Source organism: Rhinolophus sinicus, linkage group LG02, assembly GCF_036562045.2.
Source record: "Rhinolophus sinicus isolate RSC01 linkage group LG02, ASM3656204v1, whole genome shotgun sequence".
Classification (NCBI taxonomy): Eukaryota; Metazoa; Chordata; class Mammalia; order Chiroptera; family Rhinolophidae; genus Rhinolophus; species Rhinolophus sinicus.
The window spans coordinates 5,487,290-5,775,647 of NC_133752.1; the positions used below are offsets into that span (position 1 = coordinate 5,487,290).

The 288,358-nt window shown below is 44.2% G+C and overlaps 2 protein-coding genes across 6 annotated transcripts; both read right to left on the reverse strand.

The window, feature by feature from the left end:
* Window positions 1-37,597: 37,597 nt before the first annotated feature.
* On the reverse strand, window positions 37,598-54,610 carry ZNF518B (zinc finger protein 518B). 3 transcript variants are annotated; one of them, XM_074321376.1, is made up of 4 exons: window positions 54,505-54,587; window positions 53,668-53,832; window positions 51,918-52,227; window positions 37,598-44,249 (listed from the first exon to the last, which is right to left on the reverse strand). In XM_074321376.1, the coding sequence occupies exon 4, from the start codon at window positions 44,049-44,051 to the stop codon at window positions 40,818-40,820; it is 3,234 nt and encodes a 1,077-aa protein (XP_074177477.1). In that variant the 5' UTR covers window positions 44,052-44,249; window positions 51,918-52,227; window positions 53,668-53,832; window positions 54,505-54,587; the 3' UTR covers window positions 37,598-40,817. The 3 variants fall into 3 exon arrangements, with proteins under 3 accessions (XP_074177477.1, XP_019572153.2, XP_019572156.2); XM_019716594.2 differs by lacking the exon at window positions 53,668-53,832 and having other exon boundaries at window positions 54,505-54,610; XM_019716597.2 differs by lacking the exons at window positions 51,918-52,227; window positions 53,668-53,832 and having other exon boundaries at window positions 54,505-54,610.
* A 13,160-nt stretch (window positions 54,611-67,770) lies between these two features.
* Window positions 67,771-227,631, reverse strand: CLNK (cytokine dependent hematopoietic cell linker). 3 transcript variants are annotated; one of them, XM_019716570.2, is made up of 19 exons: window positions 226,867-227,631; window positions 183,910-183,962; window positions 142,661-142,732; window positions 133,496-133,524; window positions 124,258-124,295; window positions 121,691-121,832; window positions 120,370-120,476; window positions 114,453-114,498; window positions 103,062-103,087; window positions 102,824-102,843; window positions 101,600-101,710; window positions 93,926-93,953; window positions 90,249-90,267; window positions 88,308-88,389; window positions 84,430-84,470; window positions 79,587-79,720; window positions 78,011-78,088; window positions 77,143-77,298; window positions 67,771-70,485 (listed from the first exon to the last, which is right to left on the reverse strand). In XM_019716570.2, the coding sequence occupies exons 1-19, from the start codon at window positions 226,867-226,869 to the stop codon at window positions 70,339-70,341; spliced, it is 1,332 nt and encodes a 443-aa protein (XP_019572129.2). In that variant the 5' UTR covers window positions 226,870-227,631; the 3' UTR covers window positions 67,771-70,338. The 3 variants fall into 3 exon arrangements, with proteins under 3 accessions (XP_019572129.2, XP_074177492.1, XP_019572130.2); XM_074321391.1 differs by having other exon boundaries at window positions 226,842-227,629; XM_019716571.2 differs by lacking the exon at window positions 226,867-227,631 and adding an exon at window positions 197,073-197,302.
* Window positions 227,632-288,358: the final 60,727 nt, after the last annotated feature.

A 288,358-nucleotide genomic window follows, 5' to 3' on the forward strand; every position in this document is an offset into this window, starting at 1 on the left:
GCGTTAATTCGGACAGTCCAGCTTGCAGGTCTGAGTCAGAAATATTTGAAGCTCTAAATGAAGATCTCAGACATGAAGAGATTCAGTAGATGATGTTGATGAGACAGAGCTTTTATTCTAGAGCCTTCTGCTTAATGTGCTGGTGATGTTTTTCTTTTTGAGAGCATGTGGGGTCTTCACTCTGCACACTCCAGCTGGCTGTCGCCTATGCCCTGAGCTGTGCCCACCGCACTGGTGTTCGTGTTTTTCTATGTTCTGTGCCTTGGGGCCTCCTTTGCACTTTTATGAACGTAGGTTCTATTGGGCATCTTCTTCCAGAAGAGCCTGGTTTCATTGCAGTTGAAGACTTGCTTGGATGAATGTTTTCTTCTTCATCAGCTTCTTCGTCTCTGCCAGAAATGTGGCGGCATCTTCTTCAGCAGACGTGGCCTCTCCAGTGTTTTTTTGTATTTTCCAGCCCAAGCCTGTTCCTGAATCTCTGTAACCACCCCCTTCTGGCAGTGAATAGCTCGGTGTCACTCCTTTAGGGGAGTCCTTGCTGAAGGCTTTGTATAGACCCAACGCTTCCTGGCACAACCGTTGCCATCAATCGGAACATATTTCCTGTTCATGTCTTCTACCCACAAAGTCAATGCATTTTTCTTCTCAGCTAAGCACTTATCATGCACTGCATTTATAACTTTTGCAGTATGAGGGGTGACAGCAAAATAAGCATCAGTTAATTTTTCCTTCTTCATAATTTCATGTATTGAATATTTGTCTTACTACAGATCTTGGCACCCTCAGCATCTGATTTTACTTAAGTCGAGAACTTTCACTTTTCACTTAAAAGAAGCACGTTATGACCTTTCTGTGGCAGATCCGAATTGCCAGCATCACTAATCTTGCACTTTGGGGCCAGTAAGTAAAATAAGGGTGACTTGAACCCAGGCAGCAGTCCATCTGATAACCAAGATGGCTACAAAGCGACTGATGGGCAGGGGGTGCGTACAGCATGGAGATGCTGGACAAAAAGGATTTCATCATGAAACTTAAGCTTATTGTTTATTTCTGAATTTTCCATTTAATATTTTGGACCGCGGTTCAGCCTTGATTCATCTGTAAGGCGGGGCAGATTTCAATGGCACAAGCCATTGAGACATTATGTGAACATGATGTGGAAAATCAGTCCATGTTGGGAGAACCGGGTTTTAGGTCATGACCCTGGCTGCAGGTGGGGAGATCAGTGTGAAAGTACTTATCACTGCTGCTGAACCACCACCCTGGGCATAAAAGTTCACGGTCTGGGGGGCAGGTCTGGCAGTAACGATATGGGGGTTCAGAGATGGCTACTCAGCTCCCTGTTGGGTCTGCTGCCTTCCATACAGAGGCATCCATTTATCTGCTTGGGTCATGAGGCAGGGGAGGCTGCTGGTCACCTTGCCTTCAGCTGAGAGGAGAGCGCTTCCGATGGACGGGCTCTAACAGTTTTATCCTACTTTGAGTTGTAGGCATGTAACCCCTTAATCCCAGGCTATTCAGGGTTACCTAGATCCCTGCATTGTAGCAGAGATGATCTGGTGAGATGATCTGAGTTTGAAAACAAAGGGCTAATCATTTTGGTGATATCTTCTAGGTATACTAGGGTATACTAGGTTGGACAATTAAGTTCGCGAACTCATCCTAGAAAAAGTGCTCCATACCTCACTGCTGAATATCACTATGGTCACCTTCAAAGTACTCCCCTTGGGAAGCTATGCACCCACGCCAGTGCCTAGTCCACCCTTCAAAGCAATGTTGGAGCTCTTTCTCTGGAATGACCATCAGCTGTCGTCATATTACCCTTGATGTCCTGAATGTCATCAAAATGTCTTCCTTTCAATATTTCCTTCATCTTCAGGTAAAGAAATAAGTCATTGGGGGCCAGGTCAGATGAGTAGGGAGGGTGTCCCAATACAGTGATTTGTTTACTGTCTAAAAACTCCCTCACAGACAGTGCCGTGTGAGCTGGTGCATTGTTGTGATGCAAGAGCCATGAATTGTTGGTGAAAAGTTCAGGTCGTCTAACTTTTTCACGCAGCCTTTTCACCACTTCCAAAATAGTAAACTTGGTTAACTGTTTGTCCAGTTGGTACAAATTCATAATGAATAATCCCTCTGATATAAAAAAAGTTAGCAACGTTGTTGCAACAAGTTCACGAACTTCATTGTCAGACCTTGTAATCTGCAGTTTTCTTAAACTAAAGTATATAAAGGACACAGAAGCCATAGCATTACCTTGTTAAAACGCAGTCTAATATTTAGGACTGATGCAATGTGATGGCTTCTCAGAATTCTGCATGGGAAAATGCTTGGATCTCCTTGGCCCAAACCCTTCTGACACATACTATCCACCGGCCAAATCCATTCAGCTTGGGTGAAATGATTCTCTGACTTGTCAGAATTATTTAGTAGGTGGAAGGGAGTAACTGATGTCGAGAAGAGAGTTTCTCATGAAATTCCCCCGTTGGAAGCCTAGCATTTGCCTCACGTTGCAGGATAGAAATAAGTAGTTGTGACTCTTGTCAGTCACAGCACCAAGGACAGATGAACCGTGACAGGGCACAAGAATGTTCTAGTGACAACAGAGACGTGCAATTACCAGGAGGAGGATTTTTCTCTTGCAAACAAAGTCAACTCTATTATTTCTGTGTTTTGGCTGACACTTGGAGGGCAGCCTACTTACGGGGCCCAGGGCTGGACTGTCTTTCCTGTTGTCTTGTCTTGCCAACGGGTAAAGACTAACTTCACATCTGGTTGTGAAATTGGGTGGTGTTCGCCCGAAATGGGCTGCACTGCACTGCTGACGATGACTTCCATCACCTTAGGTTTGGAGTTTTGCTGTTCTCCTTCTGCTTCTCATGGTCCTTTTGTTGAATGTCAACACGTGGGGGGATAAAGGCATTTCTCAGCCTACCACTGCTCCAGTGTGTATGTGAGAGAGGGATTGGCCTCATCTGCCTTTGCATTCCAGGGCTACGGTGTGCCCATGCCTGGGCCCTGGCTGTGGAGCCCCTGAAGAGGGTTACACTGCTTCTGCATCTTCGTGTGCGATCCTTTGTTTTCACAAAGAGCTGCACTTATCAGCAGGTCTGCTATTCCTTCTTCGCTCACAGGAAGAAATCCAGCTAAGATGCCTACTGGAACCTATCCTGTCCTGTGTCCTCAGAGTAGCATTTTCAGGGAAAAGTCTCCTACTTGCACTTGAGAAAAACCTAACCAGCCAAGGTATCTTGGGAAATCCACCAGTCCTTTATGGTTATAAGTAACTGAAAACAGCAAAGAATATATTTACATGAAAAACAAAACTTGATGTTCATATCATATGGTAACTAACCCTTGTGTTTATTCCCAGAATCAATACTTTAAGATGACATACAAAGCAAAGAGAGCCAAAATGGTCATGTTTACCAGGATAATCTATTTATATATACACTTGTCTGTTTAGCTGCCGACTTTACTCTTGGGACATGGGTGACAGAATGCTGTGGACTCCCACGTGGGCTACAGGGAACACGTAGAGTTGGGCAGTAGAGTCCAGAGTGCCGTGTGCCAGGCTACCTTCTTCAGGGACATGTTTGTGTTGGATGCCCACCCAGCTTCATTTAAACCAGACCTGCCAGGGAGAAGCCAGTACGTGAGAACGAACCACAACTCAGTGTAGCTGGGCCGAATGGCAAGACGCTCTCATAGGAGCTTCTGAGTCAGGTAGCAAACAATGTGCTAATCCCAGGGGTCTCCAAGAACTATTCATTCTCGTCCTCACAGGCCTGTGAGTTGCTGGGGGCAGCTCTGTTCATGTATGCTCCACTGAGATCCAAATGTGTGTATGCTCAATTTCCACTGAGGGTTTCCACACAGGGAGGTGCTTTGTTGATTTGGCCCCATCAGACTTTGAGCAAGGAGAAACCTGATGGCCCCATATCCCAAGAGAGCAGCTACATCCAAAGGAACTTTTTAGTTATGCATCTTTTCTAGAAATGACCCTTAGCTCTATTCACTGTGGTGCTCGGTGTTTGCCATTAACCTGGCCAGGAAAACAGCTCCTCTTTTCACTTCATTTGCATCAGGACCAGCTGCAGACACCCTATTTGCAGTGAACTGAAATCCAGGGTCTTGTATATTCACCCAGGGACAGATGCCTGACTACTTAGTGCAAATGCCAAGGTGTTTACGTGGCTTCTCTTTCTGGAGGGATCATAAGGAAGGGCGTTCAAAGGGAACAGTTGCCCACACTATCTCATCTACCCACAACTTGCTCACCCCGAGAGGAGAAGAACTATGCCTCCTGTCCTGCAGGAACGGTCAGCAGAGCAGGTCCTCGTTCATGCCTCTCATTCTAGCATTTCTTCTCACGAAGGAATGATTGAGGAGACTATAAGTTCAAGGATCAAGTTATCCCATCTCTGACTGAGAAGCCATTATAGGCAAGATGTGGGATCTTGAATTCCATCCTGTTTTGTACCACAGCTGGTCTAATCAAGGATGGGAAAGCAGGACAAGAAAGGAGATTGTCACCTCAGTTACCTGAGTTTTTATTTGTCTAGAAATGGTTTAATTTCTCCATTTTTGGAAGAATAGTTTCATTGGATAAATAATTCTTGCTTGAAAATCTTTTTCAACACTTTCAATATGTGGTTCTATTGCCTTTTGTTCTCCATGGTTTCTGACGAGAAATCAGCTGTTAATCGTATCTAGGATCCCTTGTATGTGATGAATTACTTTGCTCCTGCTGCTCTTAAGATTCTGTCTTTCAACAGTTAGACTGTGTATCTAGCTGTGGATATCTTTGAATTTATACTATTTGGAGTTCATTGAGCTTGAATGTGTTGATAAATAATTGCAATCAAATTTGGGAAGTTTACAGCCATTTCTTCAATTATTCTTTCCCCTTTTTCTATCCTCTCCTTAGGTTACCATTGCATACATGCTGGTCTGCTTGATGGTGTCCCACAAGTGTCCGAGGCAATGTTCATTTTCTTCTTTCTGTTCCTCAGACTATAATCTCAATCAATTTATCTTCAAGTTTGCTGAGTCATTCTTTTGCCAGCTTGTATCTGCTATTGAGCCCCTCAGGTGAATTTGTTGTACTTTTCAACTCAAGAATTTCCATATTTTTAAAAACATATTTATATATTGATATTCTCTACTTGATGAGACATTGTTCTCATACTTTAGTTCTTTACACATGATTTCCTTTCCTACTTTGAAGGTATTTAAGCAGCTGATTGAAGTTTTTTTGTATAGTAATTATAACATCTGGACTTCTTCAGAGGTAGTGTCTACTGGCTGAATTTTTCCCCATGATGGGCCTATTTTTGTGTGCCTCATTGTTTTTTTTAACTGGATATTCTAAATTATTGGCAACAATGGAGATTAGTTTCCCCTATCTCTGGGGTTATTTGTTGTTGTTTGTGGTTTGTGACTTTTCTGACTAATTCTGTAAGGTCATTATTCTTTGTCATTTTCAGTAACTGAACTCGCTGCTGAGTTAGTTATCGTAATGATTATCCAGAGATTTGACGGGTATGAAATGCTTTGGACCAATAAGTCTTCCAGTTGTAGATGAGTTCTGAATATGTTGGGGGCACACCTTTAACTCTCTGGCAGTTCTAATTCTTTCTTAGCCTTTACTTTCCACTGTAAGGAGCCTCTAGGTCATCAAGAAGTAAGAGATTAGGGTTTTCTTGGGTCTTTCCCAGGGGTGTGCACAGCCATGCATGTGGCCTTCTAAAGTCCAGAAATATGTTGGAGCTTTTCAAAGTCCCCTATGAGCATCTCATTCTATAGTCTTCTAAGTTTTTGATCAGCCTCTTGTTTGCCCCATCTGCCTCAGACATCTGTGTTAAGCAATTGACTTTTTTTTTTTTGACAAGCACAGAGTGGAGTAATGCTGTTTCCAATGAGTCAATTCTACGTAAGGTCAACTAAAGACAATCTCCAAGGAATTGGGTTCTTCCTGGGAACTGCCAGACAGGTTCAAGTCGTTGCTAGTTTCTGGGGCAGGGATGTTTTGTGAAGATCCAAACCCAATTTACCCTTTACAATGGCTAACAGGCTGCTGTCCTTCACAGCTACCATCGTTGTGAGGCTGATGATTTTCAACTCTACTGCAGAACTGGGGAGAAGACAAGTTAAAATGCCACAAAGCTCACTGTTCTTACAAAGGATTGTCCACATTTTTCTTCAATAAACACTTTTTGGGCTGTTGCAAGCATATGGTTAAGTTCCAGAGTACTAGAAAAGTTAACTCGGACACTTTTTGTCACTGTGCTCACTGCTTTTATGTAGGAACAGATTTTTGGAGGTCCTTGCCTGCCATTCTGGAGGTGGTTCTTCCTCTGAGCTGACATTCCAGGGTGACATTCTTCCAAAGCTATTTTGCTTTGACTTCTGATCACAGGTCTCTGTGGATAGGGAGTGTGTGATGCACATATGAGACCCTGCTGGAGGCAGCATAGGTTGATGTTTTGCCCTGGTCTCCCTTACATTCCTATCCCTTTGTCTCACAAAGGGGTTCATTTCCATGTCAGAATACTTGAGATGGTCAAAGTGATGTTTTCTGTCGTATGGCTTCCCTCGAGGGCGTTAGCATTCCCATGGAGGCACTCGAGCCTTCTCTCCAGGGCTTCCACACACTTGGCAGTCAGAACTGGGAGGCTGTGATGTCTGAAGGGAAGCATCTTCAATTCACATGGAGGAAGCAAAAGACTGAATGCAGAAACTTTGGAGCCAATTATATCCTCTGCAAGTTTTTAATGGATGCTTTTGGCAGAAACCGGGTTGTCCCAGACAGGCTGGGGACAGTGCCCAGCATGGTCCACATCAGCGCCTTTTCTGAGAAGATGGGCCTGAGCTGAGCGATAGGGAGCAGACAGTTCTGAAACTATTTCGGTCACTATGGTGTCACACTGCTGGTCTAACTTACTGCACTGAGGCAAAATGGAGCCAGAAATACTTCAGTGAGAACAAAGCCAGTGGACGTAGTACATCCCCTTGGTCGTCAGGAATAGGATCACTGTGCTTCTGGGGGGCTCCGTGCCCTGACTACTCGCACAAAATGGCCATTTCCATCCCAAGGAGTTTGAGGCTGCTGGTGAGCAGCACGGGATGAGATTTCTGAGGTTTAAAGTGGCTCCTCATGTTCATTTGGAATTTCTTCCTCAGGAATCAGAGCTATACCCTGAGTCTGCCTCAATGGCAGGCTGTCTTCCGTCTATCAACGGGCTCCTACGGAGGCTGATTCAAAGGGTTGCACTTTGTGCCTGAGACTGAGCCACCATCAGAGATCTTGGTGACGACCCAAGGGCTGGGAAATGGATTGAAGCAGGAACTTGTGGTGGGATGCAGGCGACAGGACGTTGCTGTCCTTCACAGCTGTGCCCAAAACAAGGGGGCACAGAGAATGTGCCCTGGAACTATGCATAGCCTCTGCCACCCTTGCCCAGCCGTGCCAGCAAAATGCCAAACGTTCTGGGTTCTCCTTTCAGGAGAAGCGGGATGTGGGCTCAGTGCTTTCTGGAGTAAGGTTATCATGATTCCACAGACGAACCAACACCCAGCTCTTTGGGATGGTGGCTTTTCTTCTCTCCTACAAAGAAATTCTTTAGACTGAGTGTCCCATTCAGCCTGGCCTCCATTTCTGCTTTGCAGGAATGTCTGCCAGCAACAAGTATCTCAGAACTCTGATAATCGGAGAATATTTCACTTTCATTGGATTCTAAAGATTCTTTGACTTTGTCCCATGTTTTTAAAAGCCCATGTGTATTGAATATGTATGAATGTGTTGTTTGACACTCTATAATTCGATCTACCTTAGCTACCATGGGGTTTCAGAAGTCATATGTTGGAAGAAAGCTTGAACGCATTTTTCACTGGGATGAAATGGTTGTTCAGGTTTTAGGTTGCTAGATCTGCATGACTATTTTAATGTCAGTTACTGCGTTCCTGAAGCTACACACCTCACTTTGTTAATGCTTAGGGGGAAATACAATCTGAGAGTTTTATTTTGGTTCCATTTAGTATTTGAACAATATCCTTCCCTTCATTCTTTGTCTCCAGTATGGTCTAGTTTTCATTTGAATTGGAGCATTTTGTGCTCTTTGTGGTGGGAAGAGTTTCTTTCTGCTGAGATTCTATCACATCCGTCAGCTCCCATGCCTTAAAGTGAGACCTGTTCTTGGATGTGCTCCCTTCCCATTGAACCCCCCATGGATGAACCGGGAGGGTGGAGGGAACTATTTCCTTGCTTACGATCCCTGAGAGAGCCTCACCTGGTATATTGTTGGATTAGGTACTTTCTTGACTCTCTAAGGGTAATGCTTCTAAAGCTATTTTGCTTGGACGTTTGCCCACAGGGAGGGGTGTATATGTGGGTGAAGGAGGGGGAAATGGTGACCCTCCTCATCCAAGCCCCTGCTGGACAAGCCTATGTCCTCTCTCCCTCCTCATCTGCCTGACAATCCTGTTCCTTTTGTTTTAAAATTCCTTCTCATCCCAGAATCCTCAGGATCATACAGGTGAAGGTTTTCACCTTCTAGCTGCCCAGGAAGAATGTTTTGCGCCAGTTCACCCCAGGCAATGCCCAGTGGATGCTGATTATGTGGGCAATATTGACCGTGGGCTTCGGCAATCAGGGGCAATGCCTGTACCTGTGGCTCTCGGACTCAGGGTGTTCAGGTTTCTTCTCTCTGCTGTGGTGAAGGGCGGAAGTCAGGAAGGCAGTGGTGAGAGACTGAGGTGGTGTCCCCAGTGGTCGGGCTGGCATTCAGCTCTTGGGAAGGGCTGCCACCTCTCAGCTCATCCTAGGTTGTCTGGAGGACTTGAAACGGGGATGTCCTTATGCAACCTCGGAGCTGACATTCCTTAGTGTGGTGAATGGGTAGAGGGGAAACTGAGTGAGTATAAAGCTAGGAAAACTCCGCTTGACTTTCATCCTGTGCGGAAGCGAGCTGTGCAGCCTCCTGGCCTCCCTGACTCTGATTCCTGGGTGTGCCATGAGGGGGTGCTCGGTGCTCCAGACAATTCCGGAGGGAGGGGGCAGGTTCCCCTCGCCTGCTTTCTGGAGAGCAGATGAGCTCCATCTCGATGCTGCGTCATCTAAGAGTCACAGTTGTGCCTGCCTTTCTTGAGGAATAACACTTTGCATTATTTCAGGAAAAGGATTTTCTTGTGGGGGGTGAAGGGAGTTTCTGATCTTCTCAGTAGTCAGTGTTGCCTCAGGAGGGACCAGATCAGAAACTCACCAGGGGCTGTTCCAGCTCTTGCCCTGTTCTGTGCTCACAGCAGCCAATGATCCTGAAGTGTACACCTAGGTCCAGACTGAGGACAATTCAGCCCTGATTTACAACTGAATTTGGATCAAAAACTGCCAATGGATAAGGATACTATTTTATGCTGATGGTTATAAATGATGTTCTGAACATACAAAATGGGAAATGCTACCTCTTGCTACTGTCTCACAAAGTTCTCTCTAACCCAGAGGGTCAGACGAAGGACCCCCACACAGCAGGGCTTACAGGTGTCTCCAGCTGCCCAGTACCATGGAGGAGACCCTACATAAATGCTAGAAGATCCCAAGCCACCCTGGATCTTAACTGTGGGGGCCACTGGGGAAGGAGACTTGAGAGTTCAAATGAAAACAGTCACATTAACTTGTTTCTACTTATATAATCATTCAGAACAGTGACAACCCTAAAAGTGGAAGTGCTGTTCCCCCAAATCCAGACTCCAGGCTTCCCTCTTTTGATGCTCAGAAAGGTGTGGGATTTTGAGGTCTGACTGCGGGGTCCTCTGGGATGATTTCCTCCCAGCCCTGCTCTGCACACCATGGAGTGAGCTCTCTGAGTTTGGTCCATGGGACTCTCTCACCCCAGAGAATGGGTGCAGGCCTGTGTGTAGCCCCTGGGGCTAGCACACCCCCGTGTGTTTGGGACGATGTGCTCAGGGCTGTGTGTGGCACATGGTGGCAATTCCTGGGTGAGCACTGAATCTGACCTGATGATACCCCTGGCTCTACAGCCCGTGTTATCTCCCTGGCGGCCTTGAGGACTTCTTCTAAGGCCAGAAGCATTGCCAGTCTCATCCCACGTATAAGGAGTTTGTTATACAGAGCTAGGCTTTGCCGAAGTACGGTGCCTTGAGCATCTTTCATTGTGCAGTTGACCTTCAGTCCAGGGCAATACCACCCTCTTGTGTGTAGTGAACAGAAATCGTTTACATTTCCACATGGCTCGCATGGAGGATGCTGAGTTACGTGTGCAGGAGTGGGCTATAGGCACGGAAGTGAGGCACCCAGTCAGCAACTTCGAGAACTCAATCCCATCACCTTGGTGTCAGACTCCTGGGCCGCCATGCCTGTGGGGCAAAGTGTGAGCCAGTGCCACCATCTGTGATGTGCACACAGCTGCTGGCCTTATTTTCAAGCTCTCAGCCCTTCTGCTTTGCACTTGGTGGTGATTTGGGGGAATGGGGTCCAGAGGTCCTTTACGATGGCTGCCCTAGGGGAAGGTAGTGAAGGTGCAGAGCTGGATCTCAGAAAGAACTTGTGGGAGAAGTTGAGAATGTGACCAGCAGTTTGGTCCAGTCCCTTGGCCATTGGGGAAGAGAGTGCCTTGGAGAAATTTCCTGACTTCCTCTGTTCATTGGAACAATTGTCACATGATTAGAATATTTCTGTCTGAATCCCAGAAGCGGGAGGGTGAGTTATCTGGACCCAAAGAACACTTTGCGGGGAAGTTTTAAATGTATGTTCAGTTTCTGTCACAAGAACTCTGGATATTTGATATCAACTTTTTCTTAGTTAAGTTTTAGTAAGTTAAGTCTTTCAAGGCATTTATGTCTCTACATTTGAAGTTTCAGTTAAATGATCACTGTTCATAACATCCTTTAATACTATCAGCTGGGATGCAGAGAGGAAATGTTGATATTTATGACTTTTTTTTCTTGACCAGTATTACCACGGAAAAGAATATTAAGGGTCCTAGTATTGAAATGTCAAATCTACCAGGCAACCGCATTAGGAGCTCAAACTAAGACCATCAGGAAAACCTGGACCCCAAAGCCTGAAAGTTTGTGCCTCTTTACCCTGTACTGTGGGAATATTTCTGTCTTCTGTGGCAACAGGATCTGGGGAATGTTATATAATTAAGTCTTTGTTTACTGTAAGTTGTTTTTGTTCCTAGAATTCTCCCTTGTCTGTAAATATTTTAGACCCTCCCCACTAACCTCACTTGCCTGAAAATATCATGGGAAAAGGAAACTGGTGTTTGGGGAGAGGCAGTAGTATTGAAGATACCCACTTTCTCCTTCAGTCACTGCGGAGGCACTGGGGCTTCTGTCTCTGGCCCTAAATCTTAGAATACCATTGAGCGAAACATTTAAAACTTGGGCATGTCTGGAAGAGGAGATGGCCTGTGTTGCTTGTTGAGAGTTGGATTTCTACTGTGGAAGCCTTCTTGGTAACCTGCCCTGTGCTACCTGATCTAAGAGTTACCTTACAGGTAACTCCTAAGAAAGGGCCTGAGAGAAGATGCTTACATTCCAGTAACGTCTCTTACAGGACCACGGAGTTCCTCATGAGTTCAACTTGACTGAAGAGAATTTCTGTGGCTTATTTCAAGTGGCTCTTGTCAGGTAACTACCTACTGGCCCTTGGGTGTAAGTGGAAGTAACTTCCACTGAAGGATGACTCCTCCCCTCCTTTTTTCACCATCCTTGTTACTGACTGAACTCGAGGGTGAACCCACATGCAAGAGGCAAAGCAAAAGCAGAGGAGTGTCCTGTAGCCTTCTTGCTGGTGTATATTCTAGTATATGTGCTGCCGAAGCGAGCACATTGCTGGTGTATGTTCTAAGAGCTGTCCCGGGGATAGGACATCCCAGCCAAGAGCTGCTTTCTGCTACATTTGATGAGAGAAGATGGTCCTGGAGGTGGAGTAGGATGTTTGTCATCTAAAGGTCAGGGAAACATACCATAGCCCTTCTATGTCAGTCCTCCAAAGCACCCACTCATTATCACGTGACCCGAAATGTACGGTTTTCAGATGCCCGTTACAATCAGGAATTGAGGGTGGCTCGGTGCTTGGAAGAGGAACAGCCACATCTGGACGAGGCTTTTGTTGAGCCCATAGAGGGAGCAGAGGTTTTCTTGCTCAAACTAAATGGTATTTGAACTATTTGTATGTGAATAATTTATGCTATTTAGAAAGGAAATAGTGTAATATGTCCTTTGATCTTTCACCTCTCCTTAGCTCCCACTCTTTCTAATGACTGTCTTCCCGTTTGAATCTCCCATGGTTGGGTCAGAAGGGGGACTGAGATTTTCCGCCCACCTCTTCTATGTGTAGTCTGGGCAGAGCCTACCAGATGTTTGATCAGACTAGACCCTGCGCTGAGGCTCCAAGGGGGAGTCCTTCCAAAACTATGTTGTTTGACTTCTGTCCACATGTCTGTGGGTGGGGGAGGAGGTAGGGGGTCATGTCCACCACCCAAGACCTTGATGGACAGAACTTGATGTCCTACTTTTGCTCAATATTCTTGTTCCTACATCTCAAAAACGGGTCTTTCCTTCCTGTACATTCAGGATGGTCCAGGTGAGTTGTCTTCCACCTTTCCTGAAAATGACAAATGTTCCAATTTATATCCAGGAAATTCTCAGTGAACGATGATTACATGGGCAGTACTTTCGTTTGTCAAATAGATCTCCCCCAGACACCCACACCCATGGTTCTCTGGTCACAGGTGTTCAGCCTTCTGTGCCACTGGCTTACTTTGTGGTGGCAAAAGACTGAAATTCAGAGCCCAGGATGTCTGTGTGTGTGCAGGGCTGACCCACGGGTAGATCCTACCTCTGACAAACAAAGCGTTTCCCACTCTGCCCCAATGGCCTTAGGCTGAGCTTTAATTGTGGTTGCCCGTTGATCTTGCCACAGTGTCCTTTTCATGGAACCAGCCCTGAGCCTGCTTATTGGGGTGAGGTGGTAACGGAGAAATGAGTGTGAAGCAGTAGATTTCTCTGTGGGTATCCTTGTGGTACTTAGCTCTGCAGGCCCCTGGTCTCCAGATAGCACTCTCATGATAGATAATTACCTACATACGGATGAAAGACAGAAAGACAGGAGCAGGAATTCTCAAGTTGTATTGACTTGGATTCTGATGCTCTCACTGAGCGAAGCTCAACCTGGGGCCAGGGGGAAGCCAGGGAGCCCTGGTTTCTTCTATTGATCCCAAATCACCTGGTGGCTGTCTGTAATTGATGAATGTGGGTCGAGAGTCACTCCAAAGGGAAGATAAAAAAAATATGTGGGCAATGAGGAAAGGAGGGGAAGTTTTCCTATAGGAAAAGGTAAATCTCTGAGCTGTGGCCTGTTGAAAATCAAGTCTACCCACTAGTGCTGACTGGAGGTATCATTACGTTCAGCAAAATCACTGGGCAGATTTGCACACTGTGTCTGAACCACACTGAAAATTGGTGCCAGCGCCTCCAGGTGGGACACTGGGAAAGAGCGATTACCTAGGATGCTGGGATCACCTTTCTTGGGAAAGGTGTAAAGACAAGTCAGCCTGTGTCTCAGAAAATGGAGACCCACTAAGGGCCTGGGATCCCCTGACATGCCTGCTGTTCATCCCGGAGAGGCATCAGCCCCCCTGTAGGTACTAGAAGACTCGGGCATATCGAAGTCCCAGGCATGGGAAACTCCAGGACCTGTGGGGTGAATGTTTGTAGCAGTTCTGTATAATGAGATCTCCTCCTCCGCCACTGAATGGCCTGGTGGTGCTGGTGATGACGGCCATTGCTGACTCTTGTGCTGGGGCTTTCTCCTTTTGATGCAATCGTGCTTGTACTACTGGCTCATCCAGGCTGAGCACTGACTTAATTCTTCAGGTAATCCTGGGTGTGTGGGCTGGCTGAACACATCTTTCAGTACTCCACAGCTGTGAGGATTGTGCAGCCCAGACGGGCCTTCTCTGGCTCTGCTGTCAAAGACGCCTTTGGGGCGTATAATAGTTCAGTCAGCTGAGTCACTTCTAAGTTTCTCTGTCGTCCTGAATTTACTGTCTCATGTGGCCTCTTGAATTCACTACCTGCTTATATCCCACATTGTTGCGTCCTGCACAACACAAGCAGTGGGAAAGCGAGGGAGGCGGCAGGGGCTAAATTCTATTATAGAAATAAAGAGACCAGAGACACTGAATGCAGAGAAACCACAGAGGACCAAGGGACTCACAGCCTCAAGGGACTGGAGCCCCGAGTCGGGTCGTCGTGGGTATTTATTGTTTTTTCACAATAGGCATCACATGATTCTGGGCAGGGTCTGCAAGACTCTCACACCACTGATACAATTAGCATATTTCCAATACCCAATCATATTGTCCCAAAGCAGCCTGTGCATGCTGTCCCCACATGATCAAGGTGCGGTGTGTACAACCCCTGGGGGAGTAGGTTTCTCAGAGCAATTACCTCATGAGCTAAGCGGGAAGCGAGATAAGTTCGCTCAGTTAACGTTCCTTAGCACAATAGGGTGGGGACATCAGAAGCATGCGGCAGCAGCTTCCAGAAAGCATTGGAGGAGGGGCATCCCTCCTAGTTTCACATTAACTCATGGGGGTCCCTGGGGTCCCGTCTGGCTTAAGTCGTCCCTCCCTTGAGGAAACTTACTCGTCTTTGACCGCAGACCCAGCATACTGGGACCAAGAGAGGAGACCTATAAGACTCAACCCCTAAGAGGGACAACCCCGCAACCCTCTTTCCTTAAGGACAGGATGGTAGGGACAAACGGTTAGGGTGCTGTGTGACAACACCACATCTTGCCCCAATTTTTTCCCTTTGGGTAGCAGAAAATGTGGTTTTCACCACCATCACTGGCTACACAAAGATGGTATTAGCAGGGAATTTGTGCTCCACTCAGAATTCTAAGATGGCCCCTGGGTCTCTGCTGCCTGGTGTCACGACAATACAAACATTAGCTTGTACAGGAGCAGTTGAGGGATTTTCCAGTTAAGGTCCCATATAAGGTAATATAACTCACTAGAGAGATTATTCTGGCCTCATTCAGACAGAAGTAGTGTAATGAGATCATAGGTTTTTCCCTGAGGGCAGAGACTCTAGTTTCTGCACAGACTTTCTCCCTTTTCAGCTTTGATGAACGTGATGGTCATAAAGATTTGAATTCTGCCAACAACCCAGTGATCTTGAAAGTGGATTCTGTCCTAGTCAAGCCTGCAGATGGGCATGTAGCCCAGCTATCACCCTGTTTGCCCCTTATGAAGCTGTGCCCAGACTTCTAGTCCCCACGAGACAACAAATGGGCATTAGTAGTGGTAATTTGTGATTGAACTACAGAATATAATAACACTTGCTCAAGCCTTCCTTGGCCTGACCTACTCCAGGGCTTCCAGAGCGGTCACGTCTGTGCAGAGTGGGTCTGGTGGGGCTGCCCTCACGTCTGTGCCTATAACCGCACAGGAAGCACTGAGACTCACCCACTCACACGATGGCAGGTCAGCACTAGTGGTAATTCATACTTTTTCCTCGTCGTGGTCCTCTTCCTCTCCTGTTTGCCCTTTTCTGCTCTTTATTATTTGAAAGTGCTTTGGTGACATTACCGTTATTCATGTGAGTCCTCACAACAGGATGCAGAGAACTTTCTGCTTGTAGTTGTTTGGTTGGTTGCTTATTCTAGGAATTCCTTCTTTGATGACCACTCTTCTGTTACTGGAGTGTGGACTGTCCTCAGTGTGGGGTCCAGGTCCTTGGTCTCCCGAACAAAGAATTGAGCGGGACACGAAAAGGCAGTGGTGAAAGAGCAATTTACTAGAAGTGAAAGTACACTCCAAAGGGAAAGGAGCAGACCTGAGCAAAAGAGGGGCTCAAGAGCCCCAACTTGTTAGGCATGGCTGGAGAAATGAGTAACGGGAGACCAAAATTGGTCTATTGGAATTTATTTGGCATGTTTGAGCTGCAGGAGATCGGGCTATAAAAGACCATAACCTCCCTGAGCAAAAAGGGGTTTGGGGTTTTGTAGGAGGGGTAAACGAGGTTGTTTCCCCTTCAATACTTCAAGGGGTTTTCACTGCATTGTCTCTAGCAGCCTAGGGTTTCAGGTCATGACCAAGCCCTCCAGCTCCACACCCTGGCCCCCAGACCTCCGTCCTGACAGCCCAGGCCCACTGATCACAAGCCCTGAGGAGACAAACAAAGTACAAAGCAAGACAGGATAAGATGGTTTCTATATTCCAGGCGGCTTCTCCAGGCCTAGGCAAACACAAGCCTGCAGGTACAAGGTACAAAGCAAGACAAGACGTTTTTTAAGATAAGAAGGTTCCTGTTCCTGGACTAAATATGGCCAAACATGACTGGCAACGACCTGGTAGTTTTATTTCCTTCTCTTCTAGAATGGGCTACTCTTCTCTGGGTGTGGGGCCCCTTGTTTGGCACTTATGATTGACAGGAGACTATTATCTCATCTTTTCAGACTGCGCATGTTTCTTCTCACAATTCAGTCTGTTATAATGATATTAGTGATCTTCCGGGCATATGTATAATATAACATTATAATGGTATAATGAGACCAAGGTGGAATGAAGGTCACCGCAACCCTCACTGCCCAGGTGTGAGTGACCAGTCTAATCCAGTCAGGTATTCTGTATCCTTTTGCTTCCTCATAGTGGTTGATGGTTGTGGTGGATAAGGGACAGGTTTGGGCGGGGAGGGAAGGCCTCTGGGCAGTGGCTCTCCACAGGTCCTGTCAGACGCTCAACGTGTTGAAGACCCACTTCCTGTCTCTAGCTGCCCGCCTCCTAAGGACGGGTGTGAGTGAAGCGATGTCTGATGGGCAAGATTCTTCCCTTTCACAGCGGGTGGTCTCTCCTCCTGGTTCCAAAGTCCTCTTTGTTGATAGGTTTGGCCCCTCCAGCAATGGCAGCACAAAAAGGGGAGTGTGCCTTGAGTGTTCTTGGTGTGTTGTCTTCACTGTGTCACTCAACAAAGACATCCCAGCAAAGATCTACTCTCCAAACCACGGTTACGAGCTGCATTTGAAGGAAGAAAATGGTCCTGGCGGTCCTGGCACGGGACGTGTCTGTTCCCTCCAGAGCACTCATTCTTACGTGACTTAGGATGCATGGTCCCTGACATGATCCACACAGGTAGAATGGAAAGTGGCTCCGAGTTAGCCGAGAAGAGCTTCATCCAGAGAGAGGACTCGAGACTTGCCAAGGAGAGTAGGGAAGGTTTGCCTTCATTCTTGTGATTCTCAATTTCAGTCGCAACTAAACTGTTCTCACTGTTATGTTGAAACAAGGGGCATAGAAGATGTCACAGAACACCCTAGGCTCGAGAGAAAGGCCTGCCCATTGCAGAACAATTTTCCTACCGGTACAAAAGATATACATAAGAACTGCTACGGCAAGGCTCTCCTATTCCATAGCTGAAGTCTCCAACATCCATCTTCAAAAGACATGAGAAGGGTCTCTTTTCCCCCTGTCCTAAGAAGAGGTTCCTTATAAACTCCTAATCCCTGTTCCTAGCTCTGATTCTGGAAAACATTTACTGAGAGGCAGAGACCTTACAGTTCTGATTACTGGAAATTAACTGGCTTTTGTTGGATTCTAAGGGGGGTGTTTCTTTCCAAATATCATTCTTTGCCATCCAAGAATATAACACTGTTGTATTATCTAAAATTCAATCTGATTGATGTATGTAAATTTCTCCCACAGAATATTTCTTGGAAAACTTAGCTCTTTCCTACATCCCCGTGGAATAATTGCTGATGTTTAAGGTTCCTATTCCTGTGTGAATGCTTGAATATGTCAGTTATGCATTTCTAATCATACACAGTTCTTCATATTCCTATCATTTAAGAGAGAATGTGATTTAAAATTGTTCTTATTACATTTGAGTTTCATAAATTATCCTTTTCGTTTCCTGAGCTTCTAAGAACGGTTCACTTCTCTCTTGAATTTGATCAACTTACGTTATTTCTGTGGAGGGAAAGGTTTATATTCCAATCTCTGACTTTTATCTTTGTTTAGTGTCTTGAATTCTAATGAAGTCTGACTTGCGAGGTGCGACCTCCTTTTGAAACTCCCAGGACTGACTCAAAAGCAAGAGCGAGGCCTGTTTAAAACCCTCACCCTGCTGCCCTCACTTCAGCCACGTGACGGTGGTGTAGACACTGTACTGATGGACCAAGGTGAAGGCAAGGCTGTTTGGCTTTGACTTTCCAGAGGTGTCTATGAAGGTTTTGTGGGATCCTCACCCTGCCACGCCCCTCATGTTACAGCCGAGCACATTTGTTTTTGCTTGGTTCTCTTGTTTATGTGTCAGAACTGGAGTATTTGAGATGGCCCAGGTGAGGGTTCTTATCTACTGAACAAGTGAACAAGATTTAACTCCCATTTATCACCTGACGTGCACAGGACGTCAAGTCCATGGACATGTGTACGGGGGTCCTGGGCCACTCCGGTCTTCCCGCCAAGGCTGGCACCCCTGGATGCTCAGATCTCTGGCCTTCATCACATTGCCTGGGTCCTCCTTCCAATGTTCGTCTTCATGTCATTAAGTTTAGTAACTTAAAGGGGTAGAATTTTCAGGTGACAGGCTCTGATCTGTGCTTTCCCTTTTCCACTGGTCCTTCTCTCTGAGAAGACTGGTCCATTGGTGTTTGAACCACATGGCAAGGACCATGGAAGAAATCCCAGGTCCAAAAGCCTGGAAGTATGTACCTTTCCACCCTGTACTTGCCGGGTCCCTGAGAGGGGGTGTTTGAATAATTGAAATGAAAACATTCTGTCCCTTTTCCTTACAACTCTGCTTTTCCTGGTAATTAGACAGACAATGGAAACTTAAGAAGTTATTAAAACAGTGTCACCGTCCTGCGCTCCAGGGCTGGTGACTTCAGATCAGACTCAGGGTTCCTCCCAGGTTGACTCAGTACAGCCCCTCACGGAGCCTGGCACACTGGAGGCGTCCCTACCACAGAGGATCTGAGTTCTCCCACACAGCCTGCATTCAGCGAATAGAGTGAGGGCCCTGAGAGGGTACTTCTGGCTGGGATTCTGGCCACTGCAGGCAATGACTCTGTATACCGTGTTTCCCGAAAATATGACCTAGCCGGACCATCAACTCTAATGCATCTTTTAAAGCAAAAATTAATATAAGACCCGGTCTTATTTTACTATAATATAAGACTGGGTCTTATATAATATATAATATAATATAAAATATATAATACCAGCATTCTCCACAGGATCAGATACACCATGGTAAATATAAAAGGTACTCCTGTAATATGGGCTAAAATGTCCTCTTTATTTTGCAACTGCTGGTAACACAGGTTGAATCTCATAAAAGCCAGGTGAGTCCTTGCAGCCACGTGGCTGATGGAGCATCCTGGGAGACTCTGACAGTCACTGCCCAGTGTGCAAAGAGCGGCTCTGTCCCGAGAGGCTTGCTCAGGTTTCATTAATGATTGCATTCCTTCATGCTGTCCCGTGTGCAGGACGAGCCCATGGCCTGGAGTCACACACTCCTCAGCAGCCCGGTGGCAGGCCTGAGCCCACCCCTCACAGGCACTGTCTTCCCTTCCCACGACCCACCCGCTACCAACAATTCCATCCAGACTAGGGGAAGTGATTGTACATGCAGGGACCTGAAAGCAAACCGTCTTTCATGGGCAGAAAACAGCTGCCTGGTCGGGACGCCTCCAGTGTACTAGCAGGGCTGATACATGACCCCAATCCTCACGTGGACCCCTGCTCACTGGGCAGCCAAGGTCAAGGGACCACTAAGAAATGAGTTTTCCTATTTCAACTTCATAGCCTCCAAATAGGCAGGGAGCAGGTGTCGTCAGTGTTTCTTACACGACCTGCAGACCCACAGGGCTGTGTCTCTGATGCTGTTTCTTTCCCCCCGGACCACTGAGCAGAACACGCACTCCCCTAGTCACAGCTCACCTTGTGAGCAGCAGATTTAAATCAGCTCTCGCAGTTTCTCAGGACGGTCACTCGAAGGTGCTGTGTCTTGGAAATTCATCCAGCTGGGAGGAAGGCAGGGAGCACAGAAAGCGTTTGCCTTTCTCTTTCGATGTCTTTGGAACCAACTGAAACATGTTGTTCTGGAAAGTGTGCGGGCGGTGCTGAGCTCGAGCCACGCCAGCCCTTTTGTGCTCTGGGCAGGGAGGGCTCCGTGTTCTCCAGTCCAAGGACTCAGAGCTGGGTGCTGAGGGTCAGTGCCATGGTCTCGGTGTCAGTCCGGGCCTGCCAGGCCAGTGGGGACACGCGTGAGCCAGCACCCCTCCTCCTGTGACGTGCACCCAGCTGCTGATTCTGCTTTGCACATCTTAGCCCCTGCAGTTTGTACCCACTGATGTTTTGGGAAAGGGGATTCAGAGGCCCTTAGGATGGCTGTCCCAGGGGAAGGGAGAAAAGGGGAGAGCTGGTTCTCAGGAAGAACTTGCTGGAGAAATTGAGACTGCGACCAGCATCTTCGTCCATCTTCTTGGTAGTTGGAGGAGTGCGGTCTTTGGAAAAAAATTTCAGGCTTTTTCCTTTCAAAGGAAATATCTGTGTAGGATTAGGATATTTCTTCTGTACTGATGGCAGAATCCAGGAAGGAACTTATCCAGGCCCAGAGAATACTTCATGGGAAGGTTCCAAATATATATTTAGTTCCTTTCACAGGAAATCTGTATACTGATATCTATTTTTTTCTTGGGTCAGTTTTAGTAATTTAAGTCTTTGAAGGCACTTATGCTTCTACATTTGAAGTTTAAATTAAACGAATACTTAATATCCTTTCAAAACTATAGGTTGGGATGCTAAGAAGATACATTGCTATTTTTATGATTATTTTTATGACTATCTTCTTTATCAGTGCTGCCATGGAAAGAATATCTATTAATCCTATTTTTGATCTATAAAATAAACCTCAGTGAGTTAGCATGGACTCCCCTGAATGTAAAGTCTGAAGTGAGATATTTGGACAGGTACTTTGTCTATTGCCTGATGCTGCTGTAACAAATAACCATCGAGTTTTGGCTTAAATCAAAATCTATTTTTCAGTTTTGGAGAACAGAGTTTGAAAGGGGTGTCACTTGGATAAAATAAGGTGTTTGCAGGTTTTATTCCTTCCTGGTGTCCTAAATGACATTCTGTTTCCGTGCATCATCCACTTCCAGAAGCTTCCTGCATGCCTCGTCTAGGGCCCCGTCTTTGATCTTCATAGTCAGAACTGCTCCGTCTTCAAGGATGTTTTCAAATCTCTGACACTCACCTCCACTTCTGAATCCTTCTACTTTGTCACTTGAGTCACCCTTGTGATTACAGTGCACCCATGTGCACAATCCAGCTTAATCCCTTTAATTTAAGGTCAGCTGACGGACAGCCTCAATTCCATCTGTGCCTTCGTGCCCCTTTGCCACATAACAAGACACATTCAAGAGCCCGAGGACTGGAATGTGGCCATCTTTAGCAATTCTTTTGACTGTTTTGTTTGGTGCTTTATTTGAGAGTGGTGGACCAGAGATGGGGTGGTGGGAGCAGCCCCTGCATTGGGTATTACGGAGCTGGTCACCTGTGAGGTGATGGGGCTCAAGCCCACAGAGGACCCGCTGAAGAAGCATGCACAGTGCATCTCACATGGACTGTCCTGAGGGACAGTCCGATCGTTGACCCACCAACACAGTCTGCGCCGTTGTTTGTAGCTACCTTCCTCCTCAGAGGCATCCTTTCCCTGTGCGACTGAGGTGAGGTGCTCTGTGTGAAAACAAGTGGGCCAGGTGGGGCTGTGGCACGAGGCAGCCCATCTTCCCAGAAGGATGCCCAACGTGCTGGGTTCCCTGCTGGCAGAACAGAGGCAGGTCCAGTGCCTACTGAAGCAAGGGGCTCCCTCTCCTGCGAGGGGTTTCTTTACTCAGTCCCTAAATGCCATTCAGCCTTATGCCCATTTCCTGTCTTCTGCAATGCCTTCCGGTAAACCTTGGGTTGCCAAAAATGAACAATAATTAGCTTCATGTATCAAAGGATGATTCACCTTCTTAACAGTCATTCTTTTCTCTCACAAAAAAGAGGTGAGAATGGATTGTTTCAAGATGTAGAATGAGATGTACCTCACGTGTCAGAGCTTCCGTAGTGCGGCCTGCGTCACTCGGGTCACACAGCGTGAACTTCTCACTGCCGTGACATCGCCCATGACTTCATTGCTATGGGTTCAGTGTCTCATGTGGTGGCACCTTCAAGTGATGGCCTGCCTTGATCTGTGGGTCCCTTTTCCATTGCTGTTGGTTACTCTGCCCAAAAATATGTTTGGGGGCAGAGGTCATCCTAGTCCACGTGTCAGATCTCCGTCCCGTTGAAGGATGGGCCACCTGGGTTGGATGTACATCTTTGCTGAGTTGATAAATGCTCTCAGACTGCAAAGGTCAGCGTGTGCCTGCAGAACAGGGCACAGGAAGTGCAGGTGGAATGCAAGAAGGCGAGAACTAGATGTCCCTTAATTTTCTTGTTTTGTCACCGCCAGCCACATGGCTGACCCAGACAGCCTGAAGATAAGGACTCATTATGTCAGCAGCGCTTCCTGCTCAGGGCAGCCAGGGCCCCATCTGGAAACATGGAGCAGAATTCTGTAACTGTTCCAGTCACCAAGGTGACACGCTGCTTGGACTTCAGTGTATCCTGTGAGGGAAAAACATGAGTCTAGTGTGTATTCTGGGTTGCGGTAGGGACTATGCTTGTGCCTTTCCAGACTTAACCCTTTCCTGGTTGTGCCTGGTGACATTTTTCTGGGAAGCATGTTTCTGATGTCCTAGAGGACAAGTGCCATGGGGGAAAATAGCTAATTTTCAGGCTGTGTCAGACGGACTTGCTGTTTGCCGGTACATGGTAACAAGGGTTCCACTTCTCTGGGCCTCTCTGCTGACCATTGCTGAGTGTGAAGCAGAGACCTCCTTGGCCAATTCTGAGTAGAAGTGCTCCTTTCATATCTTAGTAAATCTGAGGAGCCCCCTGGTTGGTTTTGGTTTCGAAATTACACTTGCTCCTCAGTGATGAGCTCACCGTGAGCCTTAGCTAGGCTACTGAACCTCAAAAGTAAAGAATTTTGTAAGCACACAGAGAAAAACAATATATATAGGGAACAATGATTCAAATTATCACCGACTTATCAGAAGCTATAGAGGCCAAAAGGCAAGGGAACAACATCTAAAAATACTGCAAGAAACAACTGTCAACCTAGAATATCATATTGAGCAAAATTGCCCAAGGATGAAAAACAAAAATAAAGACATTTTCAGATAAAAGGAGATTAAGAGAATTTGTTGTCAGCATTCCCACACTACCACAGTACAAGAAATGCTAAAGTAAATTCTTCAGGTTGAGAAATAACACCAGAAAGGAAATTGAATCTTTAACAAGGAAGGAAGAACATCATGAACAATGGTAAATATTTAGGCAAATATTAAAGACACTGTTTCCTTAGTTTTTAAAAAACACATAGGACTGTTAAAGCAAAAATTATGCCATTGTCTTATGGGGTTTATAGTGTATGTTGATGTGATATATAATGATAATCATAGAAAAAGGATGGTGGGAGATATATGGACATATTTACAAGATTTTTACATATTTTGTGAAGTGGTACAGTATCAACTCTAGAGTGTGAAAAGTAAAGAATGGATATTATGACTCTGAGAACAACAATTTAAAAATGCAAAAGAAAATAGCTTAAATGTCAATAGATACAATAGAATACATTTCATAAAAGGAGCCCTCAGGCTCTCAAAAGTAACTCTTGAAAATAACTAGCATCCCTGCACTTGTCTTTGGTTTTGCTTGGCTTGTTCCTTCTGCGAGTCCACCCGCCGTCCTCAAACTGCCTTTATATCAGGTACTTTGAGATACTATAGCAACACACAGCAGGTAACAGAGTTGGGGTGGGAGTGGCTGGGCAGGAATGAGGGCCAACAAGCAAGGACTTCTTATCTGACAGGAAAATTGAAAGAAAAAAAATATATATTTAATATTCCTTCAGTTCATGTCAGTGAATGTTATGGACACTGAACTAGAAGCCAGAAGACGTGGGTCCTAGTCCTGGGCCAGCCACTTGTAGACCCACAGCTTTCTCCAGTGGCGCTGGCCCTGGGTGAGTTTCCTCCTCACTACTGTGAAGTTAATCCACATCCCCCAGCGCATAGGATTACTATCAGAATAGCATTACCACTTACAACTGTTGGCAGCTTACAAAATACAGTCATCTCCCCTTCCCACGGTTTCACTTTCCATGATTTGTGTTAGCTGTGGTCAACCACGGTCCGAAAATACTATAGAAAATTCCAGAAACGATTGATAAATTTCATGACTTAAGTGTGCCAACCTGAGTAGCATGATGAAATCTCGCACCATATGCTCCGTCCCAGCTGGGACATGAACCATCCCTTTGTCCGGTGTGTCCACACTGTATATGCTCCCACCATTAGACACTTAGTAGCCATCTCGGTTACCAGACCTACTGCCCTCGTCCTCATATATTGCAGTCCTGGTGTTCAAGTCACCCTTATTTTACTTAATAATGGCCCCAAAATGCAAGAGTGGTGATGCTGGCAATTCAGATACACCACAGAGAAGCCGTAAAGTGTATTTTCGTACAGAGAAAGAACCTAGTACATATAGGTCTGGGACTATCTGCGGTTTCAGGCATCCCCTGGGGGACTTGCAATGTATCCCCTGCACGTCCGTGGGGACTCCTGTGCCTCCAAGAAGCTCTGAGGGGTTGAGAGCAATTTAGAATTAGTTGAAGGCCTTTATCCTATATAACTCCATAGCCTAGGATTTTCCTTTTGATTCACTCAACACCACCATCTGGTGTGTAAGTGTAGGAAATAGCATGGATTCAGTTCCCCGAAGGAAAGTCCCTTAAAATAACACAACAGTTATAGCTGCACCAATTAACAATCCCACCAACAGCAGACAAGGGTTCAGTTTCTTCCATAGCCTGGACAACACTTGTTATTTCCTGTCTGTTTGTTAATAGCCATCCTGACAGGGGTGAGGTAGCATCTTATGTGCTATTGGTTTGCATTTCCTGATGATTAGTGATGCTGAATACCTTGTCACATACCTGTTGTTCATTGTATGTCTTCTTTTGGCATACCTATTCAGGTCCTTTGCCCATTTTTAAAATAGGATTGTTTGGGGGGTTTGCCATAGAGTTGTATGAGTTCCTAATATATTTTGAATACTAATTAACCTTTGTCAGATATATGGTTTGCAAATATTTTCTCCAATTCTGTAAGTTCCCTTTAATTTTGTTCATGATTTCCTTCGCTGTATTGACGCTTTTAGTTTGATGCAGTCCCACTGTTTATTTTTGCTTTTATTTGGTTTTGCCTGTGCTTTTGGTGTCATATCCAAAAACTGATTGCCAGTGTCAAGGAGCTTTCCTGCTCTGTTTTCCTCTAGGGGTTCCAGGTCTTGTGTTGACGTCTTGAATCCATTTTGAGTTACTTTTTGTGTGTGGGGTTACTTTTAGTGGTCCAGTTTAATTATTTTGCGTGTGGATAGCCAGTTTTCCCAGTACCATGTACTGAAGATGCTATTTCACCCCCATTGTGTAAGAAAGTACGGATCCTCTCCCCAGAAGAGAAGCCTGCTATGCCCAAACATAATTTTGTATTCAATTTCAAGTGTTTATGATTCCACGAAAATCCATCACCGGCTCACTTACAGGATGATTTCTAATGATCTTATTAGCTCTCATGTTCTCTAAGTTTTCTCAAGTCTGTAACAGACCCACTTAATCAAGGACAGATTGTGAGTGTATAAACATACATTCTTCTGAAGCAAGAGTGGTCAGAACTGTTTTTAATTTGATTTTGGTTTTTTTTGAACAAAGATGTTATTTACTGCCAAGAAGAAAGTGGGGGTTGAAAAATGGAGTTTTCCCAGATGTGAGGAAAAGCCGTCTGGGAACACCCTCGGTCCTCTGGTCCTTGGTGGGGAGTCTCAGGACTCTTTCTAGCAGGACAGAGTTTGGAGCCTCACAACCAAAGCAACTAAACCCAGCTCCATAACTTGTCAGCTTTGTGTTCTGCCAGGGACAAAACAAAGAGCCCAGATTTAAATTCCTCCTCCGTTACAATGGGGAAAAAAAGCAACAACAAACCTTCGACCTTCATTATAGTGCTGTAGTGAATATTAAATGGGACAGTATTCACACATTCCTTGGCATATGATTGATTTCTTCTCCTGTTTTATCTCCAGTTTGCTTTTTTCTTTTCCTGTCCTCCAGGGTGATGTTCCCTGAGTTCTTTCATCCTTGCCTTGACAATCATCTTAATATCTGCACTCTCCTTGAGTTTTAACTCCATGTGCTGATGACTTCCCAGTGTTTACCTCCGACCTTGACCTGTCCTTCCACATTTCACGGTCACATCACCCCTAGGATCGATATTTTCCCGTGGAGTGGATTTTTGCTGCGTTGATCTGTCCATCATACAAGCCTCTTTTACTGACATTACTTTTGCTTTCAGAGTTTCCCTGACCCTACTTCTTCCCACCGGGTAGGGGTGGTGGGGTGGGAGGGACAAATAATCCGCAGTCACTGTTCAAAGTACCTCCTCCCTTCCGTACCGTGATTTTCTGGGGGCAGACATGTGATCCAAGTGAGGGCTGCTTCAAGTTCCTTTCCACTTGTTGACATGGTTTTTAAAAGATAAGGGGCCTCTTCAGCTGTGATGATGACCCGGACTGTACAACCCAGAGTTGGACCATTATCACCACCATGAAGAAAGAGTCCAAGCGTGAGCTAACATGAGATTTGAGCTCAGAGATTGGGGGAAAGATTATTTGACTTTGGTTGAGCTGTGACAGATATAACCATGAGGCATTTCAAAACCAATTCACACTAGCTTACAGAAAAATGGGAACTAGCTTCTGCAATGTAGAATCTGCTGCATTAGACCAGACTCACGGTCTCAAGCCATAAAGACCCAACGTGTTGACTCACCCTCCCAAACAGTTCTCCTTGTGTCCTTGTTCCAGTGGGAGACACTAACACCTACCCAGTTATTCCAGCTAAAGACCTGGAGTCATCTTGACTCCTGCTCCATAATCCATATGTCCATTAGCTCAAATGGTCGTGTTAGTCTTCTCTCTCCGTATTTCTCCAATTGTCCCACTGTTCTCCATCTCAGCGTCCACTACCCACTACCTTCTCTCTGGGTCACCGTAAGAGTTTCCTAACTAGGCTTTTTGTCTGTGGTCTTATTTTGTATTACTGTGGTGGGACCAAAGGAGGTGGATTTATTTAAAACACATCTAACCATGACATTTCTGTTGAAAACTCTTTGAGATCCTGTAACCCCAGGATAACACCCAACCTCTTCACGTGGTACATAAACTCTTCCAAGTAATAGTTAGCTATTTTTGCTTCCCACATTACTGTCCAGAAACAGCCTTCTTTGTAGTTACCTGTAGACAATCCACTGTAACTCACCTCTGTGCCTTTGCTTATCACGTTGCAAAGGCAGTATGGCTTGTCTCTATTAAAAATTAGGCTTTGGAGTGATACTGACCGGCTTGAATCCTTGTTCTGGTGTGTACCACCCACCCCTTGGGCAAGCTACTTCTCTAGCCTCAGTTGTCTTATTTGAAATACAGGGAGGCCAACAGTAGCTGTTTCATGCTCATGTTGCCATGAGAATTTAAAAGTTCTGGATCCAATTCCCACGTGTGTCTATGGGAGAGGGATGTTGTTTCTACACCAACAATAGTTCTCTGCACACCAGCTGGCTGTCCTACAACTCTACTGAAATTTTACACTACCTACGCAGACATAACGTCAGATTGCACAGGTTACGGGCTTGGTCCTACAAAACTGCCCCCTTCCTGCCAGATGCCTGTCACCTGCTACTGACTAGATTAGAGGTTCCAACAATCCCCTCTTTAGGTTTGATTCATTTTCTAGAGCAGCTCACAGAACTCAGAGAAACATGTTATTTACTAGATCACTGGTTTATTATAAAAGGATGTAACTCAGGAACAGCCAGATGGAAGAGATGCAGGGGGCAAAGTACGGGGGAAGGGCAAGGAGCTTCCGTGCCCCCTGCAGGTGAACCTCTCCTAGCACCTACAAGTATTTACAAATCCAGAAGCTCTCTGAACCCAGTCGTCCTGGGGTTTAATGGAGGCTTTATCACCTAGGCGTGATTGGTTAGTTAATTGGCCATTGGCAATTGAACTCAATCTCCAGCCTCTCTCTCTTCCTGAAGGGAGGTCGGATGGAACTGAAAATTCCAACCCTCTAATCAGTGGTTGGTTCCACTGGCAACCAGCCCCCATCCTTAGATAAGGTCCCAAAGTCACCCATTAACATAACAAAAGACACTCTCATCACTTAGGAAATTCCTAAGAGTTTTAAGAGCTCTGCCAGAAATGGACAAAGACCAAATATATATTTCTTACTATAGTTCACAGTATCACAGGGTTCAAAGAGATTTTGTGTAAAGCATGCAGCACAGCGCTGAAGGCAGTAAGATCTGGGAGGTGTTAGACATCATTTCCTCTGCCTAGAATTCTCTTATCACTGATTTTTTTCCAATCCCTTTGCACGAGTCACTCCTTAACCTTTGACTCAGCTCAGATAGCATCTCTTTCAGAAGTCTCTCTAAGACGGGGGGTCAGGGAGAGGTTGCTTCTGAGTTACCTGAGCCATGTCTGGCATCGCTGTTACGTGCTGGACCATCAGACTCACCTTGTCTGTACTCCTTGAGGGCCAAGGTGGTGTTTTCATCTTTGCATCTCCAGTTCCTCACAATCCTTGGATTAAGTTGAACAGAACTGTCATCTTTCTCTTCATCCTCTGACAGGGAGCGTGAGACTGGACAGCAACCATATTTATCTCCTCCGATCCTTCCGCTTGTTATTTTTCATTTATTTTTCCTAATACACATCATTTAGAGCTATTATACCTGTCTTGTTTCTATCCTGCCAGGCTCAACAGGTGACATATTGGAAGAGACAGAGCTAATAAATACGAATGAGTAGAAATAACTTGGCAGAGAGTCTCTTTTCCTTCCAACAAAAGCAGCTCATTTTTCCATTGTTCACCAGCCTTGGAGTAATGGATTGTGAAAATTGAATCAACATCTTTTATTACAGCCCGGTTTACTGGGTCCAACCAAGGACTTCAAAGCTTTCTGCAAGAAAATAGAGTCTAGGGGAATGTTAAAAACTGCGTTCCTGCCAGCCTCACCCCCCACCATAACCCTCAGTGAATGGATGGTCCACACCCAGTTCCCAGGTAATTACAACATCTAAGAGTCACTGAGTTGGAACTAGAATGGCCATTGTAAAAGGCTTTGAGCTTGTTTCCTGAATCAGACCTATGAAAGCTGCTTGGTTTTTGTCATGAGAAAAGCAGGGGGTTTGGAAATAAGTTTGAATGTCTACTTATCCCTTTTATAGATGAAGAAATCATTACTCAGGCAGGTGAAGTAATCTTCCCAGGATCACCCAGCTAGTAAAGGTGAATATTTTCTATAGAGCTGTTGGGAGGAGAAAATTACGTGGGGCATATGTAACCTCTGGCAGAGGGCTGGCACCCAAGGGAAACTAACACCTTTTGCCTGCGTAGTAACTGGAAAGACTGGTCCTAAAATGTCCCCAATAGTATCCTTCTCAGATTTTATGTCTCCCCTGTGATGGATAGCCTGTTGCCCCACCCTCATTTCTCACCTTTTCACCTATAGAAGGGATTTTTCTGCTCCATTCCCCAGCAGTGCATGAGGACACCCCCAGCCCTCTTCCCCATGACCTTCCCTGTTGACAGAGGAGTCCTCTTGTGTTCGGAATAGTGAACTGAGTGTGCGTGCTCACCACCTTCATGCTTGCTCTCTTCTAGATTCCCGCAGGACGTGTGCTCTCTCCTGCTTCCTCTTGTGGGGAACTTACGGGGACAGACTGGTCCTGTATTCATCCAGTAGGGTCAGTGACTGGGCCTCAGGTCTCCATGTGAACGTGACCTACCAAAGGCCCACTGTGACCACACATATGAGCTACATTCTCCAATCTAGTTGACATGTTTAATGCCATCTGTGCCGTCTGACTTCTCTGTTGTCTCTTTGTCGACTCCAAAGTTGAGAGTGGATCAAAGGGTTTTAAGAAGGCCGATTAGTAATACTAATATCCTGATCCATGGGCCAGGGACTTTGAGACACAAATTCTGGTGGCTGGGAACAAAATAAGGTACAAGATCAAGGCTTTGGGCTTAGCAAGGGCGTAAGAGTGCAGATTTTCATCCAATTGTAGTTGGTTTGTCAGAGAGCTTATTCGCTGGTCACAAGTGAGTGGCTGTTTTGATTTGATAGGTTGACAAGTACTTAGGAAGTAGGCATTCTGTGATGCTCTCTGACCTTACCTTGCCCTGGGTACACGCAGCCATTCTCTTGGCAAAATGTGACCAAGGCAAAAACTATGGGAAAGGTGTCTGAGCTTTGGTTAAAGCCCCCTTCAAAACAGGCAAATCTTTTCTGCGTGACCAGTCACATGTGGATGGACACTCCTGTTTATACCCTTTCTTAGCCAAATTGACAGGCCAGAACTTTACTCTGAAAAGACAGCTGTAATTCCTGTGGGACTGAGCTTTCCTGCAGGTTTCGTCTAAGCGGTATGAAGCCAACCAGAGACCCACTGCCCCAAACGCAGTTCCTGCTTCTGCTGTTTTGAATGGTCTGGGTTTTCTGGCTCCTGGTGCAGTTCTCTTTCTTCTAGAAGGTAGTAGGCAACAGGGAGCCCATTTGAGGATGTGGTTTAGATGTACTGAAATAATGTCTCTTCCATCTCTACCTGCTAATAGTAATAATAAATAGCATTATTACGATCTAGGCCAACCCCCACATTTCACAGGTTAAAAGTGTATTTTGCTCTTAAAATAAATGTTCCATTAAAACATTATGGCTAAACTTATTTTTAGCTCTTACAAATCTCAATTCTAATTGTATTTGAACATGCAGATACCTTCCCGTTTCAGAGAACATTTGTGTGAATTACCAGCACATATGGCCACTGACAGTGATCTTCTTTTGAGAAATCTGAATTCTAAATCATAATTTCTCTTTATGAATTTCTTAGTGAAGTTTCCACCAAAATGAATAAAGACTGGAAAGAATTTTCTTTTCTCTTTACATACAGTACACAACCCTTTAAAAGACAGGGGTTTGTATAATAAACGGTGTGAATAATAAAGGCTGGAGGAAATGGTTTGCCGGGTTTCTGATTTCTCAAACAGAATAAAGGCTAGATTAGGAGTCTTCCGAAGGGTCGAATTGCTTCTGTTCCTCCAAAAAGTATCGAGACAAATTAAGAACAACAATAACTGCAACAACAGATTCTGGCTGGAGCGTGGGGCAGGACACGGGGACTTTAGTGCCACCTACTTGGCTCAGAAGCACTTACGGTGCTTATTTCATGGCCATGAGAGCAGCGTAGCGACCTCCAGGGGCCCATCCTCGCAATGGCCATTTCCAGGTTCTTACAAATTCTTATTCCAAACCCCTAGGTGATATACGTCCATGATTCAGAGAACGTACAAGGAGCCTCAAGGACTGCAGTCTGCAAGGGTGACATTGGAGGGGACGGATTGGGGAGCACGGGGTACAGCTACCCTCGGACCCGCCTTGTCACAGTTGTGAGATGCCAGAGAGCTGGCTGATTCACCATTTGCTCTTTAGCTTTTGAGGCAAGATGGAGAAGTTTGCGGTTGGACATACTGAGCTCCAAAGGGTAAATTGCAAAGTGAAGCATCCAGCTGCTTGCGATGTCCAATGTCCGGCATAGAAATATGTAAGAATGTGGGAATAGCAAGGCTCTGGGTGACTTTACCCAACAGCTATTGTTCGACCTGTTTTTATGAAAGAATTTAAAGATTTCAAAGGGTGGTCCCTGGGGCAGTGGCGCCAGCCTCCTCAGAAATCCTGAACCAGAGTCTGTGTTTTCTTCAGGTCTTTTATGACATGTTGCCCAGTAAACCAGTGCTTCTCAAACTTTGGAGCTGAAGTCACAAGCTCTTCATGCTCGAGGCCCTGAGAGGTCTTGCCCTCCATCCCAGCTGTCTTGTAAACGGGCCATAAAACAATTGCTGCCACAAGCAGCTGTTCGTTCAGCTTTCCATACATGAGACCTGAATAAGATCTCCAGCAACTGGCCTGCCACATAGGTTGGCTCACGTCTTTCAAACTGGAGTTTTCTTTTTGACTCGGAGCCCAGCTTGTCCTGCCCTAGGCACACTCGCCTTCAGTTCTCCACTATCTCTCTTCCTGCCTGACCCACCCTCCCCTCTACCCCTGGTTCTATTACCATTAATTATAGCCCGCAGCTCCGCACAGTGCTGTTTTCTCTGATAACAGACAGTGGGCCGCCTTCCCCACTGGACCAGGAGGATTTTTTCTCCCCTTTCCTTTTCTAAGAGTAAGAGCGGTGCCATGGCAACGTCTGAGCCCTCATGTGGAGATGGAGGTGGGGTGGATGAGAGGATCAGAGCAGGTGTTCTCGAGAAAGGAAACAAAGAATGAGCCAGGTGAAGGGATTAACCAGGTGAAGGACTGACGAAGAAGCAGTGCTCTGGGCCAGCGCTTCTCAAACTGTCGCATACAAGTCACCAGAGATTTGTGGATTCTGACTCAGGACCTTAGCAGTAGGACAAGGGTTGTGGAGTTCTTATGAAATATCAGGTGAGGCCGATGCTATGGAGTTGAGGCTTATCCTCCACGTGCTGAGGCACAGAGGGGTCGAGGCACTTGCTCATAGTTGTACAGTTATTTTGGCAAGTTGGGGATCACCAAATATTCCATGTGTCTCCCTACATTTCCTAATCTCCCTTGCAGTTGAAGATGTTGAGCTAATTCCAGCCAATAGACAGTTGGGGACACGGCATGTGTCACCTCCTAGCTCAGGCCATCAAGAGCTAGCCCTGTCTTCTCCACCCCTCTCTTCTCTATTTTGTACTCTGCTGACACACACATGCTGCCCCGCCTGCAGTGGACCTCACGTGAGGACACGTAAATCTTTGCTGAATTTAAACCATTGCAAATTTGAGTTTTGCTATCAGTGTTCTGACTAGTATGGGCTCAGTGTTCTATCAGACCACTCTTTGTATCATGTGCTTTGATCTGGGACCCTAGGTCCCCCAAAGGTGAGCATACCCCCAGTACAGTCCAGATTAGGCATGCCACAGTACTGCCAGTGGGTTGAGTCCAGATAATATTGGGCACCGGGGCTATGAAAATGACCAGTGCCCTGAGAAACATCTGAAGATATGACATAATAGCAACATCCATGACAGTTCTCTGCAACATTCTCTGACGAGCACCACTGCTTTCTAACCCGGTCCTTTATCCACATAGAGGCGTGTCTTCAAGCATGATGGAGATGAGGAAAACTGCTTTTAGAGGTCTTATGGGCTACATGCATGAACTGAATGAAATCTTTTCGAAACTTATTAGTGCACACCTACTCAAGTAATTTATTACCTTTACTGACCCATTCCGAGGATGGGGATGTGGATGTACACAGTCACGTATGGATTTGTGTCCCACAGAGTAATGTCAGATGCAGCATCCTCCTTTCATGTAAACACCAAAAGGACATGACTTGTTTATATTTTTCTAGAGATATGGAATTGAACAGAATAGAGTAGCACAACTGACTTAAAGAAAAAACCTGAAAAAGGATAATCATAGAAATCATTGGTATTTGACATGGTTCAGCTTGCCCTCCCCCATCCATGTTTTTCCTTTGCTAAAAATTCAAGTCCAACATCTTTTTACTATTGAGATGGCTTAACATTTCAAGGACCAGCTGAGTTCTGTTCTCTGAAACAATTGGCATCAAATGAAGAAACAGAGAAAAGTGACCCAACCCATTCTATGAGAGGAGTATGTCTTGATAATAAAATGGTTTAAGGGTGGTACTAAAAGAGGAAATTACAGACCAATGTCACTTACATAAAGATTCTAATATTAGATCTATAAACACAGCAGTATATACATATGAAGAGATCATGGCAAAGTAAGGTTTAGCTCAAGAATATAAGGAAGATTTAACATGAGAAAAATTTATTCAAGTAATACACTCCATTAGGTTGTTTTCAAAGTAACTCAAATATTATATAAATTTAATAAATGTAGTTATGAAAAAAATCTAAGCAACTTATCGATGGAAGGGAATTGCCTTAAGTTGATCAAATGTATCTTCCAAAAACCTATGACAGAAATTATGCTTTAACAAAATGGTGAAATTAAGAAACCATTTGTCTCTTCCAATATTGATTTCTCTTAAGCGCTAAGCTTTTGCTTACATAGAAAATACAAGGACGCCTGTGTTTGTTTTTAATGTCATATTTCATTAATTAGGACTTTTATTAAACTGTTAAATAGAAGTGACAGGAGCATTGTTCTCAGAGCTATTTCCATTGCTGATATGTAGGAATTCAACTGATTTTTTAAAAATATTGAATTTGCACTTGGCAATTTTGCTGACCTCTCTTATTTGACCACTCTCTAAGTGATAATGAAGGTCTAAAATACTTTTTTCCTTCTTCATAGTATTAATTGATTATGCAACCTATAGTTTTTATTGTTACTGTGAATGAGATCTTTTCTCCCAAATTGGGGGAATAAATTATAAAACATGGGTCCAGCACTTTATTTCTATGACATTTTCAAACCAATTACCAGACTAAATGGTAGTAACATATTCCCCTCGATGCCAGTTTTCTTCAAGTGCATCTGTAAGTGCAACGCTCTTCCAATCAAAATCTCAACAGGGATTGACAAGCCGACTTTAACATGCATCTGGAAGAGCCAAGACCGTTACTGTAGCTTTGTAATATCTGCTAGGGCAAGTCTCCCCACTTTGCAGATGCCTCCGTCAATGGTTAACTGTCTTATTAGAATTAACTTTGAAGAATCGCAATACACAGCATAATGCCGCAGCACCCGGCTGTAGATCCACACAAATATGGAACCTGGAACCAGGGAGAAAAGCAGAGACTCTCCAAAAATGGATGTTAGGACAACTGAGTAACTCACCTGGGACTGACTTTTGCGAGGGTATCAATCAAATATGTTTTAGGTGTTTTTCATATAAAAAAGTTTGGGCCCAGATCTTTTGCAAAAGATTTTTACAAAGCCTCTGACAGCCTGTATTTTACTACACTGTCCACTATTATATGGAATCGTGAACCTGAAGAAAGGTAGAGAAGCATTTCTAAAATAAAGCACAAGAAGCACCAAACCTAAAGGGAAAATCTTTTTTCTTTATGGATTTTTAAATATACCTGGATTTTCTTTAAAAAGTTTACAATCAATACGTAGCTCAATAGTAAAATGGATGAAATACCAGCAGGCCATACACCGCAAATGAACAAGTCCGATAAACACTTGCGAAAGTATACTATCTCACTAGGAATCAGCAAAGTGAAAACGGGAACATTGCTTCTTCAAGTTGAGATATTGCCAAACGTATGTTGAAGTTCCTGTTTTTCCTATCTTCACCAGCTCTTCGCCGACTGTCACCATTTCACAACCATCAGACTGGCAAGTTGCTTTCCACACAGGTGACTGCCATTTGTACTCTTCCAGCAGGGACCCTCTGACCCCGTGTGTTAGAGATCATTAGGGGTCAATATGCTTTTCTTCTGCAAAGAGGGGACTGCAGAGCCCCTTTGGGGGGCTGTGAACTCTTCTGGGCATTGGGTTGCGAGTAGAAGCCCACCTGTTATATAGGATCCTCTGCTTTCTTTCCCTGTTACCATGATGCAGGAACCCAACTGGTTCGGTTGGTACAGCTACAAGATGAGACACTCCCCCACCCCTGTCAGACTGGGGACATGCAGTGTGAACGAGAAATAAACACTTGTTTGGCTGACCAACTCCAGTTGCAAAATATCCTCAAAAGGTCACATATGCAACCATTTTTCTAAGGTATAGGCCTACAAATAGAACTGCTGGGCACTAATACAGAATCTGGCACAGCACTGGTATCCCCTAAACAAGAGTGAGACCTAGCCTACCCTAGTTTCAGAGATACAGAAGTAAAATCTAGTTCTTCCCACCCAGTAAGCGTATATTTACAACAATACAGTTTTCCCCTCGTCCCGGGCTGCTCAATATGGCAGCCACCAGGCACACATAGGTAATGAACACTTGAAATGTGGCCAGGGTGACTGGAGAACTAAAATTTTAATTTAAATAAAAAAACTGCAGCAGTCTGAAATCTTTCCATTAAACACATCTTGTTTTGGAAGGAGTACATCCCATGGTAAATAATTTAGCATTAAAATGGAAACATGCTATAACTTTAAAATACACACTTGATTTCTGAACTTTATTTTTAAAAAGTTTAACATGTGTATACACAAAAGATTTCAGTAAACTTGATTGAAAATGTTTAATATTTTAGATGTATTGCATCACATATATTTAATTTCACCTGCTCTTTTCACTCTTTTAAACGTGGCTACTGGAAAAGTTAAGGTTACATATAAGCTGACACTATCTGCTTTAGAGTAAGTCCAAATTCCTTAGCACGGTATCCCATCTGAGTGGGAACCTTAAGAAGACAATTCATGCTGAGTGTGACCTGTGGTAGCCAGAGGCGCTACGTGTTGTAAAGAGCCTCATACATGAGGGGCTATCACAGTGCTTTCTGCCTCAACACTCTTCTATTTTCACTCATCTGCATGTAAACCCAGTGAATCGGGTATTAATCGTTCTGAGCTTAAGTTTTCTTACTAATAAAATGTGGATTCGTCACTGCCACTTCCTAACTTGATGGATCTTGAGGACAGTTTCTCCCCAATCTCCTCTTCTATTCATGCTGTAGCCACCCCTGGGAGTCCGTGCATACGACAAATCTGCTCTCGCCTTATTTGCTCTCTCCTCTAAATGACCAAAGGTGACAACTTACTAGATTCGACCTGTGGGATGAGGATAATGAGTCACTGCAACTCAGATCACCAGCCAAACTGCTCAATTCCAGCAACTCGCATCTCCCGTTTCCCTCAGGGTCTGCCAAGATCCATCTCCAGTCCAATTCTCTTTTCCCTCTTTGACAACGTGGGTGCTGAGAATGACGTGAAGGAATTGTGCCCCCTCCAAATATCCCCACTCCCTCCCAAATATGTGTGGGACCAATTACATTTGGATAGATGCCATCAACAGTGCAGCTAGTCACGTGGGCCCGGAGGCTCAAACTCTCGGGCACTCTCCCATCCAGGCCCCCATCTCGGCTGAGAGGCTACGTGCGGAGGGCAGGTTATGTGCCCCTGAGGAGGCTACTGACCATGTATGAAAAACGAACACTGCTGCCCAAACCAGCACCTCTGTGGATTTCAGCCAATGCAAACCAAAACAGTCGCCTGGCCTTATTTCAGGGTGTGCAGGTTAAAGAGCAGTGCGTCTAAGTCAGAATACACCCTGGTGGAATGCTAAGCACCCGTGCTGGGTCGCATGATGCTCTTTCGCTTTATGTGGTTCATACAAGACAGGATGCTTAACGTTTGAAATGAAAGGCAGAGAAGATTGTAGTTGCTTTAACAAAATTTACTCCAACTTCTGTATCTAGCTACAGACATGTTTCAAAAACAAAGCAGCAGACACACAAACTGTTAACGCAGGACTTATAATGCTTAAAACATGTTATGCGGTGTTTCATGTTTTGCTCACGTTGACTGACAGATTCAAAAATTAATCCAAAGGCTGAGCAGCATCACGCCTTCATTTTCTGGGATGGCTTCTATCGTGTGTCCTAGAGAAAGCGGGAGCTTTTGAGGGTTAACACATTGTATTCAGTTTAGTTCAACAGACAGCACTTCTTGACCCATAACAGGGGCTCACGAAATTGTTTGGGGCTCGTATTTGTAAAATGTAATTGTGAGTAAAATATAATCTATTAGAGTATACTTAAGAGTTGTTTCTTTTTAAGTTTTCACTGTCATATCATAAATATAACAAGATCATCTCATTTCTGATCCCCCAAAGAAAATCTTTAAAAAGTCTAAAATGATTTTACTAGTACTATTAATAAAATTTCGTGAGTGGAGGTCCTTCAAAACCAAGATGAAGTATACAAACATCCAACACAGTCCTGCTACCTTCTCAATTTTGTTAGAAATGACATACTCATCTCATGACACTTACCTACATGTCAACAAGCTATTTCCTAAAGTTCTTTACATAGGGAAGGAAGATAGCCAATTTTTGCTTTCTCATTTTTTACGACTCCAGGCACCCTCTTAATTCCTTAACAAGCACTGTAGTTCTGAAAATCCCCCGAAGCTTAGCTATGTATTCTGCTCACAAGTTAGCTCTGTACAAGTACATAAGCTGAGGTTAGGTAACACTTGAAAAACAGTTGATGCTGCAAAGTGTACACATTTCATGCTGACACTTAACACTCTGACCTGATTCATGGTCATCTTTCTTGAAAGGCCATGCCAAACCTTTCAGGAAAGATGCTACTAAGTAGTGAGGTATAGAGGGGAAAAAACAAACAAAAAATCAGTCTGTTCTCCTCCTCTGAATATCTCAGGAGGCTCCTTTCACGCCGGAGGTACAAATCCACGCAGGGATAGATAAACCTTCAGAATATTCTCCTCTGCAGTCGAGAAGTCCACAAGCTCCACTCCCCAAAAAGCACCAACCAGAAATGCATGGGGATGAAATACTGTAACGAAATGATCCACAGGGGTTGGTTTGTATGTTTGTTCATACAAATCAGACCCATCACTTACTGTGCTTTTATTATCTAATAGTGAGATCAGAACATTATAAAAAGGTACTTTCAAAATAAATTTTCTAGAATAAAAAACATTTTATATTTTTCCAGCGCACTTAACTTCATTACAAAATAGGAAATCAGAAAATTAGCTACTGCAGTTTTCATAAGGTAAAAAATATTTATATGTGTACACACATATACACATATAAAAATCCAAATTTCAATAAAAGTTAACCAATCAGCGTAACCATCATGTACTAAATTATATATAAGAAATGTTGATTACCTGTAACTGAGAACCAACTACGAAGAATTGTAATCCCACCTATCAGAAGACAGTCTAACACTTTCCCAAGTGGAGAAAAAAAAAAAAAAGTCTCTGACTACCCAAAGCAACAGAAATCTCCCTGGTCTTTTTCAGTGTAACAGCCCCTAGTTTCATTCACTACCCCCACACATTCCTTAAGGAAGGAGCAGTCCCCACCGGGAGGCAGACACAAGCGCTGGACCTGCCTGGTGGCTGAGCCATTCATGTTCTGCATGATGCTCGGTGCCCAGTGCAGTGGGCAAGTGAGGACTAAAATCCAGTCTGAGCTGTATTTGCCAAGCTGACGACCTGCCTAAACAGCCATGCAGTGCAGAGGACGGGCTTTTTACTTATGCACACGCAGGTGCTGGAGAGATTAGCCCTTGTCCCGACGTCTGTGGGTAGAGAGGGGAGTTCTTGGAGTTGCGTCCTAGGGACAGTGAGGCAGAGCCTGCCTGCGGCTAAGATACACTAGCAGCAGATGAAACTGTTACTGTCGATGAAACCCAGGAATGGTGTGTCTATAACCTCAACAGAGATGGGGGGGATTTCCATTTTGTTGACGCCTGCCCGTTTTTAGGTTTTCACGAGGGAAAACCTTAAGAGGCCTGAAAGGCACAAAAGGAAAGGGATAGGACGTGAGTGGGGAAGCTACCTTATTCCCCGGGAGGGCCTGTTCAGAAGAATGGCAAAGGGGGAGTGGGTTGTGACCTGGGAGAGCCGTGTCTGCGATCTGTAAGTGACGGAGGGAAGGTGTGCGGCCTTCACCCGTGGTCTACGGCTGAGTTCCCAAATGAAAACTCGGTCACATTAAAGCCACAACTGTCTTTACAATCTGACCTTGAATTATCTTCCCAAGTTTACCTACGTTGTAAGAAGCCTGTTCATTCGCATTTTTAATTGGTTGCTTTGTGGAAGTGGTGAGGGCAAACAGGAGACTTAATTTTAGATTATTTTCCCTTTGTGACCATTTCTTTTTTGATTTTGCAAAGAGACACATTCCCTCCCCAGCTGTCATAAATTAAGATATTTAAAGAGAACGTAGTAGTTTGAAAATGTTTTCTTTCTTTTCTACCACCTGCTGTTGAAGTAAGACATCCAGGCAAACCCTTGGAATCATTCTTTAAAACAGCTCCCAAATAAGCACAGCTCTCTGTGCTATAAAGAACACTTATGAGTATTATCGGGGAGAGGAGAGGTCAGGGATTTAAAAGAATGACCTCTTTTCTATAACCAAATTTAAGGTAACACTAGAAAATATAATTTCCATTATATACCAAATATTCAGGAGGCGCGTCAACGCCAAAAAAAGTGGTGTGCACACCAAAGCACGGGTTTGATTCTTCAATAGCCTTTTGTCTGCATGGATTACAAAAGATTGGTATCTACTGAGAAAAAGGGGTGCCAAACAAAGAAAAGTCCCAGATCCCACTGAAAATCGGTGGCACGTTTCACTTCTCTGCAGAAAAATGCATGGACTTAAATCTGTGTGTATTGTTCCAGGGGCTTCAGACACCTTCCAAGTTCCAGTCACGTATCTCAGGTCACGCCGGGTTCCTGGTCCCCATCATGCCCACAAGGGGTCTGAAGAACTAAGGGTCCTTCCCCCGTTCCTACAATCTGTATTTCTCCTAGTGAGTCAGGGAGGGCAGGGAAAAACCCCAACCCAAACCAGAATGAACTACAAGAAAAACACTTTGCTTCCAACACCCATTTGTGGCTCATTTGCCCCTGGAAGAGAGAACATCCCAATCTCTAGTTGCTTCTATCAAATGTCGTTGGCCGTGACTCATCCATTCTTCCTGGTCTTCGTACAGCCGTCCACAAAACCAGCACTTGAATATACATTGTGCATCATCAGGCAAGGCACCCACCACCTGGTAGTTGTTTTTATGAACTTTTTTAAGTTTCATTTTCAACATCATCTGTCTTTTTATTTGGTTGGCTTCCTCCAGGTTCCGGTAGGTCAGCCGGATGTGATGCCGCCTGATGCCTAACTGACACCTGGTCCTCTCTGATAAGACAACTTTCAAGACGTTGCCTTTGTACTTGTTTATTACCTTCATCACATTGGTCACTTCTGGTGAGTCAACATCTGGATGGTTCAACACTATGACAGGCTGGTTGCGACGGGGGCATTTAATCAGCTGGTCTGGTTTGGCTGCTATCAGCCGCAGCTGCCTTGCAACCTGAAAGATCGAAGGGTCCTTGAGAAAGTGGCTGGCATCAGCCTGAATCTTGCTTTTCTTCTTGGATGGGTGCACTTGTTTGCTTTTATTTTTACTTATAGAAAGACTTCTGGGAAGCAGTTTTCCCTGCTTGCTCAGTTCACTGCTTCCCTGCAGACCATGCAGGGGGCCAGCTTTTTTAGCGGTGGTGCTACAAACCACACTCCCTTTTCTTGGTTTAGGCCGAAGAGTTGTGTCAAGGGTACGGGACATGTCTACTGCCCCATTTTCACTTGTCAGAGACTGTAAGTCTGAGTTTATCTGTTTCGCTGGGCAGAATGGAATGGGTTTTATCAACTGGGTCTCACTGCAAGGGATGCTGACAGGTGCACCACACGTAGCCTCTATCACGTGGGCATCCTTGGAGGAATTAAGGACCCTCAAGACTGCCCCCTTGGGGATCAACACTGGAGTAGCAACATGAGCCTTCCTGGTTCCCCGGCTTTCAGTTTTCCCACTGCGGCCTCCTGCAAACTGTGGATACATGTGCTTACTGTGGGTGAGCTGTGCACAAATACTGCCCACATCCCGAGGTTTGGGGACAGTCCCCGGGGGGTAGCCAGTGCCAGTGAATGACACATTAATTTCTCGAACACTTTCAGGGGCGGCTTTCTCAGGTACCTTTGCTGCCTGCCCCACAGAGCGGCGATGTGTGTTATTTGCAGCCAAAGATGAAGGCTTGCCACAGGATTCAATTAACTGAGCTATCTTTCTGCGCAAGAGTTCAATTGACTTTATTTTGGATGTTGAACTATTCCACTTCACGCCCTCAGGGACGTCTTCAGATCCAGAGCTCAGAGAAAATACGGAGGAGATGACCGGGCCCTCGAAAGAGTCACTGGTCCTTTCAGAATTCTTTAATTCCAAAGGTTTATCCCCAGGCTGTTGAGATCTGATTCTGTCTTCTCCCGTTATGTTTATATGTAAATACTCACTTCTACGTTGGCCTATAGTTGAAACTGCCTTGTACTCCTCTGTCTGGCTGTCTTTCACCTTCCTAGTAGATGGAACCATTGTCACAGGAATACTGATCTCACGTCTAGATTCCAAGTTACTTTTTCTTATGGGCAATAAGCCCTTTTCTCCCAAGAAGGAAATGGTTGCAGGGGATGCAGCAAGAGGAAGTAACCTCTGTGGATCACTGTGTAAATTTCTTCCATCTTCAGTAAAAGAAACAGCAGCTTTATATGGAAAAGGATTTGATGCAGAGCCAAGACCCCATAAGACACTGTTCTTGTCTACAGATGATGGGGAAGGACGTTTTAAGGCAACAGGAGGAAGACTAGTTCTATGTGGATACATGTGGCTTTTTTTCTGCAAATACTCAACTCGCTCAGAGTTGAGAAAGGACTCTCTATAGCTGTGCACACTAGAATTTGACATGAAAAAGTCATAAGACCTCATCCACTTCACATTTTTAAGTTGTTTCTGAACTGATGATTGAAGATTATCAACACCACTAAATTGTGCAACATTCCTTCCGATTGTTAGTGACTTTGTTTGTTCTGCAGAAACTATTTTTTCTTGCTCATTCAATCTCTTCTCTTTAGTCATCCGTTCAGAATGCCCTCCATCACCCCCACCAGCTTCAAGGCTATTATTTTCTTCCAGAGGAAACAGTTTCAGAACAAGCTGCTGCGTTCCATTGACAACTTTCACATCTATCAACTGGGCTAAACAGTTTGCAGGGACCACCAGTTCTGCCGGCGCCACAACGGTTAGGGGCATTCCGGGCTGAACGGGCTCTCTGGCCGGAGACAACACTTCCACCTCCACGCTTTTGTCCTCGAACACAGTGACTTCATTTGGCTCCAATAGCGGCATTTTATTTGGAACACACACCACATCTTTTTGGTGTTCCTTTGATTCAGGTAATGACCTGACATTGTGAGTTTTGTCTTTACTTGTATGGAGGGAGAATCTTGAAAGCTGATCTGACAACTTACTCTGAAAAGCAGAGCTGGAATCGGAGGCTTTTAACAGCTCCGTGGTTTTTGACGTGCTGGTTCTCTTGGGCTCCAGCTTGGCAACAGTTTTGGGCGGCCGTTTGCCACCAGCCCTCTCGTGAACTCTCCTCCTGTGTTTGACAATGTAATCGTTTCTGATGGCACCATAGTCACAGTATTCACACTGGTAAGGGAATATGCCCGTGTGTTTCACCAAGTGCCTCTGAAACTCCCCTTTGGTGTAGGAAATGTAGCTGCAGTGAGAACAAATGAACTTAATCTCTTCATGCTGAAGTGTGTGCTTCCTGTACTGCAGAGGGTCCTTGGTGGAGAAGCGACACTTGTCACAATAGTATTTGCCTGGTTTAAAGTTCCTTACCTTGAATTTGTGATTGCCAGGACTTGAGATGGTTTCCATTTTATTTCCTACATGAGTAGCGCTGGGATTACTGTCCCCCAAATGAAAGTGAGGAGAAGCCACACCAAGGCTGCACTGGAAGCATTCATACCCATCTTCTTTTGGGCCTTGCCCGGTGCCCTTTCTCAAGTCCTGAAGAGGGATTTTATGCACACTTTTGCACTTGACACATGCAGTGGTGGTCAACACGGAAGGCTCTGCCTCTGAGCCTTGACACAGAAGAGTCTGAGCGTCTTGCCTATCTGGCCGAGGCGCTCGATTATCAGCATTCGGTTGTCTGGGCGACATGGTCAGGGAATTATGTCCATTCACTTGTGGAGTGAACAACTGCTGCCCAGTGTCCTTCATCTTCTTTATTTGCATTTCTAAACAGAGTCCACTGAAAGCCAGAGACTTCACATGAGAAAATCCTTCGGAGGCATCCCTCAATGTGCCCTGTGATTGGCAGAGACGTGGGTACCTCCTGGGAGCATACTCAATTATCTTTTTTTATATACAACCACAGTCCGTGCATGGTCCCCAGATGTGACGGCTTCCAATTCTCTGATGTTCCAGGCAACACTAAGGGGAAAAAGAGAAATCACAAAGCATGATGAATACATGAACGTAAGGGTTAGCTAAGCTATTTCCAAACTTACCCTTTATGTCAATGACCTTGAGGACTTATGCTAAATGTCAACATATAGTACTTTTAGACACATGTTGATACACACAATACAACAGCTGGCGAATGACAAGCCTAAACTGAAAATACTTTCAAACTCAGCCCCCTAAAAGTCACCACTTTAGACCGACTGTAAACGTGAACATACCGGGCGCAAGGGACTCACCGCTGTCACTCAGAAGGGCCTTTGATCAGTGACAGTTATTTTTAAGCCTCACTGAGTGCACCTAGCAATTTCGCAGGTGTAATTTCTGACTAGCCTCCCTCACAGTACAGGAGGTTGTCACTTCAGTTGTGAAACACACAAGTCGTCAAGCATTGTGGCCTGGGCTTTGGCTCCAGCACCCATTTGTTTCTACAGTAGAGCCGATTACCAGCGTGGATCCCACATGCTCCATTTGCTTTCACAAGCGGTACGTCAACACGGACAGTACCAGATAGACACATGCTCTTTCCTCCAACAGCTTGGTATCCATCACGTGCCAGGCACTGTCCTAAGTGCTTAGGGCAGTGACCAAAAGCAAATCAGTTCATACCCTCATGAGGGTATGGGGGGCAGCAGGTTATATATTGATTTGTCAGACAGTAATTGGGAACAAAATACCATAAAAGAAGACAAGGGGCAGAGGGAGTGAGTAGGTGAAGTTGTGGGGCTCGGGGCTGGAGGCAGGGACATCCGGAGAGCCTGTGAGAAGCAGACATTCAAGCAGAGACCGCAGGGCAGCCAGGGGTGCGCTCTGTGGCTGTTTGGGAGAAGGGGTTTCACGCCAAGAGAAAGCAAAGATCTGTGGAAGTGCGTGTGGAGCACAGGAGGAGCAGCAAGGAGGCTTAGACGGGGGTAAGGAGCAAGGAGCGGAGGGCAGGAAACACAAGGAGACAGTCAGAGGGCGGGGACTGGTCAAGGCAGGCTCTAAGGACGGTAGCACGGATATGGCCTTGCCTCTACGAGCGAGAACCAGGGCACAGACCGGAGCAGCGATGTGACACATCTGTGAATCATGTCCAGCACCAGCCTCCAGCGGCTATGAGGACACGTCTGTGAGGGTGCAATGAGGGTGGCAGGGAGGCCCAGGGGGACAAGAAGGTGGCTTTGATTCCGCAGGAGAGACACGCACATTTCTAGAGCAAGGACCACACTATGTGGAACAGTGACTACTTTTTATATAAACATGGTTATCTTTAAACGCACTTTTTTCCCCCCCAGAGTACAAAGAATTAGGCGCTGCAAAAACTGCTGTGGTTTGGGAATCTGTTAAAAACCTGTCTTTTATGACCTTAAAAAAACCACTTCAACCTTTTGAGTTTCAAGGCTTTCATTTGGCTACTAGAATTAAGGCCGTGTCTCCAACTCCCCCATGGTGCTGGCATGATGACCAATGCTAAGGAGCAGGAGAGAACACTTGGGAAGTTTCCGAGTGCTTCTCTGAATGTCAAGGGGCACTCGTAAGCACTTGCTCAGGGGTGGGCAGAGCTGCAGGGGATAATCCACAGGCCCCTCCTGGCGCACGGCCACCAGGCCAGGAGCCACACCCAAGCCCGAAAGGCCCATCTGCTGGACCAGAAGGTCCCTCTGCAAGGTCAAGAGAAACAGTGACTGCATGCTCAGGTCTAGCATGGAACTTGTCCTTTAAAAACATTTTCGGAAAGCATCATAAGAACATACTATATTTGACACCAAGCTTTCTTTTCTTTGGCAGTGTTGTCTTTTCCCTATGTTGCTTTTGCACAAGATAGTTACCTCCTTCCAAAGTATGCAGTCAAGACTGGGGACATCTGAGGGCTCAATCAGACTTGCTCTACCTGCAATGTGTATAATCCTCAGACATCAAGTGGGCAGAGGCCTGGGGGGGCGGGGGAGGTGGAGTTGCAAGGCACCATCGATTGGCTCAATGTTCACACACCTACCTATGCAAGGGGACCGTGAATAGGACAGGACGCACGAATGCCTCAAACTGGCGAAAAGAGACTCATGGGCAAAGACGAGGACCTCCATTTTCCACTGCACCCCTGGTGTACACAACAGGTAGGACTTTCAGAGGACTCACTAGGAGCTGATGACTCCTTCCCAGATTTGTGCAGTGGCTTTGGTGAAGGGAGACAGTGACACAGACAGTGACACCCAGAACTTCTGCTACTGATCGAGTGCCTTCAAGCAAGCTGCCCACTGGCTTGCCTGCTCAACTAGGTGACCCCGACGCCCAGTCTGACACAGCTGATCCCTGAAATCACAGACTTTTTATCATCTAAGAATGCTACGATCGGCAGCATGTTCACCTAAGCATTTTCATCCTCTTAAAATGGAGAAAGCCAGGGCTGCAACCGGAACCTAAGAAATCCACAGGCCCAAAGCCTACAGGGGTTGAAAAGGGGTGGTCAAGGGGACCTGGTCCAGTGGTTCCCAGGTCTGGAGGAGCCCCAGACTCACAGCTGGGCTTCACTCCAAAGTCAGTGAGTCTAAATCTCGGTGGGAAGGGGAAGGGACACGTGTGGTTTATAAAAGCATACCTGCCGTGCAAGTCTGATGAAACCCAGTATTGGAAATAACTGTTTGAAAGTTCTAGCGACATTTAATCCTTTAGAATATCTTCACCAATTGATGCTCTAATGTTGCCGTAAATAAAACTCTTTCCTCCCTCAGCAGCTAATTTTTTCATTACATAATTCTCATCGTCAAGACTTTATCCTTAAATGAAACTGAAAGCAGCCTCCTTGTAACTTTCTTTCTTATATCCTGACTCTGGAGCTACAACCAACTTAATTCCGCTTGACAGACTACCTGTTAATCGGCATTCTCTTCTCTCACCCAGTCCTTAGTTCTCAACTCTCTACAAAGATTTGCATTCCAGTCGGTATGTATGTCTCTCATCTACCAGCCTCATAATCCTACTAGTTACAGGGGGGCAGGGGAAGAAAAAGAGAAACAGAAAAAGCAACTTGCCTGCTTTGCACAATTTGCATAGCAACTCTTCCAACGTAACACGTTACACATCAATCCTAAAAAATTCTCAAATCACAGAATGAGATTCCTCCATTTGAAGCATCATCCAAACCAGGATTCCATTCATACATTTTCAGTCTTCCAGTACCTTTCCCAGCTTCCAACATTCTTCAAAAATCACAGAAGGAGGTTTTGCCATTTTCTCTCCAAGTCCTTTTAAAACGCGGAGGTGCCATTCCTGCTAAAACTGAAGACCTAACATGTGAGATAGGCTGGATGGTAAGATCATGCACGTTAGCAAGCAGTGGAGGTCATCCTGATGGAGGCAAGTCCCTAGGGACTTAGCCAAGCCACCTAGAGAGCCCAGGGAATGCAGAGTCCCCTGGGAGGTGCTTCCACAAAACCATGTCAGCAGTGATTTTGAGTTCAGAACCCAAAGCAGCCAGTGCCAATACGAAGCGTGAGGCTGTGCTTAGCAAACAGTTTATGGGGAAGGCCAGACATCTAGGCCATGAAGTATGACACCTGTTAGAAAGTGTCTTCTCGACTTCTGAAACATTCTCAAAATAATGCAATGTTTCTATGTTAGTCCAGGTGTCAGGTGTCTTTAAAACAAGTACACAGAGTTCTCTTTGGCCTTTGTAACTTGTGTGGCTTGTCAAGGGGGTAAGATCTCAGCCGGAACACCCAAGCCAGAGGTAAATGGACCAAGTGGCATGGAAGAACTCATGTGGCTTTGGTGATGGGACTTACATGTGGACAACTCCTGAGGCCACAGCCGGGACACCTGCGCCCCCGCCTCCCCATTCCTCTGGTTCACATTCAGGCCCAACCAGCTGGGTCCTCCTGACATTACTGCCAGTGGGCTGATGACCGAGGATTACGTAAAACACTGCAGACAAAGCACCGTGCGTGTGCCTGACACCCAGAGGGCGCTCAGTAAGTCACTGCTGACATCGCTGCTGGTGTTCACCTGCCTTCTGGACTCACCACACCTGTTACAGAATGCCTGGCACCCAACCTCCTAGGACTAGAAACAAACCTTTAGATAACTTAGAAGGGTCCTCAAAAACGCAGAAAATACTTAGTAACTTCTGATGCAATGAAAATGGTCAGTTAATAGTAAGTTGCCTGGTTTTGTTTTTTTTTTGTTTTTTTAACAGCATACAGTGAGCTTTTAAATGCAGAATTATCTACAGCCTCAGCTAGATGACAGGCACATGCCAGAGAGATGTGGAACAGTGTGTCACATGCTTCCTCTAGACCATCTTGTCTTTTCCTGGGAAAAGGCCTAAGTGCAGCATTTGCTTTTGACTTGGAGCACAATTCCCCTGATTTCTTAAGGATTTATTGCGGGGATATATGGAAAAAAATAACGGGTTTGTTAGAAACCAGTTTGGTGAAATTGAGAGCTATAAACACCATGAAGGATAAATACTTATTAAAAAGAAAGCTTTGATTTCCAAATACTGTAAACGTCAAGTGTTCAACAGAATTAGGACAGAAATAAGTACTTAACAGTGTTTAAAGCTACAGGTTCTCGAGTCAGATTACAGGGCTTTAAATACGAGTCCCATCACTTTTGAGGTGTGTGACCTGCAGCAAACTGTCAGATTCCTCCTCTGTCAAACAGAGACAATGGCAGTACCTACCTCACAGCACTGTCGTGAGGATTAAATGAGATAATGGGATGATAAGTGCTTAGAGCTAAGTTACTCACATCAGAAAACTGCTAAAAACATTTTCCATTTTTTAATGGAAAAAGACACAATGACGCCAATCACAAAAATAGTCCCAGGGGCTAAATCACAAGCTTCTTAGCTGCCTGGCAGTTAGTCTTTCCAGAACATATACTGAATCTCATTTTATAATCTGCGTTGTATTTGTTTAGTTGTACAGCCTAAAAGAAAAAGGACCTGTGGGGAGAAACCGTCCACCTTAGCCTTACTGGCTGGCAGGTGCGTACAATGACCACGGAGAAGATGCTTTAAGGCCAACTTAATTACAACTCAGGTTTACGTACAAGCTAGTTACTGAACGACCTTTTCCTCTCCCAGCCCAGCTAGATGGTGAAATACCCTGTAGCAAATGAACGTGTCTCCACGTCAGACGTTCACGTGAAGAGTAAGAAAAGCAGCTGGCCAACGACATCACACAGTACTTCTGTTCATGAGAGAAGCCCACCCAAATCAGTATTAGCTGACTGACTGCATCCTTCCTAGACACAGAAGCAAATTTAGGAAGCTCTCTGCAGAAATCCCGTCATCGGGGCTCTGGCCACATCCCGTCACAGGGGCAGGGCTACTGCTGCTCTACCCTGGGATGGAGGTGGAGGGTCTGCAGTTCAGACTCAGATTCTGTCCCTTCTCTGCTGGGTCCTGGGGCAAGTGATTTCTCCTATTCCGTGTCAGGCAAGGAAACAGGCTCTGAGATCATCCAACTTAGAGGCATTAGGAGGAACAAGCTAGAGAATATAGACAAAGCGCTCAGCCCCGTGGCACAGGCCACACAAACAGCTCCTGCTCCTGTTGTGTGCTCAGCCTTAGCGAAGGCTCACCTAAATATCTCCCAGTCACTCCCCTTTTAAAACATCTTACCCGAAAGTGCCCAGACGCATGTGGACAGGTAATAGCCAATCAGGGGGAAACAATTCGACAGTAGGTGTGTAAACTGCTCGTATTTCCCCAGGAGGATGGCACTCAGGAAGAAGCTGTCCTCATTCAGCAAGAACTTTTTCAGACCATTACAAAGAATCAGAATTGAACTGAACGGTACATCCACAGAAGGAAACACATCAATCAACTATTAGTTTCTTTTTCCCAAACTACCTTGAACTTGGAAATGACTGAATTCCAAATTGATGACAAAAAAATCACTTCCAAATGTTGCTAACAAACGTACCACCTTTGGGATCCTAGATTTTCTTCTGAAACCAAGGGGTGTAACAGGAGGTAGGCCCAGAATGGGGCAACAGGGCTGGACAAGAGAGCCCCCGCTTTCTGATGCCTCTGCTTTCCAGGTGAAAAGTCTAACAGTGGAAAGAGCAATGACCTTGGGATACCAAGAACAAGATTCAAAACCTAGGTTTTTGACTTAGTAGCTGTGTGATGCTGTACTTGTTAACCTCTGAGCCTGAGTTTTCCCATGTGTACAACGGGACTAAATAATGCCTAATTTACATGGCTGACACGAGGAAAAGGTATATATGCAGATAGCAGCTAATCTTATGGTTGGCATCCAGTACATGTTCTGTCAACAAGTCAGTCAACATATTTTTGTAAGACTCCTTGGAACACAGAAGAGTCAAGTAATCTCCAGAGAAGCAGAAAACTCTTAGCTAACAAAGGCACCTGATGAGATTATGGTTTTATGGCAGCAGGAGAGCTATGGCTGGAGGGGAGGGTCTTGCTCCCCACCCCTCAGTCTACAGAGGAGTTATTTTGGGATATGCTCCACCCTGTAGAGCCCACCCCCTGCGATGACTTCAGAAAACAAAGGAGGTTATCATACAGTTTAAAAACAGAACCTTTTAAGAGAAAACCTTTCAAAAGAAAGAATATAACCCGTGCTGGAGTTCTGAAAGTCTAAAACGGAGAGTTCTATATGTGGGGGGGAAAAAGTTAACACTAACAAGAGCATATTTGTTCCTTAACAAAACCTCAAGGTAATAAACAAGGTACTATGACAAGCAACATTATAAAATTTAGTTATTAAACACACCTAGTGACTTCAGGTCTATAATGGTGATAAATTTTTGTTATTTCCCTTTTTTTTTTTTTTTTTGCCTTTAAGAAAAATCAAAATTTCATAAAAGAAATGGATTAAGAGCTGAAATAAAAAATGCAGTCAAACACAGCAGAAGTATCTCCCAGAAAACCAGTGATTCTTAACCTTGGCTGCATTCGGGGGCCAACTTATGATAATATGCCCAGGATGTTACACTTATTTTTTAAAGAGGTCCCTGGGATGGTCACCCTACTTACTGTACACTAGAATTACCTGGGGAGCTGTAAGAAGAATGATGCCTGCGCCCCCGTTTGTGATCCTAACGTACAGCTGAGGCTGAGAACCACCACCTGACATTACAAGGGCAGAAGAGGAGCGTACAGGAGTGGCAAGAATATCGACATCCTGTGCAATCTCTTCTGTGCTTAACCCACTCGTGGGTGCCTGGAGGCAGGACAAGGCCACAGCCTTGCACTGTAATGAGGCGATTAGGCAAGTGCACTCTGGGTCCTAGCCCTGCTTAGCCATGTGACCTTGGAAACGTCATCACTGATGCCCTCTGTAAAGTGTGTCATGACAGCCACCACTTTGTAGGTTCTGGGAACTTCAGATTTTCCTGGAACAGTGCCCGGCGTGGTGTGAGCCCAGTGAGGTCTCACGCAGGACTGTTCCACCCCACCTGACCCGGGCTGCTGTCTTTAGGGAGTGTAACAGGAGGTGGAGAGAAGTGGGTGGTTTCAGTAGAGTGTTAAATGCTACCCAGTGGTCTGATCAGGATGCTCAGTGGCTGGCTGTGTTTGTCAATCGGAGCACCTTGGCCCAATCAGGTGGAAGGGGTACCTACAGAGGCAGATTCATACATTACGTCAACATTGCTCAAGGTACACCTTCAATTACTTACTTCTTATAACAGATCTGGAGAAGCTGTGTGGCTTTTCTAAGGTCACCAAGTTGGTCAGCTGGTATCCAATCTCAATTCTTTGCCTTCTGCTACCCACTGTGAGGCTGTGAATGGAAGTCAACAGTATCTGCTGTGCTGGGCACTGTTCTTACTTCCAGCCTGGAGCCATCGAGCTGCAGATGTGAGTCAAAAGCATGGCAAATCACAGGGCTCTTCCTTCTCAGGCACCAAGTCCCATCAGTCTCAACGTCAGGCCCCGCAGAGGCGTCTACTCAGAGCCCTGGGGGCAGCGAGCACCGCACGAAGCGCCCTGCAACATAAGCCAGACACTTGGGTTGAAGCCCTGGGACTGTGTACCAGGCTCCTCCAGGCACTTTTCTTCTAGAAATTAAGGGGATGAACCCCAGAGTACTTCTCAAGAAGGGGTGTGGGGCAAAGTCACATAGGGTTTAAAATTCTTCCCAAGTGATTCTGATGCCTCCCCTCCCCTCACCCCACAATGAGAATGTCTGGATTAGATGGTCTCTAGTCGCTTTCATGCCAAGGATGGATTCTGGAAATTGAAGTTGGCTGATTTGCATATGAACAAAGAAAATGCAGTCTATGCCAGGTAGCTTGAGAACAATCAAGACTGGGAAAAACTCACTGCGAGGATCTTGTTTAGGAGTAAACAGTAGGGCTTGGCTGCAGAAGACACTCAATACATATTGGTTGAATCAATGAATCAATGAATGATTCAAAGAAAGAAAGGCCAGACTTTATGGCAATAGAAACATTTTTGTTCTTCCTCTTACACAAAAACTGGCCCAGATCACCTTACTTAAAAGCAAATAGATGAGTTTTTGTTTTTTAATTGCTATTACTGGATTTTTAAGGAACCTGTATTACTTTGGCATAACACATCAGGAGGAGGCCCAGTAAATCTAATAATGCCCTCCTTTGACTGTTTTCAAAATGCACTTGCGATGAATGTCATCAGCCTAACATAACTGGATAGGTACAAAAGTGTTATTTTTCAAAGGCTATATTAGACCCAAGATAAAATATAATAAAAAACACATCCTAGATTAAAGATAACATATCATACAATTTAGAGGGCTGAACATTCTCCTTGCTTCTGCTTAAAGACACTGGTGTCTAAACAACCATTTGCTGGGCTTCCAGAACCCTTGGGCAGTATATCCTATTGTGTACACACACCACACAATGGGTTGAACTTTGCATGTGTGACTCAGAGGAGATCAACATTCCTATTCTCTCTCTCTGCTCTTCTATAAGAAAGTACTCCCAGCTCTGGGAGAGCAAGGTCTGTCGTCCTCTTGGTGACTTCAATTCTAAACTTAAGGGACAATGTTTAAGGGTTCTAACACAACATTACAGTTTAGCTGTTTAGACTGTTATTTTCAAATAGGATAAAGTGCCCAGTAGTTCGCTTTTTATTTTTTTAATGATACGTTGATCAATTGTTCATTATCCCACTTTTTAAAGTCAGGGTATTTTTAATGGGATATGTGAAATATCCAACATATATGAGGGACTTGTGTTTTCTTTCATTTTCTCCTTTGGCTTTCCTTTTCTAGTTAAGAAATTTTCATTCTTTTGCACTGCGTTGTCTCCCTCCCTGGTCTGAAACCGTCCAATGACCCTAAGGCAACAAGATAAAAGGGCAGGCTGGGATGGGGGAGGTCCCACAACGAGCAGTATCAGCATTTGGAACAAGTCAAATCTTCACCATCTATCCTTCCCCTACCCAGCAAAAAGTGCACAGGTCTTCAGTGGACAAGCCGTGCCTGGACACATGTCCCAAAACGCCGAAGGAAAGACAATGCCAATGTGGTTTTCCAGTTTATTGTTGTCACACTCACATAGATGGTACACATTATCCGAGGCAAGTCCACATCTAACAGCGTGGGTGCTACAAGGGAAGGCGCGGTACAATGGGGTTACATTGTGGTCTCCCAGGGGTTTCTTCTAACTACTGAAAATCAAAACACTTGGGCTCCTACCTCGGAGGCCCGCCCGAAGGAGGCTTTAAAAATGGCCTCCTGACGACACTTCCTGCTTGGAGCCGACCGGTAGAAATTTTCCCAAGAGATGCATCATTTAAAATGCTGGGGGCGGGCAGAGGAGGCCGGCTCTGCGGCTCCACAGCGGCGTCTGCGGCCCGGACACTGCCCCCGAGGGTCTCGCCCCTCTGCATTGGGGCGAGCCTTGCACGGTCGCGGCGGCACAAAGGCAGGCAGGCAGGGGACGCCGGACCCACACCCCACCGCCACCCGGGCCCCCAAGGTCTGCGCTCCTCCTGCACCCGCCTCCCCCAGCATCCCTGCCCCGCCGCCCGCGCCCCGCGCCCGCGCCCCTCCCCCGCACCCACCCGGCCCCAAGCCTGCAGCCCGCCTTCCACGCGCCTCCTTGCCACGAAGCGGGCCCAGGACCTGGGTAGGCACGCGGAGCCGCGGGCCGCACCACCCATCCTGCCGGCACGGCCTCTTTAGGACCCCGCTCCCCGCGACCCCCCTCCGCACCCAGACCCCACCTGCCCCATGCACGCGAACCCAGCGCCCGGGCCTCTTGCTCAGCCACTCACCCGCCGCTCCGGTCCGGAGGGGCGTCTGCACCGGTGGCCCCAGGCCCGGCTGCCGCGCCGGCGGTAGGTCCGCTGTAGGTCCCTACTCGGGGGCGGAGCCCAGGTCAAGGCCGCGCACGCGCAGTGCTGAGCAGAGGCTCGCAGGAGCGGCGCCGCCCGAGGCCCCTCGGGCTGTGCTGGTCCCTGCCTGGTGTCAGCGCTACGCAAAACCGGAGACCAAGCCCGGGTCCTGGGCTGAGAGCTCGACCCAGCACGTCCACACCTAGTCCGAATGCCCACAAGCTCCAGGAGCTCCAGAGCTGATTCTGCTTTCGGCGTCGGCCCAGCAGACTATTCGTGGGCGCCTGCTTTGTGCCCAGCCAAGCGGAGGGCGTGTTTGCCCCCTGCCCTCGTGGAGCTTGAAGTTGAGCAGTGGAGGAATGAAAGAGAAAAGGTGTTAGGTTTCCAGTCAAAAATTCCTCCTGTCTTGACAATGGCAGTGAATGAGATGGTCTTAAAAGGCCTGGATTCGAATTCCGCCTCCCCGACTCCTTTTCATCCTGGCTGCGGGGACCTTGGGCAAGGAAGTCCCCTGACCTGAGTCTCAGTGTTTTCATTGCTAAAGATGGGGAAGATCAGACCCGAAGCCCAGAGCCTCATCTGCTACGTAGGTAAGATTGGGAGGGTCAGAGGAGACAACGATTGGGAGAGTCTGGACATGGTGTGAGCTCATCTAATGTCAGAGTTTTTTTCCTGCTTCTTGGACGCCAGTACCGGTGATGGGAACCTCTCCCCACCCCCACCCTCTCACACGCTCCCTTCTGCCCTTCCAGCAGGAAGATGCATTTAGCACAGACTCCTCGCAGAGGAAAAGAATGGGACCATATTGCTGGACTCTCCATAATCAGTAGCACAGATGCTGCTCCCTACAAAATAAAATTGCTCCCTAGAAAGGGCAGATTGTAGCAGGGAATCGGAGTCACTGGGAAGCACCGTTTCTCCAGAAATAACAGCCGAAAGTTTATTTCAAAGCTCCGGAAAGAGCAAGGCTGGCTTCCAATACTTTCCTGTTGGAGGCTAGAGGTCAGAGTGCACGGACATCAGCCAGAAGCAGGGAGGAGATGCAGGGCTGGGGCAAATCTTCAACACGGAGAAATGGGATTCAGGAAACAATGTCAGCTTCAGGATCAGTGGCGGGATAGAAATGCCCAAGACTGAAATAACAAGAGCTGGGCAGGGAATGCCCACCCAGAGATGCAGCACCACCAACAGCGTCTTCCCCTACTCTGTGCTGCAATACTGGACCGCATTGCTCATAAGGGAGCCCCCTGGTCCTCTTATCTCCTAGGGCTCAGAGAAGCTAGTGGACCTCTTTTCAGAAACACACATTTATGTACAAAGAGCTCATACCAACAAGAATACGACAGAGAGTTCAAAGTCTCCCCCAAGAGTGAGGTGGACTTAGGAAGGACACTGAGAATCTAAACTGCCCACTGCCTGGAAATCTCTCGTGGCAAAAGGAACCAGGTCAGGAAAAACTGTTAATTCTAAGTATTGGAGAATCGGAAGTCTAAGAGATTTTTTTCCCCCTAAAAACTCGAGCCCAGATTATTGCCTTTCCTTGTAACTTCCACCCATGCATGACTGTTCTGCCCTCTTGAGCCACATAGAATTGATGAGAGAGTCCCTGTGGGTTGCCTGGAAGTTTCTCTGGAGTTCGAGTTGGTTATAAAGCCCGTCTTGGCATGAAGAAGCTGCACCCTAACCTGTCCAAACCTCATTTCTCATGTAAAATTCAGTGACTAGGACAACTCAAAAGCCAGTTGTCAACATAAAACAGAGGAAGCCGGCCAGGGCTCAGCACAGTCCTTGGCAGATAGGAAGTGCCTGTTCTCTTATTCTCGGGAACCCAAATTCAGTGAGATCAAGTGCTTTGTGAAGGGTTTGGAAGTGGGGTGTTTACAGCTTGGAAAAGGGCCAAGCGGGGATAGAAATCACTCCTGTAGAAACCTTTAAAGTCGAAGTGTTGTGCCCTAAAAGCCTTCTGATACAGGGAGAGTTCACCCAGAAATGTTATTTCTTTACATTCAGCCATGCACCTTTCCTATACTTACAGCAGCCCTTCATGTCTTTTTTCCCATCCTCCAGCTTAGTTTGCCTAAATCTTTTTTTTTCAGTGTTCCATGAGTCGCCCGCTGTTACAGGTTGAATTATGTTCCCTCCAAAGATATGTTAGAGACCTAAATCCCCAGTGAATGTGAATGCAAATTCACACATCTGCATGTGACCTTATTTGGAAATAGGGTCTTTGCAGACACAATTTAGACATAGTCGAGGTCATCAGGTGGACCCTGACCCCATGATTGGGGTCCTAGAAGAGAACAGATTCAGAGAGGACAGTGCCATCTGAAGACACAGAGCCACAGGGACAAAGGGGCCATGTGATGACAAAGGTCAAGACTGGAGTGGTGTCGTCTTAAGCCGGGGGCTATCAGAAGCTGGAAGACAAGAAAGGATCCTCCCCTATAGGTTTTGGAGGGAGCATGGCCAGCTGTCACCTTGATTTCAGGCGTCTAGCCTCCAGAACGTAAATTTCTGTTTATGGGACAATAAATTTCTGCTTGGTACAGCGGCCCTCAGAAATGAATACAAACTCCCAGATATGACGGCCTAACATATAGGAGAAAGGAGGGAAGGCATATGAACAAAACCAATCATTGAGTGTTAGGGCTGGGAGCTGATGTTCATTCGTTTACTTGTTCATTGAACAAACATTTGTTGAGCGCCTATTTAGTGCAGGCACAGGCTAGGTGCTGAGGACAGAATGAAGAACAAATAAGGCTCTGCTCAGGGAGCATTCATTTTGTCGGGGGTTGTGAGCTCAAACAATTAGTGGACTATATAATATTAGAGAATGCTAGAGGCCAGAGAGAAAATAAAACTGGGTAGTGTGGTGTGGAAGGGAGTACAAAGCGAGAGGAAGATGATCTGAAAGGCTCGGAAAGGGGACTTGGAAGATGAGCTCTAAGCCCCGGGTAGGAGCCAGCACAGGAGGATGAAAAGGAACTTTACATACAGGGAAGCGCATGTGCAAAGGCCCTGACATGGGCACAAGTTGGGCATGTTTGAGGAAGGGAAGGAAGGGCAGTGCAGATTTGGATCATCCTAACCACTTACAAACTGTCGGATCTTAGGGAGTCATTTACCCGGATGCTGCCAGTGGCTCAGAGGGAGGTATTTGACACCACTGTGCCTGGTCTCTAACAGCCAAGTCAGGAACTTCCGGCTAGTGTTGGGGGGTGGGGAGAAGGGGCAAAGACATGTAAATCTCAGGTGCTTCAAGACAATGCATAAACAGGAGACCCCAGGAAAGTGGCTTTTTTGTTGTTTACAACATGTCAGAAATGTCTAGTAACTTCTTTGACCTCAGTTTGCTTATCTGTGGTAGAGGGATAAAAGCCTTTGCCCAGGTTCCCCAAGCTCGTGTAAGACAGCCCCGATACTGAAATTCAGCTTTCCTCCCAGTCCTGGGGCGCAGGGATTAGAGGCTGCAGAGTCGAATCCCAATCCCATTACTCATCTGTACAAGCTGTGTGACCTGGGGCAAGATACTGCTGGTCTCTGAGACGCTTTTCTCTACAGTAAAAGGGATTAACTGCAGCAACCTTTCTTGGAGGTCGTCTGGGTGGAGGGTCGCGCCTGACGCTAGGCTCGGGTTCCAGCCGCCTGGACTACCTCTGTAGCCGCGCTACAGCGCGGTGGGGCCGGGAGCCGTGCACCAGGCATGCCCGGCCGGTAGAGCCCGCGGAGGCTGCCTGGACACGGTCCTCAACCCCGCCCGCGAGCTCCACGTGCTGCAGTACCTCCGGCGGCCTGTGGTGTCGCTGCGCGGCTGGCACTCCGGGCTTCGCCAGTGTAGAGCTCTACCCCACGTCAGTGACCCACGGACGGTCCTGCGCTCACCTGGCCGTCGAGGCAGCAACCTGGGCGCCCCTAGCTGAAGGCCTGCCTTGCCTCCTGCCTACTCCTCTTGTTGCGAGAATCGTGATGGGCTGCTTTGCTTTTGTTTCGCTTATGCCGCGGGAGCCGGAGCAGCAATGGAGGTGGGGGGTGGGGGTGGGCTGGACTCGCAGTGCTGGCAAGATAACAGAGGACTCCAGGCATTGCCGGCCCCGGCCTTAGGCCCCGCCTTGCGCAATCCGCACTGACCTTCTTGACGCTTGCATTTAACCAAATGGTTAGATGGAGGATCCCACAATGCCAGACACAGAACAGGCCCAGCTTTCACGACTGAACTGGTCCAAACTGCCAGTGTCCCTCGCCTAGACCAGGGCTAGGCAAAGCGTGGTGGGGACAGGGGTTGGCCCCCGCATAGGTTTCCGAGGAAGGGAATAAGTACAGAGGGGTGTGTAGAAGGGTTTACAGCCATCACGTGGGTGTGGGATCCGCAGAATCAGTAGAGGGATACGGGTGGGGTGTAGTCACACTCAGAAGGTGGTCGCTGCTAGCTCAGGCAGTGTTAGGCCTGCGCAGCGGGCGCATGGAGGTTCAAAAGGGATAAGATGGGGGGAGGGGCGACCTGGCCCTTCCGGGTAGATACCACTAGGCGGCTGCGGTAGCCCTGCTGTCTCACCTCCCTACTTGCACTCGGTGCCTTTCATGCGGCCGCATCCCGAGTGGTCCTTCCACAAAGCAAATGGGATCTAGTCACTCCCCTCCTGAAGAGCCCCTCCCGTCTGGCCCTGACTCCCGCAGCATCCCTTCCCTGCCTCTCCGCCTGTGCTCTCCGCAAACTGGCTCCCTCTGCGCGGCTTCTCCTGTCGAAGACCCTTGATAGCAGCCCACCAGCAGTTAGCGTCAGTTTAAGATTACAGTGGTAGCAGGGTCTTCTAGTTGTTTTCCCAAATCTGTTTCTCCTTTTCCTTAGTATTAAGCCTCCAATTTCTTGCTGCTCAAAAAAAAAGAAAAAGAAAAAAAAAAGAGTAAAATTTCAAGTCTTGCTTGTAGGTAGGTGTGATCATGCCAATTAGTTCTAGTCAATGGGAAGTGAGTAGAACTAGAGTGTACATAACGTCCAGAAGAGTCCTTAGAGGAAGGGCCATGCGACTCTTTGCCCCTTTGCTCATGCTGCTGACTTGCATAGAGGGATGGAGCCATGGCTTCCTGGCTCCATGACTGGAGCTGGAGCAGCCATTTGCACCATGAAATGAATACAACTTGCTAAGGACGGTGGCGAACAAGGTAGAAGGAACCTGAGCTCCTGATAGTCAGAGCTACCGGAACTGCCAGCCACTGCTCACCCCAGACTTAATTAAAGGGAAATAAACTGCTCTTTTGGACTTCCTACCACTCGCCGCAACCTAATATGAACTGAGCCAGTGTTGTTTGGGGAAGTAAAGGATGGGACTAGGCAAAGCCTGAGCCGACATGATATGAAAAATTAGCAGTGTCTGTTAGATGATTTACAAATTCAATTCAGCAGAAGCAACAAATGAGAAGTCTGCAGAATAAATAGAAGTAATTTTTCTCTTCCCGCCCTGATCCCTGCAGAAATCCCCAGATATAAAGCAACAAGTGGGAGGCTCTCACCATTTTAATTGGAATCTCAGAGTTAAGAGTGCTGTATCTCCTTGGTCCCTTTAAAATGAACAGAGAGCTCTATATGCATGTTATGGTTGGTGATGCTCAGAGGAGCTCATACAGAGTCAGGCACTCACCTTCACGTCACTCACTCGGCTAAACAATGCTCCTCAGCAGGATGGTTGGTGATCAGTATGAACTTTTGAACCGTTTCTTCATAATGGTGCAGTATTTCATGAACACCCATAATGACCAATAGACAAAATGAGAAGGCGAAAAGAATGCTGATGTTGAAATGCAAGGAAGTGGGACTTAAAATTTTATAAGCTTTCAGCATTTCAAGCCTTAAGGTGAGCTTTCTTGGTGACCTGAATTACAGGTATATGATCCAGATATTATGTCAAACTATTTTTTCTCGTCATAGCATTTACACTGTATTAGGTATTATAAGTAACCTAGAGATGATTTAAAGTATACGGGAAGATGTGCATAGGTTATATGTAAACACTACGCCATTTTGTATAAGGGACTAGAACAGCCAAGACTTTGGTATTTGCAGGGGTGGGGGGTGTCCTGGAAACAATCCCCAGCAGACACCAAGGGACTAGATGGCTGTATATCTTTAAACTTTTCCAACCTCTCTATTCAGTGGGATGTTCTAAAACGTTCCCTTCCCTTCTCCTAACTCTCCAATCACCTGCTGACACACTTGGACCTCCGGTGCTACACTGCTTATCTGTACTGGTGTCTACATTGGTCATCCTGTGATTTCCACCCCCTTCTGTCCCCGTTGTCTGTGTTAAAATCACAATACCTGAATCCCTTAGTTTTCTGTATGTTGCTTGTTAGTTTCTGGCCCAAATAAACTATCTCAAATAATTTACTAAGGAAGAGTGTTAGAGGTAAGTTTCTGGAAGAATTGAATGTTTAAAAATATCTTTCTCATCCCTTACACTAGCCAGTGGGTTATTCTGGGTTGAAAATAACATTTCCTCAAATCTTTGGGTGCAGAGCACTACTGTTTTCTTGGCTTCAGTGTGGATGAGAACACTGATACTTACTTGTCTTTCTTTTATAAGGAAACTGTTCCCCCTCCATCTCTCTGGAAACTTGAGATTTTTATCTTTATTGTTTGTGATGATATATGTATATGTGTATCTATCTATCATCTATCTATCTACCTACCATCTAGCTACCTATCTATTATTCTGTGCAGTTAATGTAGCTTTCAATAGAGAAATTATTGTCCTTCAATTATGGATTTGTTTTTATTCTTGTTTTTCTTACAGTATCTGTTTCTATCCTCACCATCATTATATGAATATTCAGGTAATGAAACTTCTTGACTGGTCTTTGTCTCTCAGTCTCTTCTCTTGTATTTTCTACCTGTTCCCCCTTTCTGTTTACTTTCTGGAAGATCTCCTTGGTTTTATCTTCCAACGTGTATAATTCTTTTCTATAGAATTTTATGAATGCAATGTATTCTCACATCTCTGAGGATTATACTACTTAGAAGATTTTAAGAGTTTTTCTTTTGGGGGAAACCATTTTATTCTCTTGCTTTCAATGGGAGGTTTCCCTCAACTGTCTAGTGACCCTTGTTTGTCCTCCATTTATTATAATGAAGTAATAAAAAGCCAATGTGAAACTGAGGGTCCATGGCAGGGCCTGATGACTTTGGGTTGAGTGCGTAGAAGCCATTATTCATGCCAGGAGACTCCTAAGAGCCAGAATGTGGATTTCTTTCTTCTTGGGGCATTCTGCCTCCTTTTAGATTATGGAGTATCTAAAAATATTGTCAGATTTTAGGAAACATCCACATACTCTTCAGCCAGCTGTAGAGAATCCTAATGTCTTACTTTATTTACTGCAGGTCTCCATGTCCTCCAAAACAAAACATAAACGTTGAGGATATGCCCACAGCCACCTCTGTCCTTCCCCTGTGCACATTGACGCTCATCCTTCCCTAGAGAAAAACATTTTTTTTTTTTTAAAGAGAAAACGGGGACTATGAGTTGTGTATGTTTGGAAAGGGACTCGATGTGAAAAATATTGATTGCTTACAAATATAATGAGAAATTGCACAGAGCTGTTGACTTAGTAAATTGAGTTTTATAGATAACGTCATTTTAGAGCGATGTGTTATAAGGCTTGGGACCAAAGAATGATATATATTTTTTCCTTTTTACAGCCAATTAAGATAATGTTCCCATTTTCCTATGCTACCTTTTAATCTTGTCCACATATATATTTAGTTTTACACATTTGCTGGTATATTAACAGAATTTTCTAGTTTACTTTTTCTCTTACACAATGCTAGAGTATTTTTCATGTCACACAATCTTTTCCTCCCTCATCTGTCTCCAAACCATCTCTCTCTTCTCAAACATGTCGTTATCTCACCTCTAACAAATTGTAATTACCTAGGGTGTTCTTATATCACTATAATATAAAAAATAGCCAGATACATGTTGTGAAGCATAGTTTTTATAAACACAGAATAATTCTATACACATTTCTCTTCAAGGTGATTTTATCAATTATAGACTATAAGGACTATTTGAATAGGAAAAGTGGAATTGGTGAGTAGAAGGATACATATATTTTTCATTTTAACAGTTGGTCAGATTAATTTCCAAAGAGTTGCAGTAATTCCAGTGCCCATTGCTATTCACAAATTATACAACGTCTAGCTTGCCCTCCCCTCACCCCCCAACTAGCAATGGGTGTAACATTCTTTTGAACTATTTGCCATCTGTTGGGTGAAAAACACATTAGCTCATTGTTACCTTAATTGGCATTTCCCTGACAATTGTGAAGTCGAGCTCCTTTTCATGTGCCTATGAGCATCCGGATTTCCCCTTCTATAAAATGGCTGATTTAGCTTTGGATTATTTTTCAATTGCACTATTCGTCCTTAGATTATCAATTTATGGGAGTTTTTTTTTTTTTTTTTAATGTGGTATATATAGCAACCGTTTATCTGGTCTGTGCTTCAAAGGTTTTTCAGCCTATTCTTTCTTTTCTGACTTCACATATTATCTTTTTTGTTGTATTTTAAGTATGTGTAGTCAAATGTTTCTTCATTTCCATTTTTTTTTTCGTTTTTAGTTTCCTGTGTTGCTTAAGAAGTGCCCCCAATGTATACAACACTGCCACAAATGTCAAGGGCATGCAAATATTTTCATAGATTTTCTTCTAAATAGTTATTACTATATATTTTTATCTTTAAATATTTAATCTCCATGGAATTTTTTTTTTCTTTTGAGAATTTTTATAAGAGTTTATTTGAGCCAAACTGATGCCATATGCTGGGAGGCAAGATCTCAAATGCTCCCCTCACGGAATTTTTCAAATGTAGGTATTCCTTGCCCTCCTCATTTGACGGGCAATTTTCCCAGCAATCTTTATTTAAATAAACCACCCTTTCTCCTTTATCACATCTTAATTTTCCTATTTATGAATTTCCAGCATGGTTTAGTTACAGTGGCTTTATTTTTAAGAATCTGGTAAAGACAAGATTGCCTCTTGAGCCCCTGCTCACTATTCCCCCCTACACAGAGTGTCATTGCTTCTAGGATCTCGAAATTAGCAGAGCTTGAAATTGGATGTGTGTATACTAACATGTGTACACATATACCTGTAATTGTTTTTAGGTTTATCCATACATATATTAAGCAAAACATGAATTTATACTGAAGTCTCCGAATCTAATGCAGTGTTACGGCTCTTCTGGCTTTGTTGTTTAGCTGTCATCTCCCACTAACGGTGAGATGGCTCCCACCGCCCCCCATTCATTTCCTTATTTGTTCAATCCCAGTATATATTTATACATGTACCCCCGTGCGAAAACACTTGACAACTGGAGAACAGTGCTACGTGCAGTTCTTTTTCTCTTTAGTTTCTCCACTCAGTCCCAATGTTACTTAGGTCAGCACATTTTCTCCCCCTGATTTGCTAATGTTTTGTGAAGGATTTTTGTATCTGTGCTTGTGAGGAATGCAATCTGTAATCTTCTTTCTTTGTATTGTCCGTGTCAGGTGTATTTATGACAGCCGTATGGAAAGAGCTGGGAAATGTTCCCTCTTTCTCCATTTTCTGAAAAGATTATAAGTGTTACTACTTTTTAATTTTTTTGATAGGACTCATCATGATCTAGAGCTTTTTTTGTGGGAAAGTTTCCAATTTCTTTAAAGATAAAGTGCTATTCAGATTTTCTTTTTTTTTTTGTATTAGTCTTGTTATCTATGGTTTATTGTTCAATTTCACTAGAATAAAGGTGCTTATAATATTCCTTTAATAGCCTTTCAATGTCTGTAGGATCTGTTGACTTTTTCCTCCTTTTATCCTGTCTTAGTAATTTGTGTTTTCTTTTGTTATTGTTTTTGATTACTTCAGCTAGCTGTTTATTAATTTGCTTAATTGTTCAAAGAACCAACTTTTGGCTTCGTTAGTTTTGTTTTTCTGTTTCCTTGATTTATGCTCTTATCCTTAGTATTTTCTTCTTTGTAAGCTTAATTTACGCTTTGCTTATGGCTTAAAGTAGAAACTTAGGTACTTGATTATGGAAATTTCTTTTCTAATATAAGCATTAACTGCTTTTAAACGGTAAATATTTGTATTAAATCATTATATTTAAAGGTTAGCTGTTGTGTTTCATTATGAATTGTTTGAAAATATTTTTAGATTTTTCTGACTATGAGTAATTTAGGAATGTATTGTTTAATTTCCAAACATTTGGAAATTTTTCTAGACATATTGTTATTTATTTCTAGTTTATTTATTTTGCTCAGAGACTGTAACATATTTTTCTATTCCTTTAAAATTCATCAATACTTGTTTTAATTCCCAGAAGATGGTCCTTCTTGGTGAATGTTCTATGTGGACTAGGAAAAAAGAAAGTGTATTTCATATTTGGTTTGTGAACTATAGTCTCTATGTGACAATTACATGTAGTTGGTTGATGGTGTTGTTAAAATTTTCTATAGCTTTATTCATTTTTGCTTGCTGATTTCATTAGTTTCTGAGAGATGTGTATTCAAATTTCCACCTATCGTTGTGGTTTTGTCTGTTTTTTCCTTTTAGACACACCTCAGTATCCATCACCAGGGAACTTTGTGGAAAACAAGGTTTATTACTCACAAATCCTGGAGGGTACATAGCATGCACGGGGCCACACAACAAGGTTGAAAGTAGAGACAGAGTGTGGACCCAGGGTTCTGCTTTTACTGGGGTCGAGGGTGAGGGGCCTAGGGTTTTTCGGGTTCACTCTTTAATGGAGGATTTAAAACCTAAGAGCAGGAGTTAAAGCACCAGAAAGGAAAAGAAGGATCACAAAAGGGGTCAATTTTCTAGGTTATCCAGGGCTTTCTAAAAGGGGAATTTCACAGGCAGGGCGGCCTAGCTCTTTATCTAGCTGGCAATGTGTTTATTCCAGATGGATGTCTTTGAAATGGATGCTTTAGCAGCCAAAGCTTAAGGTCAGGCATTTACATTATAATCAGAAAAGCTAACTGTCAGGCACCTCCATTACAATATTCTAGCTAGTAGTTGAGAATTTTTATTTCTTTACATCCTCCGCACTTCTTGATATTATCTGAATCCTTAATTTTGACCAATCTGATAGATGAAGGGTGCTGTACAATTGTTATTGTAATTAGTGTTTCTCTGGCTACTCTTGTAGAGGTAGCTGGTAGGTGAGCATGAAGCCTAGTGTGCAGTGGGGGCTCCTAGGTAATTGCTCTGCTCCCACAAGCCTCTCAAGGAGCACAGAGGGACGGTTTAGGGTTCACTTGCCCATTTTACTTCCATCTAGTAGGGAGACAGGGAGTCCACCAGCCATTCTCCTGCAGGTTGCTTACTCTCCCGGCCTCTTTTGAAACGTTCCGGCTAGAACCTCCTTCTGTGTGGGTCCATTGTCCAGCTTTAAATGCCTTGTGACTTTGTCTAATTTTGCAAACCTTGAAATTCTGCTGTAACGAATCTATCAATCTTTCCCTTTATGAGTCATGTTTTACTTTTGTTTAAGAACTCTTTCCCTATCCCAAAGTCATAAAAATTATTAGAAGAAAAACACAAGACTCAATTTAAAATTTGCTTGTTGGGTCCATGGGAAATTTATTTTGGGATTTGATTTGAAGTAGAGACATAGTTGTATTTTTTTCCCATATGGTGAGCCAATTGCCCCAGATGCCCTCAATCAATCAGCTGTCCTTGCCCATGGGTGCTGCTTCTATTGGGTTTACTTGTCCATTCAGTAGGTGGTCACTGCTTGACTAGCGACTAGAATGGCCTAGAACAGTGCCCTAAAAATACGAGCGTTCAAAAACAGACTGATGAAGTGTGTATGCTTCTAAAGCTTGTGTTCTGGGGCATCCTTCAACTCTCTGCTTGAACAGCCACCACGGGCAACTTTCCCTGACTACCCCCTCCCCCACACATCCATTTCTGCTCACCAGTGAATGGAGGTACACGGGAGAGGATTACCAAAGCTATTATTCTGCATTGTATGCTTTTAATTACATGTGTACCTTGCCTGCCAGGCTCTTAGCCCTCAGTCACAGGGATTAGGTCTTTTACATCTTTATACCCAACATCTAGCATTTACTAATGCTCATCTATCAAAAATTATTCTAGAAATTTTGTCATAAATTTATTCTAAATATGATTACAAAAGGGCTTCAGGAATAATAGGGCATGAAACAAAATTAATTGTAGTTTGAATTCCTTTTTCTAATAGAGACATTTAATTACATAATTTGCTTTCATTTCAGTTGGTACAGCTGTAAATCATGAAATGTTCAAAAAAAAGTAAATGTGCTCAGGTAGAACAAATATTACTCAGGATGAACAAAACACACAAATATATAACGCTAATCATTTATAATATAGACCACATTATTAAACAGGTAAAATTTGACTCCTCTATAGAAATTAGAGCACAATACTTAATTGATTACTTAAACACATAACCTACACACACACATTACCCAAGGGGGCGGTTTTCCATTAAGTAAATTTGGGAAATGTAAAAATTTTCTGGTTGAAAACTTTTTAAAGCTGTCTCAGCTAAGCTTCAGCAAAGTACCTAAGATTGGCCTCACTACAAGCACTCAGTGATAAGTGCTAAACTGGAAATATAACAGAGTAATGGGAAACCAACTTAGATTATCTTATTTACTGTGTACTTATTTGCTTTTCTGCTTAGTACACTGCTTTATAATTCCAACACCTCTAAGACTGCTTAGCAACACATACATATTCACACACAAACAAGTACTTACAGGAAAGTGTTATTAAAGATGAGGAAGGTATCAATTGGTCCAAATGAGAATGATTTAGTCAAAAAGAAATATTCTTGAATGCACAGATGCTATAATCAGATAAAGCTAAAATGCCACTGCTCTACTGAGCCTAAGTGTGAAATGATACTTTTCAACTGAAAATGAAATAATGTTGAAGAGTTGAAGAGGGATCAAAGCCCTTTGGAGTTTGGGCACGCCAAGCCCAAATCACTGAACTTTTAATTACGGATTCAGTGAGCAGCTAGACACTGAATGGAGAAGTGTTGTATGAAGACCTTGGTTCCAGCCATGACTGTGTCACTAAGATTTTGGCCAAGGAGGCATGGTTTCCTCAATTATAAAATGAGTTAAGAATACCAACCCTGCCTTCTTTACAGAACGGTTGTAAGAATCAAGAACAAGCAACATGTACATATCCTTATTCTTTAATCATCGATTACAATCAAAATGTCATTACAATCAACACTGAGAACCGGAATGTCCCTTTGGCCGACATGGAGCTGGGCCACTTGGGTCTCCCTTTTAAGAAGACCTTGTTGATCATCGAGGTACCTGACAGGTTCCAGCCGCAGTGCTTTCTGGGTGTCCCATAGCATTTGAAGGTCATGTTTTTCCGGGACAACCCCTGCCAATGACTTAGCATGGGGGTGTACGGAGACCTGGCCATTTCTGCCCAGTATGGGACTCTCTTCTCTGTGAGCAATCTTTGCTCTGGCTCTTACCAGGGGGCCGGCCAAGGCTTTCCAGTACTCCATCTTAGTCTGATGCTTTTCCTACTCATCCTCCTTCCTTCCTTCTTTCCTCCCACAAGTGTCAGACCTACAGCACAGCACAGCCCGAAGTCACTCCCTGTCTACTCCTGTCCCTGTTCGCCTTTATCTTTCTCAGACATTACTTCTAATAAATGTTTGCGCCTCTAACTCTTGTCTTGGCATCTGAGGTCCAGAAGACTCAACTAACATGGTTCCTCAAACCCTAAAGACCTAAAGCAACCCCTGTCACTATTTTAAATTTTCTATTTCTTTTTATGGATTTTCATATGTGTAAGTATTGTGGGCATTTTAAGATGGTCAATTTCTAATTCTATTTCCTTGTAGCACCCATCATGCACTTAGGAATAAGAGGTACTAAAACATAAGGCATAAAATGCTAGCCAGGATCTATTCATCTACTTAAACAACAAGAAGAAAGCCAGACACATTTCTTGAGGACACAGCATGGAACGGTGCAGCCCCAGTGAATAAGTGAGTCAGTAATCTTCCAGTAGCTTTTTAGAGTGGTGACTAGATTCTTCTTGCACTGGAGCCTGTGGTTGCCCTGCGGAGTCTGTTTACATGCTGGGCCTGAGTTGCTCAAACCCGGTTGAGAGTGAACAGCCACCATACTGCCCTCAGCTCTGATCAGTTTCTTCCTTAGGGGCCAAGGTCCAATTTAAGCACGCTTGTCTCCTAGTTCCCCTGTTACTCTGTGCAGATAGACTCCAAGATAAGCTCAGTTGGGTCTCAAGAGTTCCAGCTTTACAAGGAGCACCTTCATTCAGTGCTGCCCATAGCACTTAGAGGCATTAATTCACATTGATCTTGTGAAAGGAGACAGCTGTGCACGGGCTCCGCTGGTTGGTAGATGCTGGGAACTCATCTCCGAGTGCTCATTGTCTGCTATTTTGGACAAGAGATAACAATGGGCATTGTTTGTTTTAGTTTCATTGCCCATCTCTTGCCTTCTAATTCTATTTTGGTTATCCTTCTGCGTTAAAGCTACAGTTACATAAATACTCCATGAATTTTCACATGGAGGCTTTGGTAACATTAGAAGGCATTGTGTACTCTTAATTTCAACCAGAACTCTTTAAAACAAACAAACAAAAAAGTCGCAACACAGAAAACCTACTGCACTATAGGAGTTTATTTATTTATATATGTTAAAGTGGATAAATCTGTATTTCAAGTTCTCTCTCTCTCTGTCTCCCTCCCTCTACCTCTCTCCCTTCCTCTCTGTAATTTATCTTTTTAACTCGATTGCAACATTTCATAGCACAAGGAATATACCTGGGAAGATGTGCTCAGAACGAATCAGGCAAAATGGATAAAAATCTGGGCTTGCTTCTTATACTGAGTAAGATCAATAACTCCTTTGAGCCTCTTTCCTCATCTGTATTGTGAAACAGGAATATAATTTGATCCTCTTAGTCTTGAGTGGGACCATATGACGTGTGCAAAACAGCACTAAGTGGAGAGCAGTCTTTTTCCTTTGAATGGAAATCCACAACTTTAATTTTTGAAAACTATACTTTTATTCCGATTCAGCTAACTTTCTTACTATATGAGTCCGCTAATCCTATTTGCCTTAAAGCCACTCTAAACAGAATATCCTGCAGACTGGCCATTTCACACCATGGTAAAAGCATTTCTGATTTCTGTCTTTAAAGTGATATTCACAAGTGCTCTTTTTTTTTCTATACCACATTCCTTTCCTATAATTGAATTTCCAGGATACCAAATTAAATAGAGCTAACATTTGCCAGCACATTTGGCATAAGGAATCATGAAAACACAATACATTTTCATGTCCAAACAGTTCTGAAATAAAGGCCGCACCAGGTCCTATAAAAGAGCATACGAGTAGATTTGGGAATCTCACCTCGACTTGTCATGTGTTAGCCACACACATTGAAGCAATTGTTGTGACATGTGTTGGTCAGTTGTAACAGGAGTAGAAGGACTATCTTTACAATTTTGTCTTTAGAAGATTTGTTTTTAAAAGCTAGGTTTTATTTTTGCATCTTATAAATATTTCTTTTGTGGCTTGAGCTTTCAAAACCATGATTGATTTTCCAATTTCCACTATAGAATTTTTTTTCTTTTTTTTTATGAAGAAATGCCTTTAAATCCACAGAAAATAATCTTTTGAAATAAATGGCAAATAACAGAGGCATTGAATCCACTGAGCTGAAGAGGAAACAAAGACCAAGCTACCAAGGTGAGAAGTGTCTGTTGAGAGCCAATGGCTGAGTCAGGTAGCATTGTTCCCTGTGAATCCCAGTTTTATCTTTCCCGTCAATTAGTATAATTGGAAAATACTTGTAGTGTTCAATGATGTCTTCCACTGAATCGAACTTCTGAAACACAGAAAGGAAAGTTCATGAAAATTAAATACCTTCTGAGTCCTCAGGGTAAAGTACAGATGTTTAGTTTTAACTTAGAAAAGAAGTTAACTCATTAAACATTTTTTCAATTGTAAAGGTGTGTCCCAAAGTGAGTTTTAAAAAAATGGATGTGGCAGTCAAGCTCCTGAAGGGTGGGTGATAAGAATGATCAGATAACGAGGGAGAATAAAGGCACTTGGGGAGAGCAAAGGTGAGGAGGCCAGGGCAGCTCTCAGCTTCCCGTGTTTACCAGAATCCAGGCTCTGGTCAAGCGTCCTGTTGTTATCACAGGTTACCTGGGGGAAGCCATTCAGATGAGTTCCATGAGTTAACTGCACCGCAGGCAGCTGCGGGGAATCTGGTGCCTCCCTCACCTCGTCCACAATTGTGACAAATCAAAATGTAGAAGACCAAGGCTTGCCCTTCACTTAGTAAGTTGGTGGGAAAGGCCTGCAGTGAACCTCCCTCCTGCCAACTTCTCTTGTTCTAATAATTCTAGTGTAATTAGAAAGACCGATGATGACCGCAGGGCGGCTGGTAGCTCTTCACCAATTTAGATTCCTGTCCTGGGCTTCTTGTGACATAAACGGCAGATCATTACACTTTTATGTTTCTAGAGATAAAGCACTGTGGCGATTTGACGGATAGTAAGATTATTTCAACTTGAGGGGAATCAGGAAGTGCTTTGTTGAAGAGAGAGACTTGAAATGGGCTCTACATTCTGGGTGATTTCGACAGATCATGGTAGAGATGACACAGCCTGAGGGAAGGGCCCCACAGTGGGGACAACTTGGGGAAAGAGTTGTGGAGGGACAATGCCCCCACAGGGACCAGTCTCGGAGTCACTCCATTCCTGTTCTTGCTAATGTCTGCATCAACAAACCTCCCATTGTCCCACTTCAGCTCATTTGAGTTGGGTTTTGTCTTTCCCACTGAAAGATTCCTGATTAAATCTGTAAGTGACTTGCTCCTCTGGGCCTGTTACTGGATCTGTGCATGGTTATTAATGCGATAAGCTATCTGTCTACCCCTAGTAAGTATACAATAAATATTAGTTCCTGCCTGATGCTGAGAGGAGGTGGTTGTCCCATTGTCCAACGGGGGATAGTAATGGGGGTAGTAAATGAAGGGCCCGTGGAGCCCACAGACCTGCGATCCAAACGGGTCTCTCCCACTCACTAGCTATGTTTCTTACACCCTCTGTCTCCATTTCTCCATCTATGAACAGTGATGGTAATATTGGGAAGTACCTCTGAGCTCTCACAATGACCTTTGAAGGCCATTGTGAGGGTTAATTAACACATACACAGCATTTAGAAGAGAGCTGTACATACAGTGAGCGCTCAGTAAGTGTCAGACATTACTATGACCTCCTCCCTTCTGGCTTTGCTGCGAACATGAGGAAGGAGGAACGAAACCACTGGAGAAGTTTACAGACGATCAGTGAAGACTTTAGGAAGAAAGGAAATTTTTGTATTTCATTTCTGGTTATAAAGTAAAAACACTTTTCTCTCTCTTTCTTCACACTTGACAAAACCAAAAGTGATTTAAGAGAAAAAACTTTCCATGGAGAACTCTTCTACATCATCGGTTCACCCAAAGGCACAAAGGAAATTTTCTTTCCTGGTATGAATCTTCAGAAGGAAAATGTTTGCTTTGTATTCTCACTCCTGTTTTCTTTAGGAGGGTCCCGAAATAATGAATTCCATTTTAACCATTTTTATAATTTGCATGGATGACATTTTATATGAAATTGTTGTTTCAACAAGTAGGGAGCAAGCAAGGCAGGAACAATAAATTACACCGTCATTTCTTATTGTTGAGTTCTGGTGATAAGCCTGCAGCTGGCATACTACCCTAAAGAAACTTTTACAAAAATTATAATCAAGCTCTTACTTTTACATTCAATGATTTTTTTCAGGAGGACAGCAAATGTCACCCTAACATTGGACCTTAAAATTTGTTGAAACCTTTTGTGTTTGCCCTATCTACCCACTGTAGGCAATGTTTCACTGCCTGGACGGTAAATAAATCCATTTGGGTACACACATGGGAGTGAAAAAGAACAGAGTGAAAGAGAGAGAGAGTGGTAAATGCAGAGAGAGAGGGAGTCGAGCAGCAGGCAGGGGAAGTGAAAACGACTCCCATGGGTAAATGGTCTGTGTCTTCTAGTCTTCAAAGCTTAATTTATCAAGTAAACATCTGTCATCATTATCAGCCACTGATCGTAAACATTGCAGGACAAGGAAAGGTTTGATGATTGACACTGCTCCCTTCTACGAGTTCTCACAGAAATGTTGACACGTGACTCCTCCACTTAGGCAGGGCTGACATTAGTAGGGGAGGACGCTCTGCAGACTATGAATGGCAGGTGCCTCTCTGGCTGGCAGGGCTGGCATTCTACCCATCGCTCAATATTCCCAATCTTGCCTCTGCTTGGGTGCACGCATAGATAGACAGGCACAGGTTCACAGGTGTCTCCTGGGTGGCAGGGACTCCACCTTACTTCATTCTGTCCCCAGAATGGAGCACTGAGTCTAACATAGTGTAGGCATCAAATTAATACCTGGCCAAGAACTGAGCAAATGGGTACAGTGGTCCCCCCAAATATGCCATACCTTCATCCCTGGAATCTGTGAACGTTACCTTCTATATCAAAAGAGTGGCTATTACTTTATGTGACTAGAGTTAGGATAAGTTGAGAATCTTGGGAAGAGGAACTTCTCCTAGGCTATCTTTAAAAGCAATCATGTGTATTCCTGTAAGGCAAGCAGAGGGAGATTCATTCCGAGAAGGGGAGAAAGCAGTGTGACCAGGGAGATAGAGATTTGAGTGGTGTGGCCACAAGCCAAGGAAAGCCAGCAGCCACCAGAAGCTGGAAGAGCTTCCAGAAGGGGTATAGCCCTGCCGATGCCTTGACTTCAGATTTCTAGCCTCCAGAACTGTGAGAGAATACATTTCTGTTGTTTTAAGTCACCAAGTTTGAGGTACTTTGTTACAGCAGCCACGGGAAACTAATACACTGGGTACTCCCTAAATCTGAATTCAGACATGAGTTTCTAGCTCATGTGGCTAACAGGAGGAACCAAATACCTAATATGCAGTAAAACAGACCTTTCCAGACTTATTCTTCACAGGCGTATGTGGGTTGCTTGCCTTCTCTGCTCATGAGAGTTTTCTGTGTGCTTGCCTGCCTTCTAGGGTGGGGATGCAGTGGGGAGACCTCGTCCGGGCTCTCCTGGCCACATGTGAGCTTTTTCCCGCCTATGCCCAGGGGCGCACAGATCTAACAAGAGGGCTTTCAGGACACAGTTAAAATGAAAAAAAAAAACCAAAAAACAAAAAACAATACTTATTGAGCATCTGCCCTATGTGTCTTGCACTCTGCTGACATCAGCTCATCTTAATTCAAATAACTTCCTTGAGACAGGTGTTGCTGCAGTGTATGTGTGGTTAATTCTAAAGTGTACAAGACAGCCAAAAAGCCATACAGAATCCAAACTACCCTGGAACCCTGCGTCTCACTACGTTTTCCCTGCAGAGTCAGAGTAAGATGCTGTTTCTTTATTTGAGCAACAGCTGAAGAAGCTACTAGTGGGCACACGTTTAGCAGAGTCCCGCTGTATCAAATTCTGTTATCTTCTTTTTTAAGATGGGAGAGTCTTCCTGAGCAAGACACAAGGCTCCCACTGTGACAGGGCTGAGGGAATGGAGAGAAATCGTAACTGTCTCACTCTTAGATCAGGGCACGGCTCCTTCAGCGGAAAGGCAGGAAGAACTACCTGTAAACGATAATTTTCCACCCAGTTCCTGGCACATAGTAAACTCCACGTAAGTGTGGACTATTATTCTGGGATGTTTGCAAGTGGGCTGTGGATTGTTGGCATTTGGCCACAATGTTATCTGAGACTATATGAGGAAGTCAGTATTTTTGCAGACTACACGGAACCCCAGCTTTGCCAAGTGCTAGCTGTTACCGTGGGCCAGTTACTTAACATTTCTGTGCCTCAGTTTCACCGTCTATTAAATGGAAATACGGGCAACATTTACTTCACATACAGTGTTGTTATGAGGATTAAATCGATCAAGCTAGTTAATCATTGTTAACTGCACAGAATAGTGCCCGTGTGTAGAAAACATAGGTAAGTGTTAATTAAATCAATACATGGAAAGGAAACTCTTGCTTGGAGGATGTACGGGAGGAGAAAAATGCCTTAATCACATACAAAGGTCTTCTTAGAATAGGCATTGGAATCCTTCTGGGGTTCCGGTTGAGAATAATTAGAGCAGTTCACCTGGCAGCTGATGGTCTAATCTATGGGGTGTCGTAGATGACAGCTGTTTACCTGTCGACACAGTCAGTGAGCGGGTGACAATCTGATGGAATGTCATTAGGATGTTACTCAGAGCCACTGTTGTCTCTTTTATTAGCAGGTCACAGTATGGCTTCTTGGGAAAGAAAGCTGTAACCTCTTCAGGTCTCAGTTGCTTCTCTGGTGAAAGGGGTTCAATAGTGGGTCCTTTCCAGAGTTTCAAGGTCAAGTGAGAGAGCAAATGAAACAGCATCTCACAGGGGCTCTGCGGGCACACGTCAATGCGCATGGCTTCCATATTCTGGATTCTCTAAGGAAAGGAGTCCTTCATCCCAAGCCTTTAAAAATCACATTAAACTTGTTTTTAATGAGAAACTTTATGAGTTGAAAGAAGATATAGAAGGATAAAGGGATATTGAGCTGGAAAGTCCATTAACCATAGGTATCTAGCTGAGGGAAATTATAGCCTCGATGCTAAAACGACTCAGTCATAATAATGAAACTATAATAACTCACATTTATGGTGGAGTTGATACGTTCCAGGCAGTGCTGTACTCCACATTTATGGACTCACTGATCCTTATCACAAAAGGAAAAATTGGCGGCTATTTTCTTTAGTTTTGACGTAGCATTTTCTTAATCTGGCTGTATTTGGCAGATTGATATATTAATCTATTCATTTGTACTCTCATGGATGCCAAAACTTTCCCGGGCTGTAGCGAAGCCTGGTGGTCTGACGTCATGGCAGCTTGGCCAGTGCTGACCACAACTCTCCAGCCACCCGTGATTCTCAGAAAAGTGCTCTGGGTCAGACACTGGGTTTAAGCGGAAATCTCCACGAACCTGCTCATAGGAGTTGCACAAATGTGCCCACCTGAAGCATTTTGGCAGCCCTGGCAATATTCCTTATTTTGATATCTATTGAAGAAAAATAGATATTTGGTGTAAGTTCTGGTTTATTACTGTATTAGTTTGCTCGAACCTCCGTAACAAAGTACCACAGATGGGGGAGGGTGGGAGGGATTAAACCTCAGACATTTGTTTTCTCACAGTTCTTGGAGGCTTGACGTATGAGAGCAAGGTGTTGGCAGGGAGGTTTCCTTGGAGGCTGTGCTCCTTGGCTCGTACATGACCGTTCTCTCTCTGTGTCCTCACATGGTCGTCCCTCTGTGTCTGTGTCCTAATCTCTTATAAGGACACTAGTCATGTCGGATTAGGACCTGCCCTAGTGACCTCATTTTACCTTAATCCACTCTTTGAAAACCGTATTTCCAAATACCATCCGTCCCTTTCTGAGGTTCTGGACTTCAACATATGACCTTGGGAGTGAGGGGACACGATCCAATCCATAATACACACCAACAGATAAAACTGAGGTCTGGAGACGCTAAGTGGGAATCACTGAATTATAGAAATCTAGACTCGAAAAGAATATTTACATCTGAGGAAGCTAAAGCCCAGAGAAGTTACATGGATAGTCTGAGCTCATAAATGGTGACCCAGACATGGAACCCGACTCTTCCCTCCTTCCTTCCCTCTATTCGTTCTTTCCTTCCTTCAAGAAGAATGGAAAGAACAGCCTGTCCTTGCCCTCTCACCACCTATATGTCTCTAGCCATTTACTTAATTTTCTGAGCCTCCGTTTCCCTACATGTAACATAGGAACAACTGTTATGTCAAAGAGTTGTTGAAAATTAAAAAGGAGGTAATGCAGCTCAACCAGGCCGAGCATAAACCTATGCAGTGAAAATCCATCTCCTTTCGTTTTGATTTATCGATAGTTACGAGTGAGTGCTTTAGTTGATTCATTCTTTCACCTGGTCGCCTAACAGCGGATCTGTACTGATAACGGGTGTGTTCCATGCAGTACTAAATGCTGACTGAGGTGAGCTCACCTTCAATTTGGGGATACAAACCTACGTACGGATCCCTAACACTAACAGATATCATCAGAAGTGCCTGCGGTGGGAGTTCAGCCCTGGGGCTGGAAGGAATGTGGCATTCATGTGGAGGCTTCCTGGGAGGCAGATTTTAGGTATGTCTTGAAGAGTGAGTTTTCTTTAATGGGCAAAGCAGGACAGAAGATGCGTGGGATGGTCAGGATTGGGTGCTGGCCCGGGGGCTGAAGTGTAAGCCGTGTGCGGGATGCTTGTGGAAGGGGGCTGGGAGGGTTAATTACATTCTCCTCCTCCAGGGTGGGGTCCTTTTCTCCTGTCCTGTGGCCCTGGGGATGTGCAGATGCCTTGGCCAGCACCCCCCAAACTCGCCCTTTATTTGTCTTTGACATGGAAAAGGGAAGCCATTGCATTATACCCACTTCATCTCCTCTGAGTCCTGTCCCCAGGGCAAACTGCTGGTTCCTCTCCAGGAAGCGGATTTTCACATTGTAGACTTTGTTTCCATAAAACACCACCAAAACGTAGGGTTCAGCCTGGGATTTTGTGGAGCAGTCTCGGACCAAGAAAGTGCCATCCTGAAGCGAAAGGCAAGAATGATTATTTCCTCAGGCATGCCAACGTCCCACCCTCGCCATGGTGACAACAGTGATGCTTGCGTGGATGAGATTCCCCAACGGCTTTAATTTTTGGCAAACTAGTTCTTGATTCAGTTTAATTCAGTGAGTATTTATTGAGTGTCAGCATGCATAAGGGTTCTTGTTACTGTCTGAGAAGTGCTGCAGTCAAATCATGGCACCCCCTTCTTCCAAATCTCCTGACATTCCCCGCTGTCCTCGGCGTCGTGCCTGCAACCTAGCCTGACAGTCAGGGATAAATGCACCACCCTGTTTTGTGGTTTTATCTTGTGTCACTTCTGTAGTCTCCAGTCCCTGCCTAGATCCTGGCTCTAGTCACGCCACCACTTCCCAATGGCACCATCCTGCTTTGGGGCTGCACCGAGTAGCCTTAAGCTCGGCAATGATTTTGTTACAATGAATCTGGGCAATCCTGCAATCTAAATCATCTTTGGTAAATGGGAAACACATTTTGACAAAACTAACAGACTAATAGAAAAGGAAAATACGAAGTCATTCAACTGGGATATTGTTTTCTGAGTGTTTTGGGGGGAGAAGGCAGAAACGGGCATGAAGGGGGAAGGGGGGCAGCAATGACTGAGCGCCCAGCCATTGGCGGAAGGACACGCTGGGCCGTACACATTGTGGAGATGGACCCCACAGAAGGCATTACCTTGTTCTCCTTCATTAACGCCTCTTCTACTGCCTGGCGACTGTACTCGCCAATGTACCATTCTTTGTGCTGGACATCCTGCAGGACAGGTTAAATGATGACTGTTTAGGGGTCAGAGGGAGGCACCAGTAATTTAATTAATGAAAATTCACTTTTGTCCCCACAGTGCTGAATCACAGTTTCATTGATAGTAGATGTGCAGTACGAAAATTCTGTCCCTGGGTCTGGACCCAGAGAAAGTAACTGCAGCTTAGGAAGTGTGACACTGGCATGACAGAGTCCGTGTGTCATTGCAACCAGAAATTTCACTCCATCTACTGTGAAAGGCCCTTTGGCGCCATGCTCAGAACGGATAATAAACCCTCCAGCTATCAATGCTTTCTAAGTCTTCACCTGCCGGAGCTTATTGAGGTGGGATGTTTATTGTTTGTTCTGAAGCCCATGCCCCCCCAGTCATGAAAACAGTGGGGAGGGATAGACACGTGCAGACTGAGAGCTTTATGCTACTTGCGTAAAATCTCATGCAGCAGAGCTAGGATTCGAACCTTAGTCTATCTGGCTTTCTCCTTGTGCCATGCTGTCTTATTTCTACCAATTGATTTCTTTCGGCTCTAACATCCACCATAACAGAGAGCAGGACAGACAGAGAGGTGCACCCTGGGTCTGCAGTTCCCAAGGATTATAATATTCAATGATCCCCTACATGTGTCCAGCACAGGAAAGGCCCCTCCTCAGCCCTCATCCTCAGTCCACCCCTGGCACAAGCCTGGGAAGTTGGCATAGAAGGACAGTGGGGGCTCAGTCAACACCTGTCACCTGGTTGGCAAACCTAGGGATGTGACATCAGGTCCTGGGTCTCTCAGTCTGATTCTCTGGTCCTCTCAGCACAAACCTGACCCTTCCAAGATGAATGGCCCAAGCACAGGTGAGTGCCACGAGCCAGCTCCCACCTAACTCTGAGGCCTCACGTCCTGCCACCACCGAACCGGAGGACACAGGTCTGGCCAGCCAGTTGTGCTGGCCGTTCTGTGGACACCAGCTTCAGGGCTTGGTGTGGGCTGGCCCTGCATCCTCCTTCCCCCACGTTCTACCCAGCTCTGCCATCGTCTTCCATCAAGATTGGGATCAAAGTCGTCGCTTATTTGAGGCCTCCTTTGGAAGAAATTGCTTTACGTTTTATCACAGTACGAGTATATTGTTATAATTGTCCTATTTCATTATTAGTTATCGTTGTTTCTCCCGGACTGTGCTGAATTTATAAGTTAAGCTTTATCATAGGTTTGTATGTATAGGAAAAAACAAAGTCTGTCTAGGTTTCAGGCATTCACCGGGGGTCTTGAAATGCATCTCCTGTGAATAGTGGGGACTACTGTATGTAAGTCAAAGAATCTGGTGAAAGAGCAATATAAAATGTTTTACAGCAAAACACTTTTTAAAATATGAAAACCCAGTAATACGTAGCCAGAAGGGGAAAAATTAAAGTCACTTGTGACTTCCTTTGAAGCATTGTTCAAAAAAGCCCTATTTAGACGCTACCTTGATCTAGAAAGACAACGCAGAGGAGTGTCTAGTTTACCTTTTCCTCAGACCTTGGGGGGCAAGGTTTTCTCCAGCTCGTGTTTTTATAGTGAAGGGAATTTTCCTGAGGGCTGTAGCTGGCTGGAGACTGACATCTCTGAGGAGGGTTGGACTGTGTGCTTTCTTTATGATCTGGGAAAAGAGAATTCAATTAAATGACTTGTTACTACACATCTCAGATTGCCTCCCTCCAACAAGGAGCTGGAGCCCATCACCCCTTCCTGTGTCTGTGGTAACCTTCGCCGTCTACACTACTGTTATCTCACTCTGGATGGCAGTCTCCTCTGGGCTGTTCTCTTGCTCCAACTTTTGTCCCCCGACCCCAGGGTATCCAGAGTCATCTTTAAAAAATGTAATTCTGACTTTGCTATTCCCCTTGGTGAAAATCCTTCCATGATTTTCTTTACACCCAGAAGAAAACTGAAATGTTTTACTTCTGTCAGTAAAGTCCTGAACAATCTTTCTCTTTTGATTTGTCCATCCATCCATCCATCCATCCATCCATCCATCCATCCATCCACCCACCCACCCATTCACACCCCTATCATTTGCTCTAGTCTGGCTGTAATAAACTTGTTCAGTTTCTTAAACAAGCTAAACTTGTTCCTAACTCATGAAACATTATTTTTTTTAAACGTGAAAGAATAACATTTTGTTTTCATGGAATACCACTTTTGTAACCTGAAAAATGACTGACAAACTATGGCTAGTCAGACTCAGGCATTTGGCAGATGTTTTGTTAAAAATGAACCAAGTGAGCCTGTTACTTCATGGAAAACAGCGGGCAGTTTGTTGCCAGTTGTAAAGTTAGACTTTTCAAATGCAGATTGGAATTTGGAAAAACTTGTGTTTGCCATCTTGACATAACAGCATCCCAACAGTTAGACTTGATGAGATTGGTGGTGTTACTTAGAAATGTGATTAAAAAAATATTTCATAATGAAATATGTTAACATTGGAAAGATCTGCTTGGGTCTGTGAATCATTATTTTCCAAATGACTAATGTCTGATGCTACAAAATCATGCCTGGGGAAAAGAGTCTTTAAAAGAGAAGCTAGAACCTTAAACATAGGAATAATGCTAAAGACATCTCTCCTTTAAAAATGTTAAAAGCTTCCTGTATTGTTTGGGAAGAGGATGTGAACTGCAGAGGTTTCAAATGCACGCATGCTTTAATTTAAAACATTAACACCAATGGAAGAATAATATAACTTCCAAGAAAGACAAAGGAGAATAAAGAAGAGATGAACCCAATGTCTGGCAGGAAAAGAAACCAAAAGTCAATAAAAAGCAGGGCAAATAGGAGGCACAAAATAATATAAAAATGAATCCAAAATATTAGTAACCATAATAAATATCTGAACTGTAAACAGCATTTAAAAGTCAGATGCAGATTGGTTTAAACATTCTAGTTATGTGGAGTGCTAATTACACATCTGAAATATAATGACACAGAGCGATCACTAATGAGCATGGGAACTGTATACCAGGCAAATACTAACCAAGAGAAAGCTAAAGGAGGTATCGTAAAAAAAAAAAAAAAAAAAAAAAAGACTCTAAAAACTTTATTTTGAATTCTAGCAAAGCAATACATACAGACTTATTATTGAAATGGCCACAGCTATCTTTTCAACACGATTGAAACAATAAGAACATACTTGAGAGAAGAAAATAACCATTATCAGCTTTTCCTATCAGTTTGCGTAGTGTACAGAACAGTCTTCAGTGATTATGAATTTTTCATTATATTGTGGCAACTGATTTACTATATTTCAACTCTTGAATATTTTAAAAGCCCCACTTGCAAAAGAGCACTGGGGAACAGCTATACGCATCGTAGCCTATTGGTAGAATGAGTTAAATAAAACAAAACAAACAAACAAAAAACCAACTTGGCCGTGCAATTTTCCCCTAAAGGCTAGTTGGGTCTTTGTTTAATCAATAAATACAATTCTGAGCTTATAATCCACTACAAGTATTTAATTGATTTTGTTCTAAAATAAGGGCAGCTAATCTTTGGAAAGATTTTACATAAAACATTGCATTTGAGTTTTACACCCCCACAAAATAGGACTCTCTTACTTGGAGAATGGAGAAAGGATGACACAGAAACGAAGAGGCTGACACAGGGTGAGTGGAAGGACATTGTGGCAATAAAAATGGGGGCAGGAGAGCCTAATAAAAATGGTATGGCTGTAAAATCATCCTGATATCAATAATTACTAATATTTTAAAATTCTTATGTATATCAAATTCTTAGCACAGTGCCTGACCCATATTAGTCATTCAATAAATGTTACTACTAGTGTTAACATTATTAGAGAAATGCAGCTCTAGACCTTCCTTTTGTAACTTATAATAAAAACATTTTTATTTAAATATCCATACATATTTATTAACATATTTTAATTTATCCTACATACAACTTAAAAAACAGTCTTATAAGAAAAAAGCCATATAATTGAAAGAACAAAATGCAGTTAGAAAAAACATTAGTGAACAAAAATTAAAAACAAACGAAAAAGAAAACAAATCATCCAGAGTCCCAAACTTAGAGAGTAATGTTACTATTTTGGAGTATAATCAAACCATTCTGGATCCTCTTCCGATATTTCAAAATATTATTTTTTTGTCCTGCGATCCATCAGCTTAGGCTCCTAATAATAGCTGAGCTTGAATTTGTTTATCAGAGAATTAGGTAGAGGCTGTTTATGAAGTAGTAACTGAACTACCCAGAATAACTAAACATTTCCCAAATCTTTTCTGACTTGTAAAATAAGGATGACACTATCTCCACCGACAGAGATGGAGATTTCACTCTTCTACCTGAAGAGGACATCTTCCCTCACCTAAGGAATTCCAATTAAAACCAGGAAGCTTTGAGAGCCCACTAGACCGAGAACTCTGAGAGCCTGGATTGAGAGTTGTTTTTGGGGCACCTAATTTCTGCCAGGTACTGCAATCCAGAGGTGAATTTTTATCTGGTAGAATGACCATGGTTCAGTCAGTTGGTGGACGGGCATGGAAGGTGCTTTTACTGGTTAGTTGAAGGGCGGGGCTGACTCTTTTTTGTATTTTTAGGGCCTAGCCCAATTTGGGGTATGAATCATGTGTTTGGTGAATATTTGTTGACTGAAAGAGGAATTAATGGTGTTTGAAGTTCTCTGGAGGCCCAAATACTCCCCCTGTCCATCCCAGGCTGTTTCTTGAAGCAACCCTGTTTCCTCTGAGAAGTGTAGAGAAAATCTCCGAAACCCCAGGGCAAATCATCTATGTCCAGCCTGAGGGTGCTTGACAGGACTGATGGCTGGGAAGTCCATCCACTTCATCTACTGCTGTGCCATTCGTCAATTGCTCTTAATTTTTTATGTGTGCAAGATTTTTGTCTTTCAAGTTAAGACTCTGGATTCCTCTTTAAGCCATGATTCTGTTTCCCATCCTTGCAGCACAGTGTCAAAACCCCGTGAATAATGCCCTGTCTGGGCCTGTCCTGCCCCTGGTCCTCCATTCTGGATACTCCAGGTCTTTTCATCTTCCTACGCTGAGATCTGGCCTCCAGGGTGACAGTTCCTGTCATGCGATTCTCAGGGACTGAGCCCATCCCATTAATCATAGCCACCTTCCTTTAAAAAAGTTGTCCTCTCTTGGGAAGCTGTTCCTGGCTGTATGTACATCAGGGGAAATGAGTTTTCCAACCCAAGGCCTAGATGTTATAGGGCAGAAACGAAATAAAGACATGAGGCCTGGGAGGAAACAGTTGGTCTGATTGGTTCAATGGACAGGAACTCCCTGGAGAAGGAAAGGGAATGCAGAAAAAAGGGAAAAATATTAAAATGTGGCTTCCAGAGGGCTGTGTGTGTGTGTGTGTGTGTGTGTGTGTGTGTGTGTGTGAACTCTGTGAGTTAATATTGTTATTTGAATTTTATGGATGGGAAAGTCGAAGCTCCAAGAATTAACCTGCTCAAGCTGAGCCCATTGTAGGGAGAGAGGTAGGGTTGGAACCAAGGCCAACAGAGCCCCGGCCTTTCCACTGTTCCCCATGGGGCCTGTTCCCTCCAGCCCTCGGCTCTCCCTTACGGCTCAGCAGAGAGAGGTTGGATTAGACCTACACACAGAGTCTCCACGGCACGGAGAGAGAGGAAAGAAAGACAAAAGAACATGACAGATGTAGTTTTGGACAACAGAACACTAATAATATCAAAACTGAACACTAATAGTAATCTAACACCACATTTATATGCTGCTCTTGTTATCTCTGCAGACAGGATATCCTTTTGATTTTTTTCTTTACAATCAGTAAGAGAGATCAGTTTTATTTTCTCCATTTCTCAGAATTTACTTAAGAGAAACCTATTTTATACCCAATGGGTGGTTGAAAACTAAGTTTTGTTAAAAACAACTGTTGGAGAGAATAGGAACAAGGGGAATCATAAGCTGTTGGTGAAACTAAATGATACGCCTACTTTGGAAAATCCATCAAGTACAATTGAAGAGAGGACTATCCTATGACCTAGAAATTTTGCTCTTAGAAAGAGAACTTACCACATTTTGTATGTGGGAAAACGTACACATTATGTGTAAGGGAAGACATGTACAATGTTTACAATAGAATGGTGTAAGAGGGAAGAAACTGGAAACCACCTAAGCGAACATATTTAATTACGGATAACAATTGTATTCACACAATGAAATGCTATCTCTCAGTGAAAACAAGCTAATTGTATACACATTGGTTCGGCAACTCGGAGGTTCACCAAAGCTACGTAAGTCACAGTGTAGGAATACTGCAGTGAGATGATTTACCTGTTCATTGTATAACTCTTAGGTAACGTGTTCTTACCTCTGTTTCGCAGGCTGTGGGTGCTCGTCATGACTGAAGAGCTAAAGAAAATGTTAGAATTGAAAGAATGTTAGTATTTCCCATGCTGGGTGTCATTCCGCTCAAAGGCAAGGTCAGTGGTAATGGCCAAGGTCACATGTGCAAAGCCATTCAGATTTTACTGGATGAGCTAGAAGCGTCTGTGTCATAAGCGAGAGGATGCTGGTCTTTCTGTCCTTTCTTCAGACAGGCAAACATTAGCTATGGCGCGAACTGACCCATGTGAGTTCTTTCCAGGTCACTCCAGTGAGCACCTACCGTGATGATGTACTTTTGGAAGCCATGAATTTACACTTGCCTTGTCACTACAGTAATTATAGAAAATAAGTGGCTGGTTGGGGCTTCTATTCTATAGGAATTATTTACCCATTGAAGGACAGTCAGCCATAGCAAGAAGAAGAGCATAGAAAGTAACTTATTCCTTCTTGAAATGTGAGTGAGGTGAGAAAACTGTGCGGATCAGTATAAAAAAACCCATAAGGAAAAGGGGATTATGAAAAATGAAAGAGGAAACACCAACATGCATTTCTAAGCCCAATAATGATGTCACCGAGACTGTCTACCGATGGCTCTAGTTAGCACTTGACCTAATGTTTAGTTTTATCTGACATTAGCTGTAATTTCTGGTTCATTTCGTATTATGGTCAGCATTGTCATGGTAAACTCTAGGTGCTGCCACAGTTAAATCTAGTTACACGGAACGTGCTGAATCCCAGGGCTTGTTCTCTTGACTAAAGCCTCTGGGTTAATGAACGACATCTAGCCCTTTTCTAGCGCCGGTGAAATCAACTGAGTATTGATCTGGTTTTGTCATCTGCACAGAAGCCTGGGGTCTCACGGCCAGCTTTGAGATCGAAATGCTCACAGGTCACTCAACCAGCACACCATGCTGTCATCCCTGCTCGGACTTCTGCTGACATCCAAGACTTTGACTCTGTGAAAACCAGGATCCCTTTACTAGGAGCCAGAGGACAATTCCGATAAATATCTGGAAAAAAACCACGAAAATTTCTCTACCCTAAGCTTTTGGGATTTTTAGAAAGAGTCAAGAGAATAGAAATATCCTCTGAGGATATTCTAGGCCTCAAGTACAGACTTTATAAGGATAGAAGCAAAAGCAAAAACCAAACAAACATAAATGACAATGATTCTTTCATTTTGCAAACATGTGTTGAAAACTTACTGGGTACGTGGTATGTTTGGGGGAATATAAAACGAAGAAGGCATGGCCTCTGCTCTAAAGCACTTCTTGATGGCAAGAAGACATCACAGCATCATAAGTGCGATGTGGGGGAAATGCTCTGACAGGTGTGCACACAGCACACGTTCCTTTGGTTTAACACAGACAAATAGCTTTGGATCTCCAGAACGGCTTCCTGGGAGACATGCTAACTGAGCTGACGTCTGAAAGGTGACTAGGAGATGGGTGAGGAGTGAGTGTGTGATCCGGGCAGAGAGAGCAGCAGCTGGAAGGGCGCAGCGGCAAGGGCACATGGCTTATTCTGCAAGTGACCAGAATACAGCTCCTCCTGGGTGGAAAGTAGGCTGTGGAGATAAGCATGGCTATTGCAATAGTCCAGGCAAGATGGATGGTGGCTGGACGATGTTGGGAGTTGGGGAAATGAGGAGAAATGGATGGATTCAAGGCATGTTTCAGAGTGGAATTTGGGGAGTTGGAAATGGACTGGATGGGAAGAGTAAAGCTGGGAAAGAGGGGCGGCCGATGGCTCAGTTGGTTAGAGTGCGAGCTTTCAACAACAAAGTTGCCAGTTCAATTCCCGCATGGGATGGTGGGCTGTGCCTCCTGCAACTAAGATTAAAAACGGCGACTGGACTTGGAGCTGAGCTGCGCCCTCCACAACTAGATTGAAGGACAACGACTGATGGGTCCTGGAAAAACACACTGTTCCCCAATATTCCCCAATTAAAAAAAAAAAAAGCTGGGAAAGAGAGCTTACCATTGACTGAGGTGAGAAAGTTTGTAGGAGGGAACTGTTGGTTTGGGAACGAAAGTAGAAATGAAGAGCTCAGTCTCCAACATTAGGAGTTTGAGATGCTTGTCCCCTGTTTAAGGAAGACTACACGTTGGGTAACTGGATGTATAGGTCTGGAGCTAAGAAGGGTGGTTGGGGCAGAGGGTAGGGATTTCGGAATTTCCAACACGGGTGGCCATTCAGCACTGTGGGGATGGACGAAAGTGCCTGGGCTCTGAGTGACGGAAGACAGGACCTCAGCGGGGCCTTAGGAATACCAGCATGTAGAGGTCAGCTTGGGGACAAGTTCAAAAGGGGACTCAGGAGAAGAAGCCAGTTACCAGCGGAAGAAAAATCAGGAGATGTTGTTCAATATATTAAACAAATAAATAAGAGAAGCCAGACTATATCCAACAACGGCTGCAGATGTGGGTCTGACGGAGAGCTCATGACCTTTTCACGACCATATGACTCCCCCCCATTTACAACATTACCTTAAGGAAGGGTATCATATTGTGGTATGGGGAAGAATACTGCGTCAGATTGGGCCTTAAAGAGAAAACAGCCTAAAAAGAGTTGTGAAGCCATAGTCCTAATACCCACAGGACAAAGAGTGAGAACAAAGTTACGGAAGATGTGAAATGGGACAAGGCCAGAAAATGAAGGAAGGGAAGGAAATGGGGGTGAACTCACCCTCATGTGCAGGGCCTGGCAATGGCCGTGAGAGCAGACAGTCACTGGGCACTTGCCACAGGCCTGGCTCTGCTCTCAGCTTCACGTGCACGAGGAATAGGGTTGCCCAAGGTCACGTGGTTTGCTAGTGATGAAGCCAGGCAATCCCTGTGAATTCCTCCTAACCACTATGCTATTCCTCCATCAGCAGGGTACACGCCCTATACGTATTTATTAGATAAACAGACAGCATCTTCACCGTAGGCAGACACCAGGGAAAGTCAGGATCCATGGGCTACATTTGGAGAATCAAGTCAGTGTAGGATCACGGGCTGCTGAAAAGTGGAGGTGGACCTGACTTCAATGGTAAGGGCCTCGTTCGTGTCTCTGGGTCTCATTTATCCCCTCTGAGAAATGGGTCACAACGATCTCCTGGATTCAGTGTGGCTTTAAGCGGGGGTCTCATGGATGGGGAGAAGTTCCCCAAGTCGGGACAGGGTGAAGAAGGGGAGACGATGGGGGAAGTGTGATAGGCAGAGAACTAGCATGTGCAAATGTCCTGTGTTAGGTGACAATGGAGAGGGGGAAAGTGGGAGGGGGCCTGAGCTGAGGCTGAAGTCACTGGGCAGGCTGGGGGCCTTATAGCACTAATTGTGGAAGCCCTGGGTTTTGTTTTAAGGAAGACCCCATTAATTTACGGTGACCTTGGTCAATGCGTCACCAGCTTGAGCCTTAACCTTCTCGACTCTTCAGTGGGATGACAGTTTTCACAATAGCTGGATCAGGGATGTATTTAATCAGATAATGACATTTTCAAGCCCCGGCCATCTATACAGTGCAATTCAAAAGTAGAAGCTTCTGTGTAGTCATGAACTGAGTCTAGTTAGAAAAGGCCAACTTTTCTTCCCAAACTGATTAGCATCCATTGCAGTTAACCCCACCTAGCTGATACGCAAGGCTTCGAATTGCCCACGCTCTCTGGCACTCACTCAGTCACATACAAAGAGCAGGAAAAACGACACTGTTAGCTTCCGGAACTGCGGCGATCCCAGATTTCCATGGGGTCTCATCCCTGGGCTTCGTTATCCAAGGCCCAGGACTTCCCGTTTCTCAGGAAGCCTTGGTGAGTCAGCCGGCACAACACACGGCCTGACCCCAAAGCTGGGGTCCTGTAAGGGCTTCCTGGCTCCTTACCTGGCAACGGCAAGCGGGAGCTCGGGAGCACTCTGATTTTTTGACAGGTGAGATGATTCGGGCTTCACGGGATGATGAGGTGCTGTGTAAGGAAGGCAGTCGCATAATTTGGTCAGGTTGCAGAAGGAAAGGGATTGGGGCCTAGTAGAGGCCTATTGGAACCACTATAATTTTATCCAATAATCTCTGATAATGAGGAGCGGGCTTTCGGTGTTTGCCACAAACTGTAACCCACGGATTCTGCAAGGACCCTGGCTCCTGGGAATGGCTTCTCATCTAGGCTATAAAAGTTGCCTTGAATATTGAATATTCAATACTATCATCCAAAGTATTGAATCTGGAACTCATGAACTCCCTGAAATATGGAACGTTACATTGGATGGTATTTGGTATGGAAAGGCCTGAAGCGGAAGTGGACTGAAGAGGAAACGTGCATTCACATGAAAAGTTACATAGAAGCGTAAACAGAAAAGTTAAACCTAAGAACTGTTCTGGGCAGCGGAAGGCCTGGGGACGCCCAGGGCTGGCCCTCACACCCGAATTCTCAGCTCCCTCCTGCCCGAGGGCAGGAGAGCCCAGGAGCCTGGTGTGGACCAACCGTCCCGCTGGTTACCATCAGGCATGCATTTTCTCAAAATTTCCCCTTTGATCTTCAAGTTTCGAGAAGTTCTGCCAACCATATGAACTGGAGTTATTTGGTAATTACACATGCCATTGGTGTCACCACGTTCTCTTCTCCTTTTCGTCATGAATAGATTTGAACCAGCCATCCAGCATTACACACAAAGGGCACACAAGACTGCTACGGCCTGAAATCCCACGAAACACTCTCCCGGTTGCGGTTGTAAAGAATAAAGTTCAGGAAGCACATAGACACCTACGTGTCTTCATTTCGGTTGTTACTCTGTGCTCTCTTCAAGGTTGATCACGAAATGCCCCCCTTCGATGGAAGGACTGCGATTATTTGAAACGTGATGGAGTCAGTGACTGGTCTGCTAGTCATATAGCCTCTGAAAGCATTTCATGTCACCGATAGGCACCCAGAGACCCGCCCCTGGTGCTCTGGACAGTGTCACACTGTTGCATTGATAATCATTGAACCCAACACAACTACACCTGCACATGTCAGTTAGGATACTGGGCTCTAGTGTGGAAAAGGGCACAGTTTCCTTTAAGTTTCGAATTGACTTAGAATTGCCAACAGGCCCCCACGCCTCCATCAGGGGCCCTTGGGAATCTACAAACCCAGATGAGGCCTCGCTCCAGTCTAACTTCTTCAATATAAAGAAGAGCATGTTTGGCACCTGCAGAGGTGATGAACTTGGCCCAAACCACACAGTGAGTTGGTGGAGGCCTCTGCTGCTTTCTTGAAGCATGTTGCTTGTGTTAACACTTTGGGCCATGGCGCGGGCCCTTTAGCTCTGGTCCTAATTCATCCTTCTAAGTGAATGGTGAACAGTATGTTCACAGGGGCATGAAGTTTTTACCTGCTTAGCATCCTGCCAGCTAGCAAGTGTTGGATTGCATGCTTCCACAGCAAGGACGCCCACGTGTGTGCTCAAATGAGGGTATGTATGTGTGTGTGCATGGGTGACATTAAAGATAGAGAGACCAAGAGCTTCTCTCAAGCAGTGGAGCAGCAACGTCTTCCCAAAGTGGCAACGGGTGACAGTGAGAGAGTGAGCCTCCTTCTTGGCAGGAGTCTGTGTCTGAGGACCGACCACAAGCCCAGCTCCAACTTAACTCACCCTGTTCAGACCGGAGGATTCTTGAACAGACTATGAGGTCCTGGATCCATCTGGATCACTTCACACACCGCACACACACACGCTCATGCATCCCAGACCTGCATCATTAATACTTTCAACAGATGACTGTAAATCTGGAAACAGAACTTAACCTAATGGTATCAGGGTATGAAAACAAATGTAAACAGTTCACCTTTCTCTGTTCCAAGGACCTGTATAAAATGAAAAAAAAAACAGATGTTGAATAACTCTCGGTGACAGAGAACTTTACAACTATTCTATATGTGTTTTCAGAGCAATTGGTTAGTAGAATCGGGGCAGAATTTTTATTAGTATAGAGATTTTTAAAATCTATAAACACTACAACTAAAGACTAAAAGCAAAAATCAACATTTGATACTCTGTGTGTACCTGGCAAGCGTACCGTTTGCTGATGGGCCTGTAAGTCGCTTTGACTCCTCGGGAAGCAATTTAACCATGGCTGCCAAGAGCCTTAGAAATACTCTTCCTCGTATCCCAGAAATTCCACTGATGAGACTCTTTTTCTAAGAAAGCAACCTGAAGTCTGGGCCGAATTCCATGTACAAAGGTGTTCAGTATATCACCAGTGATAGTGTCAAGACAATGGAAACAGTTTCCATGCCCATCCAAGAGGGAACTGTTAAGCAAATTCTGGTGCTATGTTCATACACGTATTGTAATATTATAAATGTAAGTATTTATGTGGAGTATGGAATACAATTACCATAAGTATGCCTCAATGTTACATAGAAAGTTCAGGATAAAAATGTGGCTTATGACATATTTACATGCAGAGATGTGTGTGTGTGTGTGTGTAAAAAGGGATTTGAAGAGAAATGACAAAATACTAATAGAGTGTTTAAGCGAGGAGTCTATGGTTAATTTTCTTTGTTTTAAAAAAATGAGCATTAAAATAGTCACATTATTCTTTTTAAATGTAGCCATTTATCTTTGCAGACATTCCCTTTCTCTTTCTTTCCTAAATGGTGGTAGAATTCCCGATCACCCTTCATTACGAAAATCTGTGTGCTTATTGGACTTTCATCCATGGGCCCTACTCTGCTCTTGAAGAAGCAAAGAGGCTTACAAGAGGTACAATATTTGCTGACGTGTTTCCTTAATTGTAAATCATTTTCTAAAGTCCATTTCATGCAGTTGGGGAGGAGCTCAGGTATCATTTAGACACGAGCTTCTTAACTTGGGGGATGGAGGGAGTCCTTGGATGGCCTACTGGGGTCCATGAACCTTCTGACATTAAAAACTAAATGTTTTTTTCTATAAATATATGCATATATTTGTGTGTGTTAGGAAGGTTTATTATGTCTTTCATCAAACTTTCGAAAGGGTTTGACGTCCATGAACAGTTAAAGCCAAGGGCCTGCAGATGAGACCCAGAAGCGTTACCCAGATGCCCGCTGTTATCTTGCGGCTGAGCTGATTCTAGAGCCCAGGTCTCCCGATTGGCATTTGCTTCATGGACAAGAAACCTTTCGCAACAAATAGCTTAGCGAGGCATCATAAGTCTTATCTGAAGCCAACCAACAGACAAGCCCTTTTGTTTCAAAGACCGTGGCATCCCCCAGGGTTCTGGAAGGAGGGCATGCATTTCACCGTGGACAGCAAATCAAGGCAAATCTATAGGCTAAGTAAAGGGTAAGGAATCCATACTAACTAGTGGTTCAAAAGTCTCCCCTCTGAATCTTCCCCAGGACTTTGAACCTGGCAGTTCAAAGTGCTCAGTCAGATGCGGCTGTGGTTCCCAGGCTTGTCAAGGGAGGGGGCGAGCTGGGTGTACGTAAGGCTGAGAAGCCAACTGCCTGGGGGAGCAGTTTTATGTAATCGAGACCCAGGCAACTCTTTGCTTGAGGGCTATGAATTTAAAGTCAAATCAGATTAGAAAAGTGGAGTGAAGTCTCTCTAGTTTCTCTACTTGAACTGTTTTTGGTTGTTAGAAAATCAAAGTACTGAAGTCTAAATAGTAATGCTTTCTTTATTATTCCCCTCCTTGCTTCCTTCCCGTCCTCTCTTTCTCTCCCCTCCACCCCACTCTTTTTCTTTTTGCATTTTAGCTCAGTGACATCTCTGTATTTGCTAAGGCAGGGAGTCAAAGGCTGGGGAGAAGGCCTGGGCTTTGGGCTTTCAGGGACTGGCCCAATATTCTGCCAGCTGTGGGAACCCTGGCAAGTCTCTCTACCTCTCTGAGGTTATTTTTTCTCTTAGGGTTTTGTGAGAATTACATGAGACCACGAGTCTCTTACTTTCTCTGAAATCTGTAAAGTGCTTTGTGAATTTGAGTTGAGCTGGGTAGACCATCATTGGATTCTGGTCCCCAAGATTCTGGTCACATATACAAGCATGGCATTTGTCCTATGAGATGAGCTTTTGTGATGGAGAAATGGTCTTGACTCTTAGGCCAGATAAACAATGGGGAAATATCTTGGCAAAAGATAAGGAGGAAGAATGTGTTTTTCCACTAGTTGTTCTTGAGATGATATCAGCTTCTAGCAAATGCCAACCGAAGCTGCCTGGAAAACCAACCGTCCTGCATGGTCCCTGCTGTTGGAGGCTGACCTCATCTCCCTCCTGTTTGTTAGTGACTGGGGAAGGGGGGGGGCTATTGTCCTTTCAGACTGACCGATGAGTTACGGACTATAGGTCACCTTGAATGGCAGCCATCTGCTACTTGGGACACATAAACCGGACCTATAGGAAGAAAAGGGTGGTCCCTCTGGATGAGTGGGTACCACCCCCAACTTCCTCCTTCCTGGTGGCACCTGGAAGTTCAACATGCAGAAGAGGGTGAGCTGGTGAAGTCCTGAATGGAACCAGGGCTGGCCTCTCCTTCAGCACGGCTGCGGTTTCCTCTGTGACACGACTGTCTTACGGATTAGCGGTAATAAATGTCTTGTTTGAGTCACAAGCTAGAAGAATGACTTTTGGTTTTAACAGTGTCATGATGCCATTAAATAAATAAGAGAAAAAAAGAGAGGGAGAAAGGAAGAAAAGAAAGGAAGTGCTGTAGTCTAGATGGAAGAGGCTCAGCCAAACACTAAGATAAGAACCAAACCCCTCAGGAGGCCGGTGGGAGTGAGGTGAGGACACCTGTGTGGTTGGGCAGAGACTTTCCACCAGTCACCGTAGGCGCACCATCTTAGGGGACTTCCTTTTGGGGTCTTTGGGAAGTAAACGTCTAAGGGGGCTCTAAGACAGCGCCATCTTGCCTGACTTTTATGCCATTTATTGAGCCTCTACTTCTCGCCTGGTCATTTAGGCGTTGACTTTGACTGACTGACTTGGACTTATCACGAGTTTGCAAAGTTGAGCATACCCATCTCTATATCATGGCTGGGGAAACAGAAACGGGGAAGGAAAGGGCGGTGGGGACATCTGCCAGTGTTCACAGAAGTCACAGATGCCGGAACAGGATTGAAAGCCAGGCCTGTGTGACTCTGTATCTTCTATTTCTTCTACTTTGCAGTCCTGTCTTTCTTTGAAGAACAACAACAAGGTGTAATACGGTTTCCCGCATTTTATTTCTGCGATGCTGGGAATTGCAAGCCGTGGGGGGACACGTTGCCTTCTCTGGGAACTGGGCTGCTCTTCTCTGAATTGTACCAATAAACACTGAATATGGAGGCCCAATAGGATCTTGGTGTAAAATCTGGATCTTAACTTGTTTTGCTTTAAGTTTCTCACCTTTAAAATGGGGCTAATAATACATAATGAGCATAGCTATTCTGATAATTAAGTGGGATAGAGTATCTGAAGCAAATAGTATCTGCCCATGGCAGATGCTTAATGCACAAAAAAATTCTCTTCTTTGTTTCCCAGGACAAAGTTTCAACTTACCTCACCCAAGTTCTTTAAGCTTATCTGTCTGCAGGGAAAAGAAATACAGCGTTACATAAAATACAGTTCATAATGATCAAAATAAAATCATGCCGAGCCCTTAAAAACCGTTGATTATGTTCTTATTGCCAAATTAACAGACCATGGTCCAGTGTGATGTTTATCACCATTCTATAAAACTAAGGCCAGGTTATTTTTCTCATAATTTTCTGTTATAAGAAAAAAGAAGTGATGAGCCAACATAAAAGGTGGTGACAGAAAGGACACGAATAAACTTGCTTCTCATTTTAGGATAATTTAAATAACATCGTTTCTGACATTTGATTTTCCTTGTCAAGTTTCATTAGCACAGTCAGACCTGCTATCATTACCTTGATTTTAAAGCTCTTAGTTTTTTGCTTTGCGGAAGTGTAAAGGGTTTTAAATATGAAGTTGGCAGGTACGGCATGGTCCTACAGAGAGAAAGGGTGCTAACAATGACAGGAGATTTGAGACAGGAAAAACACGAAACTGAGTGGTCAGGAAAGAATTCCACTGAGAATCTGTTAATACGGACATTGGACAGATCTCAGAAGAAACTCCAAACCTTTCATTTGTATTGATGATTAAATCAATCAATGTCTCTAACCCTCATTTTTCTCATCTGCAAAATGGCCACAAGGATATTCATCTCAGAGGGTTATTGTTATAGAATCGGTAAAGATAAGAATGAAAACGTTGGGCATTCAGGGGAACTGTTGTTAGACTGTGCTCAAAGTCAGATGAGGACACTGGGAAGGGCATGGGGGTGACACACACATTCTGTCTACCCCGGTCTGTCGGGGAAAAGCCTGGAAGTATGGGGAGATTAACGCTGTGACAACAATCTCGGTTGAAGGCTGGTGATCTAGTTATAAAGTTCTGTCTGCGTCAGGTGACATGATCCAGAGGCATACAGCCTTCAGATGCTGTGTCTGGTCTCAGATTTCTAATAGGCATCCACACCGAGGTCCCATATTTTTAACCTGTGTCATCAGCCCATCTGAGATAGTACGTCTGCACCCTGCCTCCCCCATTTAATGGGACAAGTGAGAAGGTAAAAGAAATAGGATTAAAAGTCATAAAATAGAACAAACACCCATAGTAGTAATTATTTGGGGGTTAAATTGAGGCTAATCTCAGTGTTTTCTGTGTTTAAGAGTCTCTGGCATCTTAGGACAAATGGGCCATGTGGCTTCAATTTAAAGTGTATAATTGATTTTAGTCTTGTGATGTTAAGTTTCAAGAGTCAAGCTATGTTTGACACCATTTACAAAGAGTTTGAATTGTTTAAGAGAACTTGAATTTTTCTGTATTTATGCATTTACTTGATTAGATTTACAAAAATTAATTGTTAAAGTTTTGTTTGTTAGGGCTTAAACTTGCATTAGAAATACTTAAAAATCAAGCAAGTGAAATGTATCAAGGCATTTCAAATGTTTAAGGAGATTTAACTGAGTTTGTAAATAAGTCTTTTTGTCTAAGATTTCTTAACCTCTCTAATCTGACGGACAGAACAATGGTCTTGCTGTTTAGATAAAAATCATTAGATCTAGAAATAGAGCAATATACCTTATAAATGGAAATGTGAGGCTTCAGGAAAGTAAGGCAGTGGAACTGATGACTTTAAATATTGGATTGTTAAGTGAACCCCAGTAATTGTGAGAAGGCCCTTCTGGGCACAGCGACCACCTTTGGGCATTGGAATGGCCATGTCGACAAGACCCCATGAGTTAGTTGCTTCGCTTGCCTGTAACATGAAGGCACCTGGCTTTCGGGGAGGGGTCTCTTAATATGAAGACAGAGGGACTGCACAAGGTCAGAGAATGGCAGAGCAGGGCGGGACTCTGGCCTCCCCCCATAGCATCACATTGCCCCTTGGAGAGCGTCTTTCCACGCTTGTTTTCCCACGTTCTGGCTCTGGAGATGACCAATAAAACGTGGTCACTGACTATATAGAATACACTGTCCCACGTCCTTTCCTGAGCAAATAGGTGCTCAGTGTGTATCTGAGTATTATACATTTAACTATAAAAATAGCCCTTCTGGACCCTCCCTTAGTTCTTGGCTCAGTTTTAAGTGAACTGGATCTGAGTCCTCACTGTATCATCCGTGAGCTCTGTCCCTCTCGATAAGTGACATTTCCTCTTTGAAGATTAGTTTTCCCATCTGGAAAATGGGTAAATCCATGGTAACAAAGAGGGTCGATTAAGGTTCTCATGAAAAAATGTATGTGAAAGCTACTTGGGATAAAATAACACCTTACATCTGTGGAACACTTTTAACATTTTTAGAGTGAGCTTTGTATTCTGAGATAAGTGTCGGTCTCAGGCAGATGTAAGAAATAATAGATCAGAGGGATCCCATGCGCCCTTCACCCAGTGTCCCCCTAAAGCAACATCTTGTAAAACTATAGTCATAAAGTTCACGCTCTAAAATCAATAGTTTCCATTCATAAATGAGAATTTGTATATCTTCTTCATAATCCATACATTCTCTCTTTCAAAGGACCATGGTTTCTCGCTATCTATAAAGATGATTTTTTCACTTCCCAAATCATCAGAATACGTTTTTGCTACTGAGATGGCTTGAACTGACGTGGTGCCAGAGTCGCTGCTTGAAAAGGGAAAACCATGGCGAAGCAAATGGCTGTTTTGTTTATTAACTATCAGGTGCTTTATTTAAATTATATTTGGCAGAAGCTTGCACCGTGGGCCACCGCGTGTGCTGGAGCAGAAAGGAGACGTGGTGCCTCAGTGAGCTGTCTGCATTTCTGTGACCTCATCAGGTCACTGCGGATTGTAATACTGCTTCCTGCAGTGTTGTTGTGGGGCTGAGTTAATGCACCCAAAAGACCCCAAAGTGAGCCCCATGCGTAGCTGGAGCTCAGCAAATGTCAGTGACTCTCAGGGTTACCCAGGGTGACTTCATCTGGCAGGCGTGTCATGCATGGTACTGACACTAGAATGGATGCAGAGCTGGACAGTCCTTCCCTTCTTAGTCTCTTTCTGATCAAGTTCCAGAGAGTCTCAGTGTGGGCATATCCTAGCCACCCTAACATCTACTTTTCTTCCCTTTGAACACAGAGAAAAGTCCCCAGTCTCGAAGTTTTGGTCTGAAACTGTCTGTTGCAGTTACTTCTGGCGAGATGCTTCCCCTTTACATCAATTTATTTAAGTGAAAAAAAAAATGAGCTGAGCAAAAAATATCAAGTACATGGATATGGCAAACATCACGGTAATGGTCTATTAGTGGTTGAGCATGTCTAACCAACTGTCCCAGAATGTCAAAGTCCTTTTCTAGCTTTGAGCTGTCAATGAATGATCTAAATGGCATTTTCCTTATCTGAAGTGCTTCCACTCAGTCATTGTTTTGTGAAGCCAAGATTTAGCTTTAAAAGAAAGAAGAATGGTGGGGGCAGGGGTGGGGGGTGGGGTGGACACAAATGGAGCTGAGATACGAACAGCACCACCACCACCCAGGGAGAGCAGAGCCAATTGGAAAGGGCCGCAGCTGCAGCTCCCAGGCTGCCGCCCTCAGGCTCAGGTGAGTGCCTGAGGTAAATCACAGCCTCGCTTTGGGGGGAAGCGGGGACAGTTTATCTCTCAGTGCCTGTGGAGCAGCAGTTAGGCTGGGAGCGGCACTGTTTGTCCTGCTTTGGTGGAAGTGGCTCAGGTCTCCTTCTGTTTTCAGAGAACGTGAGCCTAGCAACTGCCTCCAGTGCTTGCTTACATGTGACATGAGTCAGCGGTGACGGCCATCTGACTACCTATAGGGGCCCAACTAGAAGTGAATTTGAAAGCTCTCTTCTTAAAGCAAACTTTCTTTTTCATGGTGGCTGTGGGGACAGAACCCCAGAAAGCAGTTTCCAGGCTCTCGGCCTCACATAGAAAGGTATTGGCTCAGGTAGTAAATGGCCATCAACTGTGATTGGATGGCCATCAGCTGTGGCTAGTTGGCCGTCAGCTGTAACCAGTGAGCCATTGGCCACTAATATAACTGCTGTGGCTATGCTAGCAGCAAATGGGGGCTAGCAAGATGGGGGCTGGGCTGGCATGCAGCAGAGTGAGGGTTGAGAATTGTGTGGCTCCTGCCTCCTGTGTCTCCAACCCAGCCGCCAGCGAGAATATAGAGAGAGAATGGCTGTGCCCAGGAATTTGGGCTGTTCCCAGGGAGAGTGGCAGTGCCCTGAGAGCCCTGGCTGTGTCCAGGAAGTCTGGCTGAGCTAGCAAGAGCGGATTGCAGAGAGGCGGATGCTGCCAGCAAGAATATAGTGATATGACTCCCCTACTTATGGCTCTGTGGGTGTTCCTTTTTGGCCTCACCATATCCTGCGTTCTCTTGTGGGGAGCGGGAGCAGAGACCCCGCCGGACGCCCTGTATGACAGTGGCATTTCCAGCGGCTTCAGGTTTTGGCCTCTCAATAGTTGTATACCAGCCCTATAACTCAGACCAACTCACCTAACGTCTCAGAATCTTAGTAACATTATGTGCCCAGTGGGTAGGGGAGTGATTTTCCCCAGGGACCTACTGTGTGCCATCCACTAGGCTGGGCACTGTTCCCTTCCAATCCTTAGAAAACCATACTGTGTTGGCCACTGGAAGGATTCAATGGGACAAAATGGAATTACCATCTGGAGGTGTTTATGGTGAAGAGATCCAGCACGGTACTCATCACACCTAATAATGATTAAATAAAGGTGAACTATAATGGCAGAAGCCCTAGAAGTACAAAATGCGAACTTCTGAAGACTCCAAAACCTCTGCTAGACAGCTGCACAATAGACGGGCATGACCCAGCCTGTCTGGAGGGACCGACCTGTTTCAAGGAAGCATTGTTTCAGACCTCAGAGCATGGGCGCAGATAGGGAAGGCCCGGGGACCTTCCTTCAGGCGTTAGTGGCAGACATGTTCCTAGAACCCTGTTCCCTCTGGCCTCTCAGCCCTGGCTGCCCAGCAGCTTGACCTGGGAATGCCGCGTCTCACCTCTCAGCATTTAAAACAGATACTGGGGAATAATACTGTGGGGACAGAGTCCCAGAAAGTAGTTTCCAGGCTCTCGGCCTCACATAGAAAGGTGCTGGCTCAGGTAGTAAATGGCCATCAACTGTGATTGCATGGCCATCAGCTGTGGCTAGTTGGCCGTCAGCTGTAACCAGTGAGCCATTGGCCACTAATATAACTGCTGTGGCCACGCTAGCAGGGAGAGAAAAAAATGGGGGCTAGCAAGAAGATGGTGGCTGGGCTGGCAAGCGCGGATTGCAGTTAGGATGGTGGGTTGTGGACAGTGTGGATCCAGCCTCCAGTGGGAGTATAGTGCCACCGGCGAGAATATACTAGTATGACTCCCCCATCTATGGCTCCGTGGGTGTTCCTTTTTGGCCTCACCATATCCTGCGTTCTTATGAGGGGAGCGGGAGCAGAGACCCCGCAGGCCTCCCTGCATGACAAATGGCGCAGCGAGCAGGGTCTCCCGCACGACAAGTACTCTTTAAAAAGCTTTCCTGACTATCTTAATGTAAAGCCAGGATGAGACACTGCCCTAGCATTTATAGCTTCTATTCCCAGAAAAAATAGGGTTACGGGTGCCTAATTCCGATGGGTACAGGTGGGAGATGCGGTGTGTTTTTCTTTTCTTTCCTAGGCACTTGAGAACAATTACATACATACCTCCACACCACATTCTGTCACATGAGGATGGTTATTTTCTTTTTACAAATAAGGAAAACGGGTCTCAGAAGTGTTACTTTCTTATCCAGCCAAAAGCGGCTCAACTGGGACCCAGACCTGGGTCTGCTGGCTGCCAACATATTGTTCTTTCCAGCACGAAGCCACAGAAAGATAAAAGCCTCTTCTCCACTCTAAACAAACTCGTCACCTTGGACATCTTACCCTTCCCATTTCCTACCTCCTCACTTTTCTGAATTTTGATCTATTCTTAACATATTAGCCTACGTGCTCAGGAGTTTTACGGGGGATGCATTTTCATTTCTAATTCAGATGACACCACTTTGTGGGTTTGATGGTCTGTTATGGTTGGTGCCTTTTAGTCTCTCAGTCTTTGAAAATTTGGTGACTCCTAGTCTGGCTCGGCCCTTAGGAAGCTGCAGAAGGAAATATGTATTTATCCTATTTATCAAACTTCTATGTGCCAGGCAATATGCATACTGACATGAGGCAGCCCCTCCTTTTGGGGTGGAAGGGGCAGACTTGTATCCAAATGTATTATGTGAGATGGCAAAGGCACCGATAGAAAAGGGCTCAGGGTAATAAAAATGCAATAAACCTTGGTTAGAAACACATGCTGGATAGGCACTGTTAAGTGCTTCACAGGAATCACCTTATTTAATTCTCACTTTAGCCCACGAGGTAGGACGCAGCTGCTATTACCATCCTTACTCTACTGCTGAGACAAACCTTGGGCTCACAGAAGGTTAGTAATTTGCCCAGAGGCTGGGTTTCTCAACCTTTGTACTATAGATCTTTTAGGCCACATTATTCTTTGTTGGGGGGCCATCCTGTGCTGTAGGGTGGTTAGCAGCAACTCTGGCCTCTCCCCACTAGAAGCCGGTGGCATCTCCCCCCCACAAAGTTGTCACAGCCAGAATGTCTCAAGACACTGCTAACTCCCCTGGGGGCAAAGTCGCCCCAGTTGAAGACCCCTGCCCCAAGTCTGCCAGTTCATAAGAAGGAGAACCTAAACTTCAAGCTGGGCACATTGAACAGAGACATGGCAGGAGGAGAGAGCAGGGCGGGGGATGGGGGGTGGGGTTGCAGCCTGGAAGACCCATGTTGTTTGGGGCTGTGGAGGTCAGAAAGTTGAGGAGACATTCACCAGAAAATCAAGAGGGAGAAATGGCGTTCTAACATCTGTCAGAATCAGTGAGGAATGGATTTTCCGTAGAAGCTCAAGATACGCCTGATATGCTAGAGTGTTTGTATCCGTGAGAAAGGATTACTAACTAAATAATGTCTTGTGCCCCAACCTGCTGACTGAATGAAGCCTACAGTAAGAAAACATCATTCATTCTTTGTAATAGGAATGAGAGGAAAACGCTAATCTCTATTCTGACTTCTAAAATAAGGCAATTCAAACACTCTTGGGGAAAAATAATATGCACTTTCATGTTTGTCACATTTTGTCATTGGAGCTGGCTGCTAAATGCTCAGTATGTTTGGGAGTAGGGCTCCGTCATCAGCACTTAATAACAGAGGGTTGGTTTTGTAATATTTATTTGTCAAAAAGGCAATAATGGTTTTTGACAAATCGGTTTTCATGTGTGGTTATATTCCTCCAGCCTGGGTGATGCGAAGCTGGGGACCGATATTAGCCCTTGAATCGTCTGAACTACCTTTTGGTTTTTACATAAAAAGTCCAGATTCCATTCTGTCATTTAATATTTTTCTTTAATAACTAATTCAGGTCTCAAGTGAGCCATGCTTTCAATAACTCATTTTACTACAAAGAAGCTGTATTTTCCAGAAAGACTCAAACTGCAAGTTTCTAAGACTATTTTCCCTCGAGGTATAATGGCCTCTTCCTTGCATCATTAGGGAATCTGTTCTGAGAGGTGACAGGTTGGGGTGTCCTCGCCACCCTTCCCAGCCCACCACCTTCCCTGGTTGTTTCATGAGCAGCAATAGCACATCTCTTACCTGGCGCCTCTCTGCACTTCGGGAAAGGTGTGCCTTTGCGGGGAGGCTGGCCTGCTGCTCTCCGGCTCGGGGGGCAAGGGCTGGTACTTCTTTGGAAGAGAGGCAGGTGGCCTGTGTGAAGAGTCACAGGGAGACATGGAGAAGGTTTGCTGCACAGGTGGCCCCTCAGGCCCAGAATTAACACAGCCCGGCCCTCAGTGACCCCAGCTTTGGGTTGGAAATGTCAGTTTTTGGGTGTCGATACTTTGTAGGTCTGCCCGATCCGTTTCAGGCAGCCTCGAATGTCAGAGGAGTCATTTTTCTAAGGCACCTAAATGTACTTCCTTGCAACGTGCTCTCTGGTTTGGTTCTGTTTTCTGACATACTTTTCTCCAGGGTGTCTTTGGTTCCTCAATGTGCCCCCTGTTGGAGTTTTAGGAGTGCCTGGGGACAAAATATAACAGCCTTCATTTATCCCAGACTGGAAGACCTGAGCTGTTTAAACTCCACCAAGAAACAGGAAAATGTTTGAAAGTCAATGAATGCCTCACTCACCCACTTCTTCACCATTCACTCATTTATAAAGTGTATCAGGCACTAGTGGTAGATACTGGAGATGCAGAGAGGAAAAAGACACAGTCCTTGGCTCAAATACTTCCCTCTAGGAGGGCAGCGAGAGCAGCGATGAGAAGATTCCCAGCGAGGGTAGTGAGTGCTGTGACGGAAGTACTCACAGGGCCCCAGCGTGGCCAACTCACTCAGACTAAGAAATCAGTCTGTTGCTCCCATCTCTCTCTCTCTCTCTCTCTCTCTCTCTCTCTCTCTCTCTCTCTCTATATATATATATATATATATATATATATATATATATATATTTGTATGTGTATGTGCTTATATAAGTGTGTCCTTTATAAGTCCCTTGGCAGCATTTCCCAGTGCCAGTCCTAGCTGGAAGATTTTTGTGCAAGAAGGAAGAGAAACCGAAAGGAACAGGGAAATAATGCCTGGATCCCAAAATGCTGCATCAAGGTCTATTGAACAGACGACTGTGAATGAATGAATGAGTAAATGGATGAATGAAGGCCTGTTTAATCTTGTTCATTGGCCAACTCAGATTAATTTTTCAATGTCAAATTTTTGATTCTCTCTCTCTTTTTTTTTTTTTTTTTAAAAATTCTGGAGCTTTTCAAATTCTGGAACTAATTAACTACAGAGCAAAACAAAATATTATTTCAAGTGTCTTACCGAGGAGTTGGTAAAGGAGTCTGTAAAAGCAAAGAGAATCAGAAATTAAATTTATTGTTCTTTGAGCAGAGCTAATGGTTAACATTTTCTTGGTTTACAAGCAGAAATTACAAATCCCAACCAAACTTCCAGGAGATATTATATTTTTCAAGATATATCTAAGCCTTCACACTGTCCACATTCCTATGCTTCTAAAATAAGGAGTAGGTAATAAATGCGTTTTAATAATTCCTCTTACCTTTTTTCCTTTGGTGGGTTTGTTTCCTAAAACACAAGAGGGAACAGCAGTGAGTTTATGGAAAATATCACCAATTTATTTTTACATATGTTCGAATGGAAATCATTTGAATAATGTTAATGTCAATTAACACTTGTTAATATCTAATTAAGTACCTGCCACCAAGCTAAATACTTTAGTTACTGATCTCATTCAATCCTCACCTTTGTTCTGGTAATGAAGAAACTGAGGCATGGGGAGATCAAATGGCTTCCAGCTACCCAGGTGTAAATGGCTGAACAAGATTTCATGGTCTGCTCCTAATTCCTATAATCCCCTCTTACCCACCAATTCTTCATTAGAATTAGCATTCTTTTATATACAGTCATCTCATTAATTCAAGTTCTGGCCAAACACCTAACTGGACATTTCTAAGCAGAGGGAAATAGCATTATAATATTTTCCAGACAGAAGGGTTTTCGAAGACCCCAGAATATAACTCCTTTATTTTATAGATGACAAAACTAAGGACAAACTAGGTAGAACAATTGCTCAAGACTACCCAACACTAGAAAAATCGGAATGAGGCCAGGAAAAGATTTTCCTGACTTCTAGGTAGTTTTATTTTCACAATTCAATAGAAGTCGGACAATCATTGATATGCTGCTCTGAACTAAGCATAATGCCAGGTACTGCGGAGAAAAGACAAATACGACACGATCCTTCCCCTTAAGTGGCCACCGTTATTCTGTCTACAGGCCAAGTTCTAGGTCCTGGGGACAGATTGGGAAGGTGAGAGACACGGTCTCTGTTGCCACAGGTTTATACCTAAGTAGGCAGGCAGGCATTGGACACATTATTTAAAATGTGATGAGAATTTCAAGGAGAGAAGAGCATGGTACGAAAGGAATATACAGGAGACTTAAGTTTGGGGTGTCAGAAAAAGCCTCTTTGAGTAGGCAGTGCTTGCTTATCTATAAAAATGGGTGTGACGTTCATAAATGTTGCTTCATAGGGAGGCGTCAATGAGATAATGTTTGTCTCCTATTGCAGGAGACTTACACCTCAGCTGAGAACTGGCTGGGTGACTACACGCTGAGCCTCGTCTTCTTATTTGTGAGACAAAGTTGGACTAAATCGGTGGTTTTTCACTATGCTCTGAAGAGCCCCTTGGGCTCCCCCTGGGGACTCCTGAGGACTCTGGGGGCTGATTCTGGCTCATCACCCCATGTCATTGGGGGAGGGGGTCTCCACTTCATCTACTTCCCATTGGATCTCCTCTTAAGATTCTTTTTGGGGAAAGGGCCAGCTGGCCCAAAACAACACAATATAACCCAATCCAACCCAACCTAACCCAACACAATATATACTGGTCTGGATGATTTTTACAGGTCTTCCAGATCTGAAATAACTACTTCATTGAACAAAATTACCATTTTCCCTGTTCTGTTTTTGTTTTGGGAAACACTTTTTAAATAGCTAGGATGGACTTCTCTGATGATTTCAAATACTGATGGCAAACGGGAATTGTAAATGTTCTTGGCATCGTAAAAACACAAAATGTGACCCAGGATGGATTTCAACAACAGCAGCAATCTAGTTAATGCTACATCTTTGGCTATTTTAATGATATTACCAGAAAGCTTAGCCCACATGATGCGTTCTTAAGGCATGAAATTAGGAAACATAAAATTAACTTCTCTCATTGTATTGTGTATTGGCTTCATGCTCAGAGCTCCCTGGGGGCTGTCTGGCTGCTCATGCTGATGGCTTTCCCTGTGGAGCTAGATATTGGCTTTCCAAGACGGCTTCCTTCACAGCTACCACTACATCTATTGGGGATCAATTCAATTCACTGGAAAAAAAAATTCAATAAAGAGACGGAGTGTCTGGAATTCAATAGGAACATTCCATTTATTGTTGTAGAAATATCTATCTCATTTGCTTCAGTGACTATGAGTTTAGAAAAGGACATCTATCTTCCTTTTATTCATGGACTTATTATTGAGCACATAGCATGTGTCAGGCATAGATTCATTTTTAATATATTTGTTGATTCGGTTGTTGGGAAATATAATTCCACTCCCTCTGCCCCGAGAAAGCTGCTATTCACATGTCACTTATGTTTCAGTGGCAAGAGATAGAAAACAAACAAACAAAAGTATATGACGACAGGTGATGACAAGTTCTACAAAGAAAGATGAAACAGAGTGAGGAAGATAGAAGGGACATGGAGGTGAGAGATGGGGGGGCTACTTTTTTACAGATTCCCAGTGTCTCTGGATAGGTGTCTCTGGATAGGTGATGAGAACAGAGGAAAATGAGGGAGCACACCATGTGAATGTCTGGGCAAGAGTTTTCCTGACAGGAAACAGCAGGTGCAAAGGCCCTGAGGTGAGATGAGCACAGGGGAGGTGGTGGTGGAGGTGGGGAGTGCCCCAATCACACTGGTTTTGTGGGCTGTGGTAAGAACTGTGCCTTAACCATGCTGCGTCTTTTTGGTACGTGGTCCACGGGTCCTGTGTCTTCATTATAACGTAGGGTTTTCTCAGGCATCATTTAGTATTCCCCCCACTTGAAGATTTTGTGAGGCATTATCAGCAACAGCAGCAAAACTCCCGGAGGATTTCAGCTATGTCAGTATGCCTACTAGCAGTCATTTATGCCATCATGCTTCTCTGACGCATCGCTTAGAAATCCTACACACTAAGAGGTAGAGACGAATATCAGTGACTCCACAAGTGAGGAAACTGGACCAAACAGGTGAAGCAACAGGTGATGTCATACTATCCTATGGCTTTGATGATAATTCAGACAAAATCCAGCCAGATTTCTTTGTGGGGAGGGCTTGTTTAATAAAATAATAACCCCTCAGGTAGGTATTTGGGATAATGGAAGAGGATAAGATTGGAGCTGGGTTTCTTGAGTTTGAATCTTGATATGGGCAGGATCATAGCAGGTGCTCAATAAATACTTATGAAATAAACAAATGGATTGAGGAATGACTAAGTTTTCTCTTCTGGAAAAGTGAGGAATAGTTACTCATACTTCATGGGAATTCATGTGTGGAAGAAATGACTTCATGTCACGGCTTTTATTGCGTACCCACTGTTACTAGTGTTGTGTGATGGAAAATCAGAGGGAAAATGGCAATCTACCTTCCTGATGAAGTGCACAGATATTCTCAAATGCTATGGAAAGTTTCCTGTCTGTCACACAGCAAGACCCAAATATTTGTTCTTCCTGGCCATCTTGAAATTCAGTAAAGCCGTTCCACTAGGAGGAGGCTGGCATGCTTGCCATCTGGTGGCCGTATGTGTAATTACACCGTCTGACCACAGTGTCATGTGCTCTTCAGTCTGAGGCCAGATTTCACTTCAGCTGCAAAATTTATTGCTTCTTGGGAGGTCATGTAGTGAGGTGAGCCTAGCATGACTGTAGTATCTGTTGGACCCCGTTTGGCCATTACATCTATAACTTATTAGGATGAAACCACGACGAAGTTTTCAACCTCACAGGGGTCTGTGAAGTTAAAGCAAAACCTCCCGGAGAAGAAGAAAGTCTTGTGAGATCAGTTTCTGGTGTGTCGGAGCAGCTTGTACTGGCTTACAAGGCCTGACTGTTACATTTTAAGGAATTTTGAAATGCAGTCATTCAATACAGTCATTATTTGAAGAAAATTATATAAACGTACACGTGGGTTATATCAAAAACAAAGGTAACGCATGCTCAAAACTCGTGACTTCCTAATTCCACTGCCTCTTACTCTTGTCTTTGCTGCTGAAGTTATTTACCTCTGTTGTGTCTATGGTGGAAATACTATGAAATGGTGTATCTTCCCAACGTTGTGTTCAACAGTCATATTGGTGGCTTGAAGTCTGCCATGGTGGGAGTATTTATACCGTGGCAACTGGCAAATGCTACAAATCAGGGTTTGATTTATGGTTTTGCTGCTTGTCTAGACTCAAGAAAGTGATGCAGAAAATGTTAATTAAATTTGAAAAGCAAATGAAATTGAAAAGTGTGTTGTGTCTGTATATTGTGCTGTTCCGTTGTGAAAAGAGGAAAACTGAGGAAATGGGAGCTGCTCACCAGCATTTCGTGTTGTCAATGTTCTGATATTTTGGCTGTTCCCATAGGTGTGTAGTGGTATCTCATTGTTGTTTTCATTGGCATTTCCCGATGACCTATGCTGTGGAGACTCTTTTCATATGCTTATTTCCCATCTGTGTATCTTCTTTGGTGAGGTATCTGTTAAGGTCTTTGACACCCCCCCCCCTTTTTTTTAACAGGTTATATGTTTTCTTATGGTTGCGTTTTAAGAGTTCTTTACATATTTTGGACAAGAGTCCTTTATCAGATGTGTCTTTTGAAAATATTTCCTCCTAGTCTGTGGTTTGTCATCTAATCCACTTGATGTTGTTTTTCACAGAGCAGTTTTTATTTTAATGAAGTCCAGTATATCAGTTATTTCTTTCATGGATTGTATCTTTGGTGTTATATCTAAAATGTCATCACCACACCCAAGATCATCTAGGATTCCTCCTATGTTATCTTCTAGGAGTTTCATAGTTTAGATTTTTCGTTTAAGGCTATGTTCCATTTTGAGTTAATTTTTGGAAAGGCTATATAAGGTCTGTGCCTAGATTTATTTATTTTTGCATGTGAATGTCCAATTGTTCCAGCAGCATTTGTTGAAAAGACTCTCTTTGTTCCATTTATTGCCTTTACTTGTTTGTCAAAGATTACTGTGGGTCTATTCTGTTCCATTGATTTATTTGTCTATTCTTCCACTGCCGCTGTCTTTTTTTCTTTTTAATTTTATTGAGCAGTATTGGGGGTGACAGTGTGTTTCTCCAGGGCCCATCAGCTCCAAGTCATTGTTCATCAATCTAGTTGTGGAGGGCACAGCTCAGCTCTAAGTCTAGTTGTTGTTTTCAATCTTTAGTTGCAGGGGGTGCAGCCCACCATCCCATGAGGAATTGAACTGACAACCTTGTTGTTGAGAGCTCACGTTCTAACCAACTGAGCCATCTTGCCGCCACTGCCACTGTCTTGATTGTTACAGATTTATAGTGAGCTTTGAAGTTGAGAAGCATCAGTCCTCCAAAGCTGTTCCTACACATTGTTTTCAGAGATCCAGTCATTAAACATTTACCACTGATTGTGATATGTCTTTGGCGCGACTACTAATGAGATGACTGACTTAACACAAACTGTTTGGCCTCTCTGAGCTTTGCGTCCTCATCTGTGATTTAAATGGTTGAAAGAGTACATGTGGTCAGATACGAGAACTCATTTCCTGCTGGAAGGGACCATGGCGCAACAGAGCGGTCACAAGTGGGGTCCGTGTAGTCTTTCAAGTTGGGCTCTGATGTCACCTCTGTTACTTACTAACTTTGGACAAGTTATTTAAACATCTGAGCTTCAGTGTCCATCCATGTCTGTAAAATGCAAGTAACAAAGTGTAGCTCCTTGGATGGTCAGAATTAAATAAAACAATACTTCTTTTTCACTTAGCTACCATTCCATTTGTGTTAAATATATGCAATGCCCTTTAACTATGAAATATGATCATGAAAATCCACACTTTCAGACACAGACCATCAGTGTACTCTTCTGTAATTAGAGAAATAGACTCGGGACAAAATTGTATCAAACTTGGCCTCTGTCACCGTATTTATTATATCTAAGAGTTTTACGATATTGGAAAGGGAGCCATCGGGATTTTGTGTCCTGATGACTGATTATGGAAGAGTAATAAGCAACTTATGACCCAAGTGGCTAATGTATATTTGGCAAGGCCCATTTGAGAAAACTCTCCAAGTCTGTTGAACTTTCAGAAATTAATGCCAACAACAAATTGCTGACACCAGTCTTTGGGTTGAAAGGGGAGGATAAATTTAGGCAAAGTCAAGGATGTGGGAGGGGCCCACCTGCTTTAACAGCGCTTCTAGTACGGCCAGAAAGTATAATTTTTTGGATCCTGTACTGGAACGTGTCTCCAGCAGCTTCATGCTGGGGTTAGAGAGGTTCTGTGGGATAGAAACATCTTTCCAAAACAAGCTTGGGGACAGGACATGTCTTTTCCGCTGGCCTGGGTGTCTCAGGGAATGGAGGAAAGCTGGGTACTCAGGGTATACTGAAGGACTAAGACTGAAGGGGGATGAGACGGCAGTGGGGTGAACAGATTTGTGTGTATGAACCACATTCACGGATTCGCAAAATGCTACAGACCATTGCATCCCACTGTATTTCTACAGGTCGGCTCTTAAGGCCCAATGAGGGAATATGATTTGCCTAAATTTAAAAGCAGAGCAGAGACGAGGCCAGAGGCAACCCAGGCTACTTGACTCGCCCCTTCATAGGTCCCCACCTTATGGGACTGTGTGACTGAGGGCCATAGGCGTCTCTGGGTGGTCCTGTGACTCCCGGCAATGCTTATCTAACACGCTATTAAAATGAGCTACGTTTCAGAGTTAATTTAATAAATATCTACTATGCATTCACCAAGTGCTGGACGTAGTGCTGTGCATTTGCTGTAGGGAAAACAATGTCTAATAAACGGTGGTTTTGTGAATGAGTCTAGCCTATCTTAATATTTACCTGCAACAGATTTATTTTGTATGGTAAATACCAAGCTAGGTAGAGCATGAGATGATTTCAGCCTACAGAGAGGGTCAGGAAGACGTTCCAGTGTTGGGAGAATGGCAGATGGTAAAAGAGAAGGAGAAATTCTGGGAATCATTAATTCAATGTCCCTTTGCCGAGGTTCCACCATGTGTCAATACTGCTATAGATTTTTGTGTTTATCACCTTTAAAACAGACAAGTCCCTTGTGACGCAGGTGCTGTCACCTCCATTTTATAGAGATGGAAAGCTGAACTTGCAGACAGAAGAGACTTATAGATTTCATATTTGGAAAGGGATACAGTTGGGGTTTGAACCCAAGGCTCCTTGTTCCCAAGTCTAACATTCATATAACCACATTTTAGCCACATCCGAGCATCAGAAATAATGCTTAACTTCTCCCGAGGTCACCATCTCACACCTCACTCCAATGTCCCTTGCTCTGCAAAGGCTTCCTGCACTTTTTTGAATTCCCACACACTTAATATAGAGCTGCCCCGACTGTGGGCTCCCCATGGTCCAAGGTCCTATGTGACTCAGTGTCCTGGCACAAAGTTATTTTAAACTTAAAAATGTGTAAAGTGACTTTCTACCCTGGCAGTTATCATACAGTGTTGTAACTGCCTTGTTTTTAACTCTATTTGTGGCTACTTTAGATTTCTCTGTTGGAAAACGTATTTGCTATACCAAGTAGCTACCAGATGCCTTTCCTTTTCTGTGAGCTTTATTATTTTCTCTGTGTAGTGGCGAAACAAAATACTGCCCTGTAGTCTCATTAACGAGTGATTTCACGAAATTTATAACATTAACTTTGAACTGAATACTGATTGTATCAATACCTCTGTTGCTTTTGAGCCCTGGGTTGTGTTGCGAATAAATTTGAATCTAAAATGGTAGGCGAGTAACCTTAAATTTATTTCTGATCATCTCTGTGGCCTCAGGCTTGTTATTTGTGTTAGGGATATAATGTGTAAGATGCCAAATTCCATCATTTGAAAGATGTTTTGTGTTGCCTTTTTCTGCCACTAGGGGGCAGTATCACCCATCAATTCATGTCTTCTGAACCTTTCCTCCTGCAGATGAGTGAGCTATCAGAGACTAGGAGAAGGAGTTAGCAGAATAAATTTGAGATACTAGCACACACCGTAAAACTCTGGAAACATTGCCATTGTTGACCAAACACTGGGTTCTTGGGTCTGACGATTTGCTTGGTGACCTTGAGCAAGCCACTTCTCTTGCTAGACCTTGCATAAACTGAGGGAGGGAGTTGAACGAGTGAAATTTAATGTCATCTCTGATTCTAATTTCCTTGGCATCTAAATTCATCAAAAAAGCCTACTAGTAGAAAGGTCTTTTGATGGCATTATGAGGAATTCTGTTTTGCTTCTTTTCAACCGAGCTTGTGTTTCTGGATGTACATGTTCAGTCACTCTGTATAATTCTCTTTTTTCTTGGATAGTTCGTTGTATTCCATTATAAATTCATTCTTGTATATCGTATGCTTGTCACTTCAGAGGAAATTGGTTTAGAGTTTGTGCTTGGTTTACGGCAAAGAGAAATTCATTTTAGCCCCCTTATTCTCAGCATTAAGAAGATAAGCCTCACTACATTTGAATATTATAGCTATTCTATCTGAAAAGACGATTTCTCCTGAATCTGTGGTTAATGCTAATGGTTCATCACAAACAAGTTATACTACTCATATACTTTGCCCCCAAGTAAAACTTTTATTCATTTTTAGGAATGAAAATAAAGTCAAGCTTCAGGGAAGATAAGTTCTTGAAATCTGATGGTTTTCAGATAATGTCAGAATATGATTACAAGAAAAATGACATGAAATGTACATTAACATAAATCTATAACTGCTCAACTTGATGAAAAATACCACCATAAAATTCTGCCATTACTGAACCACCCAATATGTTTTTCTATGACATTTTGTGAGAATGAATAAATTATCTGAGAATCTGTTTGCATCAAAAACACAGAAGTTTGTAATAAACACATAAATCATTTAAACATTTTTCAGCAAGATGCCTGATCCTAAAAACGGGGGCATTCATATTAATTTCCCCCCTTTCAACTTCTTTTCTGTATAGTACCTTAGAGATCTGGGTGGTAATGGAAAACCATCAATTATGGAAGTGTAGGAAGATGTAAAGAAAATAATTCTTACTGAAATTTTCCATACAAACTCCCCCTTCCCCTACAAGCCTAAACATCTATGAGCCTTGCTTTCACTGAGGTCCCCTCTGTAGTTATGGCCTCAGTTTACACTGAGGTCTACTTTTAAAAAATAGTCATATTTTGTAGCCATGGAACCCATATATCAGCCAACAACCCCTATAAAATTGACAGCACTAACTCTGAAAAATAGGTCTTTGTTGCTCCCCTTGAGGAGTTGGTTTGCTTTTTTGGTTATGGGCAATGAATATCGCATAAAGAAGCATGGTCCCCTTTTTGCTTAGACTACTGGGAAGCTCAGAGGCAAATTAATATCTTAATTTTAATAGCATGTAGTGATGTGTGCCTGAGGATCTTGAATCTTTGTCATATAGTCTATCTAGATTTTTTCCTGTGATTATTTTAATTTTCTTCTATTTTACTATGCAATATTTTGTGAACTACTCCTGTATCTTTGTGAGATGAAATGTGGTATATATAAATATATGGATGGATAATTGTGATATTGTGATTTATAATAAGAAATATATGTGTATATTTGGTCTTTGTCCCTGTTTCTGGCACAGAACTCTCTTAAATCCCTAGGAATTTCTTAAGTGAAGAGAGCAATAAAGGTGTCTTTTGTTATGTTAATAAGGCGAGTTTTAGAGCACACCTAAGGTTGGGGGTTGCTTGCTTGTGGAGCCACCCAGGTGATTAGAAGGTTGGAACTTTCAGTCCACCCGCTGGTGGTGAAAGGGAACCCCCCCACCCCAAACACACATTGAAATTGGGATCGGAACTGTCTTAATAGTTTAACAGACATATCAATAGGTAGAATAATAGCCAAAGAAGCTCCTGCAATCAAAGAAGTAAAGGTGGATGCCTACAGTGAACTGTAAAATAAAAGGGGAATTACGAAGTCCATTTCCTGTCTGGTTTCCTCCCAGAACGCATTTCTCAGGGAACACCTATGAGCGTCCTATTATGACCTAGGACATTTGTAGATCACACGATTGTGGTCTGGTCTGGCATCTCTCTGTCAAAAGGCATGAAAATACTTTCCCTACGTAATTCATCTGGTGTTTCTAAGGGGTAAAGTACATCAGTTAACGGAGAAGAACTCTCAACCAAGTGCTGTGTACGTTAGTCATTGCTACTTTTAAGGACTAAAGAAGCACTGATATGAAAGCTCCCCTGCTTTTGGGGGGTTTAGGAATGGGCTGGACGGAAGATAGGGGTGTGTGAAGCTACGCAGGACGGAGAGGACAGATGCACTAGGGAACACTATTGTTTCTAGCTTGCAGCATCCTTCTTGCCTTCACTAATGCGACTGAATTGAATAGTCATAAGAGCCCTGCTCACTTCAAATTTTAAAGAGGAAATATGACTCAGATGGGGTAGGTGACTTACTTAAGGTCACACAGCTAGGGAATGGCAGAGCTTGGGTTTTAGCTACTCTCATTGCTCTTTCCACTGTGTTTCCTGTTGTGGATGTCTTTTCTTTGCTTTTCCAGCCCCACCCTCCTCCCCATCCCACTCTCCAATCTGGGGGACCCACCAGTATGGATCACATATGGACTGTCCTGTCCTCCGGTTTCTGGTTGGATGCAGCCATTGGCACATCCCAGGAGGAGATCAGAGGGAGTTGGGCGTATATTCCTGTGGCTTCTACCTTGTGAGGTCCACTTGGGCTGGTGGTGACCCTCGGCCAATGGTCACTGCTCCTCTGAAGGTGGTGAGCTTCTTCTGGTTTTCAGCAACTGTCCCCTCATCGCTTTGTGCCCAGGGGGTCCTAGAACCACTGCTTTTATCTCCAGTTCTGACCATCGCTTCTTCCCCTGCTCCCCACAGTCCTTAGTAAATGGTTCCTTTGTGAATAAATTTCCTTAAATTATCCTAATTGAAATGTGACATCTGTTCCTGTTAGGACTCTAACTGTTACACTTTCCCATTAAAGAAAATGCAGTGCTAGTAATATGTTATAGGATTAGCATTAGGAACATTAAAGGTGATTTTGATATATTTATATTATTGGGACATGTAAATCATAGGATTGCCATCTTTTCCAAATTCACATTGAAAGAGAAGATGGGGGCACAGGGGAAAATAATGAGAGAAGCGATAATGGATACGATCCAATTAAATTTCTTTGGCTGTCCTCTGTTTGTGCTTCTAGCACCACTAAAATTGATTGTTTCCTTTCTGCCTCCTACCTGTATCCTCATCTCCAAATTGAGTTGCTTTGCCTAAAGCTTTAAAATCTGTTTTCATATTAATTAATCAACATGTTAAAATTAGATTTCTATATTTTTGTGATTTTACTGGGGGTACGCATAGAGAAATAACTTAGTTATACATTTAATGCAATCCATGTTTTAGAACAATTTCCTTTCGAAATTGCACAACACAGAATGAGTTTTTACAATCAATTTCTTCATTAATAAGGTAAGGTGATAAAAAGGCGTAAGATATGTGAGAGTCTTTCTAAAATTAGTTATTTCGCAAAGGATAATTCAGTGTATCACTTTGTTTAAGAAAATCTGTGACCACAAACAAAAATGCAAGAAGATTTTGGAAGCAAAGAGTTATATGTCACACTTTGTGACTTGACTTTACCTTTAATGGGTGGGCTTCTGATGTCCTTTGGCATGGATTTGTCCACCTGTAGAAGATAATGGGGCACCATTATCTCTTAAACTGTGACTTAAAATATGATACCATCTAATGTCCTACTACTCTGTATGGTTAGATTCTGAAGATAAAGGTGTAAGTCCCCTGGTCTCATCATTATTAGAAATCACCAGATGTGTATGTTTGGCAATTAGTATGTGTAAATATGTGTGCTGCTGTGCCAGTGACAAGAGTGGTGGCCTTGGGTGTATTGGGCAGAAAAAGACTTGGGTTTGAGATCCCATCCTGTCTCTTGTTGCTGTGTAACTTTGCAAAGGCATTTAGCATATTACGAGCCTTAGATTTTTCATCTTTACAATACGTAAAATGCCTAATCAATTCACCTCACTGAGTTACTATGAAGATCAATAGACAGGGCCGGCCCGGTAGCTCAGGCGGTTAGAGCTCTGTGTGCCTAACCCCGAAGGCTGCTGGTTCGATTCCCACATGGGCCAGTGGGCTCTCAACCACAAGGTTGCCGGTTCAACTCCTCGAGTCTGGCAAGGGATGGTGGGCAGTGCCCCCTGCAACTAAGATTGAACACGGCACCTTGAACTGAGCTGCCTCCCGGATGGCTCAGTTGGTTGGAGCACATCCTCTCAACCACAAGGTTGCGGGTTCGATTCCCGCATGGGATGGTGGGCAGTGCCCCCTGCAACTAAGATTGAACACGGCACCTTGAGCTGAGCTGCCTCCCAGATGGCTCAGTTGGTTGGAGCACATCCTCTCAACCACAAGGTTGCGGGTTCGATTCCCGCATGGGATGGTGGGCTGTGCCCCCTGCAACTAACAACGGCAACTGGACCTGGAGCTGAGCTGAGCCCTCCACAACTAAGACTGAAAGGACAACAACTTGAAGCTGAACGACACCCTCCACAACTAAGATTGAAAGGACAACAACTTGACTTGGAAAAAAAAAGTCCTGGAAGTACACACTGTTCCCCAATAAAGTCCTGTTCCCTAAAAAAAAAAAAAAAAAAAGATCAATAGACATGATCAAGAACCCCGAAAGCCATCGATCAGGCAGATCAGAGTGTGGCCTCGCTGGGTTGGGTTGGGATTTCACCTCCATCACGGGCCGGCTGTGAGACGCTGCAGGCCACTTAGCCCTTAGAGCCTCAGTTTCTTCATCTGTGAAACGGAGGTAACAAAAGTACTGATCCCTCATGGGGGAGGGAGGATTACCCGAGACATACCACACAAATGTGCCTTGGAGAGCAGTGGAGTGGCACAACGTAAGCTAAATAATGGTTAGCGGTCATTATTAATGTTATTAAAGACACTGGGGAACTATCAAGGGGGCACAATTGCAAGATATGAGGGGGGAGATGAACATGTCACAATGGTGCCCAAAGCCTTTGAAAGCCTTTAACCTCCATCAGTATCAGGGTCTATGATGGTCCATTTTATGTGTCAACTTGACAGGGCCACAGGGGGCCCAGTAGTTGATTAAACATTAATTCGGGGTGTGTCTGTGAGGGTGCTTCCAGATGAATCAGCATTTGAATCAGAAGACAGAGGAGAGCACGATGCCCTCCCCAAGGTGGGGGGTCATCATCCAATCCACCCAGGGGTGGAAAGCACACAGCCGAGGAAAGGATTTGATCTCTCTGCCTGACTGAACTGGGACTTGGGTCTTCTGCCCTCCACTGAGATTTACATCATCGGCTTTGGTTCTCAGACCTTTGGGCTCAGACTGGCCCTTCCACCACTGGCTTTCCTGGGTCCCCCGCTCTCGGTTGGCAGACTGTGGGACTTAGCTTCTATAATCACTGTTTTATTTACATGTATATATGGCGTGTACATATGTATAGGTCTAACCTATCTCCTATGTTGCTAGAGACCCCTGATTAGGATGGGGAATTACTGTTACTCTGTAATGGCTCCCAGCTGAGGTGGCTAAGGGGGATGTGTAGAGGGGGTCATTGAACCCCGTTACCTCTTATCTTCTGAAGTTCAATGTCCACCTCTTTTCCTCTGTGGAACATTGAGCCACAGTATTTATGTCTGGAAAGAGTGTGACTCAGCTGCTGGTCAGTCTGGCCAGGAGGTGAGTGTGGTTCTGACTTTGTCGTTGCTATGGCTTCTTTCATTGCACTGTCAGCTTCCAGTTCCTCCAGGGTGACCCTGCGGGGTCTGGGTGTGCTGGACAGTTTTTTCAGTGTTCTTGCTGCACCCTCAGCTTTCTGCCTTCCCTCTGTGCCTGCCCCGCAGAGGGGGTCTCTCTCCATGCGCTTGCCCATGCCCCATCGCTAGCCTGGTCCCGGAAGCAGAGTTCTCTCTCATCCCTGTGTTTGGTGGGTCTTTTGCATGAGAGGGTTTCTTTGCCTCTCCCCAGCGGTAGGTGCCCTCTGAGGGTGTGAATATAAGATCCTGGGACAATGGACCTTCCTGCACCTCCCCTGGGCCACTCCCATTTGCTATCAAATAAATATGTATTAGTGTCTACTGTATACCTGTAACAATGCTGGATTATGAGGGAACAAAGAGGAATAAGAGCTTGGAGGACTCACACATGCTCAGAGGCCCGAGTTTACAACTTATTACAACACATGATGACACAGTTTTAATTTACACACAGGCTTCTCAATTTCGGCACTATTGAGAGTTGGGGCCAGATAACTCTTTGCAGGGGGGCTGCCTGTGCACTGTGGTATGTGTGGTGGCATCCTTGTCCCCCATGCACTAGATGTCAGTAGTACTCCTCCCCTCAGTCCTGACAACCGAAAATGCCTCCAGACATGGCCAAATGTCCCCTACGGCAAAATCCTCCCCCGATGAGAACCACTGATTAGGATGCCATGTGTTACTAGTGTCACACTGCTTTGCACGGCTTCCTTCAGAAGTCTTCTCAAAAGCCTCCGGCTGAGCTAAGGAATGGAGCTCGGTGCTCTCTCTGTACCCTGGGCACACCTGTCTGAGCACTTCCTGTTACACTGAAACTGCCAGGCTGGGCCTCATCCATTACTGTGGGCCCGGCTCCTCTTTTCTATCCACTGCTGAGCACGGTGCTTGGTATACAGTAAGTGCTCAATACATGGAAAAATGGGCCGTGCATTAAGACAGTGGGAACCAACCAGATAAAAACTGGCCTCTGTAAGGTTTACTGAAAATCCATTTCACAGATAGTTTGATCTCAACATAAACGCACAGAACTAATAAGAATTTACTCCTGAGAATAAGGTTAGAGTGAAAAATATAATCTGCTTACCATAAAAAGTTGGTTATTCAAACATTGATTATGAAAGTAAGACTCCCTCTTTATCTGAATTGAGGCCCACTCCTTATTTAATTTATAAGACAATTTCCCTGCTGGCCAAAATTGTGCTCTTGCCTCTCATATTCTTTTTCTCACATGATTTCACTTGACTTAATATGTTAAGATTACAGTTCCACTGGCAAAGTGGTCTAGCTAGAGGAAGAAATTTTTTTTTTTTTTTGTAACAAAAGTTACAAAGATAACATGGAGGAATATAAAATAATAAGAATGGAGGTTTAAATTCTGGCATAGTTATTTTAAAAACTCAAATGAGAATTATGTTACACTTCCTATGAAAGTTAACTTACACATAAAGGGGGGTTAATCAGTGATTTTTAAGGAAAGGAAAGTTCAACTTTTTAGGTCAGTATTCTCTGCTCCTTTATAACCAGGGCAGAACTTGTGTCCTCAGCTGCTGATCCAATTGCTCTAAAATTCTGACTGTTCCCTGGATATGAGTTATGTTCTGGTGAGGAGTGCCCTGAAATCTCCTCGTCCCTGTCACACAGCCCCCTGTGGGGCTGTCCCAGTTGCCGATCTTGGTGATGGTAGCAGATATTCACATGAGAAGTTTGAAGGATTGAAAAAGGGTTCCAGGTACTCGACTAGAAGTCAGACTGGGGAAAGACTGGGTCTCTTTTCCTATTAAACAGCTATTCCTATTTCCCGACTTAGAATGACCGAGAATTTGTTTGGTTCATTTCATCCATTTCACCGGTAGATATTGAGAACCTCTTATGTAAGAGCACCCTGCTAGGTGCTGGGACTAAAAGAGTCCTCCTCCCCCGGGACATGTCCTCTATCGATGGTGGCTTTGTGCCAGGCACAGTACATATTATCATAACAGCTACGAGATTTTAGAGCTAAGGCAATAAGGCCTCAGAGAAGGTAAGCAGCTGGCCCCAAGGGACAGCGCTCACAAGATGGAGCTGGTAACACGGGGATTCGAATGCTCATCTTGCAAGGTTATTTTAAGGATTAAATGTCATTCATTCATTCTAGTCTCTACTCAGAAAAACCTTCCCTGACTTCTCTTACCCTGCTTGTATTATTGCTTGACATATTATTTATCTATCTTTTATTTACTTATTTATCACCATCTCCTCCCACTAGTATGTACGTTTCATGGGAGCAGGGACTATAATTGTGACTGGTCCATGGCAGGCATTCGACGCTACATGTTTTTTGAATGAATTTGTTGAGTGAATGATTAAAATGTTTAGCTTGGTGCCTGTGTAAAGAGGAAGTGTTCAATATTTCATCTCTCATCTTGCTCTCCTAATCTCTATGGGATGTGTTCTGTGTAAATGACATTGTTTGGTAAAATTTATAGTTTCCTTTTCTTACCAGTATTAGCAGAAACCCTCAAGTTTAATAGATAAACAATGTGAAAAAATAATGCACAAGGAAGAACGTGCTATAAATATTCAAAAGCCTGCTCACACTCACTAACAAATATGGTACAAATTAAAAAGGACAGTGAAATCACTTTAAAAAAATGATTAAAAAAAGTAATAGTTTTGGTTCTGTGAGGTGCACTCTCCCCTATAGGGCTTTCTGGGCAAATAAACTGAAATAATTTCTGAGGAAAGAAACTTCTCGATATGTGCCAGAAGCCTTTAAAATGTTTTCACTTGATGTAAAGTACAGCCTAGAGAATAGAGTCAATAATATTCTAATAACTGTATAGTGCCAGGTGCGTACTCGACTAATTGGGGGGATCACTGCATAAATTATATAACTGTCTAACCACTTTACTGTACACCTAAAACTAATATAAAATAATGAAAAGAGGAAAAATGTTTTCACTCAATGGTTAAGTCAAATAATTAAAAATTCCATAATGGGGTATGATATATTTATAAAGTTTATGCTTATTCATGCTTATCACATGGAGAATTGTTTTATAACCAGAATATAACGTGAAAAGAAAACCAGGTATACAATACAGCCAGAACTCCCTTGTATGAAATATATCTGCTTAGGAAATACTGACAGGAAATGCACTAACCCCAGGGGTCATTGATTTGTATTTTATGCATTTATGCATGAAGAAAATAAAACATTAGCAAAAGTGTTATTAAAAATAAAATTCTATATATGTGTTTAGAGCATTTGCATTTACAAGACAGCTTCATAAGATTATCTTTGTAGTCTCTAGACAGCCTTCGAAGGAAGCATGGCAGGGATTTTTATTTCTGTTTTGTCGATGAGGTCACAGACAGACTCAGAGAGGTTGTGTGACTTACTTATTACCAACCAGCTAGGAGTTGCCAATGTTGAGTCTAGACTCTGGGCCAAATCGTATGTTATCAAAATTATCTGAGTTTGAATTCTGCCTGTGGAGAAGATTGGGATGAGCTTTGGATGAGACGCATGTGAAAGCCTGATGCTCACAGAAAATCCTCAGTAAATGCTGGTTCTCCTTTCTCTTCCACAGGAGCACGGTCCCACCAGTGGTATGTGTCTGCCCCCCCTGCACCTCACTGAGCTTGACCGGCTCATTACCTAACAAGGTGCCTCGGGAATGAGAGGTGGGCCAGCTCCTGGCTGATAGGAAGTGTCCCACACCTGTTTGGTTCACAAGGTCAAACCTTTACTCACTTCTTCCAGCCTCATGCACGTGTTCCAGGTTGGCCTCTCCTTGGGGATAGAAGTCTTGGCATTGAAGGAAAGGGGAGGGTCCACTATAGCCGTGAAATAGCGCGTATCTGTGAAACGAGAAAAAATCGAAAGTCATACCTTCCATGGACTCAGCACATTACAATTTACCAAACATTTGCACGTCTGCAAACTCACTGAATCACCACAACAAAAGCATGAGGCACACAATTCTACTACCACTGCTCAGAGGAGGAGCCCGAGGCTTGAAGGGGAGACATCACTCCTCTTTGTCCACACACGACGTGAACGGCAACGTCTGAACTTGAACATGCTTTCTCGTCCACTGGGAAATTCTACTCATCCTTCAAGGCTTGGGCTGCGTCATGCCCTTTGAAAATCTTTCTAGATCCCTCCCACCCACACCCACCATTGTATGTTATACACGTAACATGTTCTATTATATTTATCTGTGGATCTTTCTGTTTCTGCCACTAGATTCTGCTCTGCCTGACAGCATGGATTATGCTTCGTTTATCTTTGTGTCCCTTGGTCAATCCTAATATGATAACTGGCACATGGTAGACACTCAGTAAATGCTCGCTGAGTGAATGCACAAAGGAATATCAACCTTCTTTACAAGGTGATTCTCTCCAAATGAACGTTGGTAGACTCATTTCAGTAGGCGAGGCCCTCAGAAGTCACACGTCTCCTGCTTTCTCTTACAGCAGTGTGCTGTGTCTGAGGTTCACAGAGCTTGCTGAAGCTGCTGATGTGCCCCAGTTAGAAAGAGGCAAAGGTGGGTGTGGACTTAGGTCTTCCTTACGCTTAAAAAGTTGAGCTTTGATGCCATGTTGTAGTACTACTCATATGCTGGCTCCCTGCAAAACGAATCAAGCGAGTTAAAAAGTCTTCCCCTTCACTCTGCTCCCTTCCATGCAAACCTTGGCTGAATGTTTTCCGTATCTCTGCCTGTCCACCCTCTGCCATGTTCACCCGTTATCCCTAGGACTTGGGAAGAGCGCCGTGATAAGAACAACCAACAGATGCAGAGCTCTGAATCTGTACCAAGTCTTCTGGTGGGAGCTCAACATACATCACACATGGCATCTTCAAAAGAACTCTGGAGTAAGTTCTGTTATTATGAACCTGATTTTCAGATAGGGAAAATGAGTTTTAGAGCCTTGTTCGAGGTCACACATCTGGAAAGCCATGGAGGCAGGACTTGAACCGAGAGTTATTTCATTCAGCGTCTGCAGCTTTAATTACGGTGCAATATTGCAGCAGGGGCGTGCATTTTCAGGTTCTAGACCCCAGCCTTTACCCGCATATTCAGATTCCTTTATCGGCCTGGCTGGTAGGATTTTCATTGATCGCCACGCCTCTGCCACAGGAAGCTCGGGGTCTTCGTAATGGTCATCCCTGTGGCCTTCTGCTCCATCCAGGGCTGCAGCGAAGTTCCTTTCCTAAGCAGGAGGGACCATTCGAGAGAGTCAAAGAAAGGCACAGTGATGATAAAAATTACAGACTACAGTGCTAGGTAGGGAGCGATATGTATTCTCCTAACTGGGAATTAAAGATTGAGGAGTCTGAGGTCCGGGGCAGTTACATTCTCACCATAGGCAGAATTCTAAAGATGTCTCCAAATGTTTCCATCCTTTGTCATTCAGTCAAATAATTCTCTAGGTGCCCTTGTGTAGGGACATTGCTGATGTAGTTAAGGTTGCTATTAGCAGCTCTTGAAATCAGGACATCATCCCGGATTACGTGAGCAGGCCCATGTAATCCTGTACGTCCTCAGAAGCAGAAAGGGGACCTATCTGTAGGTGACACGATCTTGTATATGGGACCTATTTGTAGGTGACATGGCAAGGAACCCACTAAAAAAAAACCTAAAACCCATTAGAACGAATAAACAATTTAGCAAGGTGGCAGGATACATGATCCCTATGCAAATCTCAGCTGTATTTCTATGCTATACCAGTAATGAGCTCTGAGTCTGAACGCTGGGAGTGGGTACCCATCCACAAGAGATGTAATCGTCATCATAGCGTAGAAGGGGAGAGCTTGGTGACTCAAAGGAAAGAGGTCTAGTCGTTGGGCACAAGGTTGGAGTAGGGCCATTTGCCTGGCCACATGGATGCTGTGCCCCCAACAACTGGGCCCTGCAGCCATGAAGCCCCGCCTCCCTGGTCTCAGGAGGAAAGCAGGGCTCAGGCTGGGAGTTCTTGGGTGGGAAACCAGGTGAGATTGGCTTGCTGGGAGGCAGCATGGAACCAGGATGGAGTCACCCCATCCTAGATCTTAACTGTGGACCCACTTTATGACCTTGGGGAGGTTACTGCACCTCCTTGACTCAGACGCTCAACCTGTAAGTTGGAGATGGCTAAGCCTATTTTACGTGGTTGTGTTCAGAGAGTCACTGAGTGAAATGTACATCAAGGTTCTACTTTGGCATCTGCCTGTGCTGTGCTCAGTATCCGTAGAGCAGAGTGCTGGGGCAAAGCAAAGCTGGTGGGAGGTGTCCCAGTTGACCTGGCAAAGGGGGGATGGGATGGTGGCCGTGCTGCTCTCCTTCAGAATTGCACACAAGTGAATTGTGAGCTGGAGCCACAGGCATGTGACTCCTTTGGGGACTTGACAGATGGACACTTGTGGCAAGGGCACCATTTACACACTGTTATGGCAACCACACAAGTGCAGACTCTTTGGGAAAGTCTCAGACTTACTGGAAGAACTGGAGATGTGACAACAGAGTTCTGTTTTCCTCTAGTAGCCTTTCTAGATTTCATGGGGGCAGGGCGTGTTAGGGACACCAGGAGGAGCAATAACCACCGTGCCCGGTCTGAGGAGAATCTACACCAGACACTGCGAACCTTGCTCCTAGGACTGAATATAAATATTTTAGTTTCTTTCATTCCAGAAAGAGAAAGAGATGGCGTTTTGTATTAATTATAACAAGTTACCTCTATTTTTCTGTTAACCTATCTACTATCCATCTCAGGGGTTCTTAACTAAAAGTCCAGTGTGTGTGTCCTGGGGTGAAGAGCCATAGCTCAATTAGATTCTTAAAGAAGTCTTTCAAACAGGAAAGAACCAGTGATATTACAGGCAGATTCTATCTATCTATCTATCTATCTATCTATCTATCTATCTATCTATCTATCTATCTATCTATCATCTAGACATCCAATCTATTCCATCTTCCATCCATAGATGTCAGTTAAAACTATTTAAATTATACAGATATACAATTTAACAATAAAAATATTTATAAACATTAGATATTTGAGTTCTGTTACAAATTTTCTTAAGTCATTGAAATTCTTTGTAAATATTAATGGCTTCATAATATGAATATATTATAATATATTCAACTATTTTTCTATTATTGAACAGCATGATTCCAGTGTGTTTCCACTTAAGATTTATTATTATAAAATATAAATGAGTATGTTTAAATATTAATTCAAATTTTAGGTTAGCTCCTTAGTTTAAATTCCAAACCATAAAATTATTGGGCCAAAGGAAATGGATATTTTTCTCTTGATTAGTTAATATTATGAAATTGCTTTCCAGAAAGTTTGTTCCACTTTAACATTTCACCACAAGCGTTAGGAAGTGCTTTTCTTATTGCACACTTGCAAGCACTGTATGTTGGAATTTTCACCTTATTCAATTTTTGCAATGAGCAGGTAAATTAATTTTTATCTCCATTTTATAGCTAAGGAATTGCGATACAGTTTTATACTCATGAATTGAAATACAATTTCCCCTGCCAGGAAATTATACCATTTGGGAAATTTTTTTCTTTGTTTTTAATTCACCAAGACCTTGAAAAAAGCCATTTGTTTTGTAAATATCAAAGCTGGAGAAAATAGGTTGACTTACGCAATCCAGGAGAGGCTCATTGATAGTCTGGTACTGGCCTGCCAACAAAAACAGAACAAAATGTTAATGCAAAACATTGAATTCAGCTGGGCCTCTGTTTTTCCCCAGAAATCGGATGCTCGTTTCAATTAATTTTTCTTGACTGAAATTGCTCAAAATGAAGTGCATATTTCTATACTTCTCTTTCTATCTGATGCCCTTTAAACCAGGAGCAGCGGCAAAGGACAAAGGACTAGGAAGGCTCACTCTTTCCCCAGCAGGTTAACATTCTCACCCTAAGAGGAACTTGTGAGAGGAGCCCTCCCCCCACCATCAATTGCACCTCGCCAGTCATGACTCAGCAGCATCTCACCCAATGGAGAGGTTTAAGTCCCCACCCCTCCCCTGCTTGTGGCCAATATACTGTATTTCAATTATCTGTCCATACGTTCTGTCCCTATGTCTGTCTCCTTGACTGTATGTAAGTATTTTGAAGGCAGGGACATTCCTCTATCATTATTCTATCCCACCTCCAGGCACGTGGCTCAGTATCCACCGGATGAGTGCTTGGTAGGTGTTTGTTGAGTGAATGTTGTTTAGTTGAAGCTTCTCAACATGTCTCTCCCTCCTTTGGACTTGTTTTATGACAGATTGCCTGAAGGTCATCTAGGGCACTTGGTGTTAGGTGTTTGTGTGTTTTCCCTTTTACCCTCAGATTCTGCAAAACCACCAAAGGATGGTTCACATGACCTGCAGGGCTTTTGTTTTATTTGCTTTCTTGCTTCCTCATAGACTTAATTTTCCTAAATTGCATTACAGTTTCATGCTGTTAGTCTGCATGGAGGAACATTATGCTCTTATCACGTTCTCTTTATTAGCACATATGTGAGAAGTTCCCAGCAGGTCTCAGGACCAGAAGCTGTGTGTGTCTTAGCAATGAGTTTGCCTCGATTTAATGGAAAACGCAATCCCATGAGAGATTATATTTCCCCTCCTCATTTGGCTGCCTAGAGTCTCAGGGCAAATGTCTGGCCTGCACCCGGGGAGGGCGGAGGACCATGGTATGATACGCCTTTCTGCGTCTTGGTCTGGCTTCAGGATTTTCTAAAACTTTTGTCCTTTCCCCCCGAATTCTCTTACCGTACCAAAATATGAAATTCAGAGCTGTGACTCTGTGTCAGCTCTCCCAAGTCTCTTACACAAGTGCAACGTGTAAATTAAGGAAAGTTGGGCTCAGTGAAAACACAGCTGTCTGGAGCATGCCTGGGACCAGTGGCTGGAGACGTGTTAAACAGCCAAAGCTAATCTCCTTGAGGAGATTTGCTGGGAGATGCAGAATCCTGTATCCCTGTATCCCCCCCCCCCCCCCCCCCCCCCCCCGCCGCCCCACACCACCACCAGTCCCAGCCCAGCCAGCAGCCATCACCACCCTGGGGCACTAATGACACCTGCCTGTCCCAGCATGATCAGCCCTGCTGAGATCCCTGGCAGAGAAGCCCACAGGTTGGTGGGCCCTTCAGAGGAGCACTTTGCATCCTCTCATGAATTGAGTGAAACCGATAAGGTCACCCATCAAACACCCGCTGGCCCTGAAGTGATCGCAGGTGTCCTGGGGATCTGCTGTGGCCCCGGTCATCTCAGAAAGCAAACCCGCTGTCTAACTCAGGGCTCAGTGTGATTTCATTCCAGGAGGCTGTGCTCGCTGAGTGTGCTCATTATACCAACCTCCCGTGGGAGAGTGCGGGGTCTCTTCTTTCAGCAAAGGCCAGCAATGCTGCCTGAGACTCCTGGAGTCCCCAGACAGGCCACGTGTCACTTCTGGGTCTTCGTGTTGGTCCCCCCAGAGTCCCTCCCTGCCTCCCTCCCATCCCCCCAGCCCCAGTTTGCTTCCCAAACGCTGTCCTTGGAGAGCCTCCTGGCACGTCACTCTGCTCACTCTGGGCTATTTCAATATCTCTGAATTGTTAGGACACTCGTTTTCTGTCTCGCTCACTCACTGACACTTACATAAAAACAGGCAGCACCCGATTACTTCTTTGTTGTGAACATACACTGTCCACCTTTGGGAAAGGAATTGTCTCCTACCTCTGGTTCCCACAGTACCTTTCTGTGTGAATGGCAAGGCAGAGTTTTGGAAATGTAGTTTTAAAAGCAGCGTTTTAAACCTGTAAATCAGTGCCTGTTACTCATGGCCCGTGAGATACAGCCCAGATCCTCTGCTGCGGCCCCAGAGCCCCACACCGCCGGGCTCCTGCCTCCTTCCCAATCTTATGTCTTTCCAGTTTCTTCCTCACCTCGGAAGTCCAGCCATGTCAGCCTCCTTTCCAGTCTCTCCAGGACACCCGGCTCCTTCTACCTCAGAGAGTTTGCATGTGCCGTTCCTCAGTCTAGAACAGTCTTTCCTCAGCTCTGCCCTTGCCTGGGCCCTTTCCATCCGTCAGATCATATCTTACGTGCCACCATCTCTGACTACTAATCTTAGGTGAAAATTAAGGAGCTACTCTCTGGTCCTGGTCCTCACTCCCTCAAGCTCCTGGCCTGGCAACGAGAATGCTGTGTGCTCCCCAACCCCATTTCTTCTTCCTGTGGGCGCTCGGCTGGCATACATGTCCCAGCACTCCTTGCACTGGGCAGCCACAGCTTGGCGTTATGGCTGCTGGGATGTGGTGGGCGTGATGGACCCCACTGCAGGGCAGCCCACTTGACCCTCCATGCTCTCGTTTTTGCCTCGGTGGCTGGCCAGAGACAGAGGACCCATAGGCCCTTAGGAATAATGGAAGCCACTGGATGAAAGGTGCGTGAATCCCAAATGAGTGTTTGGACAAAGACCTCCTTTAACCCACATTGGATTGTGATGTGGGAAAGAGATAAACCTTTATTTTATTAAACTACTAACATTTGTAGTTTATGCATTATAGGTGTTGGCCACCCCTGATTCACACGTCCTTTTGAGTTGCTCTGTAGCATGTAGGAACCAAGCAAGGCAATAAATACATAGTTATGGACTCAGGTGAGCGCCTCCCCGAGGCAGTGGCAGGATTTCAGGCTCTTGTTTGCTCCTGTAACCCAGGGCATGGCAAGTGTACAGTAAATGAATAGTCTGCTAGAGTGAGCGGTCCAGTGGAAACACCCCAGAATTGGGAACTAACAAGAGAACTTCAAGTAGAACCCGATCTCCTCCCTTGCTGAGTGAACTTGAGTTTGACACTTCCTCTTGCTGGGCCCCAGTCCCCACCAAAGTGGCACCATTCCCTCCTGCCCCCGCAAATGCTTCCAGGTCTTTGAGTCTTCCTGGAGCCAAAAGCTAGGTTGGCATCTCAGAAAGCCATTTTCTAAAAAGATGAAGGAAGTTGCTTCTCATGTCACCGTCTGGAAGACTTATGCTCACATCATGTCTGTGGAGGGTCGTTCATCACCCACTGACACCAGGCAGCTCCAGGGAACAACTGACTTCTGCGTGCCCCTCAAGGAAGCGTCTTTTTAGAAAAGACAACATTCCCTTGCACGTGATTTTTAAGAGGGCAGTGAAAATAAATGTGTGTCCTGTAAAGCTCAGGGGCTTTCCTGACTGGCAGAAAGCAATCACCCCAGCTTTCGGCCATCACCTTGGCCACCTCTTCTCATGCCCACAGGGGTATGACAAAGGCGTATGGCCAACGCCCATCAAATTAAGGTCCCCTGACCATTTTCATCTTGGGTGCTGGAAAAAAAAAGGGAGATACAGAAAACCCGGGGCTCCAGTACAAACCAGCTGCTCTCTACATAAGCTCTACAGTGGTAGCCATTCGCACTGACGTCTGAGAGTTACTGACTTAGAAGCTCAGACTCCTTTCCATTAGATGGTGGGCCACGTCAGTTAGATGAAGTTGGAGACGCTCTTGCTATTTTCACTTGTAAACACTTCCGTGGACGTCAGTGCCTCATCTACGGTCCACTTCCTACCTGTGCGGGGCCAGGGCAGCTGGCCGAGCCCCAAGCACTGTTGCCATGAGATGCTCACATTCAAACAAATTCTCCAAGCAAAATCAACTTCCATTCTCATTTCTTCACAAGAATTCTGAGGGAGGGGATAGGGAGAGTGGTCTGGGGTGGGGGGCAGGTTGGGGTTGCCTCCAACTCCAGAAGCTGCCAGCTGGGCTTACTCATGAACATACGGAGAAAAGCAAGAAGCCAGTGAATCCCATTGACCATCGGGAAACACTCCAGGGACAACTGTGTCCCCCCCCCCACTTCCCCTTTCTTCTCAGTACTAGAACCCCTGACGGTTAGCTGGGTACACGGCTGCTTAGAGTAAATACTTATTACACGTCCTAATCTTCCTTGAGCCCAAGTTTCGGTCAATGGAAGAGGTGGAAAGTCAACTCATGACTTCCAGGAAACTTTCTTAAGAGAAATTGTTGTGTGCTGTTTATTCTTTCCTTTTCTTCCCTTCATCTCTCTCTCCTGTGGCCTGGAACATGATGTCACTATTTTGGGCAATGGGATTGAGGCCAATACAAGGAAGGGAGTGAGACAGGAAGAGTGGGAGCTCTCAAGGAATAGAGCCACCAAACCGCCTTGGACAGCTTACCTCTGGACTTGACTTACATGAGAAAAAAATAAACATCTACCATGGTTATTTTTTAAAGTGATTTCTTTTTTAACACGTTGCGTATGGCGGGGTTTAAATCCCTCGTGAAGATTCTCGTGATCCGTACGCAATGTATTAAAATGTCTTGCAGCCTTTCATGTTTTATTAGCTTTGGAGTTCACCCATAACATAGCGGACCCTCTGATCAAATCCATAAATATGTATTTCATGGAAGCCAAATGAGAAATTCTAGGTTCAACTCTGTGGCAATATCACTTTACGGCAATGGGACCTCAGGCAAGCTCATAAGCCTCGGTTAACTAATATTAACTTGTACATGGGAATAATGGTGTCTACCAAACAGCTGTTGAGAAGTTTAAAGAAAAGAAACTCCCTGACTCAGTGCCCCACTAACGAATTGCTGAGTTCTGTTTCATGTCTTTTCAAGTTCAACTTCATGACCAAATCTTTTCCACTCAATCCAGATCCTTAGTACTCACTGCTTTCAGATCTATGGTAGGAATTTGTTCATTATTTTCTGCTCATTTGAAAGCAAAATGTGCTTTTTCAACATGCAACTCTTGACAAGCATCTGTCACTCCTTCACAAGGGTTCTTCAAGCTGGGGTCCCTCCCAGCTGGGAGGCTCAGGGGCTCAGTGTCCGCCAGCATCTTGTTGACCCTCTCATTTTAAAGATGGAAAACAGTGAAGCCAAAAATATTTGGCACACAACACCAAGTGTATTGTGATGGATTTGGGGTTTACCGAGTCTTTACAAGTTCTCTAACTTCTCTTGGGCTCTGTTTGCCTATACCTGAATATAATAAAATCGTTTCCCTGTGGCTAAGTTACAGAAGTTTATAAAATGTCAAGCACAAACGAGGGACTCTGTATTTGTTAGTTTCTTTCCAGTTTCTCTCCTTTTCGAGTCCTAGGACGTGCTGGTGTCCTGAGAAAAGCAGCACTCAGATAGATTCCGGGATCCAGACTCTCAGCCCTGGGTTCTCTTCTCTACACTATACTAAATCTCTTCATTTTCATCTTTCAGGAAATTGAAGCTATTTGGGGACAGGCAGCATCGACCTGACCTCCGTCTCACTATGATGAGAAATAGGGGAGTCCACACCCTGAACCCTGGCACGTCCCTAACTTTAGACCATCTTCAGTGTGGCATCAATCCATGGCTATAGGAAGGGAAGGAACGAACTTGATTTTCATTTGTACTATCTCTGAGTAAAGGATTATGATGGCCTATGAGCCTTGACAATATAACTACTATTTGGGAAGAAGAGAAAGAAGAGAGAAGAAAAGAGGGAAGTAGGAAGGAAAAGAGACAAAAAGCCATAAATAGATATAGAGAGATAGAATACACACACATATAACGTATGTATCTTAGATATAGCTATTGTATTATTATATAGTACATCTGTCATCTGTCCTCTTTCATATCTATCTATCTATCTATCTATCTATCTATCTATCTATCTATCTATCTATCTATCATCTATCTATCTATCACCTATCTATCTACCAGCTCAGCTATCTAGGTGGGCATTATGGTATTATTCACGGAACCTCAGTCTCCTGATGTGTGAAGATTATGAGTTATAAATTCTAAGCACAGATAGTCCAAACTCACAGAAATAGCTACATGGGAAGCACTTAGTGAGCTGGGAGAACAGGCTTAATGTTCTCCCTGGGTGGCCCTTGGAAATTCAGTTCCCTTCTCCAGTTCCTAGTTTTCTCACCTGTAAAGCACGGTCTTAGAATGTCAGACTAGCAGAGTCCCCAGGACCTTCCATCCTCATGTCCTTAAAAAACAACAACAATCGTGTCCAAGGCTGGTTGTAGTATCTGTCACATGAAGAACCACCACTAATTGCTTGAATTAAATGGAAGGATATACGAATGAGTGGTGAGAAGTCAGGCAGCTGCCTCCCATCCTTTTCTTGGGGAATCTCCGAGAATTCAGACGAAATATTCTGAGACAGTCATCATTCTGATAATTGACAGAAGAGCAGCTTCTTGGGAGCCGTCTTGATAGTTTTCCTTTTTTTGCTTCAGCCAGTAATTCTCAAAAGACCATCTTAAAACTGCCTGAATTGAAATGATCTTGTAAAAGGTAAGGATTCTTGGGTCTCGCTATAGGCCTGTCAAAGCATAAACCCCAGGGTGGGCCTGAGAACATGAGGTTTTAACTGTTGTGATTCTGGTATGCACTGCATTTTTAAGATAATTCTTAATCCTTGAGTTTACCAGCCTTGAATGATTTGAAATTCTGACTTGTGCTGACAAGATTTGGGTGAACACTTTTGCCCAGCAATTCAACTGTCAATTTTTCAATCTGTTTCTGTTCACCAATTTCCCCAACTTCTAGGGGGAGAACCAGCCTCTGCTCAATTAATGCAGGCGTTGCAATGTCTAGAAAGGGCCAGCAGGGAGCATCAGCTGCTCACATATTCCGTACCAACCTTTCCTCCCTCTAGTTCTATAAAGTCCTTATTAATTTTTCTTTTAAAAGTGGGAAAAACCAACCTTCAAGACCTCTTTTCTGAGAAAACTAAAAACAAACAAACAAACAAAACCAAAACAAAACAAATGTCTCAGGACAAAAATAAAAGTTCTTGTCTGGTTAATTGAATCAACCAATATATATCATTGCCTGAATTGTTAATTGTATATGGTAACTTAAGACAGAAGAACCCACTTTTAAAATAGGAATGTCTGCTCCAGTTTCATTCTTTATTCAGTGGAAGGAGAAAAACTGAGTTTATTTCATGGAAAAGCATAGCACTGTTCTCTATATACCAGCCTCACAGAAGGTATTGATATTGTCAGGTTGTCAAGTTTGAATACGTGGCTATCTTCTCCAGGCTTGGAATGTGTGTGTGTATATATATATATGTATATATATATATATATATATATATATATATATATATATATATATATATATATATATATATGTTTATACATTGTTTTTAGCATATAAAATATAGCTAGATAGATTGTTTTTAGTGTAAAGTATAAGATACAGATAAGCAAAAATAAATGAATAAATAAAAACCCCCATGATGTCCTCATACCAAGACAACCTCTGTAAATGTTCGAGCACAGCCAGATCACTCACACACACACACCCAGGCGCTGCAGTCTACGTACGGAGGACCACACCGTGTGCACACTTTTCCTGCCCGCTCTCTCATAGAGCAGCATGTAACACATCCATGCCTGTGAATCTGCTTCCACGTCATTATTTTTAATGGCTACATAGTATTCTCATGGATGCCCCACCGTATTTTCAACTAATCCCTTGGCAAAAAAAAATTGCAGTATCTAGGAATGTTACAACTTTCACTGGGGTGAGCAGCCTCTTGCGTCAATCATGTGCATCCTTAATTATATCAGCTCTGCTGGAGTCGAATAGACACTTGTAAACGTGCAAAGGCGGTGGTGTGGTTTGCTGCTGAGTATGTTTGGCAGTATTTTAGACTTGAGTGTGTGTGGGCAGGCCTGGGCAGCTGTATCTCAGCGGACTTTTTTGGGGGGTTTGATTTGTTTTCTTTTACCTGCTTATGTCTCTAAAATGCTGATAGTGAAATGGAAAACCTGTCAGTTTCTCTCTACCTTAACACAGGTGGAAAGTGAGGTCCTGTGGTTCATAATTCACCAGCCACGCACGGCATCAGATTAGGAACTTCGTTCCTGGGAACCACCCCCTTTAGAATTTTCTACAGGATGCGAAGTGGATGGTGGGATGGGATGAGAGGTGGCAGGCTGGTGGAGCCGGTGTATTGGAGAGCAAAGATTCTAGTACAATTTGGAGCATCTTGAGAGAACACACCCTTTGTTGGGACCTGACCGGGAAGCTTGATTAAAACGTGTTCCCTAGGAGGGATTAGAGCTGGTGCTCGTTTCTGATTTCGATTCACACTTGCAATTTTTACTTTCCTTTCCGCCATTCTCCTCACTGCTTTGGGAGACACGCTGGTGCTGGTTTAATGCTCCAGTGCGGGCTGTTGGATTTGAATTCATTTGCTGATTACATTGCACCCTGTGGTTCTATCACAGCCTTGCACACTTCCTCTTGTCCATTTCTCTTTTTCTGTCTCCTTCTGGTCATCCTTTCTAGCCACCAGCTTTCTAGGGAAATTCTATGGGACTCTCCTTGGAATAGTAATGCTCCAAGATGAATAGTACGGCCTCTTAGTCACACCTGAAGGGCCTACAACGAAATGCCCAGTGCCAGGCTCTGAGAAGAAAGGCAGGAGAAGCACAAAATGTGCTTTCTGACCCATTCATCCACTCAACACATATTTTTTTGGGGGGGACCCGTCATGTAGAGTCCAGTTGGACAAACACTATTGAGTAATCACGACACTGGCACTTAGGCAGACTTCTACCCATTGTGCAGATGAAGGGCCCCAGGCCCCAGGGATCTGTGCTTCATCCCAGGCTAACAGGTGGAGACCAGGATTCCCACCTGGTCTGCCAGCTTCCAGCGCTTGTGGAAGTCACAGGCCAGGCTGTATGCTGCAGTGACCAGAGGGAAACACCATAAGTAGCTCATGTCATTTAGAACAGGCCTGGGGGTTTATCGAAGGAAAGAGAGAAAACAACGACAGGAATAGTCCAACAGGTCTGTGCCGATATTCCCACCCTCTAGGGGACTGAGGGCCCCTGACTCACCTGTGGCACTATTGATTCGAGGCCATGACCTAGGGCAGAAAAGAGAACCAGGGTGAGTGTCAGCTGCGCGTAGTTCACGGACCTCCTGGAAAGGGGTGGGCGGTCCTCAAAGGCCACTTCACGGATCAACCTATGGAACCATTTCTTAACAGTTTGTACTGTTCTAGACCGAAAGTAACATCTCGTGACAGAGACTATAGAAAATAGAACAACGCACTTCGAAGTAAATAACAATCGACGCCAAGTTGGGCAAATCTCCTTGCACATGTGCGTGCGGGTGTGATGAGGAGATCTGTGTACATTTAGATATAGTTGTATAAACATAGCATAAAAAGAATGCAGCAGGGTCCGAGTGTTAAAAATACATTATACTGTCTTTCACTGTTATTCAAAACGTATTTATGGGCCGTATGGTTTTTGGAGGGGGCACTTAGGTTCTGGCTCGTTTTTACTATGTTGCAATGTGCAGCCACGTTGACCTTTTTAACCTCAATGCTGACTAGTTCCGTGGAGAGACTCCATCGCGTGCAATGAAGGGGGTCCAGTCACGCAGGCCTCCTGACCTCTGGGTGCATATCAGCCAGGATGAGAGGCATCAACACATCTCCTGAGGCACAGGTGAGAAGCGACATCTCCCTGTAGCTCACCAGCACGAAGTGCATCCTTTAAAACGACTTTGCCTACTTGTCCCCTTGTTTTCTCTGTCTCAGTGTGACTCCTGAGATTGAACTGTTATTGTTATCTTTATCAGATGATTTTGGGCCATTTGCATTTCTTCTTTGGTAAACTGTCTGTACATGTCTTTGTCATTTCCCCATGAGGTCTTCGCCTCACCACCCCACTCGCCCTTGGACAGTGCGATTTTGGAAGCACCTTTCCCCTGATTTCGGGCAATGGTCTGAGAAACCCTGGGCAATGGAAAACTCCAAAGGACATGGCTTCTGCGAGCTGCCTTGTTTGTGCCTTTAACAACCCCCGGGCCTGGCGTTGCACCTTTCCTCCGAGGCTCACAACCTGCGTCACCGCAGCAATTAATTGAGCATCGCAACACACGCCAGGTGTAAATATTTACGAGGCCCATTTGGTGGCGGGGACACTGGGCACAGAACAGTTAAGCCGGGAGAGGTTAGTAACCAGGTGACCACAGCCCACGGGTCCAACTTCCAACTCACGCTGCTACCTTCTAGTCACCATTTTAATATTCAAAACGACTCTGTGGGGTAGCGAGTCTTGTTCCAAGTTTGCAGATGAGGAAACGAGGGATTCAGAGGGCCCCACAACTGGCCCAGTCCCACAGAGAGCGAGGGAGTTGTCACCTGCCTGCCTGCCCCCCAGCTCGGGCCTGTAGGCGGTGGGGGGTCAGACTTTGCAGGAACTGTGCATCTGCGGTCTCAGAACCCTGGTGGTTAGCTCTTGGCACCCTTTCAAGTTACCTGCGATTCTGCAGAAATTAACAGTAAGTCAGCCAGGAAGGCTGGTCATTTATCTGGGGCCTGAGAGCTCTCTCTTGACACTTTCCACCCACGGCCTCTTCCCTAACTGTTGGTCTTTGATTAAGGCCTGAAAAGTCTCCCCAGACTTGCAACTCATGGCACATGCGATGGAAATGATATGTGTTCTCAACTGTGTCCACTGTGGCCAGGGCCAGCAGGTAGCGTGTCCAGGGCAGGCAGCATGCCAGCCTGTGCCCAGACCTCTGGAACCTGACACACACTCTTGCCAGGCTCCTAGAGAGAACTGTAGCTTTGAAATTAGGGTTCTGTCCTTTTTCTTATCTAGGCCTCACGTGGTTTTTAGAATCAAAGACTGTTTACGCTAGAAAGCACGCTGAGGTAATGTTGCCCCATTCGCTGTTCCAAGTTTCAGACTCCTGGAGGCAGAACCGAAGTCTTTTGATGCCTAAAGGGAGTGGTTCTGCAGAAGGGGCACTGGGTGAGGCTGGACTCCGGCTGGAAGGCTTTCCTCACTTTGCAGATGCGGCTAAAGCTTAGAAGAGTGAAGTGACTTCCCTAAAGTGGCAGCAAGCGCTCAGCAGAGCCGGATTTGTCCCACTCTAAATCCCTTATTATTTATGAGCCCAGAGCAGCAACTCAGACCGCTAGCTCTCTGCGTCTGGGAGTTTGCAATTGTCAGCACTGTCTGAAAGAGGCTTATCTGATCCACTCTGCTCTTGGTGCTGGGGTCCCAGAGCGATGGTGCTCATTCATGTGTCATGTCCTCTGGGATTGTGCACCCCAGGGCTCTCCTTGCATGCGTCAGTGTAAGCCAAATGAATTATCAGAGGAAGCATCAGCAAAGCAGGGAATGGCTTGTTATTCCAGCTGAGCTCACAAGGGGTGGGGGTGGGGAGAAGAGAAAGGCTCAGGCCTAGGAAGGACTGGGTCCCGGGAGGCATCCTGGACGCCACCGTTGTGTCTGGCTGGACCGAGGACGTTGACACCAGCCACTGACAAGCTTTCTGAAAAGGTTCCTGTGTGTTAACACTCTTTGCAGCTCGACAGCCCAGGATGATTAATGAAAGATGTTGCTAGCAAACTTCATGGAGGTTTCTCTGCGCTCAAGCGAGGCTCACGTGTTAGTAAGCGCCTCTTGCCAGGAAACTACAAGGATGCAGCCTGGTGTCACGTCGTCCGCAGCATCAAGAGCATGGCCAGGTGCCAACAGGTCACAGCTGGATGGTGTTGCAGCTTGGCAGCCGCCCCTCTGCCCTTCCTCCCCTTCCCCCCCACCTCACTCCCTTCCACATCTGGGCCTGAGTGACGCAGGGCTTCCTCTCTGTTTCTGGCTTGTATAGGCAGGGGTCCAGGTTACGGTGGGGAGTTCACGGAAGGTGAAATGAACAGGGCTGACCTCCAGAGGTTTCTGGTTTTTAATATTTATGGCTTATTACAAATAAAGGTTTTTAATGTCTGAATTATTTTAAATGTTTATTACTTCTTAATAATTTAATATATGTAATAATTTTTTGATTTTTAAAGGGTCTTCAATTAAACTCATCCTCCCTGTCCCCCACCGCTTGCTGCCTGGGAGAACTGGATCTGATGAAGTGGGCTGCGTGCAGCTGCGTTGTTCTTCTCCATGGGAACAAAGTTTGGATGGTTGTTATTCTGGCCCCATAGAGACAGGACTTGGTCTTGTCTCCCGGGTCAAGCTCCTGGCAAGGAGACTGATTCTTCATTGCCCCCTGGGGTGTGGGCCCCTGTGGGTCTCCCCTGGCACCCACAGCTGGTCCAGAGTTCATCAGCAAAACCCTTGGGACTTGGTCAGGGTGATTTCACCCTGTCAGCTCCCCTTCTCCTATGCCTCCAAGATTAACTGACTTAGCTCCCTAGCTCACTTTCAGTTCTGCCCCTGAAATGAAAAGACTGCGTTAGAATAAAATTCTCTAGTTTTTGGAAGACACCTGATATTTTTAAGATTTACTAAAGTTATTTTTAATATAAACTAGAGGGGAATAAAGACAGATCTAAAGTTCTCAATTCATCCCCGTCTTCCTTCTGTCTGGAGGTCTGTACTGTGTTGTCATAGTGCATTTTATGTAAGTCATTTCACCCAAACCTCCTGGTAATTCTTGGTGGGCAGTATCTTCATATCAATTTTAGGGCTAATGGAATGTTAGTGCCCAGTGGGACCATGAGTTAGACCTTTCAATTTGCAGGTGGATTGACCGAGGCCCAGGTGAGCCCCTGGAAGAGTGAGACCTTTCACACCTGGCCTGTCTAATGGCAGGGCCCACCCTCCTTGCTCTCCTCCACCTGGAGGGAGGTGGAGGGCTTGCATCAGGGAGCCAAGATTTGGAAAAGCGCAGTGTGTGCAGAGAGTAGGGAATCTGAAGGATAAACTGGAAGGGCCGTGTTGCTCTGGAGGCAGCGTGCGCTTTGGAGGCAGCGGATAAAGGACGCTCAGAGCCGCATCTCAGAAAAGTAATGTAGGAGAACGTCTGATGGATTGGAGAGGGAAGGGCTGGGATGTAGCCGTCTGAGTAAGAGGTGGTGATGGCCTTGACAGTGGGTGTGGCCACCAACCCCTCCTCTGATACTCAGGCCTCTGCCCAACGGAACCCACACTCATGGCCAGAACCGAGTACAGCATGACTTCTCACACTTCCTATACTGGGCCGCCAGCTCCTAAAAGGGAGACAGTACCTAATGCAGTGCCTGGAACACGGCCCATACACAGTGATGTGTTATTGAATGAGAATGAATGAACGAGGGAAGCAGAGATAAGAGGGGCATCTCAAGAGTAAGACAGCCTAGAGACGTGTTGCAGACTGAGGCTGGGTCCATGCACAGACCTGCCCTGTCCCACAAGGCCCAGTGGTGTCCACACAGAGCAGGAGCCCGTCCCACACATGTGCACGCATCCCACCTAAACACCCCACAACAGGCTCTGTGTTGTTTCTCATGGTAAATGCGAGATTGGCGAGTATCTCTCAACCCCACAGCAGTTGGAAGCAGGTGAAATTCACACCAAGGTGAAATCAGGCCAAGACTCATATTTCACACTTGAATACCTGGGTTCGTTCTTTGTCAAAGGAATCCTTGATTAGCTTCAACAGCCTCCTCTTTTCTATTTAATTTTAGAAAGAAAAAAAAAACTGGGAGCATGCAGTTCCCGGAAGGGGTCCTGGGAAAGAAGCTCGTACCTCCCAAGACACCCTTGGCTGGGGACACCCCCTCTGTCCCCAGGATCCTGCCTGCCAGGGCCAGCGGCCTTCCCTCCTCTGGCCACCTGTGGCACCTCTTGCTCTAATGACATACTTAGCACAGTTAAAAGACTGTATAATTATTAATTTCTTATTTAAATATCGTATTTTAAAACCTTCTTTTTTTTTCTTTCCTCAACTAGATTTTAAGTTCTTTGAGGACAGAAAGCATGTCTTGTAACCTGTAGTCCTTTTCTTATAAGCCACCCACGTCCCTGACAAATATTAAAAGATGAGAACAAACATGTTCGGCATTTTGATGGGCTGTCCAGCTGCCAAGTGACAGCTGCGGAGCTGAAGGCCTGGTGTTGCTCCAGGGGGCAGGCCAGCCCCCGAGTCCACAGTCTCCTCCAGCTTCTCTCTGTCCCTTCCTCACTGTTCTGTCTCCTGTCTCTTCTTTCCCCCATCCTTCTTCCGCTGTTTGAAGTTCCTTTTATCATCTGTTTAAGTCTAGTACGTGCCAGGCACTGTGACCAGGACGCTAACAGCACCCTGGTGTATTCTCGTGGGTCCGGACTTTATTCTCCCCCACTTCATCAGTGTTTATTGAGCATCTACTGTGTAACAGCTCCTTGTGGACAGCCACGGGCAAGCTGGCGAGACTCCACTATGTTCAATACATTCCCTGTGGAAGCCCTTTGAACCCTCCGTGAAGCTGTCAGATCTTCCAGAGGCCACTCCACTTTCCGCCCAGTGAGGGGGGCCAGAGGGAGCAGAAGTGATTCTTGGGGACCCCTCAGTGCCATGGATTGCCAGGGTAGCTGGAGAACAGGGGGGGCAAAACCAGAGAGGCTGAGAGCAGACAAGTGGCAGTGCCGCCCCTCTTGTCTCTGGGAAGGGCCGGCAGGGGGCCTCCTCATGCCTGGAAGAGAACGGGGAGGCTGGCTCCCAGAGGATGAGCGCTGCTCCTCGGGGGCCTTGAGAAATGACAGCCACCTGCACCTTGTTCCCCTGGAACGAACTCTTGCTGCAGGTGTTGGTGGCAGAAGGGAAAACACTGACAGCCAGTGAGGTGAGGCTTGGAGGAGGATCTGAACGTGCAAAGCATGAGGGACACTGTTCGTAAGAGCACGGCCCAGCCCTGCAAAGGGGAAGGTGAAGACACGCCTTGGGACGGTGACTCTTACTCACGAGCATGTCAGCGTGGGCAAACCCTTAGGCTCTCCATCCCTCAGCCCCCTGTGCTCCTACAGGACCTGCATCTGATTCTGTCATGGCTGCTGGCACAGTGTCTGACGATCTGTTATATATTCTTCGTGCGTTTCCCCCACTATAGACTGAGCATCTTGATGGTGGGGGCTGTGCCTACATCTCTGTTTCTCCCAGGCCCCAGTGCCGTGATCTCTCCCAGGTGGGGAGAGCATTCTGTCCCACTCCCTCCTACCCTCTCACACCTAGTCCCTATTTTATATCTTCTCTCTCCGCCCCACTTACTGGGATGTAAAGGGTAGTAGGGCAGGGTGAGTGCTGGCTCCAGAGACCTCTTCCTCCAGCTCCAAAGCTTGCACTGTCGGTCGGGTTGCTCAAAGCCAAGGTTCTCCAACTTGAACGGGCCTTAGAGTCGCCAGGAGGGCTTCTTTAAGCACAGACGCTTCCATCACCTGCATTTCTGATTCAGGAGGCGGGGCTGGTCCATGGACCACACTCTAGAAGTGCCGCTTCCTCACTGTCCTGTCTTCTGTCTCTTCTTTCCTTCTGTTCACGGAGGTGGACGTTCCTCTCTGGAGTGTGATCACCCTTGTCCGTAGTGGAGCATCTGGACACGAGCTTGTTAAAGACTCATAGGACTGGAAGGTGAGGTTCGCGTGTACATACTGACATAGGAGAAAGTTGTGATGACTTAGGCCCCAGAAGGGACACATGATTGGAGTTCGACTCTGAATGCAAATCCCGCCGTTACCAGCTAGTTGCTCTGGGATTGTGATCAAGACATGTAACCTCTCTCAGGCTCTCGTTCCTCATCTATAAAATGGGGATAATAATACCTCCTCGTACCAGCACATAGCAAGGATTACGTGTCAAAGTTCCATTCCTGGTGTCTGGAGCATGCTAGGTGTTTCACTAACGATTTGAGTTTGAACTCGGTTGGAAAACATCCATCAGTATGTTTCTGTTTGTACCCCATGGGGACACGATACAGAACAGAAGAGGGCATTGGGGATTTACGCTGATGACCCCCATGGGATGTTCTAGGACGCATTCACCTCAATATTGTGGACAAGTCGAGGGTGATGGCTGTGGGTGTGACCTTGTAATTTTCTTGGACAGTCCCCTGGGCCGTCTCATCTGGGTGGGGCCCTAGCACTCAGCTTAGCGCTTTACTTTGTCTGTTACCAGGAGGTCCATGCATGTGTGAGTTTGGGGGTGGGTGGGAGTGGACAGCATGCTGTGCCTGTTGGGAGAGCTGACTCCTGCCCCTAACTAACGGGTGGCAGTACTGAGTGCAATAATAGGAAGTGCGAGGGTGGCTGTAGATGTTAACAAAAATGTGTGAATGTCTACCCTCACCTACCACACCCAGCCACTCAGCCCCGGGGAAGTTAAACCTTTCCAGGCTGCATCCTTCTTTCCTAGAAAAGGCTGGGGTGGTTAGGATCCAGTGAGATACTTCTGAGATGCTCTTACAACAGCGCCTAGAGCAGGGGGATGCTCAGTGCCTGTTAGTCTTTGTTGCTGACTGAGATCCTACTATGTTCCAGGCGCTACGAAGGTCACTCATCTAGCCCCTGAGAACGCAGGAATCGCTTTAGGCATAGGGATTGGGGGTGGACAGGACAACCTACTTATTATTTTCCCAATACCATTCCTAAAATACCTGAGGCGCTGAAGTGGAAATGGGCTTGTCTGAGCGAGGTCACCCAGCTAGTAAGCAGGTCCGTGGCGATTTAAATCCAGCCCCGATGGACGCGTTCTACCCCACGGCGCTGCCCATCTGTAGTGCCCCCTACATTCTTCACCATCAAACGCTGATAACTATCATTTGTATGGAGAATCAGTACGTCGGTTTAACAGTTATTGAAGTAAGACGGTGCATCCAAGTCTATAGTCTTCAGACATTTTGATTTGATTTATATATCTCAAATACTAATTTGTATTCATATAATACTTTCATTATAAAATATGCAGTGGTACAGACATTTGTATGGATATGGGAATTTTTTTTTTTAAGTTGGGGTTTATAAATGGTTTGGAACAGGTTGCAGAAACATCGTCTGTTGCTCTTTTTAATATATCTTGAGCATGCTATGACACATTCTGAAATAATTTGCTTCAGAAAAAAAAAGCACTGTTCTCTGTTTTCTTCCCCCCCAAATGTAAGTGTAAATATTACTTTGATGTATGTAATTGCTGCAACCGTCTCCATCTGAAGGAAGGCTTCTCACCCTTCCATCTCCCATCTCTCGCTATTGTCAAGAAGTAAGAAAAACGGACTTAAAATGCATTATTTAAATGTAACGTAAACATTGAAGAACAGCCACAGATTTTCCTTTGCTTAATGTGGTCTTGAAAATATTTCAAGTGTTCTGTTTTACAGGCAGTCACTCACTCTGCTTAGGGAAAATATTTCTTCAGACAAATCTTAGGACCCTGGGAGTGTTCCGCGTGTCTCGCACATGGTAGGAACTGAATGAACGTTTGGCGACTGACTTGAGTTGAAATAGACTGGGATGTAGGAACTGGTATAGTGCACGGAGACCCATGGCACCGCCAGGAAGAGACAGCCCTGGCGGGCCCCTGGGGGAGCTGTGGCTGGGCGCAGGGAGACCTGTAACCCCTCTGAGCATTGGGGTGTTGCCTGGGATCAGACTGCTGGCCGATGGCACAGCTGGCCTGGACATTAGGATCGGTCTCTTGTCACTGACTTTATCACGTGAGCCCCCATTCGGAGCTTGAAGACTTGGCCATGAGCCCTTTGAAGCTAGGACTTTGTCGTGCATCTCTCTGCATCTTCAGTAGTCTGCAAGTCCGGAGGCCATAATCGCTCAGTAAGCGTCTTGCTCAGTTGAAGGACAAAGAAAAGAAACCACATAGGCAGGTGGCTCTCTCCTGTCTCCTTGCGTGTGAGACCTGACTGACGGTGGGCTCGTGGCCTGCGCCGTCCCTGAGCCATCATCTAAATCATTCACCAGCTGAACAACGGAGAGGTCCCTCTCAGTGCTGCTTTCTTAGGCTGTTTAGAGACCTGGGTGGGTGGTAGGAATAGCCCTGGTCGGGAATGCTATGGACGCTGGGGCTTCGGATCCTTTACCTGCATCACACACATGCTGGCAGGTCAACCACATCGAGTCCCTTCTCTTTCTGGACCTCAGTCTCCATGTAACCTCTTAGGTCACTGCCAGCCCTACAATTCTCTCACATTAACTGTGTGTGTGTGTGTGTGTGTGTGTGAGTGTGTGTGAGCTGTGTGCCACAGAATTAAACTTTTCACTCCTCTGTCATAAACAAGAACATATTCTTACCTGTTTTTCAGAAGGGTGACGTTCTGGATGTTCAAATCACTGGATCCTTGTTTTGCTGTCCTTCTATTTGCCCTGGGATAAAAGAAAAGAGATTATAGTCAGGAAATAGTAAGATGCTGGGGGAAAAATTAATTAAGTGCTTTCATTCATACAAACAACCACTCCAGCCGGTTTCAGTATTTAACGTCTCACACATATTTCCAAATTTCTTAGCATTTCCATTGGGGTTTTAAAAAAATTTACATTTTAAGTAATTCAATTACTTTAATTATTATTTTTTAAACACGAGAGCTTTCTTTTGCAAGGGGTGGTAGCTGGGGATGAAAGAAGCACCCCAGTCAAAACAGGGTTGGGGTCTGCTCTCCCAGCTCAGCAGGGCCACTCCTGAAACTGAGTTTCTGTGACATTGCGCCATAAAATGAAGAGCATCAGACCTTCACTGCGTGGTTGATGGGAGGCTATCAAACAAGGACAGTGCCCGTGGGCCAAGGAATGTTCTAGATGCTTTCCTTTGTTCGTGGAATGTGACCCCAAACTAGCAAACATCATTGGGTGTAGGAAGGCAGACTTTAACAATAGCAACTTAGATTCAAATAATATTTATTGAACTCCTATATAATTTAGGCACTTCTCCGTGACATTTTCTATGAGGAGATTAAATGATTTTAAATTGAGCTAATTTGTTAAAATTCAGTAAGACATACATTATCTATTATGTATCTTAGTTAACTTAATTAGCCAGGCAGAATATCTTTGTTTTCTTTTGTCAGCATCCTTACGAGCTGTATCAGCCATTTGTGGGGGGTGCTCGCCTGTCCCCAGCCGTCCTGGGAAGCTGCCTGCTCAGCGTCCCTGACTCGTCGTCCTCCTGGCTCCCTGCGCTTGAGCCAAACTTGCTCCTTCCTGGTCCTCAGACTTTCTCTACTCCCTCCTTCTTTCAGGTGCTGTTCTCTCTTTCTGAAATGCCCCCTGTCTTCCTTCTCCTTCACGCTGACTCATGCTTCTCAGCTCAGTCACTTGTCGCTTCCTTAGAGAAACCGTCCCCGACCTCTGAGACTGGCATCTTCACAGCACTTGTCTGAGTTGTAGTTGTGCCTTTGTTATGGCTTGTAGCTTGTATTCATGTCTAATAAACCTGCTCCTCTGCCATCTCTCTAAGGCCGAGATTGCTGGGCTGGGCCTCCCCAGGGCATGGGTCAGTGCCTGGCCCACTGTGGCCCTCAGTGGACGTGCATGAATGTCCACACAAATAAAGGGCTCCAGGAAGTGCCTAAAGACCTATGATTCTCTCTCCATCTGGGATTTTGTGTGTAGCCTATTAATTGCAATACAAAGCATAGAAAATGTAGTGAGTTGTTTGGATATATTTTGTCACTGTAGCTAGAAAGATAATGGCATTCTTTCATCTTTAATTTTTTATTATTTCATAATTTCAAAATCATTAAATTATTGTATTAGTTCATGTATTTCATTCTTTTGTTGTTTTTCTATCCGGGTAGAATTTGATTCATAAATCTCTACCTGAACTCTGGTTTCTCTCAAGTTCCAGACATGGACATCTACCTATTTTCTGGCCCTTTCTCATTGGTTATCCTTCAGTGCATCAAGGCCCTTTCACGAGTAAGGTGCTCCAATGCCCACTTGCTTTCCAAACCAGCACCCTGGCCATCTCCCTCTCTATCTCTGCCATCTCACTAACTTGTTACCGGATCCTAACAATCTATCCCTAAGTGTCCCTCATTCTGTGCCTGCCTCTCTTCACTCCCAGGAGCAATACTCAGTTGCAGTTCTGCTCCCATCCTCTCCAGCCCAGCCTCTGGGCAAAGCCCTCTACCCACTTTGCTGGCCTCCTGGCCTCCACTTCACGCACTGAACTACAGCACGAACCCTACAGATCACTATCCGTCACCTCTCTGCTTGAGAAGCCTGAACTGCTTCAGGACTTCAACCTCATTATCAAAGCCGGTACTGCATAGGCCTTGGAGTTGTCACTGGCCTTAATTCTAGAAGTTTCTTCCTGTGCCTAATGAAGGGCTTTGAAGGCTGTAGCAAATGACTGCATGACATATAGTTTACGAGCAGTTCACGTCTCTCCATGTGATACGACCTCCTTGACCAAGTCAACTTATGTCACTCCGCCTCCAAGTACAAGATGTTTGTCTCTCACGAGGACTTTGAAAATATTGACCCCACCACCTGCTGTTTCTCCTGTGTTGCCATCGGGTTGACTGTCGAGATTGGAAGTACTTCTGCAGATAACACTGTCTTCCTTTTCTCAGCCTCTGAGATATGAACACCATACAGTAGCCTCGTCTTGAACAATAGGAGAAGTCACGCCACAAAGTGTGGTAGCACCAACTGTTTTAAAGGATCTCCTGAGACTCTAGTTTGAGTCCAGCCCAGCCAACATGATATCGTGCTCATCTGGACAGGCCTCTCTGAGCCACGACCACCATTCTGCCGTCTATCACTCTTTCTTTACACGCACCTCACCACAAACCTTAATTCGGGCACCCATTAGGTTTCTTGTTCCTTTATACAGTCCACAAAACTTTCTACTTCCTTATAAAGTCCATGGATTTTTTTCCTTCCTTATAAATCTAAGGGGTTTTCCCCCTCCCTGATGTGATTTATCAATTCTTCTATGATTATCAAGTCTGTTGTCTTAGTTTCTGTTACGCCCTCAGAAAGACAAGAATACACTGCTATGTTAGCAGGCTTACGAGATGCCACATTACCTTTTGTTTCATCCTTAAATATTGTGCCGTATGGTAGTTATCTACTCCTGCACATCAACATTATCACAAACTTAGAAGCTTAAACAACACGCACTATTATTATCTTACAGTTTTTGTGGGTCAAGAATTTAGGGAAGGCTTTCCTGGGTGCAATCAAGGTGTCAGCCTAGAGAGCTCGCCTGGCATGGGATCTGCTTCTAAGCTCACGTGATTGTTGGTGGGATGCAGATTTTTAGGGTCTGTTGGACCCAGAGCCTTGGTGTCCGTGGGCTGGAGGCTGCCCTCAGTTCCTTGCCACGGGGGCCTCCCTAACATGGCCTGTTTCCTCATCACAACACGCAAACCAGGGAGACAAGAGGAAAGGATGTAACCTTATGTTACAATCACGGAAAGGACATCCCGTCAATTTTGCCCTATCCTATGGTTTAGAAGCAGCAGCAGTCTCGCTCACAATTAAAGGGAAGGATGTGAGCCCCAGGAGATGAGATCATGGGGGGCACTTTTAGTGTCTGTCTGCCACACATACTGCTTACTCACTGTGGAAGTGTGAGTAGAGGTGACACTTAAGTAACATCCAGAAGGTTTTTTGCAAATCTACAAACCAAATCAGCTAGAATTTTTCTGCAGCCTATTTTTTTTAACCTTCTTTGACTCCTGAAAATGTCAGACCAATTTTCACAAGTTTTTCAGCTAATTCCAGAAGACTCCAGCAAGTACCAGAATAAACTGTTTCTCCAACTCTTCACTCTTGCATGTGAGAGGCCATTATGACCATTTTTTTTTTTTTTTTTTGGCAGCAGAGTGCTATACTTATAACTCCCTTAAAATAGCCACATCAGTCGTCAGAAACAACTTCTCCAAGTAAATTCCCATTTTCTTCTTTCAATTTGGTTCCTGAGCGACATGGGTGGTCTGTGCACACTTCCTTCAAGTTGTGTATTCCTGTACACAGCCTCTTCTCCACCTAGGAACTCTTTGCACTCTCCCTGACCACCTGAGCAAAGCTCCGTTTCTCGGGGATTTGACATACCATAGCCTGGATGCTGGCCACTTTTTATGTGCTTGCACTGAACCCAGAAAAACTGAAGGGCAGACCCAGGCTTCTTGCCAAAGTTTTTTATTTTTTTAAGTTTCAATTTGAGTGTATTTACAAAGGGCCCATCCTCTCAAGCTCATAAAGCCCATTCTCTCCATTCTATCTTACATTTTTTAAATTAGTTGACTGGCCCCTGAAGATTGGAGCTGCTAGCCCTCCCTAGAGTAACTTGAGAGGAATGTCCACTCATTAATGAGTTGACCACAATGAGATGTTCTAATGGTGTCCCTCACCTATTCACACCTTTGTGATGGTTAATTTTATGTGTCACCTTGGCGAGGCTATGGTGCCCCGGTGTTTTGTGTGACAGCCCTGTATCCTACGCCCCAAGGCCCATCCTGGATCCCTCTCCTCCTGTATCCTCTGCAACAGCTCCTGAAAGGCTCATGGGAACAAAGCCTTCTGAGACTCATGTCTTACTGAACTGAATTGAAATGGGGAAGCAGACCCTGGTGCCATCCTCAAGTCAAACAGTTATGGAGTAGCTGCCATGTGCTGAATATTGTATTAGGACTGAGGACGCAGTGAACCAGACACAAAAGTTCCTACCCTCACAGAGCTGGTGTCCATGTGAGAGGGAACCAAGCCAGTGAGCGGAGCTCAGCCCCTTGGCCATTGCTTCTTTTTTCCATAGCTTCCTACCTTCGTTTACTCCTGATTGACTGGCTACGCAGTTTCAGGACAGTCTACCTGACTCTGACCCGATTTTCCCTTAGAAACAGCTCTGACAGCTGCCTGGTGGACTTACACCTGGCCAGGAGGTAGCCCCTCACTGAACCCCCTTCAGGCTCCTGTGATACCTCCTCCAGCGTTTCCTGACTCAGACAGAAGCTCCAGCTTCTCTGTGGGACTAGATCAGGCTTCGATTTTCAAGGCTGGCCACCTGCATGGTCACCATGGGTGCGCACAGGTCTCCTAACTCTGTGTTGCTGTCATTCCCCTCACACAGAAGAGCCGCAGAGGAAATGTGGGTGCATGAGAAGGTCCGGAGATGGAGGCAGGAATCTCCTGAGGACGCTACTAATTCTTGTTTATTAAGGCAGAACATGGATCCACAATATGCTGGAATAGACCAGCTCTGCCTACGGGTAGCAGATGCAGAGTAGAGGGTGGCGTCTGAATTTAGCTTCTTCCTTTTCCTGAGTTATAGCTTTAAAGCTTCTCAGAGCATGGGGCTCGATGGAAAGGTGGATATCATCTGCTCGAACCTGTTAATTCTATAGATGAGAAAACTCGGGCCCAGAGAAGTGGAATAATCTGCCCACACTAAGCAGATGCTAACAGAGAACGTTCTGGGATAGTTCCTGGCTCCATGTGTGGAGCTCAACGCCCCTGTCATTTGGCCTTGGCGTCCCCAGAGTTTGTCTTCTAATTAAGCTTTTTTATGTGCATTCCAAATAAATTCTCCTTTTTCTTTGTATTCTTCTTGAGGAGAGAAGAAAGACAAAAGATAATCTAACTTAGAAAACAAGAAAGTCATCCTGAATCCTTTAAGTCCAGGTTTTAAGAAACCCCATAAAACTTCTTTCCTTTTTCCTTTTTTTTCCTCAATCTCTCTCTCTTTTTTTTTATTACAAGTTTCAGGTACACAACATTATGCTTTGATGTCTGTATACACTACAAATGATCACTCCCCAAATTCTAGTTACTCTCCATCATTATGCTTTCCTCTTTCTTTTATGTTTAAATTTTGATTCAGCAAAAGGAAACAAGTGAGCCAAAAAAAGAGAAGGCTTACATCTCATCGTTTCAAATGCTTTCTCCTTTCTTTTCTCTGTCTTGACTGTCAAGGGATGTCGCTTCTAAGAGATCATCTATGTACGTAATGAGCAAATACAATGACAACAGTGAATTACCCTTTTTATAGGTCCATAGATGTGTTCATAGTGGAATTTAATTTATAGATGGTCATGCCTGAAAGATTCTGGAAGTGTGATAGCAAACAATATGAAAAAAGCAATATGTGTATAAAAAAAAATCCCTCCAAACAGAAACTTGATTTGTGCCTGGTTAGTACACACCCAGTAAAAACCCAAGAGGAAGAGGGGCATAAATGGCCTTCCCCTGTGGTCTGCAGGAACTCAGGGAGGGGCCTCACACTCACATGCAGGAGGGGCTTCCAGAGAATGAGCCCCGCAACACAATATCCTTTTCTCAATCTCCTGGTCCAACACTTTCTGCCTCCAGAGGGTCCAAAGAAAGGACGGGAAATGAAGGCAGGGAGAGGAGAAAGCTGGCACATTATAGAACCTTCCCTGACTGGGTTCGGCTCCACCTTCTCTCCCCTGGGAATCTCTAGTACTTTCTGCAGTTGTCTCTCCAATTCCAGTCACATCATTCCTCATTCTCTCCAAATCATCCGCCATGTTGCAGCCGCGGTCCCCATTCTATAATCTGGTGTTTCCACTGCGTACAGTTATAGTCTGTGTCCTGACCCTGGTCTGGTCCCTGACCCTCTCCCCGAGGTTCTCTCTCTACAGCCCCCATTTTGCACCCCAATGACAGTCATCATGAGCAACTGGCCTGTCCCAGGTGGAGCCTGGTCCCTCATGTCTCTTTCTGTAAGTAGAGAAAGAAGCATAACAATGTCCTCCCACACCCCCAGATTTCTACAATGCAGAGGTCCATGAATTAACACCTAATGCAAGCTTTCTTGTTTCAGACACATCATGTTTTATCCTCCCAGCAACTGAGTGTTGAGAGCGCTCAAGTGACCTACTCACACCCCGCAGTGAAAAACTGACATTACTGTACGAGTATTTCCATATTCCCACCTCTTAGTACAGGGCCCCACTCACAGGAAGGGCTCCACGCTGAGTGGTGTGACGTGATGAAGCTGAGATTCACACCAGATCTGTGCAACATCATGGTCCGAGGGAGAAGCAGAAGTTTGAAATCAGTCCCTAAAACTAGGGGTAATGGACAAACGGACTGAAGATCCTACTAGGTGTCAACCACTCTTCTCAATTATTCCTGTTGATACATTTTCTTTACAGGCAGAGAAAGAGAGCCCAGAGAGGCCCAATACATTGCTCATGAATGCCTGAGCTGGGATTCGATATCAGGCCCAATATCTGATTCAATGACCATTTCTTTCTACTGCATCATAGTGGGTGCCATGGAAATGGAGAGTGGCTAGGATCCCAGACTCACCCCAGGGGTTAGGTGCTGTCCTTTGTACCCAGTGGCTTTCCCACCCTGATGAGCTCTAAGCTGCAACAGAATTATCTTTACACATTGTCTGGCAACATTGGTCTTCAAAGCACTGATCAAAAAATAATCAAAGCCGGAGAGCTAATCATTATAACACGTCCTCTCTACTGTGCTTCCCGGGGACTCTATAATAGCATCATTTGGCAGTGAGGATGTTGAGATTTTGCTATATTTTGAGAGCATTGTGAGAATTAAATGAGATAATGGGTGTAGACTGCTTAGAACAGTGCTTGGAATGAAGTTGTCAATAAACATTTGGGCTGAAAACCTTTATCACAATTAATTCAACAACACATTTTCTTCCCCCTGGAGTTCACAGCATGGGCCAGGAATTTTTCTCTGTGGTGGGATACATCAGGGAACAAAACAGATTCTGCCTGGAACAAAACAGAAAAGGACCCCTGTCCTTGGGGAGGAGAAGGCTGACAGAGAGGCTTGCAGGCAGGGGAGACTACTCCGTGCGCTGGGCAAGGTGGGCCTCCCTGAGCTGGTGAGAGCTGGGAGAAGGCGCTGCAGGGCCAGCTATGGGGCATCTGCTGGGAAAGCACCCAGGCCCAGGGACAGGGGGGCAAAAGCGGGCAAGTAGGAGCACGGCTAGGGAGCTGAGTTAAGGGGAGGAGCCCGGCACGGCTGAACAGGACTGAGTTCAGGGATGGATTTGGAAGGTGATCCAAGGGCTTCTGGGGGCTGGTGGTGGTGGTGGTGGTGAAGGCAGGTGGGGTGAGGCACTGCAGTCATTGGGAGGCCTTAGACTTAGGCTCCAAAGAAACATGAAGCCATGGCAGTGTCTTGGGTGGACAGACACACTGGTATCAGCCGTGTCCCCATAGGATCTCTCTGACTGCTTGGTGGAGAATAAAAGGACCGTTGGGGATAAGACAGAAGCAGGAAGACCTTGTGGAAAGCTATTGTAGTAACCCAGTCAGGAATTCATGCTGGCCGGGACCTGGGACCTCGGGGTGGAGGCAGAGAGGCCACCAGGGGAGGTGTTATTATCCTGTGACAATGGCTGGGACTCTGTAGCAGTCTCCTACTTCACCTCTCCCAAACCCACCTACAGAATTAATGTGTTCTTAATGTTGATTCCCCTGGAAACCATCAAAAGTTAAAGAAGATGTGATATTTATACACAATGGAACATTACTTAGCCGTAAAAAGACTGAAATCTTGTCATTTGCGACAACACAGATGGACCTAGAGGGTATTACGCTAAGTGAAATAAGTCAGATACAGAAAGACAAATACCATATGATTCCACTTATATGTGGAATCTAAAAAACAAAACAAAACAAATCACAATAGAAACAGACTCATAGATATACAGAGAACAAACAGATAATTGCCAGAGGAGAGGGGTATGGGGGGATGGGCCGAAAAGGTGCAGGGGAATAAGAGGTGCAAACTTCCAGCTATAAAGTAAATAAGTCACAGAGATATAATGTACAGCACAGGGAATACAGTCAGTAATATCATAATAACTGTACGGTGACAGATGGTTACTAGACATCATAGCAATCACTCCGCAAGCTATAATAACGTGGAATCACTATGCTGTACACCTTTCACTAATATAATATTGTACACCTGACACTAATATAATAGTGTATGCCAACTATACTTTAATAGTAATAAAAAAGTCAGTTTCCCAACGTTTCACGTTTCCCCCGTTCCATCTTGCATTGTTTATGTAATTACTTGGCTTTGTCTGTGATGGTCTATTGTACCTGCCTCACAGACGTGGTTGCACTTAGGATTCCAGAGGAAGCAGAGAGCCCTGGGGTTGACCAAGGGCCCTGAATGTCCAGGCCACCTTCAGTGGCAGCTGCCACCATGGCTGGAGAATGAGAGGGCAAAGCTAGTGGTTCTCAGCCAGCTTCTGCCTCACGCTCTGCTTGCTATCTCCAGACCTTGATTTCTCCAGCTGTAAAATAAGTTGAGCACTGAGATTCTTCTGGCTCAAATTTCAGTGGGTTCAGTGATTAAGTTTTCTCCCCGGCAGATGCCTGGGTGACGTGTCTGCAGGGGCCTGGTGGTAGGGGATTTTTTTGTGGCCTAGTAGACATCCTGGGTGTGTGGGACCTAGCACATTGGTGAGTGTGTCAGATAATGAAACATGCTATCATTATAGAGAAGCCAGGTACTCTGGGTTCTGAGGTTCATCCACGTAGGGTCCTAGAGCTGCGGTGTCTTCTTCTGTTCTGCAAACATTTCTGATGCCCTTGTGTCCTCAGGAATTCCCTTCGTAGACTCCTGTTTGGCATAGAGCTCTTGTTTTTTAGAAGGGTGACTACCATGGGAGTTACGAGCATGGGTTCTGGACTCAGCTATGGGGCTGTGTCTGGTTTCCAGCCCAGGCAGTCCACTTCCATGCTAGTCAAAGCGTGGTCCCTGGAGAAGCAGCACCACCTGTGAGCTGGTTAGAAATGCAGACTCCTCAGCCCCACACACATGGAATCATTGTAACAAGAGGCCACGGGATCTGTGTGCACTTCACGGGAAAGAGGTTTAGTGTGACGTTGGGTGAGTGACTCTGACCTTCATTTTCTCTGGCTGCCAAATGCAGCCAATAAGAACACTCTTCTTAGCGCTGTTGTGAGAGTCCAATGAGTTCACACATGAAAAGCTTTGTGGCTTACTATTGCTTCTTCTGAGTGACCACTCTGCTCATCAGAGAGGTCATTGGGTCACTGTTAGTTCTGGGTGAAATCATGGCAAACATTGGATGAGTGGGTGGGGGCCCATGCTGTCCTCCATGCACCCACCCCACGTATAGAACCCCAGGATGCAGGGTGGGGCAGACGAGGGTGCGAGCTCGTACTTGCTGAGCAGGCATACCATCCAGTCAGTGCCGGTCACTTTGCCAGGCCTCACACCATCACTGTGATGGCGGGATGACCGTCTCCACTTGACAAAGAAGAAAATGAGGCTCATGGTCACATGCCTGTCCCAAGGTCACATGCCTGTCCCAAGGTCAGCTAGTAACTGGCAGTGTTCAAGAAAGCTTGGGGTTTATTGACCAGAAAGGCAGTGATGACAGAGACCTTCAGCATCAGCCCTGCAAGGGGAGGAAGAAAGCAAGTACGGTCCAGCCCGGCTCAGCAGTGGTGGCTGGAGCAGCTCAAACTGCCCGGCGGAGCTGGTGGTTACTATGTCAGAAGTCTGACAGCCGGTGGTTACACATGAAGTTATAGAAAATTACAGTTGAATACCATGTATTAAAAACCAAGACCATAAACACTCAAAACGCATCCCTTCCAATTATTTCACTGCACTTGGCTATTATCTGCGGTCTGGAGGCTACTATGTACATCTGTAGTAGCTGGATGCTGGAAATAACCCACTGTGTGTTCTCCCCACCTCCTCATTCAAAGGCAATACTTCACACTGCTGTTGGCTTTGACCTCAGTGGGGGCATTTACACCACAGAAGTTGGCACATGCTACAGATCAGGGGTTGATTTTTTTTTTTTTTCTTTGTTGATAGATTAACTCAAGAAAATGATGGCAGCATGCTAATAAAGCAGATTTAATTTAAAACTGTCGTGTCTGTGGCTGTAGCCTTGAGAATAGCACAAAAACTGAGGAGACATTTTTCCAGTATCTAAAACTATTTTCTGATTCAGCGAAGGAATTGCTCGCTTCACTGACGAACCAGTGAGGTTCTGCCATACCCCGCTGTTGTTTTACTTCTGTTTTACTCATTAATAGAAAGGACTACACTCATTTGTCAATTGCAACCATAGGTTGACTAGAAATATGAGCGTTCAGCAAAAATCCATAAAATCGTCCGTGAGAATCAACAGGCCACATGGAAATTTACAACAAAGAATACTGTATATTTCATTATTACTTCTAAAGGATATACTATGCATCCTTTGTATCTGTAAAATTTATAACAAACTTGTGTACATATATATGCATATACATATATTTTTTTCAGAGAGCTGTTTGCTAAATATTTATAAGGTTTACCAGACCCCTGGCTAACCCACTCTGAACCGTTGCCATGTATGGTGTCTTATGGCAGAATGAGGTCAACTTAGGTGCCAGAGATAGCTGGTATATGGCACATCTGTGACTGGACCCTGGGTTACTGACCTAGGGCAGTGATTTTACTGCCGAGAGTCACATGTTTCTCATCTCTAAAGTGGGAACAGTAATAACATCTTAGTAGATGTGAGGAGAGGCCAGGTGCCCAGTAAAGGTTAATTCTATTTACCTTTCAAGCATAGGAACACAAAAAGAACACAATCCCAAAAAATTGTGCTGCCTTCCTCCCTCCCATGCCTCTTTATCCTCTCCCTAGCGTGCTGGTGACCTCAATAAGTGTCCCTCTGTTTTCCAAGATCAACCTTCCAGCAGCTGTTGTTTGTGGCTGGAGGAGCTGTAAACCAAGGATTAATCCACGTTCAAAGATCCTTTTCTCTTTCCCCACAAAAAATCTTTGTCAAAAGGATTGATGCGAGCAAAAGAGGAGAAAAGATCCAAATCCCCTACCAACTACAACGTACTGAGTAATCGTGAGGTGTGGGCTTTTTGTCAGTGGGACTGCCGGCGGCTGAAGGCTAGAGGCTGCTCATTTGCAATTACCTTTCTCCATTCGTTTTTCTGTGCGAGGCACTTAGTAGGGTCCCCAACACTCCCATAATTTAAATTATCATTAGATAATAGTCGACATTTGCTCAGAACTTTAAAAATAAAGAATTTAACGTGTGATTCATGAGCCAAGCCCAGCATCTGAAGCTTATGGTTTGATTTTCCAGTAACTCCTCGTGGGTGATTTTGCTTTCCCTGAACCATAGAGAACCAGAAAAGAGAGAAAGAGGGCAGGCTCACTGTGTGGTTTGAACCTTTCACATCTGTCCAATGTATGTGCAACCAGGAGCAGAAGAATCGCTTTTGCTTCTGTTTTCAATCCTGGGCTATGTTCCTTATGTTACAATCACTAGCATTTTAGTTGTGAAGGAAAGAATCAATGAGTTTATACCAAAAAGTCGAGATTCCGGAGACAGTGTCTTAGAAAGTTAAACACATATTTACCATACGGCCGAGTAATTCTACACTTAGGGATCCACCCAACAGAAATGAAGATATATATCCACATGGAGACTTGCACAGGAATGCTCTTAGCAGTACTTACTATTCATTCGAGCCCAAAGTGGAAATCAACTTAAATGTCCATCAATCAATGAATGGATGGACAGTGTAGGTGCATTCATGCAATGGAATACTATTTAGCAATAAAAAGGAATGAACTATGACACATGTTACAACTTAGACAAGCCTCCAAACCATGCTCATTGAAAGGAGCCAGACACAAGAGAGCACATTTTGTATGAATCCATGTATATGAAATGTCCAGAAAAGGCAAATCTATAGAGACAGAAAGCAGATTACTGAGTGCCTGGGGCAGACTGGGATTCCCAGTAAGTGGGTATGAGGAATCCTATCGAGATGGTGGAAATGTTCTAAGTTGGTTTGTGGTGTCAGTTACATACACAACCTGGTAAATGTACTAAAAAGCAACAACAACATAAAATTGTACAGTTGAAATGGGCGAATTACATGACATCTAAAGAATGCCTAAATCAATTTGTTTGTAGAAAAGGTCCAGGAGAAAATTACATATTGTCAGCATCATTCGTTACTTGATCAGTCATCAGTGAACGTCCCAGGCTCCATCCTTGCCCGCAGAAAAGCCACGAGTAGCTCAGTGCTGTACACCAGCTCTCCCCTCACCGAAACCCATAGTGGGCAGCCCTTCCACAGCTGTACCTGCAGGGGGCCAGCACCCATGCCCCGAGCTGAGCTGTCATTCATTCTAACAGTGTCCAGCTTTCCAAGCTACATTAGAGTTACGTACAGTAATCACCTGTTAGGAAAATAAATTCCCTCTGGTTTCAGGAGCTTTGTGTTTTTAAAGCCGGCCAGACTCCTGAGCTGCTGCCTGCAAACCAGGAATAGGCATCAGTGGGAGACAGATGGAGTCTTTGGGACCGTGTTTGGGTAATAATGATGTGGTCAATAGCTTGTTGGAAATAAAATTAAATGTTATGAGCTACCATCCTTCTCAGGCTGCTCTCCATGTGACAATGGCCTCACTAATTGGTTATCAGAATTATCTTCACTTCTGAAGGAAACAGGCATGTGGGGGTGGAGTGTTAACCATAAAAGGAAAGGAAAGAAAACGACAGGAAAGAGGATGGTCAGTATTACAAATGGGTTGGCGTGGAATTCCATGATCCTCAAAAACCAAAAAATAAACCCAAAACAAATAAACACATGCACAAATGAAAAAGATGTCTGGCAGGAATGTGCTGTGTGCTTTGCATGGAGAGTCTCAGGTCATCCTCCCAGACTAGTGGTGTCCCTATCCCCATTTTGCAGATGAAGAAACTGAGGCAAAGGGCGGTGAAACACCCTGCCCTGTGAGGGATAAGTGCGCGCTGGGCTCAAGGCCAGGATTCTTTCCACACTGCGCTGTCTGAACAGCCACCAGTGGTTTCTAAGTGGTTTGAAAAGAGAGGCTAGCTAAGTAGCCCTGGTTTTCTTTCCACACAAGAATGTGAGGAATCTGTAGCCTGGAGACTCCTTCCTTCTTGGTCTTCACAGTCATGTGGGAAATTCTGTGTATCAAGATAAAGGGAGGAGATCTTCTATCTGCCCCCTTTTCTCAGACCCTTAGAGCTCACACGTCCTCAGCGTGAGACTTGCAGAAAGGGAGCTATCTTGCCAAGGTAGCCATGAAGCAGTGGTCAGAGATAACTGTCCCCGAGAGGTACCGTTCTACTAGAAGTCGGTGCCTTTTTTCTGAGGGGGTCGGGTGGGGTGGTGGCAATTGCTTTATCTTTTTCAGCGAGTCGTTTTGTACCCAGGTGTCCCCTGATGCCAGAAGCCAACCTGTAAAGTCACTTACTCAGGCACTGACTTAACTGTCTCAGGATTGCGTTGGTTATGTCTGGAGCTGCTGGGCGATGCCCTTGCTGACCTCTACGTCCCTCCCTTTCACTCTCCCGTAAAGGCACCCATCCACTGCACCCGTGATATAAGCATCTCGTACCCACAGAGGCTGTGGGGCTCCCACACTTCCTCTGCAAGTTAATTCTTAGGCGTCTTTGAAACCCAGATCCCGTTCGGCCTCCTTGACCACGTCTTGCCTGCCCATTCCCTTAGGCGGTGGTCTCCTGGCTCGCGTGTTCTCTGCGCTTACTTCTCTCATAATGTTTACCATACGGTCCTGGCGCCGCGGGCTTGCTTGCCTGTCTGTCCCTTGAGAGAAAGTAGAAACACCTTCCTGGAGAGAGCAGAATAGTAGCAGTACATCTTGAGACAGGGAGATTCTTGAGCGTGGCCACTCTATCTCGTTTGGCTTCTAAATTCTTAGCCCCAAGCACAGTTTCTGGCAGATAACTGATGTTTATTAAACGTTTGTGGGGTAAGGAATGGATGAATAAGTCCATAACTTAATCCGAGAAAGCAAAGTGTCATTGGGCCCTCTCCATTTTGGGGTCCGTTGAATTGAAGGCATAATCTTTGCTACGTAGAGTTGGGTCACGTGCTGGAAGAGAACCACATCCTGGAAAGACCCAGGAATGTGAGCCCCTGGAATCCCTAGCCCTTGAAATCATTTTGTCCTTAAATCCCCTAAGCCAATGTCAGGTAAGTTATTACCATTCTCTCCTCTCCAGGAAGACGTTAAGAACAATATGTCAAAAAAGGACGCTCATGTATTGAAAAGTGAAGCACAAGTTACTTTCCACTAGGGGCTTGGGGTCTGTGGCTGCCCAGAGAACTTTCTTTGTGTGCAGAGAAAAAAATTCCCAACTGCAGCCTATTGTGTTCCCTGATTAGAGGCTCGGGCTCCACAGGCAAGAGACAACAATTCTAAGGGTAATTGAACACTCCACAAATTTTCACAGCAGATCAGCCCTGAGCCATTTAGCCCAGGTATTTCTGTGATTGTGATGCTGAGAAAATTTACACCGTTCAAGGGTTCTCAAATGATGCTTTCATCTGGGCAAAATAAGACTTGGAATTTGGAGCCTAAGTGATAAAAGCAAATGGTTTGGGAACAATAGCTGCTTAAAGACTAGGAAAAAAAAAGGTTTTGTTTGGAAATTTGACTCCTTAAATTCTAGTCATTGAAAGATTCCAAGGAGCAGAAAATACTTAAATGTCTTTGAGCTCTACTTCTTTATTTGGTAAAGGCCATACAGATTATTAGAGGCATAGCCAGTCTGGCACCCAGGCTTGTAATAGGTATTATTCCCATTTTACAGTTGGGAAAATTGAGGCCTGGAATCACCCGGCTTAAAAGGGGTGATGCTGGAAAGCAAACTTGGGTCACCTGATTTCAAACCCCAAGTTCTTTCCAGATAGTTATGTGACTTGTTTGTTCTTGGGTTCCTCTTGTTCTCCTCTGAGAACTTATAATTGATGAGGAGATGTGACTGGCTGTAATAGCTAATGGCTAACTGTAACACCGGCATGCGGGCCCTGGCTCAACCAAAGAAGCTCTCGGCACAACCCTTGGTCAAAATAATGTGGAGAAGGGAGGGGTCTTCTTCAGCATATGGGCTGCAGGTTTTCATCAGCTCTTTATTGACAAAAAGCATGACTCTGGTATCGAAACCCCTTGTCGTAGTTTGGTAGAGGGAACCACAGTACAAATGCATTAAAAAAAAAATTCTATGCTATGAAATTCACCTAGGCACACAATTTAGTGATTTTTAGGATATACATGATACCTCAACAAAGTTGTTAAAATATTATTTAAAAAATCTACACAATATGCAGTTCTCATTCCAGAGAATGGATCCTCCTTAACTTCATTAATTCATGGGTTGATTTAATGAGCTCTGGACTTAACAAATCCCTTTAAGGATTTTTAGAGATAGATACCCAGTTTAGAGAGGATTAAGGGACAGTCACCTCCAAGACTCAGAGCACGCAAAATCAGAGACGCGGGCCCCTTAGAGAAAGGTCCTTTCATAAAGCTTTGCTCAGTTCTTTCTCCCACAAGTATTTGTCGAGCTTTTTGTCAGTGCCTTGATCAAATAATATAGTGATCAGAGCAGGAGTTCTGGGGTCTGACTGCCTGGGTTCAGGTTTCAGCCCCTAGCCTCGTAGTTGTGTGGACTTAAGGAAGGTCAGTACACATTTCCAAGCCCTGGGTTCCTTGTCTATAAATCAGAGGTGGTACCAGTGTCTAGCTCACTGGATACTTGAAAATAGGAAATAAAATGGTGCCTCACACATTATAAGCACTCAGTAAATCTTAGACATTATTCGTTTTAATGGTCAGGCACACAGGGATAAAATCCTTACAAAAAATAGTGCCCTGACCTGTAGCATCTCTCAGTTTAGAAGGGGAAACAGGCAAAGGGGTGAGCAACTCCAATTCAGTGTGAAAATTCTGTGATGTGGCATCTCCAGCTGTTACAGAGGGGAACTCAATCCTAGAAAACTTCCTGTGGAACCCCAAGTCAGGACGGCAAGTCTAGACTTACAGGCCAAGAAGTGGACGGTGAAGAGGGGAGGCAAAGGGTGCAGTGTTACACTTTGCAAGGTATGTCTTTAACACGAAACGATGAGACATGGCTAAGACGTGAATTCTGTGAAATGGCACGACCCAGTAATTGCAGCAACCCAGCCTTTTGGAGTGTGTTCTCTCTCCCCCATCCTGAGGTAGGAAAGTCAGTAGCCGGAGTACTTTAGGTTTACATCGTTTCAACGATTCAGAGCTTCCCGTATTATTTGGTTGTGAAACAACTCATTTATTCTTCTGTAGAATGTTGGTGACTATCGTTCAAAGGAACACACACTGGGAATGGTGACTCTGTCCAAACTCCTTGTGTTAGGGTTGAGGAAACTGCCCTAAGGAGGGGACTGGAAGTGACCATCCCAACATCTCCAACCCAGCTGGTGGCAAGCCCAGGCTGGACTCAAGCCTTCCTTGGGTTCTACTTCACTGATGACAGGGCAGCGTCTATCATGGCAGCTTCCATATGAGATGAGTAGTTTTACAGGACAATGACCTAATAACCACCACAATATTGTGACTGTGTGTCTTTCTCCCCGAGAGCTCCAGGCACACCAAGATCGCAGCTCCAAGATGCCTTTGCCCTGAAGACCTCCTGTGAAAAACCACCCAAGGCTTTGAAGAGACCAGGCCCTGGGGATGTGGGGCGGGACTTGAGGCTGGCTTTAGAGGAAAACATTAACCAATTCAGATGAAAGCAGAGCTGCTCTCCTCTCTGTGGAGGGAGCTGGTCTGTGCATAAAAGGAGAGAGTGGAGGCAAGCACGACAGGCTGACACCACCATGAGGTTATTTCAGCACTTTGTGCTTGCTTTTCTCGCTGCTTCTACACTAAGCTTGGCACTTCTGGGCTCACCTCTCTCTTTCCAATAGGTCCAGTGAGATCACTTATACATTTTGGAAATGAAGAGTGCCAGGCATTTATTGTAATAAGGGTGTGTGTGTGTGTGTGTGTGTGTGTGTGTGTGTGTGTGTGCCTGGCTTGTGTGACAAAGAGAGGGACAGAGACAGAGAGGGCACCCAAACCAAGCCCTCTCTTTTGTTGACTCTGCACCAGGTCTGTAACTGTTTAAATGCCCATAACCCATCTGAGGGCTAACATGGCGCAGGGGACAGGGTTCTAATCTGGGGGCAAAAGGGGTCATCTGATAGGAAAGGAAGCCGACATTTGTAACCCCCTCTATCGGACACATCCACTGCTGCTGCTTATGTAACTTAACCTCCGTGGAACTATCTGGGCATGGGAGTGGTTATTCTTCCAACTGCAGTGCCTGAATTTTGGGGGACATCCTTGACTTGTCTGTCTGCTCTGGCTGATGGGAAGTGGCGCCATCTTTAAACCCAGGCCTTTCTGCGCCGGAGCTCACACCTTTTGCGTGGTGAGTCATGGGTCTTCCAGGGCCGGATGTGCCTTGTTCCCTGCAGAGTCTTCGGGAAACTGTCTCGAAGCCCCAGGTCTCAATTTCTACATCTATGAAATGAGGATTTCTCTGAGGGCAATGGCCTGACCAATTATTACTATTTTTTATCTCCAAGAGGCATACATTTTGGACAGACAGTTCCTGCGTCTATCTTTCTACTTCTCATTCATTCTCTCCTCACTCCTTTTCAGTTCCTCAACCTGCATCATCCCATCTGCCCGTCCTCTAATTTTTCTTGAATGGCCTTTAATTGATTCACACAGAATTCTGTCTTTCCTCTCCCAACAACTGGAGATCAGCTCCTCCTTAATCCCCCCACCCTTTCCTTTGTTTTAAAATTTGGCTTTTAAGTTTTTATTTCCATAACATTTTAATTACAAAATAATACATGGATATTCTAGAAAATTGACAAAACAAATATAAGGAGAAACAAGAAAATAAAAAATCATGCAATACAAGTCTTGACATATTCTAGTTTAAAGCATACACACACACACACACACAAATAAATGATGATTTTTTTTGGTAAAAAACATATGTATCATTAAATAAACCTCCATCAAATCATTTTTGGTAGCTGTGTAACATTTCAGTATATGGCTCTTATACTGTATGTTAACAATTTCCCAAATTCATGGCTATGAGTATAGGCTTTAATGACATAACAGGCCTTGGGGTTTTACCACTCTCTACCCATGTGTTCCATGATCGCTCTGTGCCTCAGTTTCCTCACCTGCACAACAGGGAGAGCTTCGCAGCATGTTTCTTTTGTAGAACTATCACTAAACCCCAGCTCTGTTGATTTCCTCTCCATTCCTGTTACTCTGTAGTTGCCTACTTGAGAATATCTACCTCATTTGCTATTTGCTAACATACAGTATTAAGTTGGGCTTGATTCATTTATTCAAACAATATTCCCACTTGGGTTCAGGGTTGGAGTAGTAGCAGATGCTGCTGGTACCCCACTGGATCCCCTTTACTGGGCCAGCGTACCCCTCCTCCTGCTGCTGGCGGAGGGAGGTGTGACTGCTAACGGCTCACATCTACACCCTTTCCCTCACATCTACACCTGTCTTTACCTTCCAGGAGCCACCTGGTCTGGTGATGTCTGAGAGGTGGGTTCCCCACTCCCACTGCTACTGGCGTCCTGAGCCCCTGACTGATGGTGCCCCTTGTCTCTGGGTTGAACAACCTCTGTGACACACTTATGCTCTGGAGTTTCCTGTGGGACCAGGGCAGTGTCCTCGGGACCCTCCTTCCCCCTCCTGATGTCCTCCCTCCCCTGCACGGTTCTCCTGCCAGCACTCCCTCCCTGAACCTGAGTCTCAAGCTCCTGTAGAGAAACGACGCATGGCAAAGGTTCCTCCCACAGGGAGATGGGTTAAGCAGCTCAGCACCTCTCACTTGGGTGACTGTCCCTTGGCTGGCATTCCCACACCCCGTTTTTGTCCCCCTCCAATAGATTTCCAGACAGCAGCCTACGGAAACTTCCAACAAATATCTATTTCTGTGAAGCCCACGCCTGAGAGCTGTCAGTGTCTTCCCCTTGTTATTAGAGCTCAGGCCACGCGGACTGACACGGTTTTGGGTGGCCTTCACAGGTTAACCCCAATCTTCCTCCCTAGGGCAGGCCATACTGACCTCACATTTCCTCAAAAGGGCCATCAACCCCTCAAATTCAAGGTCTTTCTTCATGTGGTTCTCTCAGATGGGAAGTTTATTTATTTTTCATTCTTTGCTTAGTTTTGCAATGGTCCTTCAGATTTCAACTCAAGGTTACATTCTAACCCAGATGACATCAGTGTCCCTCGCATAGCTGTCCCTGGACTTACCATAGTTTGCAAATACGTATTTGTGAGATTATTTACTTCTGTTTTTCTCTCTGAATTAATGTTAAGTTTCTAAAAGGGAGGGTGTATTTCCTGATTGCTCACTAGGATATGACAGATGCTTGAAACATTGCAGAATGGAGCCGTGGATGAAACCCTGAGGGGTGGAGGGGTTTTGGAGGCAGGTGGAGATGGACTCAATTGCTAGCTCCTCGGGACAAACTGTATGGTTTCCTCATCCTTCAAGCCTGCCTCCCTCACAGGCTTGTGCGAAGGGCCTTGCTCGATAACTAGTGGCTACTGCTGGAGCTAACCTGGCCTGGGCTTTAAGGAAGCGGGATGAGGTAGGCTCACCTTCCCCAGACATATGGGCATTCTGAGACCCAAGGCGATGGAGTGTTCAGTTTGAGGCCCCCTGACATTTCACCTGTCCCAGGAAACAAAAGTGGACACAGACCCTGCAGGTGTGAAGAAGCGCTAACATCTGTCAAGGCGACAAGAGGATCACCCAGGCCTAAAACAACATCCACTCAAGGTTCAGAGTTTCATCCAACCTCAGAGGTTTTTCACCTTTACCCGTGAGGAGACCCCCTCAGGCCAGTGTCTCACAAGCCCAAGTAGGTTTCGAGGCAACAACTTCCAGACTGCAGAGCTCCTGGGGGAAGGCAATACAGTGGCAAGGGGGCAGTGGTTCCCACGCTGGCTGCTCGTTGGAAAGGCCTTTTACAGATAGACAGTCAGAGTCTCTCAAGACTTCAGACTTACAGCCTCCACAAGGAAGGCTGTCAATTTCCCCCTAAAGCTTCAGAAATATGTCATAAAATCTTTGAAAATAATGAAAAGCTCCGCCCTGTCCCCCCACCCCCAGTGCTTCTGGAGCTGCCAGCCCACCCCATCCATGCATGGTGTTGGAGAACCAGGGCACCACAAGGCCTCTGAAGGCTGGGGAGTCAGAAGTGCCCAAAGATGGACATGAGTCGAGGGATGCATGGAGAGTAGTCTCACAACGCCCCACTCCAAGAGTCGGATTATTGTCTGTGAAAATTCCTCAGCCTGTGGACGCCGATTACATATTGTACATCTGAGCTGACCTGGGCTGGTTTCCTGTTCATCTTCCTCCTGAGCCTGCTGAGGTCTTTTGAACAAGGGTGCCCTTAGACAGCGCTCGGTGGTTGACAGCTTACTCTGACATTGCTGTGTCTCGTTTGGACTCTGTGACTGTTCTGTGAGATCCGCAGAGAGAGGCTCTCAGGACCCTCATTGTCTGAGGAGAAAACGGAGACCCTGGAGCTCTCACAGGTGGCCCGTGGCAGAGCTGGGCTCACAGCCTCATCTGCTCAACCAGGGATGGCCCTCCCTTCTTCTCACTCCAAGTTGAGCCCTGTGTTTGTGACTTGTGGATTCAGAAATAATGGAGACACTCTCGCTCCAAAGAGACTGCACTCTAGGAAGGTCGGAGCCAATGAAATTAATTATAGCAACACCGCGAGAGTGGGAAGGCTTGTCGCCTTTTCCCCCAGTACACCTCATTCCCATTTCCTACCCACAAAATCTCAGAGGCCGGGCTGAGCATCCCTCTTTCTTCATTCATTCATTCATTCATTCATTCATTCATTCACTCATCTATTATAGTTATCCATCCTCCATTCATTCATACATTCATACACGTCTTTAGTAATTATAACCACAAATCATCACGTATGGGGTGACTGCCGCAGCCAGGCAGGCACCACTGTCCTATGTGTGCCATAGTGGGGGCCCCTTCAAATAGGTAAGCAGAATTGAGCGTGATGCTTACCTCCGTGCACACTATCTCCACGCACGTTCGCTGAATGAATGAATAAATGGGGGTGGGGGAAACGAATAGGAGCTATAATGAAGTGTTTATAGAAAGTAGAGAGGAGACACACAGAGATGCCCTGTACTCTCTACCATGTCACATCCGTGGTGCCAAATGGCAGAGCTCTTTAGGGAATCAGCATTTCTTGATCCATTCTCATTTCCCATTATCGCACAACGAAAGCCTTCTCTTCTGGCCTTCCACGTCCCTCCTGCTCCTCCTGGTGTCTGGCCATCTTGGGGTCGATATGTTGAGGCCAGCTCCTACTCTGCAGGATATAAGTACCATCTGACTGACCCCTACCTGGGGCATCTTTATTGAAGAGCATTTCCACGCTACCTAAGGTACACATCCTTTCTCATAAAGGCTGAGCTCTAGCTGCCTTCTAAGGATGTCATTTAATTGTGTCCTGTTGTAGGACAGGCAGCAGTGAGTAAGGCAGAAGGTTGGCAATCAGAGACAGGTGGGAGAAGAGATGGATTGTGCCTCTGTCTCAGATGCTCAGAGGAAGGGAAAGGAAATGAAATGGCTGGAGAGGAAAGACCACAATTACAGGGAGCTGGAAAAATCTCGTAATCTGAAAATAATATGAGAACACCTGGTGTCTATCTTTATCTCTCTCTATATATCTAGCTCTATCTATCTATCTATGTATCATTTGTCTGAAATAGTCAGGAACTTGGGGTAAAGCAAATAATTTTTTAACATAACATAATTTCTATGATCTTTAATTACATATCTAATCGTAATTCACTCCAGCCCCATCACCAAGTAAAGGCGATAGAGGAGAGTAAGGGAAATAGAAAAGTGAAAAGGGAAATAGTTGAACTATAGTGTCTGGCAATTAGAAAGCTTTCTGTCTCTTCATTCTCAAAGCCACTTGGTGACACCAAAATTATTTTTACTTCTTAGTGAAGCTCAAACCACAAAAAAGATTTTCCTGTCCTTCAGATGTCACATGGTTAAGGATAATAGAGTAAGGAGTCAAATATGTCTGCTCCTGAGGTCTTTTTATTTGAACACCTAGCCTCAATATGTATGTCACCTGATGCAAAGGAGGTTGAGTTGCAATATTAATAATGGTCGATGAAGGCATGGACCGTCCTTATACAGGGTGGCCACTTGATATCGCCAACTGAATGATTGGCAAGCATATAAAAGTGAAAATATCCAAAACCTAACTCTTATCTTTCAAATATCCATCTCTCCAGGTTTCCTTTGTTCTATAAATGACACCTTATTTCACCCAGTTGTGCAATACAGGAGTCCAGGAGTCATCCCTGACCATCCGATACTCCCAGAACAAGCCATCACCAATGTAGGAGATTTCCCCTCCAAATTACTGTGTTTCCCCCCAAATAAGACCTAACCAGAAAATAAGCCCTAGCATGATTTTTCAGGAGGACATGCCCTGAACATAAGCCCTAATGCATCTTTTGGAGCAAAGTTTAATATGAGACCTGGTCTTATTTTCGGGGAAACACGGTACCTCTTGGATCCATGCACTTCTTTCCATCTGACCTCTACCACATACACCATCACCTTTGTCTGTTTCCTGGTCCATGAGGAGTACAGACAATATCTTTAGCTCTTATCAGGGCTCCGTGTGAAGGCATATAAAAGACAATGAGGGACTTCTGATCTTGGGCTGGCAATCGTCATAGCATTTCATGCACATAACAACATACAACTTTCATCTAGCATCTCTAATAGCCACATTGTGTGACTATTGTGGGATATTTGTTTCCTCCATCATGTTGTAATGCACTAACGGCAGGGAGCCACTCTGTGTCCTGTGACTCTGGTTCTAGTTACTTTCCTCCTCTTTTGATAAATAAATGGTATGGTGTACACTGGCCACACTTTTCAAACCCAACAGATTCACTGTTTGTATTTGAGAATGTTGTTACTATTAAAAGAGTCATGCTACACAAACCATGTGACATTTGTCATGTTAATTCACTTTTCACATAAAAACTCCATTTTTATTCCCGCCACTTTCCCTGCTTTCACTACTTTTGCATTCATCACATATCAGGAACTAAATAACATTTTAAAAATACCTCCAAAATACCTGCATTTGCTTGTCCAGATAAGCAAATACAGCTAGGCAGGCCATTCACAACAGAAGCATTTAAGATCTGGAACTTATTTTCATGTATAGAGTTCAAGCTAAGTTAAAAGTTCTTAAGTTGAGGTTTGTGTGTTCTCTTAGGTTGAGGGTGTTGTTTGTGCTGTTAGTTGTGGTTACTGCCCTTATCACCTCTGTTAGTGGGCTGCAGTTTTCTCAGAGGATATGATAAAAACTAACATTTACTGAGTATTTACTACGTGCTGGGCAATGTGTTAACACCTTGTTTGCATTCTCGCCTCTAATCTTCTCCCTGTGTGGGAAGTCTGACTGTGATTGAGATAAGCGATTGGATGGAGACGGCACGCCTAACCCAGGAATACCTGACCCTACAACTAATTCTCTTTCCTCTGGCCGGTGGTGCCCTCTTGGATGTCTGCAACTTCTCGAGGACCGAGATTCTGTCATCTTTCTACTCCGTGCTTTTACATCTGCTCCGCACCATACTGAGCGATGAAATGCAACTTGGGCTGAAAGATACATAGAAAAGAAGCAGAGAGAATCCACCCCACACCCTGGTAATAGGATGGGCAATCTCAATATAAGAAGTGCTAGGCAGGGCTACATGCTTTCATTTGCGTCCTGTGTCAGCCCTTTGAGCTTGGTTGTAATGGGACAGGTTAAGCACTGTTGGGTGCTCTGTCACCTAAGGATGGCTGTGTGTTGTGTTTACATATTCCCTTAATACTGAGGACAACTTGTGAGCTTAGCATTAGAACTCCCATTTTACAGACAAGAAAAATGAGACCCAGAGTGGTTAAGTTACCTTTCACGATCACACAGGTAGAGTTGATCCAGACTGATGCCTCACCCTGAGCCCTGCCCTTGGTCGTTGTGTGACACCCCCTCTCCTTGGCCAATGCCTGCTTCTTGAAGGAAACAGAGCTCAGAGAAGGGGGGTAGAAGCCACTAGGACCTTGACAGAAGGCCTCTGAGAAAAGAAGGGACACAGAGGAGAGACTAAGGGAGGAAGACTGAAGATGTCCCCTAAAAATATGGCCCACAGGGTGCTTCGAATATAAAAAGAAATGCCTGAGTAGTCCCTTTGGGAGGTGTCGTACAGTTTGTCCCCGGATGGGTAGGCAGGCCCAGAGACCCCATTGTTTCCCTGCCAGCTTGCTGCGTGTACTCAGCCCTTTGTAACCTGGGGAATGAAACTGAAGTTAATTAGTTCTATTTACTGCATTTGCCTGTCATTTCCCCTGCTCAAGCTTGACATTTTCTACCTCTCCACATTTGATCTCATGGAAGAGAAAATAACACGCAGCCCAGAATCTGCCTACTAGGCTTACTGCTCTCTGAAAGACTGTGAATTTTTGGCGCTAATTAATTTAAGGACTTCTCGGGGGCACCTCCGGGTTGCCGGCTATCCCAAACTTTAGTTTTGTGAAATACCTGTCACTGCTCAGCCTTCTGAAGCTTTTTTGCTTCCTTTCTGTGCAGGGCTTGGGAGAAACATTTGACTTTTCCTTTCAGGTTCATTCAGATTATAAATGAGGAAGGTTCGGAGAATATATCGCTGGAAGGAACTTTGATAAAATGCGCAGCTGGTCCGGGTGTTCTTCAGGGGAGAATACATTCTTTTTGTGGCTTAAAGATAGTTTGGTTGGGTTATGATAAGCATCTTAAAGATAAAGAAACTGCAAATCCTGTAGGTTAAATACCAAAGTCACATGGCTAGGAGGTGGCAAGATTGGAGTTCATAGGACGGGGTCTCCAGAGCCTATGTTCTTTCTTCTAGACAAGGCTGCTCGGCACAGCATGGTGTGATGATGCTAGGGAGATGCCAAGGGGACATAAGACATCGTCCCTGCCCTCGAAGTAGGAGACAGACAGTGCAAATCACTAACTCCCACACTGGAACGAAGGCCGTACTCGTGGGAGATGGCGTGTGATCCATAGGACATCCGTGGTGGGAGGGAGTCATTCTGCTTAAGAATGATTCATCCTCACAATGTATTTTTCACTTTGTGAAAGTGTATGGGGAAGTGGCGTATTGATTGTAAGAAAGCTATAATGGTTTAATCTATTATTATCATCCATGCTGTTGACATTGGTGTTGTTACTGATGGTTGTGCCGTGGTGAGTTAAAGCTGGGGTTCTTCACCTGGGTTGCTGGCTAGCCTCACCTGGGGAGATTTATCAAATAAATGCTGTATTAGTTGGCTCGAACTGCTGTAGCAAAGAACCACAGATTGAGTGGCTTAAAAGAAATTTCTTTGCTCACAACTTGGGAGGCTGGAAGTTCAAGGTCATGCTGTTGGCAGAGCTTTCTTCTAAGACCTCTTTCCTTTGCTGGGTGGCTATCTTTTTCTCTCTGTCCTCACAAGGTCTTCCCTCTGTAGGGATCAGTGTCCACAGTTCCCCTTTTTATAAGCACACCGGTCATATTGGATTAGGGCCTACTCTAAGACCTCATTTTACCTTAATTACCTCTTTAAAGACCTCTTTAAATACAGTGACATTTTGAGGTGCCGGGGGTTAGGACTTCAACATATGAATTTGGGGGTGTATGTGACACCATCCAGCCCATAACAGGTGCCTTCCCCACTCACAGCAATGCTGGTATATTTCAAGGCCAAATCCTACTGTATTGAAGAAATTTCAAGAATACTCTTGCTCTTGATGAGTTCTAACATCAAATTTCAGGCTCCAATCACAGTTTTGTACACTTGGAACGAATATAATATTGTGTGTCAACTGTAATTGGAAAAGAGATTAATTTTTTAAAAAGAGGCATTGCCTGAGCACCAATGAGCCACCAAAAAAAAAAAAAGAAAAAAGAAAAATCAAGCTCCTTCTTGCTCTGCCAAGTGAGGCTGCATGAAACTCATGGAACGACTCTGAGCCTTGCAGCAGCCAGCCCTCTCCCATCGGTGATGGGAAATGGTTTAGATGGAATGCCTTAGCACTGACACAATGAATAACAGTTTGTCAGTGGCTTTGGCTCATTGTGCAAAGCTCAGGCCTGCTTGTCATGCTGTAGGGCCCCCGTGGACCCTGCTGGGCTGGGGTGAGGGTGGGGGGTGCTTCCTTGTGCTGTCTCTCTCTAGGTCCCTTAGGAGATAGCTGAGGGTGTGACATGTCCCTGTGAGGTCTTAGCAGGATCTCCTCTGAGACTCAGTTTACTCATTAATGAAATGGGAAGAGACTTTCTGTGTCATATAACTGAAGGTTGTCATGGAGGACACGTGAGACCATGAATTTGTAGCGTCTAGATCTTCACTGTCCAGAGAGCAGCCACATACTCCTGTGGCTCCTTACATTACAATTAAAATGAATGAAAAACAATTCAGTTTCTCAGATGCACTAGTCACACTTTACGTTTTCAATATCCACATGTGGCGAAAAGCTACCACAGCGGACAGTCCAAATTTGGAACGTTTCCACCATCACAGAGCGTTCTGTTGGGTGGAGCCACGCTGGGTGCTTTCTCTCATGACGATGGACGTAATCGCCACTGCACAGGTGAAGCATGTGAGGTGTGACAATGTTAAGTTACTTCTTCCATGTCACATGTCAAGTAGACTAACTGGGACTCAGCTCCAGAGCTGCCCAATTTCTAAAGTCCGGGTTCTGTGTCACTTCCCCACACTACCTCATACTTCCCGCTTCCGGGATGCTTCTTTTGTCATTAGAGTCAACCATGCTGGAATCTGACTTGCAAGGCAGTGAGTAAGCTTTGGGCTTCTGGCACCTTTGCCACGGCATTTATGCAGGGCATTGGTATTAGGAGGCTGGGCTAAAGCTTTCAGCAGAGGTCTTAAAGGTCTGTCTCTGTCTACTACACACACACATACACCCCTCGCGTGTCATAACTTTCTCTATTGCCAGCTGCCGCGCAACCTTAAACAAGCTGCATAAATGTTCTTCACTCCACTCCCTTAAAATAATAGGAACCCTATGGCTTGGCTGTTACTTCATACCAGGAGGCTTGAGATGCAGGCTGTAACAGAGCTCTTGCTGCTGTTCGTATTCTTCCCTCATCACGATCCTGCCTTCTCCCAAGCGCCTCAGGCTTCTGCTTCCCCAAGAACTGTCCTTGTAGCAAGAACTATAAACAGCGACGGGAAACCTACTTCTAAGCAGATGAAAAGCAGGTGCTTGAAACAGCAGGAAGTGCTCGCCGGGGAGCCGGGGCTTCAGGCTTCAGAAGCAGACCCTGGCTACAGCAAGGAGGGGCGCGGGCAGCTGCCTCTGGAAGCTTGCCCAGCCCCACTTCCCCAACCTCTGAGCATGTCAGGGCTATTTTTCATGTGAAAAATAAAATCAAGTATTAGATCAAAACGTCCGATTTTTGCCTCGGGTGTCTTAAAGGTATATAGCGGGATGAGATGGTGCTTTCAAGCCTGATTTAGACGCCTAAATAGAGAGGGACTGGCCTCCTGAGGGACAGCTAGAGGGGGAACCAGGGAGCTTTGCTGGGGGTGTGTGGCAGGGCTCACCGAGTGGGGTTTCACAGGGCCCCCGGAAGGGGAGGGCTGGCATAGGGGCGTGAGTACTTGCAATAGCATTTCTGAAGTTACGCAGGTTGGAGCAGAAGACCCAGAGGAGGCAGAGACAAACCAGGTGGGTCCCAAAGTCTGGGGCACTGACTAAATCTGGGTCTGCACCAAGGGCTCAGCATGGCTTCAGCAGCAACAAGAATTTACATGGAGTGGAAAGTAAACGGCAGATACCAGTCTCACTCGATGGATGCTCTGTTGCCCTTGGGATAGAGCCCAAACTATGCCAAAGCTTTCTGTTGAGGTGATTGTGGTGAATAATATTATGTATTTACCATTCATTGTCTTTATCCATTCCTCTGTCAAGGAACATTCAGGATGTTTCTATATCTTGACAATTGTGAATAGTGCAGCAACACCTCGGGCCATAAAAGGGAGAGGGGAGAATAGTGAAACTTCCTTCCTTTTGGAGGAAGTTTCTCTGGTCCCCGTCTTCTCTGGGCCCCTGCTCCAGCCTGAGGTAGGTGGTCCTCTCCCCGATGTCAGGCATCCTGTGTCTGTCTGCTGTCACAGCACTTGCTGCCTCTAACAGCTGACGATCTGATGTGAAAACACTGACAGGATGATGGGCAGTGCGTTCATCACGTCGCCTCCAGTGTCTAGTCAGTGCCCAGGCTCTAAGAGAGAGTTCACTACATGTCTGCAAAGTGAATAAATGTGCTACAAGGGAGCTTTTAGCGCTATTGTTCTAAGATTCTATGTGCCTCTTGAAATATCAATTCCTTTCCTTTCTGAGGGTAGAAACCTTATAAATCAGCATGGTTAAGTGGAAGTGACACAAGTGCTTACGTCAGATATAGTTGAGTTTACATATTCTAACTTTGGAGACAAGAATAGATTTAATCCTCATTTAATCCTTAGGATGACCCTGTGGCATGATTACACCAGATATAAATTGGGCTTTAAAAATGACACACATGTAGACACACACACACACACACACATACCTCCGTGCGTATAGATAGCCGTTTTGAAATTTTCAAATTCTAATTGAATTTCTGCTAACGTTAATGCTTTCTTTCTTAACAAAACAAAACAAAACAAAACAACAAAACAAAACCCAAAGCAAATTAGAGGCTGAACTCTGCAAGGTTAAGGTTTATTGTTATAGCCAGAGAGCTTTGGAAGAAGAGACAGTCTCTGCACTTATGTGTCAGCTCGGGAAATAGACCCAAGACTTGAGGTGCAAAGTGAAGTGGTCCAGTAATGAGTTCCCAGGACATGTTATCAGTGTTAGAGCAGATTTGTGAAGGCAAATCACTTTGTCAGGAAGAAGTTCCTCACTGCCAGTGAACCTGGCCTGTGGAAGACAGAAATGGAGGGGACAGAAGTCAGCCACCAACCTACGTGCTTCTGTGCAGGGAGCGTGACTTGCCACCCGCATTGCTGGGCTCAAGCTGGAGAGGACCTGCGTCCTCCGAGCCATCCTACTGCGATGGAGGAAGGCTGCCTCCTCCTACTCGCTGTCTCCTTTTCCCTGTATGGAAAACTCTGAGTATTTCTATGGGCAAACAAAACTGTGACACAGGAGCCCAACAGCCAATGTTCAAACCATCATTCCGAACTATTTATTGCCCACGAGGATCAACTTTATGCAGATGTTTCTACAGGAACTGGGTCCATCCCAGCCTCACTTACAAGGCCCTGGGTTTGGCCACATGAAGACATTGCTGAACTAAGATTCTTGTTGCCAAGACTACAGTGAAGACAAATGTCAGGGCAGCTTCCCTGGACCTCCCTCGCTATCCTCAGGCAGATTTTCCTACAGCCCTGAGCACTGTTTACATGTCATCCCCAGGATTCCCCATGTGGTATTGTCTTTGTGTGGCTCCTCGGGCAGGGGCTTTGTCAACACCTGCTGTGTAGGTCCCGGGTCTGTGTGATGCATGGGAGACATGGCTTGTCCTAAGCTGGCCTTGAATGTACCACGGAAAACCTTGCTGTTCATTAAGAGGTTATTCCCTTTCTCAACCGTTTCCCTCTGTGATGCTTTGATGAAAAGTGGGAACTTAGCAACTGTAGTTTCAGTCTCAGGTTTGTGGAAGAGCCTTCAAAGTCTTCCCCTCCATTCTGCTGTCCGATTATTTTATATCAGGCATCTGAGCTGGTGGATTACGAATTTGAAATGTTTTTTTTTAGGGCTGGAAAATAGGTAGACATCTGTCACCTTCAGAACTGGAGTGTTATTAGCAGAAACGTTGTTTTCTTTTGTTTGTTATTAATTCCAGTGAAGAAGGAGGAGAAGATGAAGGGGGAGGGGGAGGAGATGGTGATAACAATTTAAGACAGAGCCTTTTGGAAATTGGACACACTACTCGGTTTATGGACACACTACTGCGCTCTCTGTGGGGACTCGTAGGAAAAGACCGTAGGAAATCCATCTGTATAGAAGTGAGCCTCTTCTCAGCAGGACAGGGAGAGAAGTGCTCTCTAACAAGCAGCTGCTTTGTCCTAGGTGAGGAATTTCCTGTCTGGCCTACAATTGTGAAAGATAGGTATTATGATCTCCATTTCACAGAGCGGGTGGTTAACCGTAACAGCTGACCCATCTGAGACGCATTCCAGGTGATAGCAACGCAAGGATGATGAACAGACATGTTAGCTGCCCTGAAGCCCATACAAGCTCCTGCTCGGACAGTCCTGCTCTGATCTTCAAAAGACCAGCACAGCTCAGAGTCTGAGTGGAAACCTGGGGTTCCGGAGTCTAAGCCAGGGCTCATTCCGCCACACCCGCTTGTCCTGCTGTGATGTTCTCTAGCTCACTTGCGTGCTGGTGTTACAGGACAGGCACCTCACCTTGTTACTGACCTTAGCAATACATCTCATTGTACAAATTACCATGTAATGAGAGGTCATATCCTTTTGGTCCCGTTAACCTGATTAAGACTTTCCCCACGTATTGTCTCAAGGGACATCATGGGACTGCAATCTTATGAGAGACTCTGCTTTATACACGAGGAAAATGGGCAATTTATGAGTCTCAAATGTCACTAAATGCTTGGGAGCTTACTGTTTTATGTCTCCAAGTTTAAGAAAACTAAAAATTAAGAGGCAACCAACGCCAGGCATTTCCCATGCACTTTACGTACATATGTCGTGTAACCCTTATCTATCAAGTGATGGAGGAATGATTGGAACTGAGGTTGATCTCAAGGCTTCATCTCTCTTCACATAATCTCTTCTCAGAGCAGCCACAGCTCTCTACCTTCACAATCAAGCCATGCTGCCATTTCAAGCATCTGGCCCATGAAAGATGGTGGATAAAAATGGTCCTATTATCTTCCTTTTCTAGATTAGGAGTCCAAGACTCACAGAGTGAAGGTCTTACCAGGTTTAAAGAGCTTGTGAGCGGCAGAGAGAGGATGGGGCTTCAGGCTTCCTGGTTCTGAGCCACTGTTCTAGTCTCCCAGAACCCTAGTGCCAACGCTTGAGAAAACAAAGCAGCTCAGTACTAACACAAATCCTCTAGAAGACATGTCAAACATCTCGCACCTTCAACCTCGCAGTGTCAGCTGCGTTTCCTTGAGAGTAAGAGGTGTAATGGGTTCTCTCTAATAGCCTCAGCTAATGCCCTGAGGTTCATCCCTCAAATAAGGCAGTTCTGGCTTCCCGGGAGACAGAACCAGTGACTGGCCCTCACTGACATAGAAAGAAGCCTGTTTTCCAGGCCTCCCTAAGCATTCTTAGGCTTGGAATGAATTTTCCTTTTATGCATACTGGGAAAACTCCTATTTCTCTTTAATACCAGCTCTGAAGAATACTTTCTGTGATTCTCACTTAACCTTTCCACCTCTCACCTGCGCCCTCTACCTGGCTCCATGTAGGTACCCTTACTCCCATGCTCTGCATCACCCTTCACTTTCTTCTAGCACTTGCTGTGTATCGTTGGTTAGAATCTCCTTGCTCACTGGTCCATTGTTCTACTGGCTCCACTGGAGTTAAGTTTGGGCCCCAGCAGTCAGCCAAGGGCCTTGCACAAGGGAAATAAATGGTTGAACCCATGCACATATGAATAGATGTTGAATTAACATATGAATGAAGAAAGAATAAAGGATTGCACCCACTCAAGTCTTAATTTGGACACTGAAGAGTGGACCTATTTTGGTGACCGAATTATAAGAAGTAATTGGATATATCTACAGATGCATATATAGTTTGAATATACCTATAGTTAGCTCTATATTTATTTATATCAACATTATATACCCACATAAATTTAAAAATCACCCTAATCCCTCCTGTAGAGATCACTGCTAACATTTAATGTATACCCTTCTAGAGATTTCTATATCTAAAGTGATACAGTGATCTTTAATACGAGCGCCGTTTGGGTTGCTTTTACTTTTTCTGTCGCTTTCTGATTTACCTTTGTGTTTTACATAAATGTGTTTCTATTTTACAATCCTAGAAAACAATTTCAAAAAGTCTTATACTAAAAAGGTTAGTACCTTTTAGGTTTTCTCTGAAATTGAGATAATAACTGCTGAGAATAGCTAAAATCTATGAAGGCTTACTATGTTCAAGATAATTTCCTAAGCACTCTCTCTATCTTAAGTAGTTTTGTAGTCAGGAAAACTTAAGAAAATCAGTGTTATTTTTAATATTATCTATATTGTATAGAAGAAGAAACTGAGGCACACATAGGTCAGTGACCTCTTTAAGGTCTCACAGCTGATAAATTCCCAAAGATAACTTGATTGGTTAAGAAGGAGGAGGAATCTACATAGATGATTCTTACAAACATTATCTCATTTAATCCCTCTTTTTATCCCATGAGGTAATCCAGGCTTCTAATCTTCACTGGCATAGCCCGTATTGGAGCCCAAACTCCACAATCATTCCATAACAGCATATAAGGCTGTTCATATATTTTAGATTTATTTATTGCTGTGTTTATTTATTTGTCTGCTCATTCCAGCATATAAAGATTAACTGGTATACGAGGGTATGTTAACATTGCTAGACACACGACAAGCAATTAGAGCTTTGCACAGACGGGGGTCTACACAGTCTTGTCATTTAATGTACGGGCTAACCCTTGAATCCTTTATCTCTGGAGATTAAATCTAATGAGATAATGTGTACAAACATGAACAGCACAAAGTCTGCCATGTAATAAGAGTTTAACTCACGTTCATTGAATGAGTATTTGCAAAACTGCGATGAATCGCACTGAGCAAAGAAAACACCCGTCCTAGGGATGGACTACTTTTCTTTACATAAAAATAAGAGCGTCATTGATGAAACTGACAACATGCAAATGTTTAAATTCTGTTTTTTAATTAAAATTTTATCAAAGTATAATTTAAAAAAATTGAATGCCACGGGGGAGAATGTCTTTTATTTTTTGCAGCAGGATGAACAAGATGACCTGACTAAAACTTCACAGGAAACAGTTAACAAAAGTCCACTTATTTTATAATCAATCAATTGCTGCTAAAAGTAAGAACTTCACAAAGAGAGCCCAACATTTAAATAAAGGTGTGAACCCAGAGACAAAAGTAGAGGCAATTCACTGATGAAGTATAAGCCAGGGGATGTAAATTCCCGGATATCATCTTGAATTCTTATAGTTATACTAATTAGGTGTGTAATTAACATGCGGTACATATTGTAATCATGGCACAGAAGAGAAAGCCCAGAAAAAGGTCCTTCTGTACAGGAAAACTTGCTTTATAACAGAGCTGACACTGCAGGTCAGTGTAGACTTTTTGATATATGGTGCCGAGCAAATTGTTTATCTGTGTAAAAACCCACGATCCTCCCTACTTAATATCACACACAGATTAATCAACTCCAGGCTGATTGAAGGCCTAAAAGTCAAAGTCAAACTTTATGATGTTTGGAATTCAGTATAAGGAAGCTATCTTAATGATCTCAGGGTAAGGAAAGTTTCTTTAAACAATACACAAAATCAACACATCATAAAGAAAAGTTTCACGTGCTCAGCTGCCTCAAAATTATGATCACCCAAAGAAAACATCAAAAGAGAAGGAAAGCCCGAGTCACAAACTGATTAAAGTGTACAGAATAAATAAATAACTCATACAAATCAATATGAAAAAGAAAAAAAAAGAAACCTGACAGAAAAGTGGGCAAAAGATTTGAACAGCTCTGTGTGAGAAGACGTAACGGCTAACGAATATCTATAAGATGGCTAAGTGTAGCCACAGCCAACAAGAGGTAAATTAAAACCACCCATCGGTCTGGTAAAAATGTAAACTGCCAGGAACGAGAGTTGTCACGGTTGTGAAGCAACTGGATCACTTACACACCTGTGTGGGAGTGCAAAATGGTCTGGTGGCTTTGGAAGCCGGGACATTGTCTAGTAAACTTGGAGGTATGCACAGCTGTGCTCCAGGAATTTCGGAGGCTCTTGAATTAGGCTCCAAGACACAAACTAGAATGTTCTTAGCAGCACTGGCGGTGTAAGCAAAGTCTGGAAAACAACCCAAACGTCTACTGGCCGGACAGTGGATAAACAAACAGCATGATATACACACAAGGAGATCTTACTTAGCCATGAAATTGAAGGCGTTATGGAGATGCGCAATAGCATGGGTGATCTTTGGGATGTAAATTGGGGCAGTCATAACGCAGATTATAGAGTGGCGATGGCTGATCCTCACAGAACGCATGCCGCTCCAGGCACTGTAATGAACGCCTTACATGAATGAGCTCACGCAATCTTCACAAGAACACCACGAAACAGACACTATTATTATTTCCATTTTGCAGTTGCAAAAGCAGGCACAGTGACATTTACTAACTTGCTGAATCAGTTGTCAAAACTCAGGTCATTTGTGTGCGATATATACCCTGTAGTACGATTCTCTTGGCCCAAAGTTCAAAAAAACAAACAAAACCAACCAAATCATTTTTAATGATACAAACAGATATGGTCAAATGGAAAATAAAAGGGGGGGGGAGGTGAATGATTAACACAAAATTCAGGACAGCTGTTCCCTGTGGGGGTGAGGAGCTGTGTTCACAGAAAGGTGAAGGAAAACCTCAAAAACAATGGTAATTTTTAAAAACTGAGAACGAGCCCCCATATCTGAACTATTTTATTGTTCTTTACACCTTATGCATATTGTATGATTATTCTTTTGTTTCTAATCAATATTTAAAGCAATGGGAGAAAATAAAACCTGGCCGAAGATGGCAGAGACTTCATGTTTCTTTCTCATAAAATTTCTTGGATCTTTGCTGATAGAATCCTAAGAAAAGCCCACAGAAACTGACCTAGATGCAGAATTTTCATTATGCAGGAAACTTGTGTTCAAACAAACTACAATGGCAGCACATGCCTCTAAGTGCCGCCTTTCCAAAGGCAACGTTGCAGGGCAGCACAAGCCATCCCGGCAACGTGGGATTTTAATCACTGCAACCCAAATTCAGGCCTTCATCCTCCTTCTGATTACCGATCGCGGCTCCTTCATTTCCTCGCTGATAAAGAGATATGGGAAATCAAATTCCACCATCCATCATGAGTCGTCAAGAAATGATCTCTCCAATTACTTAGAATCAGCTTTTAAGCAACAAAATTCAAATTATCAGTCAATTTAATGGTCTCCTTTCTGTTAAGTCCTGATAGTTATTCCAGCCACGATAGTTACGTAAGAAGGTCTACGTCTGCTCTTTCTTCCGTTTGCTGCTATGCCACACCCTGTCGTCCCCTAAGCTCAGCTCAGCTGTCACCTCCTCTGTGAGAATGTCTCTTCCAATACCACCATGCCCTTCCCCAAGATTTGCCCCCAGGGAGAATAGCCACTCACACGCCTGTGTCCCCTCAGCACTTTGCACAAAGAACCCCTTATTGGCTCCCTGCTTGTCCATTAGAATGAATGTCCTTCAAGGTGATATCAAGTCACAAGGGCCCCTAAGCTGTATCCTGAATATCTAACAGCAAGGGTTCTGCATGAAATAAAAACTGAGATGATGATAAAAATAGCAGACAACATCTGTTCTAATCATCTCTTGCTGCATAACACGTCGCTCCAAAGCAGAGGCTAAGGAATAGCGATTCATTTTGATCTCTCGTGGTTCTCAGCTGTGGGTCCTTCTCAGGTTCTCTTGTGCTAGTGCATTCAGATGGTTATCTCCAAGCTGGACCAGGCTGAGTGCCCAAGATGGCTTGCGACTCTCATGTTTCGTGCCTAGTGTCCCTCAGCTTCCCTGTCTTTCCATGGGATTGTCACCCCACAGCTTCTCCATGAGCCTTGGGCTTCTCAGAACATGGCGGTCATAACACAAGACTGAGGGAAGCTGGCTTCCAAAGGGAGGGAGCAGAGCTGCCTGGCTGCTAAAGCCTCTGTCCAGATTTGGCAGTGTCCCTTCTGTTATATTCCATTGGCCAATACTGTCACAGGCCCACGCAAGTTCAAGGAGGTGGAGAAATAGATTCACCTGTGAATGGGGATTGTTCAGGTCACACTGCACTTGAGCATATGGGATGGGGGGTATTGTTGTGGCCATCTTTGCAGAGTGCATTCCGCTACAACATCTGTGCAAAGCCCCTGTGTGCCAGACACAGAGCTGAACATACTACAATCATTGTCACTTAATCTTCTCAACAACCCTTGGAGATATTACTAGTGCTATTTCCATTTCATAAATAAAGAAAGTGAAGCTCAGAGAGGCTATATAAGTGCCTAAAATGTCCTAGCTGGTAAGTGGCAGACCTGACATACCCATCAGCGCCCACACTCTTCATCATGGAAGTATTTGGCCTCCTCACCAGGGGAGCTACATAAATTTTTGATTTTAATCCCTCTTTTGTTGGATGAACTCACCACACTTTTTTTAAGCTGTTAAAATATATATCTTAAAAAATATCCCTTCCCCCGAAAAATAATGGAGAAGGGAAGGCAAGATTGGAGAACCATGCAGGAGACACTCATAACTTTGCTACTTGATAGTTAGCCTGTGATCCAAACTGCTTTGCTCGTTTGTGACCTGGTCTCTTTTCACCAGGAATTCTGAAATTCCAGGCAGCCAGGCCTCTAGCATATCCCCTTTTCTCTTTCATATGGATCCATTTTCCAGGACTTCCTAATATTGGCCTCAAATCACATCCATCCCAAACTATGGAAATTTTTTTACCTCTTAGTATCAGTTGCATTTGGGCATGACAAAGGTTTTCATGAAGTCAACTTTCCTGTCTTCCTGTATGTTACCTTGGTGAGGGGAGGAGAGTTAGGTATACCTAAGGCAGAACGAGCAAGTGGCTAGTGGTTTGGCCTCCATGAACCAACAACATCCTGGACCTTAGTTCTAATTTCTCTGCACATTTACATAATCAAATACCATGCGATCATGATAAACTGTCACTGTGAGTCAGGTTCTCCAAACACTGGTCTGGCTTATAAAACTCCTTGGGGTGTTTGACTTTCTTATTGCCAGGTAATAAAACACAGCATCTTAACATTGGGACATGATTGTATTCATAAAGCTGGTCAAAGTAACTCATGGGTTTTGTTGTTTTCCAATAGTGGAAGAATATAAAATACGAGATGCCTAAAGGATGGGAAAATTGCATAACTATAAAAATGACTTTATAACATAGGAAAATAGCTTTCCTATAACATAGGAAAATAGTAAAGTTGAAAAACAAAATAAAGTCCAAAAGGAAGTATCCAATAATGCTGACCACTTTTCAGTGGTTCCATCGATGGTAGTTTTTCTGTGTTTTTAAAATTTCTATAATGAATATATGTTACCTGCATGGTAACAATAAAATCAAATATTAAAATAAGTCACAGCCTTTTTCATTCTTGATGACATTTTAAAAAGCCATAATCATGAAAAGTCCAACCTTGTGGACAGTCTGTGGGAGACATGTTTGCTCAGCTGGCAGTTTCCCAAGTGGCAGCAAGCCAGTTAAGTCAGCGAGTTCCACCACCAGCTGGCCATTCTGCCGTTAAGAGAGAAGGAAAGCTGTCTTAAAACGCTCCCACCACTGCCTATCTTCATGAGCCCCAGGGCCAAACACACCCGCTGCTCCTGCAGAGGTACCACTGGCCGCATCTATAACCCCTGGCAAATTCTTGCCCTGCTCTTGGCTGTGTTCTCTCACAGCTTGTAGCCAACTACCAGCCATCCACAAAGCTGAATCCTAGCGTTGAGGCTTTAATAGCACCCACGGATGGGCCTGGCTGCCCGAGAGTTGGTTCGTAATGACTTCTGGGTAACCAGGAAGGCAGCCGCACTGACTGCTCTGCGGTGTACAAGACTCTGACCTCAGGATGTCCAAATTTCTGCTTCTCGTTTCCCCCAAGAGTCTGTGGGATTTACACTTATTCATTCCTGCAAATCAAAAGGAAGTCACTCCCTGAGGTTGAAGGCAGGGGTGCTAACTGTAGTGCGTACCCTCGGAAAGCTGGGGTTTCAGGCCAGGTCAGTCGCAATCCCATATGGATTAGCTGATCTGAGGCTGTGTAGGAGGAAAGAGTGGGGAAGACGTTGGGATTGACGGGGATTAGGGGAGGAGAAGGATGCCCTGAGCTTCTGGAAAGAAGACTAATTTGACAAGGCGGGGTCCTCATGCTGAGGCATGAGAGAACCGAATGTGCGGGTTCCACGCTGGCTCCTCCCTAGAGGAAAGAATCTAATGTTTACGAAGATATGATGACGTGGTCTGTCCTCTGCTCTACATATTGGCAGCTTCATATCTGTCATGACTCTAACGCCAAAATCATAAAATTACCCTTTGGAAAGCGGGATGAGAAGCAATTGTCAAGAGGCCAACTGTCGGCTGCAAACCAAAGCTACCTGGAGTCCTCATGAAGGAGAGACACCTGTCCTCTTTATAGAGGAGACCACTGTCACAGGCTGGGGTCACCGAGAGAAACAGTGTCTTCAAGCCGTGTCTGAAGTCTGGAACTCTCAACCAGAAAGCCAGAGGGAAGCTCATAGCAAATCTTGCCAACTGGCAAAGAAACCCCATGTTGCCCCCAGAGAGGGGTCTGAAAACAACGCCTCCTATAGTGGGTTGAATGGTGACCCTAAAATCCATCTATGTCCAAATGTCTGGAACTGGTGACTGTGACCTTACTTGGAAACAGGCTCTTTGCCGATGGAATTATATTACAAATCTTGAGAAGAAATCATCCTGGGTTATCACTTATAAGTGATGAACGCCCTAATAAGAGAAAGGAGAGGGAGAGCTGAGACAGGAGGAGGGGAAGGCACAGACACAGAGGAGGAAGCCACGTGAAGGCAGAGGCAGAGACGGGAGTGACACAGCCACAAGCCAGGGAGCCCCTGCAGCCACCAGAAGCTGGAGGAGGCAGGCAGGGTGCTCCTCTCGAGCCTTAGAAGGGGGCATGGGCCTGCCCACACCCCGATTTCAGACTTCTAGCCCCAGAACTGTGGAAGAATACACTTTCAGCTGTTTGAAGCCCCCCGTTCGTGGTCGTTTGTTATGGCGGCCCCAGGAAGCTGACACACCTGTCTTGCCAGTTACTCCACCACAGACCATTCATTTAGCTTATGATGAAGCTGCTGTCTGCCACATTCACTGCTGGTTACAACCCTGGGTCTGAGAATTCATACTCTGCATCATGCGTCCCCAGATCAGCCAGCTCTCTGACTGACTCTGGCCTCCTTGGTTTCCCTCAGTGGTGGGATAAGTAGAAGGAGCACTGGATTTGGAGCCAGACAGACCCGGATTCCAGCCCCAGCTCCATCACCACTGTCTGTGCCATCACAGACAAGTCACCGAAGCAAGGAAGCCGGTGCTCAGAGCCCTCCAGGCCCACTGAAGTTCAAAGAGGAGAAGGGGTCCGGCCCTTCAGATGGAGGAAATGCCCCACGTGTTAGATTCTGGGGCAGGCAAGGAGCCTGGCTGTGGACAGCATACCAGGGAGACCCCGCACACTCTCACAGCAAGAGGAAAAGCCCCAGATCCAGTGTCTGCATCCAGTGACCTGGCTGTGTGTCAGGCCGCCCTACCTCGACACCTGTGGGCAGCTGGGGCAGCCGTGATGCTGGGGCTGCTGCCTCCGTGTCACTCTGGACACCAACCCTGCACCCAGGGCCCACCAGTGGGGCCCAGGTATCATCTGGTCTCCCTGTGCCGTCCTCAGGCTCCCCCTGGGACGTGACCAGGCAGCCCTCCCGAGGGCCAGCTCCTGCTTTGCAGAGGGAGGAAAGTAACTTCTCCAAGATCCAGAGGGTTAGCTAACCTCTCAAGTATCATACAGCTATCAAATGACTGGGCAGGATTCCCTCTAGGTCTGCCTGACTCTAGAACTCACGTTTTTTCTTCTCACACAACCACTCTGCTTCTCGTTTTGCACAGAGGAGATTAACAGTGCTGGCTTCCCAGTTGGCAAAATAGAGCAAGAGAAGTAGATGGATTTAAAAATTAGTACACCAAATCTTCTCAATTTAAAGGGCTTTTTTTTCCATTATAAATATTTCTTACAACATGAAGGTCTGCTATCTTTTAACTATTTTCATAGACGTCAGGAACGGGATGGATTTTTTTACTAGATCAGGCACATTTTTGCAAATCCTAAACTGACCGCATCACCCACTCTGGGGGTTCCACAAGGAAAAAGTTGGATCCCAGGTTCTCTGCTGTGGGAACAAGTGTGCAAACCAGTGTTCTTTTAGTTCTACCTTTATTCATCGGGGTGTGAAATGATGGATGGTATTTGGGCATTCTTGTGCTGGGGTATCTCGTCCCTGCTCCAACCACTCACCTGTGCTGGGTGACAAATGACCTGTTCCCCAAAACATGCAGTTACTGGGAAAAGTATACACTGATCCCCAACGCATACATCCTCAACCTGGCCTCTCAGGCTTGGCCACAACACTAGAAATGACCTTCCCATGAGGGGCACATTTGCATCGTTCCTTAGTCTGTATTCTAGGATCAGACTCCTGCCCCCACTGGGAGATTCAGACTCACAGCCACGGAGGTACTTACTGTCTGTTCATAGTTCTTCGCACCCGGCAAATAAGAGGGATCTTCAGCTCAGCCTGTGGAAACAAAAGCAAACCCATTAGTGGACCTCACACATCATGTTTTAATTCTGGTGAACTTGCTGCTGTCGCTTCTTGTTAAAATGGGATACAGGGGCCGGCTTAGGGGAGACAACGGGAAGAGAATCAATCAATCCAGGTCAATAACTGGTTTATTTCTGGAGTGGGGTGGGGGTGGGCGAGTTTTTTCCCTGACAGGCTGTCCTCTTTCTGTCAACATTCATCCCATCTGCCCCGGGGAGTGGAGCAGACCTATCTGGAGCCTGGTTTTCCCTGGTGTGCAATTGTGTGCTTCCCCTGGGCACCCGGGCCCGTTAGCCCTGCTCAGCTGGCTGTGCTCTGGGGCATCTGTGCGTGTGGGAGAAGGGATGCTTTTCCTTTCAAAGTGTGACTTTGCCATGAAATATTTATTGGGAGTTACATTTGTATACTGCTTCACATGAATGCGGCATTTTATTTGGCTTGTATTCACCCACGTAGGCGAGATCATTAGCCCCATTTACCGTGTAAATTAGCAGTGGAGACCCTGGGGGTGGTCAATGAGGGCGTTACATCAACGATCACACTTGATTTACACGAAGACCCTGGGGCCCTCTATATGAGTTAGGGTCCCAGCAGAAACAGGGAACATCCCCTAATTAGGTACCTCGAAGAGTTTAATAAAGAGACCATTTCAGAGGGGTGGACAGAGTGTAATGAATACACAAAGGACAGTGAAGGACCAAGCCTGGTTCTGGAGGTGGGAAGGGAAGCACTGGGACCCAGGGACAGGGCTGCTGGAAAGGGGACTGTGGCTTCCCGTTGAGGGACCTGCAGGAGGGAGGAGCTGTGGTGCAGAGAATAAAAACCCCATCTCACGTCCCCTGGCCCTGAATCTCCTGCTGCTGCACCCCCTGGATCAAGCTCAATGGGGAAGCCGGGGCGAGGAGTCACTGACGTGGTTTCTATCCATCAGCCTCCTGGGGCTCCCAGCAGAGAGCAGCGAGGTAGAGAGTAGATTTCACAGTTAAATGGAACAAGGCTCATGGAGGTTAAACTGTGTGCCTGAGATCACCCAGCTGCAGTGAAAGATCAGATTCAAAGGACTCAGAAATTCTACCTCCTAGCCAGTCACCATGTGGCTCCTCACTGAGCTTAAGACACTTTTAATTCATTCTGCCATCCATCCATCCATCCATCCATCCATCCATCCATCCATCCATCCATCCATCCATTGATCCAAGTGCCATTTACTGAAAACTTCCTTTGTGCAATACTGTGCCAACAAGACAGTCCCTGCCCTTAGGGCACTCCTAAAATTCACGGATACAGTGTCTCCATCTGTCTATGATGGCTGTTGTCAAAGTGCTTTGTAAAAACAGATGCATGTAGAATGAAACCAAGCAAATGTGAACTCTGCCTTGGAGCGCCGGGGGAATCTTCATAAAGGAGACAGTACTTACTTGAGCTGGGTCTTGCAGAGTCAGTCTGTACCTCTAGGCTCAGAATTAGGGAAAGTGCCTGGGCAAACAGAGTGCCCTGTGCAATGGTGTGAAGGTGTTACAGTGCATAGTGTGCCAGAGAGCTTTGCATAGCTTCGTGAGACCACACAGGTCAGCAGCTTAGATATTGGTCAAATGTGGAAAAGAACTGGGGAAGGTCCATTGGATTACAATTGTCAAAGGTCCATTGTCAAAGACCATGCATACCAACAGGTGGCATTTGAACTTGAGCTGTATGATCTTGGATCAGTAACTGCAGGAAAGTTGCTAAAGAAACTAAGACTAAGCTCTAGGTCCTCAAATATCCTGTGTATCACCCCATAGCCACACCCCCCATCTTATGCTTCTAGGTCAATGTCTGACAGCAGAGGAAGGGGAGGCAGCTGTTAGGCTCTCAGTGACCAGCTGTCCTCTCAGGATTTCTAGTTCGTGGCCTCCTTTGGAAGCTGTCTCTCCACAGTGGTGAAGAGAACTTGAACTTAGTCGATACAATACGAACAATGCACGTCAAATACTGGAAGAGTCCTGGGCTGGAATTTGAGGAACTCTGTTTGGTTCCAGAGCTGCCCTTAACTAGCTGTTGGAGGAACACTTGGTCTCTCCTCATTTATAAACGGTAGCATCCGTACCTTTCTTTTACGGTATTGTTTTCAGTGTGAAATAAGCTGATGCATATGAAAATGCCTCAAGCTATAAAACGTTATGGAAATGTGGATATATAATTACTCGTATAACAAAACAAAGTTTGCAAGTTCCTTTAACTTTGGTCACGTTATAACTGGGTATCTAGGTTTATTGACACTGATTTTTGGATCTATATATATATTTTTAATATTTAGAGGGATTAAATTACTTGATTACGGTGATAAGGACACATTTGCCTTCCCTTTCCCAGTTCAGGAGCATCTGACATTTGAATGTCTTGCTTATATAGTCACTTTGTTCCCTTGAATGCATTCGTCAGCAGTGTTGAAGCAGCACAGAAGGGGATAAGTGAGTCTGTCTGTGTGGAGGGTCCCTCTGTGCCTGGGTCTTGACCAGCTCTTATGCCCAGAGTGAAGGAACCACAGGGTACAGGATGGTCCCCTCAAAACTTCCTGCCTTGATCAGAGGCCAGGGGAGGTGGTCAGGGGACCTGTTTCCTGGACCTGCCCCTGCCATCCACTGCATAGCCTTGAACTAGGCTTTGGAACGCTCTGGGCCTCCGTTTTTCCTCCTGAAGAATGAGCCCATTGGTCCCAACACGTCTGTTCCAGCTCAAAGATTCCATAAAAATGTTCCACTTAAGAAACTCCAATCCATTCATATTTGGTGATGAAAATGGTTGTGAGAAGTTGGAAATATATTACTATGTTTCTTACATTGCACTGTCTGCTCTAATTTCCTCATGGAGCAAAACTGGAGAAGGCTGTGCCAAAGTACTAACGCACCGGACATCAGGGATGGAGGGGGGGAAGGGGGGACAAAAGCCTTGACTTCTGCTTTGCACTAAAGCCTTTGCAAATTATCTCATCGGCAACGACAGCACTTCTTAGGCTTGTATTTAAAAATTTTTAATACAAATTCAAAGAAAGATATTTTACTACACGCTTTTGAGAGATGTGAGCAATCTATATATCAAGAGAATTTTAAAATGTCATGAGGAGAGGCCGAACTTTTCTGGCATTTAAAAAGCAGAACGTGGGGTCTCAGTGACCCACATGAGAATATGAGTCAGCCAAGTGGTGTCATCAGCATGACAGCGTGGATGGCACTCTTCAAGGCAAAGACACTTTACTTGGCCCTGAATGTCTGAGACCCATCTGAGAGCACCACCGTCTTTCTTATCAGATCTTAGTCATTTTGTAAAGGATGTGGTGAGAATGAGGTGTGGTGACTCAGACAGAATTTCACATCCAGAGGTTTTACAAAGGTAATGTATACTGTAGAAAAGACAATGCCCTTTCCTTTCTGATGTGTGTTATTGTCAGAAAGAATGGAATGAACATTGGACTGTTACATGTCCTCTGTCCCTACCCCAGTAACTGCATAGGCCCCTGTTGTCATTCTTATGTTCTACAAATCCAAACCGACATTCACACACCTTAAGTAACCCTCTCTACATCGCATGTAGAATAAGCTGGTGCTGCAAGCCATTGGCCTTGACATGTTTTCGTTATGTGTTTGGACCACTAGCTACTTGCTCTGAGCCTCAGTTTGCTTATCTGTAAAGTGGGGCTCTCTGGTAAGGCTCTTGTGAGGATTACATGAGAACATACGATTTCTAAGATATGAAGAAATAGTGATGAACATTAGCCTGAACTTAAAGAGTAATGAGGTGCCCTATGTACCTCTGAGGTTTTAGTTTCCAGAAATAAGAAGAGCTTACCTAATGTTCATGACCAGCAGTCAGGTAAACTTGATATCTCATATCTGTCTGCCCTTCAGAATTCACTGGGGAGATTTAAGAAGTACTGATGTCCCAGAAAGTTTGACTCAGTTGTTCTGGGATGGAGCCCAGGTACTGATATCTATCTATCTATGTATATATATATATATTTAATGCTGGAGGTATTTTAACAGGCCGCAAGGCAGACGGAAGTGGACCTAAGGGCATCAGTCCTTTTCCTCTCCATCCGCCCAGTTCCGTCACTGACGTTTTCTCATTCTTAGGGGAAGTGCCAAATAACCACATTCCATTTGCCTTGGTGTCCCAGCTCATCCTCAGTGGACTGCCACTGCTATAAAGAATCCTCCACATTTGGTTATTTCTGAGTTAAAGTTCAGTGAAATGTTTAAGGAAAACCCACCACACCCAAATATTTGTGACATAGATGAGAGTGGGAACGGCTTCTGATCTCACCACGCAGCCTCTTCTGTCAATCTTGTCTACAGGCGATGAGTGACTAACACCCCAAAAAACTTCCCTTAAGTATCTCAAGGCAATGTGTGTGCATTCACTTTTTATTTTAAATGATTTTGAAAAAGCCCTTAATGAACGGATGCACCTGTCACCCAAGGTAGAATTTGTCCATGGGCGCCGTGGACGTTTATTGAGGAGCTACTGCATGCTGGGCATCCTACGGGTATTAGGATGTAGAGAACACAGAGCAAGGCTCAGTCCACATACACAGCACTTGCGTGTTTTCTGTATAGTGCTGTGATCGTAACGAGTAAGGTTAGGTATGTATCTGTAACACTCGTGGAACGAAAGCTGCTATTGGCATGCAGAGCAAGTCACCCCCGGAGGGAATCCACGAGGCTCCCTGTGGGGTCAGTAGAAGAGGTCCCTCCAGCTCCTCTACTAAGCCCCTGGGAAGTACCTCTGACCCCTATCTGACCCCTACCTGGGGCATGATCACAGGAGGGGGGTATCACTTCCAGGTTAGGAGCCCCCCAGGCCTCCAGGTCTTCCTTCAAGGGGCTTCCAGATCTAGAGACTGTGCAAGAGAAAAGAAAACTGTTGGCTGCTTGCCTTTCCTGCCTTGTTCAGGGACTGTGAGAGGCTGCGCACCCCAGCCATGGGGGAGATCTCATCATTCGCTTACGCATTTATTTTAGCTTGCCTTCCTAGTTGGCCGCAGAAATAAAGCCTGAGCATGGCTCTTGCTGTGGAGGTGACGCTCAGATGCCATCTGTCAGGCACAGCAGGGCACTTGCTGCGAATGGTACTAGTCTGTCCAGTGTTGGCTCTGCCGTGGGGACACTGGCAGAAGTACCCCGGGGGTTCAAGAGAGACCGAGCCTAGTGGGCCCCGGTCAGGGAGGACGAGGCGGGAGGTGACCCTGGGCTGTTGGGGGTGCACTGGGAGAGGCCACCTCTTTCCACGGTGCCTGTTTATTTCTGCAACAAGGGGAAATGCCAACTGCATTACAAGTTAGACCCCAATGAGAATCGAATCATACATGCCAACCAGGGCACAAAAATTGACTGACTATTCCAGGCTCTAACGCATAGGTGAAAGAGCAAGAATATGCTTGTAATTAATTTTGCTTGGCTTAGAAATCTATGCTTTCATTTTAATAATAGAGTTCCCATGGGATTTACAGACTCCTAAGGAGCTGGAGCTCCTTGGGAGTCCAAAATGAACCCCAGTTTGAGAAACACTGCTCTATCCTGTGTTGCGTCCCCATAAGGCTCACTTCATTCGTGTCCAGGTAGGATGAGGGCCATGTGAGTGACGTGTACAGCATGGCTGGGGGCTGAGAGAAAAGTGGTTCCTGGCCCAACCATCCATTTTGGCCAAATAATTCCACAGTTTGGGAGATGATGGTCCCAATGGTTACATCTGATTACTTTGTGGGTTGAAAAATACTTTGTAAAGATAATGGATTTCATGGTTAAAACACATACATATTTCAGAAAACTAAAATAAAGGAAACAAGATTCTACAGTTTGGGCATGTGCTTAATATTTCCAAAGAATGTATATTAGATTTGGGTGTTAAAGCCACTATGGCTGCTTCTGAACTTGTCACCTTCCTGTCATCTCAGTGAATGTGTTAGGATGACAAGACATGTTTTATAAATAGACTGGATTTGGGTGCCGATCTTAATCAGAAAATGATTAATACCCTGATGGTATCATAAACAATTTAAACAATTGGAAATATGTAAAGCAACCCATCACATTTCCTGGTTATCCTGGGGAACTCTTGTTTTCCACTGAGGGTTCACTGGTGCTACCAAACTGAGCTCACAAAGAGAAATTTATTCATAAATATTTCTGCTGCATTTCACCTGATCTGATATTAATATTTCATGAAGGAAAAACAAGGCTTTTACAGTAAAGAGATATTTTTGCTCACCAACATTTCTCACCTATTCCTTGAAGATAATGCTTATAAAAAGGCTAGCTTCTGTTTATTTCAAAGTTTAGGAATCATCATTCTCATAATGACAACGTACCCCAACAGACAGAGGAAATTACTGGAAACAAACTACAAATTGCTGAAGAGAATATTAAAGTTAGTCGGGAAGGTCTGAGGTAACTGTGCCACTCCCACTTGGTCAAGGCTGGATGGTGCTTTTCCTCATTAAAACAGGAAAACAAGAGAAGGACTGAATATAACATACATACAACATACATCTGGTTCTCTCTACACAGTCACAGCCAGCATGTCCAAAATGATGGATGTTATTTGGAGCTGAGGGAGGAAATAATGTGTGTGTATTTGGGAAAGAGGGAGAGAGAGAGAGAAAGAAGAAGAAGGGACGGGAGAGAGAGAGAGAGAGAAACACAAGCGTGCATGAACTTTGAGTAAACAAGTTGGAACCAAGGTTTCTCAGATGCAGCTATTTATTAATTTGGTCACAATTATACATACTTTTCTTCTACTTTCGTATCAAAATAAGACAGTTACATTTGGAGATGCTCACACTTAGAAAAAGGTATATGCTGATTGGATTTCTAATTGTATACACTGGTCAGGCAATCAGCTAAATGGAATTATATATGACATTTAATTTTATTGGATTTCTAATGAATGGAGGCATTTCAAGTCAAATGGATTTTTATTGTAGTTTTTTTTTTTTTTTTTTTTTTTTGAGGACTATAAGAGAGATTGCTCTCCTAGTTTTTCTGCTTTATTTATTTATTTATTTATTTTTTTAAGATTTTGCAACTGTCTTGGTAACAAATAACTTCCCTTAAGTATATCTCAAGGCTAAGTGTGTGTACATTCACTTTTTATTTTAAATGATTTTGAAAAAACCCTTAATGAACAGATGCAATCTCAGTTTTGGAATTTATTACTCCTGGTGTGTTTTGTTTTTAAAAGCCATCTCTGTTTCTCTTGCTGAAAAGCTCCCTTCCTTCAGTGGTATGATTTTTTTCTCTCCCCTTTTGTTCCATTTTGTAGTAAATCATCCCCTTAGCCTCTCCTTTGCTCATTCACTCTTTTTGTTTTCTCATATTCCTTTCTTCCCTCTGCCCTCCCTTCTTTCCTCCTTAATTTTCCTTCTCCTCTTTCCTTTCTTCATTCTTTCTGCACTTTTATCAGTCAAGTGATTTTATTGTTCAGATAAAATGAGACTGTAGCAAAAAAATAGCAAGATTATCAAAAGCCTCATTAGATCTTTCCTTCCTTCCTTCCTTCCTTCCTTCCTTCCTTCCTTCCTTCCTTCCTTCCTTCCTTCCTCCTTCCTCCCTTCCTTTCTTCCTTTCTTCCTGTCTGTCTTTCTCTTTCCTTATTGAAAGTTTACTTGCCCCTACTTTCCTTTGGCTCTCCTGAATGATGGCAGAATCACGCTGCTGGGGTGGGCACTGCCAGGCCATTCCCAGCTGTGATGGATTCTCCACTGATTGATTGAGGCAGTACTGAGGGCACATTTGAGGGAAAAGAAAGGTACAGGAAAATACACTGAGATTCAGGGATTGAGATGTGTGTGTGTGTCACTGCTTACAGGCCAGTCCTGCCTCCCATGGGCATCTCAAACATCACAGGCCCATTGGTGAAAGCACTGTCATTTTTTAACAGTCATTTGCTGAGTGCCTGCTGTATTCTAGTCATTTTCTGACCTACTGTTTCATGAGAAGAACGGTCTCAAAGAAGTTTGAGAGAAACTGAAAATCCAAAGAAGGGGCAAGAAAAGCCAGGTAATCTAACCAAGATGGGACTAAGAGCAATGTAATTCATGGTAATGATAATTAGTCATCCCATTTACGGAAGCCTCTGTAGGACGTCCTGTTTCATTTAGATTCTATGGTAAGGCGGCAATCCAAATGACTCAGGTTGTTCAATATTAAACAATTCCGTCATTTGGTTCAGTGTGTCTTCTTGGATCAAATCTACCCAGTGAACAAATGCACAGTATGAATTCAGATGAGGTCATCACCTAATCTGTTACTTCAAGTGCATTTAGAACTGGACTCCTGAATCGCACTTCCTCCATCTAATTAACTCTTTCTTTGTCCCCTCTTTTATTCAGAATCACTCCCCTGTGATGTGAGGGAGGCAGGTCTTTAAGCCCTGGGATGATGGATTGTACTACGTGAGTCTCAGTATCTCTAATCCGAAAAATGGGGATACAAGCACCCTCCTTTGAAGACCTGATGAGATCACAGAAGTGAAAGTATGTTGTAAACACTCAATTGTTATGCAAGTATAGTTCAACAGTAATTAATTATTGAGCAATTTCTATGTGTCAGTACCATGAGGGACACTGAGGGTATGAAATTGGCAAGGAAATTGTTCTAAAGGAATTTCTATCATTTCTCATTAAATCTTAATATTTTCAGAAGATTGGTTTATTTGGGGAATTGTATGATACCACCAAAGCTTTGATAGATGAATGATTAAAATAAACACAAAAATGATGAGATTAGCTTTCTGTAGAAATCTCCTTAAAATAGAACTTCTGTAGGTCCAAATTCTTAAAAAGAGAAAAAAGGCCAAAAATCACATGATGGTTTGTCTGAAGGTAAAATAAACTCCTGATAGTTGTGCTAACTGTGATTATATAGACACAGACATTTACTTTGCCTTTCACGATTGCGAGACACTATAATATGCAATCTCCACGTACCGCATCTCATTTCTCACCACAAATCTAGAAGGTAGGCATTGCAATTCCATATTACAAAGGATAGCTTGAGGTTCTGAAAGGTTAAATAACTTGCCTGAAATTATTCTGCTAGAAAGTAGCATTCTGAATTCCAACCCAGGATATCTATTTCTCAAAGACTGGATGGAATGGTGTAGTACAAAGAATTTGGGAACAGAAGTAGGAGTTTGGGGTAAGCAGAGTGTGGAGGTGTTCTCTAGGAATGTCCAGAGAGATAGAGCTGGTCAGCAGATCCCTACACTTGCCCGGAAGTAAAGTGACCTGATCTATGAATACCCATAAGTAGTCATGGGCAGACTCACTTCTGGGTGCCTATCTGGACATCAGACCATCCATAGTTTGGTGAATCCAGCTATTGCAAAGACACAGCTCGGACTTGGTGTTCACCAAGCTACCTCCTGACAGTTCTTTTGTTTGTTGTGTAGATTTGCTTCCTGGAAGGGAACTTACAACTTGAGTATATTGTACTCTTAACAAATGAACAAAGTCACAGAACATGGATGTATGGACCAGAACGCCAGAGTGAGACAATACCCCTGAGTCCCATCAATTCTGAGTGCCTTGGATGAAATTAGCCTTCCAAATCTGCAGAGCTGATGACTAAATGTGGGTCCCTAGGGGCTGCACAAAGGCTCAATCAACCCTCTCAAGTTTGAGCTTGGGCTATAAGCCATTTTCATCTTAGTCTCATGATAAATTTAACCAAGAACTCACCATAATTAAAGGCTGTGCCCTCAAACACATGGGTATTGAATTTCCATGTTCTGTCTAGACCTTTTGGCTCATCTTAGTTCATACAGAAAACAGTGATGCACAGCGCCATTTAACACGGTGGGATTCCATTTCTCATGCAATGGTGTTTGGGAAACAATGTTTCCATTTGCATCACCAATAAAACACAAAAGCCAAACTCACATATTTTGGTATTGCTTATGGTATATCAGGGAGTCCTAAAATGCTGGTTAGTTTGAAGGAAAGTGATGCTGTGATTATGACCCTGAATACATCCAAGCAGGGAACTGATGGAGTGCTGTGCAGAAAGCAGGAAGTTGGGATTCTGGTAGACCTGGGTCTTCTTTCTGTCTTTCCCTCTTACTCACTATGTGAAATGGACAATGTATGGAGTCTCTCTGACCCTCAGTATCCACTTCTATAGAGTAAGAATAAGTATGCTTACTTAAAAAAATGAGAAGCAATGAGTGTTTATTGTTCAGCACATATCTGGCACTCAAATGACAATCTACCAGTCATTGTTATTTGGGGGACACGATTAAGCTTAAGCTGAATAATCGTGATGATGATTCCCAATGTATTCTGTCTACAAAAGTAACAACAGCAACAACAACAACAAAACCCCAAATCCAAAAACCACAAAAATATTTCCATGATGGCTGTTTTCCACAATTTTGTTATTCATGGTTGTTTTCCTTTATTAAGTACTCAGATTTGACCGATACAACCTGATATTTCTCAGTCTTATTGATAACTTACTTTGCAAAATCACTGGGAATTTTGGTTCAATCTGTGAAACATCTTAAACCTAATTTAGATTAAACTACTTATCTCTGTGCAATAATTTAACCCCTTTGAACATTCTGTCTCTCTCAAGCTAGGATAGGTAGTCATAGCCTGGCACAACTCTCCAGAACTCAGGTTTTGGTAGACCTTGGCAATTTCCTGTGATGGTGAATATAACTGCTCTACGTGGTGGCCTTCATAAAGGTTACTTCCAGCTCCAGCTCCGCTCCTCACCGTGTGACCTTGGCAGCAATAGTGCACAGCTGCCGTTGACCCATTTCCTGAATGTCTCTTGCCTGTCAGACACTGTATGTGAATACATACAGTATATTCACTCCCATCCTCATAGCAACCCACAAAATGTATTATTCTACCCAGTTTCAATTTACAGAACACCATCAACCACTACTTGTAGTTGAGAGAGGTTTAAGCCACTTAGCCAAAGACACACTACATTCGTATTCAGATTTGACTGATCTCAAAGCCTCCTCACTTTCCGTGTCTCCATGCGATCCATCCTCATCAATTCCTCTGAGACTCAGTTTCAACATCTTTTAAGTGACCTGATATTGCTCTGCCAACTTCATTAAGTTGTTAAGATCATTAAAAAGAAAATGTGTCCAAAAGTGCTGTAGATTGTACAAGGCTATGCAACTGAGGTATATGAGTATAACTATTCTCTAATGAGACTATTAAACTATTCATACATTTATCTGTATTGATAAGTTCCATGGTGATTGTGGGTTGTGTTAGGAATAAGACCAGAGCTGATTTTGGGTGAGGAAAGGAGAGCCATGGAGAAATAGCCTATATTTGCTGAGCACATGCTCAGTGTTAAGTGTGTACCATATTTCATTTAATACAAATACATTATCGAGGCTAAATAGTTTTCAACATATGTGTTATGCAATCCATTATAAAGATGCAGGGATGGAGAAGCACAGGAGGTAAAGTAACATGCCTGGTCCCGTTGGCAGAGTTTAGATCCTGAACAACTTGGCCAGATACGAAATTTTACAGTCTTTCGAAGACAGCCCCTGAGTCTTGGCCAAGTGAGCTAGAAACAGGGTTTCCTGGTGTTAAGGCCAGAGCTGGGCCCATGGTACAGAAAACTATAACCTTTGGTTTTAGAATGGCCTTCTTCATAGAGTCATCTGAGAAAGCTCCTTGGAGAGAAGAAAGAGAAAGTTCACCAGGAAGACGGCTGGTATGAGAGAGGACGCAGGACCAGATTCAGGGATGAACTCTCTGAAGCTGCAAAGGAACACTGGCCATTGCCTCTGTCAGTCGGCTCAGGGGCACATCACTGTAGTTTTGAATTCTGTCATGACATTAGAGACTGGCCAGCCTTGAACATTTACTTGGCCACCCAAGTTCTTCATCTATAAATCAGGGAAAACAGTACCTAACTCTCAAGGTTGGGGGTCGGGAATTCAGTGAGTTTAATGCGTAGTGACTGGCTGGCAAGAGACGGAATTATAAATGCTAGTCACCCTTCCTGCTTTTCTAGGGCCCATTTTAACTTAAGTTTCTTAGAGGATTTCTGAAGCTGTGTCGTTTCTGATAGGACTCCAATTAGCCCGAATTACCATTGTCTTCCTGATTTTAGAAATAACTATTCCCTGTGGTTTGAGTGGACCCCTGGAAGTCCAAACAAGCACTACCATTGAGGGGCTGTGCCACGATACAGACAAAGAGGATAATCAGATTAGTAACATTAACACAAAATAATAAAATCAGGATAAATAAAGTTCTACATCAATATCTTTTAAAGTATAGCTACTTTGATGACACTCATTTTTTTCCCCTGTCTCACTCTAGTTTATTATTTGTTTGATCTCTCCAAGAAGAACCTGGCAGAAATGTCTCCTGGCACACTTAGAGGTGAGCATTTCACCCCAACTTTGCTCTCACTTGAGTTTCTTGTTCCTGTGAGTGGAAGCATGGTCTGCATGATTCTAAAGTCTCACCAAAGCAGAAAGAAAACCATTTCAATTTAGAAAATCAAACAAATATACAGAGGGTGCCAAAAAATATGTATACATGTTTGAAGAAAGGCAAAAACGGTATTAAAATTGTAATACTCAATATATACCGGTAACACAAGGTGAATGCGAGTCATGTGTATACGTTGTTTTGGCACCTCCCGTATATACACAGGGGCTCAGGAGGTAACTTGTAATCTCCGTGACCTACTCTGAGTTGAGGCTGCTGTTCTAGGAGGCTGTCCTAACGAGGTTAGACAAGAAAGCTAGCAACTGGCCTGGCCTTCGGATTCTTGTAGCAAACAGTCAGGGAGTCCCAGCAACAAGAAGAGAAGATTGGAAACATTTAGTCTTTTAATGTTTTATAGGTAGGTATCTTGAGGCTTTCTTCCAGCAGAATGAAGGGATCAGTGAAAAATGAGTTATGAGAGCTGGCTTTTTAAGTGCTGTTCGATGCTTTATGGGAGGTTCAGCATCCCACGTTAGAAAAACCCCTTCTTGTTTGGCGGCAGCTCCTTCCTAATGATCATTTACGACCGTGAGATGACCACTCACGTGGAGCTGGCCACCTTAGTTTACCTGAACAGTGTGGGGAGCGCGAAAAGCCCCGTGCTGAGCTGTCGGTCTCCTGCGTGGGGACTGGTGGTGGCATCACGAATTCCAGGAGCTGGTAATCCGTAGGGCAGTGGGCTGAATTCTTCTCAATGCTGAGCAGTGTCCTTCAGCAGAAAGCTCCTCCCCGGTCCGTTTTAGGTTTGGTTTCCTGTGAAATGCAGCCACAGACCTAGGGTGGTGTGACCGTGTGCGTGTGGGACTTCCTCTTCTCTAGTTGCAAAGTAATACATGAAGCCGTAGGAGGCTCAGGGCTCCCAATCTCCCAATCACAGGGTGTCCTTGAAGACACTCGGTGTCCGTAGGTGGCACTTCCCACTTTCCAGAGCACAGTAACAGATCGCCAAGCAACATTTCAACATCAAAGATAACGTTTGCTAGACTCATTTCATGTGCACACTGAACACTAATTCTCTTGTGACTGGATGTTGCCAGCGGCTTCCTGAGACATGGACCACATCCTTCAGGTGTGATGGAGAGAACATGGGGCCTGCATTGAGAATGCCCAGCTCTTATTCCTGCCGCATTCATGATTACTTACGTGGTCTTGGCAACTTTCAGTTTATTTTTCAACTCATTGTCGTGTGGATGACTGAGGGATAATAATACTTGTACGTTAGATGGAGTCCCAGAAAGGAACAAAATCATGTAAATAAAGACCCGCAGAATGTTTCGGGTGTGTATGAGGTACTCAGTGTATTTTAACTTCTCTCCGCCTTAACCCTGGTTCATTTAAGCTGCAAGTCCTTGTAAGTGCTGCCTAGTTCAAAGGCACAAGTTGATATTTTCTTGGGTCAATAACTCTGGTTTTGACTTAACATACACTCCAGATGTAACACTCAGGTGGCACTGAAGCTGGGAGACATTCAAGTAATTCACCCACTTCAGCAATTAGCTTTTGCTTCATTAGGGGCTTCAAACAATAACCGTTTCACTTAGTTCACTGTTGTGTGGTTCCCTTGGCCGGGTCCTTTGGTCTGGACCTGTGTGAATTTCCTGGGACTGCCGTGACAAAGTTCCGCAGAGTGGGTGGCCCACACAACAGAGACCTATTGTCTCACGGTCTGGAGGCCGCAAGTCTGAATCGGGGTGTTGGCAGAGCTGGTTCCCTCTGAGGGCTGGGAGGAAGGCATCTCTTCCATGTCCTTCTCCTCCTTGACTTATAGATGATGGTCTTTATCTTCACATGACATTCTCCCTGTGTCTGTGCCCACATTTCCCCCTATTTTAAGGATACAGGTCACATGGGATAACGGCCCACCCTAATGACCTCATTTTAAATTGATCACTTCTTTAAAGATCCTATCTCCAAGTAAGGTCACATTTTTGGGCACTGGAGGTTTAGGCGGATGGTGATGGTAGGGTGCAATTCAACCCATAATAGGACCTGATTGCCTGGTCTTTGCTGGTGGGTTGGCAGGCAGCTGAATGATCTAGGATCGTCACATTCATGTTGATGTTGACAGGAAATCAGCCAGGTGCCTCGGTTCTCTGCCACATGGCTTTTCATCATCCAGCAAGCTAGACCGGCCTCATGCACTCGATGAACTTGGGAATCCAGACCCAGCAAGAGAGGAACAGCCCCAATGCATAAGCCTTTCCCAAATCTCTGGTTGCGTCCTCTTTGCTGTGGTCCCATTAACCAAAGCAAAGCACATAACCAAGTACAGAGTGAATGTTGGTGAAGATCACTAAAGGGGGGTAGAGGAAATGGAATTCTTGCGGGTTTTATTGGCAAATGGTCTCATACCCATGTTGGCATCTAGTTAGTGGCTGGACTGCCATGGGAACCCTGGTCTCATCATATAACAATCCCTACATTTTACCAAAGAAGAATTAAAGACAGTTTGGTCTCGTGAGAATGTCGTTAACAGTGTCGGTGGTGTTTATAGATTTCTTGAAATCATTTACTCAGTCAACCATTATCTACTGAATGTTTATTATGTACCAAACTCTTTATTAGGTGCTGAAAGACACACCTAATCCTGTCCTCAAGGAGCTTACCATCTAGAGGAGAGAATAAATGAATGGATTTCACAAATATCTACAAAACTATGATTTGTGGTAAATACAATGAACAGGACCTGATCAGACATTCATTCATTTATCAAACAGTTATTGGCCTCCTCTGCCTGCCATTTGACAGGATCTAATTAGATTTGGGGGTACGGAGGTGAAATAGAAAATCTCGTCCCTACCATGAGGGAGCTTAGAATCTAATGAAGGAGAGAGACACTGAACAGGAAACGGTGACGGGACGCTGCATACTCTGAGATGGAAGTGAAGAGGCCCCCAAAAGGCAGATATGTGCTACTCTGGGGACCCAGGAAAGACTTCCCTAGGGAGAGAGTGACGTTAAAGCTGAGACCTTTATCATGAGCTGGAATTTGCTAGACCAAAAGAGAAGGAGGGAGGGGGAGGCGGACAGAAGGGAGGAAGGAAGGGAGGACGTAGGGAGGGAGGAGGCAGGACTGAAGATCGTGTCAGGGAGAACATTCCAGGCCAGAGGAATTACGTGTCTACATGCCTGGGTACGAGAGACAGAAAAGCTCACTGGAGCGAAAGGCGGCTGGAATGTGGAGCGAACAAGGGAGAAGAACATGGCACAGAAGCATCCAGAGTGACAGGCTACATGCTCCCTCAGTCTGAGCCACAAGTCCCATTCGATGTCTCCCCTTCCTTACTGTCTGTCCTGCATTTCACAATCTGAGAAGTCCCTCACATTAATCTTCCATTTGGGTGACAATTCATTTTGTGTTCATTGCTTCCTGAGTTCTTATCTCTTGCCCTGTACACTCCATCCCCACCGGCATAGTTTATTGGTCCATGAACCCTGAGTCACACTAGGGGTCAATGGGGAAATCTGAGGAGTTCGGGTTTTGATAGCCAGGTCAGAATTACCCAGTTGTATCACTGAGAAGCTACCTGGCTTTGGGCAAAGAACTTGACCATTCTGAGTCTCATACATAAAATGAGAATGAGAATAGTTACTTGAGAATAGTGACTGTGAGAATTAAATTACTTACTTCCCGCAAAATGTCTGGTACCATGCCTGGCATCTAAGTAACCAGCTCCTTTGGTTTTCCCTGGGGCCCTCTCCCATGCCACTGAAGCATAATATGGGGCCACCAGAAACACTAACTGATGGTCAGTGATCCACCAGGTGTGTGGATGAAGGGTGAACAATGGGGGCAGCGCTGCCCTTGGGTCTGGATAGGACTTTTCTGGGTCAATGCTTGCCAACAGTGAGTGAGTTTGTTAAGTTTTCCCTTTCTGGCTGATCCAGTCAGGGGATGGACTCCTTGGGTAGGTTGTGTGGAAGAATGACAGGAAAAACAATAACAACAACAACAACAAAAACTGAGAAAAAACAAAAAAGCAGGACTTTTAAGGCCCAGTCATGTTGAAAGACGACCGTGGCCCTGGGAGGGTGTTGCAGGCCCAGCCGGGAGGCAGAACCACGAGGCTGTCAGGCTGTGTGTTCCACTGGCCGCCTGTAAATCCCCGGCTTCGCTAAGTGCATACATTTCAGCAAGTTAGTATCTAACTTCACTGATTCTCTCATTTCTCACCTTTACAAAGGAATGTGACACTACCAATCTCTTAGCATTTTTTCAGTGCATGAGATGATAAAATTATCTTGCAAACACAAGGAGGTAAGAAAATGTGGGCATAACTACAGGTCGATAACCAATCTAGAACCCATTTAAAGAGATCTTTATGTTTTCAACTTCTATGAATTTACTGCACGTGTGGAGAAACTTGAAATTTTTATCTATATTTTCAAAATTATTTTTCTTTTAAACTTTTTATTTTGGAATAATTATAGACTCAATAGCAATTGTCAAAATAGTATATGTATACGGAGGTCGCGGGGAGTACCCACCCATCACCCAGTTTCCCCAAGAGAAACTGATTCCTTATGAATAAACATTCCATGCAGACGCAGATTTAATTCTCAATCCGTGTCCTCTTTCTAAAGCCAAGAAAATGAGTTGGAGGGGGAAATAAAAAATGGCAAAGCCTGACCTAACTTTACCTCTTTCCTGCTATTTTTGCCCTTCTCTCGCTTTTCTTTTACAATTTTTTGAACATAACCAATTTAGGTGATAAAAAAAATTGGTGGTCTTGGGAAGCATCGTGATGCTGTGTGATGTTTGGTTTCCTCCTTTCAGTGGGTGGTGACTGTCAAGTTCAGGTTCCCATCACACAGCTGGTCTTGGGATGCTGACAAGACTTGGGGGTGCAACATTCAATTTACACATACTTGCACCCCCAAAACACAAGAAACTGTTCATCATCACGGTAGGTGTGTGGCTTGTTTTATAAATTCCTAGTTGGGGGAACTATCTGCTACAATGGATCAAGATCCATGTACTTTTTTTTTTTTTTTACAAATTATATGAGAGCTGAACTCCTGTGTGGAAATCTGGGTTAATTAGCACCGGCATTTCTGATTTATTATAGTTTAGCACCTGTTTCTAGCAGTGCCGTGGGCAGGTTGACTCCATGCCCATGAGAGGGGCTCACCTCACACTAATTGCCTTTCCTTTCTCATCTCATATCCTGTCTCCTTCAGGAAACATGTTAGGAGCTCCCCCAATTAGCTGCAGGCTCTCTTCACATCACACTGGCACTTTTGGAAGCAGAATCTTGGCATGAACTTAAGCTGTGTCCTCTGCTGGACTTCAGATGTGCTCCGTTCCAACTGGGTTTGTGCTACCAGTTGGACAAATTCATAACTGCTAGAAGTAGCTTTCTGGGGGAAAAATCTAACATATAAACATCGTTGACTTTCAAACCCATCTGGTCACGTCTGGGGAATGATAGCAGGTGGGATGGTTTCCACAGAAGTCCATTCTCTCCAGGAAGGAGCTTCAGGTGTCCCCACTTCCCGGCCTGACCACCCTAACAATCCTACAGAAAAGCAGACCCCAATTTAGGTAAACCCAGGACTCAGTGTAAACGCTCAGAGGTCAGAGGTCAAGGGCCATTCTGAGCATGACATGGTTCCTGAGTTTGGAGTTTTGTTGCATTTATACTAAGTCCTTTGGGAACCACAGAGGCGGAGGTGACAGGTAAGTGCAGAAAGGGCTTTTCCCTGAAACCTCTGCTCAGTGTCCTTCGACGCCTTTAATTCTTTGTTGACGGAAATGATAGGTGGTTTGCCAATGAACAAACATCCATTAAATACAAGTTCATTGCTTAGCTCACACTCCCCCCTAACCCCTAGAAGGGACCCAGAGGGCTAACATCAAGACCTCTGTGTACACTAGACGTTGTTCTAGGCACTTTGCAGAAACACACAATTTAATCATCCAAACAGTGTTTTCATAGTGGTATCACTATTACTATTACCCATGTGAAAAACCAGAGTCTCAGAGTCACCAAGTTCTTCCCACACTAGTGATAGATTCATTTGTCACCACTGTTTCCACGTGTCTCCTCCCAGCTTTGTCCCTGTGACAGCTCTAGAACACTTTTGGCTCTGTCCTACGGAGGTTATGGGAACAGGTAATGGCAGAGCCTACGGCATCTGGTGAAATGTCCATGAGAAAGAAATACATAAGGGAAAGTGCAGTGCAATGAAAAAGTGACTCAGGATAATGGGACAGACAGTGGCCTGGGACGTATGTGGTGGGAGCGGGGTTTCTGTATATAAGGTGATCTGGGGTTAAGTCTCAGCAGAGGTGACATTTTATCTGACGCCTCAGTGATGAAAAGGACCAAACCTGGTGTAGGTCTGGAAGGAAGACTTCTGAGTAGAGGTAACTCCGTAAGAGGGTTCTGTGAAAGGGATGAACTTTGGGGGTATATATACCTTAATAAATTATAAATTCCTTGAAGGTGGCTGTAGCTGTTTTTCATCTTGGAATCCATTGCAATACCAAGAACCCATCATGCATCACTCAACCATAGGTGAACTGAATTGGCTGTAGCCTAAACCTCTGATTTTCAAATGAGGAAGTGGAATCCCACCGAGGTGAAGTGACCGACCACTGTGGTGAGTTAGGGCAAGAACCAAGACAATGGCCCAAGTTCCAGACTCTTAGCCAGATCTCTTTTCACACCAGCACTGTTATGCCTCCAATTCTGCCTTTAAATGGCAGCCATAGTTAGCCATTTATCTTGAGCAGAACCTTGTTTAGACAAATCTGGCCAGAAATGTGACATCATCTCCACACACACAAATCTGTTATCGGTTGTTTGCCCAACACGTTCCCTGGAGGTTAAAAACACTGTAGTCTTTTTAAACCATGTGGGCAAAATCACTCCCTCCATGCAGGCGCTGACTCATTGCCAGGTTTGCTAAATTGGCAGGGCAAAGGGCCCCATGCCATCTGTCCTCGCATTGGTTGAATTTAGGTCTTGAAGTGAGGATCAGATTAAGAAAAAAGAAAATGTTCAGAGAACTGAGCATTTTTTTCATGAAAAAAAAGAAAAGAAAAAGAAAACAGCATGAACACCGCTAAGGAGTCCTTGATTAGCAAACAATCTGTGGGGTAGATAGTGGGACGAAGCAGGACTCAGAACCAATGGTGAAAGGGAGGCAGGCAACATTAATACCTAAAATGGAGTTGGGCCTTGGCTTTTAACCTCTCTTTCATTCTCTCTCTGTGTCTCTTTGTCTTTTCTTTTCTAGGAGGAAGGAGAAAGAAACCAAACTTACCAAACTTACTTTCTTCTTTCTAGCACGCGGAGCCTAAAAAGGAATCCAAGCCTGTCTGACTCCAAAGCCAACTGTAAGTCCATTGTGACTTTACGGAGGCCCTGGAATGATCTATTATTGTGCACGAGAGACTTAGGTGGGTTTTTATTACACATTCACAGTGTTTCACAGTCTCCAAAAATGTAGCATGCGTTACCTCACTCAGACCCAAGAACCTGACTTGTGATGAAGGGACTATTTTTAATTTTACAAGTAGAGAAGCTGGAGGCTTAGACAAGGGGAGGGAGTTGTTAACCATGCAGCTCAGTGGCAGCGGTCATGCTGGCGGTCAGACGTCCTGACTCGAAGCCAGGAACGTCATCCCTGCTTCAGTGGAGTTGCCTCTTCACGGAGTCTAGCTTCTTACGGGAGCTGGTGAAACAACAAGCATGGGTGGGGAAAATGGCCTACAGATTATCTCTATGTCTTTCCTACAGTAAAAGAAACACGGTTTTGTATAAACAATGGCAAATAGGAATATGCAAATGTCATCACAGAATAGATACAATGATGCATATGCATAATTACACAGAGGTTTGTATGTAGAAATTAAATCCTTCAACTGTTTTACTGCTTAAAACACTTCAGCAAATTGGGATGTTTTCCACTTGCGGGAAAATGGTGATCACCTCCTGTGTCTATAAAAGGTTTTATCAGCTCTAACCTATGCCTCGTCAAAATTCCTCTGAGCCCTCAAATCTTTCTTTCATTTCTTCTACAAAGATATCCCTGGGGCTATCACCACCCAATTTCCTTGGCCATGAGTAAGACATATTTGTTTTATTTCTTGGTCAATACTTGGACGAGGAAATGCGTAAAACCATGCTAGAGATTTTGCAAGCCGACATTCTCTATTTCAGGGTTGGTTGCATCTATTGCCTGTGGATATAAACCGAAATTTTCTCCTTAAAACGACTCCCTCCCTTGCCTCTCTCCTAAGCAGTATGGTTGAATGTCCTACATTAAACGTGTGTGTCCTGGCCCCTCTGTACCAGGTTGTGAGTGTGAGAACACAGCTGAAAATCGGCATTTTTTTTTTTTTTTTGCCACTATGGAAAACCTTCACTGAATTTCAGGTCCTTGCCATGTTCTGTGCTAAATGCTGGAAAGACAAATAAAACTCAGTCCCTGCTCTCATGGAACTGGCTATGAGGTGAGAGACTGACAAACAGACTTGGTGAGTGGAAAATTGAGATTTATGTGTAAGCATTTGGGAATGAATTTGGTGACGTGCAGGAGTTGATCGTACTAAAAATCCACCTAGCGCTTGCCCTGGGGACTGTCATAAGAGCGTCACATACATTAATTAGCTCATTTGGTCCTTACAATAGCTCTGCGAGGTAGGTTACTATCATTCCTGTTTCATAGATGGGGGAAACTGAGGCATGGAAAGGTGAGTTGCATGAGGTCACCCTGCAGGAACGTGACCTGAGATTTGAATCCAGGTAGACTGGTTCTATGCCGTGCACTTGGCTGCCCTACACTGTCTCAGCTGGTGCTCGGAGGGATGGAGAGTGGTTAACCAGTCAGAGGGTGTCATCAGGACCCTACCCAGTGCACAGGATGATTACATTAAAGAGAGAAAATGATCCATTAGATTTGAAATCCACTTCAAGGATGAGAGGTGGCATGCGTTTTGTGGGATTATTTGATACTAGTCCAAATGTTTATATTTTGTGATCTCGTGCGTTTCAGCTTTGAACCAATAGTCACAGGCATTAATAACACCACAAGCCCATGTCACAAGTGGCTACTTTCATTTCATTAAGTGTTTCAATAATCATTGATTGAGCACCTACTATGTGCCCAACGCTGGGTCAATGGGTGGGGCACACACATAGAGCTGAACGTGGAGTGAACAAAACAGACAAAGACTGGAAAGAGACACACGTACAGACATGTTTGGTTAACGTCTAAGCGCTGTTTGCTTGTGTCCCCTGCTGTGTGTGCCCATGTTCTTGCCGTAAGGCCATTTGCTTTCTGGAATTCTGCATTTCTGAGTAGAATTGGTTGAGAGAGACACAAAGACTACCTGGTTCCCCATTTTAGACTTTAAGTTCCAGGTGGCCAGGGCCATGTCCTGTTCCACACGTCATTGTGTCCTAAGCACCCGGCACGTGAACACACAGAGAATAATTAGTACCATCCGGAAGTGCAATGAAGAAATAGTACAATATTCTCTGAGAACATACAGCAGGGGATCTTTTTTTTCAAATGTGAGAGTGGCCAGAAAAAAACAAAACACCAAAACTCTCTGAGGAAGTAAGAGCTTCAATAAGATTTGTAGGAAGAATAGGGCGGTAACTAGAGGAGAAAGAGGGTGAGAACCTTCTGGGGCTTTTGGGGTGAGATCCCAAGTGAACAGACTTATTTGCATCCCATCTTTCTCATATCAGTGGCTTCCTTTAAGCTTCTGCAGAATGCCATTTCAGGAAATCGTGTTTCTGTTGTATAAAATGACTCATGTAAAGGAGCTATTTTGTTGTTATTGCCACTAAAAATAAATTCAGAATAAAATAACTTGGAATCATTTTTATTTTCATTCTTGATTTTTTTTATATGGAATGATAGAACTGCAAGTTTAATTTTTCTTAGGTCATTTTAAAAATGAATTTTGTCTTGCTGGCCGATGTCAGCTCCCTACCCTGAGCCCCGGGGGATGGGGCTACCTCCCCCGACTCCACCTTCACCAACCACATGCAGGAGGAGGTCCATGTCCACCCCCCAGGTTGGGCAGGGTGGAGCTGCTAGGGTAGCATGTTGCTCCTGGTTCTAGGATATGACATCTCTGCCCAGGCCAGCTGGTACAGGAGGAGCGTCTGTCCCCACACGGTTGAGTCTCCCTGTGCCTGATCTTCCAGGCACGCTGCTTCTTGGCTGTGCAGCTGGGGGAGAATTAACTCTGAAGCTCAGCCCTGCACGGGGAAACACATGACACAACGATCTCAAGTGTCTGGTAAAATGCCTGGCACACAGTAGGTTTGCAGTACATATAAATCAAAGCAGACCTGGTTCCTGTGGGCTTTGTCTCTTACCTTTCCTAAATTCAGTACTAAACCTTTCCATCTGGATTTGAGACCCCTAGTCCCATGAAGAACAGAGGGGACTTCTAGGAAACTCATCCAGATGGAAGCGGGGCATCTATAGACATGTTTCTGGGGTCAGTAAGCAGAACATCCTACATCAGGAGGTAGTATTTGCCACGCAGATTTGTGCTTGAACATGAGTCCATTGGGGGCTGGATGAGAGGCTTAGGGGGGAGGGGCTGGAGTCCGACGGATGGGAGACGTGATGGAACAACATCCTCCTTGGCTGGATCAGGACCCCAGTGCCTCAGTGGGACCAGTGTAATTGCAGGGACGCCAAGGTGGTTTGCCCCATGCAGGGAGTGGGTGCAAAAGAAGTGCATTCATGGAACAAAGAAGGCCAAGTGGCCTTTGGACGAGGCGTCAGTAAGGGGAGAAGAGAGTAACAAGACCAAGTCTGGGCCTCATGAGCATCATTTACATAGAAGCTGAGTAGAAAACTCCCTGGGAACCACCAGTGGTAACCAGGTGTTGGAAGGAACGGAGTCTGGAGGCTGACATTCCTTTTACAGTGAGTGGAGGGGAAGAGCGAACAAAACACACAGTTACACTGTTAGGGTCCGTTATCCTTCCCCAGTTGGTGTGACCTTGGGAAACAGTAGTTACACTGAGACCCTGTCTTACTTTTTTATTTGCTGCTGTAACAAATGACCAGACAATTAGTGGCTAAACAACACAATGTTTTCTCTTCCAGTTCTGTAGGTTAGAAGTCCAAAATGGGTTACACTGGGCTGAAATTCAGGTGTGGACAGGACTGTGTTTGCTATTGGAGACTCTTGGGGAAATCTTTTTCCTTGCGTTTCCAGATTCTGGAAGCTGCCCACATTCCTTGGCTCGTGACCCCTTCCTCCATCTTTAAATCCAGCAGCATTGGGACAAGTTCTTTTCATGTTGCATCACTCTGGCCTCCCTTTTCCTATTTAAGGACACTTGTGATGGCACTGAGCCCATCCAGACAGTCTCCCTTTTGTAAGGTCAACTGTTTAGCCAATCTTAATCTTCCCCTGCCACATAACATAACACACTTGTAGGGCTCTGGGAACTGGGACATAAACAGCTTGGGGGCTGTTTCTCTGCCTTTCATAGGCAGAGCTGCACAAAACCAAATGTGCTGTTTGATTGCCCCTCACTGGGTGAGGGGCACAAGGAAAGTATTCGGCATGGACCAGTTTTAGAAGCTACAGTCTTGGGTTTCAGCATCGTTTTTCATGAGCTATGTGATCTGATGAAATATTTTATTTGATGGTTCCCTGTTTCTTCACCTGTGGATCAGCAGCCCTGTCTGGAGACAGAGCGAGGGAAGGAAGAGAAGGAAGCAGCAACAAATGCATCTGTGTTATTGTCTTGCTTTGTTCTCTAGCTGGGTAACACCCTTGCATGTTTACAAAGATATTCTAGACATTACCTCCAAAAAGGAAGAAAGTGGAAGGCAGGTATGGTGGAAAGCCGACCTGTCTCTGCATCTCAGAGTTCCAGGCCAGGCGTCTCTTTGGGCAAGCCACTGCTTTCTGCTTCTCAGTTGGACCCTCTATGGAAAGGGTCATGTAGGGTCTGAACTCCTGGACCTCCAGTGTCCTCCCCAGGGCTGTGCTTCTATTACTGTGAATTTAAGGCTAAAGGGATCCATTTGGGGGAACACGTAGGGACAGTCTCAGGAGTTGTTTCTGTGTTGAGCTAATTCTACACAGAAGTTCTCAGTCCAGGCCACATGCCAGGGCTCCCTGGCGCATGAGCAGAGATGCCCACATAAACACTTGGGTTTCCCTGGCCAAGGGACAGACTTCATTTCAATCCCTCCTGAGACATCTCTGCAAATATCCAGAGTCTGATAGCTGTGGGGACAAGAGGGGGAAAAGAGAATCTATATCGTTTGTGAGCATCTACTATGGATGCCACGGGCCGTACCATTCATTTTCCTCCTATGATCCCTCCTCCAAATCTTTAAATGTACGAGGTCTGACAATTCAGTTCACGGACTTGTTGCGACGATGTCACTAAACTGTTTTTGATGTCAGAGGGATTGTTCATTATGAATTTGTATCAACTGGACAAACAGTTAACCAAGTTTACTATTTGGAAGTGCTGAAAAGGCTGCGTGAAAAAGTTAGATGACCTGAACTTTTCGCCAACAATTCATGGCTCTTGCATCACAACAACGCACCAGCTCACACAGCACTGTCTGTGAGGGAGTTTTTAGCCAGTCAACAAATAACTGCATTGGAACACCCTCCCTACTCACCTGATCTGGCCTCAGATGACTTCTTTCTTTACCCAAAGATAAAGGAAATATTGAAAGGACGACATTTGAATGACATTCAGGACATCAAGGGTAATATGATAACAGCTCTGATGGCCATTTCAGGAAAAGAGTTCCACAATTGCTTTGAAGGGTGGACTAGGCACTGGCATCAGTGCATAGCTTCCCAAGGGGAGTACTTCCAAGGTGACCATAGTGATATTCAGCAATGAGGTATGTAGCATTTGTTCTAGGGTGAGCTTGCGAACTTAATTGTCTGACCTCATATCCAGGAGGGGTTTTCTTATCACTTTTGTACAAGTAGTGAAAGTGAAGCCCATGTTATCCAGTTGGCCACTGACCAGGCCAAGGCACCATGTGTCTCCTTTCCCTACATGAGGCCGCTGAGCTACCTCGTGTGGTGCTGGGGATCATACGCTTCCTTAGGACACAAGTACGGTTCATTCATTCATTCATTCATTCATGGGGTAAGGGAGTAAATAAGACCTGGATCCCACCCTCAAGCATCTTATAGCATAGAGGCAGAGAAGCGACGGCAGCACAGCACAACAGTTTATGATGGAAGAACGTGCAGGGCATGTTCAGACCAAGGAAGTGACCTGGGCCGATGCGGAGAGGGTTAGAAGTTTTCCAGGGAGAAAATGATACTTGTGCTGAAGGCAAAGGAGGCCTTCACTGGATCCAGATGGGACTCAGGGCTCCCAGGCATTGGAGCAGAGGTGAGAGGCACTTTCAGAGGAGATGAGATAGTTCCTTCTGAGGGGATGGAGGTGGCAGGAGGAAGCCTGGTGTCCCAGACAGCATTCGGTGCCAACGTCAGGGGGGCCAGGGCTCAAATCCCACCTGTGTCACTTGCTGCTGCTACTTAACCTATCTGTGCACGAAGGTTCTACACCTGGATGTGGAAATATGATTCCCTATCATTTTATGATGATGACATTGCATAATAATAAAATAGCTAACGTAACATTCATTATTTCCAGACACTGTTCTGGGCTTTATGCCTTTTACTTCTTTCATCTTCTCAATTCTTTTAGACACTACAATTTTCCCTATTCTATAGCTGAGGAAACTAATCTTGACTGAGGAAATGAAGTCACTGCATCTTTGGAAACAGAGCTGTGTTGTGTTGACCCCCAAACCTGGAGTGCTTCTCTCTGTCCCGAACCTCCTTGGTGCCCCCAGACACGCAGGAAACCACCAGGAGAGAAGCGTGCTGCTTCTCTTGGGTGTGTCTGTGTCTCCCTTTACACTGGCACCTCCTCAAGCTGAGGGTCTGTCTTACTAACTCTGTGTGTGGTCCTCTTCACATAGTACCTGCTCGATAAAAGCCAAATGAATATGAGACGAGAGGAGAGCATAGAATAGATGGGTAGGAGAGACTATTGCTTTGAATGTGAGACCAGATGCTGTAAGACTGTTTCCTCTTGGGCTGGAGATCTTTGACCATTCGTATAAGAAGAGTAATATTTATAGCCTAGGACGACTTGGCCTCATGGGTGGTTTCTCACTTAAGGTGTGAACGTCCTAGCCTCCCAGCAAAGAGGAAAATCTGTAGACCAATATAACAAATTCAGAATTTGTGGGCAGCATACTCTGCTGTCTCTCAAGGTGTGAACTAGTAGCTAAACCTATGTTTTGAACTCTTAACTGCTTTATGGCACCGATGTCATTGGATCCAGGGGGAAGTGAGGGCACTTAGCTGCTTCTTTAAGGCAGTTTGGGATCTGGAGTCCAACGCAAGCACCAACCGTTGGTGTCTCTTAGCAAAAAGCGAGTGCCCTCTGTCTTGGGTCTTTCATCTCACAGAAGACCTTCTAGTTCTGCTGAATCACAGAACGTTTTTTTCCCAAAGAGTAGCTGCCAAATCATTTGAAATATAAAAAGTATATATTAATCCATAAATCAAACTGTCTCAGAGCATACTGGAGCAGAGAATCTTGGAAACACACGTTGCTCCTATTTTCTGCACCAAGTCTGTTTGTTTTGAAAGACTGGTTTAGTTTCACTTAGAAAAGGAAAGCTATTTTTATTCTCATTTGATTTATAAAAAATTTCAATATGGAAACTTCTCTTTTCTGGCTCTTGAATAGAGGAGCTGGCAGGTCAGGGCAGCTGGCCTTGGCTCAGTTCCCCACTCAGGCCTGGGGGACTTGGCTTTCGCAAGAAACTTTCTGGGCCACAGACCATCTTCTCTACTAAAAAAAGGATTGTTTCTGACGTCCCTTCCAATGCCAGCATTCTACTGAAGTATTTACAAAGAGCGTTCAAAACTGGTCCTGTGATTTGCTCCATGAAAAGAAGATTTGGAATTGGGGGAAATCTCAGAAATACTCTTAGTGATTCTGGAGATCCGTTATCATGTTTAATAGAGTGTTGGCAGAGACACCAGGAGACAAGGGATATTGCAGTTCACAGGAGGTACTGGAGCATATGCAGAAGGTGCAAAATAGACGATCAAAATCTAGTTAGAGGTCTCACCTACATCCAGGATATCAAAAGGGTCAGCAAAGTAGAGAGTAAGGAGAATTGTTTTTTAAATATGTATTTTTGGAAAATATACTGCTGTGCCGTGAGACCCATATACCTCCTGAGACAGGAGGTACCTGCTCCTCACCTCAAGCCTGGCGGGGGGTGGTCTCAGGGGTCTGGAATCTGAGTCTCCTCTGGCAAATCTAAAGAGTAAGGATGAGCTAAGCGTGCATGAATGGCACGTGCATGAATGGCGGGGGGTTGGGGGGGAGAGGGTATTGGCTGTGTTGGACATCCTGCACTCCAAGAATGTCTCTGGGAGGAAGACGGGTTATAACGTGAGTGTTTTCCGTAGATAAAAGGAGTGCTACGAGCAAAAGAGAGCTGGCGTGGAGTTGTCCTAGTGCCTGTCAATGATGGAACCTGGAGGAGTGAAAGACCTCTGCTAAGAGAAGGTAGACAAGGTAGAAGAAGGGCCAGAGGAAGGTGAGGGCATCTCCCACAGCAGAGACCCGCAGGGAGAGCCACCAACAACGGGGCAGGGGTGACGAGGGGCCTGTGAGTCTGACCCCCTTTTGGACAGTTCATGGTCCTAACTGCCAAACGCAGACCACCAGCTCACAGCACCACTGGCCAAACAAGAGCTTCCCTGCCACCCTCTCCTTCCCTTCGTTCTCCAGCTCTACATGCTCCAAACATGGGGGAGATGGTAGGAGGAAGTGCTAGGGAGGGGAATGAGCAAAAGCCGACTAGAGACCCTTTCCTTGACTGTAGGTGCCGCAAACTGCAGCCATTTCCCACCCTCAAAGTGCAGGCCCTCACAACGGGGCGAGAGGGGAGAGCTGAGAATTGAAATTGACGTCGAAGTTTTGTTTTTTAAATAAATATACACTTTTAATAGTAAAGCGAGATTGTGAATTAAACTGTCTGTGATAGTTTGTGTTACTTAAGAGAGACTAGAGTCAGGACCAAGGAAAACAGAGTCGTTTGGAACATTCTTATGTATATGTTGTTCAAAGAACTAAATATTTCCTTTTAGGTCACTATGCCGAGGACTATTGTTTTGATTTGTACCAATCACAGATTCAAAAATCAGGACAACAGTGGGATATAAACATCCTTAGGTCCTTAGATCTCTTTTACTCTAAAGTATTTTAGATAATGTGCTTGTAGGTGTGTGTGTGTGTGTGTGTGTGTATGTGTGTGTTTGCACGCATGTGTGTGTGGTTTATTTTTATATTTATGCCATGATTTTAATAGTGAGATATTTCAGATATCAATGGGAAAGTCACCCAACTTAACAAAATCCTAATTTCATTTTTTAAATCTTTTGTCAAACCATTAAATCATATACTCTGATTTTTGATTTAGAAATTATAATCAACGCAACTAAGGAATATTGAAAACTACTGGTGATAGGTAAGGAATTAGTTTCCTTTTCATGGTCAGACATCTTCCTTTTAATTCATTTATGAAGTAAATGATTTTTTTTTCCTTGCCTTAAATCAAAATTTCTATCGGGCTTCAGTATCGGTCATGAAGCAGCCATGTAATTTTTATGACTACACTGCATTTTTAAAAAGAACAAGTAACAATGAATTGCCTGAAATACCTTCAACTGAAGATCAAATCCATGTTCAAATCCCTTTGCTTATTATCAAAATGGATCTTCGAGATCCTTGTTAATTAGAATGTAGTTGATGGACCAGCCACCTCAGGAAAATCTGGAGCCCTGTTAGAAGTACGGGCCCCTTTCTTACCTACTGCACTGGAGTCTGTGGCCATCAGAGTTTGAGAAGCACTCTTGTACACAGTATGTTGCAGGGGTTTGTTGTCTGGGTGCTGCACTAGCCCTTGTGGTCGTATAGCCCTGCACCGTCAGAGTGAAAAGGACAAGAGCAGAACGAGGTTTAATCAAGCTACGTCGCTTGCAACGTGTGTGACCTCGGGCAATCCATTTCACTTTCCGTTCCAGTTTTCTCATTTTAAAAACGTGGACAATGTTTTTTTTTTACCACGACTCTGCCAAGTAGGACACATTTAAAACAATGATATATATAATGGACCCCGTGTACTATCTGGTTCATACCAACACTCCACAAATTTATTTCCAGCAAGGGAACGGTATACCCACCATTGTCAAAATAACACTAATTTCTCTTTCCTCTTTCCTTCTTTCTTATTTTTGATTTTCTTCCCCCAAACTTCTGCATGTTTGGTAATTTTAGCCACCCAGAGTATAACTAAGAATATTGAAAAATGTTTGCATTACTTTAGTGGAACTAAAATTATTAATATCAAAACCACCGTACGTCACCGTCCCTGCTTGTTGCATGGTAGGACATACCCTGTGTTCTCAGCTTAAGCGTTTGACTCTTGGCCTAACACACCTCTGTTAGCTCTGCTGATCTCATTTCCGAACCCCCAGAACACGATAAGCAGGAGTGAGGGGTGAGGGAATGGCAGCTGCAGAAACGAGCACGGAGAGCTTGCAGTTGCCTGGCAGAGGGAAAGCTGCCCCAGCAGCTTTGAATTACGATCTGAGTCATCAAAAAGGGGTGAATTCTCTTCCTGAGTCTCTACTGTTTGAAAAGGTAGGGAGATTTTTCATATCTACCCAAAAGTTGAGCATGCAAAATTATTTTTAAAATTGGGATTTCTGAGTGAATGAGGCAGAATCGAGGTTTCAGCAATACTAAATTAAAAATAAGCAGTTTCTGTGTGAATGAATTCTCAAGAGGTTTCTTCTGTATAAGTGGCAACATTAACACTCTGGCTCAGGGAAGTTTTTATGACTTTGTTTTTGTTTTTTCCCTTTTTCCCACCTTTTTTTTTTTTTTGGCTTTGAGGTTTTGAATTCTAGTAAAGTCAAGTAAATGGGTTAATAAGAAATACAAAAATGTCTCAGCTGAGGCCAAGTAGATGAGCAATTTATTATTTCTACAAGAGAATCATGAAGAAAACCTTGAGACTTCTGCTTCTGGGAAGATGATTTACTTTGATCTATTTTTTCCGTTAAGTCCAAATAAACACCTTAGATATTATATTAGGAAAAACATAAGGAAACTCTGAAATGTGGGGAGAAGATGGCAGACTGGCTAGAGACCTCTAGACCCAAGGAGCAACGAGATGATGTGTTTCCTGAGGTTTGTTTGTTTGTTTTGTTTTTTTCTGCTTCACATGTCCCAAACGTGGAGCTGAAGAAGCCAGCCATCCAGAAACGCTGATAGGCATAAATAAAAAAATGCCTCAACAAAAGATTGCCTTCTCTACCCAGAGGAATGGGAAAAGGGCAGGCTAACAGGACAGAAAACTTCTAGAAAATAACTGCTTTATGGTAGCTGCACACAACAGAAAAACACTGTGTCCCACCCCTGCCAGCAAAGGCTGAGTGGGGACCCTAAACTGTCACCCTCCCAGTGTAACTAAGGTCCCCAAACCCCCTGCTGGGGTGGTGGTAGAGGAGGTTGAGTAGGGAGCTGGAATTTTTCTGTCTGCCGGGCAGTAATGAGCCTTCTCTCCATCACAGTGTCTGTGGAGACCATGTGGGGTAGCTGTACTTCCAGCCTCATTGGGCAGTAATGAGGTATTTCTCCCCCCACACACATGGTGAGGTGGTGTCCGTGGAGGCTTACTGGGGAGTTGTAAGGAGACACTCTACCCTGCCCCCCAAACAGAGAGGTAAGAATGAGGCCCAGTCAGAAGGAGATCTCCCACCCTGCCTGCAATAAGAAGCAGCATTCCAACTGTGTATAGTCAAGTGGAGAATCTAGACACTTATACCCACACAGCACCAGGGAGTAGGAAGGCAGCATCTTCTTTCGCTTGTCAGAGAGGAAGCCAGTTAAAACACAAGGTTTTAAGAGAGGTCCAGAATCTTATAACACCCAGAACGTACATGTTCAATTGAAAATCACTCTTCATACCAAGCACCAGAAAGTTCTGGTTAATGAGAAAAAGGCAATCAATAAATGCCAACAGCAAGAAAACGAAGACGTTAGAATTATCTGACAAAGATTTGACAGCACCATCCCAAAAATGTTTCAGTGAGCAATTAAGAACGTGCTTGAAACAAATGGAAAAATAAGAATTTAGCAAAGAAAATGCAAAGTCTTAGCAAAGAAACTGAAGATGTAAAAAAGAACTAAATGGAAAATTTGGAAGTGAAACTACAATAAGTATGACAAAAACCTGAATGGGTGGGCTCAATAGGAGGATGGAATGTGAAGAGGAAAAAATCAATGAACTGAAAGTAGAACAGAAATTATTCAATCTGGACAACATGAAGAAAATAAACTAAAACATAAACAAACAAAGAAAGAACAAACAAATGAATAAAGGATGCCTCGGAGACCTGTGAGACTGTAACAAAAGATCTAACATTTGTGTAATGAAAGTCCCCAGAAAGAGAAGAAAAAGAGGACAGGGTTAAAAAAATAAAGAAACGTGACAACTTCCCAATTTTGTAAAAGACATAAACCTACTTATTCAAGAAGCTGAGTGAATCCCAAACAGGAAAAACCCAAAGAAATCCACATTAAGACACACTGTAGTCAAACTTCTGAAAACTGAAAATAGAGAAAATATCTCGAAAGTAGCGAGAGAGAAATTACTTATTGTTTTACTTATAGGGGAAAGAAAATTTGAAGAGGAGTAAATTATTCAGTAGAAATCAGAGACCAGAAGAAAGCAGCACTACATTTTGCAAGAGCTGAAAAAAAAATTGAAGAGAACTATAAAGGTAGAATACTATATATAGCAAAAATATCCTTCAGGAATGCAGGGGAAATCAAGACATTCTTAAATGAAGAAAAACTAAAAGAATTTGTCACTAGCATATCTACTATAACAAATGACTAAAATGAGTTTTTTAATCAGAAAGAAAGTATTAAAAGGAGTGACCTTGGAACACCATGAAGGATAAAAGAACATAGTAAGCTAAAACATAGATATACAAAAAGACTTTCCTCTTCCTCTTGAGTCTTCTAAACTATGTTTGATGGTTGAAGCAAAAATTATAACACTGTGTGTTCCAAATGTATGATAGAGGAAATATTTAAGACAGTTATAAGTGAGAGACATAATTGGATGTAAGTTTTCTACACTTTACTTGAACTGGTGAAATGACAACACCAGTAGAGTATGGTAAGTTTTATATATATATATATATATATTAATACCAGAGCAACCACTAAAAAAGCTATTCAAAAGGATATACTCAAATACACTAGAGATAAATAAAAATGTAATTCTAAAAAATAAATGTTCAAATAACCCACAGGAAGGCTGGAAAAAGGAGAAAGACAGGCAAATAGAATAAGTAGAAAACAAAAAATAAAAAGGCAGTCTTATGCCCTAACATATAAATAAGTGCATTAAATGTAAATGGTCAAATTTACTTTAATCTGACAGATATTGGCAGAACAGATGAAAAGCTCATCTCACAACTATGGCTCAACTATACACTGTCTACAAGAAATTCACTTCAAATATAGTGATATAGGTAAGTTGAAAGTAACAGGATGGAAAATAATATCCATTTAAACATTTTAATTAATTCCCAAATATTAATAAAAGGAAAGCAGGAGTGACTATATTAATATCAAATAGAGAATATTACCGGACAGAAAGGAACATAAATGATAAAAGGCCCAATGCCACAAGAAAACATAGCAATCCTAAACGAGTGTGCACGAAAAAACAGAGCTGCAAAATATATGAAGAGAATTGATAGAACTGAAGGGAGAAATGGGTACATCCACAATTAGTGTTAAAAACTTCAACACCTTCTCTCAACAACTAATAGTACAACCAGACAGAAAATTATCAGGGGTAGAGACGAACTCGACCACACCATTGATTACTAGGATCTAATCAACATTTAGAGAACACTCCACGCAGCAGTAGCAGAATACACATTCTTTTCAAGTGCCCACGAAACATGTCAATGTAGACCACATCCTGGTCTAAAACAAACCTCAACAAATTTAAGAGTTTAAATCATGTATCATGTGCTCTCTGACCAATGTGAACCCCCTTCCTTGTAGCCCCCGGGTCCATATAAAAGGCCAATAGGAGGGATCCTTGCAGTGATATAATGTCCTATGTCTTGACTGTGCCAATGTCCACATCCTAATTATGATGTTTCACTACAGTTTTGGAAGATATTACCACTGGGAGAAACTGAATAGAGGGCACACTGCATTTTGCTTTTTTTTTTTTTTTTTTTTTTAATAACTGCATGAGATTTTACAACAATCTCAAATTTAAAAAGTGTAATTAAAAATAAAAAGAACACATTGACATCTTCCTCTCCTCTGGAATATGGGCTACTTCTGGATTGTGTTTGGGGAATGAGGTTAAAGGAAGTGTACAGAGAATATGATATGTGCAGGTATCTCTCCACTCCCTGTAGAGAGAGACACAGATAGGGTGGAAATGGACACATTTGTTCATTCGTTCATTTGTCCATACAGTCAATTCATTCACTTTTTTATATGCTTATGCATGCATTCATTTATAAACATTTCATTCACTTATTCATCTTATTTTTCATTCAAACAGTTAATTATTGAGACCATCTGTATATGAGATATGGTACTAGGCACTAAGGGAATGGAAGAATGAGCATGACATGGTCACTGAATTTAGGGAGCTTGCAGTAGTTCATTTATATATTCCATCAACCAAATACACTACCAACTCAACCAACCAACCAACCAACCAACCAACCAACCAACCAACCAACCAACCAATGTTGATAAGTGCCTATTCTATCCTCAACACCTGTCACATTGCTTGGCATAAAAATATAAATATATACGCCATTAATTTTATACCTGTTCATTGACTGCATAAAGGAAGCATGTTTTCAGAGCTGGGTGCCAAATTATTAGTCTGCTGACAACCCAGGAAGTCATGTAGATACAGAATGGGAAAGGGGAGTAGGTCTCCAATTCTATGCAGAGGGGTGGATAAGACCTTACACTCAGCAGGACAGATTTCATTTAGCTCCAGGATTAAATCCAAGCCCCTAAACAGGGATCGCTAGGCTCTCACAGCATGGCCCCAGCCCCATCTCCTGCTAGTTCAGCTAGGCTCCTTATGTTTCCGTTTTTCTCTGCATTTGTTTCCTCCGTGGGAATGTTCTCTCCCCGTTTGTAAACCGAAAGCCCCCACCGTTCTGTAGCTTTTGGTGCCTTCCTGTTACACCACGGAGGGAGAGCTAGTGGCTGCTCTTCTCTGTTTCCCGTACCACTTAAGTATATGGTCTGTAAAGCTTCTAATCGTATGCCAGGAGACTGTATTAGGGGGCTCAGAGAGCCAATAAATAGGGACTGAATTCCACTTTTTCCACTTACTGATTGTTTTAACTCAGGGAAGGTTGTTAACCTCTCAGGATCTTTCTCCTTGTGACTTTACAGATGCAAATGGGATCAAATCTCAGAACTGAGACGAGGGTTTAGAAAAATAACCCGTGGACAGTGTTCAGAAAACTGCCCGGAATGTGTGAGGCACTGAGGAAAAATATTGGCAATTTTTTGCATTATGGGAAATCTCTTTTGCATTTCTGTTCACTTCCCTTTCCCGTGAGGCAGGGTTTTTGTCTTGTTCATTTTGGTATTCCCAGCTTTGGGACTCTTGGGCAGTAATAATAAGGTTTACTAACAATCACCACGCCTGTCATCAATATATTTCTTACTGGTACACAGTAGATAATAGATGTTTGTTGAAACAACTTGTTTGGAAATCACTAAATTGCCAGACTTCTTGTGCTTCTTCCAGTTATATCACATTAATTTATGTTCACTGAAATTCTAGTATTCTCTGGAGGGGTCTAAGAAAACGCCAGAGGCGAGAGAGAGAGAGAGAGAGAGAGAGAGAGAGAGAGAGAATGGAAGTGTGTGAGTGGGGTATATTTGTTTGCCCAGGAATTATAGTGTAGGATACTTTGTGAGATACAGAACAGAGATACACGAGTTTGGGAGGTGCTTTCAGAATAATTAGTTATGAGGAAAGAAACTGTGTGAAGGTTTACATATTATATACATGAATTTCTCGTGTAGGTCATGTAGATGTTTCTCTCTTGTTGACTCGGTAGCTATAGGAAGAGAAAGCTCTCTACCCTCCCAACCCCCTCCCCTCCTGTTCTCCCCTACCTCTCTCTGCGAGCTAAAGGGACACTCTGGCACATGTAGAAACTAGAATGGAAAAGAAAGGGGTCTATCAACTGGGTGTTGTGAATGTGTTAGGGTGCATAGTAAGTTTACTGGGGCTGCTGTACTGAAGTCCCATGAATTGGGGGGCTTGGAGCAACAGAAATGTATTCTCTTACAGTTCTGGAGACCAGAAGTCTGAAACCAAGGTGTGGGCGGGGTTCATTGCTTCTCCCCAGCTTATGGTGCTTTGCTGGCAATTTTGGGTATTCTTTCCTTCAGCTGTATTGTCCCATGGGTATCTGTGTCCAAATTTCCTCTTTTTAGAAGCCAACCTGTCCTGTTGGAGAAGGGGACCACCCTATTCCAATGTGACCTCATCTTAGCTAGTGCATCTGTGAAAATCTTATTTCCAAATAAGGTGACAGTCGGAGGTACTAGTGGTAAGAACTTAAACATATGAATTCTAGGGAGACACAATTCAACCTATAAATGGTATAACGAAGGTTTCAACTGTAAAATCACTCAAGATTGAAAACCAACAACTTCTGTAACCTTCTCATTTCGTGCAGGAGAAGTCAAAGCCCAGAATTGTTTCCGAATAAGGCAGAGTGGGAAGGACGTCCCCACTTCAGAATTTTAGCTCCGTTTCTTACGAGCCACGTGACTTACAATCATCCACGGGGAACTTTATCCTCCACTTGGAAATGGCATTATCTGAAACTGCCCAGCAGGGGGGATAAAGGTCAAATGGGACCATTGCCATGAAGATGCTTTACTGACTCTAATAGACACATAGGAAGGGTGAAGGGTAATTGGTTTAAAGTCACAGTGTAAGCGACAGGCCAACATGCTATAGGCATCTGTGCAGCATCACATCGAGTCTGGAGTTTCTCCCTTAGACACAATGCTGTCGCAGCCACCCCTGTCTGGAGGTCAAGGCAGAAGTCTGAGGCTGTCAGGAGCTGGGATGGGGACTGTGTCACAGCCATTGGCTTTCATGCCATTGGAACATTGAAATGTCACCAGGCTGAGAGATCCCACCTGTGTAGAGCTCATAAAAACCAGGTGCCTTTACCCTTTTCGCAGGCAAAATTCTCAATAAAATGATTGCTTTTTCTTTTCTTTTTTTTTGCCAACTTAAGACAGTGGGGTTTAGGGAGGGGGAAAAGCACCCTTGATGGGAGAGCTGAATAATAAAGGTCAGTTCGAGAGCTATGGAAAATTCTGTGGTGGGACTCAAAGCCTCTTCGAGATTGTTTTGTAAGTAAGCAGCAGGGTGGAGTCAGACCAGGGTTTACGCCAAGACTTTACTCACTAGCTGTGTTAATGGTGGGGGCGGAGGGGATCAGTTTAATTAACTTCCTGTTTCATAGTTCATTGCTGTTAAATGGGGTAAAGCTATTTATGCACATTGGGTGGAAGCATAGCCAGGCTCAGCCATTCCAAAGCGTGATCCTACAATAGTTACTGCAGGAAAGCATGCATGCACCCTTAGGGGCCAGTATGTGAGGGGACAGGTGCCAGCGTGACCCTGACTGCAGCACTCTCCGTGGAGTCAGAGAAGTGGAGATGGCTGGGTCCATTAGAAGAGCAAATGAGTGAAATTCTGAGGGTGCAAATAATGGAACACGAGGCAGCAGCTAGAAGACGTGAACGAGAGCAGTGGCTCTCCAGCTGTGGTAACAGGACCAGAGGCATAAACATCACCCAGGAACTGGTAAGAAATGCAAATTCATGGGCCCCAGCCCAGGTCTAATGAATTAGAAAATCTGGGAGTGGGCCCAGCAGTCTTTTAACAAGCCCTCCTTGAGGTTCTGATGTATACTCAAGGTTGAGAACCACAGAAGTAGACGTACATATGGATAGATAGTAAACCATAGTTTAAAAAGGAGAGAATGAGGTTTCTTGTTAAAGGGAATTTATTTTAATTAACAGCATGCACATGCACAAAAAATACTTGATGATAGGGCCTCCCGTTCTAATGAGTTTCTTCCATATGAGAAGGAATGAGGGATAGAAGGAAGGAAAGAAGCTTTGAGCCTTGTCTAAATGAATGTTGATGCTGTGCCATGACATGGGAAGTAGGTTACACTCGGTTTTCTGCACCCAAGATTCTATACACACAAATGGACACCACAGGAAAGACGATAGGCGTGGCACTGATCAAATCCTCACCTTGTCTGGGTGAGGTTCTCAGGGCTACACCTGGACCACCACGCTGGACTGTCCCAGTCACCTCATGGCACACCTACTCAGAACATTCCTATTTCAGTAATGAGGACACCGAAGCAAGAAAGCTTGGGAGACTTGCCCCAGATCACAGGGTTAGGGGCTTCTGGGGACACCTCTCCTGTCCTTCTCATCCTGTGGTTTAAGCTCAGTGACTCTCAACAGATGTTGCCACCCACGGAGCATTCAACAATATCTAGAGATGTGTTTGGTTGTTACAACTGGGGCAGGGTGTCTGGCATCTTGTGAGTAAGGGCAGGGATGCTGAAAAAAATCTTACAATGCACAGGACAGCCCCGCACAACAGAAGGTTACCCAGCCCTAAATGTCAGTAATGACGACGTTGAGAACCCCTGATAGACCTCCCACACAAAACCTCTCTTGTCTCCTTCAAACCAGTATTTGCCAAATTGTGTTTGGAAGATTACATGTGTGCCACGAGTTTTGAATTAGGTGTTCTGTGGGGAGAAGAAACATCAATGAAACAATAATTTATCCTAATGTGTGTGTGTTTTAACATAATATATAAATGCATTTGTGTAGTTGACCTGAATGTTGAGAAGTAGAATGGCCTTGAACTGGAGTCATGCATTTTTACTTTTGCATTTGAATACTGCCTGGCTGCGACTTTTCCCTTCCCCCTTCCTCAAAGAGGACTTTCAGCCACAGATGAAGTATATTCTATTCTCTAGGTTTAGAAATAGGACCGCTACTGAAAGGAATGTGTCCCAGTCTTCCGGTGCCTTAAGACCTGAGGAAAAGCAGCAGCGACAACAGCAAACAACCCCAAGTCTTCTATGCTTCACGTACTGGAAGTCTGGAACCACCGAGAACACTTCCCTAAATCCCTACCCTTCCTGGATTGTGATCACCCCTCGTTTCCAACCTTTGCATGTGCTCCATCATTTCAGTTTAGGAATTATCTCGCCATCACACACATACTGTGGCATCAGTTCAAGCTTGAAATGGAGGCCTTTCTTTTATTCCTACTCACGTGCACACACACAGCATCTGTGTGTAGAGATTTTCCTAAGGGTTAGTTAGGGAGAAAGACTAAATCAAGAGTCATTTACCTCGCAGCCACAAAAACTTCAAACGAAATATCAGACATCTTCTTAAACAGTCTCTGGCCACTCAACCACAGGGGATTGGTCACAGGACAGTTCACATCTCCTAGACCTCCAGCCTCGTGCCACAGGGCTGCCCACTCCTGTCCTGTCAGGCAGGGGGTTTAGCCCCTTCCTTCGTGCCTTAGCTCCTGCTAGCACCCTGGCTATGTTGGGGGTGCCTCTGCCGGCATGTGCTCAAATCTCCCCCATGGCAGGACCCCTGAAGCTAGAAAAGCTCCTGTGTCTGCCCATGGACCCTGTGCCACAACCCACCACCCCCTGGGCACTGTTCCCTACAGGCATTCCTCGTAACCTCAAATTGCTTATCAATGTTACTGCAGAAGGAGTTTCTTCCTAAGAGGAACTCTCATTCATGCGTTAACACATGATGGTCCCTTAAAAGGGGCTGAAGATGTCAACTCAGGTTAAGCATCTCTAATAACCTGAGTTTGAGACTCATCCTACAATTAGCTATTTGTTGGGCACTCCTTCAGAGCTTGGCATCGGTTTTGTTCCCAGGGGCCTCATGATGCCGTGCCAAGTCCAACAAGAATTCTGCTCTCATGGAGTATAGGACCTCCATATTTAGTAGTGCCGTTTACTGTTCCTATGTAATCACAAAAAGAGAAGACTTTGCAAGAAAGGAATTCAGCCCTATGAGATCACACCACATAACAATCTGACCTAAACTGGGGACCAGGAAAGGGCATGGGATGTGAGGACGAAGGCGATTTTGAAACAGTGGTGTGCTGCTAAATGTGTACCAGCCGGCTCTCCAGTGGGTGGGGGTGGGGAGAAGAACAAGCCTTGACATGTAAATGTTCCCTGGAGACTATCGATGTGACATATCTGAATGTGCAGTTGGAAAGGCAAGTACAGTTACCGCCATTAGATGGCATTTCTACTATTCAGAAACGACCTTAAGGTCATAGATTCTGTGTGTAATCACTTACATGTGAAGCTTCAAACATCTAAACTCATAGAAACAGAGTTGAATGGTGGTTACCAGGGGCTGGGGGTGGAGGAAATGGGGAGATATTGGCCAAAAGGTACAAACTTACAGTGATAAGATGAATAAATTCTATGGACCTAACGTACAGCATGGCGATTATAGCTGACAATACTCTATCATATATTTGAAAGTTTCTAAGAGAGTAGATTGTAAATGTTCTCATTACGTAAAAAAAAATGGTTATTACGTGAGGCGATGGTGGTAATCATTCTGCAATATGTAAGGGCATCAAATCTCCACGTTGTGCGCTTTAATCTCCCAGTGTTATATGCAAATTATACCTCAGTAAAACTGGAAACAAATAGCATGGAAAGTCGGGCCGTGTAGTAAAATAATCAGGAAACGATGAATTTTCAGAACTTATTACTTTTGTTTTAATATAATCTAGTCATGCATTTATATGATTTTGTTTTTTAATAATAGCTCTGTTTAACAACCAGCATGTAACATTACTGAATATTTAACAGTCAGCCCTTACGAGCCTGTGCAGGCTGTTTCCAACACAGCACTGGAGGTTGAGTGGATTTAACTAGGCCTGGGGAGTCCACACAGGTGGGGAGTCCACACAAGTAAGTGCATGTGCAAGGCCTTGTGATGAGAGGGAGCTTGGCAAGGTCACTAAGGCTTTTAGTCTTTATCCTAATAACAAGTGAAGTCCCTGCAGGTTTATAAGCAGAGGTGAACTGGTCCGGCTGTGCCTGGGAAAGGCCAACTGTGGGAGGAGGGGGTAAAGGGTGTTGGTCCCATTGTCACTGAGTGGTGCAGGTAACTCGTGGGGAGAAGTGTTCAGGTGCTGAATGGGGCTACATGCTATTCAAATCCCTTTCAATTCTGAAATTCCATGACAGTCAAAGAAAGACGGATGCTTTTTGAGGACAGGTAGAAGAGGTGAAAACTGATGAATTAAGAACCTGGAGATGGTGTCTTGCACATCATGTGCCAGCAACTTGAGGCCCCCCGCCCCCCTAAAAAGCTTATCTTTAAAGTAAATAGCCACAGGAAGCAAAGTGAGTCACGTGCTTTCTGTCTCTCTCTCCCCTCCTCATGGGCTTCTAATTTTAAAACATCACTTCCTCGAAGTGTCAGACAATTATATCGGCTGATATATTTTCACCGACATGATCCTAAAGAGGGTAATGTGAATTATTTATGTCATTCCCTCTTGCTGGGAGTGAACAGGACCGTAAACACTGCAACATTTCATTTTAGGAAATTCCTTCATGAGAGATTTCAGAGAGCATGACCCAAGATTCAGAAAACTGATGAATCTTCACAAACAGGAGGGTACATGACCTGCCAGAACCCCCTTTTATGTGTGGCTGTGGCTTTGGCATTGTCTCTGTGACCTTCCCCTGCCCCCCAGGTTTCACCCACAGCTTCCCGACTCCACAGCTGCCTATGTTGGGGGTGCCTCTGCCGGCATGTGCTCAAATCTCCCCCATGGCAGGACCCCTGAAGCTAGAACAGCTCCTGTGTCTGCCCATGGACCCTGTGCCACAACCCACCACCCCCTGGGCACTGTTCCCTTCAGGCCACTGCCACCCTGGTCATTCTGAAAAACAGCCCACCCCTTCACTGTCCAGTCAGAGTAAGTCCCCGTCAGTCCTGGCTGAGGCTAGCTTTAAGAAAAATGGCTTTGGAGACAGTCACATTCCTGCTTCATTATGTACTAATTATGTGACACTGGGTAAGCTAGAGAACCCGTCTGGGCCTCAGTCTTCTTATCTATACAATGGGAATAGGAATACTTCCCATTGGTGAGGAAATGAGTGTATCAAATTTCCTAGCACAATCAATGAATGATGAAATATTACCTTCTATGATTGTTATTTTTTATCTGCTACCGGCCTAACTTGCACCTATGTATTTTTGAAAGACCCATAAATTTACTCAATCATTCTGAGTGTCTATTGTATTCTGGGTACCATGTCGTCTGCATTCTCAAGCTGGGCCCATGATTCATAGGGGCTATTGACTGGATGCCTGTTCTCTTTGTCCAGAGATGCTTTTGGCACTTTTCAGAGAATATTAGCTTTGTGTTGCTGTGGAGTGAAGTGCTAGACATCTACAGGGAGTGAAAAGAGACGTCCCTGGGCCCGAAGAGCCCACATTCCTGTGTGTCCACCCTGCTTTGGAGCTGCTGTCCTGTGTAGGCAGCTCTGAATGCAGGTCTCCAGTGCTTACTCCCTCAAAGTGCATTTTAATGTGAGTCTGTAACCCATTAGGTAAACATCCTCTTTCTTTTCTCTCTTACGAGTGCTTGTAAGGGAAGGAGACAGACTGCTATTTAATAGACACCTACTATGTATTTGCACTCCAGTTGGGTTTGACAGGCATGCGTCTCATTTCTTCTGTACAGTGACCTTGGGAAAAGACATCCTTCACCTGGTTTTGGAATTGAATTAGCTAAAGGTCAGAGAAGTTAAAGAACTTGCCACCAGGTCTAGCACTTGCCATGACACCAAAACCTGGCCATTTTGTTGCACGCAAGGCCATTAACCTACAATCTTGCAGTTTCACATTCTGGCTTGGAACCAACTTGTAACACCTCTCAGATCATTATAGCAAAAGCAACAGCATCGTCCTGTCAGAGGGAGTTATGACATCCCTTAGCCCCATCTTTCCCTCCTCTTTATTTGGTCCCATTTTACGGGGACCAGTCTGTGGACACTTTTGTCCTTTTCATAGTTGAGGAAAGCTTACCAAAAGGAAAGTTGGATGGACTCACCATTGGAGGCAACACAATTCAGCAAGCGATATGGCTCAATGACCTGCCCCGGCACTCACCACACGTCTTCTAGATTACAGCCAAGTCCCAGCTGCCATAACAGACAGCTCCATCAGACTTCCTTCACTGTCGAAATGTTTTATGTCACTGACTATTGAGACAGCACACCCCTTTCTGCTTTCCCTGTAAGGATCTTGGTCTGTAACGGTCTCGGTCTGTTTGATGGGTGCCGTGGTCAAGGAGAACCAAATCAGGCTGACGCAGGACAGGACAGGACGTTGCTAGCAGGAACCTGGAGACTGCTGGCTGGGGGACAAAGCAGGTGAGCAGAGCCCAGGTGGGGCCACAAGCCTGACTCACACCTGCTGCTTACACCAAACAATTGCAGGGTCCCCTGGTCTCCTTTCCTTGTGTTGTGTTCCCAAATGCTAAGCTCAGGGACGCAAGTCTCCCAGTGCCCCACGCCCACACCAGGAGTCTTCCTGCCTAGAGTAAAGGTAGCAAATGTGCCATTTCTTTGCTTTCTTTTTTTGTCAGCATTCTATCCAAAGACCTGGATGCTGATCTTTTGTTATGTACATTGCGAATAGCTTTTCCCAGGATGAGGCTTGCCGTCTCTTTTGATGATCAGAGGTTCCTCTTCCATTTCATATTGATTGGTAGTGGTTGCCCGGAGCATTACTTGACAAAGGGTTCAGAGACCATGGGCAGACTCAGGAAGAAAAAGCGCCATGATCTATTAAAGATGTCTGACAACCGCGAGGGCCCCCAGGACTGTCATCTTATAGCCCTGGAATAAGCTAGCAAAATTGGGTGGAACTCTGGGGAGAGGTGAGTGGAATGATAAAAATTCATGAAAAGAGCACGGGTAGTGCAGACTGTCAGCAGATAGTGGAAATACACACATTCTCTCTCTCTCTCAAGGAGGCAGGGAGGTTTCACCTTTTCCGAGGAGGTGCCATAAGCTCTAGATTTAAAGGATGACCAGGAGTTTACCAAGTAGAAAGAAAAGAACATCTCAAGAAAGGTAAATGGAGAGTGGGATGAACAGCGCGGTGTGCTCAGGGAAGTCCAAGCACTGTGATTGGCCCTGGGTCAGCACAGGTGTAGCCGGCGATGGTACGAGACAAAGCTGCAGCGATGGCTGTGTCGCCATGGACACACTCTCTGCATATTGAGAAGTCGAGACTTCATTCTGCTGCTTAGGGTGTCAGGTTGTGGTTCTGTCTTTTAGTTAGCTTCGGGGTCAAACTGTGTAAGATAATAAATGAGGCTTGAGAGACAAGCAAAACAATATAGGAACAGGAAACCAGGAAATGCTTAGAAATTAGCAGTGGTAAGATCGTAGCATAAACTAGGTCTTACATCAGGGAGCTGCTTTCAACCTTCATGATTGCCTTTAGCAGAAGCTTCTGTCTGAGGGTAGAAAGGAAGCCATGGAAGAGAAAGTTGGGGACTTAGCTGTGGAAAAACTGGGGAGAATGAGAGTAAAGGGTAATTAATAGGACCTCGGGCCCAAGGCTTGTGGTAGCAATCTAGTTATCAATCTTAGAGTGTGGGGGTAATGAAAGAGCCTGGGGGTTGGGAGCAGTCCTGGGCTATCATCTGGGCAGTTGGCTTTGTAAATGACGAGAAAACTCTATCTCCAGAACCAGGCAGAAGGTGAGATGCAACCAGATCAAGCTGACCTGACACTCAGAACTTTCAGCTGATGTGTTGCCTGCAGGCTTGCAGAGCTAAAGGGTACAGGCTGCACCACTGCAGAGGCCTGGGTTTAAATCCCCACCGGGCACTTTGTGTCTACGAGATCCTGAACAAAATGGGCTCCTTCCTGAGAAGTTAAGTGGCCCTGGCAGGTCAAACCAGGTTAGTGGCGAGCCCAGTGAGTAATGGTCTTCCTGGCTGTAGGGAGGGAGCTCCAGGTTGTCTTGTCAGCTCTGCCAGCTTCCTCCTTCACACAGACAGGACTCTTAGAATTGAACCAGGAAGGAGAGATTTGAGCAGTCCCAGAGCCTGTCCTAGACTCACCAGTCTTGTGAGCTGTACTCTGTGCTCCAGCTTTGATGAACCTCGCGTCTGTCCCACATCCCTGGCCTGTGCCTCAGTTCTCAACAGAAAGGGCTCAGGTATTGCCCAGCTGAGGTATGGACCTTGGCTAAGTGTCGGGGGAGGGGAACTCTCTGAGCACCTACTTCCTCTTCTGCAAAACAAAAAGAATAATTCCAATGTCGTGGACTGGATATGAAACTTTCTTAAGAGTATTGGTGAAAGGTACATACTACACACCAAACATGTTTGCTAAGCGCGAGTGTCTCTATGATGACGAGGATGGTGAGGAGTCATGCATTAGTGGTCTTACTAGCCCACATGCTCTAGAGAGAGAAGAGCAGGTGTGCAAGTTTGTGTAAATGGAAGAGTGCAAGGCAGAATGGGAAGAGATATCCAGCTAGAGAAAGAGACAGTAGCTAAGAAGTTTCTTAGCTAAATATTCAATGTCTTCTCAGTGGCTTCAGGAGAAGGGTAATCTGATTATTATGCAGAGATAGTATGTGAATGAAGAGCATGCAAATAAAGGAACTATTAGAGAGACCTTGGACAAGTCCAGTAACCCACAGGATTCATAGCATTCCATGGCCTGTGGCACCTTCCATGTTCTGGGTAGGGGGAATTGAAAACTTCCCCTTGTTGACTTAGCTGTGTTAGTTTGTCTTTGTCTCGAGATCTTGAACATTTCACATACTGTATTTTATTGTAATTTTCTGTTTATCTGTCTTGCTCACCAGACAATGAACTCTTTGGAGGTGAGGATTATGGGCGTATTTTACCTGTGTTACCTGGTACAAGATAGGCAATGTGAATCCTTGTGTTTGTGAAAAGAATACAAGTTGACTGTACAGAAACCTCTCTGATAGAGGATTTATAAACAGTTCTCAAAGGACACACAGGAAAATGCAGTTTCTTGGAAAGGGGGTAAACAGAAAACAGTCAAACAAACTGAACATGTGTGTAGAAAGGGCAATGACAGCATGCATCATCGATAGTATTGGTTGGGTGAGTAAGAAAACCTTTTGACCAACAATCCAGGAACAGAATAGAAGCAGGAGGAGAGAGATCCCACGTGGAATGATGGAGGCAAGGCTGCCACAGGCAGACTTAGTGAGCCACCATTTTTAAAAGTGCCTTTGAAAAGAAGGTTGGATGAAAGAGAAGAATTTGTGCAATTATAATGTGTGGTTTTTTTTTTTTTTTTGACTCTTATCTGCTTCTCTCACAAGCTATTTTTGGTAAATTTGCATTAACTTTCTAACAAAATGCCAATTAAAGCGACTTTTAATAAGCTGTGCTTAAAAGACCGAATCCAAAGAGGAAAGTGTGAGATCAACACGTCAGTGTAGGAACGAGATTCTTAATCCTACTTGGATAATAACTGAAATTCTCAATTGTTTTCACCTGCGATGGTGACATGTTAAATGGAAAAGCAAAGTCTCCAAGTGGTGATAGGAACGCGTACATCTAATGCTGGGCTGACTTTCTTCCTTTGTTTCCTTTTGCCTTTCCTTCTGTCCCCCCACCAGTTCCTCTCCCAACAGGACTTGCTTTCCAGAGAGTGTCAGATGACATCCCAACATGTGTGTTGATAATCTAAACTGACAATCCACTCAAGTCTGTGTTGACAGTGTGAATGTTTTACATGACATCAACATTCACTCATTTCTGGGAACAGGACTTAAGGCTCTTGCAGTATTTATATTTGGTTGCAGGTGCTCTGGGCAGAGCTCCAATCACATTCATGACTCTTATTGAGGAATAGCTTCAAAGTGGAACCAAAGATTTAACCTGGTCCTACACGCACCTTTCCAGATTCTGACTTCTTTTGTGTATCTCCACGTCTCAGGACATTCCATTCCTCGTCCCTTCCTTGACTGTTTAATTCCTATCCATCCACTTCGTCTCTTTCAGGCATCACCTGTCTGAGTCCCTAGAGAACCTGTGCTAACCTCGCTTGTACCCTTAATCCCCCTGAATTGACATATAGTCACTAGTCAGACCCCCCCATGTATCCTGTCGGTCTTTACTCCATTAACTGCGCTATCCCTTCTAACTGAGGGACTGACTGATGCCATAAATGCCCAGTGTACACCTGTAAAATAAAGAAAATTAAAAAGTAAGACTAGGGAGGAAGGTGGATAGATACCTACATACATAGTTTATAGATAGATACGGATGATAGATGATGGGTGGCTATGGATAGGACAATGAATGGGTAGATGGATAGACGGGCAGATGGATACATAGGTGGAAAATAGGGATGGGACTGGAGGAGGTATGGTGAAAGTGTGCAAGGCCCATGTGCTGTCTTATATGATGGCTCTTTTACTCTTCATGACTTTTCTATTCAATTCTAAGGAAACCTCTAAGGACCGTCCACCTTATTTTTATTGAATTAGTTGGTTTCCTTCTCTACTCTCTGTCTGAAATGGTAGAAGGTAAACCAATTTGCCATTACTGTTGAATTATTTTGCACTCAACTTTGCAAAGTCATCTATGACTGACTTAGTTTCCTTTGGGCTGGTATAAAAAACAAAATGTTTTTGCCAAGTATATGTGATTGCATGTATTAAGGGTTCAGGTGGTAGGAATTCACCCACTGTGTATCTAAAATGAGCTGTGTCACTGAGAATCACCGTTAGTCACAGCAGGGATAGAAGGGATGGCTGCCCCCTTGCCCTGATGTCTTTTCTGCTAAATGAAATCAAACTGATGGATAAAAGATGTCACCAAGAGGAAGTTCCCTGACACCCTGCTCCTGGCTCATATACTGTGTGTTAATGTGAAGCACTCATTACTCTTGCGTCAGACGTCTATGGAGAGATTGGGGGCAGCCACACTGGAGAGCAAAGATCTCCAATCCGCAAAGTTCAGCACAACACCCAGGGCCAGAAGGAAGTCCTGTTTTCTTTAGGAGTGAAATTTGGGATTTTGATGGAGGGCTAGCATGGAAAATGTGGCTCTTCCTTCCTCTCACCGTGGCTGTACTGGTATCAGATATGGAATTCAGACTGAGGCAATGAAATAAGTCCCAGGACGGGAGAGGCGTGAGTACCTGAGGTTAGTACACCTAAGGCTCACCAGGTGTGGGACCTACGACAAGTTATTCTTAGCTCCTGAAAAGTGAAGGATGAGGACAAAAAGCTCACTGAGTGATTTTATTTTGGAAGTTTACAAAGATCCTGAAAAGGAAACTGTATATTGAAAAATTTTTCTTATCTTAAAAATTTGAAATTTGACTAGATGACCAATTGTTGTTGTTATTATTATTATTATTATTATTGCCATTTTGCTCCAATATCACTAAGACTGGACTGAAGGATGCAGGTCTCACATACTAGGTCTCCTCCCGTGTCTTAACAGACCCACTGTTCCTCCACTTTCTCTCCTGACCTCTTAACACAGGTTTTCAGATTACATGTTACAGAGAAATTATTAGTTTGTCCATTACCAACAATTTCTTAGGAATTCTTCATAAACCTTGGGTTAAGTAACTTGGCTGTAAATATTAATATTTATACTAATGTATGGTGATATTGAAAAAAGACTATAGTGGGTTCTAGACTAATCAGGGGGATCACTGCATGAATTATATGCATATAAATGTCTAACCACTGTGCTATACATCTGAAACTAATATACAATAATACTGAATATCAACTGTAGCTGAAAAGTTCATTTTAAAAAGACTATAAAATATTAGTGAAGACACTCTCAGATGTCATCTTTCTTACCTGTGACTATGACTGTTAGCCACCCTTTCCTGGTCTTGGTTCCACAGCTGTGAAATCATGATGCACCTGATTGCGTGAGGTCTTATAAAGATTCAGTGAGATAGTGCAAGGGAAGCATGCATCACAGAGCCTAACATATAAAATGCCCAGAAGATATCTGCTATCATTAAAATAAAATTGTCTGGAAGCATCTTACCTGCCTGAAGATCAGCGATGGCTATACCGTTGTTAGTTTGGAGTTTCTTTGATTTCCTATGTCTCACCTAGTAGAGTATATTTTCAAAAACTATTCTGAAAATCACCAGTGCTCATGTCAGTCATAGAACAGGAAGACTTTTGAGACAGGAAATATGAGCGTTGTATCCTGTGTTTGGTATGGTGTCCTCCTCTCACCCTTTGATCGCCAAAGGGTCAAAGACCAAATTTTCCAGTGTGGCAACCAAGACCACCCCCAATCTACTTTCTCCAGCTTCAATTCTAATTTCTCCTCTGCATGAATATTTATGTTAAGAAGATGGCTCCTCCAATGTTCCTGTACCTGTTCATTTACTCCTTGATCCAAGGAAACTTCAGCCACAGGGACCTTTATGAAATGGAAGACCTGATGTTGTCCCTGTGAGTCAGACGGGAAGCTGTTGGAAAGTCTAGAGCAGAAGAAAATTCAAAGCCTTTGCGATCATCTACAAGACTCCGTAGCAAAAGAGGACATACAGATGGCCAATAGACATATGAAAAGATGCTCAATGCCCCTAACCATCAGAGAAATGCAAATTAAAATCATAATGAGATGTCATCTCACACCTGTCAGAATGGTAATCATCACTAAAGCAACAAACAAACAAGTGTTGGGGAGGATGTGGAGAAAAGGGAACCCTTGTGCGTTGTTTGTGAGATTGTAAATTGGTGCAGCCACGATGGAAAACAGTTTGGAGATTCCTCAAAAAATTAAAAATAGAATTACCTATGATCCAGCAATTCCACTTCTGGGCATTTATCTGAAGAAATCCAAAACACTAATTTGAAAAGATATAAGCACCCGTATGGTTCATTGTAGCACTATTTACAATAACCAAGATATGGAAGCAACCTAAGTGCCCATGGAAAGACGACTGGACAAAGAAGAAGTGGTACATATATATAACAGAATATTACTCAGCCATAAAAAAGAATGGAATCTCACCATCTGCGACAACATGGATGGACCTAGAGGGTATGAAGGTAAGTGAAGTAAGTCAGACAGAGAAAGACAAACCCATATGATGTCACCTGCAGGTGGAGTCTGAAGAACAAAATAAATGAACAAGCGAAACAGAAACAGAGTCATAGATACAGAGAACAAGCTGATGGTTGCCAGGTGGAAGGGGAGTGTGGCAAGCTGGATGACAAAGGTGGAGGGAGAAAGTAAAATTGGCAGTTACAGAATAGTCACGGGGATGTAAAGTATAGCACAGGGAAGCTAGTCAATAACATGGTAATTACTCTGTATAGTGACAGGTGGGTACTAAACTTTTCAGGGGGATCACTTCGTAAATTATATAAATGTCTAACCACTATGATACACACCTGCAACTAATATAAAATAATATTGAAGGTCAACTGTAATTGAAAAAGAAAAGGCTCCATAGAACCTGACTCTGCTGCCTGTTGGGTCTCACTTCCCACCTCTCTCCTCTTCACTTCTTCTACTCCAGCCATACTGGCCTCCTTTCTTTTCTCAAACTCAACAAGAATACGGTACCTCAGAGCCTCTGGATTTCCTCTTCCTTTTTCCTATAAATACCTCATCCCCAGGTTTCCACATGGCTCCCTCCTCTTTTTCCGTTGGGTGTCTGGTGAAATGTCAGAGAGGCTGTTTCCCTCACATACTATATAGAATAACCACATTTCCTTCGTCCCTTTCTGTCCTCTTACACTATGTTCTTTCGGTAGCACATTTCACACTGGATAAGTCTATACTTGTTTTTGAATGTATTCTATAAGGTCCATGAAAGCAGGAAGTTTGTCTTATTTGACTGTCATTGCCCAGAAGAGTGCTTTGAGCACTACTACCCATTATTACCTCAGAATGGCGGGAGCCCCCACCTGCCTCTAGAATTTCCTCTTGTCTAGAGTTCCCTGCCTTTGAGTTGAAATTTGGCTCAAATTTCTGGAACCAGTTCAAATCTACGATCTTGTTGAGTCCTTAAATGAACATCTCAGCCTATATTGGTCACTTGCTCCCCTAAATCACTGGAGAAATAGAAATCTTCCCTGTCCGTGGTGATCAGCGGTCTCGTATGTTCAGAGTGGTGCATTCGGTTACGTGAGATGGGTTCTGGAGTCAAGTTGTCTGGCATCAAATCTTGGCTTGGCCATTAATGAGTTAGGTGACCTACTCAGCCCATCTCTGTGTCATCCCCTGACCTGTCAGAGAGGACAATGCCAGTGTCTGCCTCATGAGTTTGTTGTAAGGATTAAATGAGTTACATTCATCAAAGTACCACTCCTGGTACATAGTAGGTACTCAGTCAACGTTTGCATTTATTTTTGTCACCTATATAAACTGTGCTCCAGTTAGATCAAAAAGCTCTGTTCTTTGTCTGCCCCATAACGTATGGCAGAGTCTTCCACACAGCAGGTGCTCAATAACTCTGTTGACTTTTGGTAAAATTATATCCCAAAAGAAATGTCAGAAGAAATGTTTAGAAAATTATACCAAAACAGTTATCTTCGTAAAGCTGTTTGGGGCCTCAGAAAGGATAAAGGAGAATCTCAAAAGGAACCTCTGCACACTCACTCAGGAAACACTTTCCAAGCGTTTATTATAGGCCAGAGACTGTGCCTGATGCCCTAATGATGCAGCAATGCAAAAGGCATGCTTTCTTTTCTTAAGGGCTTTGTGGGGACAGATATGGGAACCCATAGTTGTAACACATGTGTAAAGGGCTGCAAGGGGTGTGTGTGCAAAGTGTTATAGTGCCACAAGGGTCAGTTCTGGATGGGGATGTACTGGATAGTTACGTTTTTCAGGTTGACTCAGGTAACCTATATTTCTATTTCTGTGTGTGCTGCACGACTGATTTTGAAAACGAGAATGGTGTTAAAATTGAAAATGGAATAAGGTCCCTGGGGAACAGGAGCAGAAGTGGTTTAGGGAGAATATACTGAAACCGATTAAAACAAGAAGCACAGATTGAACAAAAAGCATTGATTTCTTTAGGTTTTACTATAATCTAAAAACACTGTCCCAAGGATAACACATCGAATAAGACTTAGAATTTCTCCCCTTATTTTTCTAGCATGTTGTTAATGAAGAAATGTGCTTCTGTGCTCAATGGTCTTTTATTACAAAATTGTAAAGATGGCAGAAAATTGTAGAGTAGCTGGCCAGGGCCATCTTGCCTCCAGCTCCTTGGTCATGCTATTACTCTCACCTGTCTGCTCTGACCCGTCTTAGATTTCTATTTCCTCTGGCAATGTCTTTCAAAGAGAAAAGCAGAATTAAAATAATTTTCTGACAAATATAAGCTTACCATGTAATTCTAACCAATGCTTGTAGGAGATAGAAGAAAATGTTTGCAGCTCTTACTGTGAATTTACCAGATTCCAATTCCAGTTTTCTATTTACCACTGTACACATGTGCCTGGTGTGCCCACTGTAAACTTAGATCAATACAAGACCAATACACAAAACTCAATTGCATTTTTGTACACTAGCGATGAACAGTTTGAAAATGAAGTTAAGGAAACAATTCCATTTATAGTAGCATCAAGAAAATTAAAATAACTTAGGAATGAATTTAACAGAGGAAATAAAAGATTGTAAAACTATATAACATTGTTGAGAAAACTGAAGATCTAAATAAATGGAAAGATATGTATCAGAAGACTTAATATTGTTAAGATGACTATACTTTCAAAATTGATCTATGGAGCCAACATAATCCCCATCAAAATCCCAGAAGATTTCTTTGAAGAAATTGATAAGCCAAGAATGAACTTTATATGGAAATTCAAGAGACCCAGATTAGCCAAAACAATCCTGAAAAAGAGCAACGAAGTTGAAGAAATTACATGTTTCGATTTCAAAACTTTCTACAAATATACAGTAATCAAGACAGCAGGGCTCTGGCATAAGAATGGATATACAGAAAAATGGAAGAGAATCAAAAGAAAAAAAAAGAACCTCTTATGTTTATCATCAATTGATTTTGACAAGACATTTCAATGAGTAAAGAATAATCTTTTCAACAAAGGTTCTGGGACAAATGGATATACACATGCAAAAGAATGAAGTTGGAGCCCCTACCTTATACCATGTATAAAAATTAGCTCAAAATCTATTAGACCTAAATGTAACAGCTGAGACTATAAAAATGACATCACAACCCACCTTTAATTAATATTCCATATCAGCCCAATTATAAACTAAAGCATGTCTCTTAGAATTGATAATCTTGTTTTTTTTCTCCTTCATGTCACCTACACAAGTTCAATCCTTCTCCTACTGAACAGCCCTTTTTTGAAAATGGTTTTCATGTCTCTGTCAGTGTTCACTTTTCCATGCCAAGCATCTCGATGTCTTTCATTTTTGTCTTAGGTTTTCCATTTATGTTCCTGAGCCATTTTCCTACTTCTCTCTTAAAGTATGGTGTACAGAGGTCCAAGCCAGGCTACTCCAAGCCTGGCTGTCCTAGGCACCTTGAAAATAGGTTCTTACTTACTTTTCCCAACCAGACTTTAAGTTAGGCAACATTTTACAAATAACAAAATTGAGCTCAGAGAGGTTAAGATCTTGTCCAAGGTCACACAGCTGTGAAGTGACAGACTCAGGACTTGAAACCATGTTTAGTTTTATTTATGACTACTGAATTAATTAATAGACTAGGAATGCCCCATTTTTCTCAACATTGCAGGCAAACAAGAATATACTACATAGGCTGAAAGGATCCTACTGAAGAACTAAAATTCTCCTAGTGGTTGGAGGCTGTAAATCTTTGGGATGGAAGTTAGTCTGAGGCCAACTTTTTGTCATAATTAGAAATCCTTAACATTTCAGAGGGGCTCTTTGTTTGCTGAGCTGGCTACTCTTTCTCAAAAGTGAAAAGCAAATCTTTCATTTATTTTATTCTGTTTTTCTTACCACAGTGAGGTAGTGTCTGGGTGAGAACATTCCTTCATTTCTTGTTCCTTCTCCCAGAACACCCTTTCACAGAATGACTTTAAACTCTGGCATTTTTTTTTTTTTAAACTGAAAAACACTTGGCAGTTATTTTGATGAGAGCATAAAATTTGCTTTTATGCTGAAAGATATTTTTTTCCAAAAAACTCTTCTAGACTGAACGAACTATGTGGCAGTGGGTTGAGAATGAAAAACGTGTAGCTGCCCTCGATTTGCAGGTCTGTGCCCTGTGACTGCAAGCACTGTCCCATGCAGGGGGTGGCCACAGCCTTTTGTAGACAGTGGGCCGCTGGCCACTGAAGGGATAAAGCCAGCTTTATTTTAATGAGGCAGCTGGTACCAGGGCTGCCCCAAGTCCAGCTATGACAACAAACAGGACTGTGGAAAACAGAATACAAATGACAGCCTTCTTCCAAAGACGTCCCAGAATTCCCTGGGTGGTGAGTCAGTGCCCTCCTCCCAATGCAGGAGATGGTGACCCAAGGAGTACTTGTCTGGGAGGCGACTCTTGGTTCCTATTTTTATTCTCAAAATGAAAAGTGAGGAACTGACGGCTCAATGAAGAACAGTGGAGGCAGGTCTACGCAGCAATGTCTCACTTCTCCAACACGCAGTTCTGCTGGAAGTGGAAGCAAACCCAGCACCAAGCAAACACTCATTTTGCAACTTTGTACACACCATCTCTGATCATGATACCCCTGGTGGGAATTAGTCATAACCACATTTTTATATATATATCTGACCTGAATATTTTGCATTTAAATGTGAATATATTATATCCCGATGTGAATATTGAATATATACACACACATCTGTGTATTCAAGTATTTTACACATAAAAAGGTCAAATCCTTTTCATTTGTAATAGTCATTTGTGGTAACTAATTGTAATCGCATCATATATACATGTATATTTTTATATGTATATATTTATATATAAAATATTGAATATATCCATATGTATGTATATATAAAACATACACTTTATGTAATATAATAATATAAGTATATAATAATATAAATAAATATGTATATGTACATAAATATGTGTTCAAATATCTTATAATTGAAAAGGTCAAATATTTAGAAGCAGACTTGGAATTTGAGCCCAGACCTGTGTCATTCCGTGCATTTGCCACTTTGTCGCATAGTCTCACCATAGAATAGAAGATATATTCTCTTCCATAATCCCATTAGATTTCCTAGTATATCATAGAGTGAAAGAAACAGCTATGTTTTAATTGGGGACATTTTTTTCTTTTTCTTTCTAAGCCTCTTGACCATTAATAAGAGGAAGGTAACATCTCATCTGCTTAGTGCCTTTGCCTGACTCCACTCATTTATTCCCTCAACAATTATTTCCTGAACACAGGGGGTCATTTCCTAGGGGCTGTGGGTACAGCAGTGACAGTGGGAACAAGGCCCTGCCCTGTGGACCCTGGATTCTCGTGAGAGGGAGGGATAATACAATGGAGCCGATAATGCTTTTACAATATGGTGGGAGTTGGCACTAAATCCTTTGAAGAAAAAGAAAGCAGAGTAAGGGGTGTGGCTACAGACAGAGTGTGGCTGCATAGGTCAGGGGTCAGGCACTGCTCCTTGGCACAGTGGCGTTTGAGCAGACTGTGAATGAAATGAAAATGCGTACCACACAGGTGTCGGAGAGCATCCTCCAGGCAGACACCCATCAGTATCGCTTAAGGAAATTTCCCTGTAAAGGAACATTCCTATTTTAAGCATCAGTGTGTTTTTAAGGACTTCACTGTACTTGGGGCAGTCTGTCCAGTGAATGACACTGCGTACCACGAGGGTACAATGCCTGCTCCCCATTACAGCCTGACCCACAGAACTGAGCTTAACCCGGTGACTGGGGAAATCCTTGTAACATGGACTGTTCTAGGGTGGGCCTGACTTTTCTGTAAAGAGCCACAAAAGAAATAGTGTAGGCTGCACAGGGCATGGGTCTCTTCCACAGCTGCTCAGCTTTTCCATGCTAACTGAATTTGTCTGTGATCCAATATGTAACTTTATTTACAGAACAGGCTGCAGGCTCGATTTGGCCTGTGGGCCTGGTTTATCGACTCCTCCTCCAGAGTGAACCCCTCAGCGGCCATTTGAGGTCTGGATGGATGTCTGCCTTCACATGAAAGGCACCCAACTGCTAGGCTTGTTGGTGACTTTCTGTCTTCTTGTCATCCCTCTTCAATCTCCACTGTCACTTCCTGCTTCCTGCTTCAGCATGTCCGAGACCCCTAATTTGGTGCTTCCTCTGTGCCGTGGGCTGGTCAATCCATAATCATGCATTAGACTCATTCCTAAATCAAGAGTAAATATGTTCTCAAGAGAAAATGAGTAAAGGGGCAAAGGAAAGATGCAAGTCAGCTCTGTGGGTAATGGGCTATGCTTCTGAGCACGAAATTTCTGGAGGGTATTCTGCAGGCTGGGCAAAGCCCTCTATCTGCCTTTTGTTTCCTGTGTCTTAGCTACTCTGGGTAAGGTAAATGAGACGGCACCATAGAATAAAACCTCAGATAATTGGATTTTATTCACCAAAGCCTCCAAATAGCTATTAGATTTTGTTTTTCTACACAGATTAATTTTTATGAGAACAAAACAAATATCCACAACCAATGAGTTACTACTGTGAATTGGTTGAGTTTTTAGTAAATGGAGTCTTTTCTCCAATACTGCGGTGCCATAAATTAATACAATTGAGATTGGTGTGAAGATGACCGCTGGCATAGCAGGATCTTGGGTGGCACTTCAGACTGGCCTTTGGTGTCACATAGGGGTGTCATTGGGCTGTCACAATGCACAACCATGCAGGGGACTGTTCACAACTCATCTGAACCAACATGGCGTCCCTGGAAGGAACAGTAATTGAAAACCAAGACTGAGCAGTCCTTTGACCTTTGGCAAACACCAATTCTGAGTCACAATCTCGTTATCTACAACGTGGAGAAGGCAACATCTACTTCCTGGGCATTTGGGGGAAAACTCAGTGAAGCAAAGTATGTGAAAACGCCTTGCACTATGCCAAGTACTCAGTAGGCGCTTCATAAATGAGATTTCCTTCCCACTGGATGCATGAACAGACTAATGCATGCAAAGCAATAAATCATAAAGAAATTACTTTCAGAAAATTATATTCAAACCACAGAAAATTAGGGGAAATAGGTTTGAAATCTTTTCCACTACAAAGCTAGAAGCAATGGAGTTTTCTTATTTATTTCAGTTATCCACAGATTTGTTTGTTTGTTTGTTTGTTTCCTATCACCCTCTGACATCTCTTGTCCTCATGTCCCGAAAAGAACTTCTTTCCCCAAGGCATCTTCCTTGTTGACGCTGGCCTGCAATAACTTTGAAGAATATCTTTCACTACACTCATGATATTTTTAGGTGATGAGAACATACCGTGAAAGAAAACTATGGAAAACAGTAATACAACTACTTGGACGTTAAAGATTTTATGAGAACACATGGGTCAGCATTCTGAATACCACATTTCCAAAACACAAATCTGGTCGTGCTATCAAGCCCCTCCCTAGCCTAGAAATTAGCTTTCAGGTCACGATCCATTTTATCTCACAAAGCCCATCCCCACTTGCTTTTCAGGAACGCTGTCTCTGATTACTCTCACCCACTTTCCCCTAACACAGTTGAGAGACACAGAACCTTGGACTTTCGTTTTTCTCCCTGCCACACCTGGATGTCTGTGTTATTACAGCAGTGGGAGGTAGAGGGCTACAACACTAGGTGTCTTTGTCTCTGAACCAAATTGTTAGGTCTTGGATTGCAGAGAGGGTACCTCTATCTTAATTCATCTTTGACTCCAGAGTCTAGTACATTAAGCAGGATTCAGTAGGCAAAGCAATAATGTTTGTTGAATGAATGTTTGATTCATGGTAGCTGTTAAATGCGGCCTCATCATTACTCTACTGACTCCTGATCTTGTTCTGGGTATAAATCTTTAAATAAATTTCTGGAATTTTCCTCCTTTTCTTTCATTAAGTTCATTTATTCTTTTCTCCTATATAATTCAAATAAATTTGGCTATCTGGTTTCTCAATTCATAGGAAAGTAAAAGATAAATCAAAACATGGCATTCTTTAGAATAGAAAGCTTAAGCATGAAAGTTTACTTTTACTCCCTTTTAAGAAGGAAGGGGGAGAAGAAAGTGGGAAGCAGGGGGCACCTCCCTTGTCTTAATCACATTCTACCTGACAGGCTCTGCACAAGGTACCTAAAGTGGGCGACGCCATGATGAGGTTACCCCATATGAAGAAACTGAAGGTGGGAGAGGTGAGCTACTGACCAGCGATCACCCAGCTCACAGGTGTCAGAGCTGGGATGTGAACCCCGCATGGGGTTCCAAACGGTGCGTGTGTGTTGTACATGTGTTTCACCCATGATGCTGAAAAGGAAATAACATTGGAGAACAGGGGAAGAAAAACAGATGTTTTTGAGTCTAGAGAATTATTTTTGACCATGGGTTTTATAAAATCCCAGGTTTCCAAGGAAAATGATCATGAAGTTTCTTGCTGGAATTTCGGTGTTGGAATAAGTTTCAGAGGTTGGTTAAACTCCTGATCCTAGAAAAAGTCCATTTAGACTAAGACTTCTGAAGCTAGTTCTCATTACAGGTCTCGAAACGATGTCTCTTCCTTGATATGTCTTTAGGTTAGTCCCCAGGGACAACCAGAAGCCACAGGAGAAAGCGGACGTGGGGCTTTGCCCTTCGTCAATGTTCTCACTTTGAGTCCCTCACAGCAAAAAGGAAAACGCCTAGTGCAGAAAAAATTTGGCAGTATTGCTCACACAGTTTAATCAGACCATATCATTGTTATTTCATTTCAATTCTTGATATCAGTGGTGTTCCTTAAAACAGAAAATTGTAAATTCCAAGCTATAAAATCGATCGAGTTTTCTGCCATTTCTTTCAGTTGGCATTTAATAACTGGACTAAGGTAATCTCCAACATATGATTGAATTCAACCCATGCTGTTGAGAAATTGAAAGTATAATCTACTTGGCAGGTTAAAAAAAGAGTCCACTTTCACTATGCGGGTACATGAAGTAGAATGGGAGCCGAATTCATCTTTTTGAGTCAGCACTATTTTTAAATGTTATGCTAAGCCTTGGGGGGAGGGGGTGGATACAGAAAAGAGCACATGATACTTTAGAAAGCTTATAGAGGGAGACAGGCATTGTCGAATGCAATACCTTATTTAAATACAAATGTAGTTGTTTGATGGATTGAAATGATAAAGGGAGGGATGTATAAATTCTGTCTAGAAGATGCATTGAAGGTTTTGCTAAGACGAGGATGCCTTATCAAGGTTTTGAATAACGTGCAGGACTTTTCCAGTTGTGTAAGGGCATGGAGAGAGGGATTCAAGCAGGGGGAATGAAGTGCGAAAGTACATGGACACGAATGGGCGTGGTGGGTGAGGAAAGGTAAACGAACGGAGCAGTGCTACAGTCTGAAGGGCACGGGGAGGAAAGGCAGGAGGGTGGGCTGCTATACAAGAGATGAGATGGGGAGAAAGGAGTCAATGGCTATGATGGTGGGACAGAAGCAGACGCCATAAAACAGTAGGGTGCCTAGGACATATTAAAACTTGCCTCACACTAGTTTATTGCTTTAGAGTGATTTAGCTAAATAACCTATTAGAAAATCTTAAAACATTTTTAATTAATTTCAAAAGGCACAGTGAATGCTTTCCCATATTCCCTATCTGAATATTAATCCCCACTCATTGTTCTTAAGTCTCAGAATAAATACAGATGCTTTAAATCCTGGATTGCTGAAGTTAACATTTTTTTTTCCTAGGAGAAGGCGGAGAATAAAAAAGGGAAAAGACTCAACCCTGTTAAATCCTACCTCTAATTAAAATTAGGAGCGGATTTAAATTAATATCCAGAAATAAGCCAACAGCTCAAAGAAATGAATACAAATGTTAGGAAATGATTATGTTTTCCAGCAAATATCACTGATACTTTCTAAATACATCTGCTTCAGACTGGAATGACAAAGGAAGGGATGGCTCAGGGTGGGGGCTGAGTAAAGATACTGAAATTCTTGAGACTTTATTTCAAAAACCTATCTTCCAGGGACCCCAAAACGAACAAAAATTAAACGCACGGCCTCAGGAGTATCCCTGCACTTCCTCTCCATGTGTGTAAAAGGTCTCTTTTAAAAAGTGCTCAAGATATTTACAAACCTGGCAGGAATTCTGGGGACAACCTAACGATTTCTGTTATTAAGGCCCTGACCCATTTGCAAACTTTGAGTCAACACACACATTGGAATTGTGTGCCAGGAGTCCTGAGGGTAAGCCATTTCTTCTCCTGGTGCCTCAGTTCTCCCTTCTGTAAAATGGAAACAGCATTGTCATGAGGTACTTGAGGGGGCATCTATGTACACACACTGTGAAAGGGACACCGGCTCTCACTTGATGCCATCATGCTGCAGGGGAGAGGACCTTGGTTGTCCCCTCCCAGTTCCTTTGGACTCCCACATGCCTTCCTTAGCTCACGTTCCTCACCCCCTGTAGCTCTACTCTGGTTCCTTCTCCATCCTGCTGAGCTATTATCGTACATAAATGTCTTCACACACCTCCGTTGATCAAAATCTTTCATTGACTCCCTGTTGACTGTAGAATAAACTGTCACATCCCCTAGCTCTGCAGTCATGATGGAACCCAGCATATCTTTCCGAAAATGGGCTGTTTGTCTCGCAGTTTCTAGTGACTGGACCGTGCCAAGCTATCCCTTTGGGTGTTCTCACTCCCTGGCCGATAGTTCATTCTGCTGTTTCTTACTCCATGAAAACAAACATACAAAACACCTCTGCAGACGACTCCCTGAGAGTCAGGTGCCCCTTCTCTTTCCTCCCATCTAAGTGACCGTCCACCTTTGACTGTGGACTCCTTGAGAAAGGACCCATGTTCTATCACTCTTTGTCTTCAGAGCTGAGTTTAGAGTGCGGCATGAAGCCCATGTTTGATAAATGATTGTTAGATTCGATTATCCAGGCTGGCTGTCAACCATTCTGAGAAACACATGAGTGCCCTCTCTCGTCTTCTCCTGGCAACTCTGAGCGGCTTTAACCCAGCTCAGCAGGGGGTGGGGCCAGTTCATTTTGTCTCAGCATCTGCAGGCCTGTGATAGGGGGTGGCAAGGACAGTCATTCAGAGGAAGTGCCTCGGACTCACAGAAGGCCACACACACGGGCTGCCACACACACACAGGCACACACACACACACACACACACACACACACACACACACACACACACGGGCTGCCCACAGACCCTGGGGATTTTTACCTCAGGAGCTGCGAGTCTGTGGGAACAGAGTCCCAGAGAGCAGTTTCTAGGCTCTCAGCCTCACGTGGAAAGGTGTTGGCTTGGTTATTAGATGCCCATCAGCTGTGATCAGATGGCCGTCCGCTGTGTCTGGGTGACCATCAGCAGTTACTGGTTAGTCATTAGCCACTAATATAACTACCGTGGCTACGCTAAGGGGTTGGTGGGTGGGTTGGTTGGTTGGCAAGGGAAGCGGATGGCGGGTTGCAACTAGCAAGTGGGGTTAGCAAGCGTGGATGGCGGGTTGCAGATCGTGTGGATACTTCATTTTGTGTCTTACCAGGCCGCCAGTGAGACTGGGGTGCAGGAAGGCCCCTTGTTGGGGTACTGGCGGATGTTTGCTTTTGTGTCTTGACCAGCCGCCAGCTAGAATATAGTGGTATGACTCCCCTATCCATGGCTCCGTGGGTGTTCCTTTTTTGGCCTTACCATGTCCTGTGTTCTTATGTGGGGAGCGGGAGCTGAGACCCTGCATGACAGAGTCATTGTGGCAAAAGCATTTCCCAACACTTCTTTCAGGAGAAAGAGACTGTTTTACATAAGAGTGACTTTGGTCGCACTTCAAACATGCGATTCTGAGAAAAAAGAAAAATCAGGAACTTCTCTTTAAAGGCTTTCCCATTCTTCCCTGCTTCTCTACACTCAATCCAGTGCTTTTCTGCCCCAGGAGGCTGTGGGATCAGGACACCTCTCTTTCTGAACCTCTGCAGCGCTCCCAACTGCCTGTGGTGTGTAGAGTCTAATGCAAACCTACTCACTTCTCACCCACAGCCAATTTTGGCTTCAGGTCTCATAACTACCCTTTTCCCTCCACGCCAACTCAAAATGTACTCACCTGCACCAATTTTACTCAGCATTCCACCAATTTGTAACCCTAATATTCTCCCTAGCATCTAATCTCTAGCAGTAGCATGAAAAGAGGAGAGTACACAGGCATTAAAATTAATATGTATTGAGGCAGGAACTGTCTTGCAGCCTTTTGAAACCCGTAAGGCAGGTACACTTTACCAGCTTTTACGAAAGAGGAAACTAAGCCCCAAAGGAAAAATAGCTTACTCATTTCTCAGGAGTCCTGAGTTATTAGGGCGAGGTCAGCTCTGAACCTGAATCCCACTTTTCCACCATACTACAATACATTTGGTCCTTTCTTCAAATGACCCCAAAATACACCTGCTTCAGGAAGACACGACCAGTTACAAATGTAAGTCAAAGCCCAGAAAAAAGAATTTGTGGTGAAGAAGCAATTTAAGGCTCAGCGACAAGTTGTTTCCTCTGCCATTCTGATTTATCACGCTTTTAGCTTTTCTTGGGTTATTTCTGCTTAGTGAAACGTCAATATCTTTATGCTCCACTCTTTTATTAAATATATTAAACAGGGGAATTGAATTCACAAAATGTACTTGAAAAGTACAAATGCTCTGCAAACAGAGGCAGTATTAGAATTATATCACTGTTATGAGTTTTTCTCTTGCTATAGTTAGTGGGTTTGTTGCTACGTCTAATCTGACTGTTTTATTACACACATAGATTTGATGGAGCCTGCTAATTCCCCAATATCCATTTGTTTCTTCCTTTGTTTTGATGGAACTTTGGGTGTTTGTTCCGTGGCAATGTTTTCAGCTAAAAAGTGCATTTCCCATTGTGGGGACAGAACCCCAAAAAGCAGTTTCCAGCCTCTCGGCCTCACATAGAAAGCTGCTGGCTCAGGTAGTAAATGGCCATCAACTGCGATTGGATGGCCATCAGCTGTGGCTCGTTGGCCGTCAGCTGTAACCAGTGAGCCACTGGCCACTAATATAACTGCTGTGGCTACGCTAGCAGAAAATGGGGGCTAGCAAGAAGATGGGGGCTGAGCCTGCAAGTGGAGCAATGAGGGTTGAGAATTGTGTGGCTCCTGTTTCCTGTTTCTCCAACCCAGCCACCAGCGAGAATATAATGGTATGACTCCCCTACTTATGGCTCCGTGGGTGTTCCTTTTTGGCCTCACCATGTCCTGCGTTCTTATGTGGGGAGCAGGACCAGAGACCCCGCAGGCCTCCCTGCACAACACCCATTTTCCCTAGTGAATGGGAATGACCATGTGACCCAATTTGGGGCAACTTTAATACAAGCAGAAATCTGTGGCTGGCCTCTTATGACTGATCCTTAAATAGTGGCCGTGGCTGGTCAGTACCTATTTTTCCACTGTCCTTTACTTACTTGTTTGTCTGGCATGTAGACATAATGATTGGACTGGAGTATCTTTGACCACGGGAATAATATCAACATACCCACAATAAGTTCATCGCCAACATCCCTGAGCCAATAAACCAAAACCCAAGACACTTATTCTTGAATTTCTTGTTAAGTAAGAAAAATATAAACCCCTAACTTGTTTAAGCCACCATTACATGGATTTTCTGTTGTATGATGCTAAGCTCAATCCTTGGGTGACACGGTCATCGAAAGGAAGCAAATTATATTGTGAAAGTCCTGGGCCAGAACTCTTAAGATCTCTTAACCGATCTTCAGCTGCATTTTCCCCTATCAAGTCTCTACATTTCAGCCAGAGGGGTCTTTCCACGGCCTTGTTTAAAGTCCTCCAGCAGATTTTCATTGTCCTGAGGATAAAGTCCCAAGCACTTGTTGTAATTAAAAGTCCCTCTTAGGTCTGGCCCCTGCCTACCTCCCGGCCCCATCACTACTCTCATTGCTGCTCGCTCTCCCCTGCTTCAATACATCACCTGGTCCTTTGGCTTTACCTTCTGATATGCTGCTCCGTTTACTGGCAGCATTCTCCCCCAGCATGACTCCCTCTTTAAATATCAGAATAAATGGAACACTGCTTACAAATCCCTTCTAGACTGGCTCCTTTCATGCCACTGTGACAACTTGCAATTACTTTCCCGCTGTGTTGCCCACTACACACTAGACTCACTGAGAGTAGGGGCTGCGTCTGTCTTGTTTAGTGTCACATCCCCAGTATTTAGTGTAGTGCTTGGTGTAAAGCAGGCACTCAGTCATCATATGAGGGTAAACTTGAGTGAGTTTTCTGTATTTCTCAGAGTTTGCTTCTGGGAGAAACCAAAATTAAAGTCTTAAGTGCAAATAATTGATTTGGAAGGTGATCCCAGGGAAAAAAAAAAAGATGGGAAGGTGGGTAAGCCAGGGAGAGAAGGAAAGGAAGTTATGAGGGTGAGTGTTAACAAGCGATGTCTTACAGTGGGCACTGTGGGCAGCAGCTCATCCCACGGAGGAAGTCTGAGAGACAGCATCCCACACTTCTCAGCGTTGTCTCGCCCGAGGGCCCAGGGAGCTGGGACGTGAAGCCAGCAGCCCCCACCAGGCCTTGGTGGGGTGACAGTCACTGCCCAGCATTACTGGCCTACCTGGCATGCAGACAGTGCTCAAGGATGGTACGCGCTGAGGGGTAAGAACGGGCACTCATGATGTGCCACAGCCATACGCGCCTCTCAGCCAAGGCTCTTCTTCCACAGAACAGACATGATGACTACCTGGAGTGTTTCTGCAGATGGAATGAATTATTGACTCCAGTGGGACCGTGACTCTTCTGATAAAGCATTAGTCAAATAACATTGTTCCACGTGGTTTTATTGCCCTTGGAGTGGGAGCGTCTGTTTCTTCCTAGATTAAAATTGTAACATCTTTTTTTCTTTTTTTTCTTAAATCAGGAGCCACGTAGAGCCCTGCCAAATCAGGACAGAAAGCCTGGTGGGGATGACGAGAGAGGCATCACTGCGTACCAATTCGTGGTTGTAACAAATGGGAAAGGGGCTAGCGCAGGGCCTGCGCTGAGAAGCGGTGGGCACCGTGGGCAGAGGTAGGGCCGCTCAGCCAAGTAGCTGTATTCTCTTTTCTGCCAAGATGTAAACGTGGCGGGGAACCCGGGCAGGCATCGACCTCTTCTCATCTATAAAATAGGGATGTAATTCCTGTTATGCATATTTATTAAAAAGATTTATCTGGCAGTTGGCAAAGATGAAAGAATTAAGAAAAGGAAGATAGTACAGAAATAAGGATTTGGGTCAGATTCTCTGGGCTCCTATGCCAGCTCCACCACATTCAGAACATCCCTTAACCTAGACTTCAGTTTTCTCATCTGTTTAAAGGGCGTGATGATAGTATTGCTTCATTATGTTATTTTAAGGATGAATGACGCACATAAAAGCAGTTGCTGGTATTGAGAAAACACTCAATAAAGATTAGTTGTAGTTATTTTTATTAGTATATTGGTAGTAATAATATTAATTAATTTCTGTACAGTTTTCACCAGCCTTGCAACTTTGTTCTTGTAATTTTTACAAAAAGTGAGTACATCTTTTGATAAGTTTTGACTTGCATTTTTTATACCAAATTCCATTTGCAGCTCACCATTCAAGTCCTGTGAGGTTTTTAATAATTTGGGAAGTTTCAGTTTAGAAGGGGGCTGGGGGCTTCAAATGATTCGTACAGAAACAATGGATGATAATTTGGTGTTCAAATTTAAAGCTTCTATCCTCTGTTAATCCCAGATCTTTCCCTGCCCCCAACCCCCAGCCATCACTATCTTGCTGATGGTTGGATCTAAATGAAGTTTTGGCGTAAATTATACCAGCTAACCAGGGGTTATCAGCCCTCTGTTGAGGGTTAAGTCACTAAATGGTAAAAGTGATAATAGTCCTCGGCTGGCCTCCCCCAAATCATGTGTCAAACTCCAATAAGTGTTGGTCTAGCACATTTACACATTACTCTGTGACAGCTCTAAGTTACTCTAGCCTGAAGGTGCAGACCTGACGTGTTAACAAGGATGCTTTTACCTTTAGGCGATCAGAAGTCTCCTTTCGACCGTGACTTTAATTGCCGATTACAGATGGAAGTGAAGTTTGCAGGAAGCAGAACATTCACGCATAAGGAGGGCTAAAAGCTCAATGCATTTGCAATGAGAGTTACTTTTAAAGATCAAACTCTGCTCAGATTTGTCACAGCATTTTAGAACGTGAAGGGATCTGAGGGGTCTTCAAGCTATAATTGCCTTCTCTTACAGACGAAGAACTTCAGGCTCTGAGAGGTTAATTAATTGCCCAAGGTCATATATAGCAGTGCTTCTCAAACTTCAATGAGAATAAGAGTCACCTGAGGAGACCCTGTTACACTGAAGATTCTGATTCAGTAGGTCCGAGGTGGGACGTGAGATCCTGCATTTCTAGAAGCTTCCAGGGGATGCAGCAGCTGCTGGTCCATTCTGTGAGTATCAAGTATATTCCATGAGGGGAATAAGAAGTCAGGATTTTTTGATACCAAATTATTGATTTATTTTACCACCTGGGTTATCCCTTGTTGCAGAAAACCACAAAGGCTTAGAGTGATGATGGTCATTTATCACTTGGGGGGAGTGGTGTACTTTTTAATTAACTAGAGTCTGAATTTGCAAAATGTTCAAGAAAATTGTCAACAAGTGGATTGATTAGTTAATTTGAATGTCATCAAAGTGCTTGAGCATTTTGTGGTGGATACTGTGGTCTGTCCCACAGAAGAACCATTTTTAGGAAGAAGAATGAAATCCTACACTTACAGAAGTGTTGTCATACATAGCCCCCAGCTTCTAGTCTCCTATAAAAATGGCTTCAGATCACGAAAGCCCCAAGGTCATCACCCAAGGTCATGCCTCTTTCCCAGGAGGTGCTGCATCCAATGCCTGATCCATGGACACACCAAATGCTCATTTTTTCTGGTCCCCAATTATGTCGTGAGTTATGAATTGAAATATATATCTCTAAATTCGTGTGTGGGAGTCCTAACCCCCAGTGCCTCAGGGGTGACTGTATTTGGAGATAGGGCCTCCAAAGAGGTAATTAAGGTAACATGAGGTCATCAGGGTGGTGGACCCTACTCCAATGCGACTAGTGTCCTTACGGGAAGAGGAGATTAAGACACATATACGCACAGGGACAATCCTGTGAAGACGTGAGGAGGAGACCAGGAGGTGGTAGCTATTAGGAAGCCAAGGAGAGAGGCCTCAGAACGTGCAACGCTGTGCACACCTAGTTCTCAGCCCTAAAGCCTCCAGGACAGTGAGAAACCACAGTTCTATTGTTTAAGCCCCCGAGTGGGTGATAGTTTGCTAAGGCAGCCCAAGCAAAGTAACACGACATGGCTGGTGGTCGTCACAACTCCCACACGGATCCCTTGGCTTGTGGTGTAAGACCTTTTGAAATGGGGAATGCCAAGTGGGAATCTCTGAAACTACTGGCTAAAACAGTACATAGACAAATGTTTGTGATGACAAAATGACGCAGTGCACGGAGTAGTACATGTTCTGGAACAAACTCAATAAGTATTAGCAGGTTCACTGGATGTTAGTTATTACTGCTCTGTGTATCCTTGCTGGGCACTTTCTATCCAAGCTCAGTTAAAGAAAGCCATCTTATAATACCACAGCTAACACACACCTGCATTTAATTCTAATAGAACTGTTTGGAAGATGAAATGAGTTAATATATAGTAAATACTTACAACTCCTAGCATATGCTTATTGCTTAAAAACGTTGATTATTATTGATATTAACTTTCTATTCTACTGGTAAACAAAGAAAGCCCATAATTTTGGGTTTACTCTTCCAGGAAACATAGAGTCATTATGAGTTATAGGTCATAAGAGAAATTTTTAGAAAGATTAGTCTGGCCGAGAGCAAGGGAAGGAGATTAGATGAGAAAAAAAGACCAGCACTGTTGACATTTGGACCAGATGATGCTCTGTGGTACGGGGCGGCTGTTTTCCTTGTGGGTATTTAGCAGCATCTGTGCTTCCCGAATAGCAGCTCCCCAGTTAGACAACCAAAAATGTTTCCAGACATTGCCAAACGCACCCTGGTGGGCGGGGGGTAAAACTGCCTGTGGCTGGGGAGGCTGGACTAGATGGAAGGAGGAATATACTTGAGTTGGGGCAAGAACAGAGGGATTGGTGAGAAAAGGTATTGTAGGAAGGGATGGGAGGAGTTGGTGGTTAATCAACTCAAAGATGTCGAAGGAAAGAAGAAATCCAAGACGATCGCGAGTTTTGTGTTTGTTATCTGAATAATTGGGATGATGTATACAGAAAGAGGAAAGCTGGTTTATATATAGAAGTAGGTGAGCTTTGGTTTTTCATTTTCTAGTGCAAAATTCTGGGGGCTAACAACTACTTTTTTTTTTTTTTTTGTGCCAGGTGATTTTGCACACATTATCTCATTTACTATCCTTAACTACCTGGCAAGGTAACTCAGCCTTTTCCTTTGTCTGCATACATTATGAGATTTTGAGATTAAGTGACCTTCTCAAGGTCACAAGGATTTTAAATGGTGGAGCATAATTTGGACCCACATTTCCTGACTTCAAAAAGCATGCTTTGTTCATTGCCCTTGGCTGCCTTCTTGGGGTACAGAAGTGAGTTCTAGGGGAAGGAGATTTGGAAGCTACCAAATCAGCACACAGGGTGAGAGAGGCTTACTTTTCCCAGGCTGTGAGGACACCAGAATTTCATTGTCTTGCTTTTGTCTACAGTGAGCTAAAACGGTGCATGGCATTTGCACGACTATAGTCCCAAAGAGGTTTTCGCTTACATCTGGCCTTTTCCAGCAAGCAGACAGCTCAGACGTGCAATTGAAACCTGACAACCAATGCACACACTTACTCTGACAGTGAATCACGAGCTGTGTTGTCTTGGCTTTAAACAGAAGGCACATTTTCACAGCTGGATGCCAACCCCACCTCTATTCCTCATGGGCTTTCTTCAAGAGCTGCTTTCTTTTCAGCCATGCTCAAATCCCTTCTTCCTGCTTTAGAGCAGGTGCACCAGGCACGGGGTGGAGCAGGGATGGACCTCAGGCCAGTGAGCAAAGCGATGTGAGTATCACAGACGCTAGGGTGAGCTCATTTTTCTTGAGAATTACACTGCTGGTGCTGGCTCTCAAAAGGTTTAACTTCCACATGCCTGCTTAGAGCAAAAATTAAAGGTAACGGTTAACACGACAATGCTCCTGTAGAAAGTGGTTCAAAAGAGAAAAGCTGTCCATGGACATACACAGAGATGTCTCAGAAAGGATTCATAGTCAATTGTCAACGACGGGTGCCTCTGGGGAAAATCAGCATAGAGACAGGTCAAGACCATTTGCTTTTCACTGTCCCTGATTTTTGAACATTTGAATTCTTCGCTACATGAATGTGTTATTTGAAAAAGAAGCACTTTGCGGTAGAAGTTGCTAGAGTGCTGACCCTTGCGGTGTGGATAGTGAGTGGAAAGGGGCAGGAGGGGACCTTCTGGAGGTGCTGATAATGGTCTGTTCCTTGAGCTGGGTGTTGGTGAGCCAGGTGTGTGCACTGTGTGAAAATTCATCACTGTCCACTGATGACAAGTGCACTTCTCTCTAAGCACATTATATTGTAATAAAACATTCAGTATGGTCAAGAAGTTAAGCCAAAAAAAATGTCCATAATAGTACATTTGGCAGAGTGGGTGTGATTCATTCGTTTATGCATTTATTTTAAAAAGCCCCAAAGTGTGTTTCTTGTGTTTACTTTGCGACACAAACCGAGAGGATGAAAGTGACTAAGGCAAGCTCCTTCGCCTTGGGAAGACCCAGCCTTGCGATGGGGAAGAAGCTGTATTCCCACGAAGCAGGCCGTGCGTATGCTTCCCACAACTGCTGTCTCTAGTGACAACACATTGGGGCTTCAAACAACATGAAGTTATCATCTTAGGGTGCTGGAGTTTAGAAGCGCAGCACGGTCGCACAGGCTAAAATCAAAGTGCGTTTGTGTTGGAGGCTGTGGGGGGAATCTGCTTCCTTGCTTCTTGCAGCTTCCAGAAGCTTCGTACATTCTTGACTCATGGTCTTTTCCTCCATCTTCAAACTCACCCATCCCAACCTCTTCTCTTGTTGTCACATCGCTTTTTTTTTGACTGTGTGTCATTTGCTTCCCTCTTTTTCTTCTTTCACATGGTGGGTAATGACATTGGATCCACCAGGAAAATCCAGATGACCTGAAGGCAGGGCAAGAAGACAGGTGGAGACAGGTGTGCGTGAGGGCCCCACGGGATGCCAAAGAGGGGAAACCACATATAAGGCTGTGATGAGAGTGTTGTGCAGCAGCTGGCCCGGGTCCAAACCCGATGAAGGGTTTTCCTGGGGCAGCAGCTTCTAACCAAATCTGAAGGAGGAGTAGGAAATAAACGGGAAAGAAGAAGGGGACAGAGAATTTCAGGCAGAGGGGTCAGCCTGTGCAAGATTCAGTGGGCGGCGGGGTGAGCACATGGTACTTACGAGAAGCTGATGAGCAACATGGTGGCCAAGGTCAAGGACAGAGAGTTAAAGGGAAAACATCAGGCTGAAGCCCAGCGCTGCCTTTTCCCCCAGCCTGGGAGACCCTGCACCTTCTGGTTCCTGTCTGCTTCATTGGTCTCATCTTCTAAGACAAATGGGAGACCACAAAGGACTCTAAACCGAGGAGGACATCCCCAGGGATCACAGCCTCAAATTAAGAAAGGTCACGGCGGCTGTGGGGTTTCCGTGTTTTGCAGGAGGGAGCAAGTTCAGGTGAACGGGGCCCGTGGAAATCTCACCTATTGCCACGCAGGACCTCGTCAGTAGCATCTTTGCGGTGACAGACAGTAACACATTTGCGCAGAGTTTTTTGGAAGCTTGAGAGGAACACAATTTCACTTTGCTAAGTGTCTCTTACTCTAAAAATGACCTTCAAGTCGATATGCTTTGCGGGTTACTCAATATGGGAGGGGGCTGCCAATTAGGAATTATGTCTTTGTCATCATCTTGCTCTTTGCACAATTAAGGCTCTTCATTTAATTTCTTCTAGGCAGCAGCAGAGTTGGGGGCCTGGGACACTATACACGTGGTACTTAAGATTTGGATACAACTGCTCCCTATGTGAGTTTTTCAGTAAGGGTATTGTCCTGGTTTTCATGCTGGTCCATAGCCATGCGCAGGACTCTGTCCTGTTCGTCTCTATGCCCACAATATGTTAGAACATAATGGCTCCACAAGCATTTGTTGAATTAATACTGAGTCCTTTCATGAAGAAGAGACGATCTACAGAATATGTCACTTTGAAAGCTTGCTAGAGTTCCAGGTGAGAAGTCTAAATGTAGTCTTCTGCTTCATTGACCATAAATTACTAGAAATTGAGGGTCTATTTTATGTCATGGGCCACGAGGAAGGAGCAGAACGAAGGAGAAAGGGACACTGGCTGTGAGCCAAATTCCCAAAGCTGCCTTCATGGAAAACAATGTGGCACTATGTCAATAATTGCAACCACAACTACTATTTATTCACAGCTTAAGGACACAACTGCTGAGCTAAACATGCTCACGTCCAGCCTATTTAATTTTTACAACAACCCGGTGGTTTTATGCTTTAGTTATCTATGACGGCAATAATGCTGCATGACAAAAAGCTACAAAACCCACAATAAGAAGTAACGATTGCTCACGCACCTGGGGTCAAATGAGAAGAAATGAGGCAGCTTTGCTGATCTTAGCCAGCTCACTCATGTCGAGGGGTCAGCAGGGTATTGGCTGATCTCACCAGGCTTTGGCTAGAGTGGGTCTGCTCCAAGGACCTGTCACCCTCCAGGGGACGAGCCCGAGCACGTTCTCGGGTTGGGTGCAGAAGGGCAAGTGCACAAGCCTCCATTCGTTGGCATTCCGTTTTTTCACATCTCATTGGCCAGAGCATATCACTAGGCTGGTCCAGATTCACAGGATGGAGGAACAGATTCTACATCTTTAGTGAAACTTCATAGTCACATAGCGGAGGGTGTAGATACTTGGAGGATAAAGAATTAGACCACTGATGAAATAAATCTACCACAAGTAGGTAAAGTTAACCTGATTTTTATGAGGAAATGGAGGCTAACATAGCTCTGTCTCCCCTCAAAATGATGGTAGAGCTGAGTTTCAAACACGGCTCTCCTCTAGTTCCACCTCACATTTGTTTTGTTGTCATCCTAATTTCAAGGAACACCAGTGCTCTTGGATAGGCAATACAAGCTCTGGCTCCAAGCTGAAACTGTTGAGACAAATGAATCAGATTTTTCCTCTGCAAGAAACTGGAGCCATGGTGAAGGAAATGAATCTCCTCAACCAAACACATTGGGTGCTGTAAATGGAGGGGCAAAGCAAGGGGTGGTGGACCCTGAAGGGAAGAGACTCAGGGGAGCCCTAAATGGAAGAGAGTAGAAAGTTTTTCTCCAAGTTGCTGATATTTGAGTGGACGTGGAAGATGAGAAGAGCTCCCTGAGAAGAGCAGATTACCCCGTACACAGAGTTACAGACACAGAATGGGGCTCTTGGATGTTAGCTGTGTGCGCAGTATGCCTAGAACACAGTTTTCAAAATGTAGTGGCATCAGAATTATCTGGAATATTTCATGAAAAGGCATCCTCAGGGATCTACCTTCCGAGATTCGGAGTCAGCCGGTCTGGCCTAGAGGCCAGGATGCAGCTTTTTACCCAGCAGCTCAGTCATTCTCATGTGGGTTGTACATGAACCCAGAGTTTGAGAAACACTGTGTGAGGTGAAGTGGCCGAGAGAAAGTGGGAGGTGATGTGGTCAGGCAGCTGGGGCTACTCATGCTCCATGACACACATTTTAATTACATCTCACCATGTACTGATACTATACATACCACTGGGAAATAAGGCAGGAGGGAGGAAATTGGCTATGGAGAAAAACGTGGCTCTGGCTCCTGGCCTGGCTCCTAGGCATGGAGGCGGCAGCTCCCCGCTCTCTATTCAGTGCCGACTGGTAGACTTCCCGGTGAAGGACGGCAGGGGGAGGAGTCAAGTGTCTGCTTACTGTGCAAGGTAATTTGTCTCAGATCCATCAAACAGGCTTATTTGTACCTTTATTACATTCCTCCGCTTGCCCTCAGTGTAGTGCTGGCAAGAATCAATGACTTAGGATGCATTCACCAATAATAATAAAGAACTTTGGGAATGGTAGGACAAAAATTCGTTTCCCATTTTACAGATGGAAAACTAGGACTTGGGGACAGGATTAAAATCTGTTTTTTATGATTTCTAGTTCAATTCTCATTCTAGAATGCTCTCGTCCACCTAAGCCAGGCAGGGGAGTATGAATCCTAGCTCATGACCTAAGAAGCGGTATAACAGGGTTATGTTACCTCCCAACCCTCCTGCGTCTATATATTTAACAGGCATTTCCTAAGCACCAGTGAGCCGCAATAGTAGGTCCAATGCTTTGAAGAGCCCCAGTTCTTGTTCTCATTGTGTTTACAATTTCAAATTAATTACACTTTTGATGGGTGCTGTAATTACAAATGAAAGTCAGAAAGTGTTGTGAATATTCTCATCTGTCCAAACATAAATGTTCTCAACTGGACTACCAGACGTGGATGATGTCACGTTGCTTTGTTGCAGAGTGAAGGATTCGGAAAAGGAATATGAGAAGGAGAAGGTCAGAAGAGGAGAGAACCGCAGTGAGTTAAATGGCGGCTTCCCAAAATATATGAACATGTCCTAGTCCCCAGAAACTGTCAATGGCAAAAATGTCTTTGCAGAAGTAATTAAGGATCTTGAGATAAGATCACCCCCTATTATCCCAGATCATTCAGTGGTGAATGTCCTCACAAGAGAGAGATGATTGGCACACAGAGACAGAGGGGACGGTCACCTGAAGATAGAGGCGGAAATTGGAGTAGGGCAGCCATAGTCAGTGAACACCCAGAGCCACCAGAAGCTAGAAGAAGCAAGGGGCACTTCTCCCCTAAAGTCTTTGGTGGGATCAAGGCTCCGAGACACCTTGAGTTTGGACTTGTAACTTCCAGATCTGTGAGAGAATAAATTTGTGCTGTAAGCCACCCGATTCATGGTAATTTGTTGCGACAGTGTGAGGAAACAAGCACAAGAGCCAAGGGACAGTAGGCATGCAGACACCAGGGTGAGACAGACAGGCGTGTAGCCCCGACATTTAGGAGGCGTTCACCCTCAGGGCCCTGCAAGCTCGCGGTTGGCCGTGGCAGGAGCCGGAGAGTGAGCCCCAGGCACCTGGCTTGACTCAGTGCACGAAGGGGCCTACACACAGTAGGTGAGCAGCACATGGCCCTTTGATTTTATCTTTTTGTTTTTGACTCCCTGTAATGTCCTTACTTATCATCTGATAAGTAGGAAAGAAAAACAGCAATAATCACGTGGTCCACTGTTAACCTGCAACATCTCCCCTCATTTCTGTAAATAGCTTCCAAGCTGGGAGACATACCTCTAATTTCATAGGTGGAAGCCTGTGGCTCAGAGGTGATGGTGACTTTTCCATGTGTTGGAGTTTGGGCGAAAACCCAGATGTCTGTGACTCCAGCCCAGACACACTGCACTGTTGAAAGCATTAGTCACTCGCGACTCACTCACAAGCCTTGAATGCCTCCTTTGTTCTGATCACTGCTGATGTGCTCTTCACTTTTAATTTGGAGCAAGACATTCTGCCTTGAGGTGGCTTGTGGTCTAGTAAAGGGGGGAATAGCTAGACTAAACCACTTAGAATAAAGAAAGGAAGAATAAGATACATTTTAAATAGGAGAATAAGCAATAATGAGGGAATGCCTGGCCCTGGAACCCTGCATGTTGGTAAACAGGGACACACAACACACAACCCAAGTGCCAAATTCTTGTTTCTGTATGAAATCATTGGATCTGAGGTTACTTCTACTTTTTGGTTGGACCAAGAAGCCATCCCATAGCCCTTTTCTGGTGAGTTTCAGTGTTTAAAATATCTCCAAAGCGAGCTAGGAAACAACTTTCCATTTTGCCAATGTTTGCTTTTCAGTGTTTTGAATGAATCTCCTCTGCAAACTGCTAAGCTAATTGAACCACCACCATTTCAGCTGGAAAAACACTGTGCTTTGCCAAAGAGCTCTGCTTGAGTGCTCGGCTGCACCGACCAGGGGCCAGGGCTGGGGGAAATCACTGTTTTCAGCCTTAATGCCAGGTGCAGAACACAATGTTTTTGTTTTGATTTGATCTGTTTGGGGAAGAATAGGGGCTGACATTTGAAGGGGAACTTCATGCTCCTCACAGATATTTTGTTTATTTATTTATATAGGTTCAGCATTGCAAAGAATGAGTAACTCAGAGAGGTCAGGGGAGTTGCCCGAGTTATTATAGGTAGAAGGGATGTGCTCAGGCCCCCGCCCAGGTTGACCCATTCCTGGCAGTGCCACGTGGGCTCAGACCATAGACTAACCATTGAAACACAAGGAGAATTGAACGTCCTCCGTGATATCTGTGTTTGATTCAATTTAAGGGCTGGGACGTGAAGTCAGTTGTATATGACTCTGTGTCCTTGTTTGATTACGTCTTGTGTCCAAACAGGCCATTCAGCCTCTCATGAATGTAAGGCACTTAAAAAAAAATGCTCTGAAAATTCTCTGAAAAGAAACATCAAAATTAGCCATGAATCAAATTTCTTTGAGCAAAGTATTATCTAATGTTAAAAAAATTCAACTTATTTTCTTGCTAGGTTTATAAAACTGGGGTAATTCATCATAAAACCAGGTAGCATGTGTGATGTGTTCCTAGAAGCGTGCTGGTGAATAGTCAGATTCTTCTCTCCAAGTTGAAGACATAACTTAGGAACATGGCGGGAAAAGTGTCTACTGGTGTTTTCACATAACGGGGAACAAGATGAGGTATATAAGTCACCTCTGACTTAAGATCGGCAAAGGGACACTGACACTTGGCAAACTTAACTAAATCTCTTAAAAAGGGAAAGACGGGATGCTGAACTATAACTCACTTTGAAAAAAAAAAAAAAAACTTATCAAAAGAAATTAAAATTCTGCTCAGTTCCAGGCTTAGCTTTTTAATGGGTGAAACTTACCTAGGTTTTGGCAAAGATCATTTGACATTTTGAGGTTATGTGAACTCTTCTATAAATGGGTAGCTTTTGAGATATGAACAGTTGACTAAATGACATAGCTTTATTACTTTTATGTTTATGTTTACTGTTGTATTCATTATTATCTAGTATGTTTCAGAGACTTTACCGAAACTATCCCAAATAATGGCTGCCTGATTCTGGGAGATGGCTATGCTAATCGCATTTTATATTGGGGAACATGGAGGCAGGAAGGGGTTTAGGATTCCACCCAAAGTCTCAAAGTCAGTAAGTGGCAAAGATTGGATTTCAATGAAGGGCTATTTGTTTTCTGTCTCCAAAGCTGAGGGTATTTTGGGTTTTGTTTTATAAGCTATAGGCATGTTGACATTTAAGGTACAGCACTCATAGCCTCTCCTAAAACAGGAGGTGGTGATGCTAAGAGAGCTGGGGCTGCACCTGTGACCCGCTTGGGTTATCCCTCTCCACTTCTGCTTCTGTTTTCAAAAAGTGGCGTCCTGTATGTGCTTCTGTCCCGGTCCCTTCTAGGGCTGGAGGTCTGTTAGAGCCCCATGCTGTGCTCACCACTTTTCTCTTCCCCCTTCTCTTATTTTCACACTTAGTATATCAGCTCCCACGTGTCCCAGGCGGGTGGGCGGGGCTGAGGTCCCCGGGTGGGAGCATGCAGATGCCGGCAGCCACTGTTTTGGATAATTGCTGGTACTATTCGGAGCACTTTGGGCGGACTTTTCCCTTGGCTTTCGCGGTCCCACTGACAGCTCTGTTCTCAAAGATGTGGTCTTTCGTCTGCGACTCCATGTTTAGAGCCCCCGAGAAGAACTGTAAACTTGCCTTGTGTCAAAGGGCGGAAAGGAGAACTGAAGTAGACCAGAGCCCCGCCTGGAGGGGACTCAGGTGGCAGTGTCCCCAATGGTGAACCGTGGAAGGAGTTGCTGTACAAGCCAGGGGTGGAGGGGGTGGTGGTAACTGCACTCCAAACAGACTTGGTACCTGGCAGGAGGGTGCGCGCTTCTCACAAATGAGCGGCTGGTGACAGACTGCATTTCCTCTGTTGGCAAAAGAGGACTGGGTTGGTGACTGTGCCCTCCCCTGCTCCAGGCATGTCACCCTGTCACCTGGCTGTCTGTTCTGGTCCTCTGACCCATGAGGTCCAGAGAGGGCTGGCGGGACTCTGAAGCCTTCCCCAAGGTTTTTGTAAATTCCCGGGCAGTCTGTATCTCAAGGTCACATCAGGTTTCAAAAGGCTGCGTCTCCCTGGGCACTCTGTGCTCCTTGCTTCTGCTGATTTCAAATGTGAGACTCAATCCTTCCTTCAACTTCCGTAAAAAGAAAAAGAAATCACTACAATAACACTAGAAACAAGTTATTCATGAGCGAAGAATCTTAACTGGAGGAAGGGCATGTTGAAGAAACAAATTTACACTATGGAAATGTGAGTGACTTCGAGCTGAGAGGAAATACCCTCGTTCTGGGGAAGCCTCCTATAACCTCTGCCCGCTTCCAGGGCAACCCTGGGCTGTGAACATGGCATGTGCAGGCAGTCCCCAGTGCAGGGGAGAACAGCAAGGCTGTCCTAGGAGTGGCACTTTCTCTGCCTTCACCTTTCTGTCCTCTGTGCTTTGACTGCCAACATTACAACCCAAGAGATGCCCCAGGGCAAGGCTTACTCTGCTCCAAGACACAATCCCTACACTGAAGCTCCCTGTCTTCTTCCATTCACTGAGACTCCAGTCGAATATATCAGGTACCCACCTGGGGATAGGGTTGCATACATACAGTATCTCGTATAATTATCATCAAAATTCTCACATGTGGGAATTACGTCTCCTCTCTTTAAATTATAAGGAAAACTTTTAGCTTAGAGAGAAAAGCTAACTTCTCCACTATCACAGTGGGCACAGAGCCTAGGGCCCGAAATATAAAAATGTTTTAATTTCTTTTAAAATGAGAAAACAAACAAACAAAAAACAACCAGAAATAAACTTTAGGTAAAAGAAAGATGTTTTAGCCAAAAACAAAAGAGAATCCACCAGAAAATGTTTTGGCATACGCTATTAATATATGTTTCTTTATGCCAACACAATCATACGTGATCATTTAATATGCTTGTTATGGAGGAGGAGGCGAATGGACGGGAAGTGCCCAGGTAGGGCCCACGGACGCCATCGTGCATCCTTGTTTGAGAGATGAAATGAGTTTCCATGTCACTGAACTACTAATGAATAGTCTTGAGCTGTAGCTCTGGTTTCCTGATTTTGTGAGTAGAGTTTATTTCTTAAAAGCACAGCTGTCTGTTTACCTGGGTGTCCTGCTCTGGACTATCTGGCAGATTCTGTGCCTCACAGAGAACATGTAGGCTGGACTGTGACACTGGAATTTCACTCCTCCTGTCTCCACTCCTCACACAGTCAGCAGCTGGTCAGTTTTTCCAGAGCACTGAGGTGTTATCATCAATGTTAGTCTCTACCAGAGAAGGCTAATTCCAGTAACAATTTCACTGGGGAAAAAACTTACCCGCGGGTTTGCAATTTGGATGTATCTATGTGGCATGCATGAAAGATTTCCAGAAGGAAGCCGTGTCTGAAGGATGAAGCCCAGACAATCTTGGGTGCTTTCCTTGGTCCCCTTGGCTCTGCCGATTGAGGGACACACAGGTCACCCCATGGCCAGCAGGACCAAATTCCTTTATGATGACTGGCTGGAGAACTCCCCTTAGGGTGTTATGGATATGGATGTAAACCCCACATCAACCCAGATATAGAACCTGGGAGAATGATTTCTAAGTTGTTGCTACAAGCATTTAAAATAACAAACTCATTCAGGTTGGGGTTGGGGGGCTTTGACAATATCCTAATAGGACACCCCACTCAAAGTCAGGGAGGGACTCGCAGAGGATGTCCCACCCTCAACACCCACCTCCTCGATGGGAATCTTGTGGGAGCTAAATCCACCCTTACATCTCCAATGATTAAAAAAAAAAAAAAGAAAAATCCAACTTCAGGATTTCCCCTGTGAATTACAGATGTTGGTGGGACTCCACACATTTTGTGTGAGCGTGTTCCTTCCATGCTGTTCTTGCAGCGGAGTAAAATGGGAAGGGATAGAGGGTGGCTGACTGGTGCTGCGAGGGGTCCGCTCAACCTAGGACTCAGCTGGCCGGAGAGTGATTAAGTTTTCCAGAACTACCCTGTTGGGAGGGCGCCGAGAATCCATTTGGGGTCTCCAGACAGTGAGATAGATGTAAGAGGATGGGCCTGGATCCACACCAACATGCAGTCTGACTTTGAGCAAGTTACTTAGAATGTTTTGTTACTGCATGAAGTTGCAACATGCCTGAAATGTGGAAAGGGTTCAAGGGATTTGAGCCCAATGTCTTGTTTGGTCTCTGACTCTTACTATCAGCATCAATGGGTGGAAGGGAGGGGAGAGGAGAGGTTCTCCCAGCCAAGGCAGTCTTACGGGCAGAGCAGATTCTTCCAGTCAAATGAAGTCAGGACAGGGTTTGCCTGGCTCCTGGTGGTCCCTGGGAGGAGAGGACAGCAGAGCTGAAGTGTGAAGGAGATGGAAACTAAAGTTTCAGCAAGGGAGCTTTCACAACCCACTGCGGGAAGAGGAGAGAGGGCGTGGAGTGCGGACAATGGGAAAGCTGGGGTGCGGTGGGGGAGGTAGGAAGGGGGCTCTGAGTCTGAGGCTGCCCTGCGCCCATTGCCTCAGTCTCTTGGAGCCAGGCCTCTGTACACCAGACCCTTCTGTACTCGTTTCTGAACCTCACCCAGAGCCGTCCTGCGATGGGAAAGGGAAGGAGACAGCTTGCATTTACAGTCTTAGAACACAAATGCTGGCAAGACCAGGACTCCTAGAATCCAGCCAGGACCACAGGGCTGCATTGGTCCCCAAATTCTGAGAGAACCTCTCATCTGGATTCTCCCCACAAGCCAAGAGCCAGGGCCGGGCCAGCTCCTTTCCCCTACCCCAGGGTCTTCTGTTCTCCATGGGCCCCGCCCTAAGCACACTGCTTTTCACATTGTAGGAATTCCAAGCATCTTATTGTCATCATGTGAATTAATTTTCTGAATGTTACAAAGATCATTGTTCCTGCTCAGCTATACAAATGCATACATTTCACTACCTATACAATCAATAATCACGATTTTACTTCATTTGCCCTCACAACAATTATTGTGAGGTTAACTAGGGAATGGGGACTTGGGCTGTGTAGTGGGTAGAATTGGGCCCCTGAGAAAGATATGTTCAAGTCCTGACCCCTGGGTACCTATGAACTTGACCTTATTTGAAAATAGGATCTTTGCTGATGCAATCATGTTAAAATGAGATTATATTGGAGTCGGGTGGGTCCCAATCCAATGACTGGTGTCCTTATAAGAAGAGGGAAATTTGGACATAGACAGAGATACTTAGGGGAACACCGAGAAAGACAGAGACAGATTGGAGTGATGCGTCTACAAACCAAGGGTTGCCAGCGGTGACCAGGAGCAAGGGGAGAAGGACACAGTTACTAGCACCTGACTTCTGACTTCTGGCCTCCAGAACTCTGAGAGAATAAATTTCAGTTGTTTCAAACCACCCAGTTTGCAGTACTTTGTTTACTGCAGCCCCAGGAAACTAATACAAGCTCAAAGGGGTTGAGCAATTTGCTTTATAAATGCTGCTGCACGGTTGAGCCGTAGGAGTCTCGAGCACCCAGGGTTGGCTTCCTGGGAACCCTGTGCAGTTCCGTCCAACCTTTTCTCAGTCAGGTCAGAAGATCCTGGAAACAGTCAAGCACAGGCTGAGGCTGGGTCAAAATGCAAAAAATCTGTGTTTCCACGGAAGTGCGTTTGTGCGTGTGCGTTCTTTCGTTCTCCTGATTTTCCTCTTTGTTTAAAAGCAAAGCTTATTTATTACAGAAGATTGGAAATATGCAGAAAAGCAAACTGCCAGTGGGCGGGCTAACGTCCTATGCAGTTAATGACCTCGTTTGGGCTTCCAGGCCTTTTCCTGTCTGTTGTGCCAACGTGTGAAGACAATCCAGTCTGTCTAAATGTCCAGTTTTCCCCAGATGTGGAGAATGGTGCAACCCAAGGTAGAGAAGGCTGGAAGTTCACCTCACAAATAGGCAGAAGGCACATAAACAGAGAGCTGATTTTAAGAGAAATCAAGTAAAAAAGGGGGAATTTAATATATTGTTCATGGACAGAGGAAACACCCACCAGGGTATTTTACGGAGAAGGTGGCGTTCCTCCGGAAGTCAATCTATGTGAGAAACAAGGAAACAGACAGCAGATGTGGTTCTCTGCTCACAGGTTTGCATCCTCAGCCCACATCTCCAGCAGGTCTCAGCCACTCTGATCTGAGAGGGAAAGTGGGATGGACAAAGCCACACCACCATTTGGTGGCAGAGTCTGTACTGCATCTGTCGCTTCTTCCCTCTGAGTTCTGCATGTCTTTGAGCAAAATCCTTTTTTTTTCTTTTTAATTAAAACAGTTGTCCATGTTGTTTGAAGATAAATCCAGCATGGAAAAAGCCCCTTTCTCTGTTGTGGCTGTTCTTACCTCTCTCTCATTGTCATTGCTTCTCTGCCATTGTCATTGCCACTGCCACTTTCAAGACGTTCTATTACTCACTGTTGGGCATCTTTCTAGACTTACCCAACACACATGCATTCAGACATACACACAGTTCCCAGGCTTTAGCAAATAGAAATATAGCTGTTTGCTTTTAAAAAATAATAGATCATGAATATGTTTCTATATCGGTGCATGTATTTGTGCCTCCTTAAAACAAAACAAAACAAAGCAAAACAAAACAAAACAAAACAAAACAAATGTCTGAATGATACTCCATAACACAGATGAACAGACTGCATCGTTTGCTCAGTAATGGACCTTGAGGAAGCCGCCAGAATTTAGGTGTTGCTGAATGAAAGCCTGAGGCCTGGCCCATGCACACGCCTGCGCGCCTCCCTCAGAAGCCTCCTAGAAATGTAACTGTTAGATCAATGGCTGGGGTTTATTGAAATTGTAATCCTATATTTTACCATTATTCAATGACTGCAGTTAGGGAAGTTTGCTCTAGTTCTCTGCAGGCAGTAGCATTTTTTCATCAGACTTTGTTTAGGACATTGCTGGGAATCTGTAGTGATTTTAATTTCCATCTTTTCCACAAATGAAGGAGCTGCCCAGTGTCTTTGAAAGAACCCTTTTCCTCTATGTAAGCATCCAGAGTCATCTGCCATTGCTTGCAACAAAGACCCCCAATTAAGCGGCAAACAAGGTGTTAAATATTGTTCCAATGCGTGAGACTGCAATAAATCTTCCCCACAAGTTTGCAACAAAGACTTCTTATCATCATGGTATAAACAGGGAAACTAAGACTGAAAAAACACAGTCTCATGCAGCCAGATCAAGCCAGAATACAAGTGTAAGTCCACTCGGCTGTCAGTCTCTGCCTTTCAAATGCACCATCCTGATCATGTGTCCTGTCTTCAGTCACCACTGGTTCCGAGCATGGAACAAAAAGACTGCAAAGGGAAAGTAGAACTGGACGTAGCCCTGGGGGGATGAGATACAGAGGAAGTGTGAGAAATTTGAACTTGACCTGAGAGTTTACATGTGAAGAGCGCCCTAAGCAGCGTGGAGACACATAGGAGGCGTCAGTCAGTGTCATACCCATATCCCACCTCCCTTCCCCTGCAGGATGCGCCATTTCCCTCATATCCATGTTGGTCTAAGCTAACACATGAATGTCAGACTTATTATCATTAATTTTAATTTTATAACAATTTTCTCCATTCTCTGTAAAATTTCTCTTCAAATGTTATAATCTGTTCGGCTCGGGCATATTCATACTCATTATTTAACCTTGGCTAATTTTGTGAATACTTCTCTCCAAAGCTCCCCACACACATTCTGCAATAACACAGCATTTAAAGTAAAGTAATCAAGATTTCTTGTGATATGACATCTCTTTTCATTTGTTCCACGTCTCTTCATTATTTCACTCCTTTTTTCTTTTAGTAGCTAGGAGCAGCGGACTTAAATGGAGCAGAAGCAATGAAGAAAAGCTTAAATTAAGAACAGGAACAGATGTGTATGTGCCTGAGTGTGCTGTAATCCTCGGATAACAATGGAAAATATCCTGAACTTTAAAAAATGTAGAAATTGTGATGCAGACGGGGGAAAAATACTGGACTTAGTTAGAAACCCAAGTTTTGTGTTTTTTTCTTTCTTTCTTTTTTTTTTTTTTTTTTAACTTCATTCCTTTTTAACCTTGGGAAAATTCCTTTAAGTTCTATAAAACATTGTTTCTCTATTTTTCCCCCATAAATTGCTCATAATCTCCCCAAAGAGGATAGTGATATATAATTTCATAGTAATTATGAGGATTGACAAAGTGCAAATAACTCAACCCAAACCATGTGGCGTATTATTGGGAAAGCCGGCCTTCGGACCCATATAGATCCGGCATCAAAACTGCCTCTATTCCACAAAAAGACAGTGAGGAAGATTGTTAGAAAGTAGAGGGCATCACAGTGAAGGTGCTCATGGGTCTCAAGCCAGGCAAGTGGAGAGAAACCAGGACAGAAAAGCCGACAGGGCATGGAGAGAGTCCCAGGTCAGGGTGACCTTGGAACCCGAGAGGATAAGGCAAACTGGTGTCAGACCTAGATTCGGGACACCCTGTACTTACCTGTCCTCAGGAGTGGAGATGGCTAAATGCCTGGGCCAAGGACATACACCATGCTTTTGGGTAAGACATCCATTCACCGTCCATCTACTCACCCCTCCAATGTGTGTTGAGCTCTTTTTACATAGAAGATATGATGCTAAGTACTGAGGATGCAATTCTGAGCAAACTGACTCGGTTCCTGTCTTCTTAGAGTTTATAATCGAAAGGAGTCTCAAGAATCATTAATAAAATAGTCACATAAATACATGGCGTTTGACCTGAAAGGCGGTGGGCACTCACTGGGAGAAGAGACGTGAGGATCGTTTCTGACATTTGGACATCATGTGGAAAGGTTCGAACCTGGTCTTTCAGTTCCTCAGTTGTCCCGTGCTTCCTCTGTGTGGCTGCAGGACCAGGACCCGGCAGTGGAGCGTCGGACACCCAATGGGGCAGGTGGGCAGGGCCCGCCCACACAGGCCGCAAGAAGCTTTTGTCTTTAACACAAGAGCATGGAGAAGCCATTTAACACACTGGACATGTTAGAGTCAGTCTCCTCCCCTTCCCCACTCTCCCCCCGTAGCATTTCCTACTGTCAGCTGACTGCTTTTGTAGGTGTTCCAGTCTCAGGGCGTCACTTAATGATGGGAACATGAACACAATGGCAGCTGCTGTCCCCATGACTTCTCTGCCCCAGCCAGTCCCTTTGAAGTCTGGGTGACCATTTCAAAATGTAAACAGATGATCACTTCACCATCATTGTTATTGCTCAGCTATACGAATGCCCCATAGCAATGTCCACACACAAACACCTTCTCTGCGGGGCTTTGCCTCCACCGTCTCTAGCTGCCACCGCCACACACTGGGGGCCAGCCCTGCACTTGGAGTGCTAATGCTTTCTGGGCAATACACCCAACAGCCCTCTGGGAAGGTGTCCCCACCCTTCTATAGCAGATGGGGCATGGGAGTTTGGGGAGGGTAAACGAGTCTCTGTTCTGCACCTAGGCAGTCACAGATTGGCATTTGTGCTTATATTTTGGTCTGTTTTATTTTACTCCAGAGCCCTGGCTCTTTCATTTTTACCTTTCTGCCATCTGGGAAGGTGAACTCAGAGCACCTCCTGCAAAGACGGATCTCGGGGACAATCAATGCTGCGTCCAGAGGAGTCTCAGGGTGGGGGTGGGGGTCTTCAGGAGAACAGGGTAATGATCTGCGATTTCTCCTCTGACTTTCTAACTACCATCGTTTGTAATTAGCTTCTGAATAATACCACTCTCTGCTACATTCTAATTGTTAAAAATCATACAATCAAATTTTCCATTAAAATAAGAGTGCATCATTATTGGTGTAATTAGGTGTAAATTATGGTTTTAGGGAAATTGGGTCTGCTATTTTCCTTCTCTTTCCCTTCTTTTCTCTCTCCCTTCTTTCCTTCCTTCCTGCCTTCCTTCCTTCTCTTTTTCCTTCCTTCCTCCCTCTTCCTTCCTTTAATTCTCATTACTTCTTTCTTTCTGTCTCCTGTATATGTGAATTGTGGTGTGTGTGTGTGTGTGTGTGTGTGTGTGTGTGTGTGTGCTACCACAGCATAACCCAGCTTATCCTTCCTGATAATTCTTCCATTCTCCCTACCCCTGTCGGATCTGCTGTTTGGCTGCGCCACTGACAAATGAGGGTGGATGAAGGGGAAAAAATGGTCTGGTTTTATGTAGATGGTGCAATTGTAGTTCTCCCTTAACTGTTCAATGCTCTTTGACATGGTGAATGTCTAAAATGCCAACTCTTCCCTCGTGGGATGTTTTAGGAGTTCCTTATAGTATAATAGCTGGGATCCTCTGTTTGCAGTATTTCCTGAGATGGGAGATGCTTGATTCTGCAATGGCTTTTAACGCTGCCTCAGTTCCTACTTCTGGTGGCAGGCCTCCAGTTGCTCGCTGCAGGTGTCTACTTTCCCCTGTGGGAAGACCTTTTGGAGAGGGTCCTTTCAGACAACACTAATGCCACTGTCCCCTAGGCCATAGGAAGCTTGCCCTTGCTGCCTTGTGCCCTCTGTAGCTTTCTTTCCTCTGTCTGCTGCTGGGGCAGCCCCAGGCAGTCTGTCCCCTGTCGGCAAGCGTCCAACACCTCCCAAGGCCCTGCGACTTTCAGGCACAAATCACTTTATGAGGAAGCTCCCTCACTGCGCTCCATGGAGCCCACGGTCAGCACTGGAAGTCAAGGCCCCCTCACATACCTGTTTTCACATTCCCAGAGAGAGGAAGACAATGATGTCTCTAGCCATCCTTCTAGAATGACAACTTTCTCGGAGAAACCTCTCCAGTCAATCTGCTTAATGAATCTCTGGGCATCTCTTATAGTCAGGTTGGTGGTGAGTGTTGGGCTATAGGTCTCAGGACTTGTTTTGTCCGTCTCTGGGCAGGTCTAGCGCCCTCTACAGGACATATAGACAATTGTCCTCTAGTGTCCCAGCTTTGGGATTGCAACAGAAATTACGGAGACAAACATATTAATTTACCACTCTGCAGAGGTTTAAACGATTACCATGTCGCCCAGGAAGAGTGAGAAGTTCTGTTTGACCAGAGTAATTGTTTTTTGGCTAGAAAAGTGGTAGAGTGTGGGGATGGGCAGGCAGGCTGGGCCTGGGTGATAAAAGCCCGCACGGTCCTGTTTTTCATGATGCCGAGTATTATGCCTTCTAGTCCATCTTGCTCTGGACTTACAGGGGTCTCCCTCCATTCAGGCTGTACCCCTTTTTCCCTAACTGGATTATTTTTACTACCTGTAGAGGGTTGACTAGTGTCCCTCTAAAATTTATGTCTGCAGAACCTCAGAATGTGACCTGAGAAATAGGATCTCTGAAAATATAATGAAGCTGAGGTCATACTGGGTTAGGGTGGACCCTACCTCCAATGACTGGTGTCCTTATAAGCAGATAGGAGGACATGCTGCATCACAGAGAAGAACACCATGTGAAGATGGAGACAGATATTGGAGTGATGTATTATAGCTACAAGCCACTGATCACCAAGGAAGGTGAGGGCCAACAGAAGCTGGAAGAGGCAAGAAAACAGCCTCTGCTAGTTTCTAGAGCCCTACAGGCCTGCTGACAGCTCGGTTTGGACGTCCGGCCTTCAGAACCATGAAAGAATGACTTTCTGTGGTTTGGAGCCACCCAGCCTGTGGTAGTTTGTTATAGTAGCCACAGGAAATGAATACACGAATCCATTATTTCTATATCCATTTTCCATTTTCTCCTCCAACTGGAACACAAATCCTTAGGATGGCAGGACTGTGCCTCTTATTTCTCTGGATTTCCCCCAACATAGTGCTCTGATGTGGAGATATTTGTTACATATTTGCTGCAATAAAAGCATTTACATATAGTTGATAATTAGCTGTAATTTGAAATCACTTCACAACAAATTGGAATTTTATACTAAACACGCAGAAGAAGTGTGGATGGAAGAAATGAATAATTATATGCTGTTTACCTCCTACCATTGTTCCAGCCTCATGATAGATCCCCTCTCCAATTAACTTCAAATTCTCAATTATTTGGGTCAATTCATATTCTTTTGCGTCGTTAGTCAACCCATGTAAGCTTCATTGGAAGGAGTGAACTGATTTAAAGAAACAGAGTGAAATAAAAACAATTTTGAAATTGTAAGTAGACAGAAGATTATTAAAATAACTTGGATAATGGATTTAGGAGAGTGTAATTTTAAAAAATTATTTGTAGAGTGCTGATTGTTCAATTATTAGAAAGCACAAAAGGAAAGCTACTGTGGATTTTCAATAACAAATGTTTTATGTAGTATTTTTCTGTGAATTGGTCAGAGGAGGGTACTGTAACTAAGACCCTTGTTTGACTGCATTTTCACCTTGACCATTTATTTTAAAACATCTCTCTGTTACGCAAAAAGAAGTGTTTGAGATAACAGGACACGATAAAAACGGAATTGTTCTTATTGTATAAAATAGTATTAATTTAAAATGAGGAAATGGGGATAAAATTATCAAACCAAGTAAAATGTAAGAATTAATAAAAAAAGAAATTAAATACATTCATTTTGCCCAGTGTGTGCATTGTGGGTGTCATATGCATGATCACACATAAAAACGATTACAGAAGTGGAGGGAAACACACCTGACTTGCATTAGAAATGTTAAGGTTTCAAGTTAAATGTCTTGCATGGAACATTTGGATTGGGCATGTCACTTCTGAATTATCACAAATTCCACGTTGGTGGGCTCAGATTAATGAGGACCGAGTGCATATGTAAAATGAAAGTAATATATGGGCAGTGTTTCCTCATTCCTTTCCTAATAAGTCATTCCCAGATGGCGAGTTATACCCCAGAGCCTAGAGTTTTCAAGTTGTGTTAATTTTTTCCATCTTACTTCCTGCTGATCGATACTGCTACCAAAAGCTGCTTTCTGCAACGAATACAATTTAGCTAATGAGGAAGTAGGCAGCATTTCTGTTGAAATTATGGATTGTGTGCTGAGAAAGAGGCCTCTCCATATGTCACTTTCATCAGAGTGAGAGAAAGGAAGATTCATATTATTATTTTATGTTGGCTGGAATGGCTTAAGTCGCTGGCTTTCTATATTTGGGGGCTCTAATCTTTGTAAGTGGGCACTTTCTGCCAATAATATGTTACCAGCCAGTGGCAGACTGGAAGTGAGAGTCCTGGTCTAGTCTCTTACTTTATTTTCTTAGGTGACCTTTGGCCATGTGTTTGATCCTTAGAGGTGACAACAGTTCACTCTAGCCAGACTCCTCTAAGCCCTCTTCTAGGCACCAACCTTGGCCTATAACGATTTGGACAAACACTACCGTAGTTTCTCACAGCACAAGGCCCTAGCATGACCCTAGCCCCACTTGAAGGCTCAGCCTGAGAAAATTCAAGGCTGCCAAAAGAATTGACCGTTCCACTTAACACCTGAAGAAGGGACCTGTCCCCCGGCCTCTGTGGGAGGGTAGGAGCAAACCCAGATGGATTGCTCATGGATCAGTCTCTCCCTCCTGCTCTCCATAATTTTCCACTTCCCCGACTCGGCTGAGCCCCCGATTCTCCGCCCCCTTTTCCCTCACTCTCCCTTTAAAACACCTGTCACCTTTGTACAAATCCAAGTTGATCTCTGACCACGCTGGGCTCTTTTTCCATTACAATAGTATATTACTAATTAAAATCTGTTCTTGCCACTTTAGCTTGTATCCAGCTTTGTTTGTCTTTGAAAGAAGCCATCATTTCCTTATAATGGGAGAGGTGAATAATGACCAAAGTCTCCGGCAGTTCTGGTGATTTCTGATTCAATATATTAATGTCCAGGCTTCTCTGAGGAAAATCATAGTCAGCTCTGGTGAAATCTGGCACCTGTCACCTCTTCCCTGAACTTCCCCTTCTCTCTTAGCAAAGAGAGGTTGTCCGTGTGCATCTTCTTTGTAAAACTCTGACTGTTCTTTGCCATCACTTCACTGAATGAAATTCTTGCATCTTCAAAGTCTTAGGAAGCAGGAAATGGACCCGTTGGGAGGGGTCAAATATGGCATTAAACACTAGCTTTATCGATGACTTCTGCTTGGAAGTCAAGTCATGTGGGAGACCCTTCTAGCCGCCGGGAAAGATCGCCTCTACGGATGCTCGGATAGAACTAGTACGGCCGCGAGCTGTCATGCTAGTCTTTGCATAGCTCAGGTTTCCTCAAACCACATTGGCCTGAAACATTAAAACAACAACAACAACAACAACAACAACAAAAACACCAAAATCTGTATAATTTTTACAGCACTCTTTTGACAACATTGTTGGAACAAGAATCCTCACATACTGTTGGTATAAATCCAAAATGGACCAGCACCTCTACAGGGGGATTTGGCGATGAAAATTGCATGCATATTTACTCTTTGACCTGGAATTCCCACTTCCAGGTAAATATCAAGATCTATGGACAAAATCTAAGAGGGGTATGTGTATGATTGTGCACGACAGCACAACTTGAAATAGCCAGGGAAGGGGGCACCACCCTGGGTGGGTCATCGACACTGCTCTTCAGTGGGAATGAGGGCGATCATTACACAACAAGAGAGAGAACTGGTTGATTGATTTGCGATCATGCATGGAGGAGTGTGGCTCTGACCCCCAGGGACGAGGGGTTGGGTCATGTCTCCAGGTAAGCCACCACAGCCTGCTCAGCGGATATCCAGGACACTGACAACCTGCACTAGTTGCAGCCCTAAGCCTGACTGCAGCAATGGGGGCTGTGGTTTGTCCCATTTATGTCCCTTTTCTAAAGTTCCCCTCAGAAAACGGGGCTGATGGGAGGAACCGTTGCTGGAGTGTCTATGGTGACAGGAGTCTGCATGGGGCAAGGGCTGGGTTGCAGTAGCCTGGAGTGCACCACTGAAATCCGCCCGGCTTCCTCTGTCTTATGCTCTGTATGCAAGCAAAGAGGCCCCTAGCTTTCACACCTGGCTTCCTATGAAGTGTCTGTTACTCACTTGAGCCGTTGGTTATCATTTTGTGGGGCATCAGTGGTGCTTTGCAACAGCAATCGCCTCTGGACTGAATTGTGTTCCCCCCAAATTGATGTGTTTTAGCTTTAATCCCCAATGTGATTGTATTTGGAGATGGCCTTTAGGGATACAATTAAGGTAAAATAAGGTCTTGAGGGTGGGCCCTAGTCCAATAGGACTGCTGTCCTTATAAGAGGAAGAGATACCAGTGCCTGCGCACTCAGGAAAGGCCATGTGAGGACATAGTGAGAAGGGGGCCATCTACAAGCCAAACAGAGAGCTCTCACCAGAAACCAACCTTGCTGCACCTTGATTTGGGCTTCCAGACTCCAGAACTGTGAGAAAATAAATATCTGTTGTTTAAACCACCCAGTCTATGGTATTCGGTTAGGGCAACCCTACGAAGTAATGTGCCATCCAATCCCTCATCCTTATAGATGCCATTTTCTCCAGATATCTCAAGTGCCTCCTACATCTGTCCCTGTAATTCATGGTCTTTCCTCTAAATATTCTCAGAATTCACCTTCAGCAAATGTTGTAACAGTTGGACCACTCTCTTCTGCCAAAGCTTTCTGTGTTCCACCTCCTACCAGGGTGCTCTCCAGTCAGGCAGTGGGCCACCCGTCCCCAAATCTCCTATTATTGCCCACGTTACCCTCCCCCTCCCTGTGCAATGGTTGCAGGATGGGTTTTCTGGAAGCAGATGCTGGTGTTTGAGCTGCAAGATATTTTTTTTGGGGGGGTTAATATCTGTGAAGGGAAGTGGGTGGAAGCAAGACCGGTCAGAAGATGTGCACAGTGCTGCAGTTCTGACAGAGCCTCAGAAAACACAGTGGGGAGCGCAGGGCCCCGAACTGGCCAAAATGGCCAGGTTTTCAGACCCCTGCCTTACTGAGCCTCCTGAGGCAGGCTGTTTTTCTGGCCTCAGTTGGGTCAGCTCTCTGCAACTGAGGCAAACCTTGAAGGGCTGACAGCTGCAAGATGTCTGCTGAAAGAATTTCCACAGGTAGGCAACAAATCCTTTCTCCCTGGGGGACACAGGTGTTACACTGTCGTGTGCACCAGAACAAAAACCTAAAGCAAAAGTATTCTTGATGGTGGGATGTTTAAAAGCATTCCCTTTGAGATGGGGATGAAGAAATACAAAGCCTCCCTCCTAGCCCTTCTATTCAGCGTGGTATTAAAGTTACTGCCTAGTGTATTATGGCAAAGAGAAAAAAAGGATTGTAAAAGGAGAAACACAACTGTCATTATTTGCAGATAATTCCCCTGTGTATACAATATTGTGACAAGTTGTATGTTCTAGTATGGCCCTCCTCAATGCCATCTCATATTATGCAGCGTGGAGTGTGATTGACAGTCCATCCTGGGAGAGGTGGCATCTGTGTTCCCTCACTTTGAATCTGGGAGAGCATTCGTGACCACCTAGACCAATGGAACCCAGCAGAAATAATGCTATGGTTCTCTCTATCAGGATACTAGCCTCTGGAACATGGCCACCATGTTGAGAGAAAGCCCAGGACATAAGGAGAGGACACATGGGTGTGTTCCAGCTGACAGCCTCAGCTAAGGTCTTAGCTAATAGCATCAATTGCTGGAAAGTGAACAAGGCATCAGATGATTCCAGCTCCCAGCTGTCAGCTGAGGACATTACAGAGCAGAGACATCCATTTCCACTGTATCTTATCTGAATTCCTGACCCACAGAAAGCAATAATAAATGACTATTATTGTTTTAAGCCATTCGACTTGGGGATAATTTATTATGTACCAATAGATGACTACAAATATTAAAAGAAACTATAGATACCATATTAGAATTAGTAAAAATTTAGCATGGCTGCTAGATACAAAAGCAGTATAAATATCAATTATATTTCTATATACTACCAACAAACAGAAGTTGAATTTGAAAGTTTACAGAAGCATAAAAATATAAGTACCTAACAGTAAGTACAACAGAAGTCATACGAGTCCTTTAAAGAAAATAAATAACAAAACTCTACTTAAATATAATAAGAACTAAAAATTGAGATGTGTATTATGCTCATGGATTCATAGAGTCAATATTGTATAGATGCCAATTTTCTCAACATTGATTGACTACGCAAGTCAATCCAAATCATAGTTACTGTGTAATATGATGAGCGGATTCTTGAGTTTACATGGGAAATGCAAAGTCTAAGAAGAGCATGGCCTTCCAGAAGGAGAACAAGGCGACCACTTGTTCTACCAGATTCTAAAGCTAAAGGATGTAGGACACGGGGTTATTGGTGAAATATGAGCCAGTAAAACACAACAGAAAATTAGACACAGAAGCTCTAAATATGGCAGATGTGGTGGTGCAGACCAGTGGTGATCTGATATGTTTACTGAATGCCCTAGAGACAACTTGTAACCATACTAAACGGACAAAATTAAATCTCCCTATACAGAAACCAGTTATAGATGGATTAAGGCCTATATGTAAAAGGGGAAAATAAAGGAGTTTAGAAACAAGAGAAAAATTTCTTTATAAACTTGGAGTAGAAAGATTTTTTTCCCTTAGAACCACTCTAAAAGAACCCCCACCCCCAACTGATTGGTCAATATGGACACATTAAACTTAAGAATTTCTATTCCTCAAAATAATCTTCTCAGGTGAAATGATATAAACTTTTCAATTGCTTCAAAATAACCATGTGTGGCCAGAGGAGGGGGCTGGGGGAGCGGGGCTATTTGGCTCCTGTGTGGCCATGAGCAGTGGTTGTTGTAGCTGGGCAATGTTCATAATAGTAAAAACTGGAAACTACTCAAGTGCTAATAAATAGAGGAATGGATAAAACACACAGTGAATGTGAACTAGTTACATGTGTGAATGTGGACGGTTGTCAGCTGTAGTGATTATCTCAAGAGAGGAGACAGAGGGCATGAGGCATAGTGGCTTCTAAATAATTTTAAAAATTTTATTTCTTTTTGTTTTTCTTAAACAATTGGGCTTTATTTGTCCTCCAAACTAAAGGGTCAGAGGCAGCCAGTCCAGGGCTGGGCAAGACGTTGGAGGACGCTGTCAAGGGCTCAGGGTCCTCTACTCCCGTGGGGCCATCCTCAGCTTGTGGCTCTCCTCATGGCCCTGGGTAGTTGCTGCCCCTCCGGACATCACATTTGTATTCCAGGATGGGAGAACAATACAGGGCAGTGCATGAAAGGCACACCAGCTGAATTTCTCTTTCTGTCAGGCAAGTGAAAGCATTCCTGGAAGTTGAACCAGAATTTTTCTGCTTGAATCTCATTGGCTGGGACGATGCCACAGGACCATCTCAGGCTGGGAAGATGGTAGGGAGATAGCAGAGTTGGCTATAGGGATGGTTAGCCAGGGTCTGTCACACCAAAAAGAGACCATCTTAGTTTTAGTCTTCCAAGATGTCAGCCTATGCATTTTCTGGAATAGTGTAATTTATTTTAGGGGAAGGTTTCTTTTGATAGAGTTTAATTTGGCACCATGCATATCCCATAGCATGGCAGAAAAGCTACCCTGTCTTGAAGACTCTTTCCTTCCTTGTTTGGTAAGTAAGAGTGCTTTCTTTGGAGCCAGAATTTGTGGGCTTGTATCCCAGCTCCTCCTCTTGTTAGCTGTGTGACTTTGGGCAGGCTACATGCTCTCAGCGCCTGAATTTCATCGGTTAAAAAAAAAAAAAAGGATTAAAAGTGGTTCTCACCTGATCAGAGAGTAGTGAGAAATAAATAAACTCTTCCCGTGTAACACAGAACAGTGTCCAGCCCACAGAAGGCACTGGATAAATGCTAGCAAGTTTAGAAATTTACAAGGCGTCAACCCCTATCACCAGGTTTGATTGAAATGCGTTTCATTTCCTTCTGACTTAATGAAAGCCTCTTATGTTCTGTTTTCCCTTTGAGCTTCTTGTTTCAGAAACTGCTGAACTTCCCTGAGTTTGAGCTTTTCAGGCGACAGGGTGGCTCTTCTCTCTTAAGCAGGCGTTCTTAGTCCTGAGGATGTTGTCACCACTCTTCCACAATTTCCCGTGGGGCCATGAAATCTGCTTCCTGGGCAGGGCCTGGCTGAGACCTCCATTTGTTTCAGCTGGAACTCCAACACCGTCAGCAGATTCCTGAACTGAGGTTATTGATGTTTCTGAAGCATGTGCTCCTAGGGGCCCCTAGGGCTCCAACACCTCTGCCCTCTGTCCCTCAAGAAACAGCCTTTCCTGGACTTTTAAGTATTCTATGCTGAAAATAGCATTTCTATTTGCTCAATTTCCCTCTTCTGTTCTTATATGCCTTCAGGAGGACTCAACTGGGTTTCATAACCTTTTATTATACTTCTTTAGTAGGTCACGTTCCTTCCCCAGCACTGTTTGTTGAATCTGCGCGCCTTTCCCCCTTTCCTTTCCCACTGCTTTCTGGCCCAGATACACATTTCACTAATAGAGCCCTCTGGATAATCTCTTACGGGGTTCCCATTGTGAGGGATATGAAATCAATGAGTCCTGAGCCTGCACAAAACAGACGTCTGTAGTGCGATCATCCAATATAGAAAGTATTCAACCTTGAGGCCAATATCTAATCCAGACCTGGTCTTACTCTATTATTTTTCTGACTCATTCCCCTGTTCCCCTTTAAGATATTTCAAATCTGTTGTGCATACTGGTACACCCCTAATTCTGTAAATTTATCAATCATATTCCCGTAGGCACCGAAAGTACCTCCATATCCATTTCAATAGCTATGGTCTTGAAACTTACAGAGTGATTCCTAATCGAACTAAAAGGATTTCCCGGTCTTACCGTTCTCCACCATGAGATGATGCTAGTGTATGAAATATAAGCCCCCTCCCTCCAGCAAACATCGATCCCTAGGTTTTTGAGTTAAATTACTTGGAAAAAATCATCTTCCTTTCAGGTAAATACTGCAGATGTCCCTGGGGTTGATGATAATGTGACCCTATGTATTAAAATGTCATTATAACAATGCAAAGAAATGTTTGGTTAGTTGCCAGCCACCCTATGTAATAGAAAACCTATTTTACATTTTAAAAAAAACACACAGACTTTATATAAGAACAAAAATGTTCCTAACGTGTTCAAATCACTTTTTATAAATTATGGAGGACATTTTAGTGCAATTTCACTCAATTTAACACTGAATTATCAGATTAAAATATTCAGGAGGGCAGCAAACTTATGTCTTGGACTCCTTTTTGTTTTTCAGGAAAAAATTGCATTTATGAGAAAAAAGATAGAAATGAGCATGAACATTTTTTTTTTATCACACCTCATATACACTCTCAGTTGTTGACAGTCTTTTCTATGCACACATCTTCCCAGTGCCAACAGAAAAGAAACTGCTCAAGGTCAAGTACCAAATTGAATTTATATTTCCAAAATAAAACTATACTGACATCTGTCATGTGCTCATTGTTTTTCCTTAAAACAGATTAAATTGAGACCATCTACCGGTATTAACTTTTTTGAAATCCAGCATTCCTTTTTAAGAAAAATCCCACTGTTGACCTTATTAGTTTAGAGAGGTATCAGGCAAGAGAAAAAAATGTAGACTAATAATTTGCTGCAGAATTAGAAAGAATCTGAATGCATATTATCACTCTCTGAGCTCATCCATACTTCATTTATATAATATAAATACATAATTCATGCCTTGATTTTACATGAAAGTAAAATATTTCTGATCGAGAACATAAAACAAATTTCATTACATACTTTAGCTTTATAAAATTAACACAAAAATTCCTTACTGAATGTACTTGATTTTCATATTCCTCGCCATAGTTTTGCAGTTTTTCCTCTGAAATACTTATTAACAAATACAATATTTTAAAAATACATTCTAAATTTATTTTTTTCTCTCCAAACAGGAGAGAAAATAATTACTTATTTTCTCCATGCACTTACACAGTGGAAAGTTCACAAACTTAATTGTCTGACCTCGTATATAGAATATTCAGGATAATAGTTTTACTCATTTATTTATTCAGTAAATATTGAGTGCCTACCCAGTGTCAGGAAATAATACAAGAATCAGATACGTCAGTGAACAAAACAGATAAAATCCTTCATTCTTGAGCTTATTGTCTGGTGTAGGTTAGGTAGCCTCCCCGCCACACCAAAAAAAAAAAAAAAAAAAAGAAAAGTAAATTGTATACTCTGTTCAAAAGTATTACTAAGTACTATGTAAAAAAAGAAACCAGGAATGGAAGATGATGAATCCTGAGTATTGGTAATGGGTGTTGGCAATTTTAAATAGAAGGCTTGTGAAGGATTTTCTGAGAAGGTGACATATGAGAAAACACTCAAAGGAAGTGAGGGAGGGAGACATGGGGGCCCAAAACCTTTCACAGTAACTCGATGACAAGTGACTTAGTAAAAAAATATCCTAGGTAACATGTTTGCAACAGACAGGGCACTAGGATTCCCCTGTGTGTTTTGCTCTGACATTAAGGTGCTGGAAGACCTTCTTAAAGCCCCTTTCTCTAGTGCTCACTTTCATTATCTGAAAAAAATGGGGTTGAGCTTCATTGGTTCTCATCCAATGGTGCTGTCACCCCTCGGGGGCACATGGAAGTCTTAGAGGTTGTCTTTGCTTGTCACAATGATTGGGGGATATATCTGGCAATTAGTGGGTGAAATCCAGGGAAAGTAAAGCTCTTGTAACGCACAAGAAAGTGGCAGAATTCAGTTCCTTGTGACTTCAGGACTGAAGTTTCCCATTTCCTTACTGGCTGCCCACCAGGGGGCAGCCTCAGCTTTCCCCGCATTCCTTGCCACAGGTGCCTCCATCTTCAGCCAGTGGCATCATGTCAAATCCTTTCATGACTTCCCTGTTTACTATATATATAAAAATTTACTTAAAAATTATACAAGTAATATAAGAATGTTCTTATTATAAAACATTAAGTGAAGATTAAACTAAAGATGTCCTTGACAGCCTTCTCCCATTATTCTCCCAAGAACATACCATTCTTAAAATTATGTAGTCTTATAAATCATATATATATATGAACTTATTAACATCTTTGCATTATTAGTATTATTATTGTATGTAAAATGCAAATGACAGAGTAAGTGGAAAGGTTTTCCATGTCATTTGCATACCTTACTCTTTTGAACTTTTGCACAGTATTTCATTGTTTGGTTATACCATCGCTTTTAATTATCACCTCAGTGGTGATCATATCCACTGTTTCCATTGCTTGCTACACAAAATAATGTAGACACAGACATCTTTGTACAAACCTCTATGGGTTGGTTGTCAACTGGCCAAAAATAATTCTCCAGAAAATCCACCAAAAGAACGGTTTATTCAGGGAAAGAAAAAAGAAACGGGGTCACCCCAGGAGTGCGTGAAGGAATACTTGCTGACCAGGGTTCCAACCTGCCGCCCAGGTGCAAAAAGCCCTGATTCCAAGATGGCTTCTCTATTTATTAGCATCCCTCTCCCAGAAGTTGCCACAAAGTTTAACAGGAAGTCAGGACTAGAGAGTTAACAAGGGGCCCAGCTCCACTCCTAGTCCTCCCAGCCCTATGATTAAGCATCTTAAGATGCCAGTTCACTTTTATCAGGGTGCATGCATGAACAAATATTTCAGAGGGATCCTAGAATTTATATTGGTGGGCATGCCATTTCTTATTTTAACTGATGCTACCCAATGCCCTTCATAAGAGCATGTAGAGTCCCATAAATAATTTTGTTGTAGGTTTGCAGAAACCTGATAAAAAAACTCTTCTTCCATATCTGAATTCTGAATAGATTGAGTAATGAGAAAAAATTTGTGTAATGTAGAAATTAAAGATGGCCACCACTGTTTTTCTTCCCTATCTGAACTCACATGCCGCTCTTCATGTCAAAAGTTAGAGTTTAATTATCCTTCCCTTGAATCTGGGTTGGCCTTAGTAAGTAGCTTTGGCCAAAAGAATATGACAGAAGTGATGTTTGGGAACTTCAAATCTAGGATATAAAAAGCCTTGCAGCTTTTACTAGGGTTTCATGCCTTACTCCTAAGAAGTACCCACTAGAAGAAGAGCTGAAAAACTATAAGAAACCCTATTCTGTGAGCTGAAAAATTATATATTTGTATTACATATATATATATAATATGATATATCTCTACTTATAATTACATGTTATTATATAATTTATATTATGTATATTTATTACATCTTTATTATGTATAATCATTATTATTATTTATTACTTACATTATTGCTATAATTATTTATATATCTTTATTATTTTTATTTGCATATTGTTGCAAAGTTGAATATATATTTGTGTGCTAATTCCTCACATTTTTCCTTTTGTATGAATTGATCTTTTATATCCTTTGCCCACTTTTCCTTAGGGTATTTATATCTCTTTTTTTGATTTGTAGTTCTTCATATAGTCTGTAAACTAATGCTTTGAATATTTATGTAACTTGAAAACATTACTGCCCAGTTAAGTGTTTGACTTTAAATTTTAAAATCATACCTTAGTTTTAATAATTTTTAAAAAATGATCAGTACTTCCATTTATGGATTTTGAATTTTATACTTTAATGAGGAAGGCCTTTTCTATTCCAAAATTAGAAAGGTATTCCTTTATTTTTTGTTACATTTAATAGTATTTTTATGCTTACGTTCTCACTTCCTCCATCAATTTTTTATGATATGGTAGAAACACCTTTATTATCATTATTTCCTAAATATTTATTTAATTTTTCCAAAACCACTTATTGCCTATTTTATAATTTTCCCACTGACTTGAACATATAACCTTTATTATGTGATAAACTCTGGACTTCTGTGGAGGAGGTCATCGAGAGGATGTGACCTCCAGTTTGACCTGTGAGCTGGACCCGGGGAATCAGAAACTCCTCTCTCTCTCCCCTGTCCTTGGAATGTACCTTCTTTCCATAGTAGGAGCTGTTTCAAGGATGCATCCTTGAGATAGTGATGTGTTGTTGACGCCTCTGGACACAAGACGTGACTGAACCCAGTTAAGACCTCTATATAAAATTTTGAGATTCTGGTGGGCAGTTCAGAAATCTACTCATCTTGTGGCCACCTAAGCCCCATGTATGGGTTCCTTTGCTTGTTAAGCCTGCCACCTACCATCTGGAGTGTCTGCCTTTCTCTTGGGTCCCTCCTTGCCCTCCACGGATGGGGGCCAGTTTCAAATTTCACCTGGGAAACACCTGAGACTACAAACAAACAACTTCCTTTCTATTCCGTTTCTCTTTTTGCCTAATCTTGAACATAAGATAATCAGTTAGGATAATAGAGTTCATCCACTTTAAATTTTTCTTTTGGTCATAGTATTGTCCCAGACTCTGGTTTAGGTTCTCTGTAGACAATCCCATATTCTGGGTTTGTCTGGTTGCTTCCTGGTGGTGAACATATTCTTATATCCTCCCCCTATTTTCTGTACATGGATGTTAGTTCAATGGGCTTGATTAGAATCAAGTTCAACTTCATATTGTATCACCCCAGGAGGTGAACAATACTTTCTTGTCCGCTATGATTGATGTTAAATTGATCAAAGGGCTCAGGTAGAACATCTCAATGTCATCCATATAACATCTTCATAATAATAAATGAAGGTAAGTTTTCAGTCATTGCTCATTCACTTATGGTTATTGCCTGAGCTGATGATTTCAGTTGTGGTTTTAAAATAGGGATTTTCTAATTCCACGATTTCCCCCCCATGTTTATTAGCTGGAATTCTTCTGTAAATAAGAAATTCTCTTTATCACCTAGGGCTATTTAGTTTCTGTGACATACAATCTATACAGGAAAAACCAGACAGATGCTTAATTCTTTTCTTTTGATTGACAATGTTCAGGAAAAGAAGTTGGTAGTCCAATTGTCCACTTACTCCCAGTGGCATCTATTAAGGTTCATATTCTCATGCTCTTTCTCTCGTCTCTTTCATTCTGAATCCATTGGTTTTTAAATATAAAATAAGCTTCCACCAACTTCATTTATTCTTCTTTTGATGACCACATTGCCCTGTCTTCGTTCCTGCTCCAGTGCCTTTTCACAAGATCTGCTTTGTCTTGAATGGCTCTCTTGCTTTCTGACACAATAGAGTGTCTTAGTCTTAATTTTTTGCTCCAGATGTGGGAAAGAGAGCATTTAGCTTTAGTACTATCCTCTTGCATGCTTAAAACTATTGTCATTTAAAGGGAAATTAAATCTACTAGATTGGAGTATAATTTACATAAGGACACCCACTTAAATGAATCTTGACAAATGTATTTACCCATGAAATGACCACCCCAATCAAGATAGAGAACGTTGCTATCACCCCAAAACTTCCTTGCCTCTTTCCAATCAGTGCCCACCAGTACTCCCTCAGCCCCGGTTAACCACAGATCTGCTTTTTATCACTATAGATAGATTTTACTTTTGCTTATTATTGAACTTTGTCACAATGAAATTACATAGAGTGTACTCTTTTGTGTCTGGCATCTTTTCTTAAAATCATGTTTTTGTGATTCAGCCTTGTTGTTTCCTGTAGCAGTGATTCATTCGTTTTCACTGCCAAGTAGTAGTCCATTGCATGGATATACTGTAATTTGTTCATCCATTTATTTGTTGATAGACATTTGGGTTATTTTCAGTTTTGGGCTAAATGAAGCTGCTATGAGTATTCAAGTACAAGTTTTTGTGTAGAGAAATAATTTCTATTTTCTTGAATAAACAAATACCAGGGAGTAGAATTACTGGGCCACATGGGAAGTATAGATTTCACTGTATGAGAACTTGCAAAACTATTTTCCAGAGTAGTTCCACCATTTAACCTTTCCACCAACAATATATGAGCATCTCAGTTGTTCTACAGCCTCGACAGCTTTTGTTTAATTTATATTTCTCGTATGACTAATGATGTTGAGCACATTTTCATTACTTATTGGCCATTTGCATATTTTCTTTTGTGAAGTTTAAGTCTGTTGTATTTTAAGCTTTAAAATTTTTTTTATTGAGTTGTATAAATTCTTTATATATTTTTTAGATATAAGTCCCTTGTCAGATATATGTATTGCAAATACTTTCTCTTCATCTGGAGCCTCCTCTGAATTTTCTTAGAGGAATTGTTTCATGAGCAGAAGTTTTTATTTTCGATGCAGTCAATTTGGTTTTATATGTTGGGTCTATGAAATATTTGTCTACTCCAAGGTAGCAAAGATGTTCTGTGTTTTTGAAGGATTTTATAGTTCAGCTTTGGTATCTTATCCATCGTGAGTTGATTTTTGCATATGATATATCACAGGGGTCATTATTAACTTTTTTCCATGAGAAAGATAACTTCCTGTTGCTGATGTAACAAATCGCCAGTTAGTGGCTTCAAACAACACAGTTTTGTTGTCTCAGAAGTCGAGAGGTAGGGAGTCCACAAAGGGTTTTACTGGGCCGAAGTCCAGGCGTTAGCCTAGAGTCTCCCTGCTGAAGCCTCAAGGAGGGAAGCTGCCTACTTGCCTTCTGCCGTTTTCAGAGGCTGCCAGCACGGTGTAGCTGGTAGCCAGCCCCACATCACCCAACCCCTACTGTTATCGTCACATCACCTCTACCTCTGTCCCTCCCTCTTGCACGGATACCTGTGATTACATTGGGCCCACCTGGGTAATCCAGGATAATCTCAAGAACCTAACCTGATCACCTCTATAAAGTCCCTTTTTGCCACATAAAGTAACATGTGCATAGGTTCTGGGATTAGAATGTGGGCATCTTTGAGTGGGGAAGGCATTATTCTGTCAACCACATTGGTGTTCCGGGTGAAAGGTCAAGCAAGCTGTTGAAAAGTACTTGTAAGGAAGTGGCTAAGGCATGGCATTGCCCCAACGTCACCGACCCGCGTGGATCAGGAGTTGGCAGGTGCAGACGCATAAAGGGTCTGATGGGCTTTGGTGCATTAACACATTTAATTCTACCCAGCAGGGACGGTTTTCAGTGTAGAGATGGCAAGGATTCCTATCAGCTTATTCAACAACTGGAGGCTTGAGCATGCAGGCTGGTGTGAACACTCACCCACTTGTTCTCATATACCTGAGTTTTTGTATTGTTTTGTTCTTAAGGAGTTTAGATGCTTTTGATTTACAGACAAAGAACTGTACCCTGAGAACAGCTCCAGAGCTCCTTTTTGGAGCTGCTAAAACATTTTCATTATCCATCTGTCCCCAGCCGTCAATGGACATTTGGAGAAATGAAGAGTTAGGTGGTTGGGCTAAAACCCCATGGAGAACAAGGATGTCAGAGTTGTGACAAAAGCTGGGCCATAGCACATTCCTCTTAAGATGCCGTGTGAAAACCGTGGACTGTATAAAATCCACTTGCATCTTTTGCTCAATTGATATCTTATTAAATATGATTTGGCATTACAATCATGAAGTCATATGAGATTCCCATAATAAAAACATACTATTCTGTATGCTAACTTGGCCTAAAATACATACGCTCTCTCAAGAATTTTGATGTTAAAATATTAGTGGGAAACATATATTAAAATAAAATATGACATTGCTGGTATCGTAATGTTATTTTTCCTGGCTGGTTATTAAAATAAAATGTACATTCAACTATGTATCTTTGAAGAGTGAAAATTATTTCCTTTGTCTAGTGGAAAACTAGTTGTTATGTGAATGTTTTTCCGTATGGCCAACACTTGGACAGCACTGTCGTGTTCCCTGCCCTCTAATGGCGTGTCGCTCTGGTCTGCGGAGTTGAAACTGGCTCCTACACTCCATGTCTATGTTTCAGCCACGGGAGGGGAAAGAAAAGATGAAAGACAACTGTGTCAGTCTCTGAAGACTTAACTTAGAACTTGCACCTGTAACTAGAGATTATATCCTATTGGTCAATATTTTTTCACATGATCAGAGCAACCTGCCTAGAAAGCTGTGAGATGTAGTGTCCAGCTGGGCAGCCATGAGCATACCTAAAACCCAGGAGATGCTACTGTTTAAAAGACAGAGAAAGAGAAACAGGGTGGGGGAACTATAACTGTACGTGTAGGCTTTATTCTAGAGACAAGGGCAAAATATTTAGAGATAGCAGTGTAAATAGTGGAACATACATAAAAAATTGTTCATTCATTTCCTTCCCCCCTCCCGCCCTCTCTCTTTCTTCCCTCCTTCCCTTCTTAAGCGTTACAGCAGATACTATTCTAGCTATGGGGGCAGAGATGAGGGTGACAAAAGAGGCTTAAAAAACCCACCAAAACAAATTGCCTGCCCTCATGAAGCTAACATTCCAGTCACAGTGGTTCTGAAGCTCTAAAAATTGAAATGCTCAGGTTGTACCCAAACGGATTTCATGAGACTCTGTGGGGGAGACACAGGCCCCAGAGTATCTGACAGCTCCCCAGATGATGCCCCGTACAGCCAAGCTGAGACACAGGGGCTTGAAGGTCAGTTTGAATCCCTGCACCAATGCTCCCATCTCTTCATAGTGAAGCCAGGTGATCAAAGGCTGCTGCCCTCTACATGCCAACACTCAGTTGAAATTCTACAAGAATTTCCTATTGCTCCTTTCTCGTTTGTTTTCTAAAGCCTCAAAATCCTTAAAATGGTAATAGATTTGTCCTTTGCCATCATTTCCAGCCTAACTGCAGACAGCTTTCCCCTCGGGCTCTCCACCGCCGTCCTGATGTCCTGTGTTGGTCCCGTCCATGCTCATTTCCTCCTTCAGGCTTATCTAAGCGTTTTGCCTCCAGCTCCAGCTCCATCACCTGCCTTGCTCCACTCAGGTAGCTCCTACTCGTAAGATCTTGCATCAAAAGTCACTTCCGCTGAAAGTCTTCTCTTTACCCACCACCCAGACTAGATCAGTTCCCTTATCAAATCTCTCACTCTCTTTTCACAGCATTTATGATACTTTCAATTATATATGCAGCTGGATAATTAATTAGTTGAGATCTAACTTTGTTAATAGATCACATAACCCTATGGAGGAATGTATCATTTTCATCTCAAATACCTGAAAAGGGACTCTTGCTTAGTCAGTAATAATTTTATTTGTTTCTTGAATGAATGAAGCAGGCAGGAGGCTGATGTTAGAAGGTCTCATAGCGTGTTTAACAAATTGCAGAAGGATCTAGAGAACAATTACAATTAAGAGAGGT

Coding starts and splice junctions, on each gene's coding strand:
- ZNF518B (XM_019716597.2), bottom strand. CDS start 44,051: ATGCAAATAAAGAAGATGAAGGACACTGGGCAGCAGTTGTTCACTCCA.
- CLNK (XM_019716570.2), bottom strand. Junction 103,088..114,452: donor CAGAAGCCCACCCATTAAAG/GTAAAGTCAAGT, acceptor CTTGTGTTTTAG/GAAACAAACCCACCAAAGGA. Junction 102,844..103,061: donor AACCCACCAAAGGAAAAAAG/GTAAGAGGAATT, acceptor TTGCTTTTACAG/ACTCCTTTACCAACTCCTCG.